The sequence below is a fragment of the Sciurus vulgaris genome (assembly GCF_902686455.1).
Source record: "Sciurus vulgaris genome assembly, chromosome: 6".
NCBI classification, from domain to species: domain Eukaryota; kingdom Metazoa; phylum Chordata; class Mammalia; order Rodentia; family Sciuridae; genus Sciurus; species Sciurus vulgaris.
Window position 1 is genome coordinate 61780469 of NC_136466.1, and position 214001 is coordinate 61994469.

At 48.3% G+C, this 214001-nt stretch overlaps 5 protein-coding genes and 3 long non-coding RNA genes across 20 annotated transcripts; 4 read left to right on the forward strand and 4 right to left on the reverse strand.

Moving 5' to 3' along the window:
• Positions 1–5283: 5283 nt before the first annotated feature.
• On the reverse strand, positions 5284–21172 carry CDX1 (caudal type homeobox 1; the record flags this gene model as incomplete). The annotated part of the gene is made up of 3 exons (XM_079144942.1): positions 5284–5487; positions 5965–6110; positions 20728–21172. The coding sequence occupies 3 exons, from the start codon at positions 21170–21172 to the stop codon at positions 5284–5286; spliced, it is 795 nt and encodes a 264-aa protein (XP_079001068.1).
• A 10150-nt stretch (positions 21173–31322) lies between these two features.
• On the forward strand, positions 31323–67746 carry LOC306664073 (platelet-derived growth factor receptor beta). Of its 6 annotated transcripts, none has more exons than XM_079144750.1 (24): positions 31323–31803; positions 32476–32653; positions 47260–47305; positions 48300–48623; positions 49664–49930; positions 50657–50784; positions 50892–51066; positions 51668–51860; positions 52509–52624; positions 53901–54024; positions 54567–54778; positions 56890–56984; positions 57798–57930; positions 58471–58575; positions 58895–59005; positions 60277–60436; positions 61422–61582; positions 62382–62500; positions 62718–62840; positions 63619–63730; positions 64204–64303; positions 64723–64828; positions 65652–65884; positions 67104–67746. In XM_079144750.1, the coding sequence occupies exons 3-24, from the start codon at positions 47266–47268 to the stop codon at positions 67285–67287; spliced, it is 3321 nt and encodes a 1106-aa protein (XP_079000876.1). In that variant the 5' UTR covers positions 31323–31803; positions 32476–32653; positions 47260–47265; the 3' UTR covers positions 67288–67746. The 6 variants fall into 6 exon arrangements, with proteins under 6 accessions (XP_079000876.1, XP_079000877.1, XP_079000875.1 ...); XM_079144751.1 differs by having other exon boundaries at positions 32476–32599; XM_079144749.1 differs by lacking the exon at positions 32476–32653.
• Positions 67747–67921: 175 nt separating this feature from the next.
• On the reverse strand, positions 67922–182510 carry LOC306664098. Its single transcript, XR_013764641.1, has 2 exons — positions 182153–182510; positions 67922–68311 (listed from the first exon to the last, which is right to left on the reverse strand). It is a non-coding gene; the product is annotated as an uncharacterized lncRNA (long non-coding RNA).
• Positions 81863–85941, forward strand: LOC306663429 (platelet-derived growth factor receptor beta-like; the record flags this gene model as incomplete). Its single annotated transcript, XM_079143784.1, has 3 exons — positions 81863–82160; positions 84517–84611; positions 85409–85941. The coding sequence occupies 3 exons, from the start codon at positions 81863–81865 to the stop codon at positions 85679–85681; spliced, it is 666 nt and encodes a 221-aa protein (XP_078999910.1). The 3' UTR covers positions 85682–85941.
• Positions 86102–176272, forward strand: LOC306663430 (platelet-derived growth factor receptor beta-like; the record flags this gene model as incomplete). The annotated part of the gene is made up of 3 exons (XM_079143785.1): positions 86102–86201; positions 174566–174676; positions 175905–176272. Exons 1-3 carry the CDS (start codon positions 86174–86176, stop codon positions 176270–176272), a joined length of 507 nt encoding a protein of 168 aa, XP_078999911.1. The 5' UTR covers positions 86102–86173.
• LOC306664088 (platelet-derived growth factor receptor beta-like) lies at positions 97759–154550 on the reverse strand. 8 transcript variants are annotated; one of them, XR_013764627.1, is made up of 5 exons: positions 154137–154550; positions 108372–108665; positions 107513–107579; positions 105781–105875; positions 97759–97876 (listed from the first exon to the last, which is right to left on the reverse strand). XR_013764627.1 is itself a non-coding variant. In XM_079144797.1 (4 exons), exons 2-4 carry the CDS (start codon positions 143266–143268, stop codon positions 104807–104809), a joined length of 393 nt encoding a protein of 130 aa, XP_079000923.1. In that variant the 5' UTR covers positions 143269–143338; positions 154137–154550; the 3' UTR covers positions 104306–104806. The 8 variants fall into 8 exon arrangements, 1 of the variants encoding a protein (XP_079000923.1); XR_013764626.1 differs by lacking the exon at positions 107513–107579 and having other exon boundaries at positions 108483–108665; XR_013764628.1 differs by having other exon boundaries at positions 107513–108665.
• LOC306664099 lies at positions 132639–135965 on the reverse strand. The gene is made up of 4 exons (XR_013764642.1): positions 135843–135965; positions 134564–134686; positions 133176–133779; positions 132639–132773 (listed from the first exon to the last, which is right to left on the reverse strand). It is a non-coding gene; the product is annotated as an uncharacterized lncRNA (long non-coding RNA).
• LOC306664100 lies at positions 176357–179506 on the forward strand. The gene is made up of 4 exons (XR_013764643.1): positions 176357–176938; positions 177724–177855; positions 178076–178185; positions 178907–179506. It is a non-coding gene; the product is annotated as an uncharacterized lncRNA (long non-coding RNA).
• Positions 182511–214001: the final 31491 nt, after the last annotated feature.

A 214001-nucleotide genomic window follows, 5' to 3' on the forward strand; every position in this document is an offset into this window, starting at 1 on the left:
GTTCGGGTGAGGAGGAGGGATAGGCAAATGCCATGATATTGTCAGCTCCAGGTTCCTATCCATCCAAGGAATGACCTTGGGAAAGTTATGACTTTGCATCTGTAAAATGGGTCAGCAGCCAGCCTGCTCAGGGATGACCCCTAGGAGGCTGTGGCTGGGGTGGGAAATTCCTAGTTAGAGAGATCACATGCATCCATTTGCTGGGACTGAACCTGGGCATGCTAGGGGACAGCATATACATTACACACTGTGCCCCCACCACTCTCACAGTGCCCCCATCAGACACTAATCATACATATGGTTGCAGCCAACACACGGGAGGCTCCTGGGGAGAGGTGAGGACAGGGTTCTGCCCTCACTTGGGGTTTGAAAGGAGCTGGGGAGGGATCAAGTCCCAGCATGGCTTGGATGAAGATTGCCTCTCCTCTCAGGCCTTGCCCAGCAGCTCTTGCCTTTGTCTGGCCATGCAGGGCAGGCCAGGGCTCCCCAGACCCAGGAGGAAGGGTCCCCTCCACCCTCTGCCCCTTGCCTGTATGGGACCTTGGGGGCTGTGAATGTGAAGAGAAGGAATAGTTATTGGGCCCTACTGCATGTGTTATGATGGCCTTTTACCCCCAATATCTTTTTTGCGGGGGAGGGAGTACTGGGGATTGATCCCAGGGTGCTCTATCCCTGAGCTACATCCCAGCTCTTTTTATTTATAGGATCTTGCTAAATTGTGAGGCTGGTCTTGAACTTGTAATTCTCTTGCCTCAGATTTCTGAGTCACTGGGATTACAGGCATGCACTGCCACTCTCAGCAGGCACCAAATCCCAATTTTTAATCCTTTCCAACAGCCTGAGAAGATAGGATGGTGCATCTCATTTTATACTTGAGGATACCGATGCAGAGGAGGTAAATCACGTGCCCAAGTTCACAGAGAACACTGAATCTCTGCACTTTGGAGATAAAGCCAGGAAGGTCATGGGCTTGCTTGGGGATAGGCAGAAGTCAGGTACCCCTGAATCCAAAGACGTCCAGACAGGACTCACCCTGTCCTCCCTACGGCTTGTCATGAAGTCTCTCCCTCCTGTTGGTACTGGGCTTCCCCAGGCCCTTTGGAAGGTCAGAGAACCTTGGGAACAGGGAGTATCTGGATGTTGCTAGCTTTGGAAGGAAGGAAACTGGCCTCTTCCTAAACCCCCTGAGCAGTACCTGGGGGAAGAGAGGGGAACGGGGCCCGGATGTTAGCATTCCTTGAACAAATACATCATGGAGTGACCACTGAGATTTGGTGACAGTCACTGAAGTTGTGGCATGCAAAGGGTCAAATGATCCACCCCTTTCAGATGGGGAAACTGAGACTCAGAGGGGGGCAGGACTTGCAAAGTCACTCAGCAATGTAGAGGCAGAGTCATGCCTGGAATCTAGGAGTGTGACCCTACCTAGGCACACCCTGCAGACCACACATCTCTGCCACCTTCTCCCCAACATCTAAAACTTCAAGATTTTGTAGATGTTATCTGCATCAATCACCCTCCCACTGAAGTCTAGGTTTTATGGTCATACAAATGGCCAGGAGTTGGTGACCAAACACATTGGACTATTGCTGCCACCAATATTCCCCTCTCCCATGCCAAAGTGACTGGGGTACCACTGGGTAAAATCACCACTTAGGGATGCACTCAGTAAATAGGCAATTGCCCCTTTGCCCTGCCCTCTTGTCCGCCCCCCTCCTCTTTCTCTCTTTCCCCTCCTTTCTCTCTGTATTTCTCCTGGTCTCACATCAAACCAGAAGTGAAATGGAGATGTGAGCTGATTTAAGGAAAGTGTTAGATGAAAATGTACTTCCTTTATTATATAGGGAGATATTTTTAAATGCATATAAATAAACATTTTTAATTTGCTTAAACGATCAGATTTTATCACTGTGAGCATGTGTTTTGCTACACCAGGAGTGGTGACTGTGAAAAATGAGGTTCCAGACTGTTGGTCCATCTGGTGTGGTGCAGAGAAAGTGGTTCCGGAGCAGCCCCGTGGGTGGGGCCGCCCTCCCAGGCTGCCCTGGGCCAGGCCTGCTGGACTCTGATGCGCTTTCCTCAGAGATCCAGAGTCTACCTGTCCCCCAGTTCCTGCCATCCCTGCCCATAACACTCACACACACGCACAGAGGGCTGCTGGAGATCTATTCCTGAACACTCCCTTCCAACCCTGAGTCCCTCCTAGAGCTGAGCTGTGGCCTACTCTGCTCCATGCTCCCGGCAGTCAATGAAGGTAATGGCTCTTCCACAAGCTAAGGTTCCAACCTGGGGTTGCGGGGTCTGTGAACCCCTCAAATTATATGCTGAACACAGTGCTGAGATGCACAATTCTGATTTGTTAAAGGCTGTGACCAAGCTGTGGGCCTTACAAGGCCAGGCTAAGACACGTCTATTTTTGGATCCCAGGTCACCAGCACCAGTGTGGGGCCTGCCACAGAAGAGGGGAGCATAAAATTACCATGTTCAATTTCCTTAGTGGAAAGCTGCGATACCCTTTAGCCCTGGGGTGCCTGCAGGGCTGATGGGACCTGAGGGGGTCTTTCTCCTGAGCCATCACAACAGCCCAATCTCTGGTGGGACACTTTTTTAGGTGACTCACATGATACAAGGCAGCCCATGGCACTGCTGGGAAGGTGTCTTAGGTAAGTTTTCTTTTTTATGGAACTCAAATGCCAGTGGACAGACAACCACCAACCCAGCCTTGTGGGCCCATGCAACCTCCTGACCTCTCATGTGGGCAACTGCCATTGCTTACCCAACCTGCCAAGCCTGGCCACCGGCCTCCTGTCAGGCAGAGGTCTTCTTGAGGCCAGGGATAGGCTTCCCTGCCTCAGATCTTCACAGCCACCATCTGTCCTTGACACTGGGGAATGGGGATGGTTAGAACATCAGTCAGACCCCACAGGCACCTCACACTAGGGACCTGAGCTCCACCCAATCTAAGACCAGTTACTTTATTTCCACTGGACTAGTGAAGAGGCTGAGGCTCAGAGAGGCTAATTACCTTGCCTGAAGTTACACACTTGGAAGCAGCCACTCTGGAACCCAGGCCATCTGAACTCGAAATCTGCTGCTCTACATTGAGTCACTCCCAGGCACTGCATGGCCCTACAGTTCAGAGCACACGTTCCCTAAAGCAAGTGGAGTTCAGTGGGAGCAGGGAGGAGTTAATAAGGGCCTCCTGGGAAGGGAGCCCAGGGAACACTGAATTAAAGAAAATTCAAGGGATTTCTTGGCCGGGGGTCTTGTCGGAGCCTTTGGTGTGCTGACACATCACTGTGGCTCTCCCCAAGCAGTGGAATCTGCAGGATTTCCCCAACTTACTTGACAGAGTCACTTATTTCTGGAAGACAAACTTCCCAGTTTTACAAAGGGAAACAGAAGTCCAGAAAGAGGGAGAAGTTACCCGAGTCACACAGCAAATGGCATTTAAAGATCATAAAACTAAAACATCACTGCCAGTCACCTTTCCACTAGCCCCTCTTCCCCTGCTCTCAGAACCCTGATCCTGTCCTCTGGTGCCATCTGGTTCCTATACCTTACGTGCCTACTGTCACTGATGAGCCCATGGTTTCTCTCAGACCACCGGTAGGAGGAGAAAGAGAAGCACCTGCTGGTCTGCAGGGCCTGTGCCAGGACCAGATCCACCTTGTGCATTGTTACCCTGGGCCCTGGGAGCAAAGGGCGATGGCAAGCAGGCTACAAACACTTTTTATGGCCTGGCCACCTCCCAGAACAATAAACAGAGGGGTAGGCAGCTGGCACAAGAGTCCTCTGGGGAGAGAAGGCCCCAGGTAGCAGATTCCTGACCAGCTCTGGAAGGGAGGTAAGAACAATGGCTTCTCCCCAGAGTTAAAAAGATTCATACTCTAAGTTCACATCCCTCTTACTCCTTTTTACCATTCTTCCCTTCTTGGCCTGACCTTGAGGTCTCGCTTCCAACCTTGCCTCCTCCAGGAAGTCTCCCAGGCCTTTCGGGATAAGCTAGGGGTCGAATCCATGTTCCCTGGACACTCTGACTCCTGTGATGCGTGGAGCATGGCTCTGATTGACACTTGTCCATTCATAATAGTGCTATCCATGTACCTGGCAGGCTTCCCACTGGACCAGGAACTTCTGAGTGGCAAAGACTATTTGCTTCTGGGGCCCAACCACAGCACAAGGGGTGCCCAATAAATGTCATCAGTTGAAAGAAAAACCTGAACTGAAAGTGGTTTAAAAATTCAATAGACTGATAGACTGAGTCTGGAGATTCTGCTCACAAATGCACGCAGATTTTTACATGATCTCATAGGCATATTTCTAACAGTGTCCCATTTTGATCTTTTAGAAGTATTTTCAAGGTGACCTTGTTGTAGGCCCACTGAATGGGAAGGGAATATGCTGTTGTTAGTGAAGGGTGAGAATGATTCTTTAATTTTTTTCTTTAATGCTATGTATAATGATTTTTATACATTTTTTAAAGGAGGGAAAAAATTATTCTCAAAGCTGCATCGAAAAGATCCCACTTTCTCTATATATAACATCTCTCCAGCTGTGACCCTGGCTTGGTCCAGAGAAAATCTCTGGGGGCTCCCTGGGGCCTGAACCCTGATGGACAGACAGCCTCATGGAGTGGTAGGACCCTGCAGAGTGGACTCAGGCCCCTCCTCCCCTGCAGGGCCCCTCTATCTGCAGGCCTCCCTGAGAGTGCTGGTGAGCAGGCGAATTCTGCAGCCCAGGGGTCGGTCACCAGGCCCAATCCCATGGGCTTTGTATCAGCATCCTTGCTGGGGAGGATTCAGGGCAACTACTGTGGGGCAGGCAGAGGTAAGACTGAGGCAGAAGAGGCAACTGTTTGTGAACCACACACCCCTGCCTCACAGGTCATGGTCTGCAAACCTTCCACCTTCTCTGGGAAATAGACCCTTCAACAGAATCAGTCTGGTCCCTACAGTGGCTTCCCACCTCACTCCTTGAAACCATGGAAGAGGAGGTGGGGCCTTGTCTTGATCCCTCACCCAGCCCTCCGGGGCCTGAGATGCCTCCAGGAGATTGACACATCCCATCCTGGGCCCCGGTTCCCCTGAGGAACACAGGAACTGGAGGGGCTTAGCCAATGGGCCAGGGGCTCATGGTACACTCAGACCAAGGAGACACAAGGAATGGGTGGGTGACTTGTCCATGGTGACCACAAAGGACAGCAGCAGGCCTGGGACTCGTAGAGCCTCTTGGGCCCCAACAGAAGTGCCATCCCTAGCACCCGAGTGCCCAGGCCCAGGGCTAGGGCAGAAACTCCTCTTTGACAGGCATCGGGGAGGAGGCAGCGAGGAGGCCAGCACTGCTGGGGCACGGGCCCCCCAGGGGCGGTCCTGCCGGAACAGAGGTACTGTCCAGGGCTGGCAGCAGCTGGGGTGGCTGCTGCTGCTGCTTCTTCTTGTTCACTTTGCGCTCCTTTGCCCGCCGGTTTTGGAACCAGATCTTCACCTGCAGGATCACAGAGAGGTGATGGGCTATGGGTGGCGGGAGAGAGTGGTAGAGCGGGGAGAGAGGAGGACATGGTACTGGTCCTTCTCTACGTGGTGTCTGTGGCCTCTCACCTGCTCCTCAAGGACCCCAACATAGTCTCTCCCTGTAGACCTTGCTCCCCTCCCCTCAGGAAACCTTCCTCTTCCTCTCTCCAAGACCCTCTTATCGGCGTCCCTCCAGGGAGCCCTCCTTCTTCCCCATGACTGCTCCCTCCTCTAGGGTTTAACAGCACTGGTCATGGCCTGCTGGAATGTACAACTCTTCAGTTAGATGGATCCCTTGTTCCCCACTGAGGTGGCAGGAATATTAGGTTTCCTTGGGGTACCTGCTGGCAGCAGCTCAGTATCAGCTGAGCTGGACACTCAGCCTCTCTGTTCTCCCTCTACTGAGTCCTGCAATCTGCTACCAGGCTGAGGTGGGGGAACCCATAGTCACCTGTCTTTCGGTGAGCCCCAGATTGGCAGCCAGCTCTGACTTCCGCCGGATGGTGATGTAGCGGCTGTAATGGAACTCCTTCTCCAGCTCCAGGCGCTGGTGGTCTGTGTAGACCACGCGGTACTTGTCCTTGGTCCGTGTCTTACCTGAGAAGCAGAAGGGTCAGGAGGGAAGATGGGGGGGGGGTCCCACAAAAGGCTGGGGCTGCCGATGAAGCTGGGGCTTCTCTCAGGCCTCCTGACTGGGAGTCCCACTCTGATCACCAGCTCCACCAGCTATAACCAGCATTTGCCAGCTATGGCTGTGCAAATGACATTCCCAGGAGCTTGTAAAAACATGGCTCCTGGGTGCTCCCATTTAATCTGAGTGCCTGGGAGAATCTGCATGTCTGACAACCCCCAGGTGGTTCTGATTCAGGGGTTCTCAGATCACAAGTTTGAACACCAAAGACCGAAGGGGACACCTGGCAAGCAAGGGGATGTTGAGGCTAAGATGTTAGCTGCTCCTTTCTCTTGTGCAAAAGAGAGCAGGGACGGCTGCCCCAGGTAGAGGGGGAAGTGGAAGAATTCAGAAACTGAGGAGTAACTGGGCCAGGGCTCCCAGTTCCTGCTGAATGCTGATCCCACGGCAGAAAGACTGGGCTTGCTGGGGAACCCCAGGACCTGTGGGTATCTCAAGAGTCCCTGGCCCTGGACAGCAAACCCTGAGCTGGGGCTGCAGCAGGGTAGGGGCTGGGCTGCCTAGCCAGACACGTGCCAGCCTACATCCAGGCACGTGGCAGCAGGGAGGTAGGTGGCTCCACAGGTCATTATTACTGAGCTCCTGCTGGGAACCCTGCCCTGGGGTAGGCAGTGAACAAAATAGAGAAATCCCTGCCCTCCAGTAGCTCAGGTTCTAAGGGAAGGACAGACAAAAGGTAAATGTGGAAAACATTTGAAATGTTAATTGACAAGTATTTGGAGAAAAAGAAAGCAGAGAGGGAGGACTAAGACTTTAGGGAGGAGGGAGTTGCAATTTTCCATAGAGTGAAGCTAGCTGGGGTAGTGACCTGCGCCTGTAGTCCCAGCTACTCAGGAGGCTGAGATGGGGGGAGCATCACTGGAGTCCAGGAGTCTGAGGCCAGCCTGCACAGCAAAGCCAGACCCTGTTTCCAAAAAAAAGTTTTATTAAATATACTGGCTCATGAAGGGCCTACTGAGCAGGGGAATTTAAGCAAAGATCTAAAGGAGACGAGGGAAAGAGGCAAGCAGGCATCTGGCAGAGGGAACAGTAAGTACACAGGCCCTGGGATGGGAGCACAGTTTCCACTTGACAGGTTTGCATGTTTGAGGAACGGTGAAGAAGCTGGTGGGGTGAATGCAGGAAGCAAGGGAAATGGGCAGGACACAAGGGGAGGGACTCTGGGTTTTACTACGTCTGGGATGGGAGCCATTACAGGGGTCTTTTTTGGTACTGCGGAGTGAATCCAGGGGCACTTAATCATTGAGCCACAACCCCAGACCTTTTTTGTTTTTTATTTAGACACAGGGCCTTGCTCACTGAGTTGCTGAGGCTGGCTTTGAACTCATGATCCTCCTGCCTCAGCTTCATGATCCTCCTGCCTCAGCTTCCCAAGCCACTGAGATTACACTGAGCGCCACCGAGCCCAGCCACAGCAGGGTTCTTAGTAGAGACGCCACGAAGTCTGATGTAGGTGTTCACGTTTTCTTGCTGCTGCATGGAGAACAGATTGGGGAGAAGAAGTGGCGGTGCATTGATGCAGGAGGGAGAAGGTGGTGGCCTGACTTCTAGATGGGGCTCAGCCAGGGTGAGGAGCTGGACTGGGACCATCTGGGGTTCACGTCAGGGCTGTCTTTAGGGCTGGGATTGAAGTCTGTCTGGGGAGAATATTAAGAGTCATGCTTGGCCTGGGCTGGTGTGGGGCCTGGCGAAACATCAGTTTCCTCTGTAAGAAGTTGAGCATGTAGCTAAAAATAGGAGGTACACACCAGCATGCATGTGTCTTCCAGGGCCTGGTGGGTCTCAGAGCCACCACGGCCCCCTTCCCACCTCATCCAGTGCCCCACAGCAGCCCAGCCTTCACCTCCCCGATGGTAGCCCTGTCCCTGGCTCTCCCTCAGCGCCCCTGCACTACCTACCCCCATCCTGGCTCTGCCCTCCACCAAGCCCACGCAGCTTGGCAGGACAGCCACTGGGCTTCTCGTGGGCCAAACGGTTCTGTGGAGATGGGAGACAGCAGATGTTCCTGGGCGGCTTTTCCCTGAGTTTTCTGCCAGAGCAGCAGAACCACACCGGACGCTTCCATATCCCCCGACCTCAGTCTGCTGCCCAACATAGCACGGGACAGCCTCGGCCCTTGGCCAGGTCTGGCCCCAGGAAAGGGCCAAGGGAGTGGCTGCTGAGGCTGTGGCTCCAGATGGGGCCTCTCCTTAGCCCAGAAAATTCAACACTGTTTAAAAACAATTCTGCCTAATGCCACTACAAACAGAGCCCAGTAGGCTCTGAAGCCTCAGCCTGTTGGGTTCATGGGGCTAGACTCAGAGGGGTCCTGGGACTTTAGTTTCCTTTCATTTTACAGAAGGAGAGTCTAGTTCAGCATGGTCACATGGCAGCCAGGGGACTAAATAAGAGGCCTGATGAGTCTCTTTTTAATCCTCCCTGTGCAGTCAGGGTACCTGGTGGCCCAAGTGAGCACAGACCTGTTCAAGACCATATCCCCTGCTCTAGAGTTCTATCTCCTCCAGTGCACTGCTCTTCACCCTACCATATTTTGGGGCTGCTGAGCTTGACCCACATCCTCCTAAGCATTGGCAATATAAACTTAAACAGCAGACCATCCTTCCAGGAAAGGAGGAGTCAGTGAAGGGTGAGGGCAGGCTCCTGGGAGCCAGGCTTGGGCCGGGGTTGGACAGCAGCAGCTGGGGTCTTTAAAACATCCAGAAAACAGGGCATGTGGTGCACACTATAATCCCAGTGACTCAGGAGCCTGAGGCAGGAGGATCGAAATTTGAGGCCAATCTCAGCAACATACTGAGAACCTCAGTGGCTTAGGGAGACCCTGTCTCAAAATTTAAAAAAGGAATGTAGCTCAGTGACAAAGTACCCCTGGGTTCAAGTCCCAGTACAAAACAAAACAAACAAAACACCCAGAGGACTCACAGCCAACCCCAGGAAGAGTGTGGGTTTGGGTAGGGGGTGGTGCTCCTTGCCCACTGGGTCTAGCCCTAAGCGGTTACAGATGTCCTTTCCCTCGGTACCTAGCTCTCTCTCCAGTTCTTTCTGATGGGCAACAAGGATGCACTATGGCCATTTCATAGGTTGGGGAAGCAGGGCTTGAGAAAGGCTCTGGCTGAGGACCATCCTGCCTGGCGGTGGTGTGACCTCTAGCCTGCTTTTCCCCAAGATGGAGGGGAGCATGAGATAAGATGGAGACGGGGCGTTAGCCACACAGTTTCCCCTCTGTCTGGAATGACTGCCAGTGGAGACCTGGCCCAAAGGCCTTGGCATCTGGGCATCCCATCTCTTATCCTGGAAGAGGGGCCAGTGGGCTCAGGAACCCATTGGTCAGCTTCTATCTGGCCAAGCTGGTTTTATTCCTAAGCAAACAGTTTGCCACAGAACAAAATGTCAGATTCCTTATGTGGCCCAGAACCCAGGGAATCCCACATGTCATTCAGGGAGGAAAAGTAACTGAGTCCTTCTTCAAGCCCAACTTGGTGGCATCTAGTCTCATTAAACATAACATAACATAACATAACATAACATAACATAACATAACATAACATAACATGCATAGCCTTTGACCCATGAATTCCACCCCAGGAACTGATCCCTCCAAGAACAGCCCACAGCTCTAGCTCTTTCCAAAAGCATAAGACTGAAAGGAGGGTCTTTGTGTGCAGGTAGGGAACTGTTTAAATAAAAGATGGTACATGGAGACGAGCACTACGCAGAAATTATGATGAAATTACAAAACTCCAAACGTGCAATATGGGGCAGGTTCTAAGATATCTGGAAAAGCAAGACCCAGATGGATGCAAAAAAAATATGTCCCTGTTTTATACAAAAGTGGGGGACAGACACATCGTTTATGTATCCATATACTTCTTTCCAATGAGTATATGAGAAGCCCAGTAACAGGGGCTGCTCCTCTGGGGAGAGGAGCTGGAGGAGGAAAGTCATAGGTAGGAGGGAGACTTTGGGGTGTTTAAATTTTTACCATGTACAGGTGTGCATTGTACTCTCAATGACAGGAGCCCCAGTGGGCTCCAGTCCCAGCTCTAGCCAGAACTCGGAACTGCCACAATCCTTCCTGTCCCAGTCTTCTGAGCACCTGTGCTACCTCCAGAGCCCAGAGAGGAGGGGCCAAGGTGGTGCGTGAGAGCGACGGGGCAGGGAGAGGGACTGAGATGAATGATTTACAGGCTCCTGGGACACTGGGACTAAGGGGGAAGTCTGGTTCCTATAACAGGTGTCTGATGAGGGGTCGGCCCCTCCCAGCCTCCTAAAGAGTAACCCTTGGGGCCAGATGCTTGTGTGGGTAGAGGGATGGTAGGAGCGCAGGGGCAGGCAGGGGGTTGGGGTGGGAAGAACCTCGGATCACTCTCTGCTCTCGTTTCGGAATGCACAGAATGGCCCATTCCTGTGGTCAGGCTGCTGTTGGAGGCTGTGGGCTCATCTTCTGCAGCAAGCAAAGGGCAGGATCTGCAGCCTCAGAACTCCTAGGGAGCTTTCTTGAAGCACAGTCCCTGAAATTTGGAGTCAGTGAGGTTGAAATGGGTCTCTGGGCACTTAACCCCTCTCTAGGTGACCGTGGCACATGCTTGTTTGCACGAGCAGACCTCTGGTTGCATGGGGCAGCTTCTCACTGGTAGGGGAGCCTAGGATAGTCTCCTCACCTCTCTGAGACTCATTTTCTGTATCTATAAAATGAGGATTATTATTATTCTAGTAATAGCCATCATGTCCATGCACCAGGACTTTGAATATGTCTCTCAACAACCTGAGGTATTGTGTGACCATGTACCTACTTTACAGATGAGAAAACTGAGACTCAGAGAGGTCCACATGCAAGACAGGTATGATTCAAAACCAGGTCTGAGGTAGCCTCAGAAATAGCACTAAACCTCTCACATGGTGGAAAGATGCCCATAATGCTCTCCAACCTGAGGAGTAGAGAGGATTTCTTGAAATGGGGATGGTGCCTAGCACAATACCAGCCACACGTCAAATGCACAGGGAGGGCAGAGCCTACCACTGTCAATACCAATGGGACCGTCATCTGGCAGGAATGTCAGGGGCTGGATCTGTGCAATGGGTGGTATGTTGGATGGGATCGTTTTATTTGTGAGGTGCCTTCCAACTTGGAAACATGAAGCTCCCAATGTTTGATTCTCTGATTGTGTTTGTTATTATTGCTGAAAGAATTCTGAGGCCGATTTCCCAGTCTGAGAGTCTAGACACCAGGCTTGCCCAGTTGGAGGACCAAGTTGGTGACCTGAAGTGGGGTCCCCCAATCTGGCCTGGGCAGGAGAGGACAGAGTGTGGCCTCTGATCCAGGATGGGGTGAGTCGTTCCAAGAAAATCAAATAGTGTCTGGGTCAGCACTTCCCTTGCCCTCTTCCTGTTGGGTCTGTGGCCTTAAGGGATGACCAGTTCTGTCCTGTAGTAAGTGGACAGACCTCAAATCCAGCCCCAACTCCTCTGTGACCCCTCCCTGGGTGGTCCAGCCCCAGCGCCTGTGCACTGGGATCCCACCCCACCCCTACACAGGCATGCATTCTGCCAGGTTCCACCCGCAGTACTACATCCTCATCTCCCTGCCATCTCGAACGAGCATGAGCCAGAGAGAAGAGATCCTGGTCCCAGTTCTGTGCTATCTGTCTGGCCTTGAATAAGTCCCCTTCCTCTTTGGGCCTCAGATTTTCCTGTGCCCCAAAGGAGGCCTGGGTGTCCACTCCCAGGGCCCTCTGTGCCCTCTAATTTTGTGCAGTTCTGAGTCCTTCCTCAGAGACCAGACCCTCCTCACTTCCTATCACCCCAGCCAATACCCAAGATCGGGTGCAGCCTGTATTGTCCAGTAGAGTGGAGCAGGAGGTATAGGGAGCTGTGGCCTTCCCGGGGAAGTGGCAGGGCAGTGGACGAGGGCAGCCACAGACTCCTACTCCAAGGAGTCTTCCTTTTTCCAGATGGAGAAATGGGTCCAGGGAGGCTGTCTTGCTGAGGGCAGCTGCAGAGCCCATCGGCAAAGACAGAAGTGGGAAAGACAAAGGGTTCAGCAGGCGCTCCGGAGGGCCTAGGGTGAGGACCAGCCCCAGCCCAGGAGTCTGGGTACCTTCACCTTCCTAGGTCTGGTAGAGACTAAGGAGGAGCCTGTGGTTTTGAGTGGGAAGCTTTGATTGCTTGTCCCAGGCCTGCCACTGACTTGGAGTGGGACCGTAGCCAACTTTTTCTCTTCAACATCCCAATTTGCAAAGGAAGAGCTTGACCCCTGTTAGGGCCCATGGTGAGAAGGAGTGACAAGAAACCTTGGAAACTGGAGTGGGAAAGAAAAGAGTTAGATTTAACCAAAGGGATGCTGGGCAGTTTTTAGAATATTTTGAGGAGGGGGAAAGAATTTCAAATATGGCGAGCAGGCCAAGAACTTTAATATAAAACGTGAGGTGTTATCCAGACTAATGCAAGCCAGATGGCAGTAATGGTGACAGGGTACAGAAAGCCCAAAGTGAAGGTGCTTCATACCCTACCGAGGTTTGGAAAGGCTAGGTGTACAAGGTGTCTCCAGACCTTGCGGGGGGTGAGGAGCACTGGGGTGTGGTCCAGCCTGGCCAACCTTAGCTGAAGGGCAGGAGTCTGAGTGTCCCTGGGCTTCCTTCCCACTGCCAGGGACACAGAACAGAACGTGAACACAATCTGTAGAGGGCAAAGAGCTATGGGCAAGAAGAATGGAACTGAGCTATTTGCAGAATGTTGGAGGAATCCCTTGGGAAAGAGAGGAATGTCACCTGATAGAGTCACAGGGCGAAGAACACACTGGCCTAGGGGTGAGGAAATCTGGCTGGGTCACCAGCTGGGCATGTGATCTCCAGTTTGGGTCTGCTTCCCCACCTGCACCACCAGCACTTGCACCTTTGCTGTTGCAGCCCTGACCCCACCAGTTAGGGGATGAACAGATGCCTTTCTGGGCCATGAGGCTTCATGTTGGGCCCATAATTTGGTCCTTGTCCTGGCTGAGTTGGCAGTCCCAGGTTTCTGTATAATGGTTCTTCGCTCAATCCCTGGAGGAGGGATGAGATTGAGGGGAAGAAGGAAAGGAGGACAGCCAGGTTAATCTTACGAGGAAGCCCAGCAACCCTGGCCAAGCTTCTTCTCCCACATCTCCCTCCTGCCCAGTCAGAATTCTCTGTCATTGCTGTCCCTTCCCTCCTGGGTCACCTTCAACCTTTACATCATTGGCTGCTCTATTTTTTCGTCGAGGCCCACAGTCTACCTGGCTTAGGGAAGCAGCAAAAAGAAGGGACTTGAGTCAGATTAGATCTGAAGGTTCTAACCTAGGCCAGTCACATGCCAGTGATGTGTCCCCCATGTAAGCCACTGGACCTTGATGAATCCCAGTTGATATTATTTGTAAAATGGAGGTGTGAATGCCTCCTTTCCATGGTGGTGATAGAGCCAGGTGTGATCATCTACTTGACAAGTAATTATTAATAAAAGCTAGTTGTGATGATGCAAATGGAGACGATGATGACTGTCCTAGAGAGGCAGTCTGCAGGAAAACCAGGAGGTCATCCAGAATGGATTACCACTCCAGGACCTTCGCTTTGCTGCCCAATTCACCACACACGTGGCCATTTAACCCATTAAGTCCCAAGTTTTCAATTCTGCAAATATTTTAATGACATTGACACAGGTGCATTAAAATAGTTTGGAGATCTTAATCCAGAGCTTACGTATGTATTATGCTAATTAATACTAAATAATTCTACTATGATTACTGTAATATATGATATTTATATACTGGATTTAAGTTTTCAAACATGTTCCCCAGCTGGGACAATGGGATAATATGAGTTACACCGAAATTAACTCAATAACATGTGAAATTTTGTTTCTTAGTCACATTAGCCATATTCCAGGTGTTCAATAGTCACGTGTGGCTGGTGGCCAACTACTGTACAGTTCAGACATAGGACATTTCCATCATGGCAGAAGATTCTACTGGACACAATGCTAGACCCAGCTCCCACCAAGGGTCGGGGCCCATGCTGCACAGCATGCCTACCCAGAGGGCACCCTCAGCCCAGGAACTTGCAACAGCACCTGCATCCCTTCAAGTCTCCTCTGAGGCTGAGCAACTTGCAGCTGGATCTTTTCCCTGGTGGGGTTTGCAAGCCACTGCCCACCTGGCCATCCTCTTCTAGGCCGGAGGTGAAGTCCCTGTTAATCCTCTGCAGGGGGCCATTCTGTAGGCTCACTTTCAGCTGAAGTTCTAGGAGGGACTCTGGACCCCAGCCCTTTCCTACCCCTAGCTACCTAAATGACCTTGGCAAATGTCCTCCCCAAGGGCCTTGACTCCTGTATGCCCGTGCGGGTGGGAACCATGGCATTGAGCTCACCATGTGCCTCACCCACACTGACTACTTGAAGAATTCTTATTGAACGAATAAAACAAACCTGCTACTTTTTCATCTCCCTCATCTCACTAAGGAACACCCCGCCCTCCAGCAACTAGGGCCAAGGGCTTAGGTGGCAGCTCTGAGGCCTGTCCCCCTCATCCGCCCCATCCAATCTACCAGCTGGTGGCCTCAGCCTCCAAAGCCCCCGCTCCCATCCACTTCTACTGCTCCCTCTAAGCAGCCACGAAGCTGATGGAGAGGTGTGCTGTCTGGGGTTTGAACTCTTGCATTTGCAAAGTGATGAGCTCCCAGTGGACACCAGCTCATGTTATTGAGACGTTGATAGGTGCTCAGCACTTATTGCTATTCATCACTTTCATGGGGGGTGGGGAGACAAGTTAAAAACAAATGTACCAATGAAATAATTGCCACTTGTGAGTCACAGTGTGAAGGACAGAGAACAGGGAGCTGAGAGCTATTCAGTACAACCTCTTGTACTTAGCTTGGTGGGGGCATCTGGAAGGGATGACATTGAAGCTGAGACCTAAAAGTTTAGAAAGAAGCTTCCATGTCACAAGTGAAGAATATTCCAGAAGAAGAGAACAGAATGTGCAAAGGCCAACAGAGTGAGGGGTTGAATGTGGGCTCCCTGTTGATGGATCTGGCCTGTCTTGTTCAGGTCTAATCCCCAGCACCAAGCACCTGGAAGAATCTCCGGCACAGAAGAGAGTATTACTGCCTGTCTTCCTGAATGAAGGAGTGGGCGAGTGAATGAATAATGAGAGGGGCACTAGACAAGGCCAAAGCACCTGCAGAACCCCTAGCTGAGGGGAATGGACTTGACTTCTAGAACAATGGGATGGCACTGGAGGATGCCAGTACCTCACACCTGCTTCTTCTCTCTCTTGCTGCAGGGGAGTCTATGCAGGGTGAGGGCTGAGGCTGGCCCGGAAGAGGGTTTAGCATGTTGGCAGTGATGGCTCTGGTTCCAGATGTCAATGCTGTTTCCAAATCCCAGGTACTCCCAGACAGAAGCCTGAGAAGCCAGCCCATGAAGACAGCTCCCTACCGACAAGTCAGACCTTGCTGCTAACAAAGCTGTTTCGGACCTTTAGAAGGATTCCTGAAGCTCTAAGCAGCAATATCTGCCAAAGAGGGGCGGGTGGGGGGGCATTCAACCAAAAAAAGCCTTCTGCCACCTTCTAACTGGGTCATTCCCCTTCCCAGCTACATCTGAGAGCTGAGGTGTCAAATGGAGCTTCTGCCTGGAGAAGAAGCTTTAAACAGCCCAGTCCCTGCTGTGCCCCCCCTCCCCCCAAGCCTCTGGGAGCTCATCCCCTGGCTGGCCTCCTTTTCTCCACCTGGGCTGGGAAGCACAAGGGGGAGGGGATGTCCGCTTCAAATGTGGTGCTTTATCTGACAGTTGCTTGGTGGGCTTAGACTCTGGTTGACCTGTGCCACCATACTGTAGCTGAGTGAGCTTGGGCAGACCACCGAACTGCCCTGAGCCTCGTCAACCTCATCAGTACAATGAGTCCAATAATCAATCCTTACACCTCTAAGGGTTGTTATGAGACTTAAATGAGGTCACCTGTGCAAAGCTCTTGTTACAATGCCTGCACAGGGCAAAGACTGAGCTAGTGCCACCCATTAGCTTTATCAGGAGCTCCTACTATGTGCAAGGTGGTGTGGGAGTTGGAACTGATTAAGACTGGTCCTGAGGGATATCAGATGGCAGTTGGCAGGGGTATACAGGAAGATGAGAGTAGACAGTCAACAATAAATGTTGTTGACAGAGTGCTTGGAGGGAGGAGAATCAAGGAGGGCTTCCTGAGGGAAGCAGGCTTGGAGCAAGGAGCAGCATCTGAACTGGTAAACTTGCAGGGGAGGAAGGAAGGACAGTGCAGGTCAAGGTATCAGACTGGAGAGGCAGGAAGTGTGAGGTGTGTGCCTGCGTGCACTGCCAAACACTGGAGAGGTGATTGTAGGCGCCCATGCGCAGAGGGCATAGTGTGCCAGGAGCAGGGGGCTGTGCTTTATTACAGTCACCATGGCTTCAAGGCTCAATCCTATCATAATCCTAATGGTACAGAGGAAGAATCGCAGGCTCAGAGAAACGATCCAAGTTAACTTGCTGGAGGCTATACAGCTTCTAAAACAAATGCAATCCCAGATCCCAGACTCCCTAGCCCTGGCTCTTACCCATCCCCAGTGAAAATCTCTAGGCAAACTGATTGGGAGAAGGTCTTCAATTCTGGGTTGGAGGCTGTCTTCCAGAGGGCTCTGAATATCATAGAAAAAGGGCTGAATTTTTCAGCAATGAAGTGGCAATTCCACAGCAGTAGGTAGCCAGGGAATGCTCTTGAGCAGGGGATGTGCCTTGACAAGGTAAGTGTGGCAATGGTGGAAGACAGCTGGGGCATCCTTGAGAGGTTGAAGGTGGGCGACCAGGTGTGGCTGTGGCAATGGGCTAAGTGAGTGGAATGTGGTGGGTAGCAGAGTTGTCCCTCCTTTCCACCTGTCTCACTTGCCCCATCTGAAAGCTGGTGTTGGACCAAGACCTGAACTCTGCTGCAACTGCCTCATCATCCCAGTGAACATCTCCCTGTCCTGTGAGGCCAGGCACCCCGGCAGGCCACTGATGTGTGGAGCACTGTTTATTCACAAGGAATCAGGCTCAGCCCACGACAGAAGGATGATTATAACCCGCCTAATGAAAACGCTGATATTTAAAGAAGCCAAGAAGGAAGACAAAACAATAGAGCCCCTTGTAGTCACTTCCCATCCTGGCTACAGTCAAGGGATAAACACTTAGAACTGATTAATATTTTGTTTATGGATTGTAGCCTGACTGAAGCCCAACAGCCTCTCCCTTAAGGTCCCCATCTCCACCACCCCTCTTAAACCAGAGCCAGAGTCTCAGTCCCAGCTCCACACGTCAGCCAGAAGCACTGTCCAAGTGGGGAAAGCTGGAAGCCAGGCTTCTACCATCAGCCTGAACTGCTGGCTGGACAGTCGTGGGTCCAACCCCCAGATGGTGACAGAAACCCAGGTCAAAGCTGACGTCTCACCCCACCCCTGTTCTCCAGGACATCTTTGGTCCCTTATACTTTCCTTGTCATTCATTCAACGGAATGCTTTGAGCACTTACTAGATGCCATGAGTTGAGCTGGATGCCCAGATATGCTAGTGAGTTAGACACAGCTTTGGACCCCTTGGGAATAAAGAACATGCAAACACACATAAAAGTAGGTGAGTAAATCGGCATTGGGTTAGGGCTCTGAAGGAAATACAGCAGAGATCATCAATGGATGGGGGGTCTACTCTGGGAATCACAGAGGGCTGCTCTGAGGAGGTGACCATTAAGCTGATACCTGAAGGGTTAGAAGGAGCCAGGTGTGCAAAGAACATGAAGGAAGAGCTTTCTGAAAGAGGGAACAGTAGGCACACAAGACCTGAAGTGGGGTGGGACTTGGCAGTACTGAGGAACTTTAAGAAGGCTGGATGGCTGCAGCAAGGCAGCCAGGGGCATGGCCTGGGCTGAGGTTAGGTAGGCAGGCTGGACAAGGTGCTGAAACTGTGCAGCTGTGGGGACCTCAGGAGGGAGCATATGCTTCATTGCAAATATGATGGAAATCCACAGAAAAGTCTAAACCGTCTCGTCTGACATTTTCCCCAGCTCAGTCTCCACTTGTGTAAAACAAACATAGTCTCTGGACCTGGGTTTCCCCATCTGTATATTGCTAACTGTCCAGTTTGGTTATTCTAGAAAGCTAGGGGCTCAGAAGTGGGGAAGAAGGGGCTGACTGGCCAAGAAGGATGGTAGGCTGAAGACCTGATGGTCAGTGTCATTGGGGGTTGAGGAGCCAGGACATGCAGTGACCTTCCTTCAACTGCTCCAGACAACAGTGTTACACAGGAGCCTCCTCTGGAAACCTGTGCTTTCATTGCCCAGAAGGAGAAACTGAGGTCAAAGAATGGAGGGGCATGGCCTTTCTTTTAGGGAGTGTTCGTAATCCTGTCCCAATTCTGCACCCAGTTCAGGAGCGCTACGGAGATTCACAGGCCTGGAGCAGTCAGCTGCAGTTTCCAGCTTCTAAAAGTCAAGGCTCCTGTATCCTCAGCAGAAAGGGTCTAACCTGGCTCCTGGGGCACCTGCTTTCTGAGAGCTTCTGGATCCCAAGCCTTCCAGTGCCTTTCCCTCTATTCTCCGAGAACAGAGTGCTTTTACCTCATGCCCCCACCTGCCTGCAGATAATAGTGTCAAATGATTTTTGTGACCATCAGTGGAGCAGGTCTCAGCTGCTCTTACGCTCAGAGACCAGGTGCTTTGTTTGATATCTCACAGCCCAGAAGCTCTCCCAAGTTCCCTCCATTTCTCTGAACCCCACCAGCCTAGACAGCAGATGGCCTCTCTCCAAGTCCCTGCCCATGGGGACATTCCTCATCCACCTGCAGATTCATTTGATCAGCAGGAAGCTGCAAGTGGAAGAGAGAAAATGTGGGCTTCCTTCTCCAGACTTCCCAGCCATTGACCCGCAAGATGCTGAGGGCAAGGCCCCCAATATCGCCTCTCCTGGAATATAATGTATGGCTCTTACTCTGGGATTTATAGGCAAAGCTTCTGAGAGGCTCCTTTTTCTCCAGGGAAAGATTTATATTTTTCATCAGATTTTCCCAAGGTATCTTTTTGGAACTTGAAGCAAGGTACAAACTGCTATTCAACCTTACTCCCTGCTCATTTCACAGATGGTAAAACTGAGACCCACCCCCCAAAAGATGACTAATCTTTGAGAAGCCTTGGGTAGAGTATAAGTACACAGGAGTGGTGCTCAGTCTACCTGGGTTCAAGTCACAGTCCCATAAGGTTCTATGGCCTTGGGCAAGTATTTAGCCTGTTTGTGACATAGTTTCTCCATCTTCAGTGAATATATTCATAGAATATCGCAGTGGGTGATGACAGTGCCCACTGCAATATTCTATGAGTTAAATATTCCATAATGTTACCTGATATTACTTAATCAAGGTCACAGAGGTGATTGGCAGAGCCTGGTTGCCTGTACCTCCCTAGAGGCAGCTAGGAACTTCTGGTCCCTGGGACTTCTGAGGAGGGTATGATTATAGCCAGAGCCTGTAGCTACTCATCAGGCGCTCCCCAGCATCTGCCTAGGGGGCAGGCTGGGGGTGTGTGGGAGATGGCAGTGAGGAGAGAAGGTGGGGGAAGTTCCAGGCTTGCTCCCAGCTGGGGGAAGGGAAGCAGGGATTGGACATCAAAGAGTGGGCAGGCCAGCTTCCCGCCCCCAAGGCCAGGTGGCCTTTGTCAGGACAGGCCAGACACAATCTGGACAATGGGGTGTCCTGTTCACTTTCCGGCCAACAGGAGTCACTACTGAGCCAAGTTGCAGTCTGTTACATGACAAAGGGGGGACCCATAAAGATCAAGCCGCCCCTCATTAAAGCTGAGCCTTTGTCCTGCCCCCTCCCCTGCTTTTGAAGAGGGTGGATCACAGAGGCCTGCCTGGGGGCAGGAGGTTCACAGGCTCAGAGCCAAACAGTAGCCACCTTCCCTACAGCATCTACTTCCCCTCCCCCAGGGTCAAGAGTTCAGGGAGGGCCTTGGAGAGGTTAGGTAGGGACCCCAGCCTCAAATTAGTGAGAGACACTCTTGGTCAGCCAACAGATACGACCCAATCCCTTCTCTGTAAAGTGGGGGGCTCAATCCTGGAAAGGCAGGTTCACAGGGTCGCGGATAGCGGCCTTGTGGCCTCTGCTGGAACTAGGACAGGAGTGGAAGAAGCCCAGGAAGACCACCAGGGCCAGTCCGCCTAAAAGAGTCCTGGGATCCAAGTCTGAGGACCTGCCTTCTAGTTCCGGCCTCACACAACACAGGCACGTCTCCTCAGTTCGCGGGATTTCAGCTTCCCTGTCAGAAAGAGGGTTGGGGTGGGCTCCCTAGAGCACCAGCTGGCTGAGACTCAGAGGGGAAGACACAACAGCCTTCCAGGGAGAGAGTGGTGGGAGGCCACGCTCTCGGGAACAGGGCTGGGCCAGGGCAGAGGTCAAACAAGGGGCAGCCTGGGCCGCGCACGGCACCTGCCAGTGCCAGGGGAACCGTCCCGAGGCGCAAGGCGAGGGAAGGTGTCCTTACCACTACCACCACCGCCTCCAGCCGCCACGCTGCGCCGCATCCACTCGTAGGGCGTCCGTCTCTGCGCTCCTGGAGAGGACGGTGCGCCCGGGCCGCCGACCGGCTGAGACAGGAGGCCGGGGCCGGGCCCAGGGGGCGCGGGTACCGCGCTAAAGTCCGGAGGGGGCCCGAATGCCAGCGGGGCTGGGCTGGCGGCGGGGGCCGCGGGCCCGGGGCCATAGGCGACGGCCCAGTCGTCCTTGGGCGCAGGGAACGGCGCGCCCCAGGCCGTCGGGGGCGCGGGGGTCGGCTCCACGTGAGTGTAGCTGGCGAAGTCGGGGTACTGCGAGGGCGCGGGGGGCGGGGCCGGGGGGCCGTAGGCTTGCGGGCTCAGGCCGAGACTCGGGGGCCTGGCGGGGCCGGGGTACACCGGAGAGTCCTTGTCCAGCACATAGCCCACGTACATGGTGGCCGCGGGGCCACCCGCGCATACTGGGCCCTGGAGCCGCCGCTGCCGGCCGCCCCGACGACCAACGACTGCTCACCTGAACTCGCCCGCCCTGCCGCCGCGCCCGCCCCACCCAGGCCTTTTATAGCTCCGGGCCGCCCGCGGCCCCAGCCGAGGCGGGTTTGCATTTCAAAGCGGGGGGAAGCCTCCGGGCCGCGAATCAAAGGGGGAAACCCGTCGGGGGCGAGGGGTTCAAAAGGAGACAAATTGCCGCCCCAAGCGGGAGGTGGACTGGCCAGGGCCTGGAGGGGGTTGGGGACGAGGAGCGAGGCACCGCTGCGTGTGGGAATCGCCTGCCAGGCGGTGGGCCTTGCGGGCGGAACACCTCGTCCTTCCGGTGGCCGCCGGGACCTCCCCACGACTCCCAGTTAACAGGTGGAGAAACTGGCTCTGAGAAGCAGGGGGACCTTAGCTACACCCAGCATGTGACACACTGGACAGTGACCAACCAGCTTGGGGTGAGGGGAGGCAATGCAGACTTCAAACAGGGCTCTGGTCTGCAAGGTAGCCGGTGATCTTTTGGGGGAGGGAAGAGGGGTCACGACCCCTCTAGTCTGGGATGAAAGCTGTGGAGGTTTCCCCCAGGGGAATGCACATATGCACATACACGAGTCTGCATACTTCTGGGGGTTTCACTGGGTTCTCAGAGAAATTTCTCAAAGGTGTGAGGCAGGGGCGTCTTCTGGGGAGGATGTCCTGAGAAATTTTTTGATGACCCCCTACCCTTTTATCATGATTATTGAGACATTTCAAACACACAAAAATAGAATAATCTAATGACCGGCTTGTATAATGCTCACTATGAACGCATCACCCACCTTGGATGATGATCAAGATTTGTCACTTTTACTTCACCTACTCCTCCCTTTTTCCTAAAGTATTTTAAAACAAATTCCAGACATCATGTCATTTTACCCCTACATACTTCAGTATGCATCTCTAAAACACATGGGCATTTTCTTACATAATATGCCATTGTCACATCTAACACAATTTAACACCAATTTCTAGGTATTATCTAATATAGTTGGTATTCAAAGTATTCCAGTTGATTAAAAAATGTCTTTTTAGCAGTTGCTTTGTAGGATTCAGGAACATTTGAGAGCTGGGGTCTCTGGGTATTTTAGTGTATCATGCCTGCTCCCCCATCCAATCCAGCACTGGCAAACACTTCCCAGCTATCTCAGGGGCATGAATGATCTGTGAGTGGGAGGGGCAAGGCTGAGAGATTTGGGGAAGGACTTATGAAGGATAGGGCTCCAGGTCAGAAAACCTAGGGGATATGGGGGTCCCCTCTAAGGGGGCTCAGGGTCAAGGAGCTGTGCAGAAAAGCCCTGTAGAATTTGATCCTCTGACATTTCCTGGGAGACCCCTGGTTGGGCAGAGATGTGTGGTCCCCCAAAAGAAAGCAGAATTAGGCTCTTAATCTGATTGAACTTTCTCTCCCTTGGGTCACTACATTAGCCAGGGCTGGTCAGCATCATCTGAGAACAAGGCAGCTGGGTCAAAGTCAGGCTATGACTTGCAGGACCCAGTGCAAAATGAAACACAAGGTGCAGGAGTCAGCAAGATGGCTGAAGTAAAGCAGAAATGACCTTTTGTAAGTCTACCCAGAGCAGCATGGACCTCGACCTGCTGCTAGACGTGTCCTACTGGCCGCAAATGCGGATGTAGAGTTTGCAGCAACCAAGGTCTCTAAACCATGGCCAGTGTGGGAAGTAAGTAGCTGAAGCAGCTGCTCAAGGCCAAAGAAGGAGGCTCCACCCATGGAGAAGCCTTAGGTAGTGAAGATGCACCTGTGGGCCATGGTCATCCTGCTGGGATGGTGAGCAGGAGAGTTGGCATCTATAACACAAGACCTTCAACCAGGTGCAGATCAAGCCCAAGAATTGGCCACTACCTGGGTGAGTTTCTCTACCACCTACATGCCTGAGAAGCACAGCCATCCTGGCCTCAGGCTACCCACTCCTTCTGCTTCATCCCCCTAAAGTGGCCTGCTGGCTCATAAAGCACACACAACTAAAGAGAAAAAGAAAGTTTTCTTGTTCAAAACTTATCTAGAATTTCAAGATGGCAACAGTAGAACATTTCAACCAGGACCACGAAGCTGGCCCTGGTCAAAAGTTCACTCTTATACATAACAGTAAGCCTGGGCTCCCCTTACTGCTTAGAGGAAGTCTTCCCATTGTGTGAGTGGAAGCACTGAGGTCCAAAAAGGAAAGTGGTAAAGCCCAGGTTTCTGTTGCACAATGAAGACTGCTTGTAGAAGGGAAGGGCCTGCCTGGGTTGTTGCTGGACATAATGAGCATGGACATAGCACTTGGCTGTCTCAGCAGGGAAGGCCCCATGTTTCCAGGTCAGGAAGTAGGGACACAGGGGTGAAATTATTCTTAGAAGTCATCTGGAGCTCTGGGCTGGACTCAGGGGCCAGCCTTTCAAGGGGTCAGTGAGAATCAGGATGAGAGAAGCCTGAGAGGACCGAACTCACTCTGAGCTGCAGTAACGAGGACTGCAGGGCTTGGGGGAAGAGAAGGAAGGCCTGGAGCGAGGGCTACATTTGGGCAGAGGGCAGGGCACTCCTGGGAGGAGAGAGAGAGAGAGGGAGAGGGAGAGGGAGAGAGAGAGAGAGAGCGAGAGAGAGAGAGAGAGCGCTGCAGACCTGCTGCCCATTCCCAAGCAAGTTTTCTGTAAAGGGCCATCCATCATGAAACGGGTATTGTAGAAGATGAACTCTTCCATAGGGAAGGCATGGAAGTGACTGTTGGGAGTCCCCAGTTAGGATGCCTTTCTTCACTGGTGCCCTCTCATTCCAAGACTATGCTAAACCAAACCTAGATGGTAGGCTTTTGATGGGATTAGGTATAGGAACCCGTGTTCATTTGACACATTCCTGCCACACCCCTCTGCTGGCACTGTGTTCAGCCCCACCCTCAGGGTACTTAGAGTGTAAGTGTGTGTGTGTGGTGGGGGAGCAAGTAGGAATCAAATAATCATAATAAAAGCAAAACGACATCTTGGCGAGGGCCAGGAAGAAGGAATCAGGGAAGTCCTGGAGGAGGCAGTGACATGAGTCAGGCCCCTGGTGAGTGGGGAAGGACATTGTGGCAGAGGGGCAGTATGAACAGAGGCCCTGAGGGCTGAGGGGACCATGTTCTCCTAGAACTGAAAGACCAGTCCTGAGTGGTGGGGGTTGGAGTTGAGTCTGAGAGCCCAATAGCAATGAGGAAGCTGGGTGGGGGTCCAGAGTAAAGGAAATGTAGTCAGGACTCAGGTGAAGGCTGAGAGATAGGCCCAAGTGGCAGGGGACTTTCTGAGCAAAGGAAGTTTTCCTGATCAGGGAGAAGGGTAGAGCCAGAGATCCCTGGAGCCTGGGAAGCCACCAGCATTGTGTGCTCCCTGGGTGGATATGCCCATGCTCTGCAGACGTGTGCTGAGATGGGCTGCGGCCATTCCTGTGGATTTCTCCCAACTTCAACTTTCTGACTCCTAGCTCAGTGCCCTTTCACGAAACCTCTCTGAGATGGCATATTGGTGCTAGCATACTAATAACAGCCATCTCACTGCTATTTATTGAACATTTTCTAAGTGCTAGGCATCATGCCAAGCCCTTGGAATGCATCATCTTGGTTTATCCTCACCACAGCCCAGGGAGGTAGGAGTGATTGTTAACACCCTTTTGCAGATGAAGAAGCTGCAGCTCAGAGAGGTGAACTCTCCCACCTGAGGCCACACAGCAAGTCAATGCCCTATCTGGAAGTTTTTCTTTCCTGCTTAGGTGAGCTGGCCTGGAGGAGAGTGAGGATGATAAGTCTGTGTATGCCTCTCCACCCTCAACTTGTTAGCTGGAGTTTGCCTAAACAAATACATAGTTCCTCTTCCTCCTCCAGCTTCTTCATGCAAAAGAGCCTCTGCTTTCCTCTACCTTCACCCCTAGGGAGACCCCCCCAATCAGTGTCCTGAACAGCTCTCAGGTGGCACCCCTAGTTCCTCCTCCCAAGGACTCTCTAACTTTGTTTAAAAGTCATGTCCTGAAATTGCAGGTCCTCATCCACCTTGGCCTCTGACCTACCATGTGACCTTGAGCCCCTGGGCCTAGACTCCCCATGTTCCCCCTGGGAACTGTCTGCCTCAGATGGCAGTGCAGCCCTGGTGCTGTGCCTGAGTGCAGAAGCCCCCATGTGCCCTTACCCTGTGGATAGCCTCTTCCTCTCTGACAGCCCCTTATCTCTGGGAGTGGCTGTTTATTGGTCCCCTCCTTCCCCTAACTCTCTGGGAGGGCCCCTCATCCCCCTGGAAGCCCTCCCTCCAGGCTGCTCTCACACGCCCAGCCAGGGCCTCCTGGGGTGGGGTGCAGAGATGATAGCCTCATAAAGATCTTAGCGATAAAGGGCTAGGAAGCACAAGTTCATGGGTTCGATTCCCAACGCCCCCCCACCCCAATATGAGTGACAACTTGGTTTTTAATTGGGTTTATAGCCCTGGCATCTAGGCTTAAGGGAAGACCCCTGGCCAGCCTCAGGCCCTCAGTGCACCCACCTCCATCTAGTTTCCTGAACTCCTCTAACTGTAGCCCAAGGGCTTTGGACTTGGGGGCCAGGCACAACCACACCTCAACCTCCCCTTGCGACCTTGGGCAGGTTAACTCCCCTCTCAAAGTCCTTGCTTCTACTTCAGATGCCAGAGTAGCAATTCCTGCCCTTCCCACCTCCAGGGGGCAGATGTGAGCTTCAGAGTGGGCCGTGGGGCTCCTGTGAAGCATCCTTACCTTCAGGCCTGCCCTCCTCTGAACACCTTCCCTCTTCTCCTGCCCTTCTCCAGAGACTGGATGTGCCACCTGCTGGCACTCCAGGGTACTACAGGAAGGCTTTGTCCTTGCTGCTGGGTGATGCCTGAAGCCACTGAGTTTTCTCCAGGAAAACAGACATGGGAAAGGCAGACAGTCCCCAGGGACACAGACACTTAGGGAGCAGAGGTGATTCTAGAATCAGGGCCTGGAGCACAGAATGTCCTCATCAGAGGGAGCGCTGTGTCTGACCTGTTGTGCAGAGATACAGAGATCAGGGAAGGGAAAAAGCTCGCACATTGAGTCAGTGGTTAAAGTTTGGGCTGGGACTGAGAAGTTCCAGCTTCCTGTTGAGACATATCGCTATAGCCTCTCAGAGGGACAGAGAGCTGGGGGCAGAGGTGGGGTGCCCTGCCTGGTCTCCCACTCCCTTTAGTCCTTCCTCTGCTGTGTGCCACAGTCACCTAGTCTCATCCCCACCCCACCCCCAGTCTCATCACCTCATCTCAGGCATCCTGGATGGTCTGCTTAAAATCCTGCAGCGGCCCCTGTTGAACCTCAGGATAAAAGCCATACTCTCTCGGGCCTGAAGGCCTCCATGGCTGGCCCCCGACTCCCTTTCCAACCTTAGATGCCTCAGCCATTCTTTTCGCTGTGTTCAAGTGCACCAAGCTCTTTCTAGCTCCAAATTTTTGCAAATGCTGTTCCCTGTGCCTCACACACTGTTCTCACTTGCTTGGTGTGTAACCTTTCACCCTCGGGTCTCAGTCGAAAAGTTTCTTCTCCAGAGAAGCCTTTGTCTCCTGAATGAGATCCCCCACCTGCCCAACCATCGTCTCTGTCTCTTTCATCATGCTTATCACGATTTAATATTATTAATGTTTGTTTTCCTTGGTCTTTGCTTTTGAGCCTTAGGAGGACAGAAACACAGGTTGCATAATTGGTGCTCAATTAACTTCTGTTGCATGGATAGCTGGTGAGGGAGTTAGAGTAAGAGGTCCTATCTGGGACCTGCTATGTGCTCTCAAGCAGGTTCTTGTCCTCTCTGGAGTTTAGGAGCCAGTGTGTCCAATGCGAAAGAAATATGTGGTCTTCCAAGGCCCTGCTGTTGTGGTGATCTTTGAAACATCTATGTGTGCCAGAAGGATACAATCCAGTCCCCGGTGGCCCTGGGGCACTGAAATGGAGACCAACCAAGGGGGTTGGGGTGAGGCTGAGCGAGTAGTGTCTTGAAGCCCTTATCTTCTAGAATCCCAGAAAGCATCAGTGGCTGCAGATTCATCTGAGAAGAGGAGTCTTAAGTGGAATGTGACCTAAGGTGTCCGCAAGTCCCTCTGCCCACTGTGGTGGCTACCAGATAAATGTCCAGAAGGTGGGGAAGTTCTTACTCTGCCTCTCTGGCTCCCCAACCACAGGCACAAAGATCTGTCTTCTCTGCTCAGGGTGTACCAGGCAGAAGGGTGCTGAACTGGGGGCCACAGGACCTGTGTGTCAGGGCTACCCTCTCTCTGAACCTCAAGCAAGCCCCTTCCACCCTCTGAGCCTCAGTCACCATGCCTGTACAATGGACAACTCTCAGGTCCTCCAAGATGACTGTCGGATGCCTGGGACATGTGTGCTGCTTCCCCACACCCCATCCCTGCTGGGGGGGTGGCCAGGGGAGCAGCTCTGGGAGCGTGGGAGAGCCAGATGTGGTGGCCGCTGGCCTTGCCTGTGTGAGTGCTGAGCTGGCCTACTGGGAATGCTCCCACTCGAGCTCTCTTTCCGGCCCCTGACCCCCAACTGACTGAGAGTCGCCGCTTCCGGCTCTGACAAGCGTGGGTGGGGTCTTAGGAGGGGGTGTTCCACTCAGCCTGGTTCCCTCCTTTGGGGAAGAGCATGCGCCTTAGAGTTCAGACAAAAGCCTTGGCTACAGCCTCAGCCTGTGGCTGACACAGCACAGGCACGAGGCCTGGCTCTGTCGCTTCCATCACGAACCTTGGTCATGTTGGCCCTAACGTGCCGTGAGCTGCTGGACAAGCTTCCCTCCAGCACTGACCACGTGGAGACTGCAGCTCCCGGCGCACCTGAGGGTCAGCTGCCTTGGTGGAGCCTCCTTGTTCTGCTTTAGGTCTTGCATGAGATGCCTGTGCACATGGCTCACTCAGGCCTCTCTGCCCCTGCCAGGTGCCCACATGTGTCCACATCGTACAGCTGAAAGCAGCAAGGCTCAGGGAATTTGGAGACTCGATTGTCTGGGCCACACAGAGCTGGGCTGCAACTGCTCACATCAGAGCTCAGGCTCTTCACCCTTGAGGGTACCGCCATATAGGGGGAAGGAAGTGCTGAATCCCAAGGTCCAGAGTCCCTCTGCATGGTGTCCCAGTCGCCTCAGCAGGTCCCCACACACTGTACCTTATACCCCCATTCTGAGTCCAGCCTTCCCTGGGACAGGCATGTCTGAGGCTGGACCTAGCTTCTGGTATCTGGGCAGGTGAGAGAGTGCTCATGGCCTATCCTGCCTGCAATGGGGCTGGGGTTCCATGCTGATCACCCCAGCATGACATTACTACACTGCACATGTCCCCTGGCCACTGCCCACAATTTCAGAGCACACAAGGGGAAACTGAGGCCCAGAGGCCCAGTGATGGGAGGCTGCTTGCAGGAGGGAATCTCAGTGTCACAGTGATCACACGTTAGACCCTGTACTAGGCCTTCCAAGGACAGTACAAATCTTAAGAATTTCTTAAGTACTAATCCTTGAATTATCCCCATTTTCTAGAGGAGGAAATTGAGGCTCAGACTTTTAAATGGCTTGCACAAGGTCATACAGCTTGAAACTGGAGAAGTTGGGATTTGAACCCAGGTTTTTCTCTGACTCCAGAACCTTTCCTCAGTCATGGCATTTCTGCCTCAGGGTCCAGGCCTCAGTGAGCATTCTGTGGTGTTCTGTGGAGCACTGCATCTCCCACCCACATCTCAGAGGAGAGGAGGAGGAACAGCCCCTGGTGCCCACCAAGGGTTAACGGTGGTAGGGGCTAAGTGTTTCCAGATGGGCCAGTTGGATGGATGGGCTGGCCGGAAACCGGCGGCAGCCAACTTCCCCGGGGAGCTACCATCAACCACCCCCTTCCCTCTGTGCTGCATCTCTGGCCCCCAGCTGTCCCCTGCCCTCGGGTCCTCCAGCCTCTTCTTCCTAGCCAGAGTCTAGCTCTAAGGGAGTTTGCAGACAGAGCATCCCAAGGGCCTCCCAGCACAGCAAGTCCAGTCCTGTTATGGACAGATGGGGAAACTGAGGCTCAAGCAGAACAAGAGACCCAGCCAAGGTCTTTCAACAAGTCCTCACTCCAGAATAGCTTCCTTAGGAACTAAGGGGTGGAAACCCCTCCTTGCTTCCCCAGAGCTATCCTGGTTGCAGCAGTTGGTTCGAGGTTTTTTGAAGGTGAGCAGTCAAGAAACACTAGGAGGAGAGTTTCTTTTCTCTTTCTTTCTTTCTTTCTTTCTTTCTTTCTTTCTTTCTTTCTTTCTTTCTTTCTTTCTTTCTTTCTTTTCTTTCTGTCTTTCTTTCTCTTTCTTTGTTTTTACATATCTTTTCTTTCTGTTCCTTCTTCCCTTCCTTCCTTCCTCACTCTCTTCTTTCCTTCCCCCTCCCTCTCTTCCTTGTCCTTCTCCCTTGTTCTCTTTCTTTTTGCAATTTAGGGAACTAAACCCAGGGAATTGTAAATTTCCAGTGCAATCTTTGGGCACAAAAATCCTGTGCAAGTCTGACCCTGTGGTCTCTGGGATCACCCCATGTTCCCCTCTGACCAACAAACCCTGGACCAGGTCCCCCCTCCTGGGTGACTCATTACCCTACCCATGCCCTGATTCAGTCTGAGACCCTCTCCCATGTGGCCCAGCTCAGATGCTCTGCTGGGCAATTTCTACTGGGGTAAAACCAAGAAGTGATTGCAAGATAAACTACTGTGGTTGGCATGGAATCTCAGCTCAAGCAAATCTCAGCTGTGCTCTGTGAGCAGAGGCCTGGATGAGACTAGGGAGGAACAGAGGGCAGGCAGAAGTGTGGAGGGCAGAGCCAGGCTCTACCTGTGTGACTTGGGACACCTTCCTTTTCCCTATGGGACTCAGTTTCCCCATATGTACATAGTGCGGGCAGGAGGTGAGTCAGTTCTATCCTTTAAGTTCTTTTAAGATAATGTCCTTGGCTGTGGGACTGGAAGTCTGCAACCAGAGACATCTAATCTGAGGAGGGGAGGGTGGCAGAAGAGAACCAGCCGGGAGCCTGAGGTTTGGCAGCCCTGCTGGGGAAAGAGGGCTGAGGATAGAAAAGGAACATAACAGATACTCAAGAATGTCTTGTTGAGTGACTGAATGCAAGAGCCACAGAATAACCCAGGAAGAAGGCAGAGCAGGCGCGCCCGCCTGTGTTGGGGTGTGGGTCTTGGGATGACCTGCGTTCCTTCCACCCTGTGGTGCACGAGGTCGGGTTCTGCCCCAGCTTGGGTGTTGTTCTGTGAACTCAGGATGGTCTTTGGGTCCCTTTGGGCCTCTGTTTCCTTGCTATAGATAGGGCAAATAACCCCTTCCTGGTTCTCAGGGTTTTGAGATGCTGAACAGAATATGCCTGGAGATCCGGGGAAATGTGATGACCTTGAGCAAGTCATTCTCTCTGTGCCAGTTCTCTGGATTCTTCTTCTTTCACTTTTCTAAAAAGTGACTGATCATCTTGGAGAGTGTTTCCACCTCTTCCAAGTCCCCTCTTCTCAAAAATGCTCTCTGGTTCCCTCAAGCCTCTGTTAGGTGTCCCTCTGAGTGCACTCACAGCCCTTACCTGCCCTCCTGCTGGGTACCTACTTGCCTAGTGACTGTGTCTTTCCCTCTATCCACAGTACTGTTGAGCACACAGTAAGAGCTCAATCTGCTTGTTCAATGAATGCATGTTGCCTGAAGCAGCCACGTAGATCATCAGAGCTTCCTTTACAGATGGAGAAATTGAGTCACAGAGAAAGGGCACCCCTAGGTACCTTGGCAAGGGGAGGCTGCCACTAGAGACAGGCACTAGGCAAGTGAAGCAGGGACACTCTTTTCATAAAAGTGACTCAGTGGCTGGCGTGGGCTGCGGAATTTCTAAAGATCCCCTCACATCCTGAGAGCGGACAACGGGAGGGAGCAAGCAGAGGGAAAAGAGGAAGAAAAACAAGAAACTTGGGGGAAAAGAGAGAGGGAAAAAAAAAACACCCTGAAATTGAAAACAGACGCACGCGTCCACCCTCCCTGCCCCACCGCCCCCCTTCTCCCAGCTGGACCAATCAGAGGCGGCCCTGCAGCCTTTCCCCCAAAGTGTGGGGGGGCAGGGAAGCCCACAGTGGTGTGAGCTCCGAGCTCCGGGGGCTGCCTGCGGCAGTCCCTGCCCACCTAGCTGGGACCCTAGATCGTTCTGTAAGCAACTTGGAGCCAGAAAGGAGGAGATCAACAAGGAGGAGAGAGCCAGGACCCTCAGACCAGCCACCCAGCAGCAGCCTGTGCCCAGCGGACACAGACGGCCAGACTCAGGGCGGCCCCTCCTGGCAACTCTGCTCCTCCCAAAGGATGCTTTGGGAGTGAGGCGAGGCTGGGCCGCTGCTCACTTGTGCAGCACCCCCCTCCCGCTCTCCGGTGTCTCAGGGAGCTTGCGAGGCTCCTGCTGCCCTTCTACCCAGCTGTTGCCCATTTCGGGTCCGACAAAGTCTCTCTAATAACAGGGAGAGGGCAGTAAGGCGGACTTCCTGGAGGGGGTGACAGCACACAGCCTGGGTCCCTGCCCACAGCAGAAGCCACGAGCAGCAAGGTAAGTGCAGGGAGAGGGGAGGTCCCCAGTCTCATATCCTGTCCCCTTGCCCCAGCATATGCCTCTTTGGGAAGGTAAAAAAGAATGGAAAATATTTTTAACAAAACCAGATGGGAGGAGGCTGGGTGGCAGCGGGTGATGTCAGGGCCGGAGGAGTCAGGTCTCTCCTCCCCACCCCAAGGCAGGAGCTGCTGCCCCCTTAACTCTGCTGCTCCCTGCCCTCTTCAGACAGAGACCTCTGAGTGCCCAGCAGGGCCTCCAACACCCAGCAGAGTCTATGGGGGGTGGTGGGAAGAACAGAGAGGGCCCCAGGAGGGAACTTGGGACATGGCAAGCAGGATACACGGGAAGAGACCTAGCAGGGTACTGGGGACCTCAGGGACTAGCCTCAGTCCCTTGGCCCAAGTCTTGTTCCTAAGAATCAGTCTGGCTCTAGGCCAGTCAGCCGCCAGGCAACCTTTGGGGATTTAAATGGATTTGCAAATTTTCCAGATTCCTAAGTCGTCCTTCTAAACCCCCAGTCACTGGGAAAGTTCTGGGTTGAAGGGGGCCTCAGCAATTGCCTAGCATAGGCCTAGCAGTCCTAACAAGGGGTGGGGGTGACCCAGCTGTCAGATCTGGAGGCTCCTCTGTGAAGAGGGGTTGCCACTAGGCTCTTTTCTTCCATCGTAGGTGGCTGCTCAGCCTCTTGCTCTCTTCTTCCTTCTGGACTCTGCGCCTTCTTGGCTCCATCAATAAACAGGAGTCTGACACGCCACCTCCCTGCCCAGAGCCCATCTGTGGCTCTCCAGTGCTGGTAGGAAGCTCCACCTCCTAACAGCGGCTGCCACTGATTGACACTGCATGCCAGGCCTGTGCCCGGTACTCTGAGAACATCTCCTGTGATGCTCTCCAGAGCAGGGACCGTGTTTCCTCTGCTGTACACATGAGCAGCCATGTAGCAGCATGCAACTGTAGCCACACAGCTAGTAAGTGGCAGAGCCTGAAGAGGCAGGAAGCTTCTCCTACCCTGTTACTCCAGTTGGGCTTTTCACAATTTTTTTTTCAGTAGTCGGGATTGAACTTAGTGCTCATGCTCTACCACGGAGCTACATTCCCAACCCTTTGTATTTTTTATTTTGAGACAGGGTCTTACTAAGTCACCCAAACTGGCATAGAACTTGAGATCCTCCTGCCTCGGCCTCCGAGTAGCTGGGATGACAGGTGTGTGCCCCTGCACCCAGCTCAGACATGGGCTTTTGGTTTCTGCCAGTCGAATCCCAGAATTTTCAGAAGAAATTGGCACTATCCTGTCTGCGGGCACCTGCCCTCCTCACCCCCCATGGCACACTCTACTTGGTCACTTTTCTTTCAAGGGCCCTGCTGCTCCGCCTGTTCCAGGGCCTTCCTGCTTCCTCCAGGACTTGCCATGAACTTGGTGCTGGAGCCTTGTTTCTGTTTATGTTCTGTTTGCACATCAGATTGTTCAGACCTCGGGTTTGGCTGTCCTGTGTCCCTAGTAACCTCCTGTTTAGGCCTTCTGCCTTCTTTCCAGAGTATCAGGGGGCTTCTTCAGATGGCATTTCTTTATCACAAGCAGGGAGGAGTGTCTCTGCTGGCCTCTGCCACTCCCAGAATGCCCAGAGACCTCTAACAAGACGTTCTGAGGTCATGCAGTCCTGCCCTATCTCCAGGCAGGAGGCCCCGAAGCCACAGCACTGGAGAACATATCACCTGCACCCACCACATGCAGGCACAAAGCCTGTACCACAGCTACCTTATAATCCTCATAGCAAGGCTCTGAAATTGGTGGCTATTATCCCATTTTGCAGAAACAGAGGTTTAGAGAGCCTAAGTGACTTTCCATAGTCACACAGTTAGAAGACTTGGTTTGTCTGAACCCAAGTCTTAATCCCAGCACTGTCCAGGGAGCTTCTGGTCAGTTGGTAGTCCCCATGATCCCCAGAGCCTGTCCCTGGCTTCAGCACCTGCCCCAGCACAATGTGCAGCCTCAGGTCTGACTGCTTCAAGGTCCACCCAGGCCCTGGCTTGGTCCTGGGAGAGGAAGGAGGCCATCTGGTCAGACAGCAGTAATCTGGCAGCCCTCCCTCCTCTGCGGGGAGAAGAGCTGGGGCTTGTAATTGCCCACAGATGTGGGCAGGCAGCAGAAAGCACCGTGCATTCAGAGTCAAGAGCCCAGGTGCTTGCCTGGCTCAATTGACATCCCTTGTGTGGTCACCCTCAGAGCCCTGTGTCCCCTCTCTGGCTGCTTTCCTTCCTGGAAAGTAGTGGACCCTGCAGATGAACACCAACAGCCTCGGGCTTCAGAAGATTGTGCTCTTACCCAATTTGGCTCCTAGCTGTGTGACCCTGGGTCAGTGCTTTGCCTCTCTGGGCCACAGTTTCTTCCTCTGTGAGCAACAGGGAAGTTTGTGAGGTTCAAGAGGCAACAGTTTAGCCTAGTTCCTGTGTTCGTGGGGTGGTCCTGGGGCCACTAAGAGAGGGCTGCTCTCTGCCTCGTGCACAGGACCACTTGGCTATTCTAATGATTGTAGTCCACAAAGGCCTCTGCCCATGGAAGGGACCTGGACACCATGTATATTCTGAAGGCTCACTTGCCCTCATGGCACTATATGCATTGCCTGGGATCACTTGCCCTCAGGGCTACAGGAAGGGACTCTGGGTGTTTGGCTCAAGTCAAGCTGTGAAGTATGGTGAGTAGGGAGGGAGGAATGAGAGGACCCCTAGACAACCCTGAAATCCCACCCATTTCCTGCAGATGGTTCAGAATCCTGTGAGCACTGGCTCTTTGGGATGAGATTTTTTTAGAGTTCTCCCCATTAGGGGAGAGGGAAGGAAGGGTCAAGAGTCTCTATCCCTTCTGAGGGTCAGAGCTTTGACAGCTAGGAAGCAGTGTGTGCAGGAGGATACAGCAGGAGTCAGTTATGTGCATTTTAATTGTGTTTGTGTCCATTACCTCACAGTTCACTGCTGTCTTCCTCAGCGCTTAGAACATGCCTGGCAATCAGTAAGCTCATAATTAATATTTGCTGAACTAATTTAATTCTTGTAACAATCTCTAGGAGTAGATATAAACACTCTCCATTTTACCTATGAAGAAATGCCCAGAAAAGTTAAGTCAATTGCCCAGAGACCCACAGCTCAGAAGTGGAGGAGCTGGGGTTTGCGCGCAGACATTTCCTACTCCAGAAACTCATGATACAAGACTGGGTGGGGCCCCGGGCCCAGCATAGACTCTGAGGACACACTTGGCTGTGGGGGCCCTGGGCATTCCTCTGGGGGTCATCAACCCCTAGAACGCCATGTGATCATGGGCAAGTTGGTCCCTCTCTGGGCCTCAGTCTTCCCAGAAGTCAAATGAGGAGTGTGACCCAGACCATCGCCAAGCTGGCTTCCAGCCCCAGAACAATTCCAGGATTCTAAGCCACGCCAGCCCAGATCAGCAGCAGCACAAGCCCTGCAGTGTACTCAGGGATCATGCATATTTAACTTCAGAATGAAAGGGTTTGTTTTTTTTTTTTAAACTTACCCTTTTTCTACACATTACAGAAAGAGGTCAGGATCAATGACCACTAATGGAAAACCTTAACCTGGAATACGAGGAGGGACTTTCTGACAATTACAGGGGCCTCTTGACAATTACAGGTGCCCCTTGGTGTGTTTGGTTTCTCAGAGAGCTCTGAGGACATGTTCCTGCAGAGACCATGTGCCTGTTTTCCTGGGATACTGAGAACAAGGAATGTCTGGGAGGGAGGCAGTCCTGTTAGGGATAGTATGGATGACCCTTTAGGTCCTTGGCAGTGGGCTCCAGGAGGCAATGGCATGGACAAGGTGCTCAGCCTAGTTCCTGCACTTAGTTGGGAGGTCCTGGGGCTGCTGACAAAACCTACGGGCTCTGATTTCAAGAGAAAGCTAGGCTTTGGCCCAAATTAATAATGGGGTCCAGAGGTGACAGGAGTGGACACAGAGACCCACCCCTTTGGGGAGAGTGTGTGGAATTGACAATTTTTGCTTCTAGTGCAGACGCCTCTTCGTGTCCCTCTCTAGCCTTCAGGTTCAGAGCATCAAGAAAAGAATGTCTTGAACCCCCAACTCTTGCCCCAGTGCCCCACCCACTCAGGGGTTTTCTGGATTACCCCGTCTCAGGCCTGGTGCAGAACTTTGAATATCAAAGTGTACTGCTTTTACTGCATTAATACCCTTGCTTCTCCTGCTTCCGAGCAGACCGTTTGATGTCTCAGGTGCCCAAACCTTTCATCTGCAGGAGGTACTAGCTTCCCCACCCTGTGATGGAGAGGGCTGTCCCTTGGGAGGGCCAGAAGGTCAGGAAGTTCCCGAATGTCAGAGATGAAAAGGACTTTTGGGGTCACGTGGTTTGACTTCACTGAGCTCCAGGAAGGAGAAGGGATGCACTCATGACTGTGCAGGACATGGGTGATGGCAGAGCCTGAGACCTATCCTTTCCTTGGAGCCACCATCTGCTTGTGTCGTCACCACCTCTCTGAAGACCTGGAGTTCTTTAGACACCCCCTTTGTTGACCAGTGCTCAGCTTCCTGGTATCTCTTGGGGGAGGTTAGAGGGCAGATTTGGACTGAAGGGAAGCAAAGCCATCTTGATGAAGATTGGGAACCCCCATGGGGTAGTTTTCTGGGCCAAGAACCTTAGGTCACATCACTTCTCCATTCTGGCCAGCGTATTCTCGTTTCCTCTTAAAAAGGAGGGAGGGCAAGGGAGAAGTTCAAGGGCCCCAGAGGTCCATCCATCTTTGTCTTTGGCTCCCAAGAGTCCCTTCTGGACTCTTCAGTGCTGTTTCAGCTCACTCTGTTGCTCACTTTTCTTTCCTGGAAAGTTGAACCCCAAGACCTGTGATCCCACCAGCGTCTAAGCCTAAGTGGACATGGAGGGTGGAGAATTCCAGACATCTCTGGAGGGACAGGGCTTAACTTTATAAACAGGTCACAAGAGCCCTGGCACTTGTCAACCCAGGGCATTGGACTTGAGGTAAAGGATTAGCTCCAACCCCCTGGGCTGTGGGCTACTCCATCTCACCGGTGCTAGGTTCCTTATCAACTACCAGCCTGAGGTTCATCTCCTGAATGGATAGTGAAGCAGTGAGTAGAGAAGGATGCACAGGGAGATGGATGAATGGATGGATGGACAGATGGACAGATGGTTTTCCCTTTAGTTCAGGGAGCAGGGGTAAGGCCCCATGTTTAAAAGAACATGCACTTGGTTTAAGGCTCAATGGTTACTGTCTTGAAGTTCTTAATATTTTCTAACCAGGATCCTTGTCTTTTTGTTTTGCACTTGCCCCGCAAGTGATATAGCTGGTCCTGCCAGGGGCTTCGGCTGGGTTTGTATGGCCTCATCCTTGGAACTGGCCTCACTGACTCCCTGCTCCCATTCCAATTCAATCCCACAGAATGTCAACCTGCTCATGTCACTTTCCTGAGTGGGTCCCCCGCCGTAGTGCTTCATCCCAGCAGCAGCTAGTTGCCACCATTACCATCAATAGCCTGAAAAGTTGGCTTCACAGTGTCTCCAAGGCAAAGCCAAAATTCTCACCCAGCACCCCAAACCTTTCTCAAAGGTTGGCCTCCCTCTCTGCCCATTGCCTAACTCTTTGCTGATAAGCCCCAATTTATGGCCCATCAGATCTCTTCCTACCAGTTCTCTCAGATGCCTGGCCATCTCCTGCTTCCCTGGATTGCTCACACAGAGCCCTGTGTTACATCCCACACTGGCATCGTCTGCCTAAGAACTCAAGTGAATCCTAGAGGCCTCGCTCAAGGCCACCTCCCTCAGGAAGCCCTACTCTCCCTCCCTACTGGACTAATCATATAATCACAATAGTATTTACTGAGCACCTATTATATGTTGAGGGCTCTTTGTCATCTTTATTCCTCACAGCAATAGAAAAGGAGGAATCTCATGCCATCTTCCAGGAAACTGAGACTCACAGACATTAAACTCAGAAGGTCACACAGTTACAAGATAGAAGAACTAAGACTTATGCCCAGGAGGCTGGAGCTGCTGCTCCCAACCTGGCTGAGCTCCCATACCATTTTCCTGCCCTGGGTTGCATCAGACATAGTCCATTGGATTCAGGGTCCCATGTGTCTGTTCTACCCCAATCAGGGTGTCCCACTTCCTTCCTGAAGAGAAAAGGTCTCCACTCCCTGCCCATCCCAGTTTCCCAGCCTAGTGAGTCCTGAGGCCCCTGGCCTGAGGACCAGAAGAGCCCACTCTAAACAGCCATTTGATTACCCATGCTATGTAAGCATCTATTGAGCACCCACTGTAGGCTTAATCTCATATTAGGAACTTGGAGATATCCCAAATAATTGTTAGGTATATTTCCTGATTTGTAGGAAATCAAATTGAGGGACTAAAACAAAGGTAAAGGAAAGAACCAATTGGCAGACAGTGGACTGAGAGTCATCGGATCTGGCTTCTGGTCCTAGGCTGGCCACGGAGTGTGTACTTCTTTGCGGAACTGTGAAGTGAACTAGTGAACAAGTTCCCAGTGACTAGGAAGGGATGCTGCTGCCAACGTCAATAATAACAGCAGCTCCCCCTTCCTGAGAGTCCTTTTGGGAGAGTTTTCCTGCACCATTTCATTTGTCACATGCATCCCTTGTTGGCAAGCCTGGTCTGGTGGGGTCTCAGCTGTGTGCTGACTAAGTGAATGACTGATTCTCCCGTGAGCCAAAGAATCAGAAGAAGATGGCCTCTGGCTTTGCAGAGGGCCATGTGCCAGACCCTGTCATAGGCATTTACTGGTGTTAACTCCATCAAGAGGCTTGACCGCTCAACGACGAGTCCTGATTTATAGATAAGGAGATTGAGACTCAGAGAGGCTAAGTAACAGTCAGTGGGAGAATCAGAGGGTGAAGATTGAAGAAAGGAGTAGGAAAAGAGATACTGAGAAAGAGAGAGAGTAAGTGAAACGTGGCAGCGTCCCTTCCTCCTGATCTGCTTCCCAGGAGGGCTGAGGGGAATCTCAATGTTCCATAATTGGCACCAACTAATGGCAGGTTTTCTCATTAGCCAGCTACCCCTGCCCAATTTGCAGCGTCTGCTCTAGTGGGGGAAGGCTGCATGCTGGTGGGTCAGTATGAGTGGGCCCTGAGGCCAGCCTGCCCCCTGCCCACTTGGCTCTGAGAAAGTATTCTATTTGTGGCCCCCAGCCCGGCTCACGGCTGATCCCCGGCTGGCAGCAGTCTGAGGAACAGAAGGTTTGCTTGTCTGCGTCTGCCGCGCCCCCCTCCCCGCCTCAGCCTGGGACCCCTCTCGGGGGCTCCTCTGGCTGCCAGGGCCTGGTGCTCTCCGTTGCCATGGCACCGGCCAGAGGAGAGGCTCTGGAGGGTGGGGGGCAGGGAGGGCAGTCAAGGGAGATGAAGGCTGCAACTCTGCAGCCCCAGAGGCCTGGAGTGTGGAGAGGGGCAAAGAGGTGCTGGGGCCTCAGGGGCAGGCCTGTGGCAGAGCTGGCCACACATCAAGGCTCACTGCCTGGACGCTCCATCTCAGATGCCCTAGGGACAGGACCAGACAGAGGCTTTCTTCCACACTGACCCCTCCCCTCAACCCTATATGCTGATCTTTTGCAGAAGGGTCCTGAGTTCTATCTCTACATTGGCTTTCAAATTACTGGGTGACCTGAAGCAGGACCCCTGGACACACTGCCCCTCAGTGAGGGCAGGAGTAGGACCCTGCCCTTGGAGATTTCTCTGTCCCTGGGGGCCTGGATTCTATATGAACCCTGTTACGGTGAGCTTCATGTGGGAGGGAATGTTTCTCTGTGGATGGAGTTGTCTCTGGCAGGAGATGGTTAGTGTTGCATTAGTTTGTTCTGTTTGTTTTTTGGTACCAGAGATTGAACCAGAGGCACTTAACCACTGAGCCACATCCCTAGCCCTTTTTAAATGTTTTATTTTGAGACTGGATCTTGATAAGTTGCTAGAGCCTTGCTATGTGGCTGAGGCTGGCTTTGAACTTGAGATCCTCATGCTCAACCTCCCAAGCTGCTGGGATAACAAGTGCACGCCATTGTGCCTGGTTTGCATTCAATTTTAGACTCAGACCTGCCTGAGTTTGCTCACAGTTCCTCTGCTTATTGGCCAAGTGACCTTGGGCCTCCTCTAAGGGATGTTGTAAGGATGAAATAAAATCCCAACATCGTCCCATTTAGCAGAGTGCCTGCTCCAAACTAATAGGGGGCTTTTGTTTGTTTTCAGATTGGGGGATATCAGAAGAGTGAATGGGAAGAAAGACATCCTGGGTGGGGAAGCTGGGGGATAGAAACAGGATCAAGAGGTAGAAGACACAGGAAACAGATTGTGCGCAACAAAATAAAAACATTCTCTGATAGTCTGACCTCTGAACACCTGAGCTGCCTCAGAATGGAGAGGGCCACAGATGAGGTAGTGAGATCCCTGTCATGGGAGGTGTGCCATTGCAGAGAGGGTCAGGAAGACATGAATGGAGCTGTGTATGGCCCCTTCCAGCCCTAAAATTGTAGGGCTCTGTGAAAAATGTAGGACAGACTGCCCCTCTAACTGTCAGCTTCCCTTAGCTCAAAAGAGTGTGAAGGAATGAAAGAAATCCAGAGACAGGGTGAAGGAACAGGCTGGCAACTCCTAAACGTGTCTGGCTCTTGCTAGCAGTCCGCTATGCCTCGTGTCCTGCCTGAGACAGGGGGCCAAGTAGGTGTTGAGCCTGTGTGCTGGGTGGCCAGTCTGCTCAGGATTGAACACTGGAGCTATTGAGGCAAGCTCTGTGATCTTAGGCAAGTGATATGACCTCTCTGGGCCTCATTTCCTCATCTATAAGACGGAAGCAGCACCAAGTCACGGGATTGTTTTGAGGACTCAATGAGAAAATTCACACAGAGTTTAGCCCAGGTGATGGGTGATAAGTCCTAAATCAGAGGTAGCTAGTATTCTTGTTGTTTTCAAGGCCATTTAAGTCCCTATTTCTTTTGAAAGGGCTGATGAGGGAGAACTCTGAGCCTGGGATCCACTGGGCTGGGCAGGGCCAGGCCATATGGCCCAGAGCAGATCAGGGCTATGGGGGCTCAGCAGGGGGAGGCCTGCAAGGCGCCTGCAGGAGACAGGAAGTGCTTGCTGGGCCGGCAGGCAGGCAGCAGGCAGGGGCACGCAGGGGACTCCCTCCCTCTCTGACCTCCTTCCCAGTCGGTTCCCAGGCCTACATGGGGACCCAAGCTCCCTCCCTTAGGCCCCCAGAGGCCACAAGGCACACACTGAGCGCTTTCCCACGCACCGTTCCAAGTAGCCGCCAGCATCATCCCTGCCCCCAGCACACATTCTGATGGGTGAGGGGGCGTGCACCGCAGCAGGGGGCTCGGTTGGGGGGATCAGTCCGTTCTTCATCAGGGTGGCTCTGTTCCAGACAGATGTTTTATTTTATTTTGGACTTCCAGAAAATAGGTCGTTTCTTTCCACTGTGTCCCTGGGGAGGCCTCCCGGGAGAGTAGCAGAATGAGTGACTTGGGCCCTGGGGAGCTGGAAGGGCACAGCCTTCTTCCCTTGGTTGTGACAGACGGTGGCTGGCCCAGGGCCTGATGATCCTACAGGAGGGGCTGAGAAGCAGGCCTTTACCCTACAGCCACAGAGGGTCTGGGGAGCTACAAAGTCAGACAGATGTTGCAGAAGGGTTCCTCTGGCTAGAGTGTGAGGACAGGTGGGAGGGGACAGGTCGGGAGCTAGAAGCCAACAAGGAGTGCTCAGAGGTAGCCAGGTCTGGAGGAATCGGAATGAGGGTCCATGAAACCTGCCCTGTGCTTCATCCACGGGGACCTCAACAGCAGCTGGAGCCCGTGATAGTCCCAACTTTGCCAGTTTTTGCTGTTTTGTTCAGGGGAGCTGTTGGATCCCTGGCAGACAGGAAGGCCCCTGGTCTAAAAGCAGCATGGCATAGAGCTGCGCCCGGGTATCAGGCCTCATACTGTGTGCTTTGAGTCAGTTTGCTCACTCGCCCTCTCTGGTCCTCCGTGTTGTCCTGAGGCTTGGGGAGAGTCATTGTGTAGGGATGACATGCTGAGCCTTCCTCAACAGACCAGAAGAGGTGCACAGGATTGAAGAGGGCAGCTGGGAGCCTCCCTCTCATCCCAGGTTTCTCCCTGACACTTGTAATTGTGTCTCCGTCCTTTAGACCTAGCCATCCTCCCTGCCTCCCAGGACAGGGCTCCCTAACCCATACAAGATCACACCCACATCTCAGCCCTTGGGGAAGGCCACATGGGCCAGACTCTGCCAAGTCTAGGCTGTGCTGCTGTCACCCTCGTACTCTCCAGCTGCTGGCAGAGGACTCACTCCCTGGCTCCAGATGCCTCTTGCCCCCACACGCTCCCAGGCCTGGGACTGGCTGCCTTCTCTGAGCTGAGTCATGACATCCCTGCCGGGGCCCCTCCCCAGCATCCCCTCCCCTCCCCACTGCACACAGCTGCCTTCCAGAGTGGGGACCTGAGAGTTGCAAGAGTCAGCCCCAAAAGTTGTACAGACAGGGAGACTGAGGCCGAGGGAGGGGCAGGACTGTAATACAGGTGACAAAAGAACTGGGACAAGAACTCAGGTTTCTGTACTCCCACCCCAAAGTTTGTCCCAGGGGCTGTGAAGTGCCCCTGGTGTGGAGGAGAAAGGACAAGGCTCGTGAAAGGTCAGGAAACTGGAGTCAGTGTCCCACTTCTGCTGGCAACTTAACTGGCAATCGTTTCTGAGTCTCTGTCACCAATCTGTCTGGCTGGGATGGTGCAGGGACACTAATAGGAATGGAGAGGAAAAGGCAGCCACTGGAGTCGGGATCCTGGTCCTTGGACCACTAGCCTCAGTATCCCCACCAGGACATCAGGGCCCAGGAAGGAGGTTGGATCATAGATAACCTCTGAGAGCTATGGAGTTCTGACATTCCAAGACTCTGACACCATGACCCCATGGCCGGGCCTCCTCCTCCCTCGGGCATCTTGCTTATTCAGAGCATCCCTGGCCTGAGTCTGCCTGCCCCAAGCTCCCCCTCCTCTTCGGCCAGGCTTCCTCCCTCCCCACCTCACTGCTGTTTCCTCTGTGTCTGTTCTCTGCCTTTAGGCTGAGAGTCCACTGTCCACTCAGGGCTGACAAGCTCCTCCACATTCTCAACCAGCTCAGTGACAACCCTCAGTCCTGCTCTTTGGTCTCATTCTTGTTTCAGAAAATGGTGTCATCTCCCCAGCACACATGCACACTCCTGTCCCCTAGTATTCCAAGCCAGACACAGGGACACAGGTTCCTCTAAGGAACTTATCTCTACAGTTTCACAACATCAACCACTAAGTCCTGTTGATTCTCAGCTAAATCCCTCCCCACTCCATCTGTTCCCATCAGTGCCCACCCACTCTCTACCCAGCCTCAACCAGACAAGCGCGGTGATCACAGAAGCAGTGCTGTGGGGTGGCATAGAGTTTGGAGGCGCACTTCCATCTCTGCTCTACCGTACCTGGGTCTGGATCCCTAGGCAAGTTTCTAAGGTGCTCTCTGCTTCAGTTTCTGCACCTATAAAATGGAAATAATCATTATCTCTATCTTAGAGTTGATTGAGGATTAAATGAGTCAATATAGGTCAAGTGCTCAGAATTGCACAATAACTGGGACTTTCTGGGTGTACACACACACACACACACATACACACACACACACACACACACGGACGTGTGTTCAGGGGCCCTTGGGACCTGGGTGCACATAGTTCTGCACTGTCATATTTGCTGGGTACATTGGTGATCTGTGACACATGGTGCATCTCCGAAGAGCATATCGGAAAGCACCCAGGCAGCAGTCAGTGCTGCGTGCCCATGTGGCCGGCACAGTAGGAGCTTTGTGTCATGTGTTCTGTATGGACATGCACATGGTTAGTGCCTGCATGTGTTTAAGGAGCGTGTGAGCGAGCGCGTAGGCAGCCATCTGTGCTCTGTGCATGTGCTCATCCTGTGCGGGGCCCCCTCCCCTGCCTGCTTGTGTCGTGGGAGCCTCAAGACCCCGAGGGAGGGAAGCCGCTGCTGGCGGATGTGGCCAAGATGGACTGGATTTATTTAGATTAAGGCGGTGGGAAAGGGGTGGAGAGTTCTGTGTGCTTGGAGGAGGGAAGGCTGGGGCTGAGACTGACTCCCTAAATGTGCCTGCTCTCCTGGACTAGGGACCCTCACTCCATTCCCCTAAGGGACCTCTGTTTTACTGAAGAGGTGGGCAGTGACTCTATCTTTGGACCTGTGCCCCTTCAACCTAGTATAGAGGAATTGAGGTCTTCCTGGCACACAGTACATCTCTCTGGGCACAGGGTTTGTTTAAGGATCCTGTCCCTTTCTGCTGCAGGGAACTCCCTGGCAGGACAGTGGTGGCGGTGGTGGGTGCCTACTCCCTGATTGTGACAGCCATGCTGTCCTAGTGCTTATAGGAGGGAGGGCTGGAGCTGAGAATATTCCGTGTGGTTCTTACCTGAAGCAGTCCTTTTCTCTGAAGAATGGAATTTGTTACAGCAAAGTGCCACCCCAAGTCAGCTGCCTGGGTCTCCTGGGACCACATCAGCTTCTGGGAAGCACAAAATGGCCACTAAGACATTGAGTGGGCAACTGGGGATGTCGAACATTATTCCGATGGCCTGAAGTCATGTCTGGATGCCCTGATCCCCATTCTGGTGCATTCTAGACCTCTAGCTCACTGCTCCTGTGCCTTCCATCAGGCCTCTGTGGGGTTCCACCTCCCAAATACATCTGACTAGAAGTCCCCTGAAAGACTGTTGTGTAAATCCTAATTGTATAGATGGGGAAACTGAGGTCCAGAGAAGGAAATGACGTGTCAATGTCCACACAGCAAGTCAGTGACCAAATGGCCAGTGTCATCTGATGCATGGCGTGGGATGGGTTATGGATTCTCATGTGGCCTCAAGAATGTAGCCCTCCTTTCTGACCAGACCCACTTCCTCAAGCCACCTTATTGAGAATAATGGTGACTAGAACCTTCTCTTTGACCAGTCAGAAAGGCAGGGCTTTATAATACAGACAACTCTTTGAGCTGATCCAACCAAACTTCTCCATGTACGAACAGGGAATCAGAGTCCCAAAGAAGGCTGGAGACCAGCTCAGTCTCATAGGGGTTTCAAGGACTCTTGTGAGTCAAATGAAATGAGCCAAAATGCTCATTTCATAGAGTCTGGTCAGTCCATGACCCCTGAGGTGTCTACATTCTCCTAAAGCATCTCTATTCTTCTGAGCTCATCTTTTCTACCCTATCCTCTCCCCACAGCCTGGATTCCCCCCTTTCTTTTAAAAAATATTTTTTTTAGTTGCAGATGGACACAATACCTTTATTTATTTATTTTTATGTGGTGCTGAGGTTCAACCCAGTTGCCTCACATGTGCTAGGCCAGTGCTCTACCACTGAGCAACAGTCCCAACCCTGGATCCCCGTTTTGCTCTGTGACTAGGTCATGATTCTGTGCCTCTCTGAGCCTCTCTGCTGCCTATTCAAAAATCTCTCCTAGCTCAGAGCCTCAGAGACTCTAAACCATGCCCAGCCCTAGGCCCAGCAGGACAGGGTCTGAAGGAAGAGAAGAGAGTGCCATATCAGAGCAGAGTCAGGGGCTGCATGCCATGAGGTCCCAGCCCACACGGCCAGCCCAGCCTTCTAGAGCCAGGCCAGCCCCCTTTCAGTGACCTCCCATCTCCTGGCCAACCGGCCAAATTCCTCCTTTAGAATAATAAACAGTGCGGCCAGCCAGGGAGGCTGGGAGAGGAGGGGCGGGGAGGCTGAGAGGACCCCCTCCCCGAACCTGGGCTGCTAATGATTTTCTTTGGCCCAGATCTTTGACAGGAAGGGGGAGCCAGAGGGCACCCCCAAGGGGCAGATGGGCCCCTGTTGGGGCTGCTGCTCTGCCTGGGCACTGCATCTTTCTGCCCAAGGAGGCCTGGTATCCAGCTGAAGGACCGGCACAGGACGGGTGGGGGTGGGGCTGCTGCAGAGGGGTGGGTTAGGCTTTGACCTGGAGCAATTCAGAGAGGGAAGAGGAAGACGAGAGGACTCAGGCAAACTTCTCTGAAGGGAGGGAGGAGGCCAAGAAACACTGATTTGCTCAGCTTGTTTCTTCAGGCATTGGGAAAACTGAGGCTGGGGTCCACAGCTGAGGCTCTGGTCTCTGTCACTTCTTCCTCTGCTCATGCAGCTCTGATGGGTGATGCACTTGCCTTCATTCCATCTTGACAGCTTGAGACTCAGCCCAAAGAGATAGCCATGGCTCAAGGGGCAGTGCTCAGGGGACTCAAACCCTTCTCCCCAGCTCTGGACTGGAAACTAGAAGGGATGAGATGGGGAGGTGGGGGCACGCTGGGCGTGGCCAGACTGAGCAGCCACTCAGGAAAGTAAGTCTGCAGCCTCACAGCATCAGGAGGCTCCTTGTTGCCTTGTCACGTGGTCCCTTCCCACATATCTTGCTCTGTGACTCCCATCTACCTCTGGCCTACTTCCTGTAGAGGCTGCAGACAGAACCATGCATACCTGGCTATTGGTGACTATTTGGGATCCAAGGTATGGCTGCTAAGGGAGAATGGGGCAAAGTTCCACCCAACTCAATCTGTCTCTCTGTCCCTTGCTTCTGTTCCCAAGCTCTAGCACTGGCTGTTTCTCTGCCTCTCCTCCACCTCTCTCTCCCCATGTCTTTGTCTCTCTGCTTCTTCCATTCCAGCTCTTTGTCTCCCTCTTGGACAGGACCTGCTGTGGAAACTTGGGTAAACTTCTTTCCTTCTCAGAGCCTCGGTTTCCCCATCTGGACACTGGATGTGGAGGTGGGGAACTTGGCTTCAGTGGTGTCCAGGGACCTTCAAAGCCTACCAAGTTCTATGGGGCCTCTCCCCAAGCTGCCCTGGCCCCTCTCCCCTGGGCCTCCCTGTGCTGCTGTGGGCTGAGCAGAGGGGGCCAGGCCCACCCCCCACATTCCACAGCCCTGACTCCCCCGCTTCCCTTCCCACAGCCGCCTCCATTTCCTGTTGTGCTTGCGGAGCTGTGGGAGTTCTCTGGGTTCTGGCTTACCCCCTCCTTCTCCTCCAGGCCTTTCATCACACTTTCCTAAATATTTGTCCTGGCAGATAAGAGCCTGGTATTGAAACTGTCACCCAGAGGATGGCCTGTCAGAGATGACAGGCCCCTGGACACTATCTAGCCCAATTTCCCCATCCCCACTGTCATGCAGGGAAACTAAGGCCCAGGGAGGTACACATGAGAGAAACAGAAGGGCGAGGGTCTGTGGTCATGAGTGCCCTCTCTGCCTTGGAACGGGTGGCTTTTGACTTCAACCCCACAGACATGGAGCTGGGTAGCCCAGGCAAGGGTTTACTCTGCAGGAACCAGGTGCTAAGATGGGTCCTGGTACTGCCTCTGCCCACTCCAGGTTCTGACTCCTGTTTCACTCTACAGGATATCATGCAGCTTCCAGATGTGATGTCCACTTGGGTCCTCAAAGGTAAGTAGGCTTGGGCAGGGGTAGGGGCCCCAGAAAGGCCCTACCCCTGGGAGGCTGTGTGCTAGCACAAGGAAAACTTGCTAGTCCAGAAAAACATCAATGCTCTTGAGCCTGGATTTCCTACATTTCCTGAGGTCTGTGTGGATACCTCCTCAGCTGCCCATCGAGAGCTCAGAGACCCTCAGTGTTCCAAAACCAGCTACTCAAATTCTTTCTCAGTCCTCCAGACCCCACTGCACACCTCTCGCAGTCACCCTGGACTCTATCTCTCCTCAGTCTGGTTGGATGTATGCCTTCAGCTCTCCAGTGGTGGGGTCGATGACTGAAAAATCATGACTAGCCAATGGCCTACCTGCCAGACTGTTTTAGAGGGACTGACTGACTGCCCATCTCTCTGGGGTCCCCCCTGATTTTCATCCCTAGGAAACCAGGGAGTGTGGTTTACAAAATCTTTCCCCCAGAACATGTCATGGGGCGAGAGTGGGGAGGCTGGAGAGAGAGAACCAATTGCTTGACACAAGCATGTGGCATCCCAGCCCCTTCCAGCTCCCAGGGCCCTCAACAGCTCTCCTGTCCTTTTCTACTCCACCCTAGTTTACCTGAGCACCTCCTTCCCACCCTCGCCCAAGTAGGGCCACGTCTGGGCTTCATGGGAAACTGGGAAGCTGAGGGCAGCAGGGAAAAGGCCCAGAAAGTGACCTGGGAAGCAATGCAGGAACTGGAGGCCTGGAAATTGCTTCCCAAGGATTTCCTGACCCCTTCCTACCCACTGCCTGAATGCAGCATTGCTGGAGAACTCAGAGGCTGGGTTTAAAGGGACTGAGAAAGAGGCCAGGAGTACCTGTGGGCCTGGCATGGGCAGAGGGTTCCAGTCTATGTTGGATGTGGAGGAGTGTTCTTCATGGACTTAGGGGATGTGCATACATGCCTCTGGGACAGCTCTATGGGACATGCTGAGGCCCCTGTGCCTTGACATCTGATGCCTTCTCTCCAGGCCAGTTGCTGTTGCTGCCCATGCTGTTGCTACTGGGGCCACAGACCTCCCAGGGCCTGATCATCATGCCCCCAGGGCCAGAGCTTGTACTTAATTTCTCAAGCACCTTCGTTCTGACCTGCCTGGGTTCAGATCCAGTGGTGTGGGAACGGCTATCTCATGTGCCTCAGCAGAAAGTGGCCAGGACCCAGGATGGCACCTTCTCTAGCATGCTAACCCTGACCAATGTCACTGGCGCTGACACAGGAGAGTACTTTTGCACCTACAACAGTTCCCTTGGACTGGAGACCAGTGAGAGGAAGCGGCTCTACATCTTTGTGCCAGGTAAAGGTTCCCACCTGCATGCCCACTCTCTGAAGGTATCAGGGAAGTTCAAGAGAACGCTTGAGTGACATCATGAAATGCAGCCATTCTAGAAATGCAGACAAATCATGGACTCAGGTTCATCAGTGTGTTCATTTCTGCCCATTGACCTGATTATCTGTCTGCTCCTTGCCAGCCAACCCCATTACTACCTCCCAAGAACTGTATTCTCAGCTGGTTCCTATCTGCTCCCCCTTGGCCCCCATGTCTCATTCTCCAAGCTTCAGGTACTAGCCATACTTTAACTTGTGGGTTGTCTTCTTTCTTCCCTTTGTATTGTCAATATCAAATGTTAGAGCCTCTGAGCATCTGTCTCTTATGCCTACTATGTTTTTGTTGCTGTAACATAGTACCCGAGATTGGATAATTTATAATGAACATAAATGTACTGGCTAACAATTTTGGAAGCTGGGAAATCTGATATCAAGTGGCCAGCATTTGGCAATGGTCTCCTTAATGTTATCATCTCATCAAAGAAGGGAGAATGGCAAGAGAGCAAGAAGTCACTGAACTTGCCTCCACTCCTTTCTTTGATATGAGGGATTAACCCAGGGATGCTTAACCACTGAGACACAATCCCAGCCCTTTTTGTTTTTTACATTGAGACAGGGTTTCACCAAGTTGCTGAGGGCCTTGCTAAATTATTGAGGTTGTCTTCAAACTTTCAATCCTCCTGCCTCAGCCTCCCAAGTCACTGGGATTATAGATGTGTGCCACCATGCCTGGAAAATTTGCCCTTTTATAATGGCACCAATCTCGCTCATTGAGCCCCCTTGGCCTAAATATCTCTTAAAGGTCTCACCTCTTAATGCTGTTAAAATGGCAATTAAATTTCATTGAGTTTTGGAGTAGACCGACATTTAAATCATAGTGACATCCTTCTGTATTGGATAAACTGAAGGCCAAAGAATGGAAGAGATTTGCTCAAAGTCACTTAGCAATCATGAGATAGCCAGAAACCCAGCTCCCCTAACCCTTGTGCTTTGCTCCACTCCTTGTAGATCCTACCATGGGCTTCCTCCCAATGGAGCCTGAGGACCTATTCATCTTTCTCACGGAAATAACTGAGACCACAATTCCATGCCGAGTGACCGACCCCCAGCTAGTGGTGACACTGCACGAGAAGAAGGAGGACATCCCACTGCCTATCCCCTATGACCACCAACGAGGCTTCTCTGGTACCTTTGAGGACAAGACCTACATCTGCAGAACCACCATTGGGGAGAGGGAAGTGGATTCTGATGCCTACTACATCTACAGCCTCCAGGGTGAGACCCCTTTTTGGCCTGATGTTCGGCAGAGGCAAGTATAACCCTTCACAGAGGAATAGCCCTTTATAGTTTGCAAAGTATGTAACTCCATTTTCCACTGTTTTCTCACTCTAGTCTTCCAAGGGAGGTAGTGTTTCCCCTATTTTACAGATGAAGAAACTAAGGCTCATATTAAGGATGGAGTTTTCCCACAGTGGGAGAGCTGAGTTGTGTAACCAAATGGGCAAATGCACAGGCTTTGGAGCCAGCTGGGTTTGAATCCCAGTTCAGCCTCTTCCCATCTGAATGACTTTGCCCAAGGCCCATAATCCATTTGAACCTGCTTCTTCTTCCATAAAAAAGGGTGATAATTACTGCCCACCTTACAGGATTATCGTGAAGATTAGATAAAATAAAAGATGGAAGTTTTACAGCACAGGAGGAGTCCTCAGTAAATTTATCCTCTTCTTAGATCACCAGAGGAGACTTTAATTTCTAGACTGTTATCCCTTCTAGAATGTAAGCTCCATGAGGACAAAAGTTTTGTCTGTCATATTCATTCCTATAGCACCAGTACCTAGAATAAGAATTTGGCATACAGTAGGCATTCAATAAATGTTTTTTTGAGTGGATGAATCTTCCATTAGAACATGCATTCCTCTGTGTACTCCTATTCCATGCCCAAGTTGAAGTGCTGGTGGCCGGTGTGATTTCCCCAGTGCTAAGCCAACCTCTCTCCTCCAGTTTCATCCATCAATGTCTCCGTGAATGCAGTGCAGACTGTGGTTCGCCAGGGTGAGAACATTACCATCATGTGCATTGTGACAGGGAATGAGGTGGTCAACTTTGAGTGGACGTACCCCCGCATGGAGGTAATGCTGGGCCATGGCTGGGGGAGGGACCAGGATATCTCAGCCTGTAGACTGACATCTCATGGGCCCCTGCTTATTTAGAGAACCTGCCCACCTTGTTCCTGCAGAGTGGGCGCCTGGTAGAGCCAGTGACAGATTTCCTCTTTGATGTGCCCTCCCACATTCGCTCCATCCTGCACATCCCCAATGCTGAGCTGGATGACTCAGGGACCTACATCTGCAATGTGTCAGAGAGTGTGAATGACCATCGAGATGAAAAGGCCATCAATGTCACTGTGGTCGGTGGGTGCCTTAGAATCAGTTCCTAACCCTTGTCTGAGCTGGAACCGATCCTGGTACAGCCCCAGGGTACAATCAACCACTTTCCAGTGTGGCCCTAGACTTTGTGCCACTCAAAGCCCCAATTCCAAGGTCAATCCCAAATCAAAGTGCAGTGTCAGCCCCATTCAACCCTAATCCCAAAGTAGACTTTCTGTCTAGTCAGAACGCTAGCCCCAACCTGATTTCAAATCCCAAACGCATCACAGGCCTAGGCAGCCCTATCTCCAACTTTGGCCCCTGTTTGAGACTCCAGTATACTTCGGCTACAATACCAAGCCTGAACAAGAGAACTACAACTCCAGTCTCAACCTCAAAACTGGCTCCAACACTAATATCAGAGCCAGATTCGTCCCCAGCCCCAGTCCCAGCCCCAACTTCAACCCCAGCTCCTTCACTGAATGAGTTCCTATAAAGCCTGAAGCTTAGGCCCCAGAAGTCTGGATTCCTTCGGTGTTCAGTTAATGCTCCGCCTCCAGGAGCTCCGCCTCTGGGAAGGGCAGCCCCATTGGTGGCTGGGAATAGCCCCGCCCTCAGGACCCCTCCTGACAGCTGTATCTTGCAGAGAGTGGCTACGTGCGTCTTCTGGAAGAGCTGGGCCCTATACAAATTGCTGAGCTGCACAGAAGCCGAACACTACAAGTGGTGTTTGAAGCCTACCCACCGCCCACTGTGCTGTGGTTCAAGGAGAACCGTACCCTGGGCGATTCCAGCGCAGGAGAGATTGCCCTGTCCACGCGCAATGTGTCGGAGACCCGGTGAGCAACTGCTATCCACTCCATTTTTTGAAGTTTTCAGCTACCAAGCAGCCAACAGACATCCGACAAACCTAGGCCCACCTTTCCTGAGAGTCTACTATATGCCAGGATCAGTGCCAGGCATGGGGATACTACAGGGACAGGAGAGAATTTCAGTGTGCCCAGGGTTTCTGAGTCAGTGGGGGAAACAGACACTGGTCAGATGATCACCCAGATGTTCTCTTAGTGATGTGTGGAGCCAGCAGGTGGCAGCCCAAAGACAAAGGCAGAATTTCTGGGAAGAGTGTGCCAGGAGGGCCACTCACTGCCACCTGTGATGTCCCCAAGCCTGGAGATTAGCATTCTGACAGAGAAGTGATAAATGAGGATAAAACATGTTAGGCCCCTTCTGTGGAGGGAGAATGAATTATACCTCTCCCACTTCCAGTCCCTTCCAATCTTTCCTTCTTCTTGGCTTAGTGGAACTGCTTATCAGTGGGGACTCAGGAGACTAGGTTGGAGTCCTGGCTCTGCTGCTGACACTGTGGGACCTTGGCAAGCCCCTTCTCTTCCCTGTAACTTGTTTTTCCTGTCTGTATAAGAAGGTGGGAGGTGGGAGAATTCTTCCAGCTCTGACAGCTGGGTTTCCTGGCTTGTCCCATTTCCTAGGTATGTATCAGAACTGACGCTGGTGCGGGTGAAGGTGGCAGAGGCTGGCTACTATACCATGCGGGCCTTCCATGAGGATGCTGAGGCCAAACTTTCCTTCAAGCTGCAGGTCAATGGTGAGGATCACCTTTGTCCCCTCTTCCCTTCTTCTTCTCTGCCCCCATTCCCTCTTCCTCCACTGCCCTCCCACCTATAGGAGGAACTGGAGAGGATCTGGAACTAAGTAGGCTGGATTCTTGACCATTGACCTGCCATGTCCCTTCTCTGGACCTCACTTTCCCCAGCTGTAAAGGGAGGCCATCAGGCTAGAGTGGTGTTTCCAAAACCTTGGGCATTCATGTCCCCAAGACATGATTTTTCCTTCCCATAGTCCATTTATATGGTACTACTAATTCAATAGATATTTATTGAGCAACTACCATATGCCTCTCTGTTGGAAGTTCTTGAGACCTTGCCTTTGGGGAGAGACATTTAGCAGTAGGAGAGGAAACCCCAGCAAATGACACATGTTAGAAGGTAACGGGCACTGTGGGAAGGAATGGCAAAAGGCAGGGCAGGGAAATAGAGTGCAGGGCACAGGGGCTGGGTGAAGTACAGTTTTAATATGGTGATCAGGGTTGACCTTGTTTGCTTTGGCCAGATTGAGAAGGTGACATTTGTGTGAAGACTTGAAGAAGATGAGGGCATTAACTAAGTGGAAATTTGGGGAGACAGCCCTGGCAATGCAAAGGCCAGAACAATGGAAGGAAGTTCTGAGGTCAGAAGAAGGAGAGAGGAAGAGTGTCAGGGGGTGAGGTCACAGCAGAGATGGGGAAGGGGTGAGGAGAGGGCAGATGTGTGGGTGCTGTGGGTCTGGTACAGCTTTGGTTTCTACTGTGATTGAAACGAAAAACCATTGCAGGGACTTGAGCTTAGGAATGCCATGGTGATGACTTCATGTTTTGTCAATTGACTTTCTAAAAATAAATATATTTTGAAAGACAAAATTGAACCCCTCAACTGTAGATGGAAAATCAGCATCACATGTCATAAATATAAAGCAACCACTAAAATCAACTCCAAGAAAACAAGACAAATGTTATTCAATCCAGTTTTATGAACAGGGCTGCCCAGGGCTCTGAGCTTGAGGCCTGTTCTCTCTTTGTTAAGAGGGAAGGTTAGGAAGTCTGAGAGGTGTTAAGGACAGACTAGCACCCTACTGAGACTTTCCCTTTGAAGTAGCCCAGGGGAAATTCATCAGCTTTCCAAGTATTCCTGGTATCTGTGTTCACCTGAGGTCTGCAGCCCTCCCCTGAGGGAGGCTCTGGGCCAGTCTCCCTGAGGGCCTCTCCTGTTGAGGGTCTATTTTCACCTCCCCACCTTCCTCCTGATGCTGGACCTTCCCCCTTGCAGTCCCTGTTCGTGTGCTGGAGCTGAGCGAGAGTCACCCTGCCAATGGGGAGCAGACAGTTCGTTGTCGTGGCCGAGGCATGCCCCAGCCAAATGTCACCTGGTCTACCTGCAGAGACCTCAAAAGGTGAGCAGATCCTGGACCTTATTCTCCTAGGGCATCAGAGCAGGGTGCAAGTCCTCCCTTTTCTCTGGCACATTGCTCCAAATTAGAGCCACATCCCAGAAGATTACTCCATCACCTCCTAGGAGCTGCTCTGCATGACCTAAATTGTCCCTTTTCCTTATCTTGACCCTTGGACTGGGCCCACAGTAGGGTCTGTGCCCAGAGAGGCCTCACCCACCCAGTTGATGTTCTGTTTCTGACTAGGGCTGACTATGCTGTAGTGGGTAGAGGCAGGGTTGAGTTGAGGATCTGACCTACCTCAACACACTGCGTGTGTGACCTGGTGGTCAAAATGAGTGGATTTTGCAATTCAGGGTTCTTGGTTCTGGAATGTAGGCGCCCCCTGCTGATCAGTCTGGGGAATCACAGGAGGAACCCGCTTAGGTCACAGGAACTAGACATGCACTGCTCCACTGGGCGGCCGCCGCCTGCTTTTTGCCTCCATTTCCCCCACACCCTGCAGAAGGGTGAGGCTGCAAGCAGATCCCTGTCTCCTTTGACAGGTGTCCACGCGAGCTGCCGCCCATACCACTGGGGAACAGTTCCGAGGAGGAAAGTCAGTTGGAGACTAATGTGACGTACTGGGCGGAGGAACAGGAGTACGAGGTGGTGAGCACGTTGCGCCTGCGCCACGTGGATCAACCACTGTCGGTGCGCTGCATGCTGCACAACCCGCTGGGCCAGGATATGCAGGAGGTTACCGTGGTGCCACATTGTGAGTCTCCCCAGCTCACCCCCACCTTGACCCTGCCATATATGGGGACTGAGCCCATGTACCCACAGGGGACCAAGTCAGCACAACCTAGTCACACAGGAACATTGTGAAATCCATGAGTGTGTTCCTCTGCACCTTACACAATACATGATGGACACACATGTACCAACACAAGTGTAGAAACCATGGTTTGAGTAGCGCTGTCTGCTTCTACAGAGAGAAAGTAAACTGGATATGGAGCCCTGACCATGAGCAGCCCTGTTCTCAGAACACAGATGCAAACTCTCTGTGTATTGATTTGTAAGCTTTGTGCTGAAGAATGCCTAATCCCCAGATACACAAATAAGCTAGAGTATATGTCTGTATGCATGTACTCAAGCATGCAAGATGCTTATTTGAATGTGTAAGCCCATAGAATATATGTTTATAAGCCATGTATATAAGCATGCCCGATTCCCAGGCTTGTGTATAAACCTAAAAATGTGTACAAATAATACATGTGCAATTTCTGTGCATGAGTGTGAAGTGTATTAGTGCATGTCTGTAAGCATCTCATTGCAGCACATCTTTCTGGAAGAATGGGCGAGCACAATACCTAAACGTGTATGGCTGCTGTACAGTGCATATATCTTAGAAGGCACATATACATGCACAAGTATTACACATAGAAACAGTCCTAGCAGTGCACAGATGTGTTTGCATGCCTAGCTGCCCAATCCTGTGTATTCACACACTTACATGAATGCACTTCATTCATTCACCTGTTTTCTTATTCAATAAATAGTTATGGGACCCAACGTCTTGTGCCAATGGATTACCCTTTACTACCCTCCTAGTGCTTATATCCAAAGACCAGGGGACAAGGTGGTGGGATAAGCAATCTTGGGATCACCACCCTGGGGAGAAAACCTGGAGGGCTTGAGGATTGAGAAAATGTCCTGGGAAAAAAAGTTCTTTAGGTCAATCCTGAAAGATGACTGGCAGTCAGCCTGGTGAGCAAGAGTGTCCCAGTCAGAGGGAAAGGTCTGTGGGAAAGCCTTGAGGCAGGGCGGGTTCTAAGAAAGGAAAGGAATTCCCATTGCCTGGAGCATGGAGTGGGTGTGGATTTGGGGGTTTGGGGTGGGGAGAAAATGAGGAAGGCAGTGGGAAGAAGTGGGGCTCTCAGGGTCCACAGAAGCCAGAGCCAGCAGGCTCCGAGGTCCACGTGAGGCTTGGTGCACACTGTGTACTCGGGCAGGGTTAGCGGCCTTGTACGTGTGCATGCCTGTTGTACACTCTGGCCTCCTGCCCCCTTTTCTGTAGTGTAGGTGGGTTTTTAAAGACATCCTTACCTCATCCACCCTCCCAGGCATGCACACAAGTCCCTGAGTAAGTGGGCACCTGGGCAGACAGTGTGGACACCCTGACCCGCAGACCAGCTCTGAGTGAAGGCAGAAGTTCGCCTGCAGAGGTGACGCCATGCATCATGATCTGGGCTGAGATGGCTGTGGGACAGCTCCTCTTTACTCAGAGGACTCCCTGGAGGATGCAGGCTTTCCCCTCAGGTCCTGGATGTGTGAGGCTGCTTGGAAAGGGGGAGCAGACAGTGGTGTGGGTCTGTGACCCTGAGGAGGATACGGGGCAGGCAGGACTCCCCAGAGATCAGAAGGGCAGGAAGGGGACAGAAGAGGAAGAACCAAGTTCTAAAGGGGCATGTGGGTAGCCAGTGGGGCAGGATAGGGAAGATGAAGGCCTTGCAAGGGCATGGTCCTCAGAGGATCAAGGTCTTGTAGGAGACCCAGGCAATGCACAGGATCCCAGAGAAGGGTTTTGCACCCAGCTGAGCACTGGGGCAGAAAGGCAATACTGACCCTGGTGGAGCTAAAGGAACATGGAGGCCACGGGAATCTGAACTGGGGGTGGTAACTGAGGGAATGGAGGTTTATAAGAAAGGCTGAATGTGTGGCCCAGAGCAAGAGGCTGAAAGTCTGACATCACAGGCCATTGAAGAGGTGGGTGGTTTCTGTCAGGGCATAAGGGGTAGGAAGGGATTTTGGTGCCTGACTTGGGATAGGGGAGAGCAGCTACCCACTTCCTGCTTGCTCATGGCCTGCTCTGGTCTCTGTCCCCAGCCCTCCCCTTCAAGGTGGTGGTGATCTCAGCCATCCTGGCCTTGGTGGTTCTCACAATCATCTCCCTCATCATCCTCATCATGCTCTGGCAGAAGGTGAGTCCCATCTTGCCTAGTGGGTAGTGTTGGTACACTTGGTCTGCATGGCCCCTACCCCATGCTGCAGGATCTGGTCACAGGTGGGGCCCAGCATGGAGCTCAGGTGGAAACTCAGGGTCTCTGAGCTGCCTCCACCCCCAGCAGCCTGGGCAAACACAGGCCTGATCCAAGCTGTCCAGGGTCCCCTGGCCCTGATGCCCTCCAACCCCAGGTTCTGCCTGTCCCCATCACCCATGGAGACTCCTATGGATGCATTCAGATCCTCTTAACTAGTCTATAATTGCAATGCAATGTCCTGAGATTTCATGACTCTCTAATTCCAAAATCTTAAGATTCCCAAATTAGAATTGCTATTACTATGATTCTATCATTCTAGTCAAATTCTATGATTTCAGCATCCTAAATTTCAACATTCAAAAGTTCCATACTTCTGAGAGCCCTTCGGGGACCACCTCATGTGGGGAGAGACCCGGTCCAGGGCCGCCTGCTCCTCTACTCCCACCTGAGGAGCAGCAGAGCCTCCAAGAGAAGCTGCTGAGGTTCTTCTGATGAACTGGGCCCCTGGCTGTCAGGAGATCCTCAGTCTCTCACACCCCAGGGATTCCTCCGCCCACCTCCTCCCACTGGAACCCCTCGGGACCTATTCCCTGAGCCCATGAGGCCTTGACTTGCTGTGTGACTTCTGTTTTGCCCTGCCCCTCTTGGGTCTTAGAGTCTCCTGGCCCATCTGTCCTGAGTCTGTGCCTAGTCACTTTAGGTCCAAAGACCCTCTCTGATGCTCTATTGCTTGTGCTGGTCCTGTTCCTGCAGAAGCCCCGCTATGAGATTCGGTGGAAGGTGATTGAGTCTGTGAGCTCTGATGGCCATGAGTACATCTATGTGGACCCCATGCAGCTGCCCTACGATTCCACCTGGGAATTGCCACGGGACCAGCTTGTGCTTGGTCAGTCCTGCTGGGTGTCACATGGCAGTTTGGGGACTTGAAGTGGAGGAAAGATTAGCTTGGGACTGGACTCAGCCTGACCATGACTAGCTATGAGACCTGGGGCTGGTATCTTGCCTTTGCTGGCTTTCAGTCTCCTCCTCTGCAAAACAAGGTCAAGAAGAACCCCAGGACTGCCCAGCATTGAGTCCTGTGAGCCTGAGACTCTGAGTTAGGACCCTCTATAGCAAGAAAGGAAGCACTGAGGACAGGCCCAGTGCCAGCCTGTGCTTCATCTAGCTAGGGAGGCTGAAGGGGTGTGGAGGGACTCTGCTCCCATGGGGAGGGAGGAGGGCTCCTAGGAAGTCAGATGGGACAGAGAGCAGGCAGGACTTTGATGAGACACCAGGAAGGACTGAGAGGCTTATGGTTGCAGGAGCCTTTTTTGGTGGGGGCACAATAAATCCAGGGAATTTGAGGGATGTGTAGGTTGATCCCCTGGGTGGGAAGGGGGAGTACAGCTTGCTGGTGACCAGGAACTGAGGGACTCTTTCACTCTAGGACGCACCCTTGGCTCTGGGGCCTTCGGGCAGGTGGTGGAGGCTACAGCTCATGGCCTGAGCCATTCACAGTCCACCATGAAAGTGGCCGTCAAGATGCTGAAATGTGAGTCCTGTGTGCTTGCTCCTCCTTCACAGGGGTCCCCACCTCCCCTCTCTATCTCCCAGCACATTCAGCCTCTCCCAGAGTAGCTGGTTTTCATGTACTGGACAGAGGGACTGTGGTCACACCAGGAGAGGGTCCTGAGCCTGCCCTCCTCAGTCCCTGTTCCCTCCCTCTTTCCCTGCCCAGGGTGTGGGCACAGGCTCCCTTGTACCAGTCCGGGTGGTCTTGCAGCCTGGGGTGGGGCAGAGGAGCCTGGGTAGCTCCCATGGGTCCTCTAAGAAGCCTCAGTGACCAGCTGGACTAAGCCCCTTCCCTGCAGCCACAGCCCGCAGCAGTGAGAAGCAAGCCCTCATGTCGGAGTTGAAGATCATGAGCCACCTGGGGCCCCACCTGAACGTGGTCAACCTGCTGGGGGCCTGCACCAAAGGAGGTAGGAAAGCCACCCCAGGACTCAGGGGAAATGCCCGCTGACCCAGACTGCCCCCACTCCTGCCTCATCTGTGGACACCAGGACAGTGCAGAGGGCGGGGCCAGGTCCTCCTGCCCAGCACTCTCTCTTCACAGCCCCAGATGGGTGTGGCACTTAGGAGCTCACAGGGTCCTATCTTCATGGCCAAAGTACTCCTCAGGCTTCTAGTCCCACCAGTTTCCATATCAAAGTGTCCTTGGACATTCTTGTATTTTCACAATACGTTTAGAAAACTATAATAAACAATAGCTCATATGACACTGAGAAGAGTCATGTTACCCACCAACCCCACTAGCCACTCCTGGAGACCACCAGTGAGCTAAGTGGGACCTGCTTTTCTTCTGATCACAGAAGAAAGTTACTCTGCCCATCTGTGTTTATTTGAAGATGTCATTGCAAGTTGAGTTGCAAAAAAAGAAAGAAAGAAAAAAACACTAACCATTATGGCCATTTTTAGCTGCTTTTGAGAGATTTGGAATTTTCCTCAGTATTGTGCAATCAAATCAAAATACAGAAGTATCCATAGACCCATTCATGTCTGCAATGAGAACTCATTTCAAAAACTGTGTTTTGATTTGTTTTACTTTCTTTCTTTTTTGTACTGGACATTGAAACAAGGGGTACTTTGCCACTGAGCTTCATCCCCAACCCTTTTTATTTTTTATTTTGAGACTTTTCCTAAGTTGCTGAAGGTTTCATGAGTTGCCTAGGCTGGCCTTACATTTGTCATCCTCCTTCTTCAGCCTCTAGAGTAGCTGGGATTACAGTCATGGTCCCCTGTGCCTGGCACTCATTTCAGAAAGTTTTCTTTTCATCAATATCTTTACTTTTGACTAGTTGACTTTAGGTAAATGCATTAAATTTGAATGAAACCAGTAAACTGATAATAATAAGCAGTTTCCTTTGCCTACTTTATGGATACTGGGCTCCATAATAAGGTTAAGTTTGAAAACAGCAGTTGTGCTCTTGTTACCTGCCATGTGACAGAGGTATCCCCTCACTCGTCCTTGTGACAGCCCTTAGAAGTGGGTGTTAGTTCACAGACGGGGAAGGGGAGGCCCAGGGAATCCACGTTGCCTGCAGTTGGAGGCAGGAGGAGGACCCAGGTTCACAAGGGGCCGACCCTCAGCAGTCAGGCCCACGACCTCTCCCACCTTCAGCTTGAGTATTGGCCCCGTGGGCCTCATGGAAGCCTGAGCCTCCTGGGCTTGTGCCCACGCGCCCTCCCCCAGGCCCCATCTACATCATCACCGAGTACTGCCGCTATGGTGACCTGGTGGACTACCTGCACCGCAACAAGCACAGCTTCCTGCAGCACCACTCGGACAAGCACCGCCCGCCCAGTGCAGAGCTCTACAGCAACGCCCTGCCCGTGGGGCCGCCCCTGCCCAGGTAGGAGGACGTGGGCACCTGCACAGCCCCTCGCTCCTTGCTCCTGCAGGACAGGGAGCTGGGGCCGAGGGGTGGGGACAGTGACTGTGGGAGCCGGGGCTGTTTCTTGTCAACCGCCCTAGACCAGGGAAGGACAGGAGTGGTGGGCATAGTGGTGGGATCTGCTGCCCCCTGCTACCTGCCCCATGGTGCCAGGCCTGTGCTTGAGCCCTCTGCACACGGGATCCCTGAACTCACACGCCATCCCTGTGTCCAAGGCGTCATGTCTCCTACCTGTGGGCAGAGGCAGTGGTGGGCTGAGAGCTGGGCCTCCCGAGGTACACTGTGGGCCCCGCTCCCCCACCTGCTCCCCATTCCCTCTGCACATGCCCCCCAGTTCCCCTCTGCTGCTCAACTCCTGGCTTCAATGTTTCTGAAAAGAACAATTCTCCGTTCTTTTGCTGACTACAAAAGCAAAGCCAAGGGTGACTCAGATCAGTGCTAAGACATTGGCATTCGGCTACCCTCCACCACATTGACTGATGTCCTTCCCGTCTTTATGCTGCCCACACAGACACGTGTGTACAACCCACGGCTCTTTGGGGAGCTAAGGCCACAGGCAGAGGTATCAAGGGAACACCTTGCTGCCCACCCTGGGTCATGCCCGGACCCCTGTGGGGCGTGGCTGGTGTGCAGGAGGGCCCCAGACAGGCAGCTCTGTGTCCACCCCTCCTGTGACCTTGTCCTGGGCACTGTGACCTCCCCTGCCTAAGAGCTCTCTGAGGACACTTACTGGGTCTTATGTCATCGTGGCAGCTCAGGGTCACACAGGTGAGTCAGAGGACTGGACCCATGGTCATTGTGTTGTGACAGACTCAAGAACAATGAGAGAATGAGCGAGAGAAGAAATCCACCAGTGACAGGCCTCTTGGGTCCCCAGGGTGAGCAGGGTAGGGGGAAGGAAGGAGAAGGCCAGTGACCTTCCCATTATGTTCCTCTTGCCCAGCCATGTGTCCCTGACTGGGGAGAGCGACGGTGGCTACATGGACATGAGCAAGGACGAGTCAGTGGACTACGTGCCCATGCTGGACTTGAAAGGAGACGTCACATATGCAGACATTGAGTCCTCCAGCTACATGGCCCCCTATGATAACTACGTTCCCTCTGGTGGGTGGCACAGTGTGCTCACACCTGCACACACTCACACCCCTGCTGTGATGCGCTCTTTTCAAGCCCTTCACAAGCCCAGCCTGGCAGCCATCTGGAGGAAATTGCCTTGCACCCATTTCATAAATTGGAAACTGAGCTTGGTTCTGTCCCCAAAACTGCTATACAGTGGGACCTCAATTAAACCCCTGTTTCTGGGTCCAGCGGCATGAATACAGCCCTCAGGGAGGGGAAGAGCTAGGGTGGGACTGTGGCACACTTGGCCCCCTGGAACCTGGAGGGAAATTGATCAGCTCTGAACTGGCCCCAGGTTGGTCTAGAGATCCTAAGAAACAGGAGGCAAGGATAAACATTTTTTTTTTTTTTTTTTTGGTAGTACTGGGAATTGAACCCAGGGGCTCTCTAACACTGAGCTACACTAAGCTACATTTCCAGTTTGGTGGGGGGTCTTTTTTGATTTTGGTTTGGTTGTTTTTGAGACAGGATATCACAAAGTTTTTGAGGGTCTTGCCAAGTTGCTGAGACTGGCTTTGAACTTGTGATTCTCCTGCCTCTACCTCCCAAAAGGTGGGATTACAGGCATGTGCCACCATACCCACCCTAAACTTTTTTCTGGCCGCTGAGGACACTAATAAAGCAGGAGAGGTTTAGGTTAAACATAAAGGGCCATTCTGTCAGGCGAGACCTAGAAAATCCAGGAGCCACCTGCCTTGGACATTCAGCCCCACAAGTCAAAATACAAGGTCCTCTGGGCCACTAGGGTACACGAAGTGGCCTGTGACTCTCTATTCTCCCCCAGCTCCTGAGAGGACCTGTCGGGCCACTTTGATCAATGAGTCTCCAGTGCTTAGCTACACAGACCTCGTGGGCTTCAGCTACCAAGTGGCCAATGGCATGGAATTCCTGGCCTCTAAGAATGTAGGTGTGGTCATGGTGGGGCAAGACGTGGTTATGGGGAGTGGGTCCCCCAAAAGGCCAGAGATCTCTAAGTACCTGGCCCCATCAAATAATTACCTTCCCTTTGTTGGTGGGAAGACTGAGGACCCTCCACCTGGCGTGGGGGTTCCCTAAACCCTGCCATGGAGGGCTTCCCACAATTCTCCTAAGGTGTCCACTCCTCTCTTCCCTGACCCAGTGTGTTCATCGAGACCTGGCAGCCAGGAACGTGCTCATCTGTGAGGGCAAGCTGGTCAAGATCTGTGACTTTGGCCTGGCTAGAGACATCATGCGGGACTCAAACTACATCTCCAAAGGCAGTGTGAGTACCTACCAGGCCCTGGGGGATGGTGGTCATGAGCTTCTGACCCGGGAACAGGTTCCCTCCTGAGCAGCATGGCTGCAGCTCATAGGAGCTCAGCATGGTACTCTGAGTGGCCCGTCCTGCTCACTAAGATGGTCAGTGCCTGTGCAACTGTGTGCACAGGGACAGGATTGGGAGCCAGTAGCTGTGCCTGGAGTGGGAAAGGGATACATGTGCAAGTCCACTCCTCACAACAGGGCTGAGGGACCAGCTGCAGTGGGTCCAGCGAGGGGCAGGAAGGGAGCGTGCAGATCAAATCTGTTGTCCCAGGAGTGATGGGCAGAGGAAGAGGACCAAGTGAATAAGTAAAACAGATGCATTGGTCACAGGCAGGAGTGGGATGGGCTTGCTTAAAATGTGACCACTCTGCCTCCCTCCATCTCCCATCTCCCTGCTTCCTGTGAACCCCACAGTGGAGGGGCTCTGGACCCCAGGGATCAAAGGCAGCCAGGAGAACTAGGAAGTGGCTTGGCATGTCCCTGGCTCCCCAACCCCTCTTCTCAACCCGGGGGGCTTTTCCCCATGGATAGGAGCTGCCAGGTCCCTAGCTGATGAGGAGGAAGGCTCCCTGCTGTCTGGCAGGAATGGGATGGACCTGGAGCTGTGGGGAGCAGAGCCGGGAGGAGGAGTGAGGCGCTGGCCCTGGAGCTGCTGGACCTCCTCCTGCCGCCCAGGTGCGAGTGGCTGGGAAGTGCCACTGGCCCCCCTGTGCACTCAGTGCTGCTCCTGCCCACAGACCTTCCTGCCTCTGAAGTGGATGGCCCCGGAGAGCATCTTCAACAGCCTCTACACCACCCTGAGCGACGTGTGGTCCTTCGGGATTCTTCTCTGGGAGATCTTCACGTTGGGTGGGCTGCCTCTTCCCTGCCCTCAGGGGCACAGCATGACCTTTCCCTCCACCTTCCAACTGGTGGGGCTGTGGGTGGGGCACTGGGATATGGTCAGGGGAACAGAGGCCAGTGCTCTGCTATTTCCCCCCACTGTGCCACTGAGGTAAGAACCTTCCCCTCCATGGATCTCTTTATCTCCCTATCCAAGTATGGAGACAGCCTGCAGAAGTGCTGGGAAGAGAAGTTTGAAGTTCGGCCCCCCCCTTCTCCCAGCTTGTGCTGCTTCTTGTGCTCTGGTGTCCTCTGGCTCTCTGTCCTGAGGAGTGCTGTGTCTCTTGGGAGCCCAGGAAGGAACTCCCATTTCCTAATGCCAAGGACACTGCACCTTCCCCAACCAGGACCAGTGTGCCTGTCCCTGTGCTGTAGAAGGGGCACCCTGCTCCTATTCCACACCTCTGAGCCCGTGGATCCCTCACTCTGCTCCTCAACAGGTGGCACCCCTTACCCGGAGCTGCCCATGAACGAGCAGTTCTACAATGCCATCAAGCGAGGTTACCGCATGGCCCAGCCTGCTCACGCCTCCGACGAGATGTGAGTGGAGCCTTACTGGGAGTGCAGTGGGAGGATTTCCTGGATGAAAACATGGATATGTAACTCCACCAGCTTCAACCAAAGGGATTTATTAGCCCAGAGATCTAGAAAATTCTAGCAATACCTGTCTCTGGATGTTCTTGTGCATGGGGACTCTCTTCTGCCCTAGGCTTGGTTTGACTCTGGGCCAGCCTCACTGTCAGGGGGGCACTGCCCACATGAAGACCAAGACTGCAAGCTATGACTTGCACTGCCAAAGTCCCAGAGCCAACCTCTGATGGCTCAGCTGGGGTGACATGCCATCAGAACCACCTCTGAGTGATGAGGATAAAACCTCTTGGCTACACCTGGGTCACGTGATCACATGATGTGGCTGGCCCCACAGAGCCAGAGACCCTGACCTCTCTGCCCCTCCCCAGCTACCAGATCATGCAGAAGTGCTGGGAAGAGAAGTTTGAGGTTCGACCCCCCTTCTCCCAGCTTGTGCTGCTTCTTGAGAGGCTGCTTGCTGAGGGATACAAAAAGGTATGTTGAGGCAGGGTGGGGGTGGGGAGCAGAGAGCTCCTGTCCAGAGATAGACCCTGGCACCAGGCTTGCTGTGCTGTGCTGGCATTTGGGGGAAACAGCCTTCCTCTACTCTGGACCTCAGTTACTCTGCGGATCCTAAGAAGGGGTGTCTGGCTGCATTTATTCCAGCAGAACAAAAAAGTGACACTGACTAATCTGACACAGGGAGGAGGGACTATGACCTTTGCCCCTGTGCCAACTCCTGGGGCTCCTTCAGAAGTGTGAACAACCCCAGGCCACGTGACTTCCAGTACCCAAGCACTCAGACCCTGCTGTTGGCTCCTCAGAGGCCCATGGGGCCTCCTGGGCCTAATCCCCTGTCCCATCTGGTGACAGGGCAGGGTGAGGAGATGCCCATCTCTCTGGCACAGGCACAGCCTTGTCCTTAGCTCCACTCCTCATCTCCTCCCCACCTTGGGTTTGCCCTGGGGTGACTGAGATGGAGGGGACTTGTCATCATCTCTTAGAAAGGGACACTGAGGCCCCACCAGAGGAGGTCAGGTTGGAATGAGAGCAGGACCTGCCTCCTCCAGGTCAGGGAGAGTTAGGGTTCTGGTGCTGGTTCCAGAACTGCCCCTCCCTGGATGGTCCTGAGCCCACCTGGTCTTGTGAGATGCCCGGTGGGAGGCAGCTCAGCTGTGTGGCTTTGGGCACAGCCTCTCCCTCTCTGAGCACCATCTGGCTTGCATTCTCAAGGTGGGAGAGGCTGGGTCAGATGCTGACTGGGGCATTTCCCATCTGACCAATTATGTTCCTCCATGCTCCCCGCCCCACGGAGCAGAAGTACCAGCAGGTGGACGAGGAGTTTCTGAGAAGTGACCACCCAGCCATCCTTCGGTCCCAAGCCCGCTTGCCTGGATTCCACAGCCTCCGATCTCCCCTGGACACCAGCTCTGTCCTCTACACTGCTGTGCAGCCCAGCGAGGGTGACAATGACTATATCATCCCCCTGCCTGACCCCAAACCTGAGACTGCTGATGAAGGCCCATTGGAGGGTTCCCCCAGCCTGGCCAGGTAGCCACCCCGGCTGAGATGTGGGCCACTAGTGTGCACAGGGTGTGCCTATGTCTGTGACAGGCTTAACCTAGAAGTCAGTTCTCTAGGGTGAGGACTTATTCCTCACATGAGCAGAGGACAGAATGGACCTTTGAATTGACCTTTGAGCCCTCAGATGGGAAGACCAGGCTTCTTAGAAAAAGGACAGTTTGGGACTTAAGAAAGGTGGCTCTTTCCTTGAGTGGAATTCCACAGTCGCCTTCTCTAGGCCTGCACTAGTCCAAGGAGGAGGGAACGTGCTTAGCATCCCCAGCATGCTGGTTGTTTCTGTGTGGACCTCGCCAGCCTTAGTCTGTGCTCCATGCTTAACACTGTACCTGGGGACCCTGGAGTCTGGTTGTAGAAGGCAGAGGTGCCCCAAGTTCAATCCAAAATGTAGACTGGAACAGAAACTATGGAGCTCTTCATCTTGGGTTGGGGTGGAGTCTCAGTAAAAAGAGGGCTTTGGAGGGAGGTTCAGCTGCAGCCTGGACTTGATGTTCTCACTGGACCTTCCTCAGGTAGAGAGAGGAAGCCATACTCACCCACTGCCACATAAGATCCAGCCCAGGGGAGGTGGCTGGAGTCCCAGGCTCCATTCTATCTGCAGCTCTGCCACCGAGACCCCTGGGCAGGCTTTGACTCTGTGAGCCTGTTTCTCCACATGCGCTAACAGTGCACACAGGCTAGAAGGCCCTGATGGTCCTTTTTGTTTTGTCAATGAGATCAACATCCCAATGCCTGGGTTGATAGTACAGAGGATTCAGCTTATGGTTCCAACAGCTTGGAGTGTGAATGCTGACTCTTTTTTTTTTTTTTTTACCTAGCTTTACTTCTCTGAACCTCAGTTTTCTCTTCTATTAAATAAAACCACTAAAAGTCCTTCTATTAGGGGAGTGTTATGAGGATTAAGTGATATAATGTTTCAGAATACAAAGGATGAGATTCTGGGGAGTGAGAATTGAAATGTGGTCCCAGCTGGACCTGCTCCAACGTCCCAGCTCCTGCACACACATGGTGTGATGTGGGGCAATGTCATAACCTCTCTGTGCTGCACGTTCCTCCTGGGTTAGGACTTATGTGGCCTTCACAAGGACTCACTGAGTAGAAGTATGCAAAGTGGCATTCACAGAAATCTCAGAGCTGTTACTGTCCTACTGTGACCCCCTCCCCTTACTCACTCGCCTTCTTCCTCTAGCTCCACCCTGAATGAAGTCAACACCTCCTCTACCATCTCCTGTGACAGTCCTCTTGACCCTCAAGAAGAACCAGAGCCAGAGCCCCTGCCCAAGCCCTCCGGGGAGGCCCAGCTGGAGCTTGAGCCACCAATGGAAGCAGGCTGCCCTGGGCCTCGGATCGAAGCAGAGGACAGCTTTCTGTAGGGGCTGGCCCCCATCATGTGCCACCAGAAGCTCCCCTTCTGCCTCCCAGCACCCAGTGCCCCCAGCCTGACATCCTGTCAGCCATGCTGCTCCTGCCAGCTGTCCTTATGGGGAAGGCTTGTGTCCCTGACACGCTGCACTCCAAGTCCTAGGGCTGGTCTAGGAGGCAAGGGAACTGCAGGGATGTTGACCAGCTCTGCCTTGGGGAGACCATGTGACTGAGACAGGCTCCTTCCCAGGGGACTCAGTGTCCCAATACACTTGTAAGACAAAGAGTTGAGCTTGGGAGTTCACAGTCTATCTGGGGTCTCCCTGGCTGACAAGTGGGGAGGCTGGAATCTGAGGAGGATCCTGAGTGAATGAGGTGGTCAGTAACCTCTCTCTATAGTCAGCTAGCCCTCAAGGAGCTGCAGGCTTGTCCCCACACTTCCATCTGCCCACGGGCTGGGGAAGGGACCCAGCACCCCTGGCTCCTGGCTGAGCTGGGGCCTGCCTTGGCCAGTGTTGCTTCACTCTGAAGCCACCTCCCCTGACACTTGTCTCTGCTTTCCCAGGCCCGAGCTGGTCTGGGGCCAGCCATGCTTAATTAATGCTGTAATTAGCACTGGCAGCTGAACCGGTACAGAACTCCCTGGCCTGCAGACCCAGACCAGAATACCCAGGGCTCACTCGCTGTGGACAGTGCCCTGGTCTTCCAGGCCCCTTTGGTTCTGAGGCTTTTCCTCATCATCCTCAGTTTGCAGGCCCAGCTGACTACCATCTGTGACAAATGTGTGGATGTGCCAGCATTATGTCCAAATGTGTGCACCAGTAGGTGACCCTGATTCTGTACTGGACCTGCTGAGACCTTGGAGGAATCCCTTGCCTTCTCTGAGTCCTTTTCCCCATTGAAGAATGAGCAAGGTGGACTCATTCACTCTGAGATCCCTGTCAACACTAATATTTTAGAATATTCCTGGGGTTTGCATGCTTGTCCAGATGAAGGAAGGCCAAGTAACTTAAGCCATTATCTTGCGGGGTCACTCTGGGCATTCAGGAATGTGCCCCTTCCTCAGCTCCAAATGCAGCTGCGTGAACCTTGACGTGGAATGACTGTCAGTTCCCAGGAAAGCCCCCAGCGGCTGCTCCAGGTACATGTGAGGACCACAAGACCCATTTCAGCACCCATGGTGAACTCCGGAGGTATCCTGGGCAAGGGGGCAGGGAGGGAAGTCATTACCTGAAGCAACCCACCACTGTCACCAAGGTGTCTCACAGGCAGAATGGACAGTAAGGACAATGTGTGCCACGAAGGACTAGAGCCTTAAGATCGGCGCCCCAGAAAAGGGGTACAAGAGGAGGGTACTGTGGGGGTTGCCGCATTTGCTTCCAGCTGCCCCATCCTGGAGGTAGTACCTGGTGGGGTATGGCCTCGTCTCTGCCCAGGTGTGGGAGTGACACCTCACTGCCCTCCAACCAGTAGACTTTGGTGGTACCAGGGCAGTGAGGGATATGTCCATGACCCCCAGGAGGGGGAGGGCTGGCCAGGGGATGAGGCAAGTTCAGCCCTCCTGGGCACAGTCCCCATGCTGGTTGTCGTCTCCAACCCCAGGGCCCCAGAGACTCCCTCAAGGAGTCGATTCTCACTACGGTACCAAAGATGTAATCACCTAGGTTTACAAGTATTTTAGGACTCACACTAACTCACATTTATACGTCAAAAGTGCTAACTTGTATGCTGTTCAGTTTTCCTATCTGTGTACTTTATTTTTTATAAGGGAAAGATTTTCATATGAAACCTGGTGCTTCCACTCACAGCCTCTGTGGTCTCTCTTGGATTTGGATCCCTGTCCCTGGGCTGGTGGGTATGGAGTGAGGGGCAGTCAGACTCATCCTGACAGATCCCTTCAGCTCTGGTCTCATTTGCCTCTTCTGAAAAAGGAATTTTCATTTCTCCTACTTCTTGCTGGTAGCTGGGTAACCCTGACTTGGACATGGTTTCCCAGTGTGAGGTGAGGAGGCCTCTCTTCCTCTGTGGTACCTGGGGAGGGCTAGGCAGGAGAGCTTGGAGCCCGCAGGTCTGCTTAGAGGCTCTAGCGTTGAGAAGCCCAAGGTCTTCCCTGCCCCCCCACTTCTCCCACCATGTGCTTTGCCTTTGGCTACTAAGCTGGGGCCCCCTCCCTGTTCCCCTCCACTGTGCCAAACAAGACTGCTGTGGCTGGTGATAGGCATTGGCAGAGCCTGGATTCCAGATCAGGGTGAGTCACGTTTGGGACCCAGGAAGGAGCAGGGCAAACAGCATGCAAGGGCCCCAGAGAGAAATGGGAGAAAGGTGGAGGAGAGAGGGAGAGAGCAGGGGAGGGCATAGAGACCAGGTCGACTCTGAGGCGGGGTCTATACAGGCAGGAGAGTGGAACACAGACCCACAGGCTTCTCTGCAGCAGCTCAGTGGCTGTGGGGCAAGCACGCGGTGGTCATCCTGGTCCCTTCTGGCCAGCTCAGGACTTGGCATCAGCTCCTCTGCAGAGCCTAGGCCTGTTAGCCACTGGCTGCACAGCCCCAGGGGCAATAGAGCCACTGGGGCAGGGGGCAGATGCAAGGGTCTCAGGCCAGGCCAGGGGTGCCTGGCCCTCCAGCTGGGCTGTTTGGGAGGATCCCCTGAGGTGCAACCAGCTTTCATCCTGAGGCTGATCACTTGCCTGCTGTGTCCTCAGACCATTTTCCCCTCTCTCTGAGCACTGGGACAGGCCACTCTGTTTGGACCTGGGGGAAGGGTGCTGCAGATCTCCCTGGACTGTCTCCAGTAGTCTGTGACTGGGCCGCAATTGGGCAGAGGACAGGACTGTGGGGCAGCTGACTCACGGCCCTGCAGCCAACTCAGTGGCATCTGAGTTGTGTCAGGGAAACCCCACCAGCTGGAGGGCCTGGCTCGCAAAGCCCCCACCGCCATGGTCCTGGCTCTGTAGGACACCGAGAACTCATGACCTCTTCTCTCCTGGCTGTGGCAGTAGTTGAAAAGTCAAAGACCTGGATCTGCCACCAAAGAGAATGAACACCCTACATTCCACACAGGATTGTCTTTGCTCGTGGGAAAGCCTGTTCACAGGACAGGAGACTCCAGGCCCCATCTGAGCCTGCTCCTCCTGGGACTTGGGTGCCTTATGATGCACGTCTGACCCCACTACCCTCATGGTTAGTGGAGAAAACAAGGCCACAGAGAGGAGGCAGGATAAAAGCCTGGCTGCCATTTAGCCAGGAGGTGGTGCCGCCGGGCTGCCGGGTTGCTTCATTCAGTGTTCTGTTTCTCCCTCTCATCAGGCCTAGGAACCTAGTTCACGTAACATGAGAGACGAGACTGCAGTGATCCTGGCCAGGACCATTTGGGCGATGTGTCAAGGGCAGGATGGGAGCCTGGGCCTGGCAGACTTCTAGACTGGTTCTCAGGGAGGTCAAGTGCCCACCCAAGGGGGCAGAGCCAGGGGTCCCGGAAGCCTGGGCTCCAAATCCTGTCTCCAGACTGGTGGCCTCTCTGGCGACTGTGCCCCCAAAAGGAAGTATAGAAAAGGCTGGTTGAGAGGGAACAGCTAGGTGAACCTGAGGGCTAGGTGGAAATAATAAAACACGTTTGGGAGAGGACCTGGACCTCCAGGCCCCTGTGCAGAACAGCTCCAGGGGTCTGGGGTGACCTAGGTCAGCCTGTGCCTGGTTGTGCCCAGGGAAAATGGGTGAGCTGGAATTTTTCTCCCAGACAGATGAGCCACTTGGAGGTCACATTTCTTCCACCACCCCACTCTCTGCCTGGGTCCTTGTTCCTGGAAAAAGAGGGAAACTCTGAAAAAGTTTGTTCTGCTGGGCCCTGAGTTGTAGCCCAGGAAGGGTCTCCAGTCCCATTAATGTCCCTACTCTGAATTAGAACCCTGAATTTCTAAGGCCTCTGTATCTGAGTTCATTGTCTTGTTTTAAAATAATTAATTTAGAAATGTATTTAAAGAACATGTGTCCCAAACCCATTACCAGAATATGTAATACAGAAAGAGAGAATACCTTCTCTTTGTGTGTTTTTGTTTTTTAGATTCTAATGTATTTAACACTTTAAATGCTTCCTTTATTTAGTTAGTGATTCTGTGTCTAGGAATTTATCTTATGGAAATTCTGTTTTAACTGCTAATAGTTTAGTTTTGTTATTCTAGGGTTTCCCTCACTTACATGCATACTAATATTTGTATAGTTGCTTTTAAAACTACCACTACTATTCTGCAACTTTGTTTTCTATTTAACAGTACATTATGGACATACAGGACAGTGGCACATACAGATACTAATTTATCCATTTTGAGGGCTACACCCATTTAAAAGCTTGCCTGTGTCATAAATTAGCTAACTGAGATCGATGGACATCTACATTGTTTTCAAATTCGTAGGGTTATGAATTATGTTGTAATGACCCTGGTTTGAAAATATGTCTTTATTTTCAGATTTATGTGTTTGTACCCATAGAATCAATTTCTAGACACAGAATGGCAAGTAGAGAGAATAAACATTTAAAGTGTTAGTGGAGTCTAAAAGTTCCCTTTAAATACAAAAAATCATAGTGCTTCTTGGAGGCCAAGAAAATCAAATACGAAAACAACATTGTTTAACAGTAGGGAGTTGCTCTGTTCTTCTGGAGGGAGTCAGACACCTCTCAGGTTTATTGTAAAAGTCCATAAACAAGTGAGAGAAAGAAGAAAAAAGAGATGTGCAGCCAGGCGTGGTGGTGTAAACCTGTCATCCCAAGAATTTGAGAGGTTGAGGCAGGAGGATCACAAGTTGGAGGTCAACCTCAGCAATTTAGTGAGGCCCTAAGCAACCCAGTGAGACCATCTCAAAATCTAAAATGAAAAGGGGTGAGGGTGGGATGTAGTTCAGTAGTATAATGCCCCTGGTTCAATTCCCAGTACCAAAATAAATAAATATAAAACAAACAAACAAAGAAATAAAAATTCCACTGCTTTGGGCCATGGGGAGTCCCACAGCTCAGAACGACATCTGCCTCAGCTGCCTCGGGGCCAGATGAGGGGACCCTGGGATGGGGCAGGGTCTCAGGGACATCACAGAAACAGGACTGTCTGCCTGTGCCTGCCCACTGCGCCTGCTCCCAATCTCAGCTCTGCCGTCCACTGGCTCTGGGGCCTTGGGAAAGTTACCTACATCCTATTCGAGCCTGATTTCCTCATCAGCGACATGGACATAATTAGTAGAACCAGCCTCACGAGTTGAGCATTCAGTGTCATGAACATGCTAAGGCACGGTGCCTGGGCTATAACCAACACTCAGAAAATGTCCCTTTTCCCAGGAGGGCAGTGCACCCTCCTGCTCAGGGCTTTGGGAATCAGCATTCATCATCGACTCATTCATTCCTCACACTTCTAAGCTTTGTGGGTCAGGATGGCCAAGTACACAACAGGCACAGGAGGCAAACCAACTCTCACTGGCTGTGTGATCCTGGGAAAGTGAATGAACTTCTCAGAACCTCAGTTTCCTGTCCAGTAATACAGTCATAATTAACACCCACCTCTAGAGCTGAGGATTTGATGAGAAAACACCAAAGAGCAAGTGGCTCACACCTGACCCAGAGTGAGGGCCTGAGAAGAGTTTAGGGCCTCTACACAGGCAAAGTGCTGGAAAGGAGGTGAGTCAGGAGGCCCGGGGTGTGGGAAGGACGCCTGCCAGCTGGCAGGGGCAGGGAGGCTTCCTGGAGGGAGAGTCTGAGGAGCCCTAGGAGGCAGCTGGATAGACAGAAATGACAGCATGAGCGGCACCCAGTGATCTCGGGGAACATGCGGGTCCTGTGGAGGTGGCCTCCCCTGCCTGGCCAGCCACTTCCCTCCTTCTCCCAGACACACTCCTCCAGGAAGAAGCCTCTGCCCTCTGGGGTCAGGGCCTGGTGAGAACTGCATCCAAGCTGGGCAGCGCAGCCCAAGACCAGACTCAAGCTGCTCACAAGTCAGGGGTCGGCACAGTTTCTTAAAGCCTCCCAGGGGCTGTCGGGCACAGTGGTCTCGGTCAGAGTGAGCTAGGAATTCCCCAGGAAGCCTGTCCCTGAGCAGCTGCCCACTTCCTAATTCAGCAGGCCTGGATGGTCCTGGGATCTGCCTTTAACAGGCCCTCCTGCAGCTTAGCAGCTGGGGACCCTGGATTGTTCTTGGAGACACGCCCTGGAGAGTTCTCAGGTCCCTGAGAACCCGTGGCCTACAGCACGAAGCCTGAGCAGCCAGCCAGCTGGTCAGGGACTTTGCCTGGACCTCGTCCCCGTCTTCCTCCCACCTCCAGGCCATTCCTTCTCACTGGCCACAGGGAGCCCTGGTTATTCACCCTCTCTGCCCTTGTGCTTCTTCAGGCCAGCTCCAAAGCCACTGCTCTGGAAGCCCTCGCACACTCGCCACCCTGTGTCACCCTCCACTTAGGGGCTGCACACAAATGTGCCCGACTATAAGAAGTTCTGTGGCTGGCATGAGCCTGTGTATTGTTGGTCTAACGAGAGCAAGGGTGACCAGCTGTGCATGGCGACCCTGTCCAAGGAGGATGGGGTTGGACCTGAGTGTGGGGCCTGAAGAACTGGAGACCTCCAGGCCCACAGGCACTGCCTCTACTTGCTGAAGCCTGTTGGGGACAGGGAAAAGGTCTTACTGGTGGTCCACCATAGGGCAATAGTTGAACAGGCAGTGTCACAGAGAGGCGGGTACTGCTCCTGATGAAGAAACAAGCCTGAGAGCTTTCCAGCAACAGGAAGGCATGTGATGGACGTCAGGATACGTGAGGTGTGCAGAACGTGCTGTTGACCAGAGCACCTGAGTGGTCGGGAGTAGAGATGCCCTTCTGGGCCTGAGGCCACGACCATCTGCTTCTGGTTCTTAGTCTTCCCCTATGTAGCTGTGGGGGTCACAGCTAAGTCACAGATAAGTCACTGACCCTCCCTGACCTTCCTTTCCTCATCTCTGCTGTGGAGATCCCATGCCCTTCAGCAAACCCCTGTGACCCAGACCGATATGAGAAAATGGAAATGAAAGTGCGGCATGAACGATCAGCGGCGCAGCTTCCTAAGCAGGACACGGAACCCAGCAGCAGCAAGGAAAAGACAACAGCATGGACTACACACCAAGGGGAAGCTTCTGTGTGAACGAAGACGCCAAAGGAACATGGAAAGAGCAGTGGCGGGGTGGGGGAAGCCCTTTCAAGATTCATGAAAACAGGGTAAACAGATTAAGCGCCTGACAAATTAATAAGTGCCTAATTTATCAATATCTGTTCATGTTTTTTTATAGATCATAGGATTTTCTTTTCTAACAATAATTTTCTTCCACAATTTGTCTGAAACAAATTTACTGAGGATCATCTCAGAAGAAAGGGAGAAAGGGCAGAGGAGCAGAGAAGGGAAAGTGTCCCAGGGAACAGTCTCTGATGTCGTCTGCAGCTGGGGGCAGAGGAGACTCTAATGTCCTGGTGGATGCAGAAGTGCTCTTGGCTGGAATCCTGCAGAGAACCTGAGGTAGTTGGCACATCTTGATCCTGCAGCTGTTCAGACTCCACATGACCCACGCCCAGGCAAGGTGTCAGGATGCAGAGAGCACAGGGTCCTCTGGCTGTCCCCTGGTTTTGACTGGTCACCTCTCTTCTTCATTGGAACCACACTTGAGTCATCTGGCAGGTTTCTGTCCTCTTACATTTGAGCCACCTTATTGCTTACACGTGGAATGCAACTGCATATTTTTCCCACACAGGTCACAATTGTCCTGGTCACCAGCTTCCAGAGCTTTCTGATAGCATGGGGTTGCCCACAGTCAGGCTGGGAAGGTAAACCAGGTGTGCGGGTTCTTGCAGATGGAAAGTGGAGATGGATGGGAGGCTGGCTGGCCCTCCTGAGATACTTCTGCCCTATCTGTTTGGCCTTCTCAGGCAGCAGAGGTTCACAGGGCAAGGGGAAGGTGCAAAGGACAGGCTCACTGGGGCTCCTCTTGGAGAGGACAGGGGAATGGGAAAGATCCATGGGGCGTTGGAGAGGCTTACCCCTGGGAGGCACAGGCTTCCCATGGAAGAAGGAGCCCACCCCCTGGCTTTTCTGGTGCTGGAGCAGGAGGTAGGTAGCCATGGGGGCATTGAACTCCCTCTTGGCCAGGGACACCCAGGTCTTCTGCAGATCATAACCCATATCAAACATTCTGGTCAGTATTTGTGGGTCTGGGTGTTTGGGGAGTGCCCCAGGATAATCGTGGGGTGAATACTGCTCTCGCCTCCTCAGCCATGGGTGCTGGAGGATCTGCTTGGCTGTGGGCTGCTTCCTGGGGTTCAGGGTCAGCATGTGGTGGAGGAGCATTGGTGCTGCCAGAGAAACCTGGGGAGGGTCGCAGTAGGCTCCCAGCATGATGTGCCTCAGCATGTCCTTAGGGGTGCGTCCCATAAATGGGTGCCTCCCTGTTAACATGAAATAGAGAGTGACGCCCAGGCTCCAGGGGTCCACTGGGGGGCCCTCATATACTTGCCTCAGGATAATTTCGGGGGCAAAGTGTGAGAGGGTGTCCCTGAAGTTGTTCAGTTTCTGGCCACACATGACCCTGGTGCTGAAGCTAAAATCAATGAGCTTGATGTGGCCTGTGGCATCCACCATGATGTTCTCTGGCTTGAGGTCTTGGTGCATGATGCCCCTGTCATGGCAGAAGGCCACGGCACACACCAGCTGGCGGAACAGTCTGAGAGCTTCTTCCTCCTGCATGCCACCCTGCGGGACGTGGTCAAGAGCTGGCCCCCTCCTGCCTGCTCCATCACCGTGTAGATATTCCTCTGGGTCTCCACCCCCTGAAATAACTGGATCACATTGGAATGATCCAGGCTCCTCATGATATACTCTTTCAATAGGATCAGGAGGTTCTGCTCTGTCTTCTGCAGGACTTTCACTGCCACCTCTGACCCAATCAGGTGATGGCAGACTAGTATGATCTGGCCAAAACTGCCATGCCCCATGTCCCTCAGGACCTCATTCTGGTCCCTCAGGACTGCCTTCTAGCAGGAGCTGGGCCCCTGGATACTACACTATTCTCACTACTCTGGCTATCCATCCTAAGCAGGAATACCAACTAAAGATACTAGCTAAAAAAACAATAACAGACCAAAACAACAAATCCCAATCAAAAACACAAACAACACAAAACAACAAACCCAAATCAAAGAACCAATATCCAAAGACCACCACCACCAATGACCAACCACCAACCACCAACCACCAACCACCAAACGCTCTAAGTATCTGGGAGTTCGACAGGTCACCACCAAGAGCTTCCTGTACTTGTGGACAAAAACCCACCCTCAGCCACTTTCTTATATACCTGAGCTTTGAAACTTACTCACAAATGTTCCTTGTGACATTAGAGCAAGCAATTGCCCATACATGCCTGGTCATAAGTCCCAGTGGTCGTCTCCCTTTGGAACCTCCAGAACTTTTTCCATTTTGGAATAGGAGTAAGGAAGTACTCAGATATTTTTTTTGCTTTAGTGTAAAATGTAGACTGATATTTACTTTTTTAGGAATTAATATTTGTATGGAATGTCAATGTACTTTTCATTTTGAGCTAAAAATCAGTAATAACTTTTGGCTTTGAAAGACCACACATATCTACACTGAAGGTATTCAATTCCTTTTCCTTCCAACTTCTTATAACTGGTGTCAAAAGGAGGGTAGCCACCTCACTTACATCGTGATACTATAACAAAAATGTTCTGTTTCCTAAGACACTGTAGACCAAGTCATTAACACTGTGGAGGTGAGATGCAGGAAAGGTTCCTCATAATTTCTCCATACAATCCTACACACAGTGCACATGCGTTACACCGTGACACCAGTAACTGATGGGGACAGGTAGAGATGTACAGGAACAGAATTTTCTGGTACTGAAGCTATGCCGCTACAGGTGCACACCAGAGTGATTTCCCTGTCCCCTGCTATAGGGAATGTCCAGGGGAAGTGCACAGACACACCTGTAGGACATCCCTAAAATCAAGGATGGAAATTCAAATGTTTCATGTAAAAAATCAATTAGATAGGAGAGAAGATAATCATTACTGGACACTGGGCACAGTGCATCAGGAGCTTGTCCTGCTCTCTTTATAAGGACACAAGGCCCATGAATGAGCAGCCCACCATGCTTTCTTTATAAGGTCACAAGTCCCATGGAAACAAAGGTTGCCCCACTCCCTTATGACCCCTTCTTAGGTAATTACATCATACTACTGCCATTTCTGGAAAAAAAAAAAAAAGCCTCATTCCTAAGTGCATGATTAGAACCTATGCAAATGCTCTGAGAGATATAATTTAACCCCTAACATGCTGTATTCCTATCTTTGTAAGAGTTTTTATCCATAGGTGTTGAATTTTGTTATATGATGTTTCTATATCCTTCCATCCAATCATCCTAATTCCTGGGCTTATCAATGAAGTGCATACCTGTAGTGAGTATGGTCTTGCCAATTCCTGATGCCCAGTGCCCCAATCATCTTTCACTTTGTCCACTTCTTAAAGATTCTACTGGCCAACATCACCACTCTGAGGACCAAGCTGCCAATACATGAACCCTTTGTGGGGAGCAGGTACCCAATCCACAGCCACACTGTTTCCTTATTAAACTGTTGATGTCTTCAGGGACTGTCATAATTAGCATTTCATTTAATACTTGCTATTGATTTTGTCTATTCCTACGCCCATCAGTGTTATTACAAATCGGTGAATTTTATGAATCATTTCGAGGAAGCAGCTCTTTATCTCTCTGATCCCCTCCATTGCCTCTATTTTCAATATAATTAATTTCTTCTCTGATCTTCATTAATTGTTTTATTCTGCTTGGTTTTGGTGAATTTGCTCCTCAACCACCCCCAACACCCAAGATTTTCCAGGTGGTTAAGTGACGGTTAATTCATGCCAATTTCTCATTTCTAATGTGTTTTTAATACTGTCAATTTACAAGAACTGCTTTGGATGTATTCTACAAATTTTAAATGCTGTTTTTCACTGGTTCAGTGTCTATTATATTTCCCCTTCAACTTCCTTGACCTATAGATTATTTAGAATTGTGCTTTGGTGTGTGTGTACTGGAGATTTTCTTTTATTTTACTGTTCTCTTTTTAAGAACATGTTCACTATAATTTCCATTCTTTTAAATTAGGTAACTTTGCTCCATGGCATGGACTATGGTTTATATTGACTTTCTTTTTGCTTCGGTGGGCAATGGAGACTGACATGTACTTGTTTCAATATTAAAATTTTTACAGTAAATCAATGAACTTGTCATTGGAATTCTAAACATTTTTTAATAAGTTTGGACTTTGGGAGACCTCATCATATCTACACTTGAGGTATTCAATTCCTTTTTCTTCCAAATAATTGGAGTCTAAAGGATGAGAGCATCTTACTCACATAGTGATACTCTTCCAAAATGCTCTGTTCCCTAGGACATTGCAGAGCACGTTCTTCACACCTGTGGTGTAGAGAGGGAGGAGGGGTTTATCATAACTTCTCCATGGGGCTCTCATCTGATTTCTTATCAGAAGCTGGTTTCAGAGATCTCAGTTCGTGGTCAGCTGGCTCCATTCCTTGGGGCTCCAGGTGAGGCAGGACATCATGGTGGAAGAGTTTTGCAGAGGGAAGCAGCTCACATGATGAGTAGGAAGCAGAGCCATAAGGATCTTCTTCAGTATTTGTTTAAGAACTCTTCCCCTAACCTTCAAGGTCACAAGCTAACAAATATTTTCTATCTTTCTTGTAATAATTGCAAAGTTTTACATTTTAGATCATGTATCCACTGAGAGATAATTTTTGTATAGGGTTTAATGTACAGATCAAGGATTTTTAGGCTTGTTGGATTTTCTTTTTTGTGTGTTTGTGTATTTTTGTGTATAAATATTCAATTGTTCCTACATTCCCTTTTTTTTTGAAAGGTTATCTTTTCTTCATTGGATTATCTTTACACCCCTAGCAAGAATCAATTGGCCACAAACAGGTGGGCCTATTCCTGGACTCTACCGTGCTCCACTGCTATACATGTGCATCCTGTCTCCAATACCATGTAGCAGCTTCTAGGAATCTGTAAGCCAGTAGTATCAGTCTTTCCATTCTGTTCTCCCCTTCCAGATTGTTTTGGCTACTCTAGTTCTTTCATGTTTTTATAAAAAATGATCAAACCAAGTTTTTAATTACTACTAAACAGAATATTTATTTTCTGCAGAAATTTTTATTGAAATTACATTTAAAGACCAATGTGTAGAGAATTGACATACTTAAAAATATCAAGACTTCCAATCTGTGGACAAGGTGTATTTCTTACTAATATTTATTCACTTCTGCAATTTCTTTCCTCAATGCTTTGTATATTATATGCAGAACTTGCACATATTTAGTAAGATTTATGTATAAGAATTGCATGAAAATTTTATTGAGTTCTATATAGTTAAAATGAATTATATAAATTAATATATAAATTATACAAATTAATATAACTTGTATATATTTTATAAAATTTATATGTTTTTATTATAATTAATGGCTTTTGGTTTTGTTGATTTTTTTTTCTCTAATTCTTTTGTTCTAGGTTTCATCGTTTTCTGCTTTTATCTCTTTTTGCCTTTCTCTTGGTTGCATTTGGTTTAATTTTTTTGTGAGTGTAATGCTAGTCTACTGGCACTGAATTCTCTGTTTCTATTTATCTAAACTCTTTATACCTTCTTTTTTGTTCATTTGGTTTTTAAATAAAATTCACATAATAAAATGTAGTGGCATATAGTACATTTACAATGTTGTATGATCATCACCTCTATCTGGTTCCAAGATATTTTCGTCACCCTTACAGAAAAACTCTTACTTATGAAGAAGTCACCTTTCATTTTCTCTCCCTGTAAGCCCTGGAAACCTCTAGGCGACTGTCTCTGTGGTTAGAGTGTTCCATATAAACAGGATCATAGCTATCTAATACCTTGTGTCTGGCTTCTTTCACAAAGCACAATGTTTTCAAGGCTTATTCATATTGCAGCTGGTGTCAGTACTTCATTCATTTTATGGTTAGTATTGTACAGATGTGCCACATTTTGTTTATCCATTTGTCAGCTGTTTCTGTTATAGTTAGTATATGAGGTGTTCCCCCAAAAGCTCATGTTTTAGACAATGCAGGGATGTTCAGAGGTGAAATTATTAGATTATGAGATTAGGGTAGAGCTGCCATAATAGATGGAATAATCCATTTTATGGATTAATAATCAAATGGATTACTGGGTGGTAATTGTAGGTAGATGGGAGATGGCTGGAGGAGGTCACTTGGGTCATCCCCATAAGGATTGCATATGTCCCTGGCTCATTGCCTTCTCTCTGTCTGCTTCCTGGTTCCCATGAGCTGAGAAGCTTCCTTCCACCACACCATTCTGCCATGATGTTCTGTCTCATCTTGGGACCAAAGCAATAGAATTGCTCAACTATGGACTGATACCTCTGAAACTATGACCCATATCAGCATTTTCTCCTCTAAGTTGTTCTTTTCAGGTATTCTGCTTACAGAAATGGAAAACCTGACTAACAGAATGCTGCATTGAACATTCATCTGCAAACATTTGTTTGAGTCCCTTTTGGTTATATCTTAAAGCAGAATGGTTGGGTCATATGGTAAATCTATGTTCAACTTTTTGAGAGACCATCTAACCAATCGCCATTGCAGCTGTACTTTTTTACACTTCTACCAGCAAAGTACCAGTGTTCCCACTTTTTTCCATATCCTCACCCATTCTTGTTAAGTTATGATTTTTAAAAATTATGGCCAACCTAGTAAATGTAATGTTATATCTCATAAGGTTTTGGTGTGCAATTCCCTAGTTACTAATGATGCTTATTATCTTTCCATGCAATGTTGATTATGTCTGTGCCTCCTCAGGTGAAATGTCTATTCAAAATTAGTCCATTTTTAAATAAAATTGTTTGTCTTTTTCTTCTTGAGTTATACAAGATGCTATCAGCTTCATTCAATTCAACATGTATGCAGAACGATATAATAGAGATGTCTGTAGATATATAGATGAACAATACACATATTCTGGGTACTGAGCCTTTGTTAGATATACGATTTCCAAATATTTTCTTGTTTTTTTTTTTTTTTTTTGTTTTCTCAACAGTGTCCTTTGATGTATAAGATATTCAATTTTGATAAATTATGCTTTATCTAGGCTTTCTATGCTTACACCTACTTTTGGTAATAGAGTTAAGAAGTCATCTACCAGGTCAAGATCTTGAATATTATCTATGTTTTATTCTAAGAGTTTTATAGTTCTAGCTTTTATATTCATTTCTTTGATTCACTTTGAGTTAATTTGTGTATATGGTGCAAAGTGAGGGTCCAACTTCATTTCTTTGCATCTAGATACCCAATCTACCAGTAGCACAATTTTTTGAAATGATCTTGCTACACTTGTGGAGAATCAATTGAACCAGTTTTGAGTTTTCCAGGTGTTGGAGTGGGCGCGCCACCTGCTGATCAGTCTGGGAATCACAGAAGGAATCCTTTTAGGTTTTGAGAGCAAGACACAAGAACTTGACATGCACTTCTCCACGGGGCGGCGCTGTCTGCCTTTTGCCTCAGTTCCCCCCTGCAGAAGGGTGGGGCTGCAAGCCGATCCATTCTTTGACAGGTGTCCATGCGAGCGGCTGCACACTGCTGGGGAACAGTTCCGAGGAGGAACGTCAGTGAAGACTAATGTGACATACTGGGTGGAGGAGCAGGAGTCCGAGGCGGTGAGCACGCTGCCCCTGTGCCACGTGGAGCAGCCACTGTTGGTGCGCTGCATGCTGCACAACCGGCTGGGCCAGGATGTGCAGGTTACTGTGGTGCCACATTGTGAGTCTCCCCAGCTCACCCCCACATTGACCCTGCCATATATGGGGACTGAGCCCATGCACCCACAGGGGGCCGAGTCAGCACAACCTTAGTCACACAGCAGCATTGTGAAATCCATCAGAGTGTGTTCCACTGCACCTTACACAATACATGATGGACACACGTGTACAAACACAAGTGTAGAAACCATGGTTGGAGTAGCACTGTCTGCTTCTACACAGGGAAAGGAAACTGGATATTGGAAACCCTGATCATGAGTAGCCCTGATCCAAGGACACAGTTGCAAACTCTCTGTGTGTAGAGCTGTGAACTTTGTGCTGAAGAATGCCTAATCCCCAGACACACAAATAAAGGTAGAGCACATGTCTGTAAGCATGTACTCACACATGAAAGATGCTTGTCTGTGTGTGTAAACCCACAGAATATATGTTTATAAGGCATGTACATAAGGATGCCCAATTCCCAGGCTTGTGTATAACCCCCATACATGTGTACAAATAATACATGTGCAATTTCTGTGCATATTAGTGCATGTCTGTAGCATGTGATTGCAGCACACCTTTCTGGTAAAATGTGTGAACACAATACCTGAACATGTATGCCTGTTGTACAGTGCCTATATCTTAGAAGGGACACATATGTGCATATCTTACACATTTATGAACAGTCCTAGTGGTGCATAGGGGTGTTTGCCTGTCTAGCTGCCCATCCTTGTGTATGCATGCACTTGTATGAATGCCCTTCCTTCATTCATCTGTTTTCTTATTCCATAAATAGTTATGTGAACCTAACATCTCAAGGCCAATGGAACAGCCTTGCCTGCCATCTTAGTGCCTCTAGTCCAATGTCAAGGGTCGGCGTGGGAGGATAAGCCACCCCACTTGGGATCAGAGCTCCGGAGGAAAAACCTGGAGGGAGAAGGGGCCAGGTGCAGGATTGAGAAAATCCTGAGAAAAAAATACTTTGGGTCAAAAATGAAAGATGACTGGAGGCTAGCCTGCTGAGCAAGAGTTCAAACTTCAAAGAGGCGGCAGCAGGGGTTCTAAGTGTTAAAGAATTCAAGCTGGATTTTGGGGTTTGGGTTGGGGAGAAATTAGGAAGGCAGTGGGAAGGAGTGGGGCTCTCGGGGTAGACAGAAGCCAGAGCCAGCAGGTCTCTGATGTCCACGTGAGGCTTGGTGCACACTTGTGTACTCAGACAGGCTTAGTGGCCTTGTACTTGTGCATGCCTGTTGTACACACCGACCTCTGTCCCCTGCCCTGTGAGTGTGAGTGGGTTTTTAAAGACATCCTTACCTCATCTACCTTCCAGGGCATGCACACATGTCACTGAGTAAGTGGGCACCTGGGCAGACAGTGTGGACACCCTGACCTGCAGACCAGCTCTGAGTGAAGGCAGAAGTTCGCCTGCAGAAGTGACGCCACGCATCATGACCTGGGCTGAGATGGCTGTGGGACAGCTCCTCTTTACTCAGAGGACTCCCTGGAGGATGCAGGCTTATTTCCCAGGCCCTGGATGTGTGAGGCTGCTGGAGAGAAGGGAGCAGACAGTGGTGTGGGTCTGTGACCCTGAGGAGGACATGAGGCAGGACAGAGCTTTCTAGATGGAGAGCAGGACAGAAAGGGGACAGAGGAGGAAGAACCAAGTTCCCAAGGGGCACTTGGGTAGGCACTTGGGTTGCCAAGAGGCAGGCAGGACAGGGGAGATGAAGGTCTGCCTGGGGTAGCAGGGGAGGAAAGAGTTGAGGTCTTGCTTTATAGGAGACTTAGGGATTGAGGGGTACAGTTAACCCTATTAAGTGCCATCACTGTCCACTCCTAGCTGGGCTCTGGAGGGAAGCAGATGATAGGCAGGGAGCTGACTCCTTGCTGAGTCTGGATTGATCCTGCTGTGATTCAGCCTGCGGATCCCTTGGTGGCAGGTCATGCAGTCCATTGGTCACTTGCTCAGGCATGGAACTTAGTGCTCTGACCAGCTGTGACAGTCAACAAGGCATGACCCTCAGAGGCTCATGGTCTTGTAGGAGACCCAGGCAATGGGCATGAACCCAGAGAAGGGCTTTGCAGCCAGCCTAGAGCTGGGGCAGAAAGGCAATACTGACCCTGGTGGGACCAAAGACACATGGTGGCCACAAGAATCTGAACTGGGGGAGGTGTCTGAGGGGATGGAGGTTTATAAGAGAGGCTGCAGGTGTGGCCCAGAGCAAGAGGCCGAGGGTCTGACATCAAAAACCCTTAAGGAGTTGGGTGGCTTCTGTTGGGGCTTAAAGGAAGCTATTTAGATGCCTGCAGCAGGATAGGGGAGGGCAGCTACCCACTTCTGCTTGCTCATGACCAGCTCTGGTCTCTGTCCCCAGCCCTCCCCTTCAAGGTGGTGGTGATCTCAGCCATCCTGGCCTTGGTGGTTCTCACAATCATCTCCCTCATCATCCTCATCATGCTCTGGCAGAAGGTGAGTTCCATCTGGCCTAGTGTGTAGTGTTGGTACCCTTGGTTTGCTTGCTGCACCCCCTGCCCCGCCCCACCCCATGCTGCAGGATCTGACCACAGGAGGGGCCCAGCATGGAGCTCAGGTGGAAACTCTTAACACAGGGTCTCTAAGCTGCTTCCACCCCCAGCAGACTGGACTGACATAGGCCTGATCCAAGCTACCCAGGGTCCCCTGGCCCTGCTTGTCCCCATCACCTATGTAGACTCCTATAGATGCAGATCCTCTTAACTAGTCTATAATTGCAATGTTAATCCCTGAGATTTCACCACTCTGTAGTCCCAAAATGTTAAGATTTCCAAACCAGCATTACTGTCCCCCAGGATTCTATTATTCTGACCAATCCTGGGATTCCAGTATCCTAAATTGCAGCATTCAAAAGATCCATCCTTCTGAGATCCCCTCAGGGTCCACCTCTTGTCGGGAGGGGCCCTGTCCAGGGCTGCCTGCTCCTCTACTCCCACCTGAGGAGCAGCTGAGACTCCAAGAGCAGCTGCTGATGGGCTTGGCTCCTGACTGTCAGCTGCTCCTCAGCCTGTCACACCCTGATGCCTCCTCTGCCACCCCCTCCTTCCACTGGGGCCCCTGGATACCTACTCCCTGAGCCCATGGAGGTCTTGACTTCCTGTGTGACTATAGTTCTTCCCTGCCACTCTTCCCTGGGTCACTTGTTTCATTTCTCCTATGAGTCTGCACCTAGTGAGTTCAAATTCAAAGACCCTCTCTGATGCATATTCCTGGCCCAGGTCTTGGTCCTTCAGAAGCCCCGCTATGAGATTCGGTGGAAGGTGATTGAGTCTGTGAACTCTGCTGGCCATGAGTACATCTATGTGGACACATGCAGCTGCCCCAGGACTCCACGTGAAAACCGCCACGGGACCAGCTTGTGCTTGGTCAGTTCTGGAAGGCCTCACCTGACAGATTGGAGACTTGCAAGGAAGACTCATGGGTCTGGTCTCAGCCTGGTCAAGACTAGCTATGAGACCTGGGGCAGATATGTTGCCTTCTCTGGCCTTCTGTCTACCCCTATGTAAAATGAGGTAAAGAGGAACCCCAGGGACTGCCCAGCATTGAGTCCTGTGAGCCTGAGACTCTGAGTTAGGACCCTCTATAGCAAGAAAGGAAGCACTGAGGACAGGCCCAGTGCCAGCCTGTGCTTTATCTAGTTAGGGAGGCTGAAGGGGTGTGGAGGGACTCTGCTCCCATGGGGAGGGAGGAAGCTCCTAGGAAGTCAGATGGGACAGAGAGCAGGCAGGACTTTGATGAGACACCAGGAAGGACTGGGTTGCCTTATGGTTGTAGAAGCCTTTTGGAGGGGAGCATGTTAATTCCAGAGGGATTTGAGGGATGCTTAGGTTGACCTAAGAAGGTGGCTCTTCCCCATCCCTGTGTGGGAAGAGAGGAGAACTGCTTCCTGGTGGGCCAGGAACTGAGGGATCCCTTCACCCTGGATGCACCCTCGGCTCTGGTCCTTTGGGCAGGTGTTAGAGGCCACAGCTCATGGCTTGAACCATTCACAGGCCACCATGAAAGTGGCCATCAAGATGCTGAAATGTGAGTCCTGGGAGCTCCTCTCTCTCACGGAGCCCCATCTCCCCTCTTTTCTCTCTCAGTGCATTCAGCCTCTCACAGAGTAGCTGGTTTTGATGTGTTGGACACTAGGACTGTGGTCACATGGGACCTGAGCCCATGTGGGAGAGGGTCCTGAGCCTGGTCCCCTGCTCCCTTCCTCTCTCCCTGCCCAGGGTGTGGCAAGACTCCCCTATACCATGCCCTCAAACGCTTTCCATGGAGGGCTTCCCACAATTCTCCTAAGGTGTCTGCTCCTCTCTTCCCTGACCCAGTGTGTTCATCGAGACCTGGCAGCCAGGAACGTGCTCATCTGTGAGGGCAAGCTGGCCAAGATCTGCGACTTTGGCCTGGCTCAAGACATCACGTGGACTCAAACTACATCTCCATCTACTGCAGCAGGAGTACCTACCAGGCCCTGGGGGATGGTGGCCATGTGCTTCTGACCCAGGAACAGGTTCCCTCCTGACCAGCATGGCTGCAGTTCTGAGGAGCTCAGTACAGGCCAAGTGACATGGTAAAACAGATGCACTGATCACATGCAGGAGTGGGATTGGTGTGCTAAAATGTAAACAGATTGGGGTGGGGACTGTAGCTAGTGGTAGAGCAATTGCCTAGCACGTGTGAGGCCTGGGGTTGGGTCATCAGCACCACATAAAAAAATAAGGAAATAAAGTAAAGGTATTGTGTCCAACTACAACCACAAAAAAATACGTTCGCAGACGCAAGGCACTAAGCAACTCAGTGAGACCCTGTTTCTAAAAGAAATACAAAATAGGGCTGGGGATGTGGCTCAGTGGTCGAGTATCCCTGAGTTCAATCCCTGGTACACCCCCCTTCAAAAAAAAAAAATGTGGCCATCCTGCCATCCACCATCTCCCTGCTTCCTGTGAACCCTAGAGTCCCAGAGATCAAATCAGCCAGGATGAGAACGGGGAGGTGGGTTGGCATGTCCCTGCCCTGCCCCCCCCCCCCCCCGCCCCCAGACCTGGTAGCAATTCCCCAGGAACACAGCTGCCAGGTCCCTAGCTGATGAGGAGGAAGGCTCCCTGCTGTCTGGCAGGAATGGGATGGACCTGGAGCTGTGGGGAGCAGAGCCGGGAGGAGGAGTGAGGCGCTGGCCCTGGAGCTGCTGGACCTCCTCCTGCTGCCCAGGTGTGAGTGGCTGGGAAGTGCCACTGGCCCCTCTGTGCACTCAGTGCTGCTCCTGCCCACAGACCTTCCTGCCTCTGAAGTGGATGGCCCCGGAGAGCATCTTCAACAGCCTCTAAGCCACCCTGAGCACCGTGTTGTCCTTTGGGATCCTGCTCTGGGAGATGTTCACATCAGCAGTGCTGCTCTTCCTGTCCTCAGGGACACAGCATGCCATCCCCTCCACCTCCCACCCAGTGGGGTTTGGGCAGGGCACTGGGACATGGCTCATGGGAACTGTGGCGAGTACTCTGTCCCCACATGAGCCACATGAGCAAGACCCTTGCCTTCTCTGGATCTCTTTATCTTTCCATTCAAGGATCAAGGGGAGCCTGTTTGGCTCAGCTCTTCCCTGGCTCTCTGTTCTGAGGAGAGCTGAGTCTCTTGGGAGCCCAGGGGAACCTCCCATTTCCCAATGCCAAGGACACTGCACCCTCCCCCACCAGGACCAGAGTAACTGTCCCCGTGCTGTAGAAGGGGCACCCTGCTCCTTTCCACACCCCTGAGCCTGGATCCCTCGTCTCTGCCCTCAACAGGTGGCTATTCAACAGGTGGCACCCTTACTTACTGGGAAGAGAAGTTTGGGGTTCGGCCTCCCTTCTGCAGGTGGAGCTACTTCCTGAGGGGCTGCTTGCTGAGGGTTACGGAGAGGTATGTTGAATCAGGAATGGAGTGGGGAGCAGAGCGCTCTTGTCCAGAGGCAGACCCTGTGGGAACCAGGCTTGCTGTGCTCTGCTGGCATTTGGGGGAAACAACCTTCCTCTACTCTGGCCTCAGATTCTCTGCTGATCCTAGGAAGTGGTGGACTGTGGTTTAGTTTATTCCAGGAGCAGCAAGAAGTGACACTGACTAATCTGACACAGGGAGGAGGGTGACCTTTTCCCCTGTGCCAACTCCTGCTGAAGTCCCAGAACTGACCTCTGATGGCTCAGCTGGGGTCATATGCCCTCAGGTTCTGCCTCTGAGGCAGGAGGATGAACTCCTCTGGGCTACACCTGGGTCACGATCTCACTGACGTGTTGCCGAATCCAAAGAGCCACATTTTGGGGTGATGCTGGCTGCCATGCCCCCTGACATCCTGGTCCTTGCTCATCTTGTTCTCAGGGGCAGTGGCTGCAGGTCCCAGAGCTGCCCCATGCCACCACCAGAGCCAGAGACCCTGACCGTCTATTCTACCCCTCCCCAGCTGTGAGATCATGCAAAGGTGCTGGGAAGAGAAGTTTGAGGTTCGCCAGCTGGTGCTGCTTCTCGAGAGGCTGCTTGGTGAAAGTTACCAAGAGGTATGTTGAGGCAGGGTGGGGGTGGGGAGCAGAGCACTCCCATCCAGAGTCAGACCCTTGGCACCAGGTTTGGTGTGCTGTGCTGGCATTTGGGGGAAACAGCTTTCCTTCGCTCTGGGTCTCAGTTTCTCTGCTGATTCTGGAAGAGATGGGCTATGGCTGAGCTTACACCAGGAGCAGCAAGAAGGGGCACTGACTGATCTGGCTCTAGGAGGAGGGGCTGCCACCTTTGCCCCCGTGCCAACTCCTGGGGCTCCTTCAGAAGTGTGAACAACCCCAGGCCACGTGACTTCCAGTACCCAAGCACTCAGACCCTGCTGTTGGCTCCTCAGAGGCCCATGGGGCCTCCTGGGCCTAATCCCCTGTCCCATCTGGTGACAGGGCAGGGTGAGGAGATGCCCATCTCTCTGGCACAGGCACGGCCTTGTCCTTAGCTCCACTCCTCATCTCCTCCCACCTTGGGTTTGCCCTGGGGTGACTGAGATGGAGGGGACTTGTCATCATCTCTTAGAAAGGGACACTGAGGCCCCACCAGAGGAGGTCAGGTTGGAATGAGAGCAGGACCTGCCTCCTCCAGGTCAGGGAGAGTTAGGGTTCTGGTGCTGGTTCCAGAACTGCCCCTCCCTGGGTGGTCCTGAGCCCACCTGGTCTTGTGAGATGCCCGGTGGGAGGCAGCTCAGCTGTGTGGCTTTGGGCACAGCCTCTCCCTCTCTGAGCACCATCTGGCTTGCATTCTCAAGGTGGGAGAAGCTGGGTCAGATGCTGACTGGGGCATTTCCCATGTGACCAATTATGTTCCTCCATGCTCCCCGCCCCACGGAGCAGAAGTACCAGCAGGTGGACGAGGAGTTTCTGAGAAGTGACCACCCAGCCATCCTTCGGTCCCAAGCCCGCTTGCCTGGATTCCACAGCCTCCGATCTCCCCTGGACACCAGCTCTGTCCTCTACACTGCTGTGCAGCCCGGCGAGGGTGACAATGACTATATCATCCCCCTGCCTGACCCCAAACCTGAGACTGCTGATGAAGGCCCACTGGAGGGTTCCCCCAGCCTGGCCAGGTAGCCACCCCGGCTGAGATGTGGGCCACTAGTGTGCACAGGGTGTGCCTATGTCTGTGACAGGCTTGACCTAGAAGTCAGTTCCCTAGGGTGAGGACTTATTCCTCACATGAGCAGAGGACAGAATGGACCTTTGAATTGACCTTTGAGCCCTCAGATGGGAAGACCAGGCTTCTTAGAAAAAGGACAGGTTGGGACTCTAAGTAAGGTGGCTCTTTCCTTGAGTGGAATTCCACAGTCGCCTTCTCTAGGCCTGCACCAGCCCAAGGAGAAGGAGGGAACATGTTTAGCATCCCCAGCATGCTGGTTGTTTCTGTGTGGACCTTGCCAGCCTTAGTCTGTGCTCCATGCTTAACACTGTACCTGGGGACCCTGGAGTTTGGTTGTAGGAGGCAGAGTTGCTCCAAGTTCAATCCAGAATGCCGACTGGAAAGGAGGCTCATGGTACTCTATTGTCTTTGAGTGGGGTATACTTTCAGTATGGGGAGGGCTGCTCTTGATTTCATTTTGTAGAGGAGGAGACAGTGTTGGAGAATGGAAGATATGAGAACTAGGTCTCATAGGGAGTCACGGTCAGGCTAAGTACTGTCCCAGGATATTCGTCTCTGCAAGTCCCAAATCTGTTAGGTAAGGTCTCCCAGGAATGACCAAATATTCTGGCCCCATGGCAGCTCCCTCATGGAGTCATAGGGCAGTTGCATGGATCCACATAGATATACTCATGGCCATCAGAGCTCACAGACTCAATCACCTTCCACCAAATCTTGTAGTGTGGCTTCTGCAGGAACAGGACCAGCACAAGGAATAGAGTATCAGAGAAGGTCTTTGGATTTTAACTCACTATGTACAGACTCATATGTGATACCTGGCAGGAGACCCTGACCCCAGAGGGACAGGGAAGAACTGTAGTCACACAGCAAGTTAAGACCTTCATGGGCTCAGGGAATAGGAATCCAGGAGCTCCATTGGGAGGAGGGAGTGGCAGAGGAGTCATCAGGGTGTGACAAGCTGAAGAGCACCTCACAGCCAGGGGCCAAGCTCATCAGAAGAACCTCAGCGTTTCTCTTAGAGCTTCTGCTGCTCCTCAAGTGTGAGTGAAGAGCAGGCAGCCCTGGACAAGACCCCTCCCACATAAGGTGGTCGCTGAGCACATGTTAGGAGGACGGAAATTTTGAATGGTGAAATTTGGGATGCTGAAATCAAAGGACTAGACTCAGAATGATGGAATCCTGGGGGATAGTAGTGCTAGTTCGGGAATCTTAACATTTTGAAATTACTGAGTGGTGAAATCTCAGGACACGACATTGCAATTATAGAGTAGTTAAGAAGATCTGAATGAATTCATAGGAGTCACCATGTGTGATGTGGACAAGCAGGACCTGGAGTTGGAGGGCATCAGGGCCAGGGGACGCAGGACAGCTTAAATCAGTCTGCTGGGGGTGGAGGCAGTTCAGAGACCCTGTGTTAAGAGTTTCCTCCTGTGGATTCAAGATTGCGGACTACAGGGTGGCTGCGTTTCATGTTGCTCCAGGACTCAGAACTCAAGAAGAGGAGATATAGAGAGACTTGGGACCAACTCAAAGCAGCCGGGTGAGTCTCTCCCATTGGGGAGGCGTCCCGGATGGGGCAGTAGTCCCCGAACGCAGAGAACTTTGTGAAGTAGATTTGCCCGATGAAGACACCCCTCCCCCCGCTGTAGCAGTGAACGCGGACAACTGGGAGCATCGGAGAGGAGGCTGCTCAGCACAGCGCTTGGACTCGGAGCAACCCACCGGGCTCTGGGAGGCTGCCCAAAGGAGGGAGTGCACGGTGAGCTGTTTGGACTGAAAGCAACCACTCCTGAACACAGGGGGCTGTCCAGAGGAGAAGGAGAAGCACAGGCGGCTCGGCACGTCGCTTGGACTTGGAGCAGCTGCACCAGGGCTCTGGGCGGCTATCCGGAGGAGCAGCGTGGTGAGTGGTTTGAACTCAGAGCATCCGCTCCTGAACACAGGGGGGTTGCCTGGAGAAGGAGGAGGAGCGCGGCAGGGCGCTTGGGCTCGGAGTGACTGTACCAGGGCTACGGGTGGCAGTCGGGATGAGGAGGTGCACAGTGAGTTCCTGGGACTTGTGATGAACGCACCAGATCTCTGGGTGACTGCCTGGAGGAGAAGGAGGTGCGCAGTGGGTCACTTGGACTTAGAGCGACTGCACCAGGCGGCTGCCGGAAGAAGAGGCGTGTGGCTGGTCACTGGGACTCGGAGCGACTGTAAGGGGCTCCAGGTGGCTGCTCAGAGTCAGGCGATTAGGTGCAGAGCAGGGTCCCAGGACCTAGGCGGCTTCTTGGTGGAAGAGCCGCACAGACAAACTGAGGGGCGGAGCGAAGGCTCCAGGACTGCAGGCAGCTTCTCTGAGGAGAGGCAGCCTAAGGAGATTCGTCTGTGAAGGGCGAGGCTTCCAGGCCCAGGGGGTAGGTCCAGGTCCCTGGAAACATTGCAGAAGAAGGCTGCCCAGCCCAGGTGGTAGTTGTGAATTGAATGGAACCTCTAGGAGGGGAACTGACCAGCAAGACCTCCCCACCGGGTCAGTCTTCCCTGCCGGGTGAGGTTCTCCCACAAGGACGGTAAAACCAGAGACACAGGCCCAAACTGGCCTTGCATCAGCCCACATCCTACTTCCCCTTGGGATGACCATTCATCAGCAAGTGAAGGTACCTCTGCCCACTAGCAGGGAATATACCCCACTGGAAGGCCACCACCCCTAGAGAGGCAGCTTCCTTGTGGAGCACCGCATTATCAACTTCCTCCAAGACTTCAGGCTACTGAAGGCTAAGAGGGGATATACTAGAAATCTTCAGGGACACTATAAATCAATAGAGGAAATCTGCAATATCTCAGCGGTTCACTGATACCTGAACAATATGAGAAAACAAGGAAAGAAAATGCTGCAAACAAATCTAGATGTTACATCAGTAAAACCCAACGACAGCATGGCAGAAGAAATGACAGAAAGGGAGTTCAGAATGTACATAATTAAAATGATCAGGGAAGCAAATGACAAGATGCAAGAGCAAATGCAGACACTGAATGATCACACCAATCGACAGTTAAAAGAGCAAATACAGGAAGCAAAAGATCATTTCAATAAAGAGTTAGAGATATTGAAAAAAAACCAAACAGAAATCCTTGAAATGAAGGAAACAATAAACCAAATTAAGAACTCCATAGAAAGCATAACCAATAGGATAGAACACCTGGAAGACAGAACCTCAGATATTGAAGACAAAATATTTAACCTTGAAAACAAAGTGGACCAAACAGAGAAGTTGGTAAGAAATCATGAACAGAATCTCCAAGAACTATGGGATATCATGAGAAGGCCAAATTGAAGAATTACTGGGATTGAGGAAGGCTTAGAGAAACAGACCAAAGGAATGACAATCTATTCAATGAAATACTATCAGAAAATTTCCCAAATCTGAAGAATAAAATGGAAGATCAAGTACAAGAGGCTTATAGGACTCCAAATATACAAAATTACAACAGACCGACACTAAGGCACATTATAATGAAAATACCTAATATACAAAATAAAGACAGAATTTTAAAGGCTGCAAGAGAAAAGAATCAAATTACATTCAGGGGGAAGCCAATACGGATATCAGCAGATTTTTCAAACCAGACCCTGAAAGCTAGAAGGGCCTGGAACAACATTTTTCAAGCTCTGAAAGAAAATGGATGCCAACCAAGAATCTTATACCCAGCAAAACTTACCTTCAAATTTGATGATGAAATAAAATCCTTCCATGATAAACAAAAGCTAAAAGAATTTACAAAAAGAAAGCCAGCATTACAGAACATTCTCAGCAAAATATTCCATGAGGAAGAGATGAAAAACAAAGAAGCAAATCAGCAATGGGAGGAACTATCCTAAAGGAATTGTCAAATAAAGGAAGAACCAAGTCGTGTCAAAATAAATAAATAAATAAATAAAATGAGCCAAATGACTAAGAATACAAATCATATCTCAATAATAACCCTGAATATTAATGGCCTGACTCATCGATCAAAAGACATAGACTGGCAGATTGGATCAAAAAGAAAGATCCAACAATATGTTGCCTGCAAGAGACTCACCTCATAGAAAGAGATACCCATAGACTAAAGGTGAAAGGATGGGGAAAAACATACCATGCACATGAACTCAGCAAAAAAGCTGGGGTATCCATCCTCATTTCAGATAATGTGGACTCAAGCCAAAGTTAGTCAGAAGGGATGAAGAACGACATTACATATTGCTTAAGGGAACCATAAATCAGCAAGACATAACAATCATAAACATCTATGCCCCAAACAGTGGCTCATCCATGTATGTCAAACAAATCCTTCTCAATTTCAGAAACCAAATAGACCATAACACAATAATACTAGGTGATTTTAACACACCTCTCTCACCACTGGACAGATCTTCCAAACAAAAATTGAACAAAGAAACCATAGACCTCAATAACACAATCAATAATTTAGACTTAACGGAAATTTATAGAATATACCATCCAACCAAGAGCAAATACACTTTTTTCTCAGCAGCACATGGATCCTTCTCTAAAATAGACCATATATTATGCCACAAAGGTAATGTAAGCAAATACAAGAAGATAGAGACACTACCTTGTATTCTATCAGATCATAATGGATTGAAATTAGAAATAAATGAAAGAGTAAAAAACAGAAGCTACTCCAACACCTGGAGATTAAACAATATGCTATTACATGATGAATGGATAACAGAAGATATTAGGAAGGAAATTTAAAAATTCTTAGAGGTAAATGAGAACAAAGAAACATCATATCAAAACCTTTGGGACACTATGAAAGCAGTACTTGGAGGAAAATTTATTTCATGGAGCACATTCAATGAAAGAAGTAAAAATCAACAAATAAACGACCTAACATTACAGCTCAAAGCCCTAGAAAAAGAATAGCAGACCAACACCAAAAGTAATAGAAGACAGGAAACAGTTAAAATCAGAGCCGAAATCAACGAAATTGAAACAAAAGAAACCATAGGAAAAATTAACAAAATAAATAGTTGGTTCTTCGAAAAAATAAACAAAATTGATAAACCTTTAGCCACACTAACAAAGAGAAAGAGGGAGAAAACTCAAATTACTAAAATTTGGAATAAACAAGGAAATATCACAACAGACACGAGTGAAATACAAAACATAATTAGAAGCTATTTTGAAAATCTATACTCCAACAAAACAGAAAACCTTGAAGACATCAACAAGTTTCTAGAGACATATGAATGACCTAAACTGAACGAGGAGGACATGCACAATTTAAATAAATCAATTTCAAGCAATGAAATAGAAGAGGTCATCAAAAGCCTACCAACAAAGAAAAGTCTGGGACAGATGGGTTCTCAGCCGAGTTCTACAAAACCTTTAAAGAAGAGCTCATTCCAATACTTCTCAAAGTATTCCATAAAATAGAAGAGGAGAGAACCCTCCCAAACTCATTCTATGAAGCCAATATTACCCTGATACCTAAACCAGACAGACATACATCGAGGAAAGAAAATTTCAGACCAATATCCTTAATGAACATCGACGCAAAAATTCTCAACAAAATTTTAGCAAATCGCATACAAAAATATATTAAAAAGATAGTGCACCACGATCAAGTGGGTTTTATCCCAGGGATGTAAGGTTGGTTCAACATCCGGAAATCAATAAATGTAGTTCACCATATCAACAGACTAAAAGTCAAGAATCACAGGATTATTTCAATAGATGCAGAAAAAGCATTCGATAAAATACAGCATCCCTTCATGCTCAAAACACTAGAAAAAATTGGGGTAGTGGGATCATTCCTTAACATTGTGAAGGCCATCTACGCTAAGCCCATGGCCAATATCATTCTAAATGGTGAAAAACTGAAAGCATTCCCCCTAAAAACTGGAACAAGGCAGGGATGCCCTCTTTCATCACTTCTATTCAACATTGTTCTTGAGACTCTAGCCAGAGCAATTAGACAAACCAAAGAAATTAAAGGGATACGAATTGGAAAAGAAGAACTCAAACTATCCCTGTTCACTGATGACATGATTATATATTTAGAGGAACCTGGAAATTCCACCAGAAAACTCTTAGAACTCATAAGTGAATTCAGTAAAGTAGCAGGTTACAAGATCAATGCTCATAAATCCAATGCATTTCTATATGTAAGTGATGAATCTTCAGAAAGAGAAATTAGGAAAACTACCCCATTCACAATAGCATCAAAAAAAATAAAATACTTGGGAATCAATCTCACAAAAGAGGTGAAAGACCTCTACAATGAGAACTACAGAACACTAAAGAAAGAAATTAAAGAAAACCTTAGAAGATGGAAAGATCTCCCATGTTCATGGATAGGAAGAATTAATATTGTCAAAATAGCCATACTACCAAAAGTGCTATATAGATTCAATGCAATTCCAATTAAAATGCCAATGATGTACCTTACAGAAATAGAGCAAGCAATTATGAAATTCATCTGGAAGAATAAGAAACCCAGAATAGCTAAAGCAATCCTCAGTAGAAAGAGTGAAGCAGGAGGTATCACAATACCAGATCTTCAACTCTGTTACAAAGCGATAGTAACAAAAACGGCATGGTATTGGTACCAAAATAGACAGGTAGATCAATGGTACAGAATAGAGGACACGGACACAACCCCAAATAAATACAATTTTCTCATACTAGACAAAGGGGCCAAAAATATGCAATGGAGAAAAGATAGCCTCTTCAACAAATGGTGCTGGGAAAACTGGAAAACCATATGCAACAGAATGAAATTAAACCCCTATCTCTCACCCTGCACAAAACTCAACTCACAATGGATCAAGGACCTCGGAATCAGACCAGAGACCCTGCATCTTATAGAAGAAAAAGTAGGTCCAAACCTTCAACTTGTTGGCTTAGGAGCAGACTTCCTTAACAGGACTCCCATAGCACAAGAAATAAAAGCAAGAATCAACAACTGGGATAGATTCAAACTAAAAAGCTTTCTCTCAGCAAAGGAAACTATCAGTAATGTGAAGAGAGAGCCTACAGAGTGGGAGAATATCTTTGCCACTCATACTTCAGATAGAGCGCTAATGTCCCGAATCTATAAAGAACTCAAAAAACTCTACACCAAGAATACAAATAATCCAATCAACAAATGGGCTAAGGAAATGAACAGACACTTCACAGAAGAAGATGTACAAGCAATCAACAGATATACGAAAAAATGTTCAACATCTCTAGTAATAAGAGAAATGCAAATCAAAACTACCCTAAGATTTCATCTCACCCCAATTAGAATGGTGATTATCAAGAACATAAGCAACAATAAGTGTTGGCGAGGATGTGGAAAAAGGTACACTCATACATTGCTGGTGGGGTCGCAAACTAGTGCAGCCACCCTGGAAAGCAGTATGGAGATTCCTCAGAAAGCTTGGAATGGAGCTACCATTTGACCCAGCTATCCCACTCCTTGGCCTATACCCAAAGGACTTAAAAGCAGCATACTACAGAGATACAGCCACATCAATGTTCATAGCTGCTCAATTCACTATAGCCAGATTGTGGAACCAACCCAGATGCCCTTTAGTTGATGAATGGATAAAGAAACTGTGGCATATATATACAATGGAATATTACTCCGCCATGAGGAATGACAAAATTATGGCATTTGCAGGCAAATGGATGACATTGGAGGATATCATGCTAAGTGAGATAAGCCAATCTCAAAAAACTAAAGGACAAATGATCTCGCTGATAAGCGGATGAGGACATGTGGGGGGGGGGTAGGAGGGGTTAGTGTTAGGGTTAGGGTTAGGGTTAGGGTTAGGGATAAGGAGGGTGTTAAGAATGGAGGAAGAAAGGAATGTATAGAGGGAAAAGAGGGGTGGGAGGGGAGGGGGGAAGGGAAAAAAATAACAGAATGAATCAAACAACATTGCCCTATGTAAATTTATGATTTTTAATTAAAATTCAAAAAAAAGAGTTTTCTCCTGAGCTCCATGCTGGGCCCCTCCTGTGGCCAGATCCTGCAGCATGGGGTGGGGGCCATGCAGACCAAGGGTACCAACACTACACACTAGGCCAGATGGGACTCACCTCCTTCCAGAGGTGATGATGAAGGAGATGATTCTGAGAACCACCAAGGCCAGGATGGCTGAGCTCACCCCCACCCTGAAGGGGAGGGCTGGGGACAGAGACCAGAGCAGGCCATGAGCAAACAGGAAGTGGGTAGCTGCCCTCCCCTAATCCACTGCAGCCATCAGAATCCCTTCCTACCGATTCTACTGGACAGAAGCCACCCACCTCCTCCATGGCCTGGGATATCATACCCTCAGCCTCTTGCTCTGGGCCAACCTTCAGCATCTTTTATAAACTTCCATCACTTCAGTCACCTCCCCCAGTTCAGATCCTGTGACCTCTGAGTGACTTTGGTCCCACCAGGGTCAGTATTGTCTTTCTGCCCCAGCTCTAGGCTGGGTGCAAAGCCTTCTCTGGGTTTCTGTTTATTACCTGGGTCTCTTATGGGACCACGGGCCTCTGAAGGCCATGTCCTTGTTGGGGGGTCACAGCTGGGTAGAGGTCTAAGTTTTATGCCTGACCAAGTGGCCAGTTCACTGAGTGACCTGCCCCTGAAGGACACACTGCCTGAGCTACCCTGATGAGCTGCATTCAGACTCAGCAAGGAGTCTGCTCCCCACCTGCTCTTCGGTTCCCCCAGAGCCCAGCTGGGAGTGGACAGCGATGGCAGTTAATTGGGCTAACAATGCGATGGCAGTTAATTGGGCTAACAATGTGCCTGTGTCCCTGAGTCTCCTCTATCCCATTACCTCAGCTTCCTGCCTCCCCTGCTACCTCAGCCAGACCTTCATCTCTCCTGTCCTGCCCCATTGGCTACCTGAGTGTTCCTTGAGATCTTGGTTCTTCCTCCTCTGTCCTCTTCGTGCCCTTCTCTGATACTAGGGAGCCCTGTCCTGCCTCATGTCCTCCATACCCACTGTCTGCTCCTTCTCTCCAGCAGCCTCACACATCCAGGGACTGCAAAAAAAGCCTGCATCCTCTAGGGAGTCCTCTGAGTAAAGAGGACCTGTCACACAGCCATCTCTGCCCCTGGGTCATGATGTGTGGCATTACCTCTGCAGGTATGCGTCAGAGCTGGTCTGCAAGTCAGGGTGTCCACACTGACTGCCCAGCTGCCCACTTGTTCAGGGACATGTGTGCATGCTCGGGAAGGTGGATGAGCTAGGGATGTCTTTAAAAACCCACCCACACTACAGAACAAGGGCAGGAGGCTGGAGTGTACAACAGGTATGCACACGTACAAGGCCACTGAGCCTGCCCTAGTACACAGTGTGCACCAAGCCTCACGTGGACCTCGGAGCCTGCTGACTCTGGCTTCTGCAGACCCTGAGAGCCCCACTCCTTCCCACTGCCTTCCTCATTTTCTCCCCACCCCAAGCCCCCCAAATCCACACCCACTCCATGCTCCAGGCAATGGGAATTCCTTTCCTTTCTTAGAACCCGCCCTGCCTTGAGGCTTTCCCACAGAACTTTCCCTCTGACTGTGCGCACCAGGCTGACTGCCAGTCATCTTTCAGGTTTACCAAAAGGACCTTTTTCTCAGGACATTTCCTCAAACTCACAGTTGGCTCCTTCGCCTTCAAGGCATTTGCCCCAAAGTGGTCATCCCATGAAGGACTGCTTATTCCCCCCACCCCCAACCTTTGGATTATAGGCACGCAGAGGGCAGGCAAGGCTGGTCCATTGGTCTCATGAGGACGGGTACACATAATTATTTATTAAATTAGAAAACAGACAAATGAATGAAGTGCATTCATACAAGTGCATACATATACAGGAATGGGCAGCTAGACAGGCAAACACATCTGTGCACCACTAGGAGTGTTCGTATGTGTAAGGTTTGTGCATGTATGTGTCCCTTCTAAAATATAGGCACCGTACAGCAGGCATATGTGTTCAGGTCTTGTGCTCACACATTTTTCCAGAAAGGTGTGCTACTATCACAAGCTTACAGAAATGCACTATGACACTTGACACAATAGAGCAGAAATTGCACATGTATTATTTGTACACATGTAAGGAGTTTATACACGAGCTTGGGACTTGAGCATTCTTATGTACATGGTGTATAACCATATATTCTGTGAGTTTACGCACGCAGACAAGCTTTGTGCATGCTTGCGTACATGCTTACAGACCTCTACTGTGACTTTATTTGTACATTTGGGGTTAGACATTCTTCAGCACAAAGTGTACAACTCTACACACAGAGAATTTGCACCTGTGTCCTGGCATCAGGGCTGCACACCATCAGGGCTTCCAACACAGTTTACATGCTCTGTGTAGAAGCAGACCGGGCTACTCAAACCATGGTTTCTACATATGTTTTTGCACACATGTGCCCCTTTCTTACCCTCTCTGCTCTCCTGCTTCTTCAAGGTCAGCTCCAAAGCCACTGCTCTGAAAGCCCTTGCAGACTCACCACTATGTCACCCACCACTAGGGGCTCCGCACAAATGTGCCTGACTACAAGAAGTTCTGTGGCCTGGATGCTCCTGCATACTGTTGGTCTAATGAGGGTGAGGGTGACCAGCTGTGCGTGGAGACCCTGTCCAAGGAGGATGGCTAAGGGACCTGAGTGTGTGGCCTGAAGAGTGGTGACTTCAGGGCCCAAAAGGGCTGCCTCCACCTTTCTGCACACTTGATGGGGACAGAGAACGGGGATACTTGTGGCCTACCTTGTGGCAGTGAGAGGACCAGCAGTTTCCAGCCTCTGATAAGGAAACAGGCCTTAAGAGCTTTCCAGCAACAGGAGGCATGTGGGGGACATCAGGCTACTTGAAGGGTGCAGGACATGCTTTTGACCTGAGTGATAGGGAGTGGAGTGGAGACCCCCTCCTGGGCCTGAGGCCATGACCATCTGCTTCTGACTCTTAGTCTTCCCCTATGTAGCTGTGTGATCCCAGAGAAGTCACTGACCCTTCCTGACCTTCCTTTCCTCATCTCTGCTGTGGAGATCCCATGCCCTTCAGCAAACCCCTGTGACCCAGGCCGATATGAGAAAATGGAAATGAAAGTGCAGCATGAACGATCAGCGGCGCAGCTTCCTAAGCAGGACACGGAACCCAGCAGCAGCAAGGAAAAGACAACAGCATGGACTACACACCAAGGGGAAGCTTCTGTGTGAACGAAGACGCCAAAGGAACATGGAAAGAGCAGTGGCGGGGTGGGGGAAGCCCTTTCAAGATTCATGACAACAGGGTTAACAGATTAAGTGCCTGACAAATCAATGAAAGAAAAAAAGAAGAAGAATGACAAATGGACAAAGGATATTTGTGGAAGAAATACCAATACGCAATAAACATGAAAACAATGTTCATTTACCACTAATCCAGGGATTCCAGCATTTTAAAACATCAGTGAACTTAAACATCTGTTTCTAGCAGACTGGGAAATGTTGATGCTGCTTTTGTGGCACTAGGGTGAACCAGGGCTTCATACATGGGTACTGGGCAAGTGCTCAACCACTGAGCTACACCTCCAGGCCTCGGAAGAGATTTTACAGACCACAAATATTCCATGTCAACCAGAATGTAGCGCTGCTGGGTTTCCCACACACCTCTGGGTGTGTACATCCACACGGGCTTTTTCAGAGCACAGTTGAACAATATCTGCACGTTTTTCAGTACCTACCTGTCGACCCCGCCCTCTCTCTGCTAGGAACGGATCCTGCTGTAATGATTGCCCGTGTGCTCAGAGGCTCATGTGCAGCCTGGTTCACAATAAGGAAAGTCAGAAGGAACTGAAGTGTCCATTGCTTAGAGGAACTGAGAGGTGAATGACGGTTCCTTCATATGGGTACAAATGAAGCAATTTAACAAACAAGGTAGATCTCTGTGTGCTGACTTGGAGGGGTTGTATGATGTGTGGTTAAGTGATAAAGCTTGAGCCCCAATATAATAAATAGTTTATGACATTATTTTTTAAAACCATGAAGGATGGAGGCATGAATGGATCTCATGTAGACACAACCAAATGTCAGGAGAGTTGTACACATAACTATGCTGCTGGGAATGGGCTCTGGTCTGGAGAAGGGTTTCGGGGAGCATCCAGTATGGGGGACGCTGTCCCTGTGTGTGGATGAATATCCTACAGTGAGAACTAGTGTTACAGAAAAAAGAAGGAAAAAAAAAAAAAAAAAGGGAGAGAACAGGACCCATCTCTCAGCAGCAGCCATTAATTTGAAAAACACCAGGGAGGGACAATGGGTGACTGAAAAAGACAACAAACTGTCTGCTCCCCATTGGCAGGGTGACTCTCGCTCAGCTCCAGCACACGAACAGGGACTGCAAGGGGAAAGGTCCAGCATCAGGAGGAAGGTGGGGAGGTGAAAATAGACCCTCAACAGGAGAGGCCCTCAGGGAGACTGGCCCAGAGCCTCCCTCAGGGGAGGGCTGCAGACCTCAGGTGAACACAGATACCAGGAATACTTGGAAAGCTGATGGATTTCCCCTGGGCTACTTCAAAGGGAAAGTCTCAGTAGGGTGCTAGTCTGTCCTTAACACCTCTCAGACTTCTAACCTTCCCTCTTAACAAAGAGAGAACAGGCCTCAAGCTCAGAGCCCTGGGCAGCCCTGTTCATAAAACTGGATTGAATAACATTGTCTTGTTTTCTTGGAGTTGATTTTAGTGGTTGCTTTATATTTATGACATGTGATGCTGATTTTCCATCTATAGTTGAGGGGCTCAATTTTGTCTTTCAAAATATATTTATTTTTAGAAAGCCAATTGACAAAACATGAAGTCATCACTGCAACAGACCTGGGGCAGATATGTTGCCCTCTCTGGCCTTCTGTCTACCCCTATGTAAAATGAGGTCAAAAGGAACCCCAGGGACTGCCCAGCATTGAGTCCTGTGAGCCTGAGACTCTGAATTAGGACCCTCTGTAGCAAGAAAGGAAGCACTGAGGACAGGCCCAGTGCCAGCCTGTGCTTCATCTAGCTAGGGAGGCTGAAGGGGTGTGGAGGGACTCTGCTCCCATGGGGAGGGAGGAAGCTCCTAAGGACTCAAGAAGGGTCAGATAGAAGGCAGGACTTTGATGAGACACCAGGAAGCACTGGGAGGCATTATGGTTTTAGGAATGTTTTTGAAGGGGGAGCTCCTTAAGTCCAGTGGGATTTGAGGGATGTTTAGGTTGACCTAAGAGAGTGGCACTTCCCCAGCACTGGGTGGAATGCGGGGCAGGGGTGGTGGGGAGTACAGCTTCCTGGTGGGCTGGGAACTGAGGGATCCTCTCAGCCCAGGACAAGCCCTTGGTTCTAGTGCCTGGGGCACGTGGTGGAGGCCATGGCTCACAGCCTGAGTCATTCACAGGCCACCATGAAAATAGCCATCAAGATGCTGAAATGTGTGTCCTGGATGTCTTCTTCTCCCTCACACAGGGCCCCACCTCCACCCTCTCCTCTCCCAGTTCATTTAACCTCTCCCAGAGTACCTCATTTTGATGTGCTGGACACAAGGACTGCTGTCACACCAGAAGAGGGTCCTGAGCTGGCCTCTTGCCCCCCTGCTCTCTCCCTCTTCCCTGCCAAGGGTACTGGCACACACATCCCCCCCACCCCCGCACCAGGCCCAGTGGTCTTGCAATACCGAGGGAGCAAAGGAGCCTGGGTAGCTCCCATCAGGCCTCTAAGAAGCCTCAGTGACCAGTTGACCTGAGCCCCTTCCCTGCAGCCACAGCCTGCAGCAGTGAGGAGCAGGCTCGCATGTCAGAGCTGAAGATCATGAGCCACCTGGTGCCCCACCTGAACATGATCAATCTCCTGAGACCTACACCAAAGGAAGTAGGAAAGCCATCTCCAGGACTCTGCAGAAAGTTGTGCTCCTGTTACCTGCCATGTGACAGAGGTATCCCGTCACTCGTCCTGTGACAGCCCTTAGAGGTGGGCGTTGGTTCACAGACGGGGAAGGGGAGGCACAGGGAATCCACATCACCTGCAGCGGAGGCAGGAGGAGGACCCAGGTTCTCAAGGCTCTGACCCTCAGCAGTCAGGCCCATGACCTCTCCCACCTTCAGCTTGTGTATTGGCCCCGCGGGCCTCATGGAAAGCCTGAGCCTCCTGGGCTTGTGCCCACGCACCCTCCCCCAGGCCCCATCTACATCATCACCGAGTACTGCCGCTATGGCGACCTGGTGGACTACCTGCACCGCAACAAGCACAGCTTCCTGCAGCACCACTCGGACAAGCACCGCCCGCCCAGTGCAGAGCTCTACAGCAACGCCCTGCCCGTGGGCTCCTCCTGCCCAGGTAGGAGGAGGCGGGCACCTGCACAGCCCCTTGCTCCTTGCTCCTGCAGGACAGGGAGCTGGGGCTGTGGGGTGGGGACAGTCACTGTGGGAGCCGGGGCTGTTTCTCCTCAGCCCACCCTAGACCCGGGAAGGACAGGAATGATGGACATAGTGGTGGGATCCGCTGCCTGCTGCTGCCTGCCCCTGTGTGCCAGTGTCTAAGACGTTGACATTCACCCTTCCTTGTCAGCATTGACAGATGTCCTTCTCGTCTTTAGGCTGCCCACACAGACACACTTGAGTACAGCCCACAGCTCCCCTCAAAAAGGATCCTACAACCATAAGCCTCCCAGTCCTTCCTGGTGTCTCATCAAAGTCCTGCCTGCTCTCTGCCCCATCTTGAGTCCCTAGGAGCCCTTCTCCCTCCCATGGGAGCACAGCTCCTCCACACCCCTTCAGCTTCCCAACTAGATGAAGCACAGGCTGGCACTGGGCCTGTCCTCAGTGCTTCCTTTCTTGCCACAAAGAGTCCTATCTCAGAGTCTCAGGATCATAGGACTCAATCCTGGACAGTGCCTGAGGCTCCTCTTGACCTCATTTTTTTGCAGAGTGGAGACTGGGGGACATAGAAGGCAGGATACCAGCCCCAAGTCTCATAGCTAGTCATAGCCAGGCTGAGACCAGACCCAAGATAGTCTTCCCTGCAGTCCCCAATCTGTCAAGCTTGTCCCCAATCTGTCAAGCATTCCCAGGACTGACCAAGCACAAGCTGGTCCCATGGTAATACCCATGTGGAGTTGTAGGGCAGCTGCATGGGGTCCACATAGATGTACTCATGGCCATCGGAGCTCACAGATTCAATCACCTTCCATCCTATCTCAAAGCCCGGCTTCTGCAGGACTAGGACCAGGACCAGGACCAGGAATAGAGCATCAGAGTGGGTCTTTGGACTTGAACTGATTAGGTACACTCATAAGACAGATGGGGCAGGACACCCTGAGACCCAAGAGGTGCAGCTAGTGAAGGCCTTCATGGGCTCATGGAATTGGTATCCAGGGGCTCCCATGAAGGGAGGGGTTGGCAGAGGATCCACCAGGGTGTGACAGGCTGAAGTTCAGCTGACAGCCAGGAGCCTGATACATCAGAACAACCTGAGGAGCTTCTCTTGGAGCCTCAGGTGGGAGTAGAGGAGCAGGCGGCCCTGGACAGGGCCCCTCCCCACATGACATCTTCCCTCTGGGAATCTCAAAAGGATGGAACTTTGAATATTGAAATTTAGGATGCTGAAATCATAGGATTGGAATCAGAATGATAGAATCATGGGGGAGAGTAATCCTAATTTGGGAATCTTAACATTTTGGAGTTACAAAGTGGTGAAATCTCGGGTCATTGCATTGCAATTATAGACTAGTTAAGAGGATCTGAATGCATCCATAGGAGTCTCCATGGGTGATGGGGACAGGCAGGACCTGGGGTTGGAGGGCACCAGGGCCAGGGGACCCTGGACAGCTTGGATCAGGCCTGTGTCAGCCCAGGCTGCTGGGGGTGGAGGCAGCTCAGAGACCCTGTGTTAAGTGTTTCCACCTGAGTTCCATGCTGGACCCATCCTATGGCCAGTTCATGCAGCATGGGGGTAGGGGCCATGCAGATCAAGGGTACCAAACCCTCCCCACTAGGCCAGATGGGACTCACCTTCTGCCAGAGCATGATGAGGATGATGAGGGAGATGATTGTGAGAACCACCAAGGCCAGGATGGCTGAGCTCACCCCCACCCTGAAGGGGAGGGCTTGGGACAGAGACCAGAGCAGGCCATGAGCAAGCAGGAAGTGGGTAGCTGCTCTTCCCTATCCCAAGGCAGGCACCAAAATCCCTTTGTCCCCATTCTGTGAGGAGAGATTCCCCCACCTCCTCGACGGCTTGTGATGTCTGACCCTGTCTCTTGCTCTGGGTCATACATTCAACCTCTCTTATGCCTGTATCCCCTCAGTCGCCATCCCCTGTTCAGATTCCTGTGGCTTCCACGTACCTTCAGCCCCTCCAGGGTCAGTATTGTCTTTCTGCTCCAACTCTAGGCTGAGTACAAAGCCCTTCTCTGGGTTCCTGTTCATTGCCTGGTTCTTCTATGAGACCATGATCCTCTGAGGACCATGCCCTTATTGGGCTGTCAGGGATGGTCAGAGCTCTAAGTTCCATGCCTGAGTAAGTGGCCAATAGCCCTGCTGCCCCATATGCTGAGCAACCACAATCAAATGTATGAAAACTCTGCAAGGAGCCTGCTCCCCCGCTACTGCTGTTCCACCCCAAACCCAGCTAGAAGTAGACAATGGTGGCAGTTAACAGGGCTAACAGTGCCCCCAGGACCCTGAGTCTCTTCTATCCCATGAACACAGCTTCTTCTCTCCCCAGTCACCAAGGCCAGACATTCATCTCCCTTGCTTAGCTCCACTGGTTACCCAAGTGTCCCTTGGGGACTTGGTTCTTCCTCCTCTGTCCCCTTCCTGCCCTTCTGATCTCTGGGGAGTCCTGCCTGCTCCGTATCCTCCTCAGGGTCACAGACCACCATCTGCTCCCTCTTTCCAGCAGCCTCACATATCCAAGGTCTGGGAAATAAGCCTGCATCCTCCAGGGAGTCCTCTGAGTAAAGAGGAGCTATCCCACAGCCATCTCAGCCCAGGTCATGATGCATGGTGTCACCTCTGCAGGTGAACTCTGCCTTCACTCAGAGCTGGTCTGCAGGTCAGGGTGTCCACACTGACTGCCCAGGTGCCCATTGGCTCAGGGACATGCATGCATGTGAAGGAGGGTGGATAAGTTAATGAAATTTGTAAAAACCTACCCACACTCATAGGGCAGGGGATAGGAGGCTGGTGCGTACAACAGGCATGCACATGTACAAGGCCACTAAGCCTGCCCAAGTATATACAAGGGTGCACCAAGCCTCACGTATACCCTGGAGCCCTGCTGGCTCAGACTTCTGCCGACCCCAAGAGCCCCACTCCCTCCCACTGCCGCCTTCTTTTTCTCTGCACCCCAAATCCCAAATTCCACACCCACTCCTTGCTCCATGCAGCTGGAATTCCTTAACTTCTTAGAACACCTCCTGCCTCCTTCCCTCTGACTGAAACACTCTTGCTTACCAGGAAAACTTCCAATCATCTCTCGGATTTTGACCTAAGTATGTTTTTTTCCAGGAGTTGTCTTCAATCCTGCCCCTGGCCCCTTCTCCCTCCTGCTATTCCTCCAAATCTGTGATCCCAAGTAGGATTGCTTATACTCCACCTCCACCCACATTTTTTGGACTCTAGATACTAGGACAGGAGGCAAAGCTGTTCCATTGACCTTGAGAAGTCAGGTCCACATAACTATTTATTGAAAAAGAAAACAGGTGAATGAATGAAGTGCATCATATAAGTGCATACATACCCAAGAATGGGCCCCTAGACAGGTAAACACATCTGTGCATGGTCAGGACTCTTCATTTGTGGAAGATCTGTGCATGAATGTGTCCCTTCTAAGATATATGCACTGTACACCAAGCATTGTGTTCAGGTCTTGTGCTCACACATTTTTCCAGAAAGGTGTGCTACAATGACATGCTTACAGACATGCACTATGACACATGACAGATATGTACAGAAATTGCACATGTGTTATTTGTACACATGTATGGGTGTTTATACACAAGCCTGAGAATCGGGCATGCTTATGTACATGCCTTATAAACATATATTCTGTGGGTTTACACACACAGACAAGCATCTTGCATGCTTGAATACACGCTTACAGACACGTGCTCTACCTTTATTTGTGATTCTGGGGATTAAGCATTCTTCAGCACAAAGTTCACAAATCTACACAGAGAGTTTGCACCTGTGTCCTGGGATCAGGAGTGCTCATGGTCAGTGCTTCCAACATACAGTTTACATTTTCTTTTTAGAAGTAGACAGTGCTACTCAAACCATGGTTTCTGCACTTGTGTTTGCACACGTGGGCCCAACATGTATTGTGTAAGGTAGGAACACACTCGTGGATTTCACAATGCTCCTGTGTACCTAGAGGTATGCTGACTTGGCCCGCTGCGGGGGCATGGGCTCAGTCCCCATGTATGGCAGGGTCAAGGTGGGGGTGAGCTGGGGAGACTCAAATGCAGCACCACAGTAACCTCCTGCACACCCTGACCCAGCGGGTTGTGCAGTATGCAACGCACAGACACAGTGGCTCAACCACTTGGCACGTGCACTGCGTGATCTCAACCTCCTACTTCTGCTTCTCTACCCAATACCTCACATTAGTCTCCAAATGGCTTTCCTTCTCAGAATTGTGCCCTAGTGGTGTGGGTGGAAGCTCGCCTGAACACCTGTCAAAAGAAACAGGGACGGACTTGCAGACTCACCCATCTGCAGAGGGGAGACTGAGGCCATGGAAGACAGCACTGTGCAAGTTCTTGTATCCAGTTGCTGAATCCTAGGCTGGTTCCTCCTGTGATTGCCTAGGTTGATCAGCAGGTGGCGTGCCCACTCCAGCCCCGAGAAACCTCAAGACTGGTCAATTATTTTCCACAAGTGTAGCAAGATCACTTAATGATAAAAGAATATTTGTTTCAATAAATGGAACTAATGGTACACTGTGTAGCTAAATGCAAAGAAATGAAATTGGACCCTCACTTTGCACCATATACAAAAATTAACTCAAAATGAATCAAAGGAATGAATACAAAAGCTAAAACTATAAAACTCTTAGAATAAAACAGGTAATATTCAAGACCTTGAACTAATGGATGATTTCTTAGCTATATCACCAAAATTACTGGTAATGAAAGAAAAAATAGATAATTAGACTTTATCAAAATTGGATATTTTTATGCCTCAAAGAACACAGTTGAGAGAATGAAAGTTAACATAGGAGAGAAGAAAATATTTGGAAATCATATATCAATAAAGGATAAGTATACAGAATATGTGTATTTATACCTGTATCTATATCTCTACATACATCTATATTATATCTCTCTATATGTACATGTTGAATGGAATGAAACTGATAGCATGTTCTACAACTCAAGAACAAAAAGACAATTTAATTTAAAATAAAACAGATTTTGAATAGACATTTCTCCAAAGTAGACATAGAAATGATCAACATTACATGGAAAGACACTAAATGTCTGTAGTAACTAGGGAATTGCAAACCAAAACCACATTGAGAGATAACATCACATTTATTAGTTTGGCCATAATTCTAAAAAAATCACCAAATAACAGATATTGATGAGGATATGAAAAAAGCTAAAACTTTGTACTTAGCTAGTAAAAATGTAAAGTGATGCAGCTGCCTTGGTAATTGGTTGGATGGTTTCTCAAAAAGTTAAACATATTACCTCATGCACATGTATGACTGCATGACCAATGTGATCCTACAATATGAGCAATCAGAAAAATGAGAGATTTTACTTCATTTATGTATGATATATCAAAATATATAAATGCATTCTACCATCACGTACAACTATTTAGAACAAATCTTAAATTTTTTTTTTAAAAACTTAAACACAGAATTATCATATGACCCAGCAGTTCTGCTCTTAGGTATAACCAAATCAAATGTTTGTAGATAAAGGTTCAATGCAGCATTGTGTTAGTCAGTTGTTCATTGCTGTTAGCAGAAAACCACAGAAGGATAAATTCAAATTATAAAATTATTATTTTGGGCTCATAATTTCAGGTGTCTCAGTCCATACTTGGCCAAATAATTGCTTTGGGACCAATATGAGACAAAACATCATGGCAGAATGGTGTGGTAGGAGGAAGTCTCTCAGCTCATGGGAGCCAGGAAACAGAAAGGGAAAAAACAATGAGCCAGGAATAAGCACAATCCCTAAGGACATGACCCAGGTGACCTTCTCCAGCCATGTCCCATCTGGCTACAGTTACCACCCAGTAATTCATTTCATTATTAATGCACCGAATGGATTATTCTATTGATTAATGTATAGCTCTCATAATAATCATTTTACCTCCGAACATACCTGCATTGTCAAACTCATGAGCTTTTGGGGGTATACCTCATATCCAAACCATATCAAGACTATACTCAGTAGGAAAGAGGTGAAAACAGTTGACAAATGGATAAACAAAAAGTGGCATATCTGTACAATGGAATATTACTTAACTATAAAAAAACTAAAGTACTGACACCTGCTGCAATATGAATGAACCTTGAAATCGTTGTGTTTGTGAAGGAAAGCAGACAGGGTATTAGATATCTATGATCCTGTTCACATGGAACACCCTGAAGATGTATATTCACAGAGAGACAGTGGACTGGAGGTTTCCAGTGGTTACAGGGAGAGGAAATAGAAGGTGACTTCTAAATGGGTATGAGGTTTCTTATAGGGGTGATGGAAATATCTTGGAACTAGACAGAGGGGATAATCATACAACATTGAAAATGTGCTAAAAGCCACTACATTTTATTATGTGAATTTTATTTTAAAAACAAATGAACAAAAAAGAAGGGATAAAGACTTCAGACAAATAAAAACAAAGTATTCAGGGCCAGTAGGCCAGCAGTACAAAAAAATAAAATAAAATAAAAAATAAAATTAAGCCAAATGCAACCACAGGAAGGAAAAAAAAAAAATGAAGCAGAAATCAATGAAACCCAGAACAAAAGAATTAAAGAAAACTATCAACGAAACCAAAATGTATTAATTGAAAAATTTCAATAAAATTGAACGAGAAAATGAAACAAAAAAGTCACGTATTACAAATAGGAGTGTGCTGGAGATGCAACTCAGTGGTAGGACACTTGCCTACCATGCTCAGGGCCCTGAGATCAATCCACAGGACTGCAAGGGGCAAATATCAGGAATGAAAGAGTGGCCATAAAAGGATAATCAAGGACATTAGGAACTAGTCTATGACCATAAATTCAGCAAGTTAGACAAATGAACAAATCACCTGAAAGACACGAACTGCCTAAACATATTCAAGAAGAATTAGGTAACAAGAACTGTTCTGCATATTTCCTTCAAACAATTAAAATTATAGTTAAAACCCATCTAGTAAACGCACAAGCCAGGCATTGGGGTACATTTCTGTAATCCCAGTGACAAATGAAGCTGAGACCAAATATGATACTGCCTCGGCAACTTAGCAAGACCCTGTCTCAAAATAAAAACTAAACAATGCTGCGGGGTAAAGCAGCCAGGATTCAATCTCCAGTCCAAAACAAACAAACAGACAAAAAGAAACTTTCAGAACCAGATGGCAAATTCTACCCACAGGCAAGAATCAGATTATCTGAATTCCACACAAATTCTTTCAGAATAAAGAACAAAGAATAAAGAGAATTTTTCCCAGCTCATTTTATGAAACAAGTACTTCCCTGAAATAACCACTGAAAGACATCACTAGAAAATAAAGTTATAGACTAATATCCTTTATAAACCTAGTTGCAAATATTCTGAATAAAATATTAACAAATAAAATACAATAATATATAAAAAGATCAATACATCAGGTCTAAGGGGTATTTATTACAGGAATTAAAGGCTGGCTTAACATGCAAAAATCAAGCAATGTAATTTACCATATCAACAGGTTAAAGAAAAAAAACATACAAGAATCACAATAGATGCAGAAGAAATGGCTTGACAACATTCAGTGTCTGTTATGGTTTGGATCAGGATTGTGCTCCAAAGTCTCATGTGGTGAAGGCTTGGTTCCCAGTGCAGCAATGCTCAGAGCTGCAGGCTGTGCAAAGTAGCCCTGATTGAAGGCAGTGGGTCTTGGAGGCATGCCCTGGGGGTTGTACCTTGTCCCTAGCCCCTTCCTCTCTCTTTCTCTCTGTTTCCTGCCCTCAATGAGATGAGCAATTCTGGGCCACCATGTCCTCTCTGGCATGATGCTCTGCCTCACCACAGACCCACAGCAATGGAGCCTGCAGACCATAGACGGAGAACTCCAAAATGATGACCAAAGTCTTTCCACCTCTTAAGTTGTTTATGTCAGGTATTTTTGTCACAGTAATGACAAGATGACTGACACAATGTCCATTTTCGATAAAAACTTCTCAGCTAGCTGAGAAGTTGTAGGAAATGAGCTCAGGGAGGTAAAGGGCATCTGCAAAGAGCCTGTAGCTGGCATTATGTTTGCTGGCAACAAACTGAATGTTTTCCCCCTAAGATGAGAAGCATGGCAAGAAGGTCTGCTCGCCTCTTCAGTGTTGTACTGGGAACCCTAGATACTATAAAAAAGCAAGAAAAATAAATAAAAGCTGTACAAATTTTAAATGAATTGAGAAAACTATCCCTATTTGGAAATGAAATGATTGTCTTTAGAAAATGCCAAAAAAAGACCCTTACACAAAATTACTTGAACTAAAAGGGAAGTTTAGCAAGATAATAGGCGACAAGACCAATATATAAAAACAAATTAAAGCAGAAATGTATCTTCTTAAAGTATTATTTTAAAAACAGGCATGGTGGCACATGCCTATAATCTCAGCAACCCAGGAGGGAAGATAACAAGTTCAAAACCAGCCTGGACAATGTAGCAGGACTTCATCTCAACATTAAAAATAAAAAGGTCTGAGATATAGCTCAGTGCTAGAGAAGTATTGGGTTCAATACCAAGTATTCCCACCTCCAAAAAGTATCTTATATAAGCACTGAAAAATTTCATGAAGTTCTTATACAAAATTCTTACTAAATATATGCAAGATCTGTATATAATATACAATATATTGAGGAAAGAAATTGAAGAACTAAATAAATATTAGTAAGAAATATACCCTGTTCATGGATTGGAAGGCTTCATATGTTTAAGTATGTCAATTCTCTACACATTGATCTTTAGATTAAACATAATTTCGATCAAAATTCCTGCAGAAAATAAACATTTTGTGTAGTAGTTATTAAAAACTCGGTTTAATTTTTTTATAAAAACATGAAAGATCTAGAACATCCAAAATAATTTTGGAAGGGGAGAACAAAGTGGAAAGACTGACATGACTGGGTTACGGATTCCTAGAAGCTGCTGCATGGTACTGGAGAAAGGATGCACATGTACAGTAGTGGAACAGAATGGAGCCCAGAAATAGAACCAAATGATTTGTTGCCAATTGATTCTTACTAGGGGTGTAAAGATAATCCAATGAAGAAAAGGTAGTCTTTCCAAAAAAAAGATTTTGGGAACAATTGAATATCCTGCAACAAGCTTGAAACTCCTTGATCTATACATTAAATCCTATCCAAAATTTATCTCTAAGTAGATTCATGTCCTAAAATGTAAAATCATACAATTATTACAAGAAAGATAGAAAATCTTTGTTCGCATGTAAGCTTAAGGTTAGGGTAAAAGTTCTTAAACAAATGCTAAAGAAGATCCTTATGGCTCTGCTTCCGGATCATCATGTGAGCCTCTTCCCGTCACCATGCTCTTCCACCATGATGTCCTGCCTCACCTGGAGCCCCAAGGAATGGAGCCAGCTGACCATGAACTGTGACCTCTGAAACCTGCTTCTAATGAGAAAGCAGATGAGGGCTGTATGGATGCATTAGAGAGCCCTACTAATCCACCACCTCAGCTGAATAGCTGAGTGTCACAGACATGGGAGAAATCCATATTTGTTGCTATTTGCCACTCTGGTTTTTGTGGGTTTGTTTATTTGAGACGCAACAGAAGGCAAGTGTGAGCTGGAGCAAGGGTGAGGTTCAGGGAAGGTTGGATTATGCCAAGCAGAGGCAGGACAGGAAGCAGGGCTTCTGGAAGGAAATGAACAGGAAAGGCGACCAGCAGTCCCACTAGTGGGCCAGTAGCAGTCATGGGACCCAAGTGTGCTGGTGAGACCCACTGTTCCTTCCCACATTGTTTCCTTTTTTCCCATTTCTTTTGTAACACCTCTGCTCACTTTAATATAGCCATCCATAAAGAGGGATATAGTCCCCCAAACTGGAAGCTCCCAAAACCCTTCTTCCAACCAGAGCTCATTCCCAGTAGCAGCCACAACTTAGGTGTACACTTGTCCTGATGTTTGCCTGGTGTCTACACAACATCCATTCATCCCTTCATCCTTCATGTTTTAAAAAATAATGTCATAAGCTACTAATTATATTGGAATTTGAGCTTTATCACTTAACAACACATCTTAGAAATCTTTCCAACACACTACACAGAGATCTACCTTGTTTTCTAAATTGTTGCATTTATATCCCATATGACAGTTCTGTAATTTACCTCTTGAATCCTCTAAGCAATGGACTTCTTTTTTTTTTATTTTTTTATTTTTTATTGTGATGCTGGGTATTGAACCCAGGGCCTTGTGCATGCGAGGCAAGCACCAACTGAGTCATATCCCCAGCCCCATCAATGGACTGTTAATTCTTTCTGAGTTTTCTCTCCTGTGAACCAGCTGCACATGGGCCTTTGGGCACACAGTCAATCATTAGAACAGGATTCATTCCTAGTAGAGAGATGGTGAGGTCAAAGGGTAGGTATTACTCCTCGGGTCTCTTGACTGTACATGGCACATTGTATATTTCCTCCCAGCAACCTGCCTGGTGATGGTGCAACCACAAAACTGAGGAGAGGGAGCTGAGACTGAATTGGGACTGCACTCTAACTCCAGGACCAGGTTTAAGTTTTTGAAATTGAAGTAGGTCTACATATTAAGAGTGCATGTCTTTTCTTACAAGTAAACCAGAGTGAATTAGGGACCCCTCAGCCTGACCCACCACTCTCTGCCTCCGGGACCCCCAGACTGACTGACTGTGCCCTGCCTCTAGGATCCCCCAAACAGACCAAGCACATCCCATCTCCAGGATCTCTGCCCAACCAACCACACCCGCCTACAGGACCTCCAGCCAACCACACCCATACCCCAAGCTGCAGCTCCCCATTTGCCAACACATTTGGAAGCCAGGGTGGCCATCTTGGATTATCCTGGATGCGGTAGCTCCCATCTTTAGGTGGGGCAAATCCCATCCTGAGACGCCTGCTGGAGACTGGAAGTTCATTGTCAGGTACTTCTCATACATCAGGCTACTGAAGACCAGGAGGTTTGGAAATTATATGACTGTTATAGTGTAGATTTTTTTCTTTTTTCTTTTTCTTTTCTCCTTTTTGAAAAATTTTAAGTTTTTATTTCTTTACTTTTCTCACTCTATTTTCCTTTTGTTTACCTGTTTCCTCAGTCTCTTTCTCCCTTTTCTCATGCTAACAACCAACTTCTTTTGATTACACTTTCACTCTTTCTACGATCTAGAACTTCTATATACTCTTTTCTTATCCCATTAACAGCTACATCTTCACCCCCTCCCCATCCTCTTTGTCCTCCATTAGAAACTGCAGACCTTATTGCAAATCTATTTGTTATACTGTAGCTAATAATTGAACTCATTCTGTTTATTATGACAATATTGTTAAAGTCTTCATGGGGCTATTTGGTTTAAGATTGCATATTGTCTGAACTGGGCACTACTAATATTGATCTCTCCCTTAAATAAAAAGTTTTGGAAACCTACAGGATCACTATAAGCCTGTAGTGGGGAAACTGTAATACCCCAGATCTGCACTGCTAGAGGGGAAGATACATAAACAACATGAAAAAACAAGGGAAGAAAATGATCCAAACAAACCTAGATTCTATATTAATAGAATCCAGTGACAGCATGGTAGAAGAAATGTCAGAAAAGGAGTTCAGAATATATATAATTAAAATGATTCATGAAGCAAAGGATGAGATAAGAGAGCAAATGCAGGCAATGAACAATTGCTCCAATAAGCAGTTGAAAGAGCAACTGCAGGAAGCAAAAGATGACTTCAACAAAGAGATAGAGATTCTAAAAAAAAAAAAAAAAAAAAAAAAAGGAAATCCTTGAAATGAAAGAAACAATAAACCAAATAAAAAACCTCAATGGAAAGCACCACCAACAAACTAGACCACTTGGAAGACAGAACCTCAGACAATGAAGACCAAATATTTAATCTTGAAAATAAAGTTGCCCAAACAGAGAAGATGGTAAGAAATCATGAGAAACTCCAAGAACTATGGGACATCATGAGAAGACCAAATTTAAGAATTATCAAAATTGAGGAAGGCATAGAGATACAAACCAAAGGAATGAACAACCTATTCAATGAGATAATATCAGAAAATTACCCAAACCTGAAGAATGAAATGGAAAATCAAATACAAGAGGCTTACAGAACACCAAATGCACAGAATCACAGCACATCCACACCAAGACACATTATAATGAAAATGCCTACCATACAAAATAAAGATAGGATTTTGAAGGCTGCGAGAGAAAAGCAGCAGATTACATATAGGGGGAAACCAATATGGATATCAGCAGATTTCTCAGCCCAGACTCTAAAAGCTAGAAGGGTTTGGAACAACATATTTCAAGCTCTAAAAGAACATGATTGCCAACCAAGAATCCAATTAACCTTTGGATTTGAAGATGAAATAAAATCCTTCTGTGATAAACGAAAGTTAAAAGAATTTATAAATGGAAAGCCTGCACTGTAGAACATTCTCAACAAAATATTCCATGAGGAGGAAATGAAAAACAACAATGTAGGTCAACAAAGGGAGTTTTACCCTAAAGGAAAAACCAATCAAAGGAGAAACTAAGTCAAGTTAAAAACCAAAAATAAACCCCAATGACTGAGAATACAAATCATATCTCAATAATAACCCCAAACGTTAATGGCCTAAACTCATCAATCATAAGACATAGACTGGTAGATTGGATTAAAAAGAAAACCCAACAAAATGCTGCCTTCAAGAGACTCATCTCATAGATAAGGACATCCACAGACTAAAGGTGAAAACATGGAAAAACCCTACCATGCTCATGAACTCAGTAAAAAAGTGGGTGTTTCCATCCTTATTTCAGATAAAGTGGACTTCAAAGTTAGTCAGAAGGGATAAAGAAGGACATTTCATACTGCTTAAATCAGGAAGACATAACGATCATGAACATTTATGCCCCAAACAACAGTGCATCCATGTACAACAAACAAATCCTTCTTAATTCCAGGAATCAAATAGACCACAACACAATAATTCTGGGGGACTTTAACACACCACTGTCACCACTGGATAGATCTTCCAAACAAAAACTGAACAAAGAAACCATAGAACTCAATAACACAATCAATAACTTAGACTTAACAGACATATATAGAATATTCCATCCATCAATGAGCGAATACACTTTCATCTCAGCAGCACAAGGAACCTTCTTGAAAATAGACCATATGTTATTGCCACAAAGCAGCCCTTAGTAAATGCAAAAAAATAGAGATACTGTTTTGTGTTCTATCAGATCATAATGGAATGAAATTAGAAATAAATGACAAAATAAAACACAGAAATTACTCCAATACCTGGAGACTAAATAATATGCTACTAAATGAAGCATGGATAACAGAAAACATCAGGGAGGAGATAAAAAAAATTCTTAGAGGTAAATGAGAATGACAATACAACATATCAAAATCTCTGGGACACTATGAAAGCAGTACTAAGAGGAAAATTCATTGTATGGAGTGCATTCAAGAAAAGAATAAAAAGTCAACAACTAAATGGCCTAATATTATAGCTCAAAGCCCTAGAAAAAGAAGAATAGAACAACACCAAAAGTAGTAGAAGATAGGAAATAATTAAAATCAGAGCTGAAATCAATGAAATTGAAACAAAAGAAACAATTCAAAAAATTGACAAAACAAAGTGTTGGTTCTTTGAAAAATTAAACAAAATAGACAAACCCTTAGTCACACTAACAAAGAGAAGGAAAGAGAAAACTCAAATTACTAAAATTCGTGATGAAAAAGGAAATATCACAACAGACATCACTGAAATACATAACATAATGAGAAGCTACTTTGAAAATCTATATTCCAACAAAATAGAAAATACCAAAGACATCGACAAATTTCTAGAGACACGTGATCCTCCCAAACTGAATCAGGAAGACATACACAATATAAACAGATCAATATCAAGCAATGAAATAGAAGAGGTCATCAAAAGTCTATCAACTAAGAAGAGCCCAGGACTGGAAGGATTCTCAGCCAAGTTCTACAAGACCTTCAAATAAGAACTCATTCCAATAATTCTCAAAATGTTCCAGGAAATAGAAAAGGAGGGATCCCTACCAAATTCATTCTATGAAGCTAATATCACCCTCATACCCAAACCAGACAAAGACACATCAAGGAAAGAAAATTTTAGACCAATATCTTTGATGAATATAGATGCAAAAATCCTTAACAAAATCCTGGCAAACCACATCCAAAAACATATTAAGAAGATAGTGCACCATGATCAAGTGGGGTTCATCCCAGGAATGCAAGGTTGTTTCAACATGCAGAAACCAATAACTGTAATTCATCACATCAGTAGACTTAAGGTTAAAAATCATATGGTTATTTCAATTGATGCAGAAAAAGCATTCCACAAAATACAACATCCCTTCGTGCTCAAAACACTAGAAAAAATAGGTATAGGAGGAACATACCTCAACTTTGTAAAGGCTGTTTATGCTAAGCCCACAGCCAACATCGTTCTTAATAGAGAAAAACTGAAAGCATTCCCTTTAAAAACTGGAACAAGACAGGGATGTCCTCTTTCACCACTTCTAATCAACATCATCCTTGAAATACTAGCCAGAGCAATTAGACAGACTAAAGAAATTAAAGGGATACGAATAGGGAAAGAGGAACTCAAGCTGTCACTATTTGCTGATGACATGAATTTCTATTTAGAGGATCCAAAAAACTCCTCCAGAAAACTTCTAGACATCATAGATGAATTCAGCAAAATAGCAGGATATAAAATCAACACACATAAATCTAAAGCATTTTTATACATAAGCTATGAAAGATCTGAAAGGGAAATGAGGAAAACAACTCCATTCGCAATAGCCTAAAATGCTTGGGAATCAATCTAACCAAAGAGGTGAAAGATCTCTACAATGAAAACTACAGAACATTAAAGAAAGAAATTGAAGAATACCTTAGAAGATGGAAAGATCTCCCATGTTCTTGGATAGGCAGAATCAATATTATTGAAATGGCCATACTTCCAAAGGTGCTATACAGATTTAATGCAATTAAAATCCCTATAATATTTCTCATAGAAACAGAAAAAGCAATCATGAAATTCATCTGGAAAAACAGAAGACCCAGAATAGCCAAAGCAATCCTGGGCAGGAAGAGTGATGCAGGAGGTTATCACAATACTAAACCTTAAACCCTACTATAGAGCAATAGTAACAAAAATGGCATGGTATTGGCACCAAAGTAGATGAGTAGACCAATGGTACAGGGTAGAAGAAAGGGAGACATTCCCACATAAGTACAGTTATCTCATACTAGACAAAGGTGCCAAAAACTTACAATGGAGAAAAGATAGCCTCTTCAACAAATGGTGCTGGCAAAACTGGAAACCCATGTGCAGTAAAATGAAATTAAATCCCTATCTCTCACCCTGTACAAAACTCAACTGAAAATGGATCAAGGATCTAGAAATCAGGCCAGAGACCCTTCATCAAATAGAAGAAAAAGTAGGCCTGAATCTCCATCTCATTGGCTTAGGACCAGACTTCCTTAACAAGACCCCCATAGTGCAAGAAATAAAAAGAAGAATCAATAAATGGGATAGATTCAAACTAAAAAGTTTTTTCTCAGCACAGGAAACAATAATGTGAAAAGAGAGCCTAGAGAGTGGGAGAAAATCTTTTCCACTTCAAACAGAGCAATAATATCCAAAGTTTATAAAGAATTTAAAAACTTCACACCAAAAATACAAAGAACCCAATCAATAAGTGGGCTAAGGAAATGGGCAGACATTTCACAGAAGATATATAGGTTGAACAACAAATATATAATAAAGTGCTCATCATCCCTAGTACTTAGAGAAATGCAAATTAAAACCACCCTAAAATTTCATCTAACTCCAGTTAGAATGGCTATTATCAAGAACACAAGCAACAATAGGTGTTGGCGAGGATGTGGGGGAAAAGGCACACTCATACATTGCTGGTGGAGTCGCAAATTGGTGCAGCCATTCTGGAAAGCAGTGTGGAGATTCCTCAGAAAACTTGGAATGGAGCTACCATTTGACCCAGCTATCCCACTCCTTGGCCTATACCCAAAGGACTTAAAATCAGCATACTACAGAGATGCAACCACGTCAGTGTTCATAGCAGCTCAATTCACAATAGCTAGATTGTGAAACCAACCTAGATGCCCTTCAACTGATGAATGGATAAAGCAACTGTGCTATATATACACAATGGAATAATACTCAGCCATAAAGAAGAATAAAATTTACGGCATTTGCTGGTAAATTAATGAAGCTGGAAAACATCATGCTAAGTGAAAGAGGCCAAGCCCAAAAATCCAAAGGCCGAATATTTTCTCTGATAAGTGCATGACAATATATAACAAGGGGGCTGGTGAGGGAAAAGAAGAATGAAGGAACTTTGGATGGTGTAGAGGAAAATGGGGTGGGAGGGGGTTGCAGGACAGAAAGATAGTAGAATGAAACAGACAGTATTACCCTATGTATATGTATGATTACATGAATGGTGTGAATCTACATTGTGCACAACCATAGAAATGAAAAAGTTGTATACCATTTGTGTACAATGAATCAGAATGCAGTCTGTAAAAATAAAAAAAGATTTTAATAAAAAAAAAGGGTAGGTACTGAAAAATGTGCAGATATTGTTCATCTGTGCTCTGAAAAAGCCAGTGTAGATGTGTACACCCAGAAGGTGTGTGGGAAACCCAGCAGCACTACATTCTTGTGAACATTCAGTGTTTTGGGTCTTAAAATCTTCTCCTAGTGCTCAGGGGTTGAGCACTTACCTGGCACCCAAGTGTGAGGCCCTGGGTTCACCTCAGCTGCAATAGCAGCGTCCACATTTCCCAGTCTGCTAGAAACCCATGTAAGTCACTGATGTTTTGAATTGAAACTTCCTGGCTTAGTGTTAAAAGGATCAATTTTTTCATGTTTATTGGCTACTGGTATTTCTTCTACAAATATTCTTTGTCAATTATTCGTTATTTCCTTTTCCTTGTTTTATTGATTTGTCAGGCGCTTAATCTGTTAACCCTGTTGTCATGAATCTTGAAAGGGCTTCCCCCACCCCGCCACTGCTCTTTCCATGTTCCTTTGGCGTCTTCGTTCACACAGAAGCTTCCCCTTGGTGTGTAGTCCATGCTGTTGTCTTTTCCTTGCTGCTGCTGGGTTCCGTGTCCTGCTTAGGAAGCTGCGCCGCTGATCGTTCATGCTGCACTTTCATTTCCATTTTCTCATATCGGCCTGGGTCACAGGGGTTTGCTGAAGGGCACGGGATCTCCACAGCAGAGATGAGGAAAAGAAGGTCAGGGAGGGTCAGTGACTTCTCTGGGGTCACACAGCTACATAGGGGAAGATTAAGAGCCAGAAGCAGATGGTCATGGCCTCAGGCCCAGGAGGGGGTCTCCACTCCCGACCACTCAGGTGCTCTGGTCAACAGCACGTCCTGCACACCTCACCTATCCTGACACCCCCCACACATGCCTCCTATTGCTGGAAGGTTCTGGAGGAATGCCTCCTCACCAGGGGCAGGACACTGCCTGTCCTCCAGCTGGTGGAACACCAGTAGCCCTGCTCTCTGTCCCCATCAGGCCTGCAGCAAGGGGAGGCAGCCCTGTGGTCCCTGGAGGCACCATTCTTCAGGCCCCACTCTCAGGTCCCTTAGCTGTCCTCCTCAGACAGGGTCTCTGCGCACAGCTGGTCACCCTCATGCTCAGGAGACCTCCAACAATATGCAGGCTCATGCCGGCCACAAAACTTCTTGTAGTCGGGCACATCTGTGTGGAGCTCCTAAGTGGAGGGTGACACAGGGTGGTAAGTCTGCAAGGGCTTCCAGAGCAGTAGCCTTGGTGCTGTCCTTTAAGAAGCTAGAGGGTAGAGAGGGTGAGGAATGGGTGCACAAGTACAAACACAAGTGAAGAAACCATGGAACTGAGTAAACACTGTCTGCTTCTACACAGGGAATGGGATGAGGGCAGAGAGAGTGAATAATCAGGGCTCCCTGTGGCCAGTGAGAAGGAATGGACTGGAGGTGGGAGGAGGACAGGGATGAGGTCAACGCACAAACTGGGGAATGAGTCAAGTCCCTGACCAGCTGGCTGGCTGCTCAGGCTTCGTGCTGTAGGCCACGGGTTCTCAGGGACCTGAGAACTCTCCAGGGCGTGTCTCCAAGAACAATCCAGGGTCCCCAGCTGCTAAGCTGCAGGAGGGCCTGTTAAAGGCAGATCCCAGGACCATCCAGGCCTGCTGAATTAGGAGGTGGGCAGCTGCTCAGGGACAGGATTCCTGGGGAATTCCTAGCTCACTCTGACAGAGACCACTGTGCCCGACAGCCCCTGGGGGGCTTTAAGAAACTGTGCCGACCCCTGACTTGTGAGCAGCTTGAGTCTGGTCTTGGGCTGCGCTGCCCAGCTTGGATGCAGTTCTCACCAGGCCCTGACCCCAGAGGGCAGAGGCTTCTTCCTGGAGGAGTGTGTCTGGGAGAAGGAGGGAGGTGGCTGGCCAGGCAGGGGAGGCCACCTCCACAGGACCCGCATGTTCCCCAAGATCACTGGGTGCCGCTCATGCTGTCATTTCTGTCTATCCAGCTGCCTCCTAGGGCTCTCAGACTCTCCCTCCAGGAAGCCTCCCTGCCCCTGCCAGCTGGCAGACATCCTTACCACACCCCAGGCCACCTGACTCACCTCCTTTCCAGCACTTTGCCTGTGTAGTGGCCCTGAACTCTTCTCAGGCCCTCACTCTGGGTCAGGCTTTGTGACCTGTGCTCTTTGGTGTTTTCTCATCAAATCCTCAGTTCTAGAGGTGGGTGTGTAATTATGACTGTATTTTGGACAGGAAACGGGTTCTGAGAAGTTCATTCACTTTCCCAGGATCACACAGCCAGTGAGAGTTGGTTTGCCTCCTATACCTGTTGTGTACTTGGCCATCCTCACCCACCAAGTTTAGAAGCGTGAAGAATGAATGAGTCGATGATGAATGCTGATTCCCAAAGCCCTGAGCAGGAGGGTGCTCTGTCCTCCTGGGAAAAGGGACATTTTCTGAGTGTTGGTTATAGCCCAGGCACCGTGCCTTAGCATGTTCATGACACTGAATGCTCAACTCGTGAGGCTGGTTCTACTAATTATGTCCATGTCGCTGATGAGGAAATCAGGCTCGAATAGGATGTAGGTCACTTCCCCAAGGCCCCAGAGTCAGGGGACAGCAGAACTGAGTTGGGGAGCAGGCACCGTGACTGTAGAACCTGTGCTAATCACCCCCACGTCACCTGGGGTGACAGGGTCTTCCCAGTGGTGAGCGTGCCGACTGCCAGTGGACGTGGGGTGGGAGAGCCCTGGGCCTCAGTGGGGTGACCCCTGGCTGAGGGGGCCACGGTGCTACTGCCAGGAGGATGAGGAAGAGCAGGGACCCAGACTGACATCAGCCCTTCCTGTGGCAGAGGGACTTTGAGAAGGTTTTGCTGGCAGCCGCAGGATGAGGAAAAAACTGACGCAAGTAGTGTGGGCCATGCCATGCCATGCTCCTGCACATGCGGCCAGCACAGTCCTCACCACCCTGTCTGGCTGCTGGTTCCTGGCACCTCCAGACACCATGTGCCAGATAAATTAGCCCCTATGCAGCTGCCCAGGGAACCTCTGGGCTTGTGCCCCACCAGAGAGTGGAGGGGGCACCCAGCATCCTTGCAGTTTTGCAGCTCCCTGGCAAGACCTGCAAACCCTCCTGGTCTTCTTTATACATTTTACCCCTGGCCATGCCTGGTAGGTGGCAGCACAGTGATTATCAGCCAGGTGCATGAGTCAACACACAAACTGGGGAATGAGTCAAGAGAGGGTAGAAGGAGATCTCCACACTCTGCAACCAATTCATCTGGTAAGTACTTCAGGCATGGGGCCTTGTTCTGGGCCCAGAAGGCCATGGCTCAGAGCTCCTCTCTGCATGCAGGGCCTGCAGGTGCCCCATGAAGACTGGAGCAGCTGAGACACTGGCCATCTCTGAATCGGAGGTGATGCCCCAGTTCTGGAAGATCTCCAGTAGTTCCCCAGAAAGACATGGATATTCCTCCTCCTGTTGGCCTACCCCTCTGCCCCCCTCCCCCATTCCTATCCTGTGAGTAAATCATATCCTGCAGCCGCCTGGACTGGAGAAGGTGATTTGTGAGCAGAGCCCTCTCTTCTCCATTCTTGGCCGCTGAATGAAGTCTTTCCTTTCCCCTCACACTTGTCTCTCGTTGACTTTCCATGGGATGAGCTTCTGAACCGGGCTTGGGTCAGGGTCTGAGTGACACTGCTCAGTGGACATGCTCTTGGTGTCAGGCTCTGGACTGAGCTGTGAGCACAAGTTATCTCATTGATGCTCACGGGTACACTGGAGAAGTATAGTTACCCTGTTGAAAGATGAATGAAGGTGGACAGGTGGTAAGTGACCTTCCCAGGGTCATATAGCTGGCAAATGGCAGAGCTGAGTTTTGAATGCAGGAATCTACATTTGGGACCAACAGGTTCAACCACTGACCTTCATCAGTTGCCAGGCTCTCAGGGACATGGAGGGTCAAGTCGAACAACATGGGGTTAGGGCCCAGCTAGACCAGGATTTGCTCTCCTTGCTCCCAGTTGTGTGAGCACAGACAGGCACTGGGCCTTCAGGCCTCATTTCCTCATCTGTGGAGGGAGAGGGTTGTTGGCTTGGATCCAGTGAGACAATAATGCAGGTTAAGTACACTCAGCATTTACAGAGCAGTTACTCTGTGCCCAGCCCTGGGGACACTGGTGAGTAGGACAGACACGCCCCTCCCTTTTGAAACTCACAGAGGATTGTTGTTACCAGGAGAGGAACCATCCGGGGAGTGGCAGGAGGTCCTGGAAGCACTGAAGAGGGAATCAAGGAACATCCCATATGAGCTGAGGAGTTGGGAGAGGCTCAGGGAGTAGGAGAAACGGCATGGGAAGACCAGGCAACAAGAGAGTCCACAGTGCAGCAGAGGCTCAGGCACTGAGCAAATATGAAGGCCCACAAGGGCACAAAGAAGGACTGAAAGCTTGAGCAGTCCTCTGATCTTCAGATGCAGACGCCGCGGGGGCGGCGTTCTAGGGGAGAGCACAGCACCGACAGAGGAGCAGGGTTGGAGGATTTGTGACCCACAGATGGGAGGACGGGTCTTGGCGAGGCTGCAGGGGAGCCTGGAACCAGGTCAGGGAGGGCCTTGAAGACCACATGAGCACTTTATTGGACCATGGGACATTACCGAAGGTGATTGAGCAAGGGACGGCCAAGGTCATTCTCATACTTAGGCAGATCACTAAGAACGAAGAGAAGCTCAGATGTGGGAAGTTCCATCTTGCCCTTCAAGGGAAACAGGACTCTGAGAATTCTGTGATTTTCTAGAAACTTTGCTACTTCCCCACATTTGTGAGGTTTCTGGTTCCCTGTAGTGATCAGCACAAAGCCTAAAGCCAGAAAGAGACTGTGGAGCGGCAAAGTCAAGTCAGGGAGCTGGCAAGGGGCAGACTGCTGGGAGGCCTGACAGGAGCAGGAGGAGCCCTGAGCTGAGGCGGAGGGAGCTGCTGGGGAGAGCAGCAGGGACACCATGCGCAGGGCTGTGGGGGTGCTGGAGACAGTCCTGGCTCTGTGATATCCCTGAGGCCCCGAAGCAGCTGAGGCAGATGTTGTTCCTAACTGTGGGTACCCCCACGGGCCATAGCACCCCAGAACTGCAGGCCTATCCTAGGATGTGCCCACACCTGAAGCAGGTGACCGCACCCTGATCCCAGGCTCAGCCTGCCCCTCCACCTGCGTGACCCTGACAGCAGCACCTCCCACACAGGAACTGGACAGAGACACTCCCTGAGCGACACGGTGCAAGGCCATCACCCTGTCTTGACCCTGAGCAGGCCGCTCCTTGGCTCCGAGTCTCAGTTTCCTGGTCCAGGCTAGTCTCCCCTCACTCCGACCCCAGGTTTATGTGAGGAGGGGATGGGACCACCAACAGGGACACGCTCTCACACCTTGGGAGGGATGTGCCCTCTGGACCTGGCACATGGTTCAGTGGAGCTGGGACCCGGCCTGGAGAGCACTGAATTGCACAGTGGGGTAGTTCTGCCTGGTCAAGCATTCTGGGCTTTGATCTTGCCAAGGAAGTCATAGTTTGCTGCTCTTCTCTTTTTGTTTTGTTTGTTTGTTTCGTACTGGGAATTCAACCTGGGGAACTATACCACTGAGCTCATCCACCCACTCACTTTCCTTTTTTTTTTTTTTTTTTTTTTGAGACAGAGTCTTGCTTAGTGGCTAGGGCCTCACTGAATCTCTGGGGCTGGCATCAAAATTGCAATCCTCCTGCCTCTACCTCTGGAGTTCCTGGGATACAAGAGTATGCTACCACGCCTGGCTGCACATCTCTCTTCTTTCTCTAACTTGTTTATGGGCTTTTACAGCAGATTTCCTCCAGAAGTCCAGAGCAACTTGCCAGAGTTTAACTCTGGCAGCAAAACCAACTTTTTCAGAGTTTCCCTCTTTTTCCAGGAACAAGGACCCAGGCAGAGAGTGGGGTGGTGGAAGAAATGTGACCTCCAAGTGGCTCATCTGTCTGGGAGGAAAATTCCAGCTCACCCATTTTCCCTGGGCACAACCAGGCACAGGCTGACCTAGGTCACCCCAGACCCCTGGAGCTGTTCTGCACAGGGGCCTGGAGGTCCAGGTCCTCTCCCAACGTGTTTTATTATTTCCACCTAGCCCTCAGGTTCACCTAGCTGTTCCCTCTCAACCAGCCTTTTCTATACTTTCTTTTTGGGGCACAGGCCCCAGAGAGGTCACACAGTATGGAGACAGGATTTGGAGCCCAGGCTTCCGGGACCCCTGGCTCTGCCCCTTGGGTGGGCACTTGACCTCCCTGAGAACCAGTCTGGAAGTCTGCCAGGCCCAGGCTCCCATCCTGCCCTTGACAACATCGCCCAAATGGTCCGGCCAGGATCACTGCAGTCTCGTCTCTCATGTTACGTGAACTAGGTTCCTAGGCCTGATGAGAGGGAGAAACAGAACATTGAATGAAGCAACCCGGCAGCCGGCGGCACTACCTCCTGGCTAAATGGCAGCCAGGCTTTTATCCTCCCTCCTCTCTGTGGCCTTGTTTTCTCCACTACCATGAGGGTACTGGGGTCAGATGTGCATTATAATGCATCCAAGGTCCCAGGAGGAGCAAGCCTGGAGTTCTCCTGTCCTGTGAGCAGGGCTTTCCCATGGAGCAAAGACAAACCCATGTGTAAGGAAGGTTGCTTATTCTCTTTCCGGGGCAGATCCAGGTCTTGCCTTATTGGACTTATGCCACAGCTAGTAGTATGAAGTGGTATGAGGAGTTCGGGTGTCCTGTGGATCCAGGTCTACCCAGGAGTTGGGGCTTTGTGTGGCCAGGCCCTTCAGCTGGAGGAGTTACCCTGATATGACTCAGCTGCCACTGAGTCATGTTGGCTGCAAGGAAACTGATTCAGAGCTGCCTCACAGTCCTATCCTCTGCCCATTTGTAACCACAACCACAGACTCCTGGAGATAGTCCAGGAGATGTGCAGCTCCAAAACAAGGCACCCTTCACCTAGGACCAAACACAGATGCCTGTCCCCTGCTCAGAGACAGGGGCCGATGATCTGAGGCCACACAGAGCGAGCAAATGGTCAGCTGAAACCTGGTTATAACTCAGGGGATCCACCCAACAGCCAGGCGGAGGGCCAGGCACCCCTGGCTTCGCCCAGCAGCTGCCCCTGCCGCAGAGGCCCTATTGCCCATCGGTACTGTGCAACCAGTAGCTAACAAGTCCAGGCTCTGCAGAGAAGCTTATGGCCATTACTGAGCTTGCCAGAAGGAACCAGGATGGCCACCTTCTGCCTGCCAAAAAGCCACTGAGCTACTGCAGCAGTGAGGGCTCTGGGGCCAGCAGTCTGTGCTCTGCTGACCCGCCTGGCTAGAGTCTGCCTCAGAGCCACAGTCTGGTGCTCCATTTCCTCCTCTGGCCTCTCCCTAGCCACACTCTCCTTCCTCTCTCCGCTTCATCTTCTCTCTCCTCTACCTTTCTCCTATTTACTCTCGGGGGCTCTTGCATGCAATGTCTGCCCTGCTCCTATAGGTCTGAAATGTGACTCGCCCTGACCTAGAATCCAGGCCTCTCACCAGGCAGAGTAGCCTAGTCAGGCCCACAGGCAGAGTGGAGGTGGTGGGAGGAGGACCCAGCTTAGTAGATAAAGGCAAAGCACAGAGTGGTTTAATAGAGGGACAGGAAGGGCTCTTTAGCATTGGAGCCTCTGAACAGGCCTGTGGGATCCAAGCTCTCCTACCCATTATTGAGTTGTTCAGGCACTATAGAGGAAGAAAGGCCTCCTCACCTCACACTGGGAAACCAAGTTCAAGTTCAAGGTCGCCCTTCACTAACAAGGGGTAGGAGAAATGAAATCCCTTTTGTAGAAGAGGGAAATGAGACCAGAGCTGAAAGGATCTGTCAGGATGATGTCTGACTGCCCCTCACTCCATACCACCAGCCCAGGGACAGGGACCCAAATCCAAGAGAGACCTACAGAGGCTGTGAGTGGAAACACCAGGTTCATATGAAAATCTTTCCCGGACTTTTTCTTTGTTGGTAGGCTTTTGATGACTTCTTCTATTTCAGTACTTGAAATTGGTCTATTTAAATTGTATATGTCTTCCTCGTTCAGTTTAGGCAATTCATATGTCTCTAGAAACCTGTTGATGTCTTCGAAATTTTCTATTTTGTTGGAGTACAGATTTTCAAAATAGCTTCTAATTATGTTTTGTATTTCAGTCGTGTCTGTTGTGATATTTCCTTGTTCATTCCGAATTTTAGTGATTTCGGTTTTCTCTCGTCTTCTCTTTGTTAGTGTGGCTAAAGGTTTATCAATTTTGTTTATTTTTTCAAAGAACCAACTATTTATTTTGTCAATTTTTTGTATTGTTTCTTTTGTTTCAATTTCATTGATTTCAGCTCTGAGTTTAACTATTTCCTGTCTTCTACTACTTTTGGTGCTGGTCTGTTCTTCTTTTTCTAGGGCTTTGAGCTGTAGTGTTAGGTCGTTTATTTGTTGAGTTTTACTTCTTTTATTAAATGCGCTTGTTTAAAACAAAATGAAAAAAAAAAAAGAAAATCTTTCCCTTATAAAAAATACACAGATACGAAAACTGAACAGCATACAAAGTAGCACTTTTGATGTATAAAAGTGAGTTAGTGTGAGTCCTAAAATACTTGTAAACCTAGGTGATTACTTCTTTGGTACCGTAGTGAGAATTGACTCCTTGGGGGAGTCTGTGGGGGCCTGGGGTTGGAGACGCCAACCAGCATGGGGACTGTTCCCAGGACGGCTGAACTTGCCTCATCCCCTGGCCAGCTCTCCCCCTCCTGGAGATCATGGACATATCCCTCACTGCCCTGGTACTGTCCAATGTCTACTGGTTGGAGGGCCAGTGAGGTGTCACCACCAGACCTGGGCATAGACAAAGCCATACCCCACCAGGCCACTGCCCCCAAGGTGCCCCTGCTCTTGTGCCCCTTTTCCTGGGGTGCCCATCCTAAGGCTCTTGTCCTTCATGGCACACGATCATCTTTAGTGTCCATTCCTGTCTCTGGCACATACTTTGGTGGCAGTGGTGAGCTGCATGAGGTGATGACTTCCCTCCCACCCCCTTGTTCAGGAAAGCTCTAGAGTTCAATTGTTGGGTGAGGAAAGGGGTCTCATGCTCTGCCCATGTCACTGGAACAACTGCTTGAGCCTTTGCTGAGCAGTGACTGTCACTCCAAATCAAGGTCCACATGGCTGTATTTGGGACTGAGAAAGGGCACCTTCCTGAGTGCCTGGAATGATATGTGTCATCTGAAATCTCCCCAGAGCTGGCAGCCCCAAGAAGTTGATTTAGGGTACTCGGACTTTCTTCACCTGGAAAAGCTTGCAAACTCCAGGAATATTCTAGAATATTAGTGTTGACAGGGCACTCAGAGTGAAGAGTCCACCTTGCTCATTCTTCAAAGGGAAAATGAGCCCAGAAAAGGCAAGAGATTCCTCCAAGGTCTCAGCAGGACCAATGCAGAGTCAGGGTCACTATAGGGTGAATACATGTGGACATAATACTGACACATCAACACATTTGTCACAGATGCAGGGTCAGCTGGACCTACAAACTAAGGATGATGAGGAAAAGCTTCAGAATCAAAGGGTCCTGGAAGACCTGGGCACTGTCCACAGCCAGTGTGCCCCAAGTGTCTGGGCATGGTCTGCAGTCCAGGAGTTCTGTACTTGGGTCAGCTGCCAGTGCTAATTACAGCCAGCCATGGTTGGCCCCAGACCAGCTCAGGCCTGGGAAAGCAGAGACAAGTGTCAGGGGAGGTGACTTAAGAGTGAAGCAACACTGGCCAAGGCAGGCCCCAGCTTAGCCAGGAGCCAAGGGTGCGGGGTCCCTTCCCCAGCCTGTGGGCAGATGGAAGTGTAGGGACGAGCCTGCAGCTCCTTGAGGACTAGCTGACTATAGAGAGAGGTTACTGTCCACCTCATTCACCCAGGATCCTCCTCAGATTCCAGCCTCCCCACTTGTCAGCTGGGGAGATCCCAGATAGACTGTGAACTACCAAGCTCAACTTGTCATCTTACATAGTAGGGAACTGGTACCCCTGGGAAGGAGCCTGGCTCAGTCACATGGCCTCCCCTAGGCAGAGGCTGGTCATGGTCCCTGCAGTCCTCTGGTCTCCTTAACCAGCCCCGGGGCTTGGAGCGCAGCGTGTCAGGGACACACGTCTTCCACATGGAGATAGCTGGAAGGTGCAGCATGACTGACAAGATGCCAGGCCAGGGGGGCTGGGTACTGGGAGGCAGACGGGGAGCTTCAGGTGAGGCAGGGTGAGGGCCAGACCCTACAGAAAACTGTCCTCTGCCTCAGCCTGAGACCCAGGGTAGCCTGAATCTGTTGGTGTCTCCAACTCCAGCTGGGACTCCACCTGGGGCTTGGGCAGGGTTCTGCTTCTGTTCTGGTTCTTTGGAGTCAGGAGGAACTGTCACAGGAGATGGTTAGAAGAGGTGTGACTTCATTCAACGGTGGAGCAAGAGGAAGAAGGCAAGTGAGTGAGGGGCGGGGGGGGTCACAGTAGGAGAGTAACAACTCTAAGAGATTTCTGTGATTCCAATTTTGCATACTTCTGCTCAGTGAGTCCTTGTGAAGGCCACATAAGTCCTACCCCAGGAGGAAAGTGCAGCTCAGAGAGGTTACATCATTGCCCTACCTCATAACAAGGGTGGGTGCAGGAGCTGGGACATTAGAGCAGGTCTAGATGGCCCCACATTTCAACATTCCCCAGCATCTCCATCCCTTGTATTCTGAGGCATTATATCACTTAATCCTCATAACACTCCCCTAATAGAAGGACTTTTAGTGGTTTTGTTTAATAGAAAAGGAAACTGAGGTTCAGAGAAGTGAAGCACTGTCTCAGGACATAAAACAGGGCCAGCATTCACACTCAAGCTGTTGGGACTCTAAGCTGAAACCTCTTTACTGTCAACCAAGGTCTTGGGATGTTAGTCTCATTGACAGAACAAAAAGGGCCTTCAGACCCTCTAAGGCCTGTGTGCACTGTTAGCACTGAAAATTGCATGGGGGCTGAAATTGTATGGGGACAGGGTCCCTATGGTCTCCAGGGGAGCTCTCTCTCTAGCTGTGCTAGGTCCTGTCTGAACAGCAAGTCCAGGCTCCAGATGGTCCTCTCTCCAAAGCTGTCCCCATACTGAAACTACATCTTGTCATAAAACAAAATAGAAAGCACCATGAGTCTTCTTAATACTCTGCATTCTGGGTGAACTTGAGACACCTCTACCTCCTACAACCAGACTTCAGGGCCACCAGGCACAGTACAAAGCAAGGAGCACCCTCGAAGTGTGACTGGAACCCCACAGGAGCATCCAGCATGCTGGGGATGCTAAGCAGTTTCCTAACCTCCTCTGGTGGGGCCTCAGTGTCCCTTTCTAAGAGATGATGACAAGTCCCCTCCATCTCAGTCACCCCAGGGCAAACCCAAGGTGGGAGGAGATGAGGAGTGGAGCTAAGGACAAGGCTGTGCCTGTGCCAGAGAGATGGGCATCTCCTCACCCTGCCCTATCATTAGATAGGACAGGGGATTAGGCCCCAGGAGGCCCCATTGGCCCCTGAGGAGCCAACAGCAGGGTCTGAGTGCTTGGGTACTAGAAGTCACGTGGCCTGGGGTTGTTCACACTTCTGAAGGAGCCCCAGGAGTTGGCACGGGGGCAAAGGTGGCAGCCCCTCCTCCTAGAGCCAGATCAGTCAGTGCCCCTTCTTGCTGCTCCTGGTGTAAGCTCAGCCATAGCCCATCTCTTCCAGAATCAGCAGAGAAACTGAGACCCAGAGTGAAGGAAGCTGTTTCCCCCAAATGCCAGCACAGCACACCAAGTCTGGTATCACAGGATCTGACTCTGGATGGGAGTGCTCTGCTCTTCCCAGCACCTCTGCATGATCTTGCAGATGGGGAGGGACAGAAGAGACGGTCAGGGTCTCTGGCTCTGGTGGTGGCATGGGGCAGCTCTGGGACCTGCAGCCACTGCCCCTGAGAACAAGATGAGCAAGGACCAGGATGTCAGGGGGCATGGCAGCCAGTATCACCCCAAAATGTGGCTCTTTGGATTCGACAACACGTCAGTGAGATCGTGACCCAGGTGTAGCCCAGAGGAGTTCATCCTCCTGCCTCAGAGGCAGAACCTGCGGGCATATGACCCCAGCTGAGCCATCAGAGGTCAGTTCTGGGACTTTGGCAGTGCAAGTCATAGCTCGCAGTGTCGGCCTCCATGTGGGCACTGCCCGCCTGACAGTGAGACTGGCACAGAGGCAAGCAGAGCCCAGGGCAGAAGAGATTCCTGATGCTCGTGAAACCCAGAGCCAGGTACAGCTAGAATTTTCCAGATCTCTGAGCTAATATATCCCTTCGGTTGAAGCTGGTAGAGTCTTGTACCCACCGTGTTCATTTTGAAATCTCCCCATGCACGAGGCCCCACTCACTTCTCACGGGAGCGTGAGCAGGGTGAGGGTGAGGGTTACCATGCAGCAACCTCGCTCGATGGCATTAGAGCTGCTCGTCCGTGGGCAGCTCCTGGCGAGGGCTGCCACCCTCCAAGGAGCAGAGGCAAGGGATCCACAGGCTCAGGGGTGTAGAAGGGAGCAGGGTGCCCCTTCTACAGCACAGGGACAGTTACTCTGGTCTTGGTGGGCGAGGGTGCAGTGTCCTTGGCATTGGAAAATCAGAGCTCCTTCCTGGGCTCCCGGGAGACACGGCACTCCTCAGGACAGAGAATCAAGGAACAGCTGAGCCAATAGGCTCCCCTACAGGCTCAGATGGAGAGCCACAGGTCCCCAGACCCATCTCCCAGTGCCCTGCCCACAGTCCCACTAGGTTTGAGGTGGAGGGAAAGGTCATGCCCCTGAGGGCAGGGAAGAGGCAGCCCACCCAAAGTGAAGATCTCCCAGAGAAGAATCCCGAAGGACCACACGTCGCTCAGGGTGGTGTGGAGGCTGTTGAAGATGCTCTCTGGGGCCATCCACTTCAGAGGCAGGAAGGTCTGTGGGCAGGAGCAGCACTGAGTGCACAGGGGGGCCAGTGGCACTTCCCAGCCACTCGCACCTGGGCAGCAGGAGGAGGTCCAGCAGCTCCAGGGCCAGTGCCTCACTCCTCCTCCCAGCTCTGCTCCCCACAGCTCCAGGTCCATCCCATTCCTGCCAGACAGCAGGGAGCCTTCCTCCTCATCAGCTAGGGACCTGGCAGCTCCTATCCATGGGGAAAAGCCCCTGGGTTGAGAAGAGGGGTTGGGGAGCCAGAGACATGCCAAGCCTAGTTCTTCCTAGAACTTCCTAGATCTCCTCATGGCTGCCTTTGATCCCGGGGGTCCAGAGCCCCTCCACTGTGGGGTTCACAGGAAGCAGGAAGATGGGTGGGAGGCCGGGTGGTCACATTTTAAGCAAGCCCATCCCACTCCTGCCTGTGACCAATGACTTGTTTTACCCTGACACCTGGATTTCTTCCTCTGCCCATCACTCCTGGGACAACAGATTTGATCTGCACATCCCCTTCCTGCCCCTCCCTGGTCCCCCTGCAGCTGGTCCCTCAGCCCTGCTGTGAGGAGTGGACCTGGGTGTGTTTCCCTTTTCCCACTCTGGGCGTAGCTAGCTCCTAGTCCTGTAAATATGCACACAGCTGGTCAGGCAATGACCATATTAATGAGCAGGACAGGCCACTCAGAGTACTGTGCTGAGGTGCTAAGGGCTGCAGCCATGTTGGTCAGGAGGGAACCTGTTCCTGGGTCAGAGGCTCATGGCCACCATCCCCAGGGCCTGGTAAGTACTCACACTGCCTTTGGAGATGTAGTTTGAGTGCCACATGATGTCCCAAGCCAGGCCAAAGACACAGATCTTGACTAACTTGCCCTCACAGATGAGCACGTTCCTGGCTACTGGGTCTCCATGAACACCCTGGGTCAGAGGGGAGCAGACACCTTAGGAGGATTGTGGGAAGCCCTCCATGGTCAGGGTTTGGGGAAAACAGCCCCTGTCCAGTCTTCCTCCCCCCAGAGGGGAGGTAGTTATTTGATAGGACCAGGTCCTTGGAGGAATCTGGCTGTCTGGGTGACCCACTCGCCACAGCTCCAAACTGCCCCACCATGACCAACCTACATCTTAGAGGCCAGGAACTCCATGCTGTTGGCCAATTGGTAGTTGAACCCCCAAGATCTGTATAGCTAAGCACTGGGGACTCCTTGGTCAAAGTGGCCGGATAGGTCTCTCAGAAACTGGGTGAGATCACAGATCACCTCATGTACCCTGGTGGCCCACAGGACCCTGCCTTTTGGCTTGTGGGGCTGAATGTCCAAGTCATGTGGCTCCTGATTTTCTAGGTCTTGCCTGACAAGATGGTTGTTCCTGTCTAGCCTAAAACTCTCCTGCTTTACCAATGTCCTCAACAGCCAGAAAAAAAAAGTTTAGAATTGGTATGGTGGCACATGCCTGTAATCCCAGATATTCAGGAAGCTGAGGCAGGAGGATCATAAGTTCAAGGCCAGCCTCAGCAACTTAGCAAGACTCTCAACAACTTTGTGACACCCTGTCTCAAAAAACACAAAAAAAACCCCGAGAAAAACCTCCAAACCTGGGAATGTACCTCAGTGTAGCTCAGTGGTAGAGAGCCCCTTGGTTCAATCACAAAAATAAAAAATAAAAAATATACATATACATACACATGTACATGTATATGTATATGTATACGTATATTGCTTAGCCTTGCCTGGTTGAGTGTTTCTTAGGAACACTAGACCAGCCTGGGGCCAGTTCAGAGCTGATCTCTTTTTCTGCAGGTTCCAGGAGGCCAGGTGTGCCCCAGCCCCACCCCTAGCTCTTCCCGTCCTGGAGTTTTGTGTTCATGCCTCTGGATCCATTAATGGGGGTTCATATTGAGACCCCACTATATAGCAATTTGGGCAGGTGTCCAGCCTAAGTTTCCAGTTCTATGGAATGGGTGCAAGGCCATCTTCCTCTAGCATCGCTGCCTGGGTGAGCTTGTGAAGGGCTTGGAAAGAGCACATCACTGCAGGAGTGTAAGTGTGTGCAGGTGTGAGCACACTGTGCCACCCACCAGAGGGAACGTAGTTATCATAGGGGGCCATGTAACTGGAGGACTCAATGTCTGCATATGTGACGTCTCCTTTCATGTCCAGCATGGGCACGTAGTCCACTGATTCATCCTTGCTCATGTTCATGTAGCCACCGTCGCTCTCCCCAGTCAGGGACACATGGCTGGGCAAGAGGAACATAACAGGAAGGTCACAGGCCTTCTCCTTCCTTCCCCCTATCCTGCTCACTCTGGGGACCCAAGAGGCCTGTCACTGGTGGATTTCTTCTCTCGCTCATTCTCTCATTGTCCTTGAGTCTGTCACAACACAGTGACCACGGGTTCTGTCCTCTGACTCACCTGTATGGCCCTGAGCTGGCACTGGGGCTGCCATGATGACATAAGACCCAGTAAGTGTCCTCAAAGAGCTCTTAGGCAGGGGAGGTCACAGTGCCCAGGACAAGGTCACAAGAGGGGTGGGCACAGAGCTGCCTGTCTGGGGCCCTCCTGCACACCAGCCACGCCCCACAGGGGTCCGGCCATGACCCAGGGTGGGCAGCAAGGTGTGCCCTTGGTAACTCTGCCTGTGGCCTTGGTTCACCAGAGTTGCGGACTATACACAAGTGTGTCTGTGTGGGCAGCCTAAAGATGGGAAGGACATCTGTCAATGCTGGTAAGGACAGGAAAATGTCAATGTCTTAGACACTGGCACACAGGGGCAGATAGCAGGGGGCAGCAGATCCCACCACTATGCCCACCACTCCTGTCCTTCCCTGGTCTAGGGCGGGTTGACGAGAAACAGCCCCGGCTCCCACAGTCACTGTCCCCACCCCACAGCCCCAGCTCCCTGTCCTGCAGGAACAAGGTGCGAGGGGCTGTGCAGGTGCCCGCCTCCTCCTTCCTGGGCAGGGGCGGCCCCACGGGCAGGGCGTTGCTGTAGAGCTCTGCACTGGGCGGGCAGTGCTTGTCCGAGTGGTGCTGCAGGAAGCTGTGCTTGTTGCAGTGCAGGTAGTCCACCAGGTCGCCATAGCGGCAGTACTCGGTGATGATGTAGATGGGGCCTGGGGGAGGGCGTGTGGGCACAGGCCCAGGAGGCTCAGGCTTCCCATGAGGCCCGCGGGGCCAATACACAAGCTGAAGGTGGGAGAGGTCATGGGCCTGACTGCTGAGGGTCGGCCCCTTGTGAACCTGGGTCCTCCTCCTGCCTCCACTGCAGGTGACGTGGATTCCCTGGGCCTCCCCTTCCCCGTCTGTGAACCAGCACCCACCTCTAAGGGCTGTCACAAGGACAAGTGAGGGGATACCTCTGTCACATGGCAGGTAACAAGAGCACAACTGCTGTTTTCAAACTTAACCTTATTATGGAGCCCAGTATCCATAAAGCAGGCAAAGGAAACTGCTTATTATTATCAGTTTGCTGTTTTCATTCAAATTTAATGCATTTACCTAAAGTCAACTGGAGGAATGTGAAGATATTGACAAAAACAAAAGTTTTGAAAGAAGCGCAGGCACAGTGGACCATGACTGTAATTCCAGCTACTCTGGAGACTGAGGAAGGAGGATGACAAATTCAAGGCCAGTCTGGGCAACTCAGTGAAACCTTCAGCAGCTTAGCAAAAGTCTCAAAATAAAAAGGGCTGGGGATGAAGCTCAGTGGCTAAGGGCCCAAGGGTTCAATTTCCTGTACCAAAAAGAAAAAAAAAAAGTCATAACTTTTGAAATGAGTGATCCTTGCATATATAAACTGGCCTATTGATGCAACATACTTCTGTATTTTGATCTGATTGCACAATCCTGAGGAAAATCCCAAATGTCACAAAACAGCTACAAATGGTAATAATATTACTTTCTTCTTTTTTTGCAGTTCAACTTGCAATCAGAGCTTCAAATAAACACTCATGGAATGAGGCATTTTCTTCTGTGATCAGAAGGAAAGCAGATTCCAGTTTGCTCGTTGGTGGTCTCCAAAGGAGGTAGGGTGGGGGCAATAACATGACTCTTCTCAGTGTCAAATGATCTGTTATTTATTATAGTTTTCTAAACATATTGTGAAAATAGAAACAACCCAAGGACACTTTGATTTAGAATCTACCAGGACTGGAACCCTGAAGAGTCCTTTGGCCATGAAGATAGGATTCTGTGAGTTCCTAAGTGCCTCATCCATCTGGGCTGTGAAGGAGATTGTAGAAGGGCGTGGCCCCTCCCACTACGCTGTCCTGGTGTCCACAGATGAGGCAGAGTGGGTCAGTAGCATTTCACAGAACCCTGGACATGGCTTTCCTACCTCCTTAGGTGCAGGCCCCCAGCAGATTGACCCACCCAGGTGGGGCCTGAGGTGGCTCATGGTCTTCAACTCTGACATGAGTGCTTGAGTCTAACTGCTGCGGGCCATGGCTACAGGGAAAGGGCTCAGGTCAACTGGTCACTGAGGCGGCGGCTTCTTCTCCTCCTCCTCCTCCTCCTCCTCCTGCTCCTCCTCCTCCTCCTTCTTCTTCTTCATGGGGGCTACCCAGGCTCCTCCGCCCGCTTTGTGTTGCAAGATCACAGAACCTGGTACAGGGGGATATGCGTGCCCACAACCTGGGCAAGGAAAGAGGGAGGGAGCAGGAGGCCAGGCTCAGGACCTTCTCCTGGTGTGACCTCAGTCCTTGTGTCCAGCACATCAAAACCAGCTACTCTGGGAGAAACTGAATGTCCTGGGAGAGGGTAGACGGGAAGTGGAGCCCCGTATGAGAGAGAAGCAGGCAACCAGGACTCAAATTTCAGCATCTTGATGACCATATTCATGGTGGCCTATGAATGGGCCACCATGGGTACATCCTAGGATAAGATGATTCCAGTTCCTGGCCCACCAGGAACCTCTACTACCCATTTCCACAAAGGAATAGGGAAGAGCCACTCTCTTCGGTCAACCTACACATCTCTCAAATCCCTCTGGACTTCATGTGCTGCCCTGAAAAAAGCTCCTACACCCATAATGCTTCTCAAGCCTTCCTAGTGTCTCATCAAAGTCCTGCCTGCTCTCTGTCCCATCTTGACTTCCTAGGAGCCCTCCTCCCTCCCCATGGGAGCACAGCTCCATACCCCTTCAGCCTCCCTAATGAGATGAAGCACAGCTGACACTGGGCCTGTCCTCGGTGCTTCCTTTCTTGTCATAGAGGGTCCTAACTCAGAGTCTCAGGCTCACAGGATCAATGTTATACAGTGCCTCAGGTTCCTTCTGACCTCATTTTACAGAGGAGGAAACTGGGGGCCAGAAGGTAACATATCAACCCCAGGTCTCATAGTTAGTCATGGCTAGGCTGAGACCAAACCCATGATAGCCTTCCCTGCACATCTCCAATCTGGTGTACGATGAGACCTCCCAGGACTGACCAAGCACAAGATGGTCCCACACAGTTGAAAGGAGCAGACTTGGATGTCTGACGAATAAGTGGCAAGCCCCTAGTGGACAGCAAGCCAGAAAGACATAAGTGTCACGAGAGCGCTGCACCAGGGAGATAAGACACCATCTGGACCAGAATTGGAAACAAGTCAAGAAGAAGGGTATATAAATGCACCCCTCAGACAGCTCCTGGGCTCAGCCCAAATCTCCTGACGAATCCATGTCAGCCAGGTCCGCGAGCCCCACCAATCATCCGTCAACACTGCCGAGACTCTGCTGCTCTGACAGCTTCACCACCAGCAGAGCCTGCCTGTCCTTGATCTTCAGACCATCGGCCAGAGGAAAAGTTCCGAGACCACCCGTCGTCTTCTCACCAACTAAGATAGATCACATTCGGGGTTGTCGGAACCGACAAGGCAGAGAGGACTTTGTTTTTTTGTTTTTGTTTTTGTTTTTTTTTTGCGGTACTGGGGATCGAACGCAGGGCTTTGTGCTTACGAGGCAAGCACTCTACCAGCTGAGCTATCTCCCCAGCCCCAGAGAGGACTTTGGACCATTTGACTGAGGTGTGTTTATTTGCCATATGATTTGATTGATGTGTGATATTAGGAATATTAAGGTTTGAATTATCCCGAGTGTATCAAATAAAGCCAACTTGTTTGGAACCAAATTCTAGTCACTTGCCTCTCTGCCGCTCATGACAACAGTTCCCACATGGAATCACAGGGCAGCTGCATGGGTCCACATAGATGTGCTCACTGAGCTCACAGACTCTATGACCTCCCATAAAGTCTCACAGCATGTCTTCTGCAGGGCCAGGACAAGAAAAGAGTATCAGAGACTTTGGACTTAAAGTCACTAGGTACAGACTCATAGGACAAATGGGGCAGGAAACCCTGAGACTCAAGAGAGGCAGGGAAAAACTGAAGTCACACAGAAAGTCAAGGTCCTCATGGGCTAGGGAATAGGTACGCAGAGGCTCCGGTTGAAGGAGGGGATACAGAGGAACCATTAAGGCTGTGACAGGTTGAGAAGCACCTGGCAACCTGGGGCCTCGCTCAGCAAAACAACCTAGTGGCTTCTCTTGGAGCCCGTGCTGCTCCAGTGGAAATAGAGGAGCAGGAAACCCTGGACGTGGAACCTGCCCACATTAGGTCGTCCCTGAGGGATCTCACAGGATGGAACTTTTGAATGTTGAAATTGAGGATGCTGAAATCACAGGAATGAACTCAGAGTGATAGAATCCTGCAGGACAGTAATGCTAGTTTGGGAATCTTAACATTTTGGAATTACAGAGTGGTGAAATCTCAGGGATTAACATTGCAATTGTAGATTAGTTAAGAAGATCTGAATGCACTGTAGGAGTCTCCATGGGTGACGGGGAAAAGCAGGACCTGGGGTTGGAGGGCGCCAGGGCCAGGGGACCCAGGACAGTTTGGATCAGCCTGTGTCAGCCCAGACTGCTGGAGATGGAGGCAGCTCAGAGACCCTGAGTTAAGAATTTCCACCTGAGCTCCATGCTGGACCCCACCTGTGGTCAGATCCTGCAGCATGGGGTGGGGGCCCTGCAGACCAAGGGTACCAACACTACACACTAGGCCAGATGGGACTCACCTCCTTCCAGAGGTGATGATGAAGGAGATGATTCTGAGAACCACCAAGGCCAGGATGGCTGAGCTCACCCCCACCCTGAAGGGGAGGGCTGGGGACAGAGACCAGAGCAGGCCATGAGCAAGCAGGAAGTGGGTAGCTGCCCTCCCCTAATCCACTGCAGCCATCAGAATCCCTTCCTACCGATTCTACTGGACAGAAGCCCCCCACCACCTAAGATGTCAGACCCTCAGCCTCTTTCTCTGGGCCACACCTTCATCCTCTCTTATTAACCTCCATCCCCTCAGTCACCACACCCAGTTCAGATGCTTATGGCCTCCGAGTGACTTTGGTCCCACCAGGGTCAGTATTATCTTTCTGCCCCAGCTCTAGGCTGGGTACAAAGCCCTTCTCTGGCTTCCTGTGCTTTGCCTGGGTCTCCTATGGGACCATGAGCCTCTGAGGGCCATGCCCTTGTTGGGCTGTCACAGCTGGTCAGAACTCTTGAGTTCCATGCCTGACGAAGTAGCCCATGGACTCTGTGGCCTGCCACTTAGGTAGTCACATGCTGAACCATCACGGCCCATTAACCCAGACTAAACAAGGAGCCTGCTACCAGACTTCTGTTCAGTTCCAACCTGAGCCCAGCTAGGAGTGGACAGTGATGGCAGTCAATAGGGCTAACAGGGAACCTCAATCCCTGAGTCACCTCTAACCCAGGACCTCAGCCTCTTCCCTCCCCTCACCCCAGCCAGAACTTCATCACCCCTGCCTTCCCCACTGGATATGCGATTGTCCCTTGGGAAATTGGATCTTCCTCCTCTGTCCGGTTCCCGCCCTTCTCTGATCCCTAGGAAACCCTGTCCTGCCTCATGTCCTCCTCAGGGTCACAGACCCACACCACTGTCTGCTCCCTTCTCTCCAGCAGCCTCACACATCCAGGGCCTGGGGGAAAAGCCTGCATCCTCCTGGAGTCCTCTGAGTAAAGAGGAGCTGTCCCACAGCCATCTCAGTCCAGGACATGATGCATGGCGTCACCTCTGCAGGTGAACTTCTGCCTTCACTCAGAGCTGGTCTGCAGGTCAGGGAGTCCACACTGTCTGCCCAGGTGCCCACTTGCTCAGGGACATGTGTGCATGTGAAGTAAGGATGTCTTTAAAAACCCACTCACACTCACAGGGCAGGGGACAGAGACCAGAGTATACAACAGGCACGCACATGTACAAGGCCACTAAGCCTGCTCGAGTACACAAGTGTGCACCAAGCCTCATGTGGACCTCGGAGCCTGCTGGCTCTGGCTTCTGTCTACCCCAATAACACCACTGCCTTGCTCTTTTCCTCCCCACCTCAATCCCCAAATCCACACCCACCCCATGCTCCAGGCAGCTGGAATTCCTTTCCTTTCTTAGAACCCGCCCTGCCTCCAGGCTTTCCCACACCCTAGTCCCTCTGACTAGGACACTCTTGCTCACCAGGCTGACTGCCAGTCATCTTTCAGCTTTGACCTGCAGGACTTTTTCCCCAGCACTTTTCCCCAGTCCCACATCTGGCCCCTTCCCGCTCCAGGCTTTTGATCAAAGTGTTGATCCCAAGTAAGACTGCTTACTCCCACCCCCATCCCATTTGAACTACAGGCACTAGGATGACAGTCAAGGCTGGCCCATTGGCTGTTCTTATGTGTAAGATTTGTGCATGGATGTGTCCCTTCTAGATATCTGCGCTCACAGCAGGCACATGTGTTCAGGTATGTGTTCACACGGGTTCACACATTTTTCCAGAGGATGTGCTGCAATGACATGCTTACAGACATGCACTATGACCCATGACACATATGCCCAGGAATTACACATGTGTTATTTGTACACATGCATGGGGGTTTATACACAGCCTGAGATGGGGGGCATGCTTATGTACATGACTTATAAACATATATTCTGCGGGCTTACACATTCAAATAAGCATCATGCATGCCTGAGTACATGCTTACAGACATTTACTCTGGCTTTATTTGTGTGTCTGGGGATTAGGCATTCTTCAGCACAAAGTTTAGAACTCTACACACAGAGTTTGCAACTGTGTCCTGGGATCAGGGCTGCTCATGGTCAGGGCTCCATATCCAATTTACATTCTCTCTGTAGAAGCAGACAGCGCTACTCAAACCATGGTTTCTGCACTTGTGTTTGTACACGTGCATCCACCATGTACTGGGTAAGGTGCAGAGGAACACGCTCGGATGGATTTCACAATGCTCCTGTGTACCTATGGATATGCTAACCTGGCCCACTGTGGGGCCACAGGATCAGTCCCCATATATGGCAGGGTCAAGGTGGGGGTGAGCTGGGGAGACTCACAATGTGGCACCACGGTAACCTCCTGCACATCCTGGCCCAGCGGGTTGCACAGTGGTTGATTCACATGGCCCAGGCACAGCTTTCTCACCATCTTGGACTCCTGCCCCTCCACCCAGTACATCATATTAGTCTCCAGTTGGCTTTCTTCCTTGGAAGTGATCCCCAGCGGTGTGGGTGGCAGCTCGTGTGGACACCTGTCAAAAGAGTAGGGATCAGCTTGTAGTCTCATCCTTCTGCAGAGGAGGAAAATGAGGTCAAAGGCAGACAGTGACTTGCATGGTGGCAGCAGAAACAACCATGTCCTGTTCCTGTGACCAGTTTCCTGTTCCTCAAGGGGTTCCTCCTGTGATTCCCTAGATTGATCAGCAGGTGGCGCACTCATTACAGAACCCAGAATTCCAGATCGCAAACTCCTGATTTTGATCACCAAGGTCACCACGCAGTCTGTTGAGGTAGGTTAGATCCTCAATTCAACCCTGCCTCTACCCACTACACTACAACCAGCCCTAGTCAAAAACAAAACATCTACTGGAAAGGAGGGTGAGGCCTTTCTGGGCACAGAGCCTACACTGTGCTGGACAGAGGACAGCACAGTGGTCAAGGTAAGGAAAGGGAAATTTAGGTCATGCAGAGCATCTCCAAGGAGGTGATGGAATGGTCTTCTAGGATGTGGCTCTAGTCTGGAGCAATGTGCCAGAGGAAAGAGAGGACGAGGTAACTTCCACTGGGTCCTTCTGCCTGCTCTGGTGCCCTAGGAAAGTAAGGTCCAGGATCTGCTCACCTTTGGAGGTCTCTGCAGGTATAAAAGGTGACATTTTGCTGGGGCATGCCCTGGTGGAGACAGTGGAACATCTGCTCCCTTTTGGTAGGTGAATCTCGTTCAGCTCCAGCACAGGGACAGGGACAGGGACTGCATCAGGGAAGGTCCAGAATCAGGAGGAAGAAGGGGAGGTGAAAATAGACCCTCAACAGGAGAAGCCCTCAGGGAGACTGGCCCAGAGCCTCCCTCAGGGGAGGGCTGCAGACCTCAGGTGAACACAGATACCAGGAATACTTGGAAAGCTGATGGATTTCCCCTGGGCTACTTCAAAGGGAACGTATCAGTAGGGTGCTAGTCTGTCCTTAACACCTCTCAGACTTCCTAACCTTCCCTCTTAACAAAGAGAGCTCAGAGCCCTGGGCAGCCCAATTCATGAATCTGAAATTGGATAGCATTTGTCTTGTCTCCCTGGAGTTGATTTTAGTTGTGACTTTATATTTACAATACGTGATGCTGATTTTCTATTTACAATGGAGAGGTTCAATTTTGTCTTAATTGACAAAACATGAAGTCCTCACTGCCAGGGACCCATCTCTCAGCAGCAGTCCTTGATTTAGAAAGCACCCAGGAGGGACAATGGGTGATTGAAAAAGACAAACAGACACATATATAGAGAGAAAGAGTTGAGGATAGGTGGGACATCACCCTCTTATGGAGGATGAGTGACTCAGAGGTAGAACAATACGTTTATTATATAGGTTTCATCAAAAGATAATTTGTGGGGGAAGTTTGAGCAAAGCAGGCGATCTGAAGGATGCGGGATTGGCGAGACATTAGGGATATCCGTTTTGCTAAGAATTCTCTGTCCCCGGGAGTGGTGTCTGAGCTCAAGGACCTGAATGATACAGCTTTGCTCCTTTGCAGGGAGCTTTCTAGTGCCAGGCATCACCATAGCCACTTGGCAGGAAGTTCCCAGAGGAACACAGCATCAACGAAGTCAGAGCACCAAGATTCAGATCACTGCTCTCCACACATTACTATGACACTCCTAAGCTCAATCCCTGCAATGGCTTTTTGTTTAAGTCTCAGTAGAAGCCAAAGTTGTACCAGACCCTAAAGCACCTGCACTTCTGCCCTCTCACTGCCCCTACCCCATCTCTGCTCTGACCTCATCCCCTGACACTCCTCTTCTCTCCCTCTTCTGGACTTTCTGCCATTGTTATGGCCTTTGCCCAACCAGGGGTGCTGTCTCCCCAATTATCCTCATTTTCTTCACATATTCACTTCCTCAATCCAACCAAAGAAAACAAGGTCAACCCTGATCACTATATTTAAAAGTGTGCCTCACCAGCCCCTCTGCCCAGCACTCTGAATCTTCTCTATCCTGCATTTTTAATTCCTTCCCATATTGACTATTATTTTCTGAGGTTTAAATCCCTACTGTTAAATATATGTCTCTTCCCAAAGAAAAGACTTTAAGAACTTCAGAGTAGCATATTGTAGTTGCTCATTAAATATCTACTGAATTAGTACTACCATATAAATGGACTGAGAAAGAAAATTTTTGCCATTGGGACATGAACGCCCAAGGTTTTTAAAACACCACTCTAGCCTGATGGCCTCCCTTTACAGCTGGGAAAACTGAGGCCCAGAGAAGGGACATGCCAGGTCAATGGCCAAGAAACCAGCCTCCTGGGTTCCAGATCCTTCTTCAGGTCTTCTGGTGGGTGGGAGGACAGTGCAGGAAGAGGGAATGGGGGCAGGGAAGTAGAAGGGAAGAGGGGACAGAGGCGATGATCAGCATTGACCTGCAGCTTGAGGGAGAGCCTCGGCATCCTCATGGAAGGCCCGCATGGTATAGTAGCCAGCCTCTGCCACCTTCACCCACACCAGTTCTGATACATACCTAGGAAATGGGACAAGCCAGGAAACCCAGCTGTCAGAGCTGGAAGAACTCCCCCACCTCCCACCTTCTTATACAGACAGGAAAAACAAGTTACAGGGAAGAGAAGGGGCTTGCCAAGGTCCCACAGTGTCAGCAGCAGAGCCAGGACTCCAACCTAGTCTCCTGAGTCCCCACTGATAAGCAGTTACACTAAGCCAAGAAGGAAGGATTGGAAGGGACTGGAAGTGGGAGAGGTATAATTCATTCCCCCTCCACAGAAGGGGCCTAACATGTTTTATCCTCATTTATCACTTCTCTGTCAGAATGCTAATCTCCAGGCTTGGGGACATCACAGGTGGCAGTGAGTGGCCCTCCTGGCACTCTCTTCTCAGGAATCCTGCTTTTATCTTCTGGCTGCCACCTGCCGGCTCCACACATCACTAAGAGAATATTTGAAGGATCCTCTGACCAGTGTCTGTTTCCTCCACTGACTCAGAAACCCTGGGCACACTGAAATTCTGCTCAGGTCTCTGCAGTATCCCTGTGCCTGGCACTGATCCTGGCATATAGTAGACTCTCAGGAAATGTGGACCTAGGTTTTTTGGGTGTCTGTTGGCCGGTTGGTAACCAAACAAAGCTTAAAAAAATGGAGTGAGTAGCAGCTGTTCACCAGGTCTAGGACATATTGTGCATGATAGGGCGACCTCACTGGCACTGTGCGGTGGGTAAGATTAGAATACCACTGGTAATGTCCGGCTCCTGTGCAGTTCAGCAATTTGTATAGTGCCCAACACTCCCAGAAGCTGCACACAGCCACTGCCTGCAAGGCACAGCTGTTGGGGACAGGCCCTGGGCCACTGTTACTCATTTCAAGAAAAAAAAAAAAACCCATAGTCCAATATAGATAGGTGGCTATAGATGCAAAATTTCCAACAAAATATTATCAAACCAAATTCAAGGGCATATTAAAGGATTACTCAGAGTATGTACCATGACCAACTGGAATTTATGCCAGAATGCAAAGGCAGTAAGCCCATGAAAACAATGTAATATATCATATAGGTAGAGTGAAAACTAGTGCATGATCATCTCAATTGATAGAGAAAACCTTTGACAAAAGGGAACGTGCCTTGTGATTAAAATATATATTTATATGCATATATGTACACATATACCTGACAAATTAGTAATGAGATGGAACACTCTCAACATGACTAGAGGCACCTTTGAAAAAGTACCCCTAACTCATCAGTTAAAGACTGAAATCTTTCCCCCTTAGATGGTGGAGGCCAACTCTCACCACTTTTATTCAATATTGAATTGGAAGATCTAGCTAGAGCAATTAAGAAGAAAAAGAAATAAAAATGAAGACGTAAAATGATCTCAATTCACAGAGGACACGATCTGATGTATAAAGGATCCATAAAACTAAACTATCACAGCTAAGAAATGAATACAGCAAGGTTGCAGAATACAATATCAACACTGAAACTCAATTGTTAGTCTACATACTAGCAATAATTCAAAAAGAAAGTTTTAAATTCCCTTTTTCTTCCACATTTTTGATTGATGTATTGTAGTCATATATAATGATGGGATCTGTTGTTACACATTTCTGCAGGCACACAATATAATGACATAATTTGTCCAGTATCACCCCAGCACTTCCCCCCTGCCACCCCTCGGTCTCTTTCCTCTACTATCTCCCTTTGATTTTCATGAGATCTGCCCTCATCTTTATTTTCCTTTTTCCTCTCTAGTTTCTGCATAAAAGAGAAAACATGACCCTTGACCTTCTAGGTTTAACTTATTTCACTTAATGTTGTGGTCTCTAGTTCCATCCATTTTCCTGCAAACGACATAATTTCATTTTTCTTTGTGGCTGAATAAAACTCCATTATATATTCTCTACTTTGCTGTAGCAATGGATGTCCAAGGTGAGATCTGAGGGCCCAACCTTAGCCATATCTACTTGGATTTTTTGTTCTTCTATTCTTTCAATTAAAGTCTAGTTGAAAATTGAGTGTTGATAATTTGTGTGTGGAGCAAGGTGCAATATTTTCTGATTGAACTCAGTTTAGTAGAAGAGTCTCTACTCTGTGAACTTGTAGTATCCCTGTAGTTTCCCAGCACCTTACAGAATAGGGCAAACAAACAATTGCTACAGTCAATGCAAACAAGATACAGCTTTAAAATAAATACCTGGTTCCTATTAGGACATCTACAAGGTTAACTGGCATACACACACAAAAGTCACAGAAATGCTGGGATCAGCAATTGTAAACAGCAAAAACAATAAGTAGCCATAAACTAGATCTGACATTAAACCAAAAAATAGCTGTCAACTATTTCATCCACATAAGTAATAATTGCAACAGCATTAGTGGTGGGGCAGAAATTACATAATGGATATGGAGAATAAAAATTCCCTAAGTAATGAGGCCTGCGAAAAAGAAAAGGGAGTAAAACGAAGGCCCTGCATTGACAGCTTTCATCTCCCAAGACGACTGTTTTCCAGATGCTGGCTGCAGGCAAAGGGGATGTTCATCATCCTGAAAAGAGAACAGTCTCTAGGAGGCAACATCTCCTCCAAAGCAAAATCCTTTATGGCACTGTCCACAGACCTTGACCGAAAGGCTCACATTCCTAACTAAGCTAAACTGACACGTGTTCACTAGACCACCCCTCAAAATAACCTGTATGAACCCCGTCCTTTTCTTTGTTCAGTGGCTCATTTTCCACCAGGAGAGTGGGTCCACGGGCACCATTTCATCCCCCTGAATAAAGAGCTGAGATGATGTATGAGGTTTGCATCCTGCCTAGTCTTTTTGTACTAACATTACTTAAAAATCTGTTCTAAAAAATGATAAATTACAATTAATTAAGAGAAAAGGAAATGTGATAGGAAGGTAGAAAGGTTTATAATTTCAAAAAGTTAAAAGAGAGAATACAGCAAAGATGTAAGAGTTGATGGTTATGAGAAAGGAGGAAAAATAGGGCAAATAATGTAAAGATAGGGGGAACAATAGAATTTAGCTGTTACCAAATGGAGAGAAGACATAAACAGGAGCAATGACACAATACAAAACAAAACCAAAATATACAAACTCCATACCCTAAACCTCAAAAGTCAAGGCATGGAAAAATAACTACATTTAAAAAGAAGAAGGAGGAGGAGGAGGAGGAGGAAGGAGAGGGGGAGGGGAAGGGATACATATATGTATATGTGTCCATAAACCAATAAACACAGTAAAACACACACACACACACACAAAGAAAAAAATATTCCTAATGAGGAAATGAAGGAATCATTTCCAATAGGTGGTCAAAATAGTCGACTAGAATGAATGGTCGCTGTCGATGCCTGAGTATCTTTCTTGGTGTTTCTTCTTGAGCTATGAACTGAGAAAACAGCAAGGACGAGGGGTAGTTAAACCTTTCCTCTTTTAATGTTGCTGTAGGGGCTTCCAGTCAGAGTGGCCCAGGACAAAAGCTGTTTGGAGTAATTCTCAGCTTCTCTTCTTAGCTTGGTCCACACAGAGCCAATCTATGCAGTTCCAGCAAGTAGTGCTTAGGTCTAATGAGGCCTCGGGGGCTTTGCCATGTGGGATGTGCTCTGGAGAGATGAGATTAACTCACTCTTAGAGCCTCCTAGCTGCTGATCGCTGTCAAGAGTCTGGATCTCAGAAGCCTCCCAAGAATTCTACTCATGGGGCAGGGAAGCCAAGCCTCCACACACTACTGCCATGAACACGGCCTTCCCAGTCTTAGGTCCTGAGCATATTCGCACCTACCTGGTCAGAATCCTGTTATGGTTTACATGTGGTGTCCCCCAGAAGTTCACATTTAAGATTATGCACAGTTCAGGGGAAATGATTGGGTTGTGAGAGTCTTAACCCAATCAGTGATTACATCCTGAGAGGGAGTAACTGAGTGGGAACTGAGGGCTGGCAGGACGCAGCTGGAGGAGGTGGGACATTGGGGGCATGGCTTTGGGATATCTATTTTGTATCTGGAGAGTGGAGTTCTCTCTCTCTGCTTGCTGATCACCACCTGAGCTCCTTCCCTCTGCCACACTGTTCTTCCATGATATTCTGCCTCACCTTGAGCCCTAAGGATGGAGCCAGCCTCCTATGGACTAAGAGCTCTGAAACCCTGAGCCTTCAAGTTAACTTTTCCTCCTCTACAGTGGTGCTGGTCAGATCATTTAGTCACAGCAACAAAAAGCCAACTAAAACAATTCCCTACCAACTTCACTTGGTCACGTGATTCAGCAGGCTCAAAGGAGAAGTTGGGCTCCCCTTCACTTCTACAACTGGAGTCCCCTGGGGTGCAGTCTTCCCTGTGCCTGTTTCATTCACCTTCTGCTAGGCCACAGGTAGGAGCTTGTCTGGACCCTGTGTCCTTTGATCTCCAGGTTCCAGCAGCAGCCGTAACTCTGGCTCCCTCAAGGGGGCTCCCTTTCAGTTCTCCACTGCCAGTTGAGAGACAGAGAGCAAATTTCAAGCACAGTGCACAGAGCAGCCTCTGAGTTCAAGCTGCTCCCCTCATTGCATTTTTTCTGTACTGAATCTGTCTGTTGTCTGTTTCTCTCTTGGTTCGCCTGCCCTCCCTCTGTGTTGAGGCAGTCCCACTACAGCTGCCTCTGCCACAACTACCTTGGCTCCATGTAGTCTTTCTTCTTTGATCATTGTACCCAAATTTCTGAGTCTCTACGACACTCTGACTATCCAGTTTTGAATTTTAGGAAAATTCTCCTTCATTCAACTTATTGACCAACTGTAATCCTGCTGCTTGAATCATGAATATTAGAGCGAATAGCAATGCAGATGTCCTCTAATCTGCCATATTGACTCCTCCCTGAAAAGGAAATTAAGAAAATAGCTTTTATGGGTAATAACATCAATAAGAATAAAATTCTTCGAATAAATTTAATCAAGGGTGTGTAAGACCTATACAGTGAAAAATCACAAAACATTATTGAAAGAAATTAAGATCTTAATTCATGAAGTCATTTTGTTCTCATGTACTGGAAGATTTAATACTATTAAGATGGCAATACTCCCAAAGTGACCTACAGATTCAATGCAATCCATATCAAACTCCCACTGGTCATTTTTTGGTGAAATGGAAAAGCTGAGATTCAAATTCATATGGAATTTCAAGGGCTGCTGAATAATCAAAACAATCTTGAAAAAGAAGAACAAAATCAAAAGAGCCACACTTCCCAATTTCAAAAGTTACTACAAAACCACAGAAAATAAAATTGCAGGGGCTGGGGGTGTAGCTCAGTGGTAAAACACTTGCCTAGCACGTGTGAGGCACTGGGTTCAATCCTCAGCACCACATAAAAATAAATAAGTAAAATAAAGGCATTGCATCTGTCTACAACTAAAATTTTTTCTAAAAAAACTGCACAGTAATGATATAAAATTAAATATATATAGCAATGGAATAAAAATGAGAGTCAAAAAGTAAACACACACAACTATAATCAATTGATTCCTGACAAGGGTGGTGAGATCGTTTAATGATAAAAGAATGTTTGCTTCAATAAATGGTATTAAATACACTGGGTATCTAAATGCAAATGAATGAAGTTGGACCCTTAATTTGTACCACATACAAAAATTAACACTCAAAATCAATCAAAAGAATGAATATAAAAGCTAAAATATAAAACTCTTGAATAAATCATACATGATATTCAAGACCTTGAACTAGTAGATGATTTCTTAGCTGTATCACAAAAAGTACAGGCAACTAAAGGAAAAATAGATAAATTAGACTTTATCAAAATTGAATGCTTCTATACATCAAAGTAAGTGCTTGAGAGAATGAAAAGGTAACACAGGATGGAAGAAAATATTTGGAAATCATATATTAATAATATAGGCTAAGTGTCCAGAATATGTGTATCTATATCTGTAACTATTTATATTTCTAAATACATGTATATTATATCTCTCTATATATACATGTTGAATGGAATGAAACTGATAGCATGTCACAAAACTGAAGAACAAAAAGACAATTTAATTTTAAAATGGACAAAAATTCCAGAGAAGACATGGAAATGATCAACATTACACGGAAGGTACTAAAGATCATTAGTCACTAGGGAATTGCAAACCAAAAGCAAAAAGAACTATAACATCACATTTACTTGGTTGGCTGTAATTTAAAAAAAATCAGAAAATAACAAGTATTGGTGACAATATGGAAAAAAGCTAGAACATTTGTACTTTGCTGGTAGAAATGCAGCTACTATGTTAACTGGTTGGATAGTTTCTCAAAAAGTTAAATGTAGAATTACCATATGACTTTGCAATTCTGCTCTTAAGTATAACCAAAAGGGACTCAAACCAATGTTCGCCAAGGAATGTTCAATGCAGCATTGTGTTAGTCAGTTTTTCACTGCTGTAAGCAGAATACCTGACAAGAACAACTTAGACGACATAATGTCTATTTTGGGCTCATAGTTTCAGAGGTCTCAGTTCATACTTGGTCAACTCAATTGCTTTAGGCCCAAGGTGAGACAGAACATCATGGCAGAATTGTGTGGTGAAAGAAGATTTTCAGCTCATGAGAGCCAGGAAACAGAGAAATCAATGAGCCAGGGACAAATACAATCCTTACAGGGATGACCCAGGTGACCTCCTCCAGCCATGTCCCATCTGCCTACAGTTACCACCCAGTAATGCACTGAATTATTAATCCATCAAATGAATTTTTCTATCAATTAAGTATAGCTCTCATAACCTAGTCATTTAACTTCTGAACATACCTATATTGTCTAACTGATGAGGTTTTGGGAGAACACCTCATATCCAAACCATAACAAGCAGTATACACAGTAGGAAAGAAGTGAAAACAGTTGACAAATGGATAAGCAAAATGTGGCATATCTGTACAATGGAAAATTACTTAACTGTAAAAATGATTAAAGTACTGACACCTGCTGCAATAGGAATGAACCTTGAAAACATTGTGCTTTGTGAAAGAAGCCAGACACAGGGTATTAGATATATGTGATCCCATTCATATGGAACCCGGAAGATGTAAATTCAGAGACAGGCAGTGGACTACGGGATTCTACAAATTACAGGGAGAAAAATGAAAGGTGTCTTCTTAATGGGTATGAGGTTTTCTGCAGAGGTGATGAAAATATCTTGGAACTAGATAGACAGGATGATTATACAACATTGTAAATGTACTAAATACCTCTGCATTTTATTATGTAAATTTTATTTTAAAATAACAAAACAAAAAAGAAGGGATAAAGACTTAGATAAATAAAAATGCCAGTAGACCAGAACTACAAAAAGGAAATTAAATCAAAGCAGCCATAAGCAAGGAAAAAAATATAAAAGCAGAAATCAATGAAACCAAGAACAAAAGAATCAGAGAAAAAAAATCAACAAAACCCAAAGCTGTTAATTGAAATAAAATCAATAAAATTGACCAAGAAAAGGAAACCAGAAAGACACCAATTACACCTATCTGGAATGAGCTGGAGATGCAGCTCAGTGGGACAGCGCTTGCTTACCATGCCCAAGACCCTGAGTTGAGTCCCCAGACTTCAAAACACAAATATCAGGACTGAAAGAGTAGCCATAAAAGGGACAGTTAGAATCTAGTCTATGACCCCAAATTCAGCAAGTTAGGCAAATGAACAAATCACCTGAAAGACACAAACAGCCAAATCATATTCAAGAAGAATTAGATAACAAGATAAGTTCTGTATATTTTCTTCAAATAGTTTAATCTGTAGTTAAAACCTTTCTGATGAACACACGAGCCAGGCATGGTGGTACATTTCTGTAATCCTTGTGACTGAGGAAGCTGAGGCTCAGTTTGAGATCAGCCTTAGCACTTAGCAACTCTCAAATACAAACTAAAACATGCTGGGGGTGTCCTCAGAGGTAGCAGACCACAGGTTCAAGCCCAGTACCACAAAAAAACAAACAGACCAAAAGAAACTTCCAGAACCAGATGGCTTTGCAGGCAAACTCCACCAATAAGCAAGAATCAGATTATCTGAATTCCACACAAATTATTTCAGAATAAACAATGGGAGAGAATAATTCCCAACTCATTTTATATTATAGGAACTGTCCTGATATAACCACACAAGGACATTACAAGAAAATAAAGCTATAGGCTAATATCCTTTATAAACATAGTTGCAAATATTCTGAAGAAAATATTAACAAATTCAAGAATATACACAAAGGTCAATACATCAGGTTTAAGTGGTATTTATTACGGAAGTTAAAGGTTGATTCAACATGCAAAAATCAAGCAATGTAATTTACCATATCAACAGGTTAAAGAAAAAACATACAAGAATCAAAATAGATGCAGAAGAAATGGCTTGACAATATCCGGTGTCTCTTATGGTTTGAATGTGGATTGTGCCCCAAAGTCTCATGTGGTGAAGGCTTGGTTCCCAGTGCAGCAATGCTCAGAGCTGCAGGCTGTGAGAGGTAGCCCTGATTGAAGGCAGTGGGTCTTGGAGGCATGCCCTGGGGGTTGTACCTTGTCCCTAGCCCCTTCCTCTCTCTTTCTCTCTGTTTCCTGCCCTCAATGAGATGAGCAATTCTGGGCCACCATGTCCTCTCTGGCACAATGCTCTGCCTCACCATAGACCCACAGCAATGGAGCCAGCAGACCATAGATGGAGAACTCCGAAATGATGAGCCAAAGTCTTTCCACCTCTTCAGTTATTTGTGTCAGGTATTTTTGTCCCAATGATGACACAATGTCCACTTCTGATAAAAACCTCTCACCAAACTGGAAGTTGTAGGAAATGAGTTCAGTGAGATAAAGGGCATCTGCAAAGAGCCTACAGCTGGCATTGTTTGCTGGCAACAAACTGAATGTTTTCCCCCTCAGATGAGAAGCTTGGCAAGAAGTGCTACTCTCCTCTTCAGTGTTGTACTGGGGACCCTAGACACTATAGGAAGGCAAGAAAAAGAAATAAAAGACATGCAAATTCTAAAAGAAGGGGAAAAACTATTCCTACTTGGAGTAAAATGATTGTCTTTATAAAAAATGCCAAAATGAAAATCGTTTATAAAATTACTTGAACTAAAAGGGAAGTTTAGCAAGATCATAGGCACAAGACCAATATATAAAACTAAACTAGAGCTAAAATTTATCTTTGTAAAGTATTATTTTAAATACAGGCATGGTAGCACATGCCTATAATCCCAGCAACTCGTGAGGGAAAATACCAAGCTTAAGGCCAACCTTGACAACTTAACAGAAACTTGTCTCAAAATAAAAAGTAAAAAGGACTGGGATGTAGCTCCATTGTAGAGCACACTGCGTTCATTTCCTAGTACCCCCCAAAAAAGTTTTCTTTAAAATAGCTCTAAAAATATCCATGAAATACTTAGACATAAATCTTCCTAAATGTGTGCAAAATCTGCATATATTGTCCAAAACAGTGACGAAAAAATTTGAAGAACTAAATAAATAATAATATGATATGTATGAGGTTTATGGATTCAAAATCTTAATATTGTTAAGTATGTCAATTTTCTGTATATTGATCTAAGAATTCACCAAAATTTCAATCAAAATTCCTGCAGAAAATAAAAATTTTGTGTAGGAGAAATTAACACATTGGTTTAAATTTTTTTTCTTTTTAGACACATGAAAGAACAAGAATAGCCAAAACAATTTTGGAAGGGAAGAACAAAATGAGAAGACTTACCACTCTTGGGTTATAGAAACCTAGATATGTGCTGCATGGTACTAGAGAAAGGATACCCTTGTATAGCAACAGAGCAGAAGAGAGCCCAGGAATAGACCCACATGTATGTGGTTAATTGAGTCTTCCTGAAGTGTAACAATAATCCAATGTAGAAAATACAGCCTTTCAAAAAAAAAAAAAAAAGTGTGAGAACAATTGAATTCTCTACATACAAAATAAGCCAACAAGCATGAAAATCCTTGATCTGTACATTAAAACCTATTCAAAAATTATCTCTAAGTGGATTCATGACCTAAAATATAAAACTATACAACTCTTACAAGAAACAGAGAAAAATTTTTGTTAGCTTGTGACCTTGAGAGTTAGGGTAAGTGTTCTTGCACACATGCTAAAGAAGATTCTCATAGCTCTGCTTTCTGATCACTGATCATCATGTGAGCGTCTTCCCTCCACCACACTCTTCCACTGTCCTCTCCTGACTCACCTGGAGCCCCCAAAACGGAGCCAACTGACCATGAATTGAGACCTCCGAAACCAGCTTCCAATGAGAAATCAGATAAAGAGCCTGGGGAAATTATAAAAAATCCCTACTCCCTCTTGACACCATAGGTGATAATGTGCTCTACAATGTCCTAGAGAACACATCATTTTGGTGTAGTACTGCTATGTGAGTGAGGTGCTCCCATCCTTTAGACTCCAATTATTTGAAAGAAAAGGGAATTGAATACCTCTAGTGTAGATAAGATGAGATCTTAGAAAGCACAAAGTCATTAACAAATTTTTAGACTTTAAATACAAGTCTATTGACTTACTATACAAATTCTAATTTTTAAACAAATAAATTTCAGTCTCCATAATTCACTAAAGAAAAAAAAGTCAATATACACCACATTCCATGTCATGAAGGTATGTTGAATAGTGTCTTTCACCACAAGGAGTCAAAAAAGAAACAAAAGATAAAAGAAAATCGGTCCTCAGCGTGGCGAAGTTGGCAGGTAGAACCTTTAAGAGGTGGACAAAGTGAAACATAGTGAGTGATTGGGCATCAAAACAATACTCAATAAACATATGCAGTCAATTGATAAGCCCAGGAAGTCCTGTTATTGTGTGGATGGATGTAGAAAGGTCATATGACAAAATTCAATACCTATGGGTAAAAAAATCTTAGAAAAATAATACCAAAAAGTGCTATGGATTGGTTTTCAAGATGGCGGACTAGAGGATGGCTGCATTTCATGTTGCTCCAGGACTCAGGATTCAAAAGAGGAGATATTGAGAGACTTGGGACCAACTCAAAGCAGCCGGGTGAGTCTCTCCCGTTGGGGAGGCGTCCGGATTGGGGGGTAGTGCCAGAACGCAGGGAACTTTGTGTAGTAGAGCTGCCCAGCGAGACACCCCTCCCCCGCTGTAGCAGTGAATGCGGACAACGGGGAGCATCGTAGAGGAGGCCGCTCAGCACAGCGCTGGGACTCGGAGCAACCACTGGGGCTTCGGGCAGTGGCCTAGAGAAGGGGCTGCGAGGAGAGCTGTTTGGACTCAGAGCAACCACTCCTGAATGCTGGGGCCTGCCTGGGGAGGAGGAGGAGGAGGAGGAGGAGGAGGAGGAGCGTGGCCGCTTGGATTCGGAGTGACTATACCAGAGCTACGGGCGGTTGCCAGAGGAGGAGAGCTGCGTGGCGAGCTGTCTGGACTCAAAGTGACCATTCCTGAACACTGGGGCCTGCCCGGAGGAGGAGAAGGAGGAGGAGGAGGAGGAGGAGGAGGAGGAGCGCGGTGGGTCGCTTGGACTCGCAGTGACTGTGTTGGAGCTCCAGGCGGCTGGTCAGAGGAGGAGGCAAGTGGTGAGTTGTTTGGACTCAAAGCGACCACTCCTGAACACCGGGGGGCTGCCTGGAGGAGGAGCGTGGTGGGTCTCTTGGTCTCGAGTGGTCGCACCAAAGCTCCAGGTGGCTGCCCAGAGGAGGTGTGCAGCAGGTCACGTGGACTCAGAGCAACTCAGAGCGACTCAGAGTGACCACTCCTGAACACCTGGGGGGCTACCTGGAGGAGGAGGAGGAATAGGCCTGGTCACTTGGACTTGGAGTGACTGCCCAGGGCTACGGGCGGTTGGCAGGAGGAGGAGGAACGCAGTGAGTGGCTTGGACTCCTAGTGACCGCACCGGAACACCAGGCGGCTGTCTGGAAGAAGAGGTGTGCTGCGGGTCGCTGGGACTCTGAGCGATTGTACGGGGCTCCAGGTGGCTGATCAGAGGAGGGGCTGCATAGCCAGGCGATTAGGTGCAGAGCAGGGTCCCAGGACCTAGGAGGCTTCTTGGTGGAAGAGCCACACAGAGACATGCTTAAGGGCGGAGCAAAGGTTCCAGCACTGCGGGCAGATTCTCTGAGGAGAGGCAGCCTAAGGAGACTCATCTGAGAAGGGTGAGGCTCCCAGGCCCAGGAGGTAGGTCCAGGCCCCTGGGAACGTTGCAGAGGAAGGCAGCCCAGCCCAGGTGCTAGCTGTAGATTGAGGGGAACCTCTAGGAGGGGAACTGACCAGCGAGACCTCCCCACCAGGTGAGTCTTCCCTGCCGGGTGAGGTTTTCCCACAAGGACGGTAAAACCAGAGACACAGGCCCAAACTGGCCTTACCTCAGCCCGCAGCCTAGTTTCCCTTTGGATGACCATTGGTCAACAAGTGGAGGCACCTCTGCCCACTAGCAGGGAATATACCCCACCTGAAGGCCACCACCCCTAGAGAGGCAGCTTCCCTGTGGAGCACCACACTATCAACTTCCTCCAATACTTCAGCCTACTGAAGGCTAAGAGGGGATATACTAGAAATCTTCAGGGACATTATAAGTCAATAGAGGAAATCTGCAATATCTCAGCGGTCCACTGATACTTGAACAATATGAGAAAACAAGAGAAGAAAATGACCCAAACAAATTTAGATGTTACATCAATAAAACCCAATGACAGCATGGCAGAAGAAATGACAGAAAAGGAGTTCAGAATGTACATAAAAAAATGATCAGGGAAGCAAACGATGAGATGAAAGAGCAAATGCAGGCACTGAATGATGAGATGAAAGAGCAAATGCAGGCATTGAATGATCGTACCAATCGACAGTTAAAAGAGCAAATACAGGAAGCAAAAGATCATTTCAATAAAGAGTTAGAGATATTGAAAAAAAAAAACAAACAGAAATCCTTGAAATGAAGGAAACAATAAACCAAATTAAGAACTCCATAGAAAGCACATCCAATAGGATAGAACACCTGGAAAACAGAACCTCAGACTTTGAAGACAAAATATTTAACCTTGAAAACAAAGTTGAACAAACAGAGAAGATGGTAAGAAATCATGAACAGAATCTACAAGAACTATGGGATATCATGAAAAGGTCAAATTTAAGAATTATTGGGATTGAGGAAGGCTTAGAGAAACAAACCAAAGGAATGAACAATCTATTCAATGAAATACTATCAGAATATTTCCCAAATCTGAAGAATGAAATGGAAAATCAAGTTCAAGAGGCTTATAGGACTCCAAATATACAAAATTACAACAGACCCACACCAAGGCACATTATAATGAAAATACCTAACATACAAAATAAAGAATTTTAAAGGCTGTGAGAGAAAAGAACCAAATTACATTCAGGGGGAAACCAATACGCATATCAGCAGATTTTTCAATCCAGACCCTAAAAGCTAGAAGGGCCTGGAACAACATTTTTCAAACTCTGAAAGAAAATGGATGCCAACCAAGAATCTTATACCCATCAAAACTTACCTTCAAATTTGATGATGAAATAAAATCCTTCCATGATAAACAAAAGCTAAAAGAATTTACAAAAAGAAAGCCAGCATTACAGAACATTCTCAGCAAAATATTCCATGAGGAAGAGATGAAAAACAAAGAAGCAAATCAGCAAAGGGAGGAATTATCCTAAAGGAATTGTCAAATAAAGGAGGAACCAAGTCGTGTCAAATAAATAAATAAATAAATAAAATTTAAAAAATAAACCAAATGACCGGAAACCAAATCATATCTCAATAATAACCCTGAATGTTAATGGCCTGAATTCATCAATCAAAAGACATAGACTGACAGATTGGATTAAAAAGAAAGATCCAACAATATGTTGCCTGCAAGAGACTCACCTCATAGAAAGAGATACTCATAGACTAAAGGTGAAAGGATGGGGAAAAACATACCATGCACATGAACTCAGCAAAAAAGCTGGGGTATCCATCCTCATTTCAGATAATGTGGACTTCAAGCCAAAGTTAGTCAGAAGGGACAAAGAAGGACATTTCATACTGCTTAAGGGAAGCATAAATCAGCAAGATATAACAATCATAAACATCTATGCCCCAAACAGTGGCTCATCCATGTATGTCAAACAAATCCTTCTCAATTTCAGAAACCAAATAGACCATAACACAATAATACTAGGAGATTTTAACACACCTCTCTCACCACTGGACAGATCTTCCAAACAAAAATTGAACAAAGAAACCATAGATCTCAATAACACAATCAATAATTTAGACTTAACGGACATTTGTAGAATATACCATCCAAACAAGAGCGAATACACTTTCTTCTCAGCAGCACATGGATCCTTCTCTAAAATAGACCATATATTATGCCACAAAACTAATGTTAGCAAATACAAGAAGATAGAGACACTACCTTGTATTCTATCAGATCATAATGGATTGAAGTTAGAAATAAATGAAAGAGTAAAAAACAGAAACTATTCCAACACCTGGAGATTAAACAATATGCTATTATATGATGAATGGATAACAGAAGATATTAGGAAGGAAATTAAAAAATTCTTAGAGGTAAATGAGAACAAAGACACATCATATCAAAATCTCTGGGACACTATGAAAGCAGTACTTAGAGGGAAATTTATTTCATGGAGTGCATTTAATACAAGAAGTAATACTCAACAAATAAACGACCTAACACTACAGCTCAAAGCCCTAGAAAAAGAACAGACCAGCACCAAAAGTAGTAGAAGACAGGAAATAGTTAAACTCAGAGCTGAAATCAATGAAATTGAAACAAAAGAAACAATACAAAAAATTGACAAAATAAGTAGTTGGTTCTTTGAAAAAATAAACAAAATTGATAAACCTTTAGCCACACTAACAAAGACGAGAGAAAACCGAAATCACTAAAATTCGGAATGAACAAGGAAATATCACAACAGACACGATTGAAATACAAAACATAATTAGAAGCTATTTTGAAAATCTATACTCCAACAAAATAGAAAATTTCGAAGACATCAACAGGTTTCTAGAGACATATGAATTGCCTAAACTGAACGAGGAGGACATACACAATTTAAATAGACCAATTTCAAGTAATGAAATAGAAGGGGTCATCAAAAGCCTACCAACAAAGAAAAGTCCGGGACCAGATGGGTTCTCAGCCGAGTTCTACAAAACCTTTAAAGAAGAGCTCATTCCAATACTTCTCAAAGTATTCCATAAAATCGAAGAGGAGGGAACCCTCCCAAACTCATTCTATGAAGCCAATATCACCCTGATACCTAAACCAGACAGAGACACATCGAGGAAAGAAAATTTCAGACCAATATCCTTAATGAACATCGATGCAAAAATCCTGAACAAAATTTTAGCAAATCGCATACAAAAATATATTAAAAAGATAGTGCACCATGATCAAGTGGGTTTCATCCCAGGGATGCAAGGTGGGTTCAACATCAGGAAATCAATAAATGTCATTCACCATATCAATAGACTTAAAGTCAAGAATCACAGGATTATTTCAATAGATGCAGAAAAAGCATTTGATAAAATACAGCACCCCTTCATGCTCAAAACACTAGAAAAAATAGGGAGAGTGGGAACATTCCTTAACATTGTAAAGGCCATTTAGGCTAAGCCCATGGCCAATATCATTCTAAATGGTGAAAAACTGAAAGCATTCCCCCTAAAAACTGGAACAAGGCAGGGATGCCCTCTTTCACCACTTCTATTCAATATCATCCTTGAAACTCTAGCCAGAGCAATTAGACAGACCAAAGAAATTAAAGGGATACGAATAGGAAAAGAAGAACTCAAACTATCCCTATTTGCTGATGATATGATTACATACTTAGAGGAACCAGGAAATTCCACCAGAAAACTTTTAGAACTCATAAGCGAATTCAGTGAAGTAGCAGGATATAAGATCAATGCACATAAATCTAATGCATTTTTATACATAAATGATGAATCTTTGGAAAGAATAATCAGGAAAACTACCCCATTCACAATAGCCTCGAAAAAAAATAAAATACTTGGGAATTAATCTCACAAAAGAGGTGAAAGACCTGTACAATGAGAACTACAGAACACTAAAGAAAGAAATTGAAGAAAACCTTAGAAGATGGAAAGATCTCCCATGTTCTTGGATAGGAAGAATTAATATTGTCAAAATGGCCATACTACCTAAAGTGCTATACAGATTCAATGCAATTCCAATTAAAATACCAATGATGTACCTTACAGAAATAGAGCAAGCAATTATGAAATTCATCTGGAAGAATAAGAAAACCAGAATAGCTAAAGCAATCCTTAGCAGGAAGAGTGAAACAGGGGGTATCACAATACCAATCTTCAACTCTACTACAAAGCAATAGTAACAAAAACGGTATGGTATTGGTACCAAAATAGACAGGTAGATCAATGGTACAGAATAGAGGACACGGGGGCTGGGAAGGTAGCTCAGTTGGTAAAGTGCTTGCCTTGCAAGCACAGAGCCCAGGGTTTGATCCCCAGCACCGCAAAAAACAAAAAAACAAAAAAACAACAACAAAAAAAATTTCAGAATAGAGGACACGGACACAAACCCAAATAAATACAATTTTCTCATACTAGACAAAGGGGCCAAAAATATGCAATGGAGAAAAGATAGCCTCTTCAACAAATGGTGCTGGGAGAATTGGAAATCCATATGCAACAGAATGAAACTAAACCCATATCTCTCACCATGCACGAAACTAAACTCAAAATGGATTAAGGACCTCGGAATCAGACCAGAGACCCTGCAAATTATAGAAGAAAAAGTAGGTCCAGATCTTCAACATGTCGGCTTAGGACCAGACTTCCTCAACAGGACTCCCATAGCACAAGAAATAAAAGCAAGAATCAATAACTGGGATAGATTCAAACTAAAAAGCTTTCTCTCAGCAAAGGAAACTATCAGCAATTTGAAGAAAGAGCCTACAGAGTGGGAGAAAATCTTTGCCAATCATACTTCAGATAGAGCACTAATCTCCAGAATCTATAAAGAACTCAAAAAACTCTACACCAAGAATGCAAACAATCCAATCGACAAATGGGCTAAGGAAATGAATAGACACTTCACAGAAGAAGATCTACAAGCAATCAACAAACATATGGAAAAATGTTCAACATCTCTACTAATAAGAGAAATACAAATCAAAACCACCCTAAGATTCCATCTCACCCCAATCAGAATGGCGATTATCAAGAATACAAGCAACAACAGGTGTTGGCGAGGATGTGGGGAGAAAGGTACACTCATACATTGCTGGTGGGGCTCCAAATTAGTGCAGCCACTCTGGAAAGCAGTGTGGAGATTCCTTAGAAACTTGGAATGGAACCACCATTTGACCCAGCTATCCCACTCCTTGGCCTATACCCAAAGGACTTAAAATCAGCACACTACAGAGATACAGCCACATCAATGCTCATAGCTGCTCAATTCACAATAGCCAGATTGTGGAACCAACCTAGATGTCCTTCAATTGATGAATGGATAAAGAAACTGTGGTATATATATATATACAATGGAATATTACTCAGCCATAAAGAATGATAAAATTATGGCATTTGCAGGCAAATGGATGAAATTGGAGACTATCATGCTAAGTAAGATAAGCCAATCTCAAGAAACCAAAGGTCAAATGATATCACTAATAAGTGGATGAGGACACATAATGGGGGGAGGGAGGTGTTAGTGTTAGGGTTAGAGTTAGGGTTAGGGAGGGGGGCAAGAATGGAGGAAGGAAGTACTGTATAGAGGGAAAAGAGGGGTGGGAGGGGTGGGGGGAAGGGAAAAAATAACAGAATGAATCAAACAACAATACCCTATGTAAATCTATGATTACACAATGGTATGCCTTTATGCCATGTACAAACAGAGAAACAACATGTATCCCATTTGTTTACAATTAAAAAGAAAAAAGAAAAAAAATGTGCTATGGATTAAATTATATCTTGTAGAGCATTTGTATAGGTTCTAATCCCACACCTAGAAATAAGGCCTTTTTTCAGAAATGGCAATAGTATGATGTAATTACCTAAGAAGGGGTCATAAGGGAATGGGGAAAGCATTTGTTTCCATGGGATGTGACCTTATAAGGATAGCATGGTGGCCTGCTCATTCATGAGCCTTTTGTCGTTATAAGGAGAGCAGGACAAGTTCCTGACTCACTGTGCCCAGTGTCCAGTAATGATTATCTTCTCTCCTATCTAATTGATTTTTTACATGAAACAGTTGAATTTCCATCCTTGATGTTAGGGATGTCCTACAGGTGTGTCTGTGCACTTCCCCTGGACATTCCCTATAGCAGGAGACAGGGAAATCACTCTGGTGTGAACCTGTAGCAGCATAGCTTCAGTACCAGAAAATGCTGTTCCTGTACATCTCTATGTATCCCCCCAGTTACTGGTGTCACACTGTAATGCCTATGCATCCTGTGTAGGACTGTATAAAGTTTAAGACAAGCCTTCCCCCCCAACACACCCACAAGTGTTAATACCTGCTCTACGGCGTTTTAAGAAAACACATCAATTGTTATAGTATCACCATGTGAGTGAGGAGCTGCCATCCGTTAAACACTAGTTATTCAAAGTTGGAAGAAAAAGGAATTGACTACCTTGATATTCAATATAGATATGTTGTGCTCTTTCAAAGACCAAAGATATTAAAGATTTTTATACTGAAAGTGAAAGGTACATTGAAGTTCCCCATGAATATTAATTGCTAAACAAGTAAATATCATTCTCCATAGCTCATGAAAGCAAACACTGTCTGGAGTCCTTCCTTATTCCCATTCTGAAAATGGAAGAGGTTCTGGAGGCTCCAAAGGTAGATGACCACTGGGAGTTATGGTCAGGCCTGTAGAGAAATATCTACATGGTGATGGAGCAGGCAGGAGGGGGCCAGCTCTTGACCACGTCCCGCAGGGTGGCATGCAGGAGGAAGAAGCTCTCAGACTGTTCCGCCAGCTGGTGTGTGCCGTGGCCTTCTGCCATGTCAGGGGCATCGTGCACCAAGACCTCAAGCCAGAGAACATCATGGTGGATGCCACAGGCCACATCAAGCTCATCGACTTTGGCTTCAGCACCAGGGTCATGTGTGGCCAGAAACTGAACGAGTTCAGGGGCACTTTGCCCCCGAAATTATCCTGAGGCAAGTGTAGGAGGGCCCCCAGTGGACCCCTGGAACCTGGGCGTCACTCTCTATTTCATGTTAACAGGGAGGCACCCATTTATGGGATGCACCCCTAAGGACATGCTGAGGCACATCATGCTGGGAGCCTACTGCGACCCTCCCCAGGTTTCTCTGGCAGCAGCAATGCTCCTCCACCACATGCTGACCCTGAACCCCTGAAGCAGCTCACAGCCAAGCAGATCCTCCAGCACCCATGGCTGAGGAGGCGAGAGCAGTATTCACCCCATGATTATCCTGGGGCACTCCCCAAACACCCAGACCCACAAATACTGACCAGAATGTTTGATATGGGTTATGATCTGCAGAAGACCTGGGTGTCCCTGGCCAAGAGGAAGTTCAATGCCCCCATGGCTATCTACCTCCTGCTCTAGCACCAGAAAAGCCAGGGAGTGGGCTCCTTCTTCCATGGGAAGCCTGTGCCTCCCAGGAGTAAGCCTCTCCCACGCCCCATGGATCTTCCCCATTCCCCTGTCCTCTCCAAGAGGAGCCCCAGTGAGCCTGTCCTTTGCACCTTCCCCTTGCCGTGAGAGCCTCCACTGCCTGAGAAGGCCAAACAGACAGGGCAGAAGCACCTCAGGAGGGCCAGCCAGCCTCCCATCCATCTCCACTTCCATCTGCAAGAACCCGCACACCTGGTTTACCCTCCCAGCCTGACTGTGGGCAACCCCATGCTATCAGAAAGCTCTGGAAGCTGGTGACCAGGACATTTGCGACCTGTGTGGAAAAAATATGCAGTTGCATTCCACGTGTAAGCTGTAAGGTGGCTCAAACGTAAGAGGACAGAAACCTGCCAGATGACTCAAGTGTGGCTCCAATGAAGGGGAGAGCTAACAAGTCAAAACCAGGGGACAGTCAGAGGACCCTGTGCTCTCTGCATCCTGACACCTTGCCTGGGCATGGGTCATGTGGACTCTGAATAGCTGCAGGAGCAAGATGTGCCAACTACCTCAGGTTCTCTGCAGGGGTTCCAGCCAACAGCGCTTCTGCATCCACCGGACATTAGAGTCTCCTCTGCTCCCACCCGCAGAAGACATCAGAGACTGTTCCCTGGGACATTCCCCTGCCCTGCTCCTCTGCCTTTCTCCCTTGCTTTTGAGATGTTTCTCAATAAATTTGTTTCAGATAAATTGTGGAATAAAATTATGATTCAAAGTGTTTATAATTGCTTTATTTTTTATCACATCAATCTGGAACGATTCAAATGTCCCTTAGCGTCAAGTGGAAAAGCAAACCATGGTATGTCCATAGTGTAAAACGCCTCTCAGCAATAAAATGCACTAGCTTCTGATATAAACGAAAGCATGGATGAAAATCAAGTACTTTATGCTAATGGAAAGAACCCAGATTCAAAAGACTTCATAAGACATGATTCCATTTATATGGCATTCTGGAAAAGAAGAAGATGACTGGATACCAGGAGCTGGAGGTAGAGAGCGGGTGGACTACAGAGAATCCCAGGGAAATTGTTTCTTTGCAGTTCTGACACTTTGAACCCAGGACCTGTGCATGCTAGGCAAGCTCTCTACCAGTGAGCCACAGCCACAGCCAAACAGGGAACTGTTTTTGTTAGGGAACTGTATCTGGATTGTGGTAACATGACTTTATATATTTGTCAAAAATAGCAGAACTGATAGCCAGGTACAGTGGCTCACACCTGTAATTCCAATAACTTGGGAGGCTGAGGACAGAGGATCACTAATTCAAGTTCAGTCTCAACAGCTTATTGAGGCCCTGAGCATGTTAGAGAGACTCTTCTCAAAATAACATATCAACAGGCCTGTGATGTAGGTCAGTGGTAAAGGCACCATTGGTTCAATTCACAGTACAGAAAAAAAGAAGTGGCAGAACTATAGACTCCTTAAGAGTGCATTTTGTACTATAAACTTCAATTAAACACATGAAAAAAATGTAAAGAGCCAAGAATAACCAAGACAATTTTGAAGAAAATGAAAAAATTGGAAGCATTTCTCTACTAGGTATCAAGAAATATTGAAAAAATCATATGGTTAAAATAATTTATATTGGTTCACCAAAAAAATACCTGTGGATACAAAATAGACCTTAAAAACAGGTCTATGTCTATAGGATCTTGGTAAATGATAAAAGGGGTTTGGGGCAGGTCTGTCTTTCCAATAAGAGGATATGAGATTGTTGGTTCACCAGGTTCTCTTGTAAAGTATGATTTATTTCTGCCTAACACCATATACAGAGATCAACTCCCTCACCAAATGTTGTCTGGAGTGTGGACAGCAGGAAATCTCACACACTGCTGGGAGGGCATAAAGTGATGCGATTGGGGACAGTCTTCAACATTATTGGCCTAGAGCGAAAATGTGCATATCCTGTGATCCCACCCATCCCACTCTCTGGCAGGCACACATGCAACAGAAATGTGTGGCCACGTGCACCAAGTCACAGGGCTGCATTTGTCATTGTAGCCCCAAACTAGAAACCACCTGAATCTTCATTAATAATGGAATGGAAAAGTAAAAATTAGTGTTTTCTACAATAGTGCAGCATTAAGACAAGGGAATGAGCAAAAGATCAAGTGGGTGCTTTGGTGACATGGTGGCAAACCTGTCTTGTTCTCTGTAGTGTCATTTCCCTTTCTATGGTATCTAAAGAAAATTGTATTAATGGCCCCAATTTTTTCACTATTTCCAGCATTTGAGCCCTCAGTCATGTGACTTGACAGTTCACCTTGGATGAAAAGGAGGAATCCATCTCTCTGCTTCTTCAATCTGGGCTTGGCCATGTGACACTCCTTGGCCAATAGAATGAGCTGAATATGAGAAGGGTCCATTTGTGTGTGTGGGCCTCAAGAGGCATTGTGTGGTTTTTCTTCCCTTCTCCCACCCCACGACCTGCTTTGGCTTCTTATGTTTCCAAAATCACTATGAGAAAGCCAAGCCCAGATGCCCAGTCTGGCTAAGGTGAACCAGCCACCCCCAGAGCAGTCACTAGTTGCCCTGTGGATGAATGAGTGAGCCCTGCTAATCCACCACCTCAGCTGAATAGCTGAGTTCCACAGACATGGAGAAATCCATGTTCATTGGGATAAGCCACTGTGGTTTTGTGGGGTTGTTTATCTGCGATGCAACAAAAGCTGTCTGTTAGCTCTGTCAAGGACGTGCTTCAGAGAAGGTTGGATTGTGCAAAGCGGAGGCAGGAAGAGAGAGAAGGGCTTCTGGAAATACACGAACAGCAAAGGCAACCAGTAGTTGCACTAGTGGGCCAGTAGCAGTCATGGGACCCAGCTGGGGTGGTGGAAACTGCCCTCCCTTCCCACCCTGTTGGTATTTCACCTCTTTCTCTTTCTTTCTTTCTTTCTTTCTTTCTTTCTTTCTTTCTTTCTTTCTTTCTTTCTTTCTTTCTTTCTTTCTTTCTTTCTTTCTTTCTTTCCTTTATTCTTTCTTTCTCTTTCTTTCTCTTTCTTTCTTTCTTTCTTTCTTTCTTTCTTTCTTTCTTTCTTTCTTTCTTTCTTTCTTTCTTTCTTTTTCTTTCTTTCTTTTTGTTTGTAACACCCATCCTCACTGTAGGATATTCATCCTTAAAGAGGGATATAGGGCCCTATAGTGGAAGCTACCCAAACCCTTCTCCAACCAAAGCCATTCGCAGCAGCAACCACAAGTTATGCATACACTCCTCCTGACATTTGCCTGGTGTCTACACAGCATCCAGTCCAGCCCTCCATCCTTCATTATTTTAAGAAATGATGTCATAAACTATTTATTATATTGGGGTTTGAGTTTCATTTTTTAACAACACATCTTAGAAACCTTTCCAAGTCAGCACACAGAGATCTACCTTGTTTGTTAATTGTATCCATATGAAGAGACCGTCATTCACCTCTCAGTTCCTCTAAGCAATGGACACTTCAGTTCCTTCTGACTTTCCTTATTGTGAACCAGGCTGCACATGAACCTTTGGGTACACGGGCAGTCATTACAGCAGTCGTTCCTAGCAGAGAGATGGCTGGGTCGACGGGTAGGTACTGAAAAACGTGCAGATATTGTTCAACTGTGCTCTGAAAAAGCCCGTGTGGACCTGCACACCCAGAAGTTGTGTGGGAAACTCAGCAGCGCTACATTCTGGTTTATATTGGATATTCTTGGTATTTAGAATTTTTTCTGAAGACTGGAGGTGCAGCTCAGTGGTAGAGCACTTGCTAGGCACCCATGGATGATGTCCTGGGTTCACCCTGGTGCCTCAAAAGCAGCATCAAACTTCCCTGTCTACTGGAAACAGATGTAAGTATGCTGATGTTTTAAATGCTGGATATCCTGGATTAGTGGTAAAATGAATGTTTTTTTCATGTTTATGGTCTATTAGTATTTCTTCTACCAATATCCTTTGTCCATTTGTCATTCTTATTTTCTTTTATTGATTTGTCAGGCACTTAATCTGTTAACCCTGTTGTCATGAATCTTGAAAGGGCTTCCCCCACCCCGCCACTGCTCTTTCCATGTTCCTTTGGCGTCTTCGTTCACACAGAAGCTTCCCCTTGGTGTGTAGTCCATGCTGTTGTCTTTTCCTTGCTGCTGCTGGGTTCCGTGTCCTGCTTAGGAAGCTGCGTCGCTGATCGTTCATGCTGCACTTTCATTTCCATTTTCTCATATCGGCCTGGGTCACAGGGGTTTGCTGAAGGGCACGGGATCTCCACAGCAGAGATGAGGAAAGGAAGGTCAGGGAGGGTCAGTGACTTCTCTGGGGTCACACAGCTACATAGGGGAAGACTAAGAGCCAGAAGCAGATGGTCATGGCCTCAGGCCCAGGAGGGGGTCTCCACTCCCGACCACTCAGGTGCTCTGGTCAACAGCACGTCCTGCACACCTCACCTATCCTGACACCCCCCATACATGCCTCCTATTGCTGGAAGGTTCTGGGGGAATGCCTCCTCACCAGGGGCAGGACACTGCCTGTCCTCCAGCTGCCACGTGGTGGAACACCAGTAGCCCTGCTCTCTGTCCCCATCAGGCCTGCAGCAAGGGGAGGCAGCCCTGTGGTCCCTGGAGGCACCATTCTTCAGTCCCCACTCTCAGGTCCCTTAGCCGTCCTCCTCAACAGGGTCTCTGTGCACAGCTGGTCACCCTCACGCTCAGGAGACCTCCAACAATATGCAGGCTCATGCCGGCCACAAAACTTCTTGTAGTCGGGCACATCTGTGTGGAGCCCCTAAGTGGAGGGTGACACAGGGTGGTAAGTCTGCAAGGGCTTCCAGAGCAGTAGCCTTGGTGCTGTCCTTTAAGAAGCTGAAGGGTAGAGAGGGTGAGGAATGGGTGCACAAGTACAAACACAAGTGAAGAAACCATGGAACTGAGTAACACTGTCTGCTTCTACACAGGGAATGGAAACTGCATGTTGGAAGCCCTGACCATGAGCAGCCTGATCTCAGGACACAGGTGTTGACTCTCTGTATAGATTGTCAGCTTTGTGCTGAAGAATGCCTAATCCCCGGACACACAAATAAAGCTAGAGTGTGTCTGTAAGCATGTACTCAAGCATGCCCTAAGCTTGTCTGTGCGTGTAAACCCACAGAATATATGTTTATAAGCCATGTACATCAGCATGCCCGATTCCCAGGCTTGAGTATAACCCCCCATACATGTGTACAAATAATACACGTGCAATATCTGTGCATGTGTCAAGTGTCATAGTACATGTCTGTAAGCATGTCATTGCAGCATAGCTTTCTGGAAAAATGGGCGAGCACAAAGCCTGAACACACATGCCTGCTCTACAGTGCATACATCTTAGAGGGGTCGCATACGTGCATGAATGTTACACATATAAACAGTCCTAGCAGTGCACAGATGTGTTTGCATGTCTAGCTGCCAATTTTATGAATGTATGCACTTTATGAATGCACTTCATTCACCTGTTTTCCTTAATTTTCAAGAGTTAGGAGGAGACCACTTCTCAAGGCCAATGGACCAGCCTTGCCTGCCCTCCTATTGCCTTAATCCAAGGGTGGGGTGGTGGGCGGAACTAAGCACTCCTGCTTAGGATCACTACTTTATGGCAAAAGCCTGGAGGTAGAAGGGGCCAGCTGGGGGATGGAGGAAAGTGTCCTGGGAAAAGTGTCCTTTAGGTCAATCCTGAAAGATGACTGGCAGTCAGCCTGATGAGCAAGAGTGTCCCAGTCAGCGGGAAAGGCCTGTGCAAAAGCCTTGAGGCAGGGTGGGTTCCAAGAAAGGGAAGGACTCCAGGGTGCTTGGAGCAGAGAGTGCTGGTGCATCTTGGGGTTTGGGATGGGGAGAAAAAGAGGAAGGCAGTGGGAAGGAGTGAGGCTCTCGGGGGAGGCAGAAGCCAGAGCCAGCAGGCTCCCAGGTCCATGTGAGGCTTGGTGCCCCTGTGTACCTAAGCAGACTTAGCGCCCTTGTACGTGTGCACGCCTGTTGTACACTCCGGCCTCCTGTCCCGTGAGTGTGGGTGGGTTTTTAAAGACATCCTTACCTCATCCACCCTCCAGGGCATGCACACATGTCCCTGAGCAAGTGGGCACCTGGGCAGACAGTGTGGACACCCTGACCCGCAGACCAGCTCTGAGTGAAGGCAGAAGTTCGCCTGCAGAGGTGACGCCACGCATCATGACCTGGGCTGAGCTGGCTGTGGGACAGCTCCTCTTTACTCAAAGGACTCCCTGGAGGATGCAGGCTTATTTCCCAGGCCTTGGATGTGTGAGGCTGCTGGAGAGAGAGGAGCAGACAGTGGTGTGGGTCTGTGACCTGGAGAAAAAAGTCCCTTTCTTGGAACCCGCCCTGCCTCAAGGCTTTTGCACAGGCCCTTCCCGCTGACTGGGATCCCTGGGATCAGAAAAAGGCAGGAAGGGGACAGAGGAGGAAGAACCAAGTTCCCAAGGGACATTCAGGTAGCTAGTGAGACAGAGCAAGGGAGATGGTGGAGATGGCCACCTGGTCAGGGTGGCCGCGGAGGGAAGAGGCTGAAGTAATGGGTTAGAGGAGACTCAGGGACATGGGGCCCCATTAACCTTATTAACTTCCATCACTGCCCACTCCTAACTGGGCTCTGGGGTGGAACCAAACTATAGGTGGGGAGCAGGCTCCTTGCTGAGTCTTGATGCATCTGATTGTGGTTGTTCAGCTTGTGGATCACTGGGTTGCAGGTCATGAGTAATGGACTCTTGGTCAGGCATGGAACTTAGAACTCTGACCAACTGTAACAGCCCAACAAGGGCTTAGCCCTCAGGGGCTCATGGTCCCTTAGGAGGCCCAGGCAAAGCACAGGAACCCAGAGAAGTGTTTGCACCAAGCATCAAGCTGGGGCAGAAAGGCCATAATGATGGTGCAGGGACAAAGGCACATGGAAGCCAGAGGGATCTGAACTGGGGGAGGTGACTGAGGGGATGGAGGTTTATAAGAGAGGCTGCAGGTGTGACCCAGAGCAAGAGGCTGAGGGTCTGACATCATAGGCCATCAAGGAATTGGGTGGCTTCTGTTGGGGCTTAATGGGTAGGAAGCGATTTTGATGGTTGCAGCAGAATAGGGGAGGGCATCTACCCACTTCCTGCTTGCTCATGGCCTACTCTGGCCTCTGTCCCCAGCCCTCACCTTCAAGTAGAGGTGATCACGGTCATCCTGGCCTTGGTGGTTCTCAGGATCATCTCCCTCATCATCCTCATCATGCTCTGGAAGAGGGTGAGTCCCATCTGGCCTAGTGGGGAGGGGTTGGTACCCTTGGTCTACATGGCCCCCACCCCATGCTGCAGGATCTAGCAGGAGGGGTCCAGGTGGAATCTTAACAGAGTGTCTGAGCTGCCTCCATCCCCAGCAGCCTGAGCTGACACAGGCCTGATTTAAGCTGTCCAGGGTCCCCTGGCCCTGGTGCCCTCCAACACCAGGTCCTGTTTGTCCCAGTCACCCATGGAGACTCCTATGGATGCATTCAGATCCTCTTAACTAGCTTATAATTGCAATGTTATGTACTGAGATTTCACCACTCTGTAATTCCAAAATGTTAAGATTCCAAACTAGGTTTACTGTCCCCCAGGAGTCTATCATTCTAAGTCCAATCCTGTGATTTCAGCATCCTAAATTTCAGCATTCTAAAGTTCAGTCTTTCTGAGATTCCCTCAAGGATGACCTCATGTGGGGAGTGGCCCTGTCCAGGGCTCCCTGCTCCTCTTTTCACACCTAAGGAGCAGCGGAGGCTCCAAGAAAAGCTGCTAGGTTGTTCTGCTGAGCCAGGATCATGGCCATCCGGTGCTTCTCTACCTGTCACATCCCGATGGCTCCCCTGCCACCCCTCCTCCCATTGGAGCCCCTGGGTCCTATTTCCTGAGCCCATGACAGCCTTCACTTGCTGTGTGACTACAGTTCTGCCCTGCACCTCTTGGGTCTCAAGGTCCTCTTCCCCATCTGTTCTATGAGTCTGTACCTAGTGAGTTCAGGTCCAAAGACCCACTCTGATGCTATATTCCTGGTCCTGGTCCTGGTTCTACAGAGGCCACACTTAGATTTGATGGAAGGTGATTGAATCTGTGAGCTCTGCTGGCCATGAGTATATCTATGTGGACATATGCAGCTACCCTACAATTCCATGTGGGGACCGCCACAGGACCGCTTGTGCTTGGTCAGTCCTGGGAATGCTTGACAGATTGGGGACAAGCTTGACAGATTGGGGACTGCAGGGAAGACTATCTTGGGTCTGGTCTCACCCTGGCTATGACTAGCTATGAGACCTGGGGCTGGTATCCTGCCTTCTATGTCCCCCAGTCTCCCACTCTGCAAAAAACTGAGGTCAAGAGGAGCCTCAGGCACTGTCCAGCATTGAGTCCTATGAGCCTGAGACTTTGCAATAGGACCCTTTATGGCAAGACAGGAAGCACCGAGGACAGGCCCAGTGCCAGCCTGTGCTTCATCTAGTCAGGGAGGCTGAAGGGGTGTGGAGGAGCTGTGCTCCCATGGGGAGGGAGGAGAGCTCCTAGGGACTCAAGAAGAAGGTGAAGATAGAAGGCAGGACTTTGATGAGACACCAGGAAGGTCTGGGAAGTATAGTTGTAAGAGACTTTTTAGGGTGAGAACATTAAGTTCAGAGGGATTTGAGGGAGGTTCACGTTGACCTAAGAGTGGCTCTTCCCCACCCCTGGGTGAGAAGGGGAGAGTACGGCTTCCTGGTGAGCCAGGAACTGAGGCTTCTCTCAGCCCAAGATTCGCCCTCAGCTCTGGGGCCTTCAGGCCAGTGGTGGAGGCCAAGGCTCACAGCCTGAGCCATTCAGAGTTCACCATGAATGTGGCCATCAAGATGCTGAAATGTGAGTCCTGGGTGCCTGCTCCTCCCTCACAGGGGGCCCAACCTCCCCTCTTTCCTCTCCCAGAGTAGCTGGTTTTGATATGCTGGACACAAGGACTGAGGTCACACCAGGAAAGTGTCCTGAGCCTGCCCTCCTCAGCCTCTGCTCCTGCCCTCTCTCAGGCACAGGCTCCCTGTACCAGTCCGGGTGGTCTTGCAGCACAGGGTGGGGCAGAGGAGCCTGGGTAGCTCCCATGGGGCCTCTAAGAAGCCTCAGTGACCAGCTGGACTGAGCCCCTTCCCTGCAGCCACAGCCCGCAGCAGTGAGAAGCAAGCCCTCATGTCAGAGTTGAAGATCATGAGCCACCTGGGGCCCCACCTGAACGTGGTCAACCTGCTGGGGGCCTGCACCAAAGGAGGTAGGAAAGCCACCCCAGGACTCAGGGGAAATGCCCGCTGACCCAGGCTGCCCCCACTCCTGCCTCATCTGTGGACACCAGGACAGTGCAGAGGGCAGGGCCAGGTCCTCCTGCCCAGCACTCTCCCTTCACAGCCCCAGATGGGTGTGGCACTTAGGAGCTCACAGGGTCCTATCTTCATGGCCAAAGGACTCCTCAGGCTTCTAGCCTCGCCAGTTTCCATATCAAAGTGTCCTTGGACATTCGTGTACTTTCACAATATCTTTTGAAAACTGCAATGACTAATAACTCATGTGATACTGAGAGGTAGCACGTTACCCCCACAAACCCTGTTGTAGACCACCAGTGAGTTAATTAGGAGCTGCTTTTCTTTTGATCACAGAAGAAAGTGCCTCTGCCCAACTGTCTGCATTTGAAGCTCTGACTGCAAGTTGACCTGCAAATAGGAAAAAACATCATCGCAATTTTTAGCTGCTTTTGTGACATTTGGGATTTTCTTCAGGATTGTGCAATCAAATCAAAATACAGAAGTATTTTGCATCAATAGGCCAGTTTATATATGCAAGGATCACTCATTTCAAAAGTTGTGTTTTGTTTTTGTTTTTCTTTCTTTCTTTTTGGTACTGGAGATTGAACCCAGTGGCACTTTGCCACTGAGCTTCATCTTTTCATTTTTTATTTCGACACTTTTGATAAGTTGTGAAAGATCTCACCAAATTGCCCAGTCTGACCTTGACTTTGTCATTCTCCTTCCTCACCCTCTAGAGCAGCTGGGATTAGTCATGCTCCACTGTGCCTAGCACTCATTTGAAAACTTTACTTTTTCTTTTTTGTCAATATCTTCACTTTCCACCAGTTGACTTTGTGTAATGCATTAAATTTAAACGTACCCTGTAAACTGATGATAATCTGTTTCCTTCCCTCTCTACATATACGGGGCACCAAAAAAAGCTTTAGTGTGAAAACAGCAGTTGTGCTCTTGTTACCTGCCATGTGACAGAGGTATCCCCTCACTTGTCCTTGTGACAGCCCTTAGAGGTGGGTGCTGGTTCACAGACGGGGAAGGGGAGGCCCAGGGAATCCACGTCACCTGCAGTGGAGGCAGGAGGAGGACCCAGGTTCACAAGGGGCCGACCCTCAGCAGTCAGGCCCACGACCTCTCCCACCTTCAGCTTGTGTATTGGGAAGCCTGAGCCTCCTGGGCTTGTGCCCACACGCCCTCCCCCAGGCCCCATCTACATCATCACCGAGTACTGCCGCTATGGCGACCTGGTGGACTACCTGCACCGCAACAAGCACAGCTTCCTGCAGCACCACTCGGACAAGCACTGCCCGCCCAGTGCAGAGCTCTACAGCAACACCCTGCCCGTGGGGCCGCCCTGCCCAGGTAGGAGGAGGTGGGCACCTGCACAGCCCCTCGCTCCTTGCTCCTGCAGGACAGGGAGCTGGGGCTGTGGGGTGGGGACAGTCACTGTGGGAGCCGGGGCTGTTTCTCGTCAACCCGCCCTAGACCAGGGAAGGACAGGAGTGGTGGGCATAGTGGTGGGATCCGCTGCCCCCTGCTACCTGCCCATGTGCCAGTGTCTAAGACGTTGACATTCTCCTGTCCTCACCAGCATTGACAGATGTCCTTCCCATCTTTAGGCTGCCCACACGGACACACTGGTGTATAGTCCACAACTCTGGTGAACCAAGGCCACAGGCAGAGTTACCAAGGGCACACCTTGCTGCCCACCCTGGGTCATGGCCGGACCCCTGTGGGGTGTGGCTGGTGTGCAGGAGGGCCCCAGACAGGCAGCTCTGTGCCCACCCCTCCTGTGACCTTGTCCTGGGCACTGTGACCTCCCCTGCCTAAGAGCTCTCTGAGGACACTTACTGGGTCTTATGTCATCGTGGCAGCCCCAGTGCCAGCTCAGGGCCATACAGGTGAGTCAGAGGACTGAACCCGTGGTCACTGGGTTATGACAGACTCAAGGACAGTGAGAGAATGAGCGAGAGAAGAAATCCACCAGTGACAGGCCTCTTGGGTCCCCAGGGTGAGCAGGGTAGGGGGAAGGAAGGAGAAGGCCAGTGACCTTCCTGTTATGTTCCTCTTGCCCAGCCATGTGTCCCTGACTGGGGAGAGCAACAGTGGCTACATGGACATGAGCAAGGACGAGTCAGTGGACTACGTGCCCATGCTGGACATGAAAGGAGACGTCACATATGCAGACATTGAGTCCTCCAGCTACATGGCCCCCTATGATAACTACGTTCCCTCTGGTGGGTGGCACAGTGTGCTCACACCTGCACACACTCACACCCCAGCTGTGAAGTGCTCTTTCCAAGCCCTTCACAAACCTAGCCTGGCAGCGATCCTGGAGGAAGAAGGCATTGCACCCATTTCATAGAACTGGAAACTGAGGCTGGACACCTGTTCAAACCTGATATATAATGGGGCCTCAATATGAACCCCTATTTCTGGGTCCAGAGGCATGAACACAGATATGAGGAAGGGGAATTGCTAGGGTGGGGTGGGGCCCTATCTAGCCTCCTGGAACCTGGAAAAGTGATCAGCTCTGAACTGGACCCAGGCTGGTGTCTAGTGTTCCTAAGAAACAAACAGGCAAAACTAAACTTTTTTTTTTTTTTTTTCTTTTGATAGTACTGGGGATTGAACTAGGTGCTATTTACCATTGAGCTACATTCCCAGTTTGGTGTGTCTTTTTTGTTTGTTTGTTTAGAAACAGGGTCTCAAAAAGTTGCTGACTATCTTGCTCAGTTGCTGTTACTGGCTTTGAACTTGTCATCATCTGGCCTCAGCCTCCTGAGTACCTGGGATTACAGGCATGTGACACCATACCCAGCCTAAACTTTTTTTCTGGCCACTGAGGACACTGGTAAAGCAGGAAAGATTTTGCTAGACATAAAGAACCATCCTGCCAGGTGAGAACTTTCAGAAGGTCAGGAGCCACCTGCCTTTGTCATTCAGCCCCACAAGCCAAAAGACAGGGTCCTCAGGGTCACTGGGGTACTTGAGGTGATGTGTGACTCTCTGCTCTTGCCAGCTCCGAAGAGGACCTATCAGGCCACTTTGATCAATGAGTCCCCAGTGCTTATCTATGCAGACCTTGTGGGCTTCAGCTACTAAGTGGCCAATGGCATGGAATTCCTGGCCTCTAAATGTAGGTGTGGTCATGGTGAGCCAGGATGGGGTTATAGGGAGTGGGTCCCCCAGGTGGCAAGAGAACTCCAAGTACCCAGCCTCATCAAACAACTACCTCTCCTCTAGAGGGCAGAAGACTGAAGACCCTCCACCTGGGCATGGAGTGGTTTCCCCAAACGCTTTCCATGGAGGGCTTCCCACAATTCTCCTAAGGTGTCCACTCCTCTCTTCCCTGACCCAGTGTATTCTTCGAGACCTGGCAGCCAGGAACGTGCTCATCTGTGAGGGCAAGCTGGCCAAGATCTGTGACTTTGGCCTGGCTAGAGACATCATGCAGGACTCAAACTACATCTTCAAAGGCAGTGTGAGTACCTACCAGGCCCTGGGGATGGTGGCCATGTCCCCCTGACCCCAGGAACAAGTTCTTTCCTGACTAGATGACTGCATCTCATAGGAGCTCAGCACAGGGCTTCTAGTGGCCTATCCTGCTCATTAATATGGTCATTGCCTGACCAGCTGTGTGTACTCACAGGACCAGGACCAGCTGCAGGGGGACCAGGGAGGGGCAGGAAGGGGGTGTGCAGATCAAATCTGTTGTCCCAGGAGTGATGGGCAGAGGAAGAGGACCAAGTGAAAAAGTAAAACAGATGCATTGGTCACAGGCAGGAGTGGGATGGGTTTACTTAAAATGTGACCACTCTGCCTCCCACCATTTCCCATCTCCCTGCTTCCTGTGAACCCCACAGTGCAGGGGCTCTGGACCCCAGGGATCAAAGGCAGGGGGGAGGAGATCTAGGAAATTCTAGGAAGAACTAGGCTTGGATGTCCCTGGCTCCCCAACCCCTCTTCTCAACCCGGGGGGCTTTTCCTCAGGAACACGGGCTGCCAGGTCCCTAGCTGATGAGGAGGAAGGCTCCCTGCTGTCTGGCAGGAATGGGATGGACCTGGAGCTGTGGGGAGCAGAGCTGGGAGGAGGAGTGAGGCGCTGGCCCTGGAGCTGCTGGACCGCCTCCTGCCGCCCAGGTGCAAGTGGCTGGGAAGTGCCACTGGCCCCCCTGTGCACTCAGTGCTGTTCCTGCCCACAGACCTTCCTGCCTCTGAAGTGGATGGCCCCGGAGAGCATCTTCAACAGCCTCCACACCACCCTGAGCGACGTGTGGTCCTTCGGGATTCTTTTCTGGGAGATCTTCACGTTGGGTGGGCTGCCTCTTCCCTGCCCTCAGGGGCACAGCATGACCTTTCCCTCCACCTCAAACCTAGTGGGACTGTGGGCAGGGCACTGGGAGATGGGTCTGGGGACCTGTGGCTCTCCTGAGCCTGTAGGGGAGCCTATTGGCTCAGCTGTTCCTTGATTCTCTGTCCTGAGGAGTGCCGTGTCTCCCGGGAGCCCAGGAAGGAGCTCTGATTTTCCAATGCCAAGGACACTGCACCCTCGCCCACCAAGACCAGAGTAACTGTCCCTGTGCTGTAGAAGGGGCACCCTGCTCCCTTCCACACCCCTGAGCCTGTGGCTCCCTCACCTCTGCTCCTCGGAGGGTGGCAGCCCTCGCCCGGAGCTGCCCATGGACGAGCAGCTCTAATGCCATCGAGCGAGGTTGCTGCATGGTAACCCTCACCCTCACCCTGCTCACGCTCCCGTGAGAAGTGAGTGGGGCCTCGTGCACGGGGAGATTTTAAAATGAACACAGTGGATACGAGACTCTACCAGTTTCAACCGAAGGGATATATTAGCTCAGAGATCTGGAAAATTCTAGCTGTACCTGGCTCTGGGTTTCATGAGCATCAGGAATCTCTTCTGCCCTGGGCTTTGCTTGCCTCTGTGCCAGCCTCACTGTCAGGCGGGCGGTGCCCACATGGAGGCCGACACTGCGAGCTATGACTTGCACTGCCAAAGTCCCAGAACTGACCGCTGATGGCTCAGCTGGGGTCATATGCCCGCAGGTTCTGCCTCTGAGGCAGGAGGATGAACTCCTCTGGGCTACACCTGGGTCATGATCTCACTGACGTGTTGTCGAATCCAAAGAGCCACATTTTGGGGTGATGCTGGCTGCCATGCCCCCTGACATCCTGGTCCTTGCTCATCTTGTTCTCAAGGGCAGTGGCTGTAGGTCCCAGAGCTGCCCCATGCCACCACCAGAGCCAGAGACCCTGACCGTCTATTCTGCCCCTCCCCAGCTGTGAGATCATGAAGAGGTGCTGGGAAGAGAAGTTTGAGTTTCGGTCCCCCTTCTTTCAGTTGGTGCTCCTTCTCGAGAGGCTGCTTGGCGAGAGTTATCAAGAGGTATGTTGAGGCAGGGTGGGGGTGAGGAGCAGAGCACTCCCATCCAGTGTCAGACCCTTGGCACCAGGTTTGGTGTGCTGTGCTGGCATTTGGGGGTAACAGCCTTCCTCCACTATGATCCTAAGTTTCTCTGTGAATCCTAGGAAGGCCTGGGCTGTGGCTGTATTTATTCCAGGAGCAGCAAGAAGGGGCACTGACTGATCTGGCTCTAGGAGGATGGGCTGCCACCTTTGCCCCCGTGCCAACTCCTGGGGCTCCTTCAGAAGTGTGAACAACCCCAGGCCACGTGACTTCCAGTACCCAAGCACTCAGACCCTGCTGTAGGCTCCTCAGGGGCCAATGGGGGGGCCTAAACCCCTGTCCTGACAGGACACAATGCAGGGTTAGGAGATGTCCATCTCTCTGGCACAGGCACAACCTTGTCCTTAGCTCCACTCCTCATCTCCTCCCACCTTGGGTTTACCCTGGGGTGACTGAGATGGAGATAACTTGTCATCACCTCAGCTGTGTGGCTTTGGCACAGCTTCTCCCTCTCTGAGCACCATCTGGCTTGCATACTCAAGGTGGGAGAGGCTGGGTCAGATGCTGACTGGGGCATTGCCCATGTGACCATTTATGTTCCTCCTGTGCTTCCTGCCCCATGAAGTGGAAGTACCAGCAGGTGGACGAGGAGTTTCTGAGGAGTGACCATCCAGCCATCCTTTGGTCCCAAGACTCCTTGCCTGTATTCCACAGTCTTCAATCTTCCTTGGACACGAGCTCTGTACTCTACACTGCCATGCAGCCCAGGGAGGGTGACGATGGTACCATCTGCCTGCCTGACCCCAAACTCCTGTGCCATCACTCACTCACTTGCCTCCTTCTCCTAGCTCCACCCTGAATGAAGTCAACACCTCCTCTACCATCTCCTGTGACAGTCCTCTTGACCCCAAAGAACCAGAGCCAAAGCCCCTGCCCAAGCCCCCGGTGGAGTCCCAGCAGGAGCTGGGGGCACCAACAGATTCTGGCTGCCCTGGGCCTCAGGCTGAGGCAAATGACAGTTTTCTGTAGGGGCTGGCCCTCACCCTGTCTTACCTCCCTGTCTGCCTCCCAGCACCCAGCACCCCTGGCCTGTCATCCTGTCAGCAGCTCCTGCCAGAGGTCTCCATGTGGAAGCTTCCATCCCTGACACACTGCACTCCAAGCCCCGGGGCTGGTTAAGGAGACCAGAGAACTGCAGGGACCATGACCAGCCTCTGCCTAGGGGAGGCCATGTGACTGAGCCAGGCTCCTTCCCAGGGGAACCAGTTCCCTACTATGTAAGACGACAAGTTGAGCTTGGTAGTTCACAGTCTATCTGGGGTCTCCCTGGCTGACAAATGAAGGCTGGAATCTGAGGAGGATCCTGGGTGAATGAGGTGGTCAGTAACCTCTCTCTATAGTCAGCTAGCCCTCAAGGAGCTGCAGGCTCGTCCCCACACTTCCATCTGCCCACAGGCTGGGGAAGGGACCCCGCACCCCTGGCTCCTGGCTGTGCTGGGGCCTGCCTTGGCCAGTGTTGCTTCACTCTGAAGTCACCTCCCCTGACACTTGTCTCTGCTTTCCCAGGCCTGAGCTGGCCTGGGATCAGCCATGCCTAATTAATGCTCTAATTAGCCCTGGGAGCTGCCCCAAGTATGAAATTCCCCAGGCTGCAGACCCAGCCCAGCACACTCAGGGCACACTGGCTGTGGACAGTGCCCAGGTCTTCCAGGCCCCTTTGGTTTAAAATTTTTCCTCATCATCCTCAGCTTATAGAGCCAGCTGATCCTGCATCTGTGACAAATGTGTTGATGTGCCTGTTTTATGCCCGTATATGTGCACGAATAGGTGGCCTGACTCTGCATTGCTCCTACTGTGACCTTGGAGGAATCTCTTCCCTCTCTGGACCTGTTTATCCCTGGGAAGAATGAATAATTTGGACTCATTCACTCTGAGTGCCTTGTCAACACTAATATTCTAGAATATTCCTGGGGTTTGCATGCTTGTCCAGAAAGTCCAAGTACCCTAAACCAACTTCTTTGGGGGCAACTGGCTCTGGGGAGATTCCAGATGACACATGTCACTCCAGGCATTCAGGAAGGTGCCCCTTCCTCAGTTCAAAATGAAGTTTTGTGAATTGTGATTTGAAGTGACAGCCAGTGCCCAGGCAAGGCCCCAGCAACTGCTCCAGGGATATGGGAGGACCACAAGACCTCTTTCAGCATCCAGGATGAACTGTGGAGCTATCCTGAGCAAGAGGGCAGGAAGGCAAGTCATTACCAAATGCAGCTCACCACTGCCACCAAGGTATGTGCCAGAGACAGAAGGGACACTAAGGATGATCGTGTGCCATGAAGGACAAGAACCTTAGGATGGGCGCCCAGAAAAGGGTCACAAGAGCAGGGCACCTTGGGGGTTGCCTTCTTAACTTCCAGCTGCCTCATCCTGGAGGCAGTGCCTGGTGGGGTATGGCCTTGTCTCTGCCCAGGTCTGGTGGTGACACCTCACTGCCCTCCAACCAGTGGACATTGGCAGTACCAGGGCAGTGGGTGTTGTGGCCACCACCCCCAGGAGGGGGAGGACTGGCCAGGGGATGAGGCAAGTTCAGCCCTCCTGGGCATGGTCCCCATGCTGGTTGGCGTCTCCAACCCCAGGCCCCCACAGACTCCCCCAAGGAGTCAATTCTCACTACAGTACCAAAGATGTAATCACCTAGGTTTACAAGTATTTTGGGACTCACACTAACTCACATTTATACACCAAAAGTGCTACTTTGTATGGTGTTCAGTTTTCCTATCTGTGTACTTTATTTTTTTAAGGGAAAGATTTTCATATGAAACCTGGTGTTTCCACTCACAGCCTCTGTGGTCTCTCTTGGATTTGGGTCCCTGTCCCTGGGCTGGTGGGTATGGAGTGAGGGGCAGTCAGACTCATCCTGACAGATCCCTTCAGCTCTGGTCTCATTTGCCTCTTCTACAAAAGGAATTTTCATTTCTCCCACCCCTTGCTAGTGACTGGGTGACCTTGACATTGGACTTGGTTTCCCAGGTCTGAGTTGAGGCAGCTTCTCTTCCTCTGTGGTGCCTGAGCAGGACCGGGCAGGAGAGCTTGGATCCCACAGGCCTGCTCAGAGGTTCCAGTGCTGAGGAGCCCAAGCCCTTCTGGCCCCCTTCTTTCCCCACCATGTGCTTTGGCTTTTGCTACTAAGCTGGGGCCTCCTGCCTGCACTTGTCCACTGTGTCCGTGGCCAGATGAGGCTGCTGTGGCTGGTGAGAGTTGTTACCAGAGCCTGGATTCCAGATCAGGGTGAGTCACGTTTGGGACCCAGGAAGGAGCAGGGCAAACAGCATGCAAGGGCCCCAGAGAGCAATAGGAGAAAGGTAGAGGAGAGAGGGAGAAGGAGGAGTGAGGGAGAGAGCAGGGGAGGGCATAGAGACCAGGCCGACTCTGAGACGGGGTCTATACAGGCAGGAGAGTGGAACACAGATCCACAGGCTTCTCTGCAGCAGCTCAGTGGCTGTGGGGCAAGCACGCGGTGGTCATCCTGGTCCCTTCTGGCCAGCTCAGGACTTGGCATCAGCTCCTCTGCAGAGCCTAGGCCTGTTAGCCACTGGCTGCACAGCCCCAGGGGCAATAGAGCCACTGGGGCAGGGGGCAGATGCAAGGGTCTCAGGCCAGGCCAGGGGTGCCTGGCCCTCCAGCTGGGCTGTTTGGGAGGATCCCCTGAGGTGCAACCAGCTTTCATCCTGAGGCTGATCACTTGCCTGCTGTGTCCTCAGACCATTTTCCCCTCTCTCTGAGCACTGGGACAGGCCACTCTGTTTGGACCTGGGGGAAGGGTGCTGCAGATCTCCCTGGACTGTCTCCAGGAGTCTGTGACTGGGCCGCAATTGGGCAGAGGACAGGACTGTGGGGCAGCTGACTCACGGCCCTGCAGCCAACTCAGTGGCATCTGAGTTGTGTCAGGGAAACCCCACCAGCTGGAGGGCCTGGCTCGCAAAGCCCCCACCGCCATGGTCCTGGCTCTGTAGGACACCGAGAACCCATGACCTCTTCTCTCCTGGCTGTGGCAGTAGTTGAATAAGTCAAAGACCTGGATCTGCCACCAAAGAGAATGAACACCCTACATTCCACACAGGATTGTCTTTGCTCGTGGGAAAGCCTGTTAACAGGACAGGAGACTCCAGGCCCCATCTGAGCCTGCTCCTCCTGGGACTTGGGTGCCTTATGATGCACGTCTGACCCCAGTACCCTCATGGTTAGTGGAGAAAACAAGGCCACAGAGAGGAGGCAGGATAAAAGCCTGGCTGCCATTTAGCCAGGAGGTGGTGCCGCCGGGCTGCCGGGTTGCTTCATTCAGTGTTCTGTTTCTCCCTCTCATCAGGCCTAGGAATCTAGTTCACGTAACATGAGAGACGAGACTGCAGTGATCCTGGCCAGGACCATTTGGGCGATGTGTCAAGGGCAGGATGGGAGCCTGGGCCTGGCAGACTTCCAGACTGGTTCTCAGGGAGGTCAAGTGCCCACCCAAGGGGGCAGAGCCAGGGGTCCCGGAAGCCTGGGCTCCAAATCCTATCTCCATACTTGTGACCTCTCTGGGGCCTGTGCCCCAAAAGAAAGTATAGAAAAGGCTGGTTGAGAGGGAACAGCTAGGTGAACCTGAGGGCTAGGTGGAAATAATAAAACACGTTTGGGAGAGGACCTGGACCTCCAGGCCCCTGTGCAGAACAGCTCCAGGGGTCTGGGGTGACCTAGGTCAGCCTGTGCCTGGTTGTGCCCAGGGAAAATGGGTGAGCTGGAATTTTCCTCCCAGACAGATGAGCCACTTGGAGGTCACATTTCTTCCACCACCCCACTCTCTGCCTGGGTCCTTGTTCCTGGAAAAAGAGGGAAACTCTCAAAGAGTTTGGTCTGCTGGGTCCTGAGTTGTAGCCCAGGAGGGGTCTCCAGTCTCATGTCCCTTCTCTGAATTAGAACCCTGACTCTCTGAGGCTTCTGTTATCTGAGTTTGTTGCCTAGTTTTATAATAATTAATTCATAAATGTGTTTAAAGAACACATTCCCAAAACCCATTACCAGAATATGTAATTCAGAAGGAGAACACCTCCCTTGGTGTGTTTTTGTATTTTAGATTCTGGGAACATTTTAAAACTTGCTTTCTTTAGTCAGCAACACTGTGTGGAGGAACTTATCTTATGGAACTTCTGTTTAAACTGCTCATAATTGAGTTTTATTTTTTAAGGTTCCCACCACTTGCATGCATACTAATGTTTGTATTTTGCATCTAATTAAATCATAGTTGTTTTTAGAACTACCACTATTATTTTGCAACTTTGTTTTCTACTTAACAGTACATTATGGACAATTCACAGGAAGTAGTATATACGGATATTAGTTTATGCATTGTGAGAGCTGTACCCATTTAAGACCATGCCTGTGCCATAAGTTAGCTAACTGATTTGCAGATGGACATTTACATTGTCTTCATATTTTTAGAGTTATGAATTAAGCTGCAATGACCCTGTCTGAAAATCTGTTTACACTTTCACATTTACCTGTTTGTAGCCATAGAATCAATTTCAAGACACAGAGTTGCAAAGTAGAGAGAATAAATAAAGTGTTGGTGGAGTCTGAAAGTTCCCTTTAAATACAAAAAATCATAGTGCTTCTCAGAGGCAGAGAAAATGAAACATGAAAACTACATTGTTTAATTCCAAGGAGTTGCCCTGGATTTCCGGAGGGAATCTGGAACCGCTCAGGTTTGTTGTAAAAGCTCATAAACAAGTGAGAGAAAGAACCCCAGTCACATCAATGTTTATAACAGCCCAATTCACAATAGCTAGATGGTGGAACCAATCTAGATGCCCTTCAGTAGATGAATGGATAAAGAAACTGTGGTGTATATACACAGTGGAATATTATCCAGCCATAAAGAAGAATAAAATTATGGCATTTGCAGGTAAATGGATGGAGTTGGAGAATATCATGCTAAGTGAGATAAGCCAATACTAAAAAAACGAAGGCCAAATGTTTTCTCTGATAAGTGGATGATGATACATAATGGAGCGGGGGTGGCAGGATAGGAGAAGAATGGAGGAACTCTGGATTGTGTAGAGGGAAATGAGAGGAGTGGAGAGAAAAGACGGTGGACTGAGAAAGACATCATTACCTTATGTACATGTATGATTATACAAATGGTGTGAATCTATATCGTGTACAACCATAGAAATGAAAAGTACCCATTTGTGTACAACGAATCAAAATGCATTCTGTAAAAATTTTTAAAAATTAAAAAAAAAACCAAGTGAGAGAAAGAGGTAAGAGAGATGTGCACACAGGCATGGTGGTACACACCTGTAATGCTAGGAACTCAAGAGGCTGAGGCAGGAGGATTGCACGTTTGACGACAGCCTCAGCAATTTAATGAGACCCTAAACAACTCAATGAGACTTTGTCTCAAACTCTAAAATAGAAAGGAGTGAGGAGGGGTGTAGCTCAGTGGTAAAATGATCTTGGTTCAATTCTCAGTACCAAAACAAAAACAAAAAACAAAAGAAGAGAGAGAGAAGTACAGCAAGCTGAGACTTCCTCGAAATGACCGAAGTCCCAGCATGCTTGACCACTGTGCAATTCAGTGCTCTCCAGGCCGGGTCCCAGCTCCACTGAACCATGTGCCAGGTCCAGAGGGCACATCCCACCCAAGGTGTGAGAGCGTGTCCCTGTTGGTGGTCCCATCCCCTCCTCACAATAAACCTGGGGTCGGAGTGAGGGGAGACTAGCCTGGACCAGGAAGCTGAGACTCGGAGCCAAGGAGCGGCCTGCTCAGGGTCAAGACAGGGTGATGGCCTTGCACCGTGTCGCTCAGGGAGTGTCTCTGTCCAGTTCCTGTGTGGGAGGTGCTGCTGTCAGGGTCACCCAGGTGGAGGGGCAGGCTGAGCCTGGGATCAGGGTGTGGTCACCTGCTTCAGGTGTGGGCACATCCTAGGATAGGCCTGCAGTTCTGGGGTGCTATGGCCCGTGGGGGTACCCACAGTTAGGAACAACATCTGCCTCAGCTGCTTCGGGGCCTCAGGGATATCAAGAGCCGGGACTGTCTCCAGCACCCCCACAGCCCTGCGCATGGTGTCCCTGCTGCTCTCCCCAGCAGCTCCCTCCGCCCCAGCTCAGGGCTCCTCCTGCTCCTGTCAGGCCTCCCAGCAGTCTGCCCCTTGCCAGCTCCCTGACTTGACTTTGCCGCTCCACAGTCTCTTTCTGGCTTTAGGTTTTGTGCTGATCACTACAGGGAACCAGAAACCTCACAAATGTGGGGAAGTAGCAAAGTTTCTAGAAAATCACAGAATTCTCAGAGTCCTGTTTCCCCTTGAAGGGCAAGATGGAACTTCCCACATCTGAGCTTCTCTTCGTTCTTAGTGATCTGCCTAAGTATGAGAATGACCTTGGCCGTCCCTTGCTCAATCACCTTCGGTAATGTCCCATGGTCCAACAAAGTGCTCATGTGGTCTTCAAGGCCCTCCCTGACCTGGTTCCAGGCTCCCCTGCAGCCTCGCTACCTCTGCCCTCCAAGACCCGTCCTCCCATCTGTGGGTCACAAATCCTCCAACCCTGCTCCTCTGTCGGTGCTGTGCTCTCCCCTAGAACGCCGCCCCTGCGGCGTCTGCATCTGAAGGTCAGAGGACTGCTCAAGCTTTCAGTCCTTCTTTGTGCCCTTGTGGGCCTTCATATTTGCTCAGTGCCTGAGCCTCTGCTGCACTGTGGACTCTCTTGTTGCCTGGTCTTCCCATGCCGTTTCTCCTACTCCCTGAGCCTCTCCCAACTCCTCAGCTCATATGGGATGTTCCTTGATTCCCTCTTCAGTGCTTCCAGGACCTCCTGCCACTCCCCGGATGGTTCCTCTCCTGGTTCCAACAATCCTCTGTAAGTTTCAAAAGGGAGGGGCGTGTCTGTCCTACTCACCAGTGTCCCCAGGGCTGGGCACAGAGTAACTGCTCTGTAAATGCTGAGTGTACTTAACCTGCATTATTGTCTCACTGGATCCAAGCCAACAACCCTCTCCCTCCACAGATGAGGAAATGAGGCCTGAAGGCCCAGTGCCTGTCTGTGCTCACACAGACAGACTGGGAGCAAGGAGAGCAAATCCTGGTATAGCTGGGCCCTAACTCCATGTTGTTCGCCTTGACCCTCTATGTCCCTGAGAGTCTAGCAACTGATGAAGGTCAGTGGTTGAACCTGTTGGTCCCGAATGTAGGTTCCTGCATTCAAAACTCAGCTCTGCCATTTGCCAGCTATATGACCCTGGGAAGGTCACTTACCACCTGTGAGTCCACCTTCATTCATCTTTCAACAGGGTAACTATACTTCTCCAGTGTACCCGTGAGCATCAATGAGATGACTTGTGCTCACAGCTCAGTCCAGAGCCTGACACCAAGAGCATGTCCACTGAGCAGTGTCACTCAGACCCTGACCCAAGCCCGGTTCAGAAGCTCATCCCATGGAAAGTCAACGAGAGACAAGTGTGAGGGGAAAGGAAAGACTTTATTCAGCGGCCAAGAATGGAGAAGAGGGGGCTCTGCTCACAAATCACCTTCTCCAGTCCAGGCGGCTGCAGGATATGATTACTCACAGGATAGGAATGGGGGAGGGGGGCAGTGGGGTAGGCCAACAGGAGGAGGAATATCCATGTCTTTCTGGGGAACTACTGGAGATCTTCCAGAACTGGGGCATCACCTCCGAATCAGAGATGGCCAGTGTCTCAGCTGCTCCAGTCTTCATGGGGCACCTGCAGGCCCTGCATGCAGAGAGGAGCTCTGAGCCATGGCCTTCTGGGCCCAGAACAAGGCCCCATGCCTGAAGTACTTACCAGATGAATTGGTTGCAGAGTGTGGAGATCTCCTTCTACCCTCTCTTGACTCATTCCCCAGTTTGTGTGTTGACTCATGCACCTGGCTGATAATCACTGTGCTGCCACCTACCAGGCGTGGCCAGGGGTAAAAGGTATAAAGAAGACCAGGAGGGTTTGCAGGTCTTGCCAGGGAGCTGCAAAACTGCAAGGATGCTGGGTGCCCCCTCCACTCTCTGGTGGGGCACAAGCCCAGAGGTTCCCTGGGCAGCTGCATAGGGGCTAATTTATCTGGCACATGGTGTCTGGAGGTGCCAGGAACCAGCAGCCAGACAGGGTGGTGAGGACTGTGCTGGCCGCATATGCAGGAGCATGGCATGGCATGGCCCACACACTTGCGTCAGTTTTTCCTCATCCTGCGGCTGCCAGCAAAACCTTCTCAAAGTCCCTCTGCCACAGGAAGGGCTGATGTCAGTCTGGGTCCCTGCTCTTCCTCATCCTCCTGGCAGTAGCACCGTGGCCCCCTCAGCCAGGGGTCACCCCACTGAGGCCCAGGGCTCTCCCACCGCATATCCACTGGCAGTCAGCACGCTCACCACTGGGAAGACCCTGTCACCCCAGGTGACGTGGGGGTGATTAGCACAGGTTCTGCAGTCACAGTGCCTGATCCCCAACTCAGCTCTGCCATCCCTGACTCTGGGGTCTTGGGGAAGTGACCCACATCCTCTTTGAGTCTTGATTTCCTCATCAGCGACATGGACATAATTAGTAGAACCAGCCTCACGAGTTGAGCATTCAGTGTCATGAACATGCTAAGGCACAGTGCCTGGGCTATAACTCAGAAAATGTCCCTTTTCCCAGGAGGGCAGAGCACCCTCCTGCTCAGGGCTTTGGGAATCAGCATTCATCATCGACTCATTCATTCTTCATGCTTCTAAACTTGGTGGGTGAGGATGGCCAAGTACACAACAGGCACAGGAGGCAAACCAGCTCTCACTGGCTGTGTGATCCTGGGAAAGTGAATGAACTCAGAACCTGTTTCCTGTCCAAAATACAGTCATAATTATACACCCACCTCTAGAGCTGAGGATTCGATGAGAAGACCCCAAAGAGCTCAGGTCACAAAGCCTGACCCAGAGTGAGGGCCTGAGAAGAGTTTAGGGCCTCTACACAGGCAAAGTGCTGGAAAGGAGGTGAGTCAGGAGGCCCGGGGTGTGGTAAGGATGTCTGCCAGCTGGCAGGGACAGCTTCCTGGAGGGAGAGTCTGAGGAGCCCTAGGAGGCAGCTGGATAGACAGAAATGACAGCATGAGTGGCACCTAGTGATCTTGGGGAACATGGGGGTCCTGTGGAGGTGGCCTCCCCTGCCTGGCCAGCCACCTCCCTCCTTCTCCCAGACACACTCCTCCAGGAAGAAGCCTCTGCCCTCTGGGGTCAGGGCCTGGTGAGAACTGCATCCAAGCTGGGCAGCGCAGCCCAAGACCAGACTCAAGCTGCTCACAAGTCAGGGGTCGGCACAGTTTCTTAAAGCCCCCCAGGGGCTGTCGGGCACAGTGGTCTCTGTCAGAGTGAGCTAGGAATTCCCCAGGAATCCTGTCCCTGAGCAGCTGCCCACCTCCTAATTCAGCAGGCCTGGATGGTCCTGGGATCTGCCTTTAACAGGCCCTCCTGCAGCTTAGCAGCTGGGGACCCTGGATTGTTCTTGGAGACATGCCCTGGAGAGTTCTCAGGTCCCTGAGAACCCGTGGCCTACAGCACGAAGCCTGAGCAGCCAGCCAGCTGGTCAGGGACTTGACTCATTCCCCAGTTTGTGCGTTGACCTCATCCCTGTCCTCCTCCCACCTCCAGTCCATTCCTTCTCACTGGCCACAGGGAGCCCTGATTATTCACTCTCTCTGCCCTCATCCATTCCCTGTGTAGAAGCAGACAGTGTTACTCAGTTCCATGGTTTCTTCACTTGTGTTTGTACTTGTGCACCCATTCCTCACCCTCTCTACCCTCTAGCTTCTTAAAGGACAGCACCAAGGCTACTGCTCTGGAAGCCCTTGCAGACTTACCACCCTGTGTCACCCTCCACTTAGGGGCTCCACACAAATGTGCCCGACTACAAGAAGTTTTGTGGCCGGCATAAGCCTGCATATTGTTGGAGGTGCCTGAGGATGAGGGTGACCAGCTGTGCGCAGAGACCCTGTCTGAGGAGGAAGGCTAAGGGACCTGAGAGTGGGGCCTGAAGAATGTTGCCTCCAGGGACCACAGGGCTGCCTCCCCTTGCTGCAGGCCTGATGGGGACAGAGAGCAGGGCTACTGGTATTCCACCATGTGGCAGCTGGAGGACAGGCAGTGTCCTGCCCCTGGTGAGGAGGCATTCTTCCAGAACTTTCCAGCAACAGGAGGTATGTGGGGGGCGGGGGTCAGGATAGGTGAGGTGTGCAGGATGTGCTGCTGACCAGAGCACCTGAGTGTCGGGAGTGGAGACACCACCTGGGCCTGAGGCCATGACCATCTGCTTCTGACTCTTAGTCTTCCCCTATGTAGCTGTGTGACCCCAGAGAAGTCACTGACCCTCCCTGACCTTCCTTTCCTCATCTCTGCTGTGGAGATCCTGTGCCCTTCAGCAAACCCCTATGACCCAGGCCGATATGAGAAAATGGAAATGAAAGTGCAGCATGAACGATCAGCGGCGCAGCTTCCTAAGCAGGACACGGAACCCAGCAGCAGCAAGGAAAAGACAACAGCATGGACTACACACCAAGGGGAAGCTTCTGTGTGAACGAAGACGCCAAAGGAACATGGAAAGAGCAGTGGCGGGGTGGGGGAAGCCCTTTCAAGATTCATCACAACAGGGTTAACAAATTAAGCGCCTGACAAATTAATAAGTGCCTAATTTATCAAAATCTGTTCATGTTTTTTATAGATCATAGAATCTTCTTTTCTAACAATAATTTTCTTCCACACTTTGTCTGAAACAAATTTATTGAGAAGCATCTCAAAAGCAAGGGAGAAAGGGCAGAGGAGCAGGGCAGAGGAAGTGTCCCAGGGAACAGTCTCTGATGTCTTCTGCAGCTGGGGGCAGAGGAGACTCTAATGTCCTGGTGGATGCAGAAGTGCTCTTGGCTGGAACCCTGCAGAAAACCTGAGGTAGTTGGCACATCTTGCTCCTGCATCTGTTCAGAGTCCACATGACCCGTGCCCAGGCAAGGTGTCAGGATACAGAGAGCACAGGGTCCTCTGGCTGTCCCCTGGTTTTGACTGGTCACCTCTCCCGTTCATTGGTACCACACTTGAGGCATCTGGCAGGTTTCTGTCTTCTTACATTTGAGCCACCTTATTGCTTACACGTGGAATGCAACTGCATATTTTTCCCACACAGGTCACAATTGTCCTGGTCACCAGCTTCCAGAGCTTTCTGATAGCATGGGGTTGCCCACAGTCAGGCTGGGAGGGTAAACCAGGTGTGCGGGTTCTTGCAGATGGAAAGTGGAGATGGATGGGAGGCTGGCTGGCCCTCCTGAGGTGCTTCTGCCCTGTCTGTTTGGCCTTCTCAGGCAGCAGAGGTTCACAGGGCAAGGGGAAGGTGCAAAGGACAGGCTCACTGGGGCTCCTTTGGGAGGACAGGGGATGGGGAAGATCCATGGGGCGTTGGAGAGGCTTTCCCTTGGGAGGCACAGGCTTCCCATGGAAGAAGGAGCCCACCCCCTGGCTTTTCTGGTGCTGGAGCAGGAGGTAGGTAGCCATGGGGGCATTGAACTTCCTCTTGGCCAGGGACACCCAGGTCTTCTGCAGATCATAACCCATATCAAACATTCTGGTCAGTATTTGTGGGTCTGGGTGTTTGGGGAGTGCCCCAGGATAATCGTGGGGTGAATACTGCTCTCGCCTCCTCAGCCATGGGTGCTGGAGGATCTGCTTGGTTGTGGGCCCCTTCCTGGGGTTCAGGGTCAGCATGTGGTGGAGGAGCATTGTTGCTGCCAGAGAAACCTGGGGAGGATCACAGTAGGCTCCCAGCGCGATGTGCCTCAGCATGTCCTTAGGGGTGCATCCCATAAATGGGTGCCTCCCTGTTAACATGAAATAGAGAGTGACGCCCAGGTTCCAGGGGTCCACTGGGGGGCCCTCCTACACTTGCCTCAGGATAATTTCGGGGGCAAAGTGCCCCTGAACTCGTTCAGTTTCTGGCCTCACGTGACCCTGGTACTGAAGCCAAAGTCGATGAGCTTGATGTGGCCTGTGGCATCCACCATGATGTTCTCTGGCTTGAGGTCTTGGTGCACGATGCCCCTGTCATGGCAGGAGGCCACGGCACACACCAGCTGGCGGAACAGTCTGAGAGCCTCTTCCTCCTGCATGCCACCCTGCGGGACGTGGTCAAGAGCTGGCCCCCTCCTGCCTGCTCCATCACCATGTAGATATTCCTCTGGGTCTCCACCCCCTGAAATAACTGGATCACATTGGATTGATCCAGGTTCCTCATGATATCCTCTTCTGAGAGGACCAGGAGGTTCTGCCCTGTCTTCCACAGGACTTTCACTGCCACCTCTGCCCCAGTCAGGTGATGGCAGGCTAGTATGATCTGGCCAAACCCGCCATGCCCCATGTCCCTCAGGACCTCATTCTGGTCCCTCAGGACTGCCTTCTTGCAGAAGCTGGGCCCCTGGACACTACACTACTCTCACTACTCTGGCTATCCATCCTAAGCAGGAACACCAACTAAGGATGCTAGCTAAAAAAATAAATAAATAAATAAATAAAAAATAACAGACCAAAACAACAAATCCAAATCAAAGAACCAATATCCAAAGACCACCACCACCAACCACCAACCGCCAACCACCAAACACTCTAACTATTTGAGAGTACAACAGGTCACCACCAAGAGCTTCCTATACTTGTGGATAAAAACCCACCTGCAGCCACTTTCTTATACACCTGAGCTTTGAAACTTACAAAGATTTCTTGTGACATCAGAGCAAGAAATTGCCCATACATGCCTGGCCATAACTCCAGTTGTCATCTCCCTTTGCGGCCTCCACAACCTCTTTCATTTTCAGAATGGGAATAAGGAAGGACTCCAGACAGTGTTTGCTTTCATGGATTATGGAGACTGATATTTACTTGTTTAGCAATTAATATTCATGGGAACTTCAATGTACTTTTCATTTTCAGCATAAAAATCTTTAGTATCTTTGGTCTTTAAAAGAGTACAACATATCTACATTGATATTTTTCTTCCAGTTTAATGAATGGCAGCTCCTCACTCACATGGTGATACTATAACAATTGCTATGTTTTCTAAAACACCGTAGAGCAGGTATTAACACTTGTGGGTGTGTTGGGGGGGAAGGCTTGTCTTAAACTTTATACAGTCCTACACAGGATGCATAGGCATTACAGTGTGACACCAGTAACTGGGGGGATATGTAGAGATGTACAGGAACAGCATTTTCTGGTACTGAAGCTATGCTGCTACAGGTTCACACCAGAGTGATTTCCCTGTCTCCTGCTACAGGGAATGTCCAGGGGAAGTGCACAGACACACCTGTAGGACATCCCTAACATCAAGGATGGAAATTCAACTGTTTCATGTAAAAAATCAATTAGATAGGAGAGAAGATAATCATTACTGGACACTGGGCACAGTGAGTCAGGAACTTGTCCTGCTCTCCTTATAACGACAAAAGGCTCATGAATGAGCAGGTCACCATGCTTTCCTTATAAGGTCACATCCCATGGAAACAAATGCTTTCCCTACTCCCTTATGACCCCTTCTTAGGTAATTACATCACACTATTGCCATTTCTGAAAAAAGGCCTTATTCCCAGGTGTGGGATTAGAACCTATACAAATGCTTTACAAGATATAATTTAACCCATAGCACTTTCTGGTATTATTTTTCTACCATTTTTACCCATACGTGTTGAATTTTGTCATATGACCGTTCTACATCCATCCCCACGACTTCCTGGGCTTATCAATTGACTGCATATATTTAGGAAGTATCATTTTGATGTCCAATGACCCAATACATTTCAATTTGTCCACCTCTTAAAGGTTCTACCTGCCAGTATCAGCCCACTGAGGACTAAGATGTCAGTACATGAACCCTTTTGCGGGGGGACACTATTTCCTTTTACACTGTTGATTTCTTCAGGGGTGTCAAATTAATATTCCATTTAATACTTGATATTGAAAATTTGTCTCTTCTTTCATTGATGTTATTAAATATTTATGAATTTAATGAATCATTTGCAGCAAGTAGCACTTTGTCTCATTGATTTCTTCCATTTACTCTATTTTCAATATAATTGATCTCTCCTCTGATCTTCATTAATTCTTTCTTTTTCTTGATTTGCATTTATTTACTCCTCAACCTCTCCCACACAACACCCAAGATTTCCCAGGTGGTTAAAACATTTGTTAATTTATGCCTATTCCTCATTTCTAATGTGTTTTTAATGCTATCAATTTCCAAGTACTCCTTTAGATGTATTCTACAAATTTTTAAGTGTTGGTTTTCAGTAGTTCAGTGTCTATTATATTTCCCTTTCAACTTCCTTGACCCATAGGTTATTTAGAATTGTGCTTATTTTCAAATGTTTTGGAGATTTTCTTTTATCTTACTGTTCCCTTTCTGAACCCTTTGCAGTGAAATAAAATATTCATTAAAATATCTATTATTTTAAATTAGGTAACTTCACTTCATGGCATGGAATATGGTTCATATTGACTTCTTTTGCTTCAGTGGATTATAGAGACTGATATTTACTTGTTTAAAAACTTAAATTTTTACCATAATTCAATGGACTCTCCTTGAATGTCTAAAAATTTTTAAATAGCTTTGTGCTTTGGAAGACCTCATCATATCCACACTCGAGGTATTCAATTCCTTTTTCTTCCAAATAATTGGAGTCTAAAGGATGGGAGCGCCTCACTCACATAACAATTCTGTACCAAAATTCTCTTTCCCTAGAACATTGTAGAGCACATTCTTAACACTTGAGGTGTAGAGAGGGAGGAGAGGTTTATCATAATTTCCCCAGGGTCCTCATCTGATTTCTCATTAAAAGGTTGTTTCAGAGATCTCAGTTCATGGTCAGCTGGCTCCATTCCTTGGGGCTCCAGGTGAGACAGAACATCATGGCGGAAGAGTGTGGTAAAGGAAAATGGCTCACATGATGATCAGAAAGCAGAGCCATAAGGATCTTCTTTAGTGTGTGTTTTAGAGCTCTTACCCTAACCCTCAAGGTCACAAGGGAAATGATTTTCTCTATTTCTGGTAATAGTTGTATAATTTTACATTTTAGGTTATGAAGCCACATAGAGTTATTTTGAATAGCATTTAATACACAGATCAGGAATTTTCATGCTTGTTGGATTTTTTTTTTTTTTTTTTGGTATATAGTCAATTGTTCCCACACTCTTTTCTAGTCTAAAAGATACATGATTGTGTGCAGGATTTCTAGTGAGAAGCATATCTACAGAAGCAGAGAGTGATAAGGGGAAGGACTGGCTCCTCTTAAAAGGCTTTGGATCAATCTCTACCTTGGGCCTGGAGCCTCCACAGAGGCATTTGCACTTCAAAGCAGTATTTAGATAGTCCCCACTATCTTTTCTTCATTGGATTATCTTTATACCTCTAGCAAGAATCAACTGACCACATAACTATGGGTCTATTCCTGGGCTCTGTTCTGCTGTATCGTTCTGCAAGTGTATCCTTTTTCCAGGAACATGAAGCAGTTTTCTAGGAATCTATAACACATTAATCTTTCTATTTTATTCTTCTCTTTCCAAAATTATTTTGGCTATTCTTATTTTTTAATTTTCTTAAAAAAATTAAATCAGTTTGTTAACTACTACTACACAAAATTTTTATTTTTTCCAGGAATTTTGATTGGAATTTTGTTGAATCTATAGATCCATGTGCACAGAATTGACTTACTTAACAATATCAAGCCTTCCAATGCATGAACATGATACATATATTACTGTTATTCATTTGGTTCTTCAATTTCTTTCCTCAATGTCTTGCACATTATATGCCATTCTTGCATATATGTAGTAAGATTTGTGTATAAGTATTTCATGAAAATTTTCAGTGCAATTATAAAAAATTCTTTGCTTGGGGCCGTGGGGACTGGGGATTGAACTCAGTAGTGTTCTACCACTGAGCTTAATCCCAGTTCTTTTTAGTTTTTATTTTGAGACAAGGTCCTGCTAAGTTGTCAAGGCTGGCCTTGAACTTGCTATCCTCCCTCCAGAGTTGCTGGAATTACAGGCATATGCCACCATTCTTATATTTAAAATAATAATTTAAAAAGATAAATTTCAGCTTTAATTTATTTTTATATATTGGTCTTATAGCCTATGATCCTGCTAAACTGGTTTTTTAGTTCAATAATTTTGTGTAGGTTTTTCTTTTTATGCCATTTTCTTTAAAGACAACCATTTCATCTTCAAATAGGAATAGTTTTCCCCCTTCTTTTAGAATTTGCATGTCTTTTATTTCTTTTTCTTGCCTTCCTATAGTGTCTAGGGTCCCCAGTACAACACTGAAGAGGAGAGCAGACCTTCTTGCCAAGCTTCTCATCTGAGGGGGAAAACATTCAGTTTGTTGCCAGCAAACATAATGCCAGCTACAGGCTCTTTACAGATGCCCTTTATCTCACTGAGCTCATTTCCTACAACTTCTAGTTTGGTGAGAGGTTTTAATCAGAAGTAGACATTGGGTCAGTCATCTTGTCATCACTGTGACAAAAATACCTGACATAAACAACTTAAGAGGTGGAAAGACTTTGGTCATCATTTTGGAGTTCTCCGTCTATGGTCTGCTGGCTCCATTGCTGTGGGTCTGTGATGAGGCAGAGCATCATGCCAGAGAGGACATGGAGGCCCAGAATTGCTCATCTCATTGAGGGCAGGAAACAGAGAGAAAGAGAGAGGAAGGGGCTAGGGACAAGGTACAACCCCCAGGGCATGCCTCCACGACCCACTGCCTTCAATCAGGGCTACTTTGCACAGCCTGCAGCTCTGAGCATTGCAGCACTGGGAACCAAGCCTTCACCACATGAGACTTTGGGGCACAATCCACATTCAAACCATAAGAGACACCAAATATTGTCAAGTCATTTCTTCTGCATCTATTGTGATTCTTGTATGTTTTTTTTTTCTTTAACCTGTTGATATGGTAAATTGCATTGCTTGATTTTTGCATGTTGAACCAACCTTTAATTCCTGTAATAAATACCACTTAAACCTGATGTATTGACCTTTGTGTATATTCTTGAATTTGTTAATATTTTATTCAGAATATTCGCAATTATGTTTATGAAGAATATTAACCCATAGCTTTATTTTCTTGTAATGTTCTTGTGTTTATATCAGAGCAGTGCTTGTATTATACAATGAGTTGGGAAATAGTCTTTCTTATTGTTTATTCTGAAAAAAAAATGTGTGGAATTCATATTATCCGATTCTTGCTCGTTTGTGGAATTTGCCAGCAAAGCCATCTGATTCTGGAAGTTTCTTTTTTCTGTTTGTTGTGGTACTGGGGTAGAACCTGGGGTGCTCTACCACTGAGCTACCCCGCCCCCCCCCCCCAGCATTTTTTAGTTTTTATTTTGAGACAGGGTCTTGCTAAGTAGCCGAAGCTGGTCTAAAACAGAGCCTCAGCTTCCCCAGTTACTGGGATTACAGAAATGTACCCCCATGCCTGGCTTGTTTATTTATTAGATGGGTTTTACTACTAGTTTAATTGTTTGAAAAAACATACAGAACTGTTCTTGTTATCTAATTCTTGAATATGATTTGACATTTGTGTCTTTCAGGTGATTTGTTCATTTGTCTAACTTGCTGAATTTATGGTCACAGTCTAGTTGGTAATTGTCCCTTTATCCTTTTATGGCCACTCTTTCATTCCTGATACTTGCTCTTTTCTGTACTGGGGATCGAATCAGGGCCTTGATCATGCTCAGCAAGTGCTCCTCCCCTGAGCTGCATCTCCAACTCATTCATGATAGTTGTAATTTGTGTCTTTCCTGTTTCATTTTCTTGGTCAATTTTATTGATTTTTTTTTTCAATTAATAGCTTTTGGGTTTGTTGATTTTTTTCTCTAATTCTTTTATTCTGGGTTTCATTGATTTCTGTTTTTATCTTTTTTTCCTTCCTTATGTTTTCCTTTGGTGTAATGTTTTGTTTTTAGTTTTTTTGTTGTTATCGGGTTTTTTTGCAGGGCTGGTCTACTGGCAATGAATTCTCTATTTTTATTTATCTGAAGTCTTTATCTCTTCTTTTTTGTTCATTTGTTTTTTTAAATAAAATTCACTTAATAAAAGGTAGTGGCATTTAGTACGTTTACAACATTATGTGATCATCACCTCTATCTAGTTCCAAGATATTTTCTCACCCCTACAGAAAACCTCATCCCCATTAAGAAGTCACCTTCCATTTCCTCTCCTTGTAATCCCTGGAACCTTTATTCCACTGCCTGTCTCTGTGTTTTTACATCTTCTGGATGTTCCATATAAAGGAATCATAGTTATCTAATACCTTGTGTCTGTCTGGCTTCTTTCACAAAGCACAGTGTTGTCAAGGTTCATTCATATTGCAGCTGGTGTCAGTAATTTAATCATTTTTACAGTTAAGTAATATTCTATTGTACAGATATGCCACATTTTATTTATGCATTTGTCAACTGTTTTCACCTCTTCCTGCTTCATATCATCTTGTTATGGTTTGGATATTAGGTGTTCCCCAAAGTGCTCCTGTGTTAGTATAGGAAGTTCAGAGGTAAAATAATTAGATTATGAGAGCTAAACCTCATAAAAGAAATATCCATTTGATGGATTAATAATTGAAATAGATTATTGGTTGGTACCTGCAGACAGATAAGACATGGCGGGAGGAGGTTACCTGGGTTAAATCCATAAGGAGTGTAATTGTATCTAGCCCATTGCTTTCTCTCTCTCTCTGCTTCCTGGCTTCCATGAGCTAAGAAGCTTCCTTCCACTACACAATTCTGCCATGATGTTCTGTCTCACCTTGGGCCTAAAGCAATGGAATTGGCCAAGTATGAACTGAGACCTCTGAAACTGTGAGCCCAAAATAGGCATTATTTCATCTAAGTTGTTCTTGTCAGGTATTCTGCTTACAGCAGTGAAAAACCGACTAACACAATGCTGCGTTGAACATTCCTTGGTGAACATTGGTTTGAGTCCCTTTTGGTTATACTTAAGAGCAGAATTGCAAAGTCATATGGTAATTCTACATTTAACTTTTTGAGAAACTATCCAACCAATTAACAGTAGCTGCACCATTTTACATTTCTACCAGCAAAGTACAAATGTTCTAGCTTTTTTCCATATTGTCATCAATACTTGTTATTTTCCAATTTTTAAAAAATTATGGCAACCTAGTAAATGTGATGCTAAAGCTCTCTGTGCTTTTGGTTTACGATTCCCCAGTGACTAATGACGTTTAGTACCTTCCGTTTAATGTTGATAATTTCTATGTCTTTGGAGAAATGTCTATTCAAATTTTTGTGCATTTTTAAATTAAATTGTCTTATTGTTCTTCAGTTATATAGCATGCTATCAGTTTCATTCCATTCAATGTATATATGTATATATATATATACAGAGATATAATAAGGATGTATATAGATATATAGATAGATACAGATATGTAGATACACATTCTGGATACTTAGTCTTTATTTGATATATGATTCCCAAATATTTTCTTCCATCCTGTGTTATCTTTTCATCCTCTCAACAGTGTCCTTTCATGCATAAAAATACTCAATATTGATAAAATCTAATTGATCTATTTTTTTTCTTTGGTTACCTATACTTTTGGTGATACAGCTAAGAAATCATGTATTAGGTTCAAGGTCTTGACTTTATCTATGATTTATTCTAAGAGTTTTATAGTTTTACCTTTTATATTCATTTCTTTAATTGATTTTGATTAATTTTTGTATGTGGTACAAAGTAAGGTTCCAACTTCATTCATATTCATGTGGATACCCAGTGTACTTGGTACTATTTATTGAAACAAACATTCTTTTATCATTAAATGACCTCACCACCTTTGTCAAGATTCAATTGATTGTAGCTGTGAGGGTTAACTTTTTGGCTCTCAATTTTATTCGTTGACTTATGTATTTAATTTTATGTCAGTACTGTGCAGTTTTGATTTCTGTGGTTTTGTAGTAACTTTTGAAATTGGGAAGTGTGGCTCTTCTGATTGTGTTCTTCTTTTTCAAGATTGTTTTGATTATTCAGCATCCCTTGAAATTCCATATGAATTTGAATCTCCACTTTTCCATTTCACCAAAAAATGACTGGTGGGATTTTGAAATGGGTTGCATTGAATCTGTAGATCACTTTGAGAGTATTGCCATCTTAATAATATTAAATCTTCTAATCCATGTGTAAGGAAAAATGTAGCTCAGCTCGGGACCCGCGGTGGTTCCAGCTCCTCCTGCGGAACTGCTGCTGTGCAAGCCCGTCTCAGTTGCGGCTGGACAATAGCTCCCAGAAAAATCCACGGCGGAACAACTAGCGCTTCCGCACAGGGGTGAAAAGAAAGGAAAAGAGAAAGACGGGGTGGACGCTTCTCCCAGATATTGGAATCTCCTGCTGGAAGGAACCAGTAGCAGAGGAGAATACTTGCAAGCTGACTGATGAACCAATAGCTAGCTAGCATGTTAGGACATAACGTGAGAAGCGGGAAAATGGCTATAGCATAGGCCTGGAAATTCCTGAAAAGTAAGAGGTGGGCAGAGCACAGATTGACAAGTGGTTGGGAGGCAGGGAGAAATGGCTGCACCTGGAAGTGCGGAGTATCGGTTTTGTATTACACCATGAAAATAAAATGTCTTCATGAATTAAGATCTTAATTTCTTTCAGTCATGTTTTGGGATTTTTCACTGTATAGGTCTTACACACCCTTGGTTAAATTTATCCCAAGCATTTTATTCTTATTGATGTTATTACCAACAAAAACTATTTTCTTAATATTCTTTTGGGAAGAATTTAAGATGGCAGATTAGCAAAAGGCTGCATTCCTAGTCACTCTGAGACTCAGGATTCAAGCAGTGGGAGTCCTGTTTCTCCATGAGATGAGTGAAAGAGGGATTTCACTCAATTCCAATATTGGATGGTCAGAGTGTGTTGGAGACTCACAAATGTGGGTACATTAAACACAGAAGGAAGATTACATGGAACAAGGCAGCAGCAGTAGTGGGGCTGGCTCACCACAGAGGGAGGGAGAACCCAGAGGAAAACACAACAGACAGATTCAGTACAGAAAGAATGAGATCAGAAAAGCAGCTTAAACTTAACTAATCCAGAGCCCGCACAGTGCACTGGTGCTTGAAAAGTGCTCCTGCCTCTCAATTGGTGGTGGAGATCTGAACTGGGAGCCATCTTGAGGGAGACTTGGCTGCAGTTGCTGTTGGAGCCCGGAGATCAAAGCAAACACTACCAAACTGTCCAGGCAAGCCCCTACCTGTGGCCCAGGGTGTACCTAGCAGAAGGTAAACAAAACAGGCACAAAGAAGATTGCATCCAGTGGAATCGAGTTGGAAAAGTGAAGGGAAGACCAACTTGCTTCTTATTTGACTCTGCTGATTCACAGGAGCAACTGAAGTTGGTAAGAAATCTGATCATGTGGGTACAAATACACTCAGGGACTAAGCCTGGGAAGGGTGTGTTCATGGCCATGTGGAGGATCAGCTCCCCTCCCCCATGAATAGAATTCTCAGTAGACATCTGAGATCCAGACTCTTGACAGAGACAGTAATTAGGAGGCATGTTGATCTAATCTCTCAAGAGCACACACCACCCAACAAAGCCCCCGAGGCTCACTTGCTGGAACTCCATCATAGAACTCTGCCACGGCCCCACATTGGTAGTGCATCCATCAGGTCTGTGTTGACAAAGCTCTAACTGACACTCCATCCTACCTCATACTGGTAAGAAGAGAAGCTGATGATTATTTCAACCAGCTTTAGACTTAGGCCACTCCAACTGGTAGCACAGAGAGCAACACAAAAACAGGAAGGGGTTAACAACCCCAGTCCTTGCTTTTGCTCTCAGTACACAGCTCAAGAAGAAACACAAAGAGAGTCAGGCATTGACAGTGACCATTCATTCTGGTTGACTATTTTGACCACCTCAGTGGGAATGATTCTTTTATTTTTTTCATTAAGAATCTTTTTCCTTGTACACAAATGGGGTATAACTTTTCATTTCTGTGGTGGTACATGATGTAGGTTTATACCATTCATGTAATCATACATGTACATAGGACAATGACGTCTGTCTCATTCCACCATTTTTCATACTCCCGTCCCCACCTCCCTCTCATTTCCCTCTATGTAATCTAAAGTTCCTCCATTCTTCTCTCACCCTCCACCCCTCCACCCCCATTATATATGATCTTCCACTAATCAGGGAAAACATTCAGCCTTCAGATTTTTGGGGATTGGCTTATTTCACTTAGCATGATATTCTCCAATTCCATCCATTTTTCTACAAATGCCATAATATTATTCCTCTTTATGAATGAATAATATTCCATTGTACATATATACCACAGTTCCTTTATCCATTCATCTGTCGAAGGGTATCTAGGTTGGTTCCACAATCTAGCTATTGTGAACTGAGTTGCTATGAACATTGATGTGACTGTGTTACTGTAGTATGTTAATTTTAAGTCCTTTGGGTATAAACTGAGGCATGGGATACAAAAAGCGGGTCCACTCCAAGTTTTCTGAGGAATCTCCACACTACTTTCCAGAGTGGCTACACCAATTTGCAACTCCACCAGAAATGTAAAAGTGTGGCCTTTTTCCACATGTCCACGCCAACATCTGTTATTGTTTGTGTTCTTGATAATAGCTGTTCTAACTGGAGTAAGATGAAATCTTAGAGTTGTTTTAATTTGCATTTCTCTAATTACATGAAATATTGAACACTTTTTCATATATTTACTAATCGCCTGTATATCTTCTCTAGTTCCTTGACCCACTTATTGACTGGGTTCTTTGTATTTTTGGTGTAAAGTTTTGTAAGCTATTTATAAATTTTGGAGATTTGTACTCTATCTGAAGTGAATTTTCTCCCACTCTGTAGGCTCTCTTTTCACATTATTGGTTGTTAAAAAAAAAGCTTTTTAGTTTGAATCCTTCCCATTTATGGATTCTTGCTTTGATTTTTTGTGCTTTGGGAGTCTTGTTAAGGAAGTCTGATCATAAGCCAACATGAAGAAGATTCTGGCCTACTTTGTCTTCTATTTGGTGCAGAGTCTCTGGCCTAATTCCTAGGTCCTTGATCCATTTTGAGTTTTGTGCAGGGTGAGAGATAGAGGTTTAATTTCATTTTACTACATATGGATTTCCAGTTTTCCCAGCACCGTTTGTTGAACAAAAAGAATTTGTTTCCTCAAACTCATCTTGACAATAACTACTTTGAGGGGCTTCCTGGAAAAACTGACTTAGGATGGAGATTTATGTGTGAAATCTATACGGTAGTATGCCTTGGGGACCAAAACCTGTGAGGGTCTAAAGAAATGATAAGGCAGAGGGAAGAATGAAGGACACAGTTGATCCATGGATGGCAGGAGAGTGGGGATGGCCTTGCCCTGCCTTAGCCAAGGGGCCTCGGTTTTTACAATACAGATGCAGGAAGTCCTGGGAAAGAAGCCAGGACTTTGGAAGATGCAGCTTTCTCCAGCTGGTGATAATTCTAAATGTAAATGGCAAATCAACTGAGTGCTCACTGGCGACAGCAGGGGGTGTGAATGCCTCAATTCTGATAGATGTACACAATAGCACTCACTACAGACACCAATGTGCTTTTTCCTTATCGTCACCCCACCACCCACATACACAGTCTCAGAATAAAAATACCATCGACATTGTGGTTACTAAAATCTTTTTTCTGGGGGTGGGGGGAAGACAGGGAAGGCAGGGTATTTCATTTTTGTGTTTAGTAGTATATAGTAAAGTATTTTAAAATCTTGTGAAATCTCCTCTGGGAACCAACTCATTAAATGACTCAGTTCATTTGCTTTGCTTTCAATTTGGGGGGATTATTTTCTCAAAAGTTAATTTTGCTTGTTAATTATGTAAAATATTAAAATGACCCCACAATAAGGCCCTCTGAGAGAAGTTTAGCTTCTATTCAATTTTCTGCCCTGTTTCCTGGATATTAAAACATGCATGGTTTCTTCTTCCATTAAAAAATATAAACATAAAAAAAAGAATCTTTTTCGTGTGTGTGTGTGTGTGTGTGTGTGTATGTTCTTGATATGTTGATTGGTTCATGGATATATATATATATATTATATATATATACATGTATTTGCATATATATATACATACATATAAATGTAACTATTTTTCCATGCCTTTACTTTTGAGGGTTAGGGTTTGGAGTTTGTATATTTTGATTTTGTTTTGTATTATTTTCATTTGTTTCTTTCTGTCTTTTCTTCTTTTGCTAACAGTCAAATTCTATTGTTCTCTCTCTCTCTCCCTTTTCTTTGTATCTCCTATTTTTTCCTCCTTCCTCATAACCATCAACTCCTACATCTTTCCTGCATTCTCTCTTTTCACTTTTTTAAAGTTGTAAACTCTTTTCTACCTTTCTTATCACATTTCCTTTTCTCTTGATTAATCATATTCTACAGTCTCTTAGACTGACTTGTTTTATATAATTTCTGACCCCACCATTAATGTTCTTGTGATTATTACTTCTGTGGATGAAATAGTTGACACCTATTGTTTGCTTTAATGTCAAATCTACTTTATGGTTACTTATTGATTTTGCTGTTGCAATTGCTGACTCCAGCATTTCTGGCTTATTTGTTGCATTTAACACTATAGATGTCCTAATAGGAACCAGTATTTATTTTAAAGCTGTATCTTGTTTGCATTGGCTGTAGCAATTGTTTGTTTTTCCCTCTTCTGTAAGGTGCTGGGAAAGTACAGGGACACTACAAGTTCACAGGTAGAGACGCCTCTCCTGAACTAAATTTAATTAAAAGACATTGCACCTTGCTCCATACACAAATTATCAACACTCAACTTTCAACTAGAACATAATTCAAAGAATAGAAGGGACAAAAACCCAAACTAATGATCAGGCCCCAAGTAGATATGGCTAGGAAGGCCCCCAGATCCTACCTTGAACATCCACTGCTATGGCAAAACAGAGAGAATTAACACAAAGGTTGTGACTACTACAGCAGCAAGATGGTCTCAATCTACATCACTCTAGGACACTTTGAGAAGTGAAAACTGTTTCTTGAACGTGCCCACCATAAGAGTAGACGAGAAATCCCTCATAACAGATGCATAAAATGCAACACATGAATATAAGAAATATGCAAAAACAAGGTAACATGACACCTACTGCAGTTTATAATTCACCAGCAACTGGCCATATTGAAGTGGATAAAATATCAACAAAGATTTCAAAAGAATCATTATGAAAGTGATCAATGAATTCCAAGAGAACACAGAAAACCAATTGAATGGGTAAAAAAAAAGTCAATGTAGGATGTGAATGAGAAATTCAATAAAGAGATAGAAATATTGAAAAAGAACCAAACAGAAATCATGGAAATGGAAGATACAATAAATCAAATTAAATGTTCATTTGAAAGTCTCCATAGTAGAGCAGACTATGATTAAGACAGAATCTCACAATAGGAAGACAAAGGAGACAGCCTTCAACATTCAGACAGCATTAAAGAAAAAAATAAGGAACCATGATCACAATATACAAGAACTCTGGAAAAACATTAATATTGGCATCGGATCTGCTATTTTGCTGTGGCTAGTATTCTGCCTCCCCACACACCATTTTACAACCTGGATCGTCAGTCTGCAAACACACTAGCCAGCCATTGGTCTGCTCATCAGCCTGCAAACATACCTGGCAGTCATTGGTCCAGACTGTTAGGCCATGAACTTCCTCGCCAGTCATTGGTCCATTGTTATTAGCCCGATACTTAGGAATAGCTCCACTGCCATTCCCTCTCTGTTTCTCTCTCTCTCCTCCTGTCTCTCACTCGCTTTCTGTCTCTCTCACTCACTCTTGCTCTCTCTCTCTCTCTCTCTCCCTCATTCTCTCGCTCTCTCTCTGTCTCTCTCTCTCTCTCTCTCTTTCCCTCCCTGTCCAGTTAATAAAATCTCTTGCGAGAGTTCCTGTGTCTGGAGTGGTTTTGGGTGCTTTCAATTAAGATACCAATTTTAAGAATCATTGAATTGAAGAGGGTTGTGAGATTTAGGCTAATGCAATGGATAACTTCTTCAGGGAAATAATAACAAAATGTTCCAAACCTTCAGAATAAGATGGATGTCCACACATAGGAGTCATTCGGATCCCCAAATAGACAAGATCCAAAAAGAACCTCTCCACAACATATTATAATTAAAATGCCTAACATATAGAAAAAGAATTGATTTTCAAAAGCCTTGAGAGGAAAACATACTGTCACATTTAAAGACAAGCCAATCAGAATCACTTCTGATTTCTCCACACAAACTCTAAAAGCCAGGAGGGCTTTTAGATACAATCCAAGTCCTGAAAGAAAATAACTACCAAGACTACCAAGCCAAGACTGCTGTATACATAAAAGTTATTCTTCAAAATCAAAGAAGAAATAAAAATCTACCTCAATAACCAGAAACTAGAAGATTCATGACTATTGAACTAGCACTACAGACTTGCTTAAAGAAATATTCCATGCAGAAGAAATGAAAACAAACCCCAGAGCTCACAAATGAATAAATCTCTTTTGAAGAGTAGCTATGCAAATGAGAAATAGGACCAAATTAAACTTTACAAATGAATCAAAATGGCAGGAATGAATAAACATCTGTAATAACACTGAATGCAAATGGTCTCAACTTTTCAATTAAACATAACATACGTTGGTAGAATGGATTAAAAAACAAGACCTAACTATATATGTTGTTTGCAAAAAATGCACTTTACAGTCAAAGACAGTCACAGGCTAAAAGTGAAAGGATAGAAATTGACGTATCATGTGAATGGAGCCCCCAAAGAGGTAAAAGTATCTACTCTCATATCTGAAAAAGCAGATATTAAGCCAAAATTAATCAGAAGAGACAAAGAAGCTCACTTAACTGGTAAAGGGAATAATCCAACAAGAAAATATAACAATAATAAATATTTATGGCCCAAATGTGGGTGTGACTAATTACATAAAAGAAATACTACTTAAATTGAAGACTCAGATAGATAATATTGGTACTTTCAACACATCTCTCTCACCATTAGATAGGACATCAAGACATAACCTTAGTAAAGACCCTTTGGACCTTAAAAGTATATAAATCAAATGGACTTAAAAACTTCTACAGAATATTTTATCTAAAAACAGTTGAATATCCTTTCTTCTGAGTTACACATGGAACCTTCTCCAACATATATCATATTTTAGTTCACAAAACAACTCTTAGCAAAAACAAAAAATAATGATATTATTCCTTGCACTTCATCAGGTCATAACACAATCAAAAAATCAACAGGACAAAAATCTTTGGAAAAATTTTAAATACAAGGAGATTGAATGATGAATGAGTGACTGAAAAAAATCACAGGAAAAATTTAAAAAATCTTGGACTCAAATGAGAATAGTGATACAACATATCAGAACCTCTGAAGGCAATTTTAAGATGCAAGTTTAAAGCTATGAATGCCTGCATAAGAGAGATCCAAAATAAGCAATCTAATAATGCATCTCAAGACCCTTGAAAAAGCAAAACAAACCAATAACAAAACCAGCAGAAGGAAATAGTTAAGATCAAAGCCAATCAATGAACTGCAGAATTTAAAAAAAAATACAAATGATCAATAAAACAAAGAGTTGGTTCTTTGAAAAGATAACAAGATTGATAAACTCTTAGCCAAACTAACAGGGGGTAGGGGAGAATATAAATTAATAAAATTAGAGATGAAAAAGGATAAATCACAAGAAAAAAAAAAAAAAGGATAAATCACCACAGGCATCACAGAAATCTAGCAGATCATTAGGAGTATTTTGAAAATTTATACTCCAATAAGTTGGAAAATCAAGAAGAAATGGACACATTTCTAGACAAATACAATCTGCCAAAACTGAATCAAGAAAAATAGAAAATCTAAACAGACCAAAAACCTGTAATGAAATAGAAGCAGTAATAAAAAGCCTTTCAACAAAGAAAAACTCAGGACCAGAAGGATTCTAAGCTGAATTCTACAAAACCTTTAAAGAATAACTAATGCCAATACACCTCAAACTATTCCATGAAATAGAAAGAGATGGAACACTTCCAAACTCATTCTATAAAGTCAATTTTTTTCTCATACCAAAACCAGATAAGGACACATCAAGGAAAGAATGCTACAGACCAATATCCCTGATGAACTTAGATGCAAAAATACTTAATAAAATACTAGCAAATCTTCTTAATATATTAAGATGATTGTAACTACAATCAAGTTGGTTTTATTCCACAGATGCAAGGCTGGTTTAATATATGCAAATCAATAAATATAACTCATTACATAAACAGAATTAAGGTAAAAAATCAGTCAGTCAACTCAACAGACACAGAGAAGGCCTTCAACAAAATTCAGTACCCATTCATCATAAAAAACACTAAGGAAATTAGGAATAGAAGGAAGCTACCTCAACATAATAAAGGCTGTATATGAAAACCCAAAGCCAACCTCATAGTAAGTGGGGCAAAACTGAAATCATTTCCTTTAAAATCTGGAACAAGACAAGGATGTCCACTATCAACGCTCCTATTTAATATAGTGCTAGAAATTCTAACCAGGGCAATTAGGCAAAAGAAGGAAATAAAACGAATAAAAATAGGAAAGGAGGAAGTCAAATTGTCACTGTTTGTTGGTGATGTGATCCTACACCTAGAAAATCCAAAGAATTTTACCAAAAGACTGTTAGAGCTAATAAACAAATGTGACAAAGTAACAGGTTACAAAATCAACATACAAAAATCAATAGCTTTCCTATATACCAACAATGAATCTGCTGAGAAACAATCAGGAAAACAATTCCATTCACAATAGCCTCAACAATCAAACAAACAAAACCTAGGAATAAACCCAACCAAGTAGGTGAAAGACCTCTACAGTGAAAACTATACAACAATGGAAAAAGAAATTGAAGACTTCAGAAGATGAAAAGACCTCCCAATATTAAGGCATAATTAATATTGTTAAAATGAACATACAACCAAAAGCAATATACAGATTCCATGCAATCCCTATCAAGATACCAATGACATTCTTCACAGGACTAAAAAACAAACAAACAAACAAAAACAGTCCTACAATTCATTTGGAAGAATGAAAGACCCAGAATAACCAAAGCAATTCTAAGCCAAGAAAGCAATGCTGGAGACATCATAATACCTGACTTCAAATTATACTACAAAGCTGTAGTACTAAAACTGTATAATATTGACATCAAAATTGACACATGGACCAATAGTACAGAAGAAGACACAGACAGACCCACACATCTACATTTATCTGATCCTTGACAAAGGTGCCAAAAACATACATTGGAGAAAAGACAGACTTTGTAACCAGTGGTGCTGGGAAATTGGTTATCCATACATAGAAGAATGAACCTGGACCCTTACTTCCACGCTGCATAAAAATAAACTCAAAATAAATCAAATACCTAGAAATTAGAACAGAAACTATATAACACCTAGAAGAAAATATAGGGTCAATATTCCAGCATATAGGTATAGGTAATGACTTTCTCAGTAGAATCCTAAAGACTTCTAAAGCTCAGGAATAATGTCAAGAGTTAATAAATGGGATAGTATCAAATTAAAAAGAAGCTTCTGCACAACAAAGGAAGCAATTAGGAATATGAAGAGAGAACCCACAGAATGGGAGATCTTTGCTAGCTATTCTTTTGGCAGAGGATTAATATCTAGAATATATAAAGAACACAAAACACTTTACGCCAAAAATCAAATAACTCAACTAATAAATGGACAAATGAATTAAACTGACACTTCTCAAGAAAAAAAAAAGAAATATAAATAACCAACTAAATACATTAAAAGGTGTTTAACATTAGCAAGTAGGTTAGGTTTAGGCAAATCAAAACTGTACTGAGATTTCATCTCATACTAGTCAGAATGGCAGTCATCAAGAATAAATATAATAATGAATGCAACAAAGGATGTGGAGAAAAAGGAACATTTTTACACTGTTGGTGAAATTATAAATTAGTAAAACACTGTGGAAATAAGTATGGAGTTTCCTCAAAACACTAAGCGTGGAACCATCACATGACTCAGCTAAACCACTCTTAAAAAATTAAAGTCATCATACTACAGTGATACATACCCATGTTTATAGCAGCACAATTCACAATATCCAAGCTATGGAACCAACCTAGGTGTCCATCAATGGATGAATTTATAAAGAAAATATGGTATGCATACACAATGGAGTTTATTCAGCCATAAATAAAAAGGAATTATGTCATTTGCAGGAAAATGGATGGAAATAGAGACCACTATTTTAAGCAAAATAAGTTAAACCCAGAAGGTCAAGGGTCATATGTTTTCTCTCATATGCATAAGCTAGAGAGGAAAACGGAAAAGATAGGTGAGAGCAGATCTCATAAAAATCAAAGGGAGATCAGTAGAGGAAAGGAACCAAGGGATGGCAGGGGGCAAGGGCTGGGGAGTGATATTGGCCAAGTTATATTGTTATATTGTGTACCTGTAGGAATATGTAACAACAAATCCCATCATTATGCTTGACTATAATGCACCAATCAAAAATGTGGAAGAAAAATTCCTTTTTGGATTATTGCTAGTATGTAGACTAATGATTGAGTTTTAGTGTTGATCTTGCATTCTGCAACCTTGCTGTATTCATTTATTAGCAGTAATAGTTTATTTTTGTGGATCCTTTAGGGTTTTTCTATATATCAGATCCTGTCATCTATGAATAGAGATCATTTTACTTCTTTTGTAATTTGGATGTCTTTATTTCTTTTTCTTCCTGATTGCTCTGTCTAGAACTTCCAGTACAACATTGAATAAAAATGATGAAAGAGTTGGCCTCCACCAACTAAGGGGGAAAGCTTTCAGTCTTTTACCATTGGGCTAGGTGTGCTTTTTCACAGGTGTCCTGAATCATGTTGAGCAAGTTCCCTCATATTACTAGTTTGTCAGATTATATATATGTGTATGTGTGTGTGTGTGTGTGTGTGTGTGTGTGTGTGTGCGTATTAATCACAAAGGCATGTTGAATTTTGTCAAATACTTTCTCTGCATCAATTCCGATGATCCTGTAGTATTTTCCCTCTATTAATATGGTACACTACATTGATTTTCACACATTAAAATTTCACACATTGCATTCTGACATAAATTCCACTTGGTCATGGTGTGTACTCTGTGTAATCCTTTTAATATGCTCTTGAATTTGGCTTGATAATATTTTGTTAGAATTTTTGCATCTTTATCCATCTATCTGTATTAGTCTATAGTTTTCTTTTTGTGAAATGCCTTTGTTTGATTTTGGTAACAGGATAATAATTGGCCTCCTAGAATGAATTAGGATATGTTCCCTCATCTATTTTTTGGAAGAATTTTTTTGTTTTGTTTTGTTTTTGTATTGGGGATTGAACTCAGGAGCAATATACCACTGAGCTATGATCCCAGCCTTTTTAGTATTATAGATGTGTACCACCATACCCAGCTTTTTGCAAAAGTTTGAAAGGATTGGTAGTAATTCTTATTTAAATGCTTGGTAAAATTCACCAGTGAAGTTATCTTGTCCTTTCTCTGTTGTGAGGTTCTTGATTATTGATTAAATTTCTTTACTTGTTATAGGTCTATTCAAATTTTCTATTTCTTCTTGAGTCTGTTTTGGTTTATATTCATTAAAGATTCAAAACATTTTTCCTAGAAAAAGAGTATCTAGACACATACACACACCTGAATACAAGGGAAGAATGGTCATTTTTTTGGATCATTGTTATATTGAGGGATTTTTTTTTTCAGTTTCAAAAAGTAACTTTACAACGTGCTTACTTAAAAATAAGAAGACTAAGTGAATCAAGTAAAAACAATTACCTCTGGAATAGGAGGAGGAGAAATACTATTTTTTCTTAAGAATTATGGCAGAACGATTAGACTTCTTGTAACAATAAATAATTTAATTAATCCACAAAAGACACTTGAATAACCAGACTGCCTGTATCCAAGTCGCACTCCCACCAATTGGGAGCTGTATGGTCATGAACAAGTTCAAGGTGTTCAGCCTCTCTGAGCTTCAGCTTTCTCATCTCAAAATGAATGGTAACAGTATCTACCTATCAGAATAAGAAAACTCAGTGTTGTCTGTGTTCTCTACAATCAGTATAGAAGATAACTGTGACCAAATATGTGGGGCCTTTTTTCTCCCACATATCAAAAAGCAATCGATTCTAAGGGACACCAACTGGGTGTCTTTCAATTCAATTCAGTTCTGATACCACTTACCTAGAGATAGCTCAGGTCCCAGAGGTTGAGGGCTCAGATTCCAAGCTATCTTCCCCTGAGATGCCAATAAATTAGTATTCTCAAGACCCCTCCTCAGATTTGATTAACTGGCTAGAGTGGTTCTCAGAACTCAGAGAAACATTTTCGTTCACTGATTTGTTATAAAGAATATGACAAAGGATACCAGTCGCCCTCAGATGAAGAGGTAGATGGAGCACAGTATGAGGGAAGGGGCTGGGCAGCCCTCCAGGAGCCTCCTCCTGCTTGGGTAGGGCTGGAAGTCCCAAACTTCTATTCCTGTCTTGGTCTTTCTGGAGACCAGGCCCCACCCTGAAACTGCCTGGGGGCTGCCATGGTCCTGGTTAGCTGACAAAAGGGCACTTAACATCTTGAAGATTTCTAGGGTTTTAGGAATTGAATACCAGGAAATGTGGGATAAAGACAAATGTACTTCACAATTTCATATTGCCACATAAAGTTTTGTGAGAACCAAAGGAG

Bases quoted from the DNA above. Each gene is read 5' to 3' on its own strand.
- LOC306664073 (XM_079144750.1), top strand. From the start codon at position 47,266: ATGCAGCTTCCAGATGTGATGTCCACTTGGGTCCTCAAAG. The intron at 48,624-49,663 runs GTAAAGGTTCCC...CACTCCTTGTAG, and splicing joins GCTCTACATCTTTGTGCCAG to ATCCTACCATGGGCTTCCTC. The intron at 51,861-52,508 runs GTGAGCAACTGC...CCCATTTCCTAG, and splicing joins CGCAATGTGTCGGAGACCCG to GTATGTATCAGAACTGACGC.
- LOC306664088 (XM_079144797.1), bottom strand. From the start codon at position 143,268: ATGATGTACTGGGTGGAGGGGCAGGAGTCCAAGATGGTGAGAAAGCTG. The intron at 105,876-143,144 runs GTGAGTCTCCCC...CTCTGTCCCAAG, and splicing joins GGTTACCGTGGTGCCACATT to CCCTCCCCTTCAGGGTGGGG. The intron at 104,981-105,780 runs GTGAGTCCCATC...CTAGTCCTGCAG, and splicing joins TCATCATGCTCTGGCAGAAG to AAGCCGGGCTTTGAGATAGG.